Source organism: Papio anubis, chromosome 6 (genome assembly GCF_008728515.1).
Source record: "Papio anubis isolate 15944 chromosome 6, Panubis1.0, whole genome shotgun sequence".
NCBI classification, from domain to species: domain Eukaryota; kingdom Metazoa; phylum Chordata; class Mammalia; order Primates; family Cercopithecidae; genus Papio; species Papio anubis.
In genome coordinates this window covers 34,927,260-35,211,554 of record NC_044981.1, presented here as the reverse complement: position 1 = coordinate 35,211,554, position 284,295 = coordinate 34,927,260, and the positions used below count along the sequence as shown (strand labels likewise).

Below are 284,295 nucleotides of genomic sequence, written 5' to 3'. Positions count from 1 at the left end.
GTTCCCTTTCCCTCAGTGGCCCCAGTGACCCAGCTTGCCACACCATCGCACTGGGGGCCAAGCTGCATCATAAAGGAAAAAAATTTTTTTTTCTGACCAGAGCAAAATACATGTGATAAAACATAGACATCAGCCACTCTGCTTAGCACCCAGTATCATACTGGCAAGGTTTATATTTGCCTTCAGATGGGCCCCATCATCTTTAATCCAGTCTCTGACTAGGGGTTTCAACACGTGGTCTCTGGGCAAGCTAGTTGCCCTGAGTAATAGAAAAGATAAAAAAAGGGAAAGGAAAGAGAGATCCGAGAGGAAGCTTACCTGTGATCCCCAGGTGCTGTGAGAGATCGATGGACACAAGTGGGTCCTGCAGGTACCTTGCATGTTCACTCAGTGCTCCTGGCGGTCGCTAGAAGCTCCACTTTGGATCTCACTCCTGACACCATCTGATAAAAGAAAAACTTCGGCCAAATTAAGTTTAAAGGAGTTTAATTGAGCAATGAATGATTCGCAAATCGGGCAACTCCCAGAATCACAGCAGACTCACAGAGACACCACGAGTGACTTGTGATCAGAATAAATTTACAGACAAAAAGATAAAGTAAGGTACAGCAATCGAAAGTGAGGTACAGAAACAGCGAGATTGGTTAAAGCTCAGTGTTTGCCTTATTTGAACACAGTTTGAACATTCAGCAGTCTATGAGTTGTTGAAGTATGGCCGCTGGGATTGGCCAACATTCAGCTATTGTTACAGGTATATACTATTAAGTTAGGTTTTCAAATTTGTCTGACTATAAAGCTAGGTTACAGTTCATCCACAAGGACTCAAATATAGAAGGACAGAGCCCTTCTCAGGCCATATTTAGTTTTCTTTAACAGTGTGACAGACTGTACTAAGCACTTTCAATTCATGGAGCCACTTCATCAACTCTATGGCATAAATAGCCCCATAACATCCTCATACAAACAAAACTGAAGTTTATGGAGAGGTTAACTCGCTCAAGATTTTACAGATAAGGAGTGGAAGGATCAGCATTTGAACCTAGACTCCTTATTCTGCCCTGTGTGTAGCGCCAAAGCTCTTAACTGCTTTCTACAAGAAATCTGCAAACAAAATACTACTGGGTTCAGACTAATGCTATAGCTACAGAGGTAGTGTGACAGTGATGTAAATGTATGAAACCAATGAAACAGAATAGAGAGACCAAAACCAGAAAACACGTACATGGACACTTGATTTATGACAAAGAGGTGAAACAGAGGAGTGAGGAAAGGATAATGCTTTCAATCAATGGTGATGGGTCAATTGTATATCCATATAGAAAAAAATGAAACTTGGCTCCTACCTCATACCATACACCAGAATAAGTTCTAGATGCATTGCAGATCTATATGATAAAAACAAGGCCAGGCACTGTGGCTCATGCCTGTAATCCCAGCACTTTGGGAGGCCGAGACGGGCAGATCACGAGGTCAGGAGATCGAGACCATCCTGGCTAACACAGTGAAACCCCATCTCTACTAAATATATAAAAATTAGCCAGTCGCAGTGGCGGGCGCCTGTAGTCGCAGCTACATGGGAGGCTGAGGCAGGAGAATGGCTTGAACCTGGGAGGCGGAACTTGCAGTGAGTGGAGATCGCGCCACTGCACTCCAGCCTGGGGGACAGAGTGAGACTCCATCTCAAAACAAAACAAAACGGAATTATAAAGCTATAATATTGAGATGTGCAATAATGTCTGTCCAACACTGAGATGTTCTGCAAGAGAGAAAATGCATATGTTGGACTACATTAAAATTAGAAACTTTCCAGTGTTATATTCTGTCCAGGATATATAAGGAACTTTACAAATAAGAAAACATAGCCAAATAGAAAAATAGGTAGAAGATTTGAACACAAAAAGATATCACAAAGAGGATATCTAAATGGCACACATATGGAAAAATAATTCAACTTCATTAGTCATTAGTTGTTAGTGAAATTACTACTGAGATATTGTTGTAGAGGCTTCAGGATTCCTTAAACGAAAAAGACTGGCAATACTAAGAGTTGGCTCAGAAGCAGAGCAACAGCAATTCTCACAGGCTGCTGGTGCATACATAAATTGCTACAGCCACTGGCCGGGCGTGGTGGCTCATGCCTGTAATCCCAGCACTTTGGGAGGCCGAGGTGGGCAGATCACAAGGTCAAGAGATCGAGACCATGCTGGCCAACATGGTGAAACCTGTCTCTAGTAAAAATACAAAAGTTAGCTGGATGTGGTGGCGTGTGCCTATAGTCCCAGCTACTTGGGAGGCTGAGGCAGGAGAATCGCTTGAACCCAGGAGGTGGAGGTTGCAGTGAGCCGAGATCGTGCCACTGCACTCCAGCCTGGCGACAGAGTGAGACTGTGTCTAAAAAAAAAAAAAAAATTGCTACAGTCACTTTGGAACAGTCTAGTGTTAACTACTAAATTATACACGTTACCTATGACCCAGCAATTCTGCTTCTAGGTATATACTCCCAAAAATTCATGCACAAGTGCACTAAGATACATACACAAATATCCATCACAGCACCATTATACATTGTGGTACGTTTGTACAACGGAATACTACACAGCAAGGAAAAATGAAAAATGGCCACTACATACAACATGAATACATCTCACAAACATATTGCTAAGGAAAGGAAGCCAGGCACAAAAAAATACGTACTTTATAACTCCATTTATATAAAATTCAAAAACAGGGAAAACCAATCTATGATATTAGAAGGCAGAAAGTGGTTTACCCTTTGGGAGGAAGGAATGGGTAATGATTGGTAGGGGGGCTTCTGAGGAATTGGAGACGTTTTATTTCATGATTTGATTTGACCCCTCATGGCTTCTGGCTAACTCCAATTTATTTTCTGGATCTCAACCCAGGCTATCACTCCAGGGGAAATTTTTGACTGTCCAAACCTACTCTGGAGTAACCAGAGCTCAGGGAAAACTGTGTGTTTCTTTTTCTTTTCTTTTCTTTTTTTTTTTTGAGACGGAGTTTCACTCTTGTTGTCCAGGGTGGAATGCAATGGCAAAATCTCTGCTCACTGCAGCCTCCTCCTCCCGTGTTCAAGTGATTCTCCTGCCTCAGCCTCCCAAGTAGCAGGGATTACAGGCATGCACCACCATGCCCAGCTTATTTTGTATTTTCAGTAGAGACAGGGTTTCACCATGTTGGTCAGGGTGGTCTTGAACTCCTGACCTCAGATGATCTGCCCGCCTCGGCCTCCCAAAGTGCCGGATTACAGGTGTGAGCCACTGCACCCAACTTACTGTGTGCTTCTTATTACAGTCCTCATTCCACGCTCCTTTAGCTACGTATTTATTTGCCTATCTCTCCTAGAATGTGAGTTTCTTTAGGGCAGGGCACTGTGTGTGTGAGACTCATCTCTGTCTCCTCAGTGCCAAGTGACTGGTAGGAGCTGCAGTAAAAGATTTAGGAAGAAAGTGATCATGATCTTGGGGGTGGCTTTTCAATATTCAGACATTGGAGCCTGGGAATGGCACACGCCTCCCAGGATATACAGTAAGGAACTACATAAAGTCCAGAGAAGGGCAACTCAAATTAACAACAGACTAAACAGACCAAGGATTAAGACTTTTTCATCCAGCTCAAGGGCCACAAGGTGGGCATGAACTTCAGATTGCAGGAGGTGTAAAAATTATACTTTAGCATTTATCAGTTTAAAATGTATCCGTTCATTATTCATTCAACAAAAGCTGAGCACCCTGTGCTCAGTACTGTGCAAGAAGAGCACAAAGATGAAGGATGCCCAGCTCCTCTCTCAAGGAACTGTCTAGTTTATCTTTACAACCTTGTACATCCTTATTCCTTGTTGACAATTAGGGACACTACAGTTGAACTGTCGTTAAGAGCACAAGTGCACCAGCTGTAGTACTTTAAGCAAGTTATTTAATCTGTAAGGCTCAGCTTCCTCAAAGTAAAATGGGAATAGTAATATCTACCTTGTGGGGTTTTGAAGATTAAGCGTGAAAATACGCAATAAAATGCTTAGCTTGATGCCTGGCACATAGTAAACATTCAACCATCATTATTAAGTGGTGTGCAAAGCATTTACAGCATAAGTTTAGTTACTCTATTTCATTCTTGTCTTCCCTCCAAACATTATAGCTCCTCTAATTTGCTTCTCTTCCTCGGGCCCTGCGCAAACCCTCCTAACAACTTTCAGGTACCATCTATCCCAACCAATGATGTTAAGCCTTGTTCTTGCTCTGATCCCTTTGTCCTGCTTTCTCCTGTGTCTTCCTTTCTTTATCTCCCATTTTCTTCCTGCCCCTTCCCTCTCTCTTCTCCTCAGACTCCTTGTCTTTGGATTCTGCAGGCTCAGATTTGCTTTATGCCTATGTAAAAACAAGTATTTAACTGCCGAGTCTGTTTTCAGATCTGAAAAATGGGAATAATACTATCTACTTACAGAATTGTTTTGTGGAGTAGATGAGATAAGAAAGTGCAAGCACTGTGTACATCGTACAGCGCCTTACAAAAATTCTTTACTGGCATCTCTAAACTATTCCCTTTCATTCTCTGCCTCCCCTTCCCGTCCCTGCCCAATTGTGAGACTAAGAAATTCTTCGAATTTAATGTTAGGACATAACTCCAACCAGAGCCTAGCTTTTTTGGTTGTTCCCGCCTTCCATGCCTAAACGAACCAATCAGATCGCCCAGAGTGGCGCCACTTGGAGACCACCGCGAATGAAGTTTGCATTTTTCTCTGTTCTCGCGCCCAGCTTCTTCTCGCCTCCCACCTCAGCTTCCCGGCATTGGAAGAAGGGACCGTCCTCTTCCTCGTCCTGGCCACCCAAATCCTGGTATCGAAAGGGTTGAACGGCGGGGACCGGAAGTGTGCAGCAGCGGCGGGTCCCCAGCTAATCGACGCCGGAAGTAGCCATTGCTAGAGAAGCATTCCGCCGCCGGCTTCGCTATGGCGGCAATTCCCCCAGATTCCTGGCAGCCACCCAACGTTTACTTGGAGACCAGGTGAGGGGGTTCGGGCCTCTGGGGCTGGCAGAGGAGACACGGAGCCCGGGCCTCACCACGGGTCTCCGTTCCTGGCGCGTTCCTCCGGGAGCCCGGCCTCCACGTGGAGGGGCGTGGAGCAGCGGCCGAGACGGCCCCCAGAGGGTTGAGAGGGGACCGCCATCACCGGCGTCCAAGCTCCGCGCGGTCTTCTGCTGAGGTCTCAGCAACAGCTGCCTGATTGTCCTCCTTCCTCCAGTCCACTCATTCATTCATTCATTCGTTCATTCATTCATTCATTCATTCAACAAGCGTGTAATGAGTCCGCAAGCCAGGCACATAGGATATGAATTCTGAGGAGATAGCGGTAGATAAAAAACACACAGCCCTGCCTTTAGGAGCTTACGGTATAATGAAAGAGACAGGCCGGGCGCGGTGGCTCAAGCCTGTAATCCCAGCACTTTGGGAGGCCGAGACGGGCGGATCACGAGGTCAGGAGATCGAGACCGTCCTGGCTAACACGGCGAAACCCCGTCTCTACTAAAAAATACAAAAAAAACTAGCCGGGCGAGGTGGCGGGCGCCTGTAGTCCCAGCTACTCGGGAGGCTGAGGCAGGAGAATGGCGTAAACCCGGGAGGCGGAGCTTGCAGTGAGCTGAGATCCGGCCACTGCACTCTAGCCTGGGCGACAGAGCGAGACTCCGTCTCCAAAAAAAAAGAAAGAGACAGACATGTAAACATTACGTGATAAGTAGTACAGTTGTAGAAACAAATTCCAATAAAATACAGGAAGAAGCACATTTTCCCCACTATCAAAGAGTGATGTGGTAACCAGCCTGCTAGCGCCATGCCCCGCTGTATGTCATCTCATTTAGTTTAATCTTAGCAACCCAAATCATGAAGGTATTATTTAACTTTCTCCCTTTCAATATTAGCAGGAGGAAACGCCAGAATTTACAGATTAAAGCCTTGACCAAAGCCACACAGCTAGTAACTGGAAGAACCTCGTTTGGAGCCTGGTGTGCCCGTCTCACCTTGCAAGTTCTTTAGCTCTATTCATTTCATTGCCTCTTTGGAAAAAGCTCAAAGTGATCTTTACAAAATAGGACAAGGAAGGGATCCTGCTCAAAAACCTTTAATAATGTCTTGCTGCTATAACAGTATAAAGTAAAAACGTATTAATCCTGGCATTCAAGGTGATTTTTTTCATCTGGCCCTTGTCTACCTGCCATGCCCCCTTCAGCGGCCAGAGACCAGCTAAGGTCCTCTGCCTTTCTGTTCTTGCCCATTGCTGCTTTCAGCCAAAGCAGAGTTCTGTCAGTCCTCTCTATATTTGCTCATGCTGTTCATGCTCCCTGGCCATCTTCCCCACCTTCTTATATGGTAAAATTCTACATCTTCAGGCTCCAACCTGTAGTTTCTGAATTCTCCTGTTGGTATTTTTTAAAGTTGCAAAATAAATTGTTAAATCCAAGCAATGTGGACATACAGAGTAAGAAGTGAAAGCCACCTCCTTCCTGAAAACACTATCAACGGTTTGTTGGATAATTGTCCAGACCTTTTTCTATGTACACATAAACCTCTCTTTTATGCTTTTTTTAACATAAAAAAATGGGATCATATGATCATACTCTATGTATGTCTTTTCTGTAACTTGGTTTTCTTTCACTCAGTAATTCAGCTAGCTGCCCATAGGATGGATAGTTGATATTTTAGGTATTTCCTATTTCAAGGACATTTAAGTTGCTTCCTTTTTTTTTTTTTTTTTTTTTTTTTGCTTTTACAAATACTTTTATGTATATTCCTTTTTTTTTTTTTTTTTTTTTTTTTGGCTATGACAAATACTGAGATGAACATCCTTGCACATATTGTATCCTTAGGCAGTTTTGTATATTTTCCTAGAGAATACTTGGAAGTTGAAATTGTTGAGGTATGCACATTTCAGAATTGTATATGTACTTCCTGATTGTCTTTCCAAATGGCTACTTCCTGTATGTTGAAAATATCCACCAGAATGTAAGCTTCATGAGGGAAACAGTGCCTAAAATAGTGCCACGCACAGAGTAACTGTTAGTCTGTGTTGAATGGGAGCAGTGTGAAAGATGAATTGCAGGCAGGAAGGCTGTTAGCTATTTTCTAGCACATTCCTCATATACTAATAGAGTGTTTACACTGTGCAAGTCACCGGGCATTCAGACTATACAGAGATACAGAGTTGACTCAATTCTCACCTCTGGCCTGGTGCCGTAACTCACATCTGTAATCCAGCACTTTGGGAGGCCAAGGCAGGTAGATTGCTTGAGCCCAGGAGTTCAAGACAAGCCCGGGCAACATGGCAAAACCCCATCTCTACAAAAAAATACAAAAAATTAGCTGAGCTTGGTGATGCGTGCCTGTAGTCCCAGCTACTCAGGAGGCTGAGGTGAGGGGATCACTTGAGCCCGGGAGGCAGAGGTTGCGATTAGCTGAGATTGTGCCACTGCACTGTAACCTGGGTGACAGAGGAGACCCTTTCTCAAAAAAAAAAAAAATTGTCACATCCTTGGAGCTTAAAGTCTAGGTATGTGTTGGAGTGTAGAGGGGAAGGCACCTGTCCTTTCTCTTGCCTCTTCCTCATCTTTTAGTAGTACTGGGGAGGAAAAAGCACTCATCCTATTGGGAGGTGCAAAGATTCAAAGTTATCAGGTTTTGCCTTTGTTATACTCTCTCCCAAACAAACACAAACTATACCTTTTATTAAAATTTTTTGAATAGGTAATATACTTACTTGGATCAAAAATACAAAAGTTTTTAAAAGGTATTCATTAAACATCTTCCTATTTTCCATCTACCCAGTCCCTACCCCCACCCAGAAACTTCTAAATAAATATGAACTCCTGATATTTTAATGTCTCTTTTTAAAAAAAATTAAAAATTAAGTGTAATAATTTTTTTCCTAATTTAGGGGTTGGTTATATGGTTTCAGATAATCAGATATATATATAGAGAGAGAGTATTAGAATTTTGAGTTCTCCATGCTTGTAATTTTGCTGAAAAGAAGTACCCAGAACACCTGCATGTTTTACTCAAAAAAGATAATTGGTGTTTATATTACTTGCATTGTGGTATTTTCCTTTGCTGAGCATGAAATCCAGTGGTTATCACAATTTCATGACTTACAAGCTTGAAAAGCAAGAGTCCTGGAGCAGTCCCGTAATATTCCTGTCTGCCCTGACCTTGTTCGTTACTAGAGATGTTGTCCTCTCCCTCTGCAGCATGGGAATCATTGTGCTGGAGCTGTACTGGAAGCATGCTCCAAAGACCTGTAAGAACTTTGCTGAGTTGGCTCGTCGAGGTTACTACAATGGCACAAAATTCCACAGAATTATCAAAGACTTCATGATCCAAGGAGGTGACCCAACAGGGACAGGTACAGTTAAGCCAACATTAGTTTATGTTTTCTTTTTTTTTTTTTTCCTTTTTGTCTTTTTTTTCTAAAGCCAACATTAGTTTCTGAAGTCTCATAAATAGGCGATAAGGCAGCCAGAGCTCTCTTTTCCACTGACTAAGGTCTGTGTTGGTTGATTCTGGTGACAACTCCTTCCTTCATCAAACACACATGTGTGGAATTGACCAGAAACCAACCTTTATTGCTAGGCTTGGTAGAGATTTTCGTAACTTACATGTACTGCTTACTAAGAACAAATAATATTTGTCTGAATTATAGTGATGCAAGTAGTCTGATCAATAAAAAGAAAAGACTTTATAATATTTTGAGAATAATAAAATCCTGGGTTCTTTTATCAATTCATTCATTTAACAAATGAGTGTCTGTTTTGTGTCAGATACTTTTTTAAGCTCTAGGGAGATACCTATAAAGAAAGACAGAATTCTTGCTCTCTATAAAGCAGGAAAAGGGTGTGGGGATGGAATTTTAGTAGAAAAGTCAAGGAACTCCTCTCTGACATTATTGGAGAAGAGATCTGAAAGAAGTAAGAAAGTGAACCTTGTAACTCAGGGGAAAACATTTTGGATGGAGGGAAGAGGAAACACAGAGGCCCTGAGGCAGGAACCTGTGCTGGAAATCATAAGGTATGATACCTTACAGGGCATGGTAGAGACTGGGTTTTACTCTGAGTAAGATGTGAGCCTTTGGAGAGTTTTGAGCAAAGGAATGCTGTGATCTGATCTATGCTTTAAAAGGATCACTCTAGGCTGGGCACAGTGACTCACGCCTGTAATCCCAGCTCTTTGGGAGCCCGAGGCGGTTGCATCATTTGAGGTCAGGAGTTCAAGACCAGCCTGACCAACATGGTGAAATGCTGTGTTTACTAAAACACAAAAATTAGCCAGGCAGGGTGGTGGGCACCTGTAATCTCAGCTACTCGGGAGGCTGAGGCAGGAGAATTGCTTGAACCCAGGAGATGGAGGTTGCAGTGAGCAAAGATCGTACCACTGCAGTCCAGCCTGGGTGACAGATCAAGACTCCCTCTCAAATAAATAAATAAATAAATAAATAAATAAATAAATAAAAGGATCACTCTAGCTGCTGTTTAGAGAATAGATGTAGGGGCAAGATGTGACCACTATGTAAATAGTTGTACTGTATTGTTTGGGGAGTAATGACAAGAAAAATAGTTCTATACATGTTCAGTACAGATGCTTGATATTTTCAGTCGTGGTTAGTTGAATCCATGAATGTAGAATCCACATGTAGGGAGGGCCAACTATGCTCGTGAGTAAGTAGTTGGATAGGAATATGGGGTTCAGGGTATGGAGGTATTAATTTGGGAGTTACTGGCATTTAGATGGGGTTTATTAGTGAACTGGTGGAACACTTACTCATTTCAAGGGCCCTTGCTTCTCAGTCTGCTTTTTCTCTGCTAATATCTGCTCGTTTGCCTTTAAACAAGTTTGGTTTTCTCTGTGGCAGAGTCTTTTCTCAGTCTTGTTCTTTTTTGTCATTCTCAATTGTCTCATGATTTATCTAAACTATGGCCAGAAGCATTCAGGTGTTTTTTTGTTTTTTGTTTTAATGTATATGGATGCATTTCAAAATACAGAATATATAAGAAAGCAGAGAAAAGGGGAAAAATCATTCATAAGCATAGCTCCTAAAGATTTCTAACCATCATTAACTAATCCCTCAATATCCCACCTTTCAGAAAGGAACAGTGTTAACTTTTGGTGCCCATCATTCTAGACGTGTTTCTTTTCAGATGTCTAGTTTAAAGGATAACAAGATAAATGGAAATAGTTTCAAAAAATAGGATATATTATATATGCTATTGTTTTTAAAGCAGAACATACTACATTTAATTTCATATATAGAGAACAGAATATTTGACTTCCTACAGTGAAAGATAAGGCAATTAGTACTTAAATTTCTACCCATTCTTATCTTTCCCCGACCTTAATTTTTGTTGTTAGTCTTATTATTATCTGTTCTGCACTCATCATTCCTTCAGCTACAGTGTGGGTCCTACGTTTCAGTGTATTTCATGTTCACAACTTACTTCGCTTTCACCTTCACAAGTGCTGGAGGGCAGGATTTCTTGTCTGGTGGTTTTTTGTGTTTTGTTTCAGAATGCTCAAGGATCACAATTGTCCAGTGGTTTTTTATTATTAGAGCTGGAATGTGTTGTATTTTTAAGCTCATTTATGTTTGAGAATTTCTGCCTGTTACCTTTATACTTGAAAAGAGATAGCATGCTGTCATGCTCAGCCCCCTCACTGTGCCGCCTTGGGACTTCACAGAGTCCCCACCAGCAAGAAGGTTCTCACCACATGTGGCCCCCTTGACCTTGGACTTCTCAGCCTCCACAACTGTAAGAGATAAATTCCTTTTTTAAAATAAATTTTTTAGGCCAGGTGTGGTGGCTGACACCTGTAATCCCAGCACTTTGGAGGCTGAGGTGGGAGGATCACTTGAGTTCAGGAGTTCAAGACCAGCCTGGGCAACATAGTGAGACCCCATCTCTACAAAAAACAAAAAATTAGCCGGGCATGGTGGCATATGCCTGTAATCCTAGCTACTTGGAAGACTGAGGTGGGAGGATCACTTGAACCTGGGAGATTGAGATTGCAGTGAGCCATGATTGTGCCCACTGCACTCCAGCCTGAGTGACAAAGTGAGACCCTATCTCTAAATACATAAATTAATTAAAATAAAAGTGTTTAAAAGGAAGAAAAAAAGACCATAACTGGGTATACTGAGATCTTTTTAGACATTTCTGATCAATTGCCTTCTGGTTTGGTTTTTTATTGTTGTTTGTTTTTGTTGTTGTTTGGTTTTTTTGGAGACAGGGTTTTGCTCTGTCACCCAGGCCCGGGCTCGAGTACAGTGGTACAATCATGGCTCACATCTCCATCCCCTGGGATCAAGCATTTCTCCCACATCAGCCTCCCAGGTAGCTAGGACTATAGGCATTCACCACCATGCCTTGCTAATTTTTAAATTTTTTATAGAGTTGAGGTCTCACTGTGTTGCTGAGGCTGGTCTCAAACTCCTGGGCCTAAGTGTCCCTCCTGCTTCGGCCACCCAAAGTGTTGGGATTATAGGCATGAGCCATCATGCCTGACTGCCTTCTGGTTTTCGAATATGGTTTTGGAGAATACTGAGGCCAGATTTACTCCTTCCTTCAAATCAGGGATAATTTTTTGATTTCTATTTCTGAATATTTTCTCTGTTATACTTACTGGATTTTCTATTTCAGGAAATTAGTTATTTGTTTCATCACCTTTGCCTTCCATATTTATCACATTTCTTTTGATTGTGTGATAGGATTTTTTTTTTCTTTTTTCCCTGTATTCACTAAAATAATTTCAGACCTTTACTCTATGCCTTACTCAATTTTCAGTCATGTCTATTTTGTTCTTTACTGCTCTAGTTTATCTACTAGCTCATTACGGGTGCCATTTGGATCTAAATTTGTTTCCTTCGCTCTGCAATCTTTTCATCTTATTCTGTGGTTATTATCTTGTCTTTGAGCTTTTTTATATTAGATTTTTACTTCTCTTGAATCATCCATAGCTTGAGATAGCCATGGAGAAGCCACTTTCTCCCAGGCTGAGTTCCTGGGTTTTCTTTTCCTTCCTCCCCTCCTTCTTTCTGTCCTTCTGTTGGTTGTGGTATGTTTGCCTAGTTTCCATGCCATTTGTTTTCATCTTATCCATGCTTGATGTCAGCACCTACATTATCCCCACCTTTTACTTGCTCAGATACAGTGTAAGTGGAGTCTCCTTGTCATTCTCCCCACTTACGTGGAACTGGTTGTCTTCCCTACTTCAAATGTTAGGTTGCTTTCTCTCTATTCTATTCTACCCTGAAGAGGTGCAGGAGAGAACTCATGCTGAGTGAGCCCCTTGTGGGAGGGCTAGCCTCTGTTCTGTCTTCCCAGACTCCATTAAAGTCTTGTCCCAGAGCCCCCTCCACCAGCCAGTGGTGTCCCTCTGTCACCACTCCAGGATCTGGGTAGTCCTCAAGGATGGCCCAGCACCCTGGAAGGTGGCCTGCCCTGCTTGCCTGCCCTGCCACTCCCGAGCATCTGTGATATGCATGGGCTTCTGCCCTCAAGGGCTTTCCTTAACTTTTTCAGAGCTGCTCACCCACTCCCCTGTTGGCTTCTCACAATTGGAGGGTATTTATGAGAATCTCAGCGTGACATTTCTTTCCTGGTTACTAGTTTCAGGGAATACAGGTGGAAGAATTTTCTATTTTTTCCTCTTGGCTGACTCTTTTTACAATTTTAGCATGTTTGTTTCCCTTATTTGGTTGATGCTGGTGAACTTTTGGCTTTTTAATTTTTAATTTTTGTGTCTTCACTCTATTGGGTGTTGGGAGCATGTGGTAAACGTGCCTGATAGCAATAACTGAAGCATACCCTTAGAATGACCCTGTATGGCAGACGCATCTGAATGTGTGTTCTGAGCTAGGGAATCCAGGAGCAGCCAACCTGGGGGTTCCTTCCTTGTCTATAAAGGGACATCTGAGCCCCTGGCTCATCCTTTGAAACATGGGCCGCACACAGGTTGAGGCCCCGAGTTTTGGGTTGAGTGAAGTTTGCCAGGTAGAGATTGTTAGGGAGAAGGTGCTAAGTGGAAATGCTATGTAAACTGCATGCTTTTTGCAAGCCATTGTGGTTCTCCCGTCCAGCCTGCCACCACTGGACTCTCTCCCCTGTATGTAAGTCCCCAATAAAACCCCATGTCTCATTTGCTGGCATTAGGTCTCTTCGGCCTATTAAACCTGGTGCCATCCCCATTGGAGTCGATAGGGGTTCGGCACAACAGGGAGGCAGAGTCTAGTCCTGCTTCATTCTACTTCCTTTGTCTGAAAGGGTTCCATCGATATGTCGATGTACTTCTTTCCTGTCTTCTTCCTCTCTCCCCGTCATGTTGTTATGAAATAAATTTTAATTCTTAATACCAGTGAACCAAGAGTCCATGATTAGGTACAAGTATTGGAAGTGACTCAGGTGTGAGTTGCTCATGCCAGAGCTTTTCTGTATTTCTGTAGTTGGTTCATGATCCTTCATAATGTCACATTTCCATGGTGTAATTTTAATGAAATTGAATCACTCAAAAGATCTTCAAATAACTGCACCCAGCCTCAAGTATAATGAATGATTGAGCAGCCCACTGGGAAGTCTGTGGTGGAAGGCAAACAGGAGTTAGGCTCTCCTGGGTCACTAGTTCATATTTTCTAGCTGATTAGGTGACGCGTTTTTTGCTAAACATCTCAGATGGGCAGCAAATGACATCCTGGGCTCTTCAGCAAGTTGATGTACCACTTCCATTCCTCAGTCTGACTACTGTGGAACCGTTCTTTCCACATGCTTTCTTGTAATACATCTTTGCCAGATGCTTTGTCAGTTCAAATACGCTTTGACTTCCTGCTTCATTTCATTTTAAACCATTTTTCTACCTTCAACTTTCCCATATTATAATAACTATAGAGGCTCTTTCCTCAGCCCTCTGAGTGTCTTTTATCTGTTTCTACTAACCTTTCTCTCCTCTCTGTAAGACATAACATCCTGGCAAGCTCTTCCTTTAGCTCTTCCTGCTCTGCACTTGGCCTCACAGTGCTCACCAGCTGCTGTGATTGCTGTGATTAATTATATGCTGATTATCCTGTGCGTCACTCTCACTTTGATTTCATCTCTCCTCTTAGTAGCCCCAGGAACACCTGAAATTTAACGTGTTGAACAGCAAGCTCTGTTAATTTTATTCATTTGATGAGTATTTGCCAAGAGTCTGCTGGGTATCCTGTGCTATTCTAAGGCCTATGAGAGGCACTTAAGCATTAAAAGCCAAGGCATTTTCTTTTTCCTTACAGTTCCCTGCCCTGCCAGGAAACAAACTATTCATTATAAGAAACAACTAGAATGGGGTAATATAAATATGCAAATGTATGATAGTATGATGTGGATTATGTGTATAATATAGGTTGGAGTAATTCATCATAAGGGGAAGAGTACAATGGAGTGAGATTAGGATGGGAAGGAGGCATATGCGAGATGGGTCTTGGGAAGTAGAGGGAAGGGCATTTTGGATTTAGGAAGAAGAGTGGGTACAGGGCAGGAGTGACAGAGGCAGGGGCAGGGAGGGAGCCCGCCACCCCAGGTGTCACATCTTCCACTCCAGACTGGCTCTTGTGACATCACCCAGCCACCTCTCCACACCTAGAACAAATGCATCAAATGTGATTCTAAGGCCCCTACCAAATTTATAGATCTCCGACTGCCTGTTTAGGGGACAGTAAAGAGCAGTTAGGGGGCCAGTTAATGGAGACTCCTAGACAGAAGAGCTCAGATTTGATTGAGCATGACTCAGGGACCATTTGGGACTCTTGCGCCCAGCTGGGATAAGACATATCTGAGGAAATTTCGTCCAGCAGTGGACTATGGCAAGACAGTGTGGTGCAGGGTGGAGAGCAGGACTGTGGAGCTTGGGCTTGCCTTGTGCTTCACATGAACACTTACTAAATGTAGAGGAGTTGCGTTACCCTGCTGAGCCAGCTCACCTGTCTGGAGTGTGGTTACACGCACCTCCTAGGCTGGCTGTGAGTAGTAAATGAGCTGATGTTGGTACAGTGGTTAGCATGGGCTTGACACAAAGTGGGAGCTCCAACGAATGTGACTTTTATTTATTTTGATTGTTAATTCATTTAGCAAATACCTATTAGACTCCTTCTGTAGGCCAGGCACTCTTCTAAAAGCTGGGGATATAACAGTGAATAAGAAAGCCTTTGCGGAACTCTCATTCTGGTGAGAGACGGAGAATGAAAAAGTACATAATGAACCGTCAGGGATGGCAGATAATATGGAAAAAAGAAGGTACTGCTGGGATGGAACAGGATTTCTCAACCTAGGCACTATTGACATTTAGAGCTGGAAGATTCTTTGTTGGAGGGGGTGCAGTCCTGCACATTGAAGGATGGTTAGCTTCACGCTGGCTTCTACCTACTCGATACTGATTGAACCACTCAGTGTGACAACCAAAATTGTCTCCAGACATTGCCCACTGTCGCCAGGGGTCAAAATCACTACCCGTTGAGAACGACTAGGCTAGAGGGTGAGGGAGGGGCTGGTTTGGTGAGTGTGGTTAGGGAAACCTCTCTGACAAATAGAGAGCATTTGAACATAGTTGTGAATGAAATGAAGTGGTGATCCATGAGACTGTCCAGGCCAAGGGCGCTCCAAGAGAACAGCAGCCAGAGGCCTTAGACCAGAGTGTGCCTGGCAGGAAACGGCACAGGGGCCAGTGTAGCTGGAACACCTGAGAGAGTGGCGGGAGAGAGCTCAGAGAGTAGCAGAGTGCCCGACTGTGGGGGGTCTTGTAAGCTGTGGTGAGGATTGTGGATTTTGTTCTAAGAGTGATGCAGTGTTGATGGAGGGTTTCAAGCAGGGGAGTGCTGCGATTAGGCTTGTTTGAAAAGGATCCCTCTGGCTACCTTGTGAAGAATAGAGGGAGGCAAGGCTGGAAGCAAGGAGACCAGTGGGAAGATTTTATTCCTATTCAAGCTGGAGATGGTTGTCATTTGAACTAGGGTGATAGCAGCTGTGTTAGTTCTGGTCCTCTGGGAAGCAGACACCAAGATAGAAGTTTATTGGGCTAACACCTGTGAAAGATAAAGGGGCGGGGAGCCAGGGTTGGAAGGCAAGGGCTTCACACAGCAGCGCAGGCCTGAGTAACACCTGTGAAAGCAGAGGGGCGCAGGAGGAGCAGCTGCCAGTGAGCAGTGAGGAATACCAGGAGAATGTGGAGCCGTGGAAGCCAAGGGAAGGCAGCAGCTCAAACAGAAGGGTGACATCGAGTGTGGATCAAGTAAAGTGAGCGCTGAGGATTGACGACTGGGTATAGCCACGTGGAGGTCACTGGCGACCTTGACAAGAGCAGTTTCAGTGGAGCAGTGAGGGGCAAAAGTCTGAATGGAGCATGTTCCAGCGAGAATGGGGAGAAGTGGAGACAGTGGGTGTTGACAGCTTTTTCAAAGAGTTTTTCTGTGAAGGGATGTAGAGAAATAGGATACTTGGAAATAGAGTTTTGTTTTTTAAAATAGGAAATATCAATAACATGTTTAAATGCTGACAGGAATGATCCATTAGAAAGAGAAAAATTGGTCTACTAGAGGGGGAGGTTGTAGTTGCTGAGTTCTTTAAAGGTGAGCAGGATTGGGTACGTGGTGGTGGGATAGTCATGGACAGTTTATTCACACAGTGTTTTAGGGAAGGGAGGTGGGTAGAGGTGTAGGAAGGGAAGAGGCTTTGGTGGTGAGAGCACGTGAAAGTTCTCTTGTGAAAATTCCTTCTTCTCTGGCCGGGCGCGGTGGCTCAAGCCTGTAATCCCAGCACTTTGGGAGGCCGAGATGGGCGGATCACGAGGTCAGGAGATCGAGACCATCCTGGCTAACCCCGTGAAACCCCGTCTCTACTAAAAAATACAAAAAACTAGCCGGGCGAGGTGGCGGGCGCCTGCAGTCCCAGCTACTCGGGAGGCTGAGGCAGGAGAATGGCGTAAACCCGGGAGGCGGAGCTTGCAGTGAGCTGAGATCCGGCCACTGCAGTCCAGCCTGGGCGACAGAGCGAGACTCTGTCTCAAAAAAAAAAAAAAAAAAAGAAAATTCCTTCTTCTCAGTGAAATAAGAAGTAAGGTTCTCCTCAGAGTGAGAAGCAGCAAGGGAGTGGTGGAGATTGGAGAACAGAGGAACTGAATAAACGCAGGCAAGCTGGCTCCTGAGGTGGCAGTTTGAATCATGACCAGCAGCTGCTTCTCAGGGACCATGCTCGGGTTACCTCAGTTAAAGGGGCTCTTCATCACTGACACTACTGTGTGTTTGCCTCATGTTATACATTCGATGGCTTCCATATGCTGTCTCATTTACTTCTCATAACAAACCTGTGAGATGTAAGTGTTACTGCTACTCCCATTTTGCAGACGGGGGAACTGAGGCTTGGAGAAAAGTGTCTTGGTTAAGGTTAAACAGTAATTGCTGGAGGTAGAACTGGAATCCAGATCTCTCTGACCCCAAAGGCAAGTGAGAAAGAGAGAAGACCGCATCTTTAGAACCACAAAGCCCCTTGGAGGACTGGGGCATTGTTCCCGTCTGGTATATTAACAAAGTGATTGTGTCAAGTAGCAGTGCTTTTGGCTACAACTAACAGAAAACCTAATCCCATGGGCTGTTTTTTCTTACACAACAGAACATCTGGAAGTGAGCAGTTACTGTCATCTCTTCACCTGCCCAGAAGAGTTGTCAGGGATCTGGGCTTGCCGTATCTTTCCACTTCATTCGTAATGTGTTGGCCTTTGGTCTTGAACTTGTTAGTCTTTTTTTTTTTTTTTTGAGACGGAGTCTCGCTCTGTTGCCCAGGCTAGAGTGCAGTGGCCGGATCTCAGCTCACTGCAAGCTCCACTTCCCGGGTTCACGCCATTCTCCTGCCTCAGCCTCCCGAGTAGCTGGGACTACAGGCGCCCGCCACCACGCCCGGCTCATTTTTTGTGTTTTTAGTAGAGACGGGGTTTCACCGTGTTAGCCAGGATGGTCTCGATCTCCTGACCTCGTGATCCGCCCATCTTGGCCTCCCAAAGTGCTGGGATTACAGGCTTGAGCCACCGCGCCCGGCCGAACTTGTTAGTCTTATGGTTGCAAGATGACTGCTGCTGTTCTGGCGTCACCCTACTTTCAAAGAAGGAAGATGGGGAAAGAGCTGTAGATGAAAGACAAAAGAGTATGTTTGTCTGTTTTTATCTGGAAAGCTGTAGCTTTCTCAGAAGCTTGACTCAGCGACTTCTGTTTATATCAGTAAGTCTGAACTGGGTCATCTGGCCACGCCTGTCTGCAAAATGGACTTGTCAGCACCTGCCTTTTTTTCTCTGAGGTTGAGGCAGGCTGTGGAGGAGGAGGTTGGGGGTGCTCAGGAGACTGCTGACGGACAGTGTCTGTTAGAGGCTCTCTTGCCAGAAGAGAGGCTTTGATTGGTCAGTTACCCTCTGGTGTCAAGTGCCCCACTAGATCTCCTTATAGGCCACTGCCCATCTGTGGGACTGGATATTAGTCTATTATCCCATCAACTGTGGCGTGGGAGAGGCAGGGACAAGTAGCACCAAGGATGGTCATCTTGGTGTAAGACACTGCATCATGTCGCATGCCTTAGACATCATTTTGACAGGTTTCCACAGTGACTAAGAGGAGGAGGAAGGGACATCACAGGAGTCATGGGGACAAGAAAAGGGTTTTTTTGCATTTTGTTTTTAAGAAACAACACAGGCCGGGCACAGTGGCTCACGCCTGTAATTCCAGCACTTTGGGAGGCCGAGGCTGGCGGATCACCTGAGGTCAGGAGTTTGAGACCAGCCTGACCTCAACATGGTGAAACCCCATCTCTCCTAAAAATACAAAATTAGCCAGGCATGGTGGCGAGTGCCTGTAATACCAGCTACTCGGGAGGCCGAGGCAGGAGAATCATTTGAACCCGGGAGGCAGAGGTTGTGGTGAGCCAAGATGGCGCCATTGGACTCCAGCCTGGGCCACAAGAGCAAAACTCTGTCTAAAAAAAAAAAAAAAAAAAGGAAAAGGAAAAAAAAACACACACACAGATCATAAAGAAGTTAAGGAATTTTAACTGCAAAGGTTCTGTGCACTGGAAGGTCCCATTAAAAGAATGAAAAAAGTTAACTGGGAGAAGGTATTTGCAAAACATTCACTGACAGAGGATTACTGTCCATAATATACAATTGAGCCTTGACCAACATGGGTTTGAGCCATGGGGGTCCATACAGGTTTCGCAGGGCCCGCAGCGGGACTTGAGCATGCAGGGATTTTGGTGTCACAGGGATCCTGGAACCAATGCCCTGAGTATACCAAGGGATGACTGTATGTATCAATTCCAAAATGTCATACCACTGAGTGGCCGTTCACAGAGGGGACAAGCTAAGTAAGCCAGTGAACATGAAATTATGCCAAACTTCAGAGAAATGCAGCTTAAAACACCACAAGAGGTCTCACACTTCTCAGACTGACAGAACGACCTAGAGCAGTAAGAGTGAGAGTGCTGCGGGGAGGGGTGCACATTGGTTCATCCTTTTCAATAAGGCATTTAGAAAAATCTAGCAATGATGAAATACTCAAACTATGACCCTATGTATCCCCTATGAGGTATTGGCCCCCGAGAGCTCTTGCACTTGTGTTTCAGAGACAGTATAAGACTAGTTTTTATAGCATGGTCGATAATAGCCAAAACATTGGAAAGATCCTCGATATTAACACCAGAAAAGATAAGACAGAGCATTATGGTCATGCAGTGAGGTGGACACTACAGAGACCCGCCTGGAACAAAGTACGTGAGTCTCTCAAACAGTGGTGAGCAAAAAGCTAATTGCAGAAGAATATATAAAGTGTAATACCACTTACGTAAACTTAAAAACATGCAAAACAGCAATACTTTTTTTTTTTTTTAGGGATACATATATGTGTAGTAAAGAAGAAAATGCATGGAAATGCCAAATTCTTGTCAGACTAGTGGTTACCTGAGAGGAAAATGTGATTCTTTGAATCAGCTGTTAGCTCTTAGGAAAATGAGTGCTGGGGAGGGCTGCAGTGGGGTGTGTGCATGGAGTCTTAGCTGGATTTGCAATACTTTATTTCTTGGGGGCAGAGGTGGTCATAGATGTTGGTCATATTATTCTTTGTTTGCGTATCTGAAATAAATACATTGAATAAATGATCCCAAGAGAGGACAGAGGTCAGAAGTGGAAAAAAATCTCTTTTTTTTTGGAGACAGACGGGAGTGCAATGGCGCAATCACAGCTCACTGTAGCGTCAACCTCCTGGGCTTGAGTGATCCTCCTACCTCAGTCTCCTGAGTAGCTATAGCTGGGACTACAGGCACGCACCACCATGCCTGGCTAATTTTTGTAGAGACGGGTTTCACCATGTTTTCTAGGCTGGTCTCAACTCCTGGGCTCAAGAGATCCGCCCCCTTCAGCCTCCCAAAGTGTTGGGATTACAGGTGTGAGCCACTTGCACCTGGCCAGAAAAGAATCTTGAACGTTCTTTTCTAACCTGTAATCAAAGGTTAGAAAACAGGTCTTGGCCAGGCGCGGTGGCTCACGCCTATAATCTCAGTACTTTGAGAGGCCAAGGCTGGCAGATCACAAGGTCAAGAGATTGAAACCATCCTGGCCAACATGGTGAAACCCCGTCTCTACTAAAAATACAAAAATTAACTGGGTGTGGTGGTGGACGCCTGTAGTCCCAGCTACTCAGGAGGCTGAGGCAGGATAATCGTTTGAACCCGGGAGGCAGAAGTTGCAGTGAGCCGAGATCACACTACTGCACTCCAGCCTGGTGACAGAGTGAGATTCCGTCTCAAAAACACACACACACAAAATAGAAAACAGGTCTGTGCCTATCTTCATTGTGTCTGTGCTAGACCAGGCACAGAACCTGCAAAGCTTCCAAATTGTTGACTTTCTAACTGATAACTGACATCTGCGTAGCATGCTCTGCACTGGAGAGCTCTTTAATCATTCTCTGTACCTCTGCCACCTCTCACCTATTCCACGTGCCCAGAGGAACGTTTGAATTGGAATGATTTGTCTTTCTGACATTTTGCTGCAAACCCTACTGAATTGAATTGGGTTATGAAAAGATAACGTATTATGAGTAAGATATTATGAAAACTCTGCCTATTGAGTAAAGGGGGTCTCCATGTTCTTTCCTCCTGTCTCCTCTGATTCCCACTTCATCTGTGACTTTTTTTTTTTTTTTTTTTTTTGAGACAGAGTCTCACTCTGTCGCCCAGGCTGGAGTGCAGTGGTGCAATCTCGGCTCAGTGCAACCTCCACCTCCTGGGTTCAAGTGATTCTCCTGCCTCAGCCTCCCAAGTAGCTGGGATTACAGGCACGTGCCACCACGCCTGGCTGATTTTTGTATTTTTAGTAGAGACGGGGTTTCACCATGTTGGTCAGGCTGGTCTCAAACTCCTGACCTCATGATCCACCTGTCTCGGCCTCCCAAAGTGCTGGAATTACAGGTGTGAGCCACCACGCCCAGCCCATCTGTGACTCTTGACCGACCTATTCCTTAATGTACTTGTTTGTGGTGATGTTTATGTGATGGTTTTCCATTCCTAGAGGGCAGAGCCCTGGGGGTTTTGTTCTGGCAGCCCTCAGGTTGCAGGGATCACACTTTGAAGGCTCAGGCCACAGATCGACAGTGTACTACTGAACTGAATCCTTAACTTGCTCACTCAAGTCCTGCACGCAGAGCCTGGCCTGTGTGACGTCTGGCCCCACACCCTCTCCCTCTCTCTAGTCTCTGGTAACCCCAGCCAGGAACCTTGACCCTAGTGGTTGCCAAAGGACCAAGCAAAGGGGAGGATCAAGTCAGAGGGAATGTATTGGTTATATAATCGCTGTTTGGAAGTATACTGACAGGTTGGAATTTTTGGAATGAGTTTTACACAGTTTAGTATGGTTCAGTATTTTTCCAGAAGCATAGGTAGCCTGGGCCAAGTGGGAGGTTTCCCCTAGTCTGTTAGGATTCACCCCCATTCTTGTTTGCATGAGAACATCATTTTCTTCCGGAAAGGAAACGGGGGCTGTGACAGGCTCCCTGTGGTGAAGCCGACTAAAAGGTAAAGCAAAAGATTTTTACCATGGAAACACCTTAGCCATGCCCAGGGGCCTTGGGGGTGGACTTGGTGCTACTTTTATAGCAGGCAGTAGAGGAAGTGAGCTGCCAGCACTGGGCTGTGGGGCAAGCAGAGTACCCGTTGATCAATCCAGTGTTTACTTTGTTCTAGGCTGTTTTGTCATGACCGTTCAACTTGGAGAAACCGATGTAGTTCAGTAAGGCATATGATTGACTACATAATTGATTAGTATTCGTTAAGAAAGTTACCTCCTGTTATGACATGTTTTCCTGTGAGGAAACCATGTTTAACTTACATCCTTTTTTTTTTTTTTTTTTTTTTGAGACAGTCTTGTTCTGTCGCCCAGGCTGGAGTGTGATGGTGTGATCTCGGCTCACTGCAACCTCCACCTACTGGGTTCAAGCAGTTCTCCTGCCTCAGCCTCCCAAGTAGCTGGGACAACAGGTGTGTGCCACCTTGCCTGGCTAATTTTTTTTTGTATTTTTAGTAGAGATGGGGTTTCACTACGTTGGCCAGGCTGGTCTGGAACTTCTGATCTCGTGATCCGCCTGCCTCGGCCTCCCAAAGTGTTGGGATTACAGGCGTGAGCCACCGTGCCTGGCCTAACTTACATCCTTTTGCTCTTAGAACAAAACCTGCCTGAGCTTGGGGTATCTAGTCCAGCACCCTGCTCTTGTGGACATAATATAAATAACATTTGGTGATGATGCTGCTAGCAAATAATTCCCAATCCCATGTTTCTTCATTTTCTCTGTATTCATTTATTTAGAGTCAAGGTTTTGCCTCTTGCCTAGACTGGAGTACAGTGACGTGATCATAGCTCACTTTAACCTCAAACTCCTGGGCTCAAAGCAATCCTCCTGCTTCATCCTCCCAAGGAGCTAGGTAGGCATGTGCCACCCACCACATCTGGCTGAATTTTAAAATTTTTTTGTCAGTCAGGTGCAGTGGTTCATGCCTATAATCCCAGCACATGGGAAGCTGAGGAAGGAGGATTGCTTGATGCCAGGAGTTTGAGACCAGCCTGGGCAACATAGTGAGACCCCATCTCTTAAAAAAAAAAATTTGTGGAGTCAGTGTCTCGCTCTGTTGCCCAGCTCAAACTCCTGGCCTCAAGCAGTCCTCCCACCTCGGCCTCCCAAAGTGCTGAGATTTTAGATGTGAGCCACCACACCTGGCCCTGTTTTCTCTTTATGATGTACTGCCTCACCTCTCGGTGACTCTGCCTACTGTAATGTCCCTTTCTGCCATGTTGCCACTTACCACTGTCCCTATTTCTCCTTCAGCTGGATAGCTTTAACTTAAATGAATTTTATTTTCCATCATCTAGGTTAAGGGCGGCAAATAGGTTTCAACTCTTGGGCTATTACTGATTAATTAATAATGGCTGCCTGAGTTCTGGGTTGGTAACATTCAGAGGCAAATCTATCTGAGCAGGGAAGAATACTGATTGATTAGCAATGTCTGTGATGGGCACAGGGTTGGAACTTGGGGCATTCATGTCTAAAATACTCATAAAAATGTTAAAAATCAAGAAACCTCTTAACACATCAGATTATGAATGGTGGTTATCTCTAGATGGTTAGGTTACAGGGGATTTTAGTGTTCTTTTGATAATGTTCTATGTTTTCTACCTTTTTGATAGTGAACATGTATTATTTTAATGTGCAGGAAAAAACAGCATTATTTTGAAAAGGAAAGTCTTACCGGAATGAAACCAATGATTTGAATATGCTATTTGTGCTAGATTCTGTAGTTGCAATATGCCTAGCAGTGGGGTAGGTGTCACTGCCTTTTCCTTTCCTCCACTCTGAGAAGTCCTTTGACCCTGGGCCATCATTCTTGCTGTAAGATAGAATGTGTGACTGGCTGATTCATGTATCATCTTCTAATCGGGCAGGTCGAGGTGGTGCATCTATCTATGGCAAACAGTTTGAAGATGAACTTCATCCTGACTTGAAATTCACGGGTAAGTGTATAATTTGGCTGGACTGGTTAGGAACGGGGATTTTAAAAGCTCACTCTTTTGGCCATGATTCAAGGTGAATGCCTGACACCGTGGCATGGTGCCAGATAACTGCCCAGTCATGGCGCCATGAAGTGCCCTGGTGGATTAGAGAAAGCGGCGCCTCTCACAAAGTTCTGAGCAATTCTGAGTGCTGGTCAGGGTGTTCTAGACTCTAACTATTTGTTAAAGGTCATAGGATATCAAAAGTGTCCTCAAAGAAACAGGAAACCTTGCTGGGTTTTTGAGGGCAGTCAGGAACATGGTCCACAGTTAGTGAGGAGCATCAGGGGTCAAGGCTGGGGAACAGGTGAGGACAAGGAAGATGAAGTCGTCAGAGTAATGTAGTGATGGCCTTTGTACAGGGCAGAAAGCCTGCCCTGAGTGGTTGTCCGGGTCTGGACAGAGGCCAGAACAAAGTCCTGGCTTCTTTTTCATCCCTAGGCGGGCAGCAGCTCTGCACTGGACCTGTGGGGTTATTTATACTCTTTCCTTTCTTCCCTTTTCCCACCAGGGGCTGGAATTCTCGCAATGGCCAATGCGGGGCCAGACACCAATGGCAGCCAGTTCTTTGTGACCCTCGCCCCCACCCAGTGGCTCGACGGCAAACACACCATTTTTGGCCGAGTGTGCCAGGGCATAGGAATGGTGAATCGCGTGGGAATGGTAGAAACAAACTCCCAGGACCGCCCTGTGGATGATGTGAAGATCATTAAGGCATACCCTTCTGGGTAGACTTGCTACCCTCTTGAGCAGCTCTTCTGAGATGGCCCCAGTGGACCAGCTTCCAGATGACATAGAATGACATGTAATGCTAAATTTCATTTTGGCTTTGCAAATCATGAAGCTTAGGAGGCCTGAGGTCTTGGGAGAATTAGAGATGGAAGTACATTTTAATAGGATGCTTCTTTTCTCTTCCCCCAGTGCCTAGGTTGCCAGAGCATTTGCACAAATGCCCCTGTTTATCGATAGGTGACTACTTACTACACGTGACTCGTAATGCTGCGTCTTGTGCATGTCTGCTCTGATATACTTCGAACAATGTAGCAGACACTGTCTTTTCTCAGTGGTTTTGCCTAACCAAACTTCTTCCTAAGGAGATTTGTATTCTGGCCTACACTGCAGTCCTTGATTGTTGACAGTCACAGAATTCCAAGCCAAGTAGTGTCTATCAGCCCTTTTAACTCTGTGCACACCCTATTTACCCTATTTCAGTCTTACATTTGTTCTTCTAGGGAATGTATGCATCTCTATATATATTTTCCCTCTCAAAACCAGAACATCAACACTGCTGTTTCTGACACTTCAGACATCCCACGCAAAGCCACATTGAATTTTTGCCAAATGAAAAATGCATCCAACAATCAAGTTTCTAAGAAGGTGTCAAGTGGGGAATAATAATGTATAATAATCGAGAAATTAATTTACTAAAAGGAAGCAGAAACATTGACCATCTTTTTCCCAGAGAAGAGGAGAAATCTGTAGTGAGCAAAGGACAGACTTTGAATCCTCCTTAAGAAGTAGTCCTCTCGGAAAGGAGAAGTGCCACTCAAGTTCTTTTAACCCAAGACTTTAGAGAAATTAGTCCGAGATTTTTATATGTTCAGTTGTTTATGTACAAAAATAACTTTCTGGATTTTGTGGGGAGGAGTAGGAGAGGAAGGAAGTTAATACCTATGTAATACATAGAAACTTCCAAAATAAAATGCCATTGATGGTTGAAATTGCTGCTGTGGTCTGATTCTAAATATTGTATGAGGTTCCAATAGTCATTTTAATCCCAGTCATTTTAAGTAGTATTGCAGAGATCGTATGTTCAAGATTTCACATCATTTTAGGCTTGTGGATCTCCAGTAGACTTAAGAGCAACTGAAACTTAGAAAGGGCAGAACCAGAGAAAGAAGTTAAGTGACAGAAATTGACATTTCTGAATAAGGGGTGTATTAGTCCGTTTTCACATTGCTATAAAGACACTACCTGAGAATGGGTCATTTATAAATGAGAGGTTTAATTGACTCACAGTGCCACATGGCTAGGGGGACCTCAGGAAACTTACAATAATGGTGGAAGGCAAAGGAGAAGCAAGCACCTTCTTTGCAAGGTGGCAGGAGAGAGAGTGAGCACAGGGGAAACCACCATATTTAAACCATCAGATCTCGTGAGATCTCCCTCACTATTATGAGAACAGCATGCAGGGGGAAAATGCCCCATGATCCAGTCACCTCCCACCAGATCCCTCCCTCAACACAGAGGATTACAATTCGAGATGAGATTTGGGTGGCGATACAGAGCCAAACCATGTCGGGGGGATTGCCTGTAAGTGAACCAGGTGGATGTGCTAAGAGACCTGCACCATCCCTGGAATTTGCAGAGGGCCCACCTGTACATTGTTGTGGGACCAAGGGCAGTATGTGTTGTGGTGTTTGCTTCCTTAAGCTGGTAGCTCCTTGAAGAGGGGATTATAACTTTAATGTTTCTTACTACTCTATCAATTTTGGAAATGGTGATTTACTTTCTGGAATGGCCAAACAAGGTTCTGTTCCCCAAGCCTTCCCTACCTTCAACCTCTTTCTCTGCCTTTCTCTTTTCTCTCAGTAGCAAAAAAGCAAAACCCAACAACAAACTATATAATGACTTTGTAACTTCCCAGAGATGATTTTTGTATGCAAAGTAATGTTCTACACTCTGGAAAAAATAGAAATATATTTCTTTCAGCCTGAACTGGGTGGACATAATTGGATCTGCCTCTGAGAGCAAGGAATAGCACCTGTTCACTAACCTCCCAGATTCGTAATCCTGAAAATCTCCACTTTCATCCAGGGCACAGGGGTGGTGGAAACATACCATGGCTACTCTGAAGCAAAGAAGGTTCTGCATGCTTTGGGAGGAGAGCCACACGGGCACAGTTCCTTGTTTTTGGAAAGGGACACCAAATACATGTCAAGGCAGTCATGTGGGCCTGTGCCAGTTTTCATAGAGGATATGACCTCAAAGAGTGAAGCTTGAATTGCTTCACAATTTGTGGTTCTGCCAATTAGCCAGAGTTGTAGAAGTTCCTGTTTCCTTATAAGGGAAGCTTGTCTAAAAGGAATCCTGCTTAATTCTTTGGTCATATGAGTGTTTACATCCTGTCAGGATTAGGACCATTGGGACAGGTCTCATAAAAGTGGGGTGTACTAGGGATAGCTCATTTTTGTTATATCTCGTCAGAGTGAGGATGGCTTATCAGGAGAAAGCAAGGATAAGTTTAAAACTTGGATAGAGATTATCGAAGATAGGTATGGAGGACCACCGAGGGCTCATCAAGGCACAGGAGAGATACAGCTCCCTGCTGCTTCTCATGTGGGAAGAGAGATTCTAGACATTTGGAGAAGGCGTAAAGTTGGAAGTAGATAAACCAGTGGAAAAGGCTTTCAAACAGGTGCCCCTGGGATGATGGATAAGAGAAGCTTGGCACTCAGACCATAAAGAATGTGGTCCAAGGGCCCTAGCCCAGGGCTTCTCACACTTGACTACATGCAGGAATCACTGAGGGAGTCTGTTAGGAAGCAGCTTCTGACTCAGCACTCTGAGCCAGAGTCTGCAGTTCTCACCAGCTCCCAGGAGATGGTGACTGCCGGTCCAGACAACACCCTTTGAGTAGTGAGGTCCTAGAGGTCACATTTGTCCAACATGAAACTGGGGAGGGGGATTTTCCTAAGAGCAAGGGCAGTCAGGACCGTGAGCCAATCTTCTGCCTCTTGGAGCAGAGCTCTCCACCTCATCCTGGTGATCTTGGAAGAGTGAAGAGGTTCAAGGCACAGGATGAGCTTCAACAGCTGCTGACTTTCGCTACTAGGATTGAGCTTTATGAAAGTGTTCTGGGCCGGGCGCGGTGGCTCAAGCCTGTAATCCCAGCACTTTGGGAGGCCGAGATGGGCGGATCACGAGGTCAGGAGATCGAGACCATCCTGGCTAACACAGTGAAACCTCGTCTCTACTAAAAATACAAAAACTTAGCCGGGCGAGGTCGCAGGCGCCTGTAGTCCCAGCTACTCGGGAGGCTGAGGCAGGAGAATGGCGTGAACCTGGGAGGCGGAGCTTGCAGTGAGCTGAGATCCGGCCACTGCACTCCAGCCTGGGTGACAGAGCGAGACTCCGTCTCAAAAAAAAAAAAAAAAAAAAAAGTGTTCTGTTCCCACGACAGTACAACATGGACTTCAGACCCTGGTATGTGGCACTGAGATACCCTGTGCTGACACCAGGGTGGGTAAGATTGTGTGGTCAGTAGACATCACAGAAAATGCAGGGAAAAGATCATCAACAATGATGACATTGAGGGAAAGAGCTCTGGAACTTGACTGTCGGGGTTCAGATCCCAGCTCCACCACTTACCAGCAGCATGAACTTAAGTTTCTTAATTTCTCTGTATTTTAGTTTCTTCCACTATAAAATGAGAATAATGGGCCAAACCTCAAGGGCTATTGTGAAGATTAAATGAGCTAGAACAGGTATTTAGAACAGGAACTGGCATTTAGAAAACACCCCCAAAATGCTGGTTGTTATTACCAGTGGCCCTTGAAGCCACCACACACCTCTCCTGCCTCTTCATCTCGACATGTCCACAGCCTGACCTGTCTCAGCCTCTCACCTCACAGTCTCTCCCTCCCACTGGGCTAACCTCTGAGAACAAGGACCCTGTCTTACTCCCATCTGTGAGTCTTCCCAACACCTTGTGTAGTGCTTTGAGGTTATTGCTGAATGCATCAAATAAAATGTTCTCCATTAGAAAAAGATTGAGATCCTCTTATAGAAATCACTGTACCCCAACTCTCCAAACCCAGGCTTCAGCTGGTATGGCAGCCAAGCCTTTCCACTGAGCTCTCTGGAAGTCCTCAGCCTGATGTATTCTTGGATTGTGTCTCCAGAATATGTCAAAATAGCATTCCCCACACAAACACGATTGCTACCCCCAGATCCTCGAGCCAGTCAGAGCCGTCACTGGGGCCCCTTTTGGCACCACATTCTTGCAACATGTGGAGGAGGGAACATTGAAAAGCACGGTAAAGCGGTGGAGTTTACTGCCTACAAAGAAGCACTTTGTGGTCTCAGAGTCCTGTCACCTAAAGAGTGAGCTACTACTTTTTAGGTAAATGCCAAGATAGGGGAATCTTCCAGCAACACTCTTACAGATGAGAGAGAAGCAAAGTGGGAAGAAAACATGTTAGGGTCTTACCCTAAGGTTGGCTTGGCGTGATTTGGGAATTGGGTTCCCGATTGTCCTTCCAAACGGATAACTCAAGATACTTAATTGCATCTGAAACCACAACCTTGCCAGTTGTGGGCAAGGTTTATGGACCGAGGGCTGTGAGGCCTTTTTGTGACCTTGGATGAATCACTTTACCTCTGGAACTTGGAGTGCTCATTCATTAAGGGAAGATTTGAACTAGCCCCCAGTTTGGGAATCTAGGTCATTCTGAGAAGATTCCTCCAGCTGCCAAGTTTCCATTTAGCATGCTATTTTGGAAATTTGCCACTAGAGGCCACTGTGAATATAGTTTAGCCTTGCAGCTTTTTCTAAAGGCAGAAGCCTGCGGAAGCCTTTCGTGAGTTACTAAGACATGCCTGCTATTTCTTGGTTGTGGAAAGCCAGCAACTGATCAGATTGTGAGAGGGTAGAGTTGAGATGTCCGCCTGGCACAGAATGAGCCTGTAAACGTGCTCCGTTGGCACAGGCCGGCCAACCTTCTTTATTGTCTACGGGACTGGATGGAGGAGCCCTCTGTGCATGGAAAGGTTGGCTGAGTCCTGTGACTGGGTGCTGGTTCTGTAGCGTACCTTCTAAAGGGCTAGTTCCCTCTTGGCTGCTTAATATTCTGCTTTACAGTTGAATTCATTCAGTCAACAAGTAATTTTGGAGCTCCTCTTGTACATCCACCACCAGTAAATATTTTCATAGAATCAGAGAAAGTCAACGAAAAGGAACCTTAGAGGAAAGCAAAATGTTATTGTCCCTTCTGTGTTTCATGGTCTGTGGATGCTCCTTGTACGTATTTTTCTCTCAGTCCCCCAAACCAGCCTCCCGAAGTTGATATCATTATGCCCAATTCCTGGATGAGCAAACTGAAGACCAAAGGCAAGTAGCACAAAGCCTTGTCCAGACTGAATGGATGGAATAAAGGGCCAGACCTTGCAAGGCTAATAAAAGGCAGGGTTGGGGCTTGAATATGGGGAATTGGGATCCCAAGTTCTGCTCTTTTCCTATGATCTCCACCTTTGACATACAGAGGAGGAAGATGAGGTGCAGGAAAAGAATAATTTGGTGGCAGGACAGAGGTTAAAACCTGAATCTCCTGCCTTACAGGCTGGGGGTGTTCAACTGACTTCTCCATCCTAGAGTGTCCCCAGTCCAAGCTGGCTGGCTGGCCCTAGCCTTAGCTGTCTCCACGCTCCTTCCAAGCAGAGCCTGAACCAGGCCTGTGGAGACGCAGCAGGAGGGAGGGCACACAAATGACCCTCATCAGGATGTTTATTGGACCATAACTGTATTATCCTCACCACTCAGCTAATCTCATAGAAATCACTTTCCTCTCCATGAGGATCTGGCCACAACTCCATTAAGAGCTGCTGCCCTGCATACCTGTGAGGAAGCTCTTGTACAGCAGAAATAGTGGAGAGGAGGGAGAAGTCATATTTCTACTTCCTCATTACACTGACGGGAGCAAGTGGCAATTTCACATACACTGTATAAGAAAGGCCCTCAAAGGAAAGGGAGTTCGAAGTTCATGATTTTGGGGGCAACATTCGGCTCTGAAGGAAATGTTTCCTTTGTGCTTCTCTTTTTTTTTTTTTTTAAGACAGAGTCTCGCTCTGTCGCCCAGGCTGGAGTGCAGTGGCACGATCTTGGCTCACTGCCAGCTCTGTCTCCCGGGTTCACACCATTCTCCTGCCTTAGCCTCCCAAGTAGCTGGGACTACAGGCGCCCACCACCATGCCCGGCTAATTTTTTGTATTTTTAGTAGAGAAGGGGTTTCACCGTGTTAGCCAGGATGGTCTTGATCTCCTGACCTCGTGATCCGCCCGCCTTGGCCTCCCAAAGTGCTGGGATTACAGGCATGAGCCACCGCGCCCGGCCTGTGCTTCCCTTTTTGAAAGCATTTGTGTTGCTGTTTAAGATCAAATAAGAGAAGGGAAGGAATTTGTGTTTGAGGAACTCACGATATAATAACTCATGTTATTCCATTGATCCTCTCTGAAGAGCTGTGGACCCGGCATCACAATGCCCCTCTCATAGATGAGTACATCTCATAGATGAAGGCACTGCCTTAGTTGGCTGGGCCTTGGCAGGGCTGAGCTAGGAGTCTATTCTCTCCCTCTATTGCACTCTCACTTCACACAGGGATGGCTTCCCTACCATTCTTTTTCCCCTTCTCACTCCAGCTGAAAAAATATGGAAACTAGTTTTCAAGCCAGGACTAGTCACTGTCTGACTTTGGTAACTTCCTTTCCCAAGCCTTAATTTTTCCATCTGTAGAATGAGAGGCCCAGACTCTCATTCTAACTGCATCTAGTTTAAACCTCTATGATTTTATAATGGTATTTTTCTCCCAGAGAGCTCCCAGCACATCCTCATCTAATTGGAATCTTATGCCAACTCTGGAAGGAATGGTAGTATGGTTATATTGTTAACCCCATTTTTAAGCTGGAGGAAGAGACCAGAGAACCCGACACTCTGTTGCGAACTCCCCCCTGGCCCCCGCCTCAGCAGGCCCGTTATCTCCGAGGAGCTGTCAGCAGCAGCTCCCGAGCCTGACACCTGAGCCTCACCCAGGCTCCTGACAGAATTATCAGAGAACTGGGGAACAAATACTTCCCGTCATCGGGGCAACGGTTCTTAGCCAGAGGTGGAGGAAGCAAGATGTGAAGTGTGTCTGATGAGTTCCTCTCCCAGTGTAGGGTCAGAGCTAATAAAACCCAAGGAAATCTCGGCGGACTGCTGGAGATGCGAGCAGGCGAGCGCTGGGGGCAGGGCCACCGGGACTTAAGCTTCCACACAAAGCCAGGCTTGTGGCATTTTGTGCACGTTTCAGTTACCTTCGGCAGCCAGGCAGGAAAATACAAGCAGCTTGGCATGAAAATGAATTTAGAGCTTAAAAGAAAAAAAGCGTTTCACCCTCAGTGGCTTCTCAGGCTGCCTGGGACAGGTACAGCCAGGGGAGGCAGTTCCCAAGGAGCAATGGTGACAAAGAATCTAAGGGCTGGAGTGAAATGTCAGTTCCCTTCCCCTCCCACACACATGGCCTGAGGGAGGGAGGAGTGGAGTCCTGCAGCTTGAGCCGAAGACCCTCACAGGCTGGAGCAGGAGAGAAAATCAGCTGCTCCGTCTCCGCCCTTGATGCCAATAGGGAAAGCATCAAGTGTTGGGAGGCTGAGACTTCAGGGTGGGACCTAGTTTGCTTTTAAGCATCCGAAGAAATGTGAGGACTCATTTTCCATTTCCCAAGATGCTCAAACAAGAGGAAATGAGTTTACATTGAATGGAGAGAGAGAGTTCAGGAGGCCTAAGAGTAGACTGGCTGGCTGTGGGGGTAATGTACTTAAATGAAATTAAACCCAGCACAAAGAAAGAGAAGGAGGCTGAGGCTGAGGCTGGGAAAGGCCAGGCTGTGGAGTACAAGGGTTAGAAGGCCCAGTCCCTGCCTTCAGGGCACATCCCCTGCCAAGGGAGAAAGGGGGAACAGGTCCACCAAAGTGAAGAGTTTGGGTGTTCAGTGGAAAAAGAAACTTGGTTAGACTGGGAGAATCCAGGCTAGCTTCTTGGAAGAGATGGTACTTGAAACATGGGTAGGATTTGGGCCGGGCAGAGAGGAAATGGCAGGAAGAAAGGCCCAGGGGCAACCATATGGGACTGGTTCTTGTTGGATATACCTGGTAGTGAGGGTGGGGCAATGAAAGGTCACTTTGGTCTTCCTTGTGCCAAATGGCACAGATGGCACATCCCTGCTTATCAATCAACAGAAAGTCAAGGCAACCCATCCCCCTTTGAAGGAGCTGAGGTGAAGGAAGAAAGGATCCAGGAGACCAATTCCAATCAGGGTGTCTATGAGCTCTTGGCTCTAATTGCTGCTTTTAACCAAACAAACAACGTTGGTTGAATTTCTTTCCTTCTCTAGACCTCAGTTCCCAGATCTGTAAAATCTAGGCGAGTTGGATTATCTTTAAAGTCCTTTGCAGGACTGAGGCCTCTAATCCCATGACTGACAATATTAAGCTAAACATTGGGTTAAATGTGTATGAGGTTGGGGGTGGAGGAGGTTACAGACTGGGATGTCTACACTTGGACATAGTGAAGAGTGGAAGGGTCACGGCCTGGGCACAGATATTGTGGCGCTGGGCTAGGCACTGCAGATGTGTGAGGGGCTCAGATCTGGGCCTGGGCCATGGCAGAGGCTGAGGCTTCTAGACAGGCCCCTGAGCCAGGCCGGGGAGCAGAGGCACTGCCCTAAGGAGCAAAGACAGCAGCTTTGGACACACATCGTTCTAGGTTTGCACCCTGTCTCTGCCGCTGACCTGTGTGAGCTTGGGCAAATTAAATTACTGAACTACTTTGGGCCTTAGTGTCCTTATCTGAAAAGATGAAGCAAGTAATGCCTATTATTCTCCTACAGATTACCTAGAACATAAACTCAAAATTCACGCTGTAACCCCACTGGACCGAGCTTCTGAGGAGACTGTGTCTCCCTCATCTTTCTCTCCCTCATGGTGAACTATGCACAGCACATGGTACAGAGGAGCACAGTTTTGTTAAGTGGGACAATGAGCTTATTGTGAGGATTAAATATGTGATGGAGGCCAGGCGCAGTGACTCACACCTGTAATCCCAGTACTTTGGGAGGCCGAGATAGGAGGATTGCTTGAGGCCAGGAGTTTAAGACCAACCTGGGCAACACAGTGAGATCTTGTCTTTAAAACATTAAATTTAATTTAAAAAATAAGGTTGGGTGCGGTGGCTCATGCCTGTAATCCCAGCACTTTGGGAGGCCAATGTGGGTGGATCATGAGGTCAGGAGATCGAGACCAGCCTGGCTAACATGGTGAAACCACTTCTCTACTAAAAATACAAAAAATTAGCCGGGCGTGGTGGCGGGCACCTGTAGTCCCAGCTACCCGGGAGGCTGAGGCAAGAGAATTGCTTAAACCTGGGAGGCGTAGGTTGCAGTGAGCCGAGATCATGCCACTGCATTCTAGCCTGGGCGACAGAGCAAGACTCCATCTCAATAAATAAATAAATTTTTAAAATAAAAAATAAATGTGTGATGGATGTTAAATTCTTACATGCTTATTGCATGGTGGGTCCTTAGTAAACACATAAGAATCCCTTCCCTTCTCTGTGGTGTTGGTCACAATGTGATAGTTGTTAAACAACAAGTAAACAGCTGAATTCATGACAGATGCTGAATAAATGCTTGGGGGTGGGGAGATAGAGAAGATGTGTGTGGTGGGGGAGATTCAGGCCCTGTCTGAGACTGACACATGGTCACCAGGGGTCCTCATGAAGGAGTCACTGTTTTGAAAGCCAACAGTGGACTTAGATATAGTCACCTCACAAACTGGGCACCTACCATGTGTCAGGCCCTGCCCTAGGAGCTTGGGATGCAACAGTGAACAAGACAAAGTCCTTGCCTGCAGAAAGCTTCTATCCTAGTGGGGGAAACAGACAAGGATCATGCTATGAAAAAAAATTAAAGGTGTTTAAGGGAAATGAGAGCAACATGGTACTATGTTGGGTAGTGTGGCCAGGAAAGCCTCTTCAAGGAGAGGGCATTGAGGCAGAGACCTGAGGGGCCTGAGCGACCCAGAGGAGAGTGGTCTGGGCTGAGGGAGTAGCAAATAGAAAGGCCCTGAGGCAGGTGCCTGCAGGGCCAGTGAGGGGCCAGTGTGGCTGGAATGGAGTCAGTGTCAGGGAGAAAGCGGAGATGAAGTCAGGTCACGAGCAGAGCCCAAAGTCCAGCAAGTCCTTTTTCCGCAGAATGAGATGGGAGCCAGGGGAGGGTCTTAAGCAGAGGAGCGACATGACCTGACTTTGGTTCTAAGTGGATACCCTGGTTGCTGTGAAGGTTCTGGTTTCTAGATTGTAAGCACAGGGGCCTCCCTCACTTGGAAAAGCAGGAGTGGCTGGAAGGAAGAGGAGGCTAAGAGAAGTGAGCAGGGAGCTGGTGCCCACCAGGTTGCAGACAGATGCCAGGGCCAGGCAGGGTGGAGGGGTGGATCCTGGGGGCAGAAAGGGCTACTGGGCTGGCAGCAGGAGGGCCATGGGGCTTCTTGCCCAGATAGAACATGGACTGAGCTAGCTGACACTGTGACACAGGGAGAGGCGGAAGGGAGGGGCTGCATGGGCTCTTTTTGGGATGGTGGGTCATTAAGCAGGGAGGCTGCCACCCTTCCAGCAGGAATGAGGGACTGGAGACATGGAGAGCCCCTTGGCTGGCCTCTTGCCACACCTTCGGAGACAGGTCCTCATTGCTCTTCAGAACCTGGCCTCGCTGTTATTCATGGAGTTTCTTATCAAGGGAAGAGTCGGATGACCTTGAGTCCATCACTCATCCTCTTTAAGCTTTTCAGTGAAAGAAGGAGTTTAACCTGGATGGTCTCCAACCAAGTCCCTTCTAGGATTTCTATTGATGGGTGGAATCAGACACTGCATCTCCCCTGCCTCTCTAGTGCGATGACGGTTTCAGTTCCCGCCATGCCCTGTCTTTCCTTCTCTCCCTGGGGCTACCATGAATAGTGGTGCAGGGTGTTTAGTGCACAAGGGCACCCAGCCAAGGGCGTGAGTGAAGGCTCAATCCAGCCCACATTCTGCCCAGCAAACCGTGTGCCCTGCCTGACTCAACGTTGCATTTACCCAAAGTAAAGAATGCCTTTTTCTAGTTTGTTCTAGGTGCAGCTGGGCAGCCCCACTTTCCTGTCCCCTGCACAACCCCGCTTCTGCTCTTCTGTGCCCTTTTCTCCCACCATCCTCAGCCTCAAACGGGGGAGAGGAGGGCAGCATTTATAAGTAGTGCTTTGGGAGGGGTGAGGGACAGCAGCTGTCTCTTCTGTGAGGAGCTCTGCCCCCTAAGCCCGGTGGTGCTTTTCCTCTCCTTATCAATGCTGTGAGTTGCCTCTCAAAATTGCTCTGCCGTCATTAACACCGTGGATTAGGTCAGATGAGAGCATGTTTGCAGTCTTGGATGGCAAAGGCAAAACGCTGATGCTGATTATTCCAGATCTTCTGGGCATGGCCCATTCCGTGCTTGACGTTCTTAATCAGAGGGACGAGCGGTAGTTACGTGGCGGGTGGGCCAGGGCCATGGTTGTTTCTAATCTGGCTGCCGGGCGCAGACGGCACGTCTGCAGCACCTGCCAGCCCACGCACTGGCCTGCCTGGACATCACAAGTGACCAGGGTTACTCGGCACTATCGCATCTCTCAAAGAAGAAACAGCTCCTCCAATGGCAACATCTGTGGAGCTGCTTTTGAACCATCAGCAATTCATTTGAGCAAGAGCTGGGAGCATTTCTCCCCTGGGCCTGATCCATAAGTTTTTTTCTTTTTCTTTTTTTTTTCTTTTAAGGCAGAGTTTCGCTTTGTCGCCCAGGCTAGAGTGCACTGGCGTGATCTCAGGTCACTGCAACCTCCACTTCCCAGGTTCAAGCAATTCTCCTGCCTCAGCCTCCTAAGTAGCTGGGATTACAGGCATGCGCCACCACGCCAGGCTAATTTTTTTGTATTTTTAGTAGAGAGAGGGTTTTGCCATATTGGCCAGGCTGGTCTCAAACTCCTGACCTCAGGTGATCCATCTGCCTCAGCCTCCCAAAGTGCTGGGATTACAGACGTGAGCCTCTGTGCCCAGCTCCTGATCAGTAAGTTTTATGTTCTGGTTGGCCACACAGCAGCAGGGTGTCTTTCAGACCGCCCCTCCTCCAGTGTCCCCTTCTGAAAAGGCTCTGTGCCCAGCGGAGGTTGTGGCCTTGCGTCACGGCCCCTCACCTCCTAGCCTCATATTCTACCTCCACCAACCCTGACCCTGTGCTTCAGCCACACTCCAGCCCCCAATCACAGATCTCTGGCCCTTCCTCATGCTGGTCCCCTGCCAGGAATGCCTGCACAGCCTTGTCCTCCAGGCAGAAGTTCATCATCTGTAGCAGCCGCTGCCTTGCCAGTGCCCACCGCAGCCCCTAACTTTTCCCACTGCAGTGTGCTCCAGTCCCACGCCAGACTGCATTTCTTTGCCTGAGGCTTTCTCTGGCTTCTGGAACCTGCATTGCCCCTCTGTGCTGGTTAGGCCAGAAGTGCCAGGAAATTAATATCCTCCAGAAGCAGCCCTCAGCCACTGAGCCAATGACTGGCAGAAGTTGATATAAACATATCCCAGCTTCCTCACCCCTCTGCAGCCTAAGTTTGAAGTGTGTTCTACAGTCTCCCAGAGTTCTGCAGCAGGACTATACTCTAGTTGCCTAGAGCGATGACTGGCTTGATAAAGCACCTTTTATTGTCTACCTTCCCTTCCCCGTCTCACTTCTGCCCTCATGAATGGATTAATGCCCTTATTAAAGGCATTATCCCTGAGCTAGGCCCTTTTTTGCCATTCTGCCTTCCACCGTGTGAGGAAGTGTTTGCCCCTCTGGAGGACACAGCAACAAGGACCATCTTGGAAGCAGAGACCTGGCCCTCACCAGACGCCATACCTGCCGGCACCTTGATCTTAAACTTCTCAGCCTCCAGAAGTGTGAGAAATACATTTCTATTATTATATAAATAATATTTATGATTATAAAGTATTTTGTTACAGCAGCAGGAACAGACCAAGACACCTCCCAAATGTACTACTCACATACAAATCTTTGTCTCAGGGTCTGCTTCTAGGGGAAACAAACTTCTAAGACATCATCTCAATGTCCATCTCAGTATCACTTCCTTTTTGCAGTTTCCCCTGACCCTGACCCTCCCATCTTCCCATTCCTGGGGCAGAACCATTGGTCACTCTTCTCTGTTCCCAGAGCACATATTTTTTTTTTTTTTTGAGACGGAGTCTCGCTCTGTCGCCTAGACTGGAGTGCAGTGATGCAATCTAGACTCACTGCAACCTCTGCCTCCCAGGTTCAAGCAATTCCCCTGCCTCAGCCTCCCAAGTAGCTGGGATTACAGGCGCCTGCCACATACCCGGCTAATTTTTTTGTATTTTTGGTAGAGACGGGGTTTCACCATGTTGGCCAGGCTGGTCTCAAACTCCTCACCTCGAGTGATCCATTCACCTCAGCCTCCCAAAGTACTGGGATTACAGGCGTGAGCCACTGTGCTGGGCCTCCCAGAGCCCTTTCTACCTACCTCAACAGCATTCCTCATGCTGCATTGCAGTTTCTCCCTCTTCATGTCCTGGGGCCCCCAGTAGCCTGGGAACTCTTTGGGGATAGATACTGTGTCCTTTTTGCCTTTTTATTCTCTGAGCCTAGGACTGCACCTAGCATACAGCATGTGTCATATACCTACATATTTTTCTTTCTTTCTTTTTTCTTTTTTTTTTTTTGGCCAAATAGCCACCAGTGAAAGTGCAATGACTTAAAGGGAATGGAGTGACACAGACAAGTGTCTACATTTTTCTAGAAAGAGACCCTGGGGCTGCTACTCCAAATGCTGTCACTTTGCAAGGTTACTGGGTAGAACTTCCATCTTACTACTCACTTGCTCAACAACCTGCAATGGCTCCCTGTTGTTGCCTTTCCCAACAAGGCCTCATTTCATGGATGACTTTCCATTGTCTGGCCCTATCCTAAGAGAGAGTGAAACCTCTTGCTCAGAGTCAGGCTTTGGTCTCAACTACCTTGTTTCACATTCTCACTATGCCAATCCCCAGCTGGGTGATGATGAGTAAGTTACTTAGCCTCTCTGGGCACTGGCTTCCTTACTTATTAAATGTAGACAATATTAGGTTGGTGCAAGTAACTGCAGCTTTTCCCATTAAAAGTAGTAATATCTCACTTATAAAATTATTTTGAGAATTTAAAATCATGCGCGGTCCCTGTGAATATGCTATAAACCACTGATTTATACAGTTTAAAATGGTAATTTTATGGTATGTGACTAATATCTCAAAAAAAAATTAAGCATGGTGTCTGGCCCAGATCTTTGAAAATTAAACGATGCTAATTATTGTTATGAACAAGGTTTCCCAAAGGCCCTATCACTGGGCCAGGCACACAGCAGATGCTCAGTAAATACTCCTGGAATGAATGGAGAACATATTCCACAAGTATGCTTTGATCATTGTTTATGCCAGGTATGTGGGGGATGGGGAACATAGAGATTCCGAGTTCAGTTTTGCATCCTCAGGAAGGGAAGACAGAATTATTATCCGTGGAGTGGGGCCTCCTGACCCAGCCGTGCCAGGCTGTCAGAGGAATTACAGCCTCTGCCCCTTGCTGCCTGTTCCAGGAGGCAGAACCCAGTCCAGCTGATTCTGAGCCATGGGTAAATTGTCCTAGGCAGAGGAATGTGTTCTTGTATTTATCTTTGACTGACAGTATATGATGTTCTGGGAATTGAGTTCAAACAGAATCCGGAGGAGCCCCTTATAGTCCCGCTGCCACAGACAAGGCCCAGAGGGCGCAGCTCTGCCCAGCCCAGCACCAGGTTTTTGGCCTCCGCGCCAGCCCGAGGCACATCGGCTTCGATGTGCCAGGCGGTGGGTGAGGAAGTGGACGCTCCAGCTCTGCAAAGCTTAAGCTGAGGCTGAGGATGGGCTAGAGTCAAGTCTAGGTGTGCAGCCTTACTCAGGGAGACGCCTCTGCGCTGCAACCTCAGGCCCGGGAGGGCAAGGCTGGGCTAGGTAGGGGGATCGCGAGGGGCTTGGCTGGGAAGAGGACTGCAGGAGAGGTGTCCCAACTCTCCCCTCGCTCCCCAAGCACACAGCACGCGCCTACTCGGTGCTGGTTGCATAGAAGCCCAGGGAGCTCGGGCCGATCTCCCAGTCTGGTTGCCACCAGACTGGGTGGCAGGAGCTTCTAGACCTGGAGGCTGGCTCAGTCGTGTGGTCACGACGGGCGGGGGAGTGGAAGGGCGCTGGCGCGTGGTTTCGGCAGCCGACTTGGCGAGGCCGCGGCTGGCGGGAACCACGGATGGGGGAGGCGCCCATGCACCGACCCCACCTGGGCCACTGGGAAACCGAGGTAGTCCCTCCTGGCACCGGGGTCGCCCCCACACACCTCCCCAGAAGGAGATGTAGGGTCTGTTTCTGGACTGAGACCTGCCCCCGAGTAGGGCGCACACTTAACAGAGACCCTCCTCCCCAAGCCCCTGGGAAGGGATCTTTTTTTGCACACCTCCCTCCCACTTATGCCCCCTCTCCGCCTTGCATAGACCTTTCTCAAAAAAAAGAGACCTCTCCCTCCCCCAGGATGGAGTCCCCTGATGGGAGATAGGGGTGGTGAGTGGGGGCGGGAGCACACGAAGGCGCGCGCGACCAGGACCACTTCTTGCTGTCACCACGTCCCCAGCATCTGGACCGCGTCCCCCGGCCCGCCACGCGCGCACACACACACACACACACACACACACGCACACACACACGCTCACACTCACCCTGCGCGCAGACCCCGCCCGCGGCCCCGCCCCGGCCCCTGCGGGCGCCCCCTCTGGCGCTCCCGGGTGGCGGGAGGCTGCGGCTTCGGGCAGATTTGATTTTCCCGCAGCCCGGGCGCCCAGGAGCCGAAGCCCGAGCCGAGGAGGTGGCGCTCGCAGCCGCGTCCCAGCCCCGTCGCCGCCGGCGCCGAGACCCAGGGAGAGGCGGCGCAGCCCGGGCGCCCCGGGCTCCGCGCTGCCGGCGCCCCGCCACCCCCGCTGCCAGCGCCCCATCCGGCGCCTCCCGCCCCTGACGCCCCTCTCCCTGTCTCCTGCATCCCCTCTACCGCTGCCCACAGACGCGCGTCCCTCTCCTGGTGCCCCTCTCCACGACTCCGCGCGTCCCTCCCGGTGCCCTGTCCCCGCGCCCCTCTGCCCGCGCCCCTCTCCGCCTTCCCCGCTGTGGCCCCGCTCCCTGGGCTCCTTGCCCTTCCCCGCTGGGCACCTAGCCTTCTCGCAGCGTCACCCGAGCCCCCACCTCGATCCGCGGCCCCCGCTCCCTCCGCCCTCTTCCCTCTCTCACTTCCCACGCCCCCTCTTCGCGCTCCTCTCTCCTCCCCTTGCCGCCCAGCTCTGGCTCTGGAGTTGGGGGAGAGCCCAGGGCTCCAGTCGCTCCGGAGGAGGCGTGAATCGCGCAGGGATTGACTAATTTGGGGTGGGGGGTGCGGTGGGCGATGGAGCAGCCTGAGGACATGGCGTCGCTGAGCGAGTTCGACTCCTTGGCGGGCAGCATCCCGGCCACCAAGGTGGAGATCACCGTGTCCTGCAGGTGAGCCTCCCGCTGGCCGGGTCCCCTTGCCCCCGGCTCTGGTCGCAGAGCCCCGAGGCCCCTGCCGCTTCGATCCTAAACCTCCGCGCGCCCCCTTGCCAGAGTGTCCTGGTCTCCAGGACTGCCCCCCTGCCGATCTGCCAAGAGCCCCTGTCCAGCTGCGGGTGGCGACCGCAGAATAGGAAGCCAGGCTGGGGTCATATCCCAGAAAGTTTGCGCTCCAGGCTGTTGCTTCGAGGAGCTATCAAGATACAGGAACAGGGGGTCCAGGCACCCAAGTGGGGAGAGGCAGTTGGTAAAAGGCTGTACTATGGTCTCTGCTCAGGCTATCTCTGATCACCTCATCCTCAAATCACGAAGTGAGTGATATGCTCTCATCCCTCCCAGGCTTCTCCAGCCTCTCCCTTCTATGCCCTTCTCTCTTCTCTCTTTGCCCCTTTGCCCCAGCATCCCGATCTCCCCTCACCACTCTCCCCCACCCCACTGTCCTAGACTCTAGGATTTTAAAGCCTTCCTTCATCTCCCTCAACAATGAAATTGACTCCTGGAAAAAGATCAGATTGACTCGTTCATACTGAGGTGTGGATACATGATAACAACTTAAAGTGGCACCATTAAAAAAATAACTTGGGTCAAAAATGTTAAGCCAAAGGAATAGAACACTGATTGTGAAATTGTAGAGTCCAACAGAGGAGGAGGGGGAATATTTTTGTGGGCTACCACGCCCAAATCCTCACTCATGTCACACAGGGTTTGGGGGTAACTTCTTTGTCTAAGAACTGGGTCTGCCCCAGGTTCTCCTAGCTCGGGGGAAGGCTGCCCCAGGCAGTAAGAGGGTATGGGTGGCAAAGGGGGATTTTTCCCTAGTTCAGTCTCTCTGTGGTTGGCCTAGGATCATGTGCTACAACGCAAGCATCACCCACTTTGAGTTTCCCCCACAGATGCCATGCCCCCTGCCCCAAATAACTGGCAGCCTTTCTGGAGCCCTGGCTGTGCCCTTGTTCCAAATCACCCATCTCATCCTCTTCCAGACTGCTCCCTGGTCAGACCCTTCATGAGAGGTAACCTTGTTGCCCCCAAGCCTGTATTACAAAGTTGTGGCATTGATGAGGTGTAGGTAGAGCCAGAGAGGCTGGGCAGGGGCATGAAAGAGGGAAGGACTCAGGGTGACTTTCTCTTGAAGACTTGGAGGTAAGTGAGAGTGAAGGCTGATCTGGTTGAACGTAGCTGCCCTCCTAAGCCAGGCCCTCTGGGGGCTCCTGTAATAGCTCCCAGGTCCCATACACCATGCCCTCAGGATCATCTCCCAACGCCATTTGCATCTTGTCATTACTCTGCTGGGTGATTCCTGATGGCCCATTAGCTCCAGTCTCACCTCCTCAGCCGTCAAAAGCAGCACGGCCTCCCCTCCCTTATCCTGCATGCACACCCCTGCGCCTGGGGCTCCCTCCCAGCCTTCAATCATGCCTGTCCTCTTCAGTTGTCTTGGGATCCTTCCCACCTCCAAGCCTCTGAACAGCCCATTCCCCATCCAGATTTCACTCTTCCTTTATCTCTGCAAGTTCATGACCCCCTTCCCCCGAAAAGCCTGGCCTCATGCTCCCCACTTCCAGGCATCCTCTCAACCATGAGGCACACAGCTCAAATCACTGTCTTCTGGGTCCCCTGGGCCCTAGGTACTCAGCCTGGGCCACAGGGTCACTCACATACTGAGGATGAAACCTCTTGAGACATCTCAGGTGTGCAGACGTCATCCCTCCCCTCTCAAAGCAACTGTGTAAGCATTTGAGGGCAGGGATTCCTACCCTGAGACAGACCCATGCACCCTCTACTCCAGTGGAGAGGAAAGGAGATGGAGGGCAGATATTGTGGCTTTGGAGTCAGACACCTTGAAACAGAATCTCTGCTTCACCACTTGGGGCAAACTTTAAGCCTCAGTTTCCCCCACTTGTCAGGTACAAACAATAAGCAGCATGTACTCATGGAGAAGCCTTGTTCACCAAGGTAGCTTGTGTGTTTAGAGCAGTGCCTGGCACTGTGCCAAATACTATTGGAGGAATTAACTTGCAGGAGTGGAGGAGCATGAAGCACCTAGCAAGCTACTTTGCACTTGCTGGGCACACAGTAGGTGCTCAATAAGTAGCTACAATGATCACCAGAAGGCGGTAGCACCTGGCCCCTCCTGTCTGCTTTCTGAAAGTAAAGATGTCCAAAGGACTCAAACCTCTTGCATAAGAGGCCTTCCCGGGGGATGTGGTTCTGGGGCTGACCCTGGGTCAGTTCCCTTTCGAGGGACATGATCCATGAGCTGAGGAAGACCCTGACCTGGGCCCTACTCATGTTCTCCAGAAAACCAGAGGTGGGGGGAAGTGGGTTTTGGTGGGGAGGGATGAGGAGGGAACAGTCACTTAGAACAGAGGGGAGGTGAGAAAACAGTCTGGGTGGCCTTGAAATTGTAGATGCATCTCTTTGCCTCAGCCTGGCCCAACTATTCAGGTTCCAGAACAGAGAGAGAGGAGGAGGAGAAAAGGAGGAGGAGAGGAGCACAGGGAGGAGGAAGAGATGCAGAGAGTGGCTTTCTCCAGCATATTCTTCACTCCACGGTCACCAGTTAAAGAGTCAAGTACCTCCCCCCTGCACCCTGTGGTCAGTGCTGTCGGGGCCCCAGGAGAGGCTGCTCTGGGATGCTCTGCCTTGAGCATCTAAGTGACACCTGCTGGTGGGCACAGAACAGTAGGGCAGGCAGAGGGGCTGGCAGGGTGAGAACTCCAGAGGGTTTCAGGATAGGCAGCTGGGGTAGAGGGGCCAATGTTTCAGGGAAGATTATGAGTTCCCACCTCTGGCTCCCAGGAACACTTGTTTCCACTTGCCTTCCTCCTCATGAAGGGGCCTACCATTTCCTGCAGCCCCAGGAGCCTTCTGCTCTGTGCCTAGGGGAGGATCTGGCACCTGCTGTGCCCATCCTAGGGCTCAGCTAGCTAAGCAAAGCTGCCTGGCACAGGGGCACATCTGAGTCAGAGCACAGGGCCACCATGGGGCCAAGTCTCCACTGAAGGCAAATGACACTGTGGGATGGACAGTTTCAGGCCCCTGATTCAGGTAGAGTATACGATACTCCCAAACAATTATTTTTACTGACTATAGTAAACTCAGGCCCCAAGATTAGAAAGCCTTTGGTTATTTGGCACAATGGTTATGAATGTGAGCCCTGGAATCTGTCTCCTTGGTTTCAAATCCCAGCTGTCTTCCTATGACCTTGGGTAAGCTACTTAAGCTGTCTATGCCTCAGTTTCCTCATCTGTAAAGGAAGCATAATGATCCTTATCAGTTATGAGGCTTAAATGAATTAATCCATGAATAGCGATTGATGTTGTTGCTTATTTGACACCTGGAAGTTAATAAAAATTTGCCTCTATAGCTGGCTCCCAGGGTCTCTGTGTGTCCTGGAAATCTGATCAATCTAGAGATTTTTTTTTTTTTTTTTTGAGATGGAGTTTTTGTTCTGTTGCCCAGGCTGGAGTGCTAGAGCGCAAAGGCGCGATCTCAGCTCACTGCAACCTTGCCTTCTGGGTTCAAGCGATTCTCCTACCTCAGTCTCCTGAGTAACTGGAATTACAGGTGCCTGCCTCTACACAGGGCTAACTTTTGTATTTTTAGTAGAGACAAGGTTTCACCACATTGGCCAGGCTGGTCTCGAACTCTTGACCTCAGGTTATCCACTCACCTCAGCCTCCCAAAGTGCTAGGATTACAGGCGTGAGCCACTGTGTCCTGCCAATTTAGAGATTCTTAAGGGTTGTTTTGGGAGTGAGTAGGGCAGATGGTTTGTGGAACTAGAGACCAGTAGACATTGTAAAAAATGTGACTTTAAAGACCCTCCTCCCTTGAGCCAAGAGCTCTTCCTTCCTCTGATGGCCTGTTCTAGACCCTTCCTGACTGTGCAAGCCATCCTGCAGTGTCAATCAAAACTTACCTGTCCGACGTTCCATTATCCAAAGGCCCCACTATTTTTCAGGTCTCCATGCAGGAATCTGGCCCAGCATGTTGGTTAGAAAGAATGATTTGCATTTTTTACATAACAAGAAACCTTTGCACTTGCGCAGGGTCCTGCTGGAGAAGCGATGCACAGTTCCACATCGTGGGTTCCCAAGACCCAGGGAAGATGGGGCGGGGCAAGCTGGAAGCAGCCGATTGCTTAGCCCTGCTGGCTGCCCTCTCCCCACCAGCTGGTATGGGGCTGGTGGGCAGCTGTTGTTCTGCCCCAGAGATATTGTTTTCTGCTCTCTGTTCGGGTTGGCGTTTTGCTGCCCTGGAGCCCGAGAGGCAGCCCGGCTCAGGAGCTGTGCCCTGGGCCTCTCAGGAGGGGTGTGAATAGCTCTGAGCGCTTTCTTCTGACAGGCAGGGAGAGGGTGGTTTGGGGGAGGGAGGAGCCTGGGGGAGTGCGGCAGCTGTCAAAGCCAGTGCTAGGAAAAGAAGTCCACTTAGCCACTGAATACACCAAGGTACTCAGGTCAGTGGAGCTAGGGGAATAATAACAGCGGCATTTGCTGAGTGCCTACTGCATGCTAGGCACTTTACATTGTATTAGGCTGAACCGTATGCAATTTCTACACTCAACTTTCTAATTTTATTTTATTTTATTTATTTATTTATTTTTTTGAGATGGAGTCTTGTTCTGTCACCCAGAGTACAGTGTCTGTCAGCTAGAGTACAGTGGCCCAATCTCTGCTCACTGCAACCTCTGCCTACCGGGTTCAAGCGATTCTCCTGCCTCAGCCTCTTGAGTAGCTAGGATTATAGGCATGCACCATCATGCCCAGCTGATTTTTATATTTTTACTGGAGACAGGGTTTCACCACTTTGGTCAGGTTGGTCTCAAACTTCTGACCTCAGGTAATCCGCCTGCCTTGGCCTTCCAAAGTGCTGGGATTACAGGCAGCCACCACACCCAGTCCATCTGCTTTTAACCTATTCAAATAAATAACACCACTTGTTTTTCTTTTTTTTTTTTTTTTCCTTCCTTCTTCTTTTTTTTTTTTTGAGATAGTGTCTCTGTGGCCCAAGCTGGAATGCAGTGGTAGTGGTAGAGTCATAGCTCAATGCAGTCTCCAACTCCTGGGCTCAAGCGATCCTCCTGCCTTAGCCTCCTGAGTTGCCAGGACTATAGGCACACACACCACCACACGTAGCTAATTTTTAATTTAAAAATTTATTTTTATTTTTAAATTGTTTTGTAGATGTGAGGTCATACTCAATTGCCCAGGCTGATTGGCTGATCTCAAACTCCTGATCTGAAGCAGTCCTCCAGCCTGTGCCTCTCAAGTGCTGGGATTAGGTGTGAGCCACTGCACCTGGCCTCACATAATACTTTTACATAATTCAAACTAAGATTATTATATTAGTTCTCAATTGCTACGTGACAAATTACCACAAACCTAGTGGCTTCGATCTACAGCCATTTCTCATTTCCTAGTTTCTGTAGGTCAGAAGTCCAGGCATGACATAAAGTGGCTTTTCTGCTCAGGGTCTCACTAGGCTGGAATCAAGGCATTGGCAGGGCTGTGGTCTTATCCAAGGCTCTGAGTCCTCTTCCAAGCTCACTAGTGGGTGTCAGAATTCAATTTCTTTATGACGGAGTCTCATTCTGTCGCCTGTGGGGCTGGAGTGCAGTGGCCGGATCTCAGCTCACTGCAAGCCCGCCTCCCCGGGTTTACGCCTATTCTCGCCTCCCGAGTAGCTGGGACTACAGGCACCCCACCTTGCCTGGCTAGTTTTTGTAGCTTTTTAGTAGAGACGGGTTTCACCGCGGTTAGCCAGGATGGTCTCGATCCTGACCTCGCGGATCCCACTCGCCCTGCCTCCCAGTGCTGGGATTACAGGCTTGAGCCACCGCTACCGCCCAGAATCTACCCCTTGCAGAGATTAAAGTTCTGTTTTCTTTCTGGTTATTGGACCAGAGTGACTCTCGGCTCCTAGAGGCTGGCCCCAGGCCCTTGCCACATGGCCCCCTCACAGTATGGCAGCTCACTTCTTCAAGGCCAGCAGGAGAATCTCTCCCTAAACTGCTATGACAGAGTCTTATGTAAAGTAACTGTAATCACAAGAGTGAATATCTAATCACCTTTGTTATACAGCATAACCCAATCACCTGAGTGACTAACCTATCATACCCCCAGGTCCCACCCACTCTCAAGGAGAGGAGATTATACAGACATGTGTGCCAGGAGACTGGAATCTTGGAGGCCATCTTATATTTCTGCCAATCACAATTGCTATGTCTTTTAAACTAGGATAGATAGATAGTAGTATTTTCTCTTTTTGTTGATTAGGAATTTGAGGCTCAGAGAGGTTAAGAGACCTGCCCAAGGTTACACAGTGAGTACATTTTGGAGAGAGGGATCCAAATCCTATTCTCTCAGACTTCAAGGCCTTGAGGGCTTCTTGAGATTGGAGGTTGGGTTCTCCAGGAGGATGGTGGTGGAGGCCTGAGTACCAACTGTGGTAGGTGTGACCAAAAGGTAGGCACTCTCTCCCCGGGGATGGGAGAGGCTTCCTTGCTAACAGATGCCTCTGGTTCTGAGCAGCAAACCAGAGAGAGTCACAGGATGGAAGTCAGCCTTCAATGCCATCCAGACCACACTGTAGTAGCTTACCATCCCTCCTCTCCCAGCTCACAGTTCACCCTGTTCAGACTCAAGGCGATCACTGGAGATATTCTACCCTTGGGAAGAAAGGGTAGGGAGGAGGCTGGGGAATTAGGCTGGAAAGCTCTGGGGCAAAGAGGAGTCAGGCTTGGGTAGGAATGATTCAGATGTAGGTAACAGAAAATCTGACTAATGGTGGCTTAAACCTGAAAGGCATTTATTTTTCTCAGATCACAGTGAGTCTGGAGGTAGGTTATATCAGGGCTACTTTGTCAGCTCACTTTATCATCAAGGACCCTGTTGTCTTTCTGTTTTGCTATCATCTTAGCAGTAGGCCTCATTGTTACAAAATGGCTGCATCTGCTTCAGGCATCACAACTGCATCCAAAGACAGGAAGCTAGGCACGAGGCCAGAGTCCTTGCTCTGAAAAGTTCTTTTTACGGGGAAAGTGCAATCCTTTCCAAAATCTCTCAGTAAACTTTCCTTTCTATTTCAGAGGCCAAAGCTGGGTCTCATGTGCACTCCTAGACTAGGGACAGGGGCCATCTTCCTGGATTTCAGGGAGTCGCCATCGGATCTAAACAATGTGGATTCTGTCAGCAGGAAGAGAGTGGGCAATGTTTGCTGGATGGGCAACCATGGCATCTATGGGGCCATTTGGAAAGCAAGGAGGCTTTCCAAGAGCCTAGAATTTGCATCTCTGAGGCCTGCTCCTCAGGGTTTCCTATAGTCAGTGGACGGTGGACAGTATTAGGTGACTGACTCTCCAAGCACCGCTTGGCTGGACCCATGACTGCCTCTCTTTCTGCCAGTTTGCCAGCCAAGAATAAAAAGGCTTAGTGTGATTTCAAAACATTGCAAGGTTCCCTAAGGAAGAGAGAGGCAGGCATGGAAGCGCATTGCTAGGCAGAAGACTACTGAGGCCTCCAAGTGACAGATGATACTGATGGTGGCATGGGGAGGAGTGAACAGATTTGGGGTATATTTTGAAGTAGAAATATTTAAGACTTGATGATGGGACAGGAGGGGGAATAAGGGAAAGAGAGGAATTGAGTGTGTTTCCTACGTTTCTGTTTGAAGCTGTTGACTTTACAGCAACTCCACAGGCAGGTATGTGACCCCATGCCCAGATGAGGAAACTGAGATGAAGTAGTTTGTCAGGGCCACATGTGGCCATGTGGGGACTCCAGTTCAGATGCATCTGAGGCCAGAGCTCCTGCTCCCTTCCCTTGGCCATGTAGTGTGAGAGGGACAATTATTACAATAATTAATAACAATAAAAAAGCAAATTGCCCCAGGAAGGAGAGCTCTTTAAGCCATGTGAAAATTGCTTTTTAGACCTTGGTGAGGTTGCTTGGCAGGGAAACAGAGCACGCGGGTGAGAACGGGATCTGAAAGGGGAGATGGGTAAATGCCAGGGGCTACGTGCCAAGGCCTCTCTCCTCCCAGCTCCCGCCCTGCTTTCCTCGGATTACTTCTGCCTTTTAGGTCTGGGAGCCGGGCGGGAGGAGATGGGAAACCCTCCAATTCTCCTCCTCAGTCATTTGTTTGGGAGCAGCTCTGAGAGGCTGAGGATGGGAAGCAGGACAGTGAGGATAAGAGGGAGCATTGCTGGCCCAGATGGTGCTTTGGGAGACCTTGGCTTTGGTAGTGCAAGCACTCCCCAGGGCACCTTTAAATGAGCTTGAGTTTCAGAGTTCAGAGTTCAAATTTCTGCATGCCTTTTGACAAGCCGGTGACACCAGGCACATCACTCAGCCTCAGTGGCCTTGCCTATAGAATGGGAGCAAAGTCTACTTTCTGGCATTGATATGGAATGTAAATAGAATGTCACAGGCTAGGTACATAACAAAGGAATTGGCACAGATTATATACCTGATGGGTGTCATCTGTCTCCCACCCCATTTGCCAGATGTTTATGGTGAATTGCTCTATCCAGAAATGGGGTGATGCTGGTCAGTACCTCAGGGGCCTCTGTGGGACTATCAGGATTCCTGTTTTTGTTGTTGTTGTTGTTGTTTTGTTTTTTTGTTTTCGCAATTCCTACACTCAACTTTCTCAACTTTTTTTTTTTTTTTTTTTGAGACGGAGCCTCACTCTGTCGTCCAGGCTGGAATGCAGTGGTGTGGTCTCGGCTCACTACCACCTCTGCTTCCCGGGTTCAAGTGATTCTCCTGCCTCAGCCTCCCAAATAGCTGGGACTACAGGTGTCCACCACCATGCCTGGCTAATTTTTGTATTTTTAGGAGAGACTGGGTTTCACCATATTGGTCAGGCTGGTCTCGAACTCCTGACCTCAGGTGATCCACCTGCCTTGTCCTCCCAAAGTGCTGGGATTACAAGTGTGAGCCACCGTGCCCAGCCTTCTGTTTCTTTTATTTATGTATTTATTTATTTTTGAGACAGGGTCTCGCTCTGTCACCCAGGCTGGAGTGCAGCGGTGTGATCACGGCTCACTGCAGCCTCGACCTCCTGGGCTCAAGAGATCCTCCCACCCCAGCCTCTTGAGTAGCTGGGACTACAGATGCACACCACCACACCCAGCTAATTTTGTTTATTTTTTGTAGAGACAGGGTCTCCCCTATATTGCCCACGCTGGTCTCAAACTCCTGGCCTCAAGTGATCCTCCTGCCTCAGCCTCCCAAAGTGTTGGGATTACAGGTGTGAGCCACCAGGCCCAGCCAGGATTCCTGTTTCTACCTGACCTTGGCTCTCCTGTCCCCACTCTCTCCTCAAGGAAGGCTGTACAACCAGTGAGCAGTGGTGGGCAAGGGTAGTAGGGCTTGGGTCCTGCTAAAGCCAGGCTTTAGGGAGCAGAGAGGGGAGAATGTGGAGCATTCTTAGGTGCCATCTTCATTCTCCACAGGCCTTTATTGAGCACTTATTGTACGCCAGGCACTGCATTGCAACTTACTATGTGAGTTTAATCTCAGAAAACCTGGGAGGGTGGGACTGTTATTACCCCTTCTTTACACATGGGAATACTGATGCGCAGAGAAGCTAAGTGACATGCCAGAGGCCATACAGCAAGTAAGGGACAGAGTTGCGTGTTGGATCCAGAGAGGAAGCTTGAAGTCTATGCTCTCAATGCCCCCACTTTTCACCCAGGGTTGGAGGGATGCTTAGGGTGAGTTGTTGGGAGGAAGATAAACCATCTTTTCTTGACCTTTTTAGACTCATGAATGTCTTTGGGTATCTAATGAAAGCTCTCCATATGTATGGTATCCATACATGCCAATATGCCATACTTTGCTTACTGGGGACCCATGATCTCCATTAGGGGTCTTGCTGCAGGAAAATGTTTCTGTCTATGCTGCAGCCAAAGCCTTTGCTCAGTGCATTGATGCAGCACTAATGGGCTTTGTTCAGAGACAACCAGGGATGGTCAGTTCACCCAGCATCTCAGCTCAAGAGCACACATGTCTCCTCTCTGGCTGAGGAGTCCCTGAGGCAGAGGCTATGTCTCCCGGTCAGACTGGGCTCCCTGAGGGCAGGGTTGTGTCTCCCTCTCAGACGGGTACACCCCAGCCTCTACTCATACCTTTTTTTTTTTGGTTTGTTGTTGTTTTAGAGATGAGATCTCACTGTGTTGCCCAAGCTAGTCTCGAACTCCTGAGCTCAAGTGATCCTCCCTCCTTGGCCTCCCGAGTAGCTAAGACTATATGTGCCCAGCTTCTTTCTTAAGCCCCCCCAGATGGGAGGTGTTACCCTGTGGCCCCTCTTTTAGCACCTGCCAGGGGCTCTCATTTTGCCCTTCCAGTGCTTTCTGTCCTTGCTGGGGCCTTGGAGACTTCTGACCTCACAGTCCAGTGAATGACCGTTTTCTCACTGCCAGTGAATTGGAAATGGTTCCTCAAGGGTAAGCGGGGAGGAGAGGGGCTCTTGGCTCTGCTTCCTCGGCCTTGATTTAAGGGACAAAAGAAGCCAGGCTCCAGGCTGCTGTGCAGACAGCGGAAGGGTTGTATGCTCTTAAAAAAAAAAATACGTTTTTCCTGTTAAAAAAAATTTCTCTTTGTGCTCTCCAAAGACAGAAAGTGGAGAAAAAGTACTTGTGGTCTGTTCTTGTCTGTGCCCTGGTGTCTCGGGCCCTTCCTTAGGGCGGAAGACCCGGTTTCCTCCCCCAGGCTTTTGGCTGTGTGCCTGTGGGCAAGTGACTCGCTGCCCCTGGGCCTGGAAGTCCTCAGTGGATCAGGGTGAGGATCAGTGGGGGAAGGTGCTTTACCTCGAAGGGCCTTCGCTGCACATGTGTGTGGTGTTGTCTGTGACTTTGCAGCGGGGGAAACTGAGGCCCTAAGAGATGGTGTCTCAACATGTGGTATTTGGATGGCTGCCATCAGAGACATAATAGTGGGATATCTGGGGGGCACTTGTGTAAACATAGCTTCTGGAGCCCTGCTTCAGACCTACACAGCCAGACTCTGGGAACAGAGCCAAAGAACTGCCATTTTATACCCGAGGGCAGGGGTGAGCCCCAGAAGTGTGAGGCCCATTGTTCATGGGGAGAAGCCACCTGTCCAAAGCCAAGATAGGAGGTTTGGCAGGCCCTGAGGCTTCTGTCTGGACAGGCAGTTAGGGAGAGGGATGGATGGAGGCACGTGTGGACGAGGTGTGGGATTAGAGAGAGTGTAGGGTGCAGGGACCTAGGTGAGAGGCAGAAGGCCCTCGAGGCTGAGAGTGGGGAATGGAAGGGAGGCTGAAGAGGGGCTGAGTTGGGGAAGGCACTCAGAAGGGAGCCCTGGAAGTGTGTTGAGGCGGGCTTCTTCCTTGGACCTGCGAGGGTGGAGGTTGCTTGTGCTGTGCTTGTTACCAAGTGTGCCTGAGCATCCACTGGGAGAGTGACGGCTCCGCTCAGCACTGGGCCGAGGACGGCTGACCTCTCTGACAAGGCTGATGAGGCCCCAGATGCTCCACATATCGAATCTCCACAGCAGCCCTGAACTATTTTTACTTCCCCCACCCTGCTTTACAGATAGGGAAACTGAGGCACAAGGTGAGCAAACCCAGCTTGTCTAACTGCAGAGCCCATGCACTTAACTACTACATGCCACCGCTGAGAGGAAGTGCAAGGGGCTGTCCCTGAGCTTGACCGTGCGCCACCCAGGTCGGGAGACAGAGGCTTCACTCACCCATCTGGCCATTCTTTTTGGTCGTCCTTCATCCATCCAGCTTGCCAGGCCACTACTCTGACTCAGGTGCTAGGCTGGCCTGTGGTAGGGTGGAGAACCCTGCCGTGGGAGGCATGCACAGCCTGTGTGAGAGACAGATACACCCATGATTTTGCAACCGAGCGTGTACAGAGTATGTAATGGGGTCCCACAAGTCACAGGGCTGCACACTACAGTCCAGAGAGCGCTCAGGGGAGAGAGAGGAAGTAGCTGTCCATCAGTGTCCAGGAAAGGCAAAACTGAGGAAGGATAGGAATAGTCTGGAAGGATGACAAGAATAATTTCAGGAGAGTGGAGGAAACAGGGTTTGCTTTATCCTTGGGTGCTGGTTGCCAGGGTGACTCACGTCACAGGACTCAGTGAGGGTCTTGAGGTCACCGGGCAAGGAGCCAGGTGGTTAGACTGTTTCTTAGTCTAGCTGTGTGCCTCTAGCCCACCTGGGAAGTGGGCAGGACCAGGAAAAGCCCCATCTACTTGTCTGATAAGACCTCCCCCTCCCACCCCCCATAACATACACACGCTCACGCACACACACATGCGTGCACGCACACACACACGCACGCACACACACACGCGCATACACACACACACGTACACACACACACAAACACACACGTATCTAGGCTGACGTCCAGGGTCTCACTCTCTCCCTAGCCTGGATACGACCAGACCCGAGTTCTAGAGCCACACTTGGAGGAGACCCAGACCTTGGAGGAGTCAAGTGTTGCCCCTCGGAGTCTCACAGTCCTGATTTGTAAAGGAGTTGGGAAAGGTGACCTCTGAGGTCCTCTCCAGCTTGAACATTCGAGGATTTTATGTCATTGCTGAATTTCATTATAGAATTCAAAGATAAACCTAAAGCGCTTGCTTTAGTAGAGAAGTCCCCCTCCTCCTTATCACTTTCAGCTCCTCACTGTGCCTCAGGTTCCACTACTGCAGAGTCATCTTTGGTCTCAAGGCATTTGTCCTTTGTTTAAATCAGGATAGACACCCCTATCCCCAAATTTAGCACACTTCAGGATGAGAATGTAGGCCCAGGGATGTCAGCCCGCCTCGGTGTGAATGATTGTATGTAGAAGTGGTGTCTTCAGAGAGACTGTGGTGACTTCGGAGAGACTGTAGAGTAGAGCTGTCTCCAGGGTGAGTGAAGTAGCAGCCCCTGCTGCCTACTTCTCAGAGCTGCCTTGTGTGTCGTTCATCTGATGCTGTCTGTGGAGGGCTGGGAGGTTTATCAGATGGTTTCCAGAGTGACAGCTGACTGGGAGCAGGTCTGGTCTGGTGGAGGGGCTGGTTGGGGCCAGGAGAGAGGTGGTTGCCTGTGGGGTCAGGGAGGCCTAGCTGGGGGCGGCTGCCTTGGGGGAGTGGCCCCTGGATGTAGAGACTGGAGTCGGGGAGGGGTGAGAGTTCTCCAGGGACTGGTTTCCTGAAGCTGTTTGGGAATTCCTCTCTTGGGGGCATCTGTGGGAATCTGCTCAGGGGCTGGAGCTGGGGGGATTCATGAATGCGATCTGGGGCTTCCCCAGGCACCAGAGGATGCCATGTGTAGGCCTCAGGTTACTGCTGCGTCTGTCTGTCTGTTGGTTGATCTTTGGTTCCCACCTTAGGGTGCGGGGCATGAGTGGTAGGGTTGATTACGGGGTCAAGTTGCCCAACAGACTGTCACTGCTGAGGGCTTTGGTGACAGTGACTCAGGGTAAGGCCTCCTTCTAGACCTTTCTGTCTCTACCACTGCTTGCCGTGGGCCATGGCTGCCCTTTGCCTCTCCCTGGTCTTTCGTGTCCCCATCATGGAGGAGAAAGAGGAACAGATCCTCCTCAGGGCCTCATCTAGCTCTGACATTTGTTTGTTTTGTTTTGTTGTTGTTGCTGCTGCTGCTGCTGTTTTGAGAAAGGCTGGAGTGCAGTGGTGTGGTCTCAGCTCACTGCAACCTCCATCTCCCCGGTTCAGGTAATCCTCCTGCCTCAGGCTCCTGAGTAGCTGGGATTACAGGTGCATACCACCATGCCGGGCTAATTTTGTATTTTTAGTAGAGATGGGTTTCATCATGTTGGCCAGGCTGGTCTCGAACTCCTAACCTCAAGTGATCCACCTGCCTCAGCCTCCCAAAGTGCTGGGATTACAGGCGTGAGCCACCGTGCCCGGCCTAGCTCTGATATTTGAAGTTGGTTTTCACGAAGCAACACAGACCAGTGTTGACTGTTTCTTTTCTCTGGAAAAGCAGTTCAAGTGGCAGAGGCACCTGTGAGGGGTTTGGGAGTGGAGAAGGAAGGTGACAAGATCCCTTGGGACCTCTGGAAGGGAGGCAGGACAAGGCTGACATGGTTGGGAAAAGAACCAAGACTTGAGGGCAGTGTTGGCAGGAGCGGCCACACAGGCAGGAAGGGCTTGCCTGGCAGCTCACCAGGGGAGCAGGGAAGGGGAGACCTGGTCAGCATGGGACACATTCATGGGTAGGTCTCCTGGCAGCCCCTGGGGCTCAGTCCTTCTGGGACTTCAGAGAGACTGTAGGGCAGAGCTGTCTCCGGGGTGAGTGAAGAAGCTGAGCAGTTCGTCCTCTAGCACCTTCCTGTTGGTTGAGTGCTGCCCTTTGGGAGCATAAACTTTCCAGCTCTTTCGGACAGCCTGCCCGAGAAAGCCCTCAGGAGAGAAATAGACACAAGAGGAAACCATGGGTGTGTACAGGAACTGTGAGGGCTGAGGGGATCCAGGCAGGGCATCAACAGCCTTCAAGACTGATACTACCGTCTTGTTGTACTGATGAGGAAACAGGCTGAGAGAGGTTGAATGACTTCCCGGCCAGAGACTGCGTTTCCACTGGGATGTGTTGCTTCCTGACAGCAACAGGTCACTGTGAAACGAGGGATACCAGATGTGCAGGATATAGGTGCTTCCCCTCCACTTCCACATCTTTAAGATGGGACAACGCCTGCCCAGGACCAACCTTGAAGGGCAGCATGAGAATCGGGGAGCTCATGTTTGTAAAACAGCGCACTGCCTGACCCGTCACTGGGGCTCAGTAAGTGGGAGCCTTTATTGCATGGAGGCAGGACAATGGGAGCTTAGCACCTGTTGAAAGACAGTTCTGTCCCCAAATGTTGTGTCCATCATCTTGCTGCTGTGCCGTCCAGTCTGATTATCAGGGCCATATATTAGCCTTAGCCCTGGTCTTGACCACAGAAGGACGTTATCCAAATGAGTCTCCTTCCCCTGGGAGGTGTAATTCATTAATCCATCAGCACAGATGAGACCATCGAATAAACTGGCTGTAAGTAGAGCCTTAAGAAAATGGGAGACTAGATGGATATGTTCTGATTGCTTTATTTTATTTTTTTGAGAAGCAGAGAAGTAATTAAAGGAGAGCTTCCAGAAAGGGCTAAGACATTGGGCAGTTTGGGAAATCGCCCGATGGTGAGGGGCTGTGTGACACAGGGCACCAGGGCCAGGGCACCTACCTGGAGTGCTTGTGGTGATGATGGAGGTGGGAGGTAGGGAGCTCTGCACACCTTAGGCAGGTGGGCTGAGGAACCTCCAGGGCCTGCCCAGTGCCTGGCTTTTAATGAAGTCTAATAAACGATTGTGGAACTCTTTTGCTTGAGGCAGGCCAGAGGCAGCCTCCAGGGCTCAGTAACAGCCTGAATCCCCTGAGGTCGCCTCCTCTCAGCTGGCCGTGCTAACCCCTCCTCTCTCCTTCTCTTTCAGGAACCTCTTGGACAAAGACATGTTTTCCAAGTCCGACCCACGTAAGTCCTGCTCTGACAGTAAGAACGGTAACAATAATAGTGACAACGCTATGACTAATTACAGTGGCAATGCTTGAGCCTTTACTGAGTGCTAACCATGTGCCAGGCGCCGTTCAAAGTGTGTCAAGCCTGTTTAATGTTTCGCCCATAGTGTCTGAGAAAGATTACTGCGGAGATTTGACCATTCCCAGCCCACACGCTTGTGAAGCCTCAACACAACAGAGCAGGCTGGGAGGAGCTGGAGGTCTGGGGCCACAGGGTCCCAGAGAAACCAGTATGCCTAAGAGCTCCAATTGGCTGGCAGGTGATCTGGTGGGATGAGCACTGACTTTGGAGTTTCCAGGTTCAAGCCTTGAGCAGTGCCACCCAAGTGTGTGACCTGGATGGGTCTTTGGCCACCTCTGAGCCTCAGTTTTCCCGTCTGTAAAGTGGGACTGATGAAAATCAGAGGCCTCATGAAACTGCCCTGGGCTGTAAAGGAGCAATGCGGGTTTCTGATGCTCTCCCCCACCACACCTCTGCCTGTCCTCCATCATGCCCACCTGTCTACCTGCCTCACACTTCAGACCCTTGCTGTGGCCTAGAAGCTTAGGAGGAGGCCCTGAGCCTCCTCCTAAAGGTTGCCCCTTCCAGGCCCACCTAGTCTCCCTTCTCCAATGCAACCCCTCTGAATTGGTGTATCTAGAACCCTGTCCAGGCTTGGGGGGCCAGATTCCTAGACTCACTCACCAAGATCTCAGCCACCCCAAGAGACACCCTCTACCCCTACCCAGATCCAACAGTGCTACCCAGGCTGGGTCTGCTGAGGCGCCTGCCCATCTAGGATCCTTTTCATCTTGGCCTGAGGTATTAATCCTTCCTTCCTCTTGGCCTGAGGTATTAATCCATTGTTTCTCCTCTCCCTACAGTGTGCGTCATGTATACCCAAGGGATGGAGAACAAGCAGTGGCGGGAGGTAGGTGCAGTCCCTTCCCACACCAGAAACACCAGCTTGTTCCTGTCTGTCTGCCTGTCTGACTCTAATTCGGGAGCAATTTCCCTGACGTGTTTCTAACTGCAGCATCTAAGCCCTGCTGAAGGCTAGCAAGGTATGCAAACCACGGAGTCCCATCCCTGTTGTTGCATGAAGAGACTGAAGATGGAGGGGATGGTTCCTGCCCTCAGGAAGCCCCAGTCTGAGGGGAGACATAGCCATGTCCTCAGGGAGTCCCAGTCTCAGGGAAACGCAGAAGGAGTCCGTGCCCATTAAGACCTTGTCTGCTGGCTGGAGGCATGAGTGCAGCTTCTAGCACCAGGCCTCATCCACAGCAACCTTCCTTCCCACGGTTTCTGACTACAGTGAGCGTGGCTTCGGTGAGGTGACTTCCCTGCTCAGAAAACTTTGACTCCCTTCTGCATTGAATCAAGTCCCAGCTCCAAACCCCACCCTGGCTTCCAAAACCCACCCTGGCTTCCAAAACCCACCCCAACCCAGGACAACGCCCTTTTCCAGCCTCATCTCATTTCCAATCCCTTCCCCACCCCCACTCCATGTGCCTTTTGTCCCTTGTAACAGGGAGTAGGGGGAGAGGGCTGACTTAAAGGGCCCACTCCCAAGAATGGCAGGGACATTTGTGAGGTGAATGGGGTCTCCTAGATACCCTCACTCTATTCCCCACCCCGAGGCCAGAGGAATCCTATTAAAACCCAGGTCAAATTCTGTCTCTTTTCTGCTCAGAGCCTTCCTGTGGCTCCCATCACGCAAAACCACCGTGCCTTCATGGCCCTCAGTCCCCACACGTTGTGACTTCCTTTCCCTGCCGACCTAATCTCCTGACGCTGAGCCCCTCCCCACTCCACTCCAGTCACACGGCCCCTCCCGCCTCAGGGCCTTTTCACCTGCTCTTCCTTTTTCCTGGAGTGCTCTTTTCCCGCATGGCTTAGTGGCCCTTCCATGCTTCCCTAAGGTTTTAACTCAGATGTCACCCTGTGGAGGCCTCCTCTGGCCACCCTGTCTGACGTTCCAACCTTCCAACACTTCTTATTCCTCTTCACTGGTTTTTATTTGAGACAGGGTCTTCCTCTGTCGCCTAGGCTGGAGTGCAGTGGTGTGATCATGACTCACTGCAGCTTCAAACTCCTGGGCTCAAACGATCCTCCGGCCTCAGCTTCGGGTATTTAGGACTGCAGGCACATGCCACCATACCTGGCTAATTAAAAAAAAAATTTTTTTTTAATTTGTAGATAGGAGGTCTCAGCATGTGTCCAGGCTGGTCTGGAACTCCTGGACTCAAGCAATCCTCCTGCCTTTGCCTCCCAAACTGCTGGGATTACAGACATATGCCACCCTGCCAGGCTACTTATTTATCTTGTTTGTCATGTTGTCATGTGTCAGCTCCCCGAGGGCAGAGATTTTCATCTGCTTTATTCACTACTACATTCGGAGCACCTAGAACAGTCCAGCACACAGTAGGTGCTTAATACATGGTTGTTTAAAAAATGAATGGATTAGGAATTAGCCAGGCGTGGTGGCGCGTGCCTGTAGTCTCAGCTATTTGGGAAGCTGAGGCAGGAGAATTGCTTGAACCCAGGAGGCGGAGGTTGCAGTGAGCCGAGATCGAACCACTGCACTCCAGCCTGGGCGACAGAGTGAGACTCCATCTCAAAAAAAAAAAAAAAAAAAAAAAAAGAATGGATTAGGAAAGGGAGCTGGGCCTACAGAGGCTGACAAGGCCATGGTGGCTGTTGCCACATTGCTACCTCTGCCTCCTCCCTCCCTCACGGAGTTCTCGCGGGAGAATGTTTTCAGGTGAAAAGAGGAAACAGAGGAAGGGGAACTGGGTGAGGATGCGGGGTCATGGGAGCCTCTAGCTCCTGTTTGAACAACAAAACCTCCCTCCTTTCTCTTGGAGAAGAGGATCTGGCTGAGCAAGGACAAGGTTGAAGTCCAGGAGGTGAGGGGCCGAGGGAGGAATGTTGTTTTCTTCCACGGTGGGAGGTGGGGTGCGCTTGCTGGGCGGCAGAGCTGAAGCCGGCTTGCAGGGGCCTTCATGGCTGCCTGAGCTGGCTGGAGATTGCACTTGCTCCAGGTGATCAGAAGAGGCACCAGAATGGGGGGAAGAGGTGATTTACCCAAAGGTGTGGCCCTATTGGCCTTGGCAGCCCCACCCCATGCCCATCTCCACTGACTCCTGGGAGGGAGGCTGGTGGGCTCCTGATAGAGACTCTGCCTGGGGTCTCCACTAAGAGATGGGTAGGAGGCAGCTGTGAAGAACAGAAGGATGCAGGCTTGTCCCCAGGGTCCAAGGAAAGGGGAAGGGAGGGGGACAGTGCACAAAATGACCGATGCCGAGAGCCTGAGGGTGAGGAGGCCTTCCCAGACTTAATAAAGGCTTAATAAAGTCTTAAATCAAGTCTGAGTGACACTTCAGTAACCCAGGCTTTGTTAATGAATTTCCCTTCTTCGTTGGTGGACTGGCCGGAACTGTCTCCCTCTGCCCCCGGTCCCCAGACTTGGTGGGACCAAGAGGCTGAAAGGGGTGATTTTATTCATGAAACATGTGGGAAGTTCATCTGTAAAACAAATAAAAAAAAGAAAGAAAGAAAACATGTGGGGGCAGGGCTCAGTGGCTCACACCTGTAATCCTAGCACTGTGGGAGGCAGAGGTGGGCGGATCACTTGAGGTCAGGAATTCAGGACCAGCCTGGACAACATGGAGAAAGCCCATCTCTATTAAAAATATAAAAATTAGCTGGGTGTGGCCCATGCCTGTAGTTCCAGCTACTTGGGAGGCTGAGGCAGGAGAATTGCTTGAACCCGGGAGGTGGAGGTTGCAGTGAGCTGAGATCGCGCCACTGCACTCCAGCCTGGGCGACAGAGCAAGATTCTTCTCAAAGCAAAAACATTGCCATTGCACCTGTAATCCCAGCTACTCGGGAGACTGAGACACGAGAATCGCTTGAACCCGAGAGGCAGAGGTTGCAGTGAGACAAGATCGCGCCACTGCACTCCAGCCTGGGTGACAGAGCGAGATCCTGTCTCAGAAAAAACAAAAACAAAAAAATGTGGGAAATATTTCCACAGGGGCTGGGCTAAAGTTTACTCTTCCACCCTGTCCAAGAGTCTATGCCAATTAAAGCATAAACCAGATTGCTAGGGAAACATTTAGCCTGCTTAAGTGAACTACTTACTTTTGAGGCCTTTTGGCTGCGCTTCATAGAAACGAGGAATGTGTTAATGTCTTCATGATTCTTGAAGGAAAGTCTGGAAGGGCTCTTCAGAAGGGCACTCTTTGGCGAGCCATTAATTACATTCTGTAATTGAGAGTTGTCTCCATTTGGTTGAGGGTTTCTAATTATCCAAGTCACATCTTGTTACTACACCCACCGCAGGGTGTAGTAGAGGCAAGACCGGTGGCCTTGGTGTGGAATACACCTGTGCTTGCTCCTGACTCCAGCCCTTTCTGGAGGTGGGACCTAGAGCAAGTTACTTAACCTCTCTGCACCTCAGTTTCCACATCTGGCATCAGAGGGTAACTCCTACCTTATAGGCCTATAGTGAGGGTGAAACGAGATGACGGAAGTAAAGTGCCTTGGTGCATGGTCAGTGCTTAGTAAATATTCATTATACAGCATCATCCAAAGTGTTTGGGGCCTTGCTAGTTGCTCTTCCCATCTCAGTTAATATTTGCAACAGAAAGCATTTATGAAGTGCCAGGCAATATACCAGGGGCTGGGGAAGATAGGGAGATGGGTCAAAAGAACAGAGCATCACCAAATGTGTGAATTGGAACTAGATATGCAGCCTGGAAGGGGAGACACATGTGGATGAACAATCCTAATAGGAAACGATGAGAAGGGAAGTATGGATGGAAGAAAATGGGAATTCAGGGAGGGAAAGTCGCAGCCGGAAGGCCACGTTCAACTAAGGCATTTTGACAGGTCATTTGGATTTTTTTTGATGGAATTTGAGCCGAAACACAAGCCATTTGCCTGGGGTGCATGATGTGGAGCAGAGGAGGTATGGGTTGGAAGGAACTTTCAAGATCATCTGGCTCAACCTCCTCATTCTACAGATGGGGCAGGACTGGCCTCAGTCTGCGGAGAAGCTGAGTTGAGCGGGGTTTCAGGTTTCAGTGATGTGCGAAAACCCAGGGGCCCAGTAGCATCCTGCACTGTTGAGGGATGTAATAAAGGGGTGGATAGGGTTCAAGGAAATTAATGAAAGATGGTGAGTCTCAAGGGTAGCAATAGGAGGGAGCCATTACTACTCCAGGCCTGGGGAGGAAGGGGAATCCTGGTTTCTGGAACCCCAAGGGACTTCCAAACAGGACCAGGAGCCCCAGTGGAGGGACGTAGTCAACTCAGGCAACCTCATTCTCTTCCTGCCCTCCTATCTCCTGCTGGTGCCTCCCATTGGTGGAACCTCACTAGGAGACCTAGGGCCAACAGATCACTGGGGCAGTCTACTTGGGTCAGCCTTCCTGGGCACAGAGCAGTGTGGGGAAAGGCTGGGAGTGGAACCAGAGGGGACAACGGAGGCCGTCCAGCACAGACAGAGGAGCATGGCTGGTGTTCAGGATATGAGGCTTGCAAGATAGAGAAAGAGTCAATACAGGGAGTTCATGGATGTCAGGCTGAGGACAGCTGGAGTTGTAGAGTGAGAATATCAGAACAGAAGGGTCTGTAAAAATCAAGGAGGCTGACCTCATTTATGAGAGGTGAGCAGGACCCATGCCCAGACTCCAGGAGTGAAGATGGCAGAGCTCAGCCACATGGGCCACCCCTAGGGCACATGCTGTTTCACACAGCTTTATTTATTTATTTATTTTTGAGTGAAGTTTCATTCCTTTTGCCCAGGCTGGAGTGCAATAGCATGATCTCGGCTCACTGCAACCTCTGCCTCCCAGGTTCAAATGATTCTCCTGCCTCAGTCTCCTGGGTAGCTGGGATTACAGCTGTGCACCACCATGCTCAGCTAATTTTGTATTTTTAGTAGAGACAGGGTTTCACCATATTGGCTGGGCTGGTCTTGAAATACTGACCTCAGATGATCCATCCACCTCAGCCTCCCAAAGTGCTGGGATTACAGGTGTAAGCCACCACACCCGGCCTTCACACAGCTTTTTGTGGAGAAAGGAAGATGCATTTAAACATACTGGGGAGAGCCTAGCCAACATGGCAAAACCCCATCCCTACTGAAAATATAAAAATTAGACAGGCATGGTGACGCACACTTGTGGTCCCAGCTACTTGGGAGGCTGAGTCAGGAGAATCGCTTGAACCCAGGAGACAGAGGTTGCAGTAATCCTAGATTGCACCGCTGCTCTCCAGCCTGGGCAACAGAACGCGACCCTGTCTTGAAAGCAAACAAACATACTGGGGATGGCAGAGGGGCTGTAATTCCTTGCTTGATTCTCTGTGCGACCCACAGAGGAAAGTATCAGAAATGGAGAATGAAAGAAAAGTCCAGATTGTCTCTATGGAGCTGCCCCTGGATGGAAGACTGCCCTTGCAAATAAACAGGAACCATTCCCGCCACTCCTCCATCTAGTTCATTGCCCTTCAGGAACAAATCACCTCTCTGTTACCAGAATCTTGGCCGAGATATAATAATCCTGTGATCGGGGGTGGGGGGAGTCAAGTGCAGGCACAGCACTTTCTCTGTAGCGGGGTTTGCATGAGGCTGCAGATAAGCCAGTCCCGGGAGGGATGAAATCTGCTCTCGTGGCCCCTGGCTGCTGGCTTTCAGCTGGTTTTAACCATTTGGGTCATTTTTATGCCTTTTGAGAAAGCTCCATCCTCCCAGCACCTAAATATGTCACCACATTTCATGAAAATTGACTCAAGATGTAATTTTAGCCTAGAAAATCAAGCACTGTTTGCATCGAGGCGGGCCAGGGCCTGCTGCATGTCCTGGGGAAGGTGGGATGGCCAGGTGGGAAGAGTCCCAGAAATGCTGTCACTGGGAAGAGGGACATGAGAGGGAACCCCTCTAGGCTCCCCTTTTGAAAAGTGGGTATGGAGATCCCTACCCTTCCCTCACCAGGCCACTGTCTTGGCTGAGAGCCTGTTGGAAAAAGAAATGGGAGTCACAGAATCTTAGGGTGTCCGGCAGATCGCCCCATACCACTGCAGTCATGTGGCCCCAGCCACCACACCCACATGAACCTGCCAAAGCGCTCAGTCTCTTTTTTGAGCAAAATTATCCTGTTTAACTTTTCACCAGCAGCTGAGATTGATGGTTCATCTCTAAATATTCTGAACCATCTTCCTCGGGGCAACTTGACGTGTGTCTTCGAGCATGTGTTGGGCACCGTCTCAGTATGTTCAGGCTGCTCTAACAAAAATACCATAAACTGGGTAGCTTATGACCAACAGAAATTTATTTGCACAGTTCTGGAGGCCAGGAAGTCCAACATCAAGGCACCAGCAAATTCAATGTCTGGTGAGGGCCGATTCCATCTTGCTGTGTCCTCACATGGTGGGAGGGATGAACACACTCTAATCCCATTCATGAGGGCTCTGCCCTCCTGACCTAATCACCTCCCCAAAGCCTCACCTCTGAATACCATCACAATGAGGTAAGAATTTCGACATGAATTTCGGAGGGACGCAAACATTCAGACTACAGCAGGCACCTACTATGTGCCGGGGGATGAATGCTGGGGGTGCAACGGGGTACCAGACATTGCCTACAACCAGAGGAGCTCACTTTCAACCCAGGGAGATGATACCAACAACAGTAGTGATAATGGCAAACATACGACAGTAATGTGCCAGACACTGTTCTGTTCTTTTTGAGATGGTGTCTTGCGATGTCGCCCAGGCTGGAGTACAATGGCACAATCACTGCGCACTGCAACCTCCACCTCCCGGGTTCAAGCAATTCTCCTGCCTCAGCCTCCTGAGTAGCTGGGATTACAGGCGTGCGCCACCATGCCCGACTAATTTTGTATTTTTAGTAGAGATAGGGTTGGTTTCAGGCTGGTCTTGAACTCCTGACCTCCAGTGATCCACCTGCCTCGGCCTCCCAAAGTGTTGGGATTGCAGGCATGAGCCACCATGCCCGACCATAGACACTGTTCTAAGTACTTTACCTGCATTAACTCAATGAATCTTCACAACAATCCTATGAAAGAGGTATTATTATTGCCCCATTTGACAGAGGAGGAAACTGAGGCTTTTTATATCACTGTTTCCTGTCCCTTTACCAACCTGAGCACTCCTCCTGGACAGCATGTGTCCCCGCCATCCCCTTCTGCAGCCCAGAGCATCATGGGCTGGCTCCCTCCACACAGGGGCTCGCCCTAGATCCTCACTGTCCTCCCCGCTGGCCTCTGCATGTTATGTGTCTGCTTCTGAGGATTGCACATCTAGCGACACTATCTGGTATCCCGCTGATCTTTTGGCAGGTGTTTTTGACTTAATTCCTATTGAGTTTGGGGACTTCTGTGTCTTTCTCCATGAGTTGCTGTCCAAATAGCATTGCCAAGTTCCCTACCTCGGACTTGGCAATGAGTTTTTGAACCTAAATCTGTGATTTCACATTTATTGCCATCATGTGTCATTTGTTGGATTCAGTCCGTTGTTACAGTTTATGGAGACCAAGTTGAATTACGATTGTGCATTCAGCATCTTGGTCATGCCTCTTGGTCCTGGGTCAGCTGTAGTCCTCACCCACACAGATGACAAGGAATTGAATGGGATGGAGTGCTGGGTTCCTCCACTAGAGACCTTTTCCCAGATTGACCTCAGTTTTTTAATTGACCTTTGGGGTAGGTCGTTCAGTTACCTATGTGCTGTATTTTCCCATTTGGTCCCTAAAGACATCATGAATAACAGTCAAATGCATTTGTCAGATGAGGCCTGAACTTGATGTCCAAAACCCTGGGTTTTCATACCAGCTCTGACATTTACTAACTGTGTGACCTAGGTGAGTTATTTATCTTCTCAAGTCTCAGCTTACTAATCTATAAAATGAGGCTGAGAGACCTTCGTGGGTAGACTAAGGTAATGCTTGTGAAAATGCCTGGAAATATTAACTGCAATCTACCGTTGACCTGGGCTCTCCATCACAGTGGGAAAGGCCACCCTTGGAGGTCCTGTGAACTAAGCCAACCCTGGTGGCACTGGAGCTGCGGCCTGAGTGGTGCCATGCATCATTCTGAGGGGCAGGGTGCTCTAGGTGGAGGGAACAGCGAGTGCAAAGGCCCTGAGGCGGGAGCAAGCTTACAGCATTTCAAGGACAAAAACAAGGCTGGTGTAGTTTGAGTGGTATGAACAACGAAGACAGTGGGCAATACAGTCACAGAGGTCATCAGTTTCAGATCCTGTAGAGGCCATAGAAAGAGTTCCAATACTGATCTAAGTGTGATGCTAAGCTATTTGAAGGTTTTATTTTGTTTTGTTTGAGATGGAGTCTTGCTCTGTTGCCCAGGCTGGAGGGCAGTGGCTCGATCTCAGCTCACTGAAACCTCTTCCTCCCGGGTTCAAGAGATTCTCTTGCCTCAGCCTCCCAAGTAGCTGGGACTATAGGCATGCGCCACCATGCCCGGCTAATTTTTGTATTTTTAGTAGAGGCGGAGTTTTACCATGTTGGGCAGGCTGGTCTTAAACTCCTGACCTCAGGTGATCCTCCCACCTCAGTATCCCAAAGTGCTGGGATTACAGGTGTGAGCCACCACACCTGGCCTATTTAAGGGTTTTAAGCAGGGGAGTGATGCAGCCTGGTTTATGGTTCAGAAAGACAGCCCTGGCCACTGTGTGCAGAGTGGACTGCAGGGGAAAGGGCAGAAGCAGGAAGATAATTTGCAGTCTTGTGGAGGTTTTGGAATAAGACTGTGGTGGGCAAGCACACTGGGGATCCAGTTTGTTCAATGCCAAGAGTTTAAATCTGAAATGAAATAGCCCTCTGCCTGCCAGGCCTTGAGCCCAATTTAGGCTCCCTGTTGACCTGGCCTTGGTCATTCCACATAGACCATAATCTAAAGATATAAAGGAATGAGTGGACCATCAGCATTGCTAAGGCACAAAGCGGAAGGCAGGCCTCTCAAAGAGGTGGACTCCAAGGCAAGCTTGGGGTTGTCTTTCTGGACTCTCCGCTTTTTGCAGAGAAGTCTGCCTCTGCAAAGAGAGGTCCCTCCTGAGCCTTAGGTCACTTGGAAAGCCTTTAGTGGCCTTTGCTTTTGTCATGCAGCTGAATTTTCAGGGCTCTGACTCCCTGTGATCGGGGTTAGGCAGTCCAGGACCAAAGCTTTACTTTAGGGACTAGATGGGTCTATGGGCACCAACTCACAGTCTTAGGGTTAGGGCTTTAAAACCTGCTTTGGCACAGTGAGGTGCTGTCTGGGATGTCCCTTCGAATCCTGACTTTGCCAGTTTCTCCTTAACCTCTCTCTGAGCCTTGATTTTTTTCATCAGTAAAATGGGATCCCAATGCCTGCTTAGTGGACTGTGGTAGGGACCACATGGCAGAATCACTTAGCAGTGCCTGCCTGTGCTCAGGACTTGTAAACATTCTTATTATTATTATACAGTACCATCAGGCAAGCTGTAAAGAGGCTGTATCCCCTTTCCTGCCCCTCCTTAAATAGGAGGGTGACTGACATGCCTTCTACCCTGTACAGTCTCCACATCAGCAGCACCCCATTGTCTCCCTTGGCCCTCACCACACCCAGATGAGGAAGCAGAGCTCAGAGGGATCCTGGCTTCGCCCAGCAACTCAGCTAGAAAGTGGCAGAGCTGGGATGTGAATGTGGTTTTCCAAGTCGGGGTCCCTGGTTTTCTCCTCTGCCCAGGCCACTGACTTTCAAAGTGGGCTTCTCTTGTTTGTTTGTTTGTTTGTTTTTGAGACGGAGTCTCACTCTGTCACCCAGGCTGGAGTGCAGTGACACAATCTCGGCTCACTGCAACCTCCACCTCCTGGGTCCAAGCAATTCTCCTGCCTCAGCCTCCCGAGTCGCTGGGATTACAGGCACACACCGCTACCCCTCGGCTAATTTTTGTATTTTTAGTAGCGACGGAGTTTCACCATGTTGGCCAGGCTGGTCTCGAACTCCTGAGCTCAGGAGATCCACCTGCCTTGGCCTCCCAAAGTGCTGGGATTACAGGCATGAGCCACTGCACCTAGCCCAAAGTGTGCTTTTCTATCCCCAGGATTTGAGGGTGGCAGCTCCAGGACCAACTGTGAATGTGTGTGTAGCTCCTGCCTCCCTTTCCTCCTTCAAGCAGAGGTGTTCATTATTTCTGGGTAATACATTAGACATGAGCCTGAGATTTCATTTGAAGAAAGGAGTTGGCTTTTCTAGTAAACCCTGAGTTCTAGGCCAGGTCCCCTGGTGGCTGATAGATCTATTTGCTTTTCAGTGTTAGTGTCCAGGTGCACTTTAGAGTTGTGGCTGAGCTGTTGAAAGTGTGCACTCCAAAGTCAAGTTTAAAAATGGGCCTGCCACCTGCCCAGCTGGGGGATCTCGGCTGGCGCTTAGGCTCACAAGCCTGCTGTGAGGAGTAAATAAGCTAATTCGTGTAAAGTGCCTGGCCTGCAGAAAAAGCTCAATAATGGCTCTTCTTATAAGAAGCCCTAAGTGAGAAACCAGTGCTTTATCTGGAGGAAGGAACCATTGACAGTATCATTTCAGACATCGTGATGCCATTGGGCAGGAGCTATCAATGTTTTGGGGTGAGCTGGGGGACAAGTCCCAGGACCCCCTCGATGATGCTTGGCTTCCTTTAGGGTGGGGACTGCTCAGGCCTTCCACCCTCTACAGTCAGACCCGGGGCTGGAAGGCTGGGGGTGGGGACAGGGCGGTGGAGAGTGTTTTGTCGGTAGCTTGGCAGCCAGGCTCATTGGTAAAGGGTCATTCCCCCAGGAGCTGGGGTGATTGAACAGATTATCTGAAACAATGGCTAATTAGGAACTAAGCTTCTTGGCAGGAAGTCTTTCATTCTAAGCTTGGTAAAGTTTCACACCCTACCCTGGTCGCTGGGCAAGATACCGAGATATGGAGGCTTCTCTGTCCAGGCCTGAGAACAGGGAGGCCTTTAGAGCCTGGGCTCCCCTAACTCAGGGCCCCTGTCTCCACCTCTGCTCTGCCTTACCTGGAAGCCATAACAAAACAGGCAGCCATTTGGGAGGTCACCGGGCCAAATAAACAAAAGGTGCCAAGGTCATGGCTCACTCCCTGTGATTTTAGGCAAGCCCCATCTCTCTCTGGACCTGGTTTTCCTCACTGCAACAAGGAGGGGTGGCCACGGAATTCTGGACTCCTTCAGTGACAGAACCAGAGAGAACCTTCCAGACCCAAGATGGTGGCCTGCCTGGCATGGCCAGATCCTCTGTGCTCCTCCAAATCCCCAGGCCCTCCTTTCCTGTCCCCAGATCTCAAGCCACTCTTCCCAGCCCCTGGGCTCCCCCACCTGGCTCCTGTTCCCAGGGCCAGCCTTGGAAAGCACATTCCCTTTTTCCGTTTCTATTTGAGTCAGGTAGCTTTCTGGCCTCTATTTTAATCCTGGTGAACATGATTCATGAGGGGCCAGGGCTGGGCTCTGCAGCCAGGCTTTTAGAATCCCCAATTAAGGAGCCATCAATAATATATGAAAAGATCACAGGGAGTTACAGCTGGGGAAAGGTGAGAAGCTTGTGAGGTAGAGAGCAGTCTGTCAGCTCCAGCCTCCTATCCCACTGGCACAGCCCCTGGGGGCTTTGCAGCTGGGGGATGGCTCCGAAGCTCCACCCAGTTGTAATTTGTAAAAAGGCAAGAGCTGCCTAAATCCAGGCCCGTGAAGATTGTTCAGGCTTGCAGTGAGCCACCCATGCATGCCTGAGGTAGGGGCTGTGGTGAGCACGAGGGATGCTCTGCCTTTCTCACTCCTGCGAGTCCTGGCCCTTCCTCACCCACCATGGGTTGCCTCTGGGAGGGCTTCTCTGGCCTCCAAGAGCTCTGTTCCTTCATCGGTAAAGTGTGGATGATAATAATTTCATCTCCACGGGGTCATTGGAGGGGTTAAATGAGATCGTGGATGTGTGGAAGTGTTTTGAAGCTGAGAAGTCAGGATACCAAGCGGAAGGAGGAGGAGGAGGAGCGGGAGGAAGAAAGAAACCTGAGCAGGAGTGTCCACAGACTTCTGGGTGAACCAGGGCTCCACTCAGCGCTGGGAGCCCCACCAGCTGGATTACTGTCAGCATCCGTTTTCTAATGAGCTGTGTGACCTGGTCAGAACAGCCCCCCTCCCACCTTCTCTGCCTTTGTTTTCTTATGTGTTCATTGAGAGGATTTGGTTCCTTCCAGCTCTAAAATCAGGTCCTAGGTCAATTTGGGGTTTTTTTTGGTTGTTGTTTTGGTTGTTTTTTTATTGTTGTTCTTTGTTTGTTTGTTTGTTTGTTTTTGAGACAGGGTCTTGCTCTGTCGCCCAGGCTGGAGTGCAGTGGCATGATCACGGCTTACTGCAGCCTCAGTCTCCTGGGCTCAATTGACCCTTCTGCCTCAGCCTCCCAAGTAGCTGGGACTACAGACGTGTGCTTCCATGCCTGGCTAATTTTCTTATTTTTTGTAGTGATGGGGTCTCACTATGTTGCCCAGGTTGGTCTCGAACTCCTAGGTTCAAGCGATCCTCCTGCCTCCCAAAGTGCTGGCCCAACTTGTTAATATTTTAAAAAGGAAATCGCAGAAGAGTCGAGGACTATCTCTCTCCTCTCTCTCTCTCAATCTCTCTCTCTCTCTCTCCTATTCCCTCCCCTCTCTCTCTCCTGTCTCTCTGTGTGTGGGGGCTGCAGGGAAAGGGATAGAGGTTGGGCAGGGTATTAGGTCAGGGACACTCACATTATCACCTGATCTGTGGGTCCACCCAGACCCACGGGAAGTGTTAACAAGGGAGCTGGCACAGTAATCCCAGAAGTTCAGAGACTGCGCTAGGGAGTAGAGAAACTATAGGGATAAAAATTGTCAGACCTAGTCCCAGCCTCCATTCACAGCATAAGCCTCTTACAGGTTAGTTAGCACCCAGGCTTGCATGGCGATGGGAGAAGGCAGTGCTGCTCTCTGAGAGGGAGGTAGAGGGCCTGCCTGGTGGGGTTTGTGGTCCTCGAGGGAAGCAGCCCCTCCCAGAACCATGGAGCTGAGGCTGGGCAGGAGTGGGAAGAAATACCCCAACCTCTGTCTCTTCCCGTCTCCCATCTGCCAGTGCCTCCCACTGGCCAAACCCCACTGGAAGCCACAGGGTGAGGAAACAATAGTGATCCTGTTCAAAGGGAAGCAATCTCCTGTAGGATGAAGATTGGAGCTGGGGTGGGCAGCAGGAGACTCTCCAGCCTCCAAATCAGCCCAGGCCCGACTGCCAGCCCCAAGAGCTCCCTGCGGGCTAGGCGCCTATGTCTCGACAGAGGCTGGCCCCTCCTGGCCCCATAGTTGGAGGTGGGGCAGGAAGACCTTGCTTGCCCAACCTGGGTTCTCAACCTCAGCCCTGCTCTGGGCTTCCCTCTGAGGGCAGTCTGGTGACACAGCTGCCTACCTGCTCCATACATCCCAGCTCTCCTGTGTGGCAGAGTCCCAGGGAGTCACCTAATTTAGTCTCCAAATAAGTTTCAAGTCTGCCCCCACTTTGAGGGTCTCGCTGGAACTGATGGTATGTAATTAATGCTGCTTCATTGATATTCATGGAGCTTAGTCATAGAGGTTTTAGGAGCATCTTTTGGGGCATGTCAGCTTTTTCCACTGAGTTTTGTTGCCAGGGAGAGAGCCTTTCAGAAGGCAAACTCCCTCATTTCCAGGCTTCCTTCTCATTTGTACTTTTTCTTTCCTTCTGCCCAGTAAGAGGCCATCCGAGCCCCGGGAGTCAGGGAGGTCCCCTGTCACGTCCCCTGTCACTCAACCTCCTGCCTAGTTTTCATCCCTCAACCTCCCCAGTGCACACTTGCCCGCCTTCCCTAACAATTCTCTAGGGCTCTCTGCATCACATCCTGCATGCAGATCTCTGGGTATCCTTCAGCCTTTTTCATCAGAATTCCTGTGCTTACCAGTGTTTGGTGGTCTGTGAGCAAAGTGAGGATCCCTCACTCCCAGTATCCTCAGAGCCCAAAGTGTGGACAGAGGGCTCAGAAAGGCTTGGAAGCATGGACAGGCACGCCCAGGGAGCTGGCAGAATGAACAGGGCTGGCTGCGCTCCGTATTACAGGTGGTGAGGGGTTAACCCACCTGCTCCTTCCCTAAGCAGGATTTGCTGTACAGCAGTTAGATTGCGTGCCGTCCTGTGGTTCCCAATGCTCGGGTGCTAATATCTCATCTCTCCAAGTCCCTTCTGGCTTGAAAACTCTATAAGTCTATGTAGAATGAAATACAGCCGCCAAATTGATTTTTTTTTCAATGTCTCTTCAGTTGTGTTTCTGCCATCATTAATGGGGTGTACATTGGGCCTGACGGGACGTGGTAGCTTCTTAGATTTTAAAATCCAAGTTTTAGCATTTTTTTCCCCTTTGTTATTCATCCAAGTAATGAAGGCTATAAAACATCTCCAGTAAGTCCCCAGATTGTGGATTTGGCAGTTGTTTGTGATCTGCATGTCTTAACTACCTCTGAGGCTTAGTAATCTTTCACTGTCCAGCCTAGCTCGTGTGCCCCTTTCCTGCCCTAGGAGATATTGGGAGTGGGCTTGCAGTGTCCTGTTTCCGGGAGAACTCCATTTTCTTCTTAGGCAGAATCAATCTCTAGGGTATTCCCCTCTATTGAAGCTGCAAGTGCCATTTTAAAAGCAGCCTTGTCATCTTCCTTAATGGGTGTTTTCCTTGGAGCCTATGCTGGGGGTGGGGCGGGGTGGGGAGGGAAACTGCGTAAAGGGTGCCTGCTCCTTCTGGGCTGGGGCTTATCTAAAATCCTGCTAGAGGGATGCTTTGAGGTTGTTGAAGGAGGAGGGCAAGTGTACTGAGAGGAAGGAAGGAAGTCCCTTCCTTAAAGGAGGATTTTCTCAAACCTGGGTGTTTACCTGGAATATTTTGCAGGAAAGCCATTAAGAGACATGTTCCTTTTGTCTGAAGGCAGGAGGTATTCATCAAGAAGAAGAGCAGGAGAGGAGAATGCAGGAACTCTTTTGGAACGGGGTTATGCATTGTAAGATTGTTACTGAATTTAGGGGGTGGGAAAGGAACCCAGTCTTATTCAATCTGATGTCCTCTCCATTGCTTGACACACACTAGGACTGTGATAAATGCTTGTGAAGTAAACCTCATCTTTATTTGATTTTCATAATGCTTGATGACTCCTCACAGTTAGATGCAGTAGAAATATAATGGGCTTTGGAGTTAGATATACCCAAGTTTAGGTCCCAGCTCTGCCTTGCTGTGTGATCTTGGGCAAGTTACTTAACCTCTCTGATTTTTAGTTTCCTCGTGTGTAAAATACCTCACAAGATTTTTGTGAGAATTGAATGAGATAACTTAATGATCCACTTAACCTGGTGAGCATTTAGTAGGGGCTCAGTAAATGTTAGTTTCCTTCCCTCCTCCTGCTATATTCTCATTTGTTAGTGATTCTCAACTCCATCTGCACATTATGATCAGATGGATCACATTATGATCCCTTTTTTAAAGGAAACTTTAAAAAAGCAGTTGTTCAGGCCCCACCCACTGAGATTTGGATTTAATTGATCTGTGGTGGGGCTTGAGCATGGGTATTTTTAAAAAGCACCTGTTAAAGCATATATTTTTTAAAAAGGTAAAATCATGACTACCATACAAGTATAAAATTAGCATGACAAATATTTATTATCAAAGCTTGTTAATTAATAAGGAAACCAGTAAGATGTTGCAACCAGTTCAAATAATTCAAGCAACACACACATATAGATGATCAGGAATGCTGAAATGAATTTACACATAGATGCAAAATTGGTCAATATCCATATGGCACAAAATGTTTAAAACCGCTCCTCGTGCATTGTATGTATTCAATAAACAGCAGCTGTTATGATCTTAACTTGCGACTGTGTATTAAATGCTGTTAGGTCCTGGGCTGCAAAGATGAGGAGAACTTGGATTCTCCTGCTGCTTGAGAAGCTCACAACCTAGAGGGGTAGAAAGAGACTCAGTAGATCATTATCAGGCCGCGCAGTAAGTGCAGCCTTAGAGATGCAGGAGGACAATGGGCGCACACAGGAGGGGTGGGGAGTTGGAGAACAGGATGGCCAGGGAGCTAAGGCTCCAAGCATTAGGAATTGGCACATGTGGGGTCCCTTAGGAGGCTGCCATGGTGGTCACGGTGACAAGGTGAGAAAGTGATGAGGCCGGACCAAGGCCACAGCAGAGGAAGAGATTTAGCAGATGAGATTGATTGGAACATGAGACTGACTCGCCAAGGGAGTGAGGGACAACAAGATGCCAAATCTAGTGCTCCATGTTACCTGGAGTGGGAGCTTCCCTCTCCAGTGAGATGGAGTCTTTCTCTGTCACCCAGGCTGGAGTGCAGTGGTGTCATCTCAGCTCACTGCAACCTCCACCTTACACTGGGTTTAAGTGATTCCCCTGCCTCAGCCTCCCAAATATCTGGGACTATAGGTGTGTGCCATCACGCCCGGCTCATTTTTGTGTGTGTGTTTTTTTAGTAGAGATGGAGTTTCACCATGTTGGCCAGGGTGGTCTCAAACTCCTGACCTCAAGTGATCCGCCTGCCTCGGCCTCCCAAAGTGCTGGGATTACAGGTGTTAGCCACCATGCCTAGCTCCTTTGGAAGTTTCTAACTTAATTCAGGGTAGAAGGGACACTCAGGGTAAGCCCCAGGTAACCCAGGGCCTCATCTACCACATGTGTGAGGGACCCATGTGCTGGTGTTTTCCTGGACTGCAGAGCCCCATCAAGGAAGACTGACACTCTGACACTCAGGATTATTAAAAAGAATTAACAGCCCATTTAAAATATTTTGCTTTGCACCTGCCTGTCTTACTGCTTTGAGACTCTGGTAAATATTGTAACGAACAGCACCCCTGCCTTCATGTAGCATACAATGTGGTGGGTTTTTCGTTCATTTGCTTTTGTTTTGAGAGACAGGGTCTCTCTCTATTGCCCATGCTGGAGTGCAGTGCTGTGATCGTAGCTCACTGCACCCTCCTGGGCTCAACCATCCCCTCACCTTAGCCTCCTGAGTAGCTGGGACCCCAAGTGCATGCTACTATGCCTAGCTAATGTTTTTCGTTTTTTAATTGTGGGAAATAAAAGCACATAGCATAAAATTTTCCATCATAACCTTTTTTTTTTTTTTCTTTTTTTGAGATGGAGTCTCGCTCTGTTGCCAGGCTGGAGTGCAGTGGCATGATCTCGGCTCACTGCAACCTCCACCTCCTGGGTTCAAGCAATTCTCCTGCTTCAGCCTCCCAAGCAGCTGGGTCTACAGGCGTGCGCCAACACACCCAGCTAGTTTTTGTATTTTTAGTAGAGACGGGGTTACACCATGTTGGCCAGGATGGTCTTGATCTCTTGACCTCGTGATCCGCCCGCCTCAGCCTCCCCAAATGCTGGGATTATAGGCGTGAGCCACCGGGCCCAGCCACATCATAACCATTTTTAAGTGTACAGTTCAGTAGAGTTACAAATGTATTTGCATTGTTGTGAAACAGGTCTCCAGAACATTTTCATCTTGCAAAACTGAAACCCTTAACCCATTAAACAACTCCCCCTATACCCCTCCACCATGCCCCTGGTCACTGCCATTCTATTTTCTGTGTCAATGAATTTGGCCACTTTAGATACCTCCTGTAAGTGGACACATACATTATTTGTCCTACTGTGACTGGCTTATTTCACTAGCACAGTCTCCTCAAGGTGCACCATATTGTAGCACATGACAGGATTTCCTTCCTTTTTTAAGGCTGAATGATAGTCTATTGTAAATGCAGTGGTTTTGAACTTCACCTCTTAGCCCCTCACCCCTTTTTTGAAACAAAAATTTTGCTCAAAATGTCTACTGTATTGAGCAGATACAAAAGAGAGCTGCTTTGATGGGATGGTTGGTCTGGACTCGTGCCCACTCTGCCCTCCTCTATGGCCTACGGAGCCTGCAGGAGACTTGGATCCCAGTGGACCACCACCTAGCCTAGTAGTGGTTCTCAAAGTGGAGTCCCCAGACCCACAGTACCAGCATCACCTGAGGACTTCTAAAATGCAGATTCCCAGGCTCCACTCTAGACCTACTGAGTCAGAGCCTCTGGAGTGAGGCCCTCCACAATCTGTATTTTACCAAGTTCTCTAGGTGATTCTGATGCCCAAAGATGGAGAGTGACTTGGCCTAAAGTCATTTGCGAAACTGATTGGGATTCAATTATTGACTGCCTATTATGTACAAAATTCTAGAATATCAGCTGCAAGGGCAACCAAGACAATTCAGTCTCTGAATTAGTTAGCTATTGCTGAGTAATAAATCACCTCAGAATTTAGTGGTTTAAACAGCAGGCAGGAATCTGAGTGCAGCTTTGATGGGTCCTCTGGCTCAGGGTCTCTCACAAGGTCACAGTGAAGGTGTTGGCCGAGGCCTCAATCATCTCAAGGTTCAAGTGGGCAAGATTTGCTTGCAAGCTCACCCAGTGGTTGTGGGCAGGATTTCAATTCTTATGGATGGGCAGATTGACAGCCGCTCTTCCTCACTGGTGTTAGCCTGGGGCCTCCTCCTTTCCTTGCCGCCCTCTTCATAAGGCAGCTCACAACATGGCAGCTGGTTTTATTAAGTGGCAAGCAAGACAGAGCAAGAGAGGGTGCCCAGACGGAAGTCATAGTTGTTTGTAACAGAACCTTGGAGGTGACGTTCTATGACTTGTGTGATACTCTGTTCAGTACAAGTGTGTCACTAGGCCCAGCTCACATTCGAGAGGAGGTGATTATGCAAGAGCATGAATACCAAAAGGGCGGGATCTTTTAGGAGGTGGTCTCCTACGGTCCCTGCCTCTGCCCTTGTGTTTGCAACTGGGGAATCAAATAAGTACACACCTAATTGTGGAATCAATTCTCAGAATGGTGGTCATGGAGTGGAGTGGGCACAAGTTCGAGGAGGCTCAGAGAAATAAAATTCTCTGGTTGGAGGAATCAGGAAGGCTTCCTGGAGGAGCTGGTATTTACATCAGGCCTTGAGGGAATGAGGATATGCCACTGGCAGAGACGGGGAGGCCAGGTGAAGGGAAGGGCCTGCTCAGGTATTAAGACCATCAGCTTGCATGGAGATGGGGAGAAGCCATGTGGGTTGGAGCCATACTGTACATGGCTTCCACTGTCAGATGCAAGAACTCATGCTTTGATTGGGAGGGGATGGATGTCAGGAGCCTGGAGAGACAGGGCTTTCATAACTGCCAGAACCAGGACTAAGGGGCTCTGAGCCCAGTACTCTCCCCGGCCCTACCAGCCCGGCCCTGAGGTTTACCCTCCAACTTCTCTTGCAGTTCGGGCGCACTGAAGTCATTGACAACACGCTCAATCCCGACTTCGTGCGCAAGTTCATTGTGGATTACTTTTTCGAGGAGAAGCAGAACCTCCGTTTTGATTTGTAAGTGGAAGATGGTGCTGAAGATGCAGCCAGGTGGGGAGGAAGATTGCTGGGAGGTAGGACCACAGGCCTGTGGTTGGGGGAGGGTGGGAGGAGCTGAGATATTAGCGGGAGCCCAGGTTGGCCTGGGATAGAAGTGGCAATTAGCTGAAGTCTGCCTGTACCCTTACCAGGAGAGACAAATTTAACAGTTTGTCTCAGTTAAGTTGGGGATGGCATCAGGCAAGCTTCTTTGTGCCGGGGAATGTCCGCTGAGGAAAGATCCTGAAGGCAATTCTTGACTGTGCCTCTGGGAGCCCTTTTCTCCCCTAGTAACCAGGAGGGAGCCACTGGCTGCTTCCTCTGTCTAAGCGTGTTCTGGGAGAGGGTCCCTGCAGCCTCCCCTCCCGCAGAGGTGGCCTGGCTGGTGGGGCTCAGGCATCCAGCAGCCACTGGAAGATGACAGTGCCTTTCTCCTGACATTAAAGATCACGGTGGGATTTCAGGCTTGGTAAACAGGCCGGGGAGTTTGTGATGTTGTTTTTATGGGGTATGGGATGCTTTGAAAAGTCTTTGCCCCACAGAAGAGTGGTCAGAGTGGGAAAGAAGGGGGTTTGGGACCTTAGGGAGCAAAGGAAAGAATGCAGTGGAAGGAAATAACTTTGGAGGGAATGATGGGAGGTATTGAGGCTGAGGAGAGTCAACACAGCCCATTGTAGAGAAGTCACCTGGTGACATTTTGGAGAGGGCTGATAAGAGAGTGACCATCCCTCAGCAGGAGTCATCTGGGCCTGGCATGGCTGTTTGGCCACAGAGATGCCAGTGGGTGGGTGGGAGATGCTGGGGGAAGGTGGCAGGTGAGGCTCCAGGTGAGCAGACCCCAGGTGAGGGGAGGAGGCCAGCTGCAGCATCACGCTGCCTGTAGACGGCTGAGGTGAAGGTGTTAATGCCTCCCTCCTTCTTGAGTGACCAGGCCTGTGGGCAAGCTGGGCAGGCCTGGGTGGGGTGAAGCCATAAGGGAAGGTCAGAAGCAAGGTATTAGCACCACGGGCAGCCAAGGCTTGGCTGTGAAGATCAAAGATGGGAAACTCTGTGAGTGAGGGGAGCGAAAGGTAAGGTGGCTCAGCCACCTGTGAACCAGCCGGGCCGACAGAGCTCATTTAATTTTTTCCATTTTTAATGAGGTGTAACATACACATAGTGAAGTGCGTAAATCTTAGCGCCTACTCCACAATGCATTTTTACATCCATTTCCACCCCTCTGACCATCACCCAACTCAAGGACAGAACATGTCCAGCACCCAGAAGGCTTCCTTTCATGCCTTCCAACAATTACTCCTGGAAATATTCACTGTGTTGGGACCTGTTTTTGGGGGACAGGGGCCCTGACTCAACTTGAGAACCCAGGCAGGATTGGGCAGAACATCCGCAGCTGCCTTCATCATTTCTCTGTGTTCCCTGCAGATACGACGTTGACTCTAAGAGTCCCGATTTATCCAAACACGTGAGTTCTGCCAGTGACTGCTCGGCAATTCCACAGTTTCTGAAATGCCATCCTTCGGGTGGGCCCAGGGCTTTGCTGGGATGGAATGTGTGTCTGAGGCTGCGCCCTGTCATTTGAGGGCTCTCACGCTTCCAGGAATTGTGCGATGGGGGAGGTGGGATAGCTGTGAGCAGAGTGGGTGACACTGGTCTCTTCTGTTCCCTGGACATGCAGGATTTCCTGGGCCAGGCCTTCTGCACCCTTGGAGAGATTGTGGGGTCCCCTGGGAGCCGCCTGGAGAAGCCCCTCACGTGAGTGTCTGGGTTGCTTTGCCGGTGGTGGGCCAACTTCTTGCCCATTCAGCTGGGAGCTGGCTCAGGGCGGGGGCAAAGCAGTCAGCTGGCTATGACTGGCATCTGCAGGTTGTTAGGAATAAAGAGACCCCATGCATCACTGCTCTCACGGGGCTTCTAATCCAGGTATTTCAGGGGAACCCAGGCTGGGTTATTAGAGCCCCATCTCCCGGGAAGGCTCAGGAGGGAATAGAGTAGACACCATATAATCTATTCCCACCCTGACCCCTATCATAGTGTGGAAGAAGAAACTGAAGCCCAGACAGGGGAAGTGACTTGCCCAAGGACACACAGCTAGAAAGAGGAAGAGCTGGGATTTGAACCCAGGGCTCTACACACATAGCATATTCCTAAGATTGTTCACAGCTTGTAGGCCAGAGCTGGCTACAGTGAGGCCCCTCCCATCCCATCCTGTCCCTGACAGTCCCTGAACTTAATTTGCTTTTAGGGAAAAGCTGTTGCTCTGAAGCAGGCTGTGGGATGAGGAATCCCAAGGCTTCTCATAGTGCAGCCTGAGGATGTCTTCAGGGGCAGCCAGGGCTGGCCAGGTGGTAAGGGTGACCTCTCTTGTCCCTATTTCTCAGGAAGTCCCAGGGGCAGGGCCTGTGCCTGTATAAACAATTCTTACCTTTCCCCACACTGGGGAACACTGGTCACCATTTTTTGGTGTCCACGTTTCTCTGGACGGCCACCCTCACACTTTGCATTTAAATAAACTAATTTAACTGGATCCCGAGCTTTTTGAATATTTTAGGTTGACACTCATGGGCAGGGCCCAGGAAAGAGAGGGCAGACTGGGACAGGCATCCAGGCCACAGGGCAAAGAGCCCAGGAAAGGGAGATCATTAGCCCCCGCTTGCTTCTGCCAAGTTCCCACTGGACGCTGTCCCCTCACCATGATCAATCATTGCAGTGTGAACTGGGCACGGTGGCTCACACCTGTAATCCCAGGGCTTTGGGAGGCCAAGGCAGGTGGATAGCCTGAGCTTAGGAGTTTGAGACCAGCCTGGCCAACATGATGCAAATCTGTCTCTACTAAAAATACAAAAAAATTAGCTGGGCGTGGTGGTGCACACCTGTAGTCCCAGCTACTCGGGAGGCTGAGGCATGAGAATCTCTTGAAGCCAGGAGGTTGCAGTGAGCCGAGATTGTACTACTCTACTCCAGCCTGAGCAACAGAGCAAGACTCTGTCTCAAAATAATAATAATAATAACTGCAGTGTGTGTGTGTGTGTGTGGTCTCTCTTCCAGATCCTTGCCTGGGACCCCCAGTAACTCATGGTCCCAGGGCTCCTGGAAATGTTTCCTTGGCTCCCAAAAGGTCTCATCTCTGGGTTCCTAGAAAACAATCAAAACAGTTTTTTATTGAGAACAGGGGGAAAACCCCTGTTTTGGGGGCCTCTGTAGCTTATAGAATTTGAGGGCCTCTTGAAAAAAAGGATACAAAATTCACATTCATATTTGGTAGGCCCCTCCCTCTTAGGACATATTTCTAACAGGTTTTATTCATGATTTTATATTCTTTCTCTAGGGACATCTGCCCCTGTGCCCACTTCAGTGTTAACCATGCGCTAAGTGTAGCACACCCATTAGCATCTGCTCTTTCCAGCAGCACCCCCACCCATGGCTTTACCTGGGTTGCCAGGTTGGAGATGCCCTACTAGGGAGGGTGTCTGTGCTTCCCAACTCCCAGCTGCCTGGGTCCAAAACCACTACTCATTTGGGTCTGTTTCCTGCCTGCTGTCACCTGGTCCACCGTTGGTGACAGGAACTCTTTCTGGGGGTGGGGGAGTATTGAGGGAGACTTCCTATGGAGATGGCTTTTGAAACTGAGCCTTAAAGGACACGCAAGATCTAAAATATAGAGGTTGGCCGGGCGCAGTAGCTCACGCTTGTAATCCCAGCACTGTGGGAGGCTGAGGGGGGTGCAGATCACCTGAGGTTGGGAGTTCGAGACCAGGCTGACCAACATGGAGAAACCTCATCTCTATTAAAATATACAAAAATTAGCCCGGTGTGGTGGCACGTGCCTGTAGTCCCAGCTACTAGGGAGGCTGAGGCAGGAGAATCACTTGAACCCAGGAGGCGGAGGTTGCAGTGAGCTGAGATCATACCACTGCACTCTAGCCTGGGTGACAAAACGAGACTCCCTCTCAAAAATAAAATAAGATAAAATAAGATAAGATAAGATACGATACGATACGATAAGATAAAATAAAATAAAATAAAATAAAATAAAATACAGAGGTTGATGGCAATGTTGGAGGAGGAGGTGGACCTTTTACCTCATCAAAGATTTTATGTGTCTTAGTTTAGTTGTCTTCCTGACTAAACCCTGTGAAAATCTCCTGTTTACTGGACATATATTTTAGGCCAGGCATGAGGGTCAGTATTTTGCTTGTGAAATCTGTGTTAGTTCACTGGGGCCGTTGTGGCAAATGCCACAAACTGAGTGGCTTAAAAAACGAAAATGAATTTTCTCACAATTCTGGAGGCTAGACATCAGAGATTAAGATGTCAACAGAGTTCATTTCTTGTGAGGATGGCTGTCTTCCTTCTCATCTCTGTGTCTTCACGTTGTCATCTCTCTGTGCACCTCTGTGTCCTAGTCACCTCTTCTTATGAGGACACCAGCCATTGGATTAGGACCCACTGCCATGATCTCATTTTACCTTAATTACCTCCTTAAAGACCCTATCTCCAGGCTGGGCACGATGGTTCATGCCTGTAATCCCAGCACTTTGGGAGGCCAAGGTGGGCGGACCACCTGAGGTCAAGAGTTCAAGACCAGCCTGGCCAACATGGTGAAACCCTGTCTCTACTAAAAATACAAAAATTAGCCGCTTGTGGTGGTGCGTGCCCGTGGTCCCAGCTACCCAGGAGGCTGAGGCAGGAGAATCACTTGAACCCTGTAGGTGGAGGTTGCAGTGAGCCAAGATCGTGCCACTGCACTCCAGCCCAGGTGACAGAGCGATACTCTGTTTCAAATAAAACATAAAAAAATAAAAATAAAAATAAAGACTCTATCTCCAAATATAGTCCCATTCTGAGGTCCTGGAGATTAAGATCTTAATACATGAATTTTGGGGGATACAGTTCAGCCCATGTCATGATCTCATGTGATTCTTCCAGCAGTCTCCCCATCTCGCAGTCTGGATGCGGAGGCTGGAAAGGGAGAACAGGGGTTCCCAAACTGCAGCAGGCACCAGTGTCACCACAGATTGCTGGGTTCCACCCCGCAGAGTTCCTGATCCCGTGGGTATGGGCTGGGCCTGGGAATTTACTTTCCTATTAATAACATTCCCAGGACACGCTGGTGCTGCTGGTCTGGGCATCCCACCTTGAGAACCACTGAGGGAATTTGCCCAGAAGAAGGGCTCTGCTTGCTCTGGCCTGTGACTTTGATCCTGTTTTAATGACTTCCGGAGCAGCCGCTTGTCTCCAAGCATCTGGATGCCAAGTGTGCTGGCCTGTCTGGATGGGGGTACTCAGCTCATGGCATGCTCTCTCTTCCCCTCTCTCCACAGGATAGGTGCATTCAGCCTGAATTCCAGGACGGGCAAACCCATGCCAGCCGTGTCCAACGGGTAGGTCACCAGACATCTCTGGCCCTGGAGTCCTTAGACATTCAACCAGCTCTGCAAAGGGGGCCTCAGAGTCTGGGCCTCGTCCCTGCTCCCATCCCTGTGAATCTGGCCCTGATCCAGGGGACAGAGAGTCCTAGGTTCCTCCTTAGGCACCCAGGCTCTTTGGGCCCTGAACAGAAGCCCCGACTTGGCAGCAAGCCCCCTCCCCCATCCAAACTAGAGCTTGGGCATCTCAAGCCCCGGTGGCTCCTGGGACTTCAGGGAGAGGGTGGGGCTTACAGGTGAGGGATGTTGTCTAGGAATAGCGGGGCTGGGCACTCTCTGTTCCGTTCCTCTCTCCCTGGCCTGGTTTCTCTCGGCCCCCAATCCCCACCCTTCTCTCCCCCTCTTTCCTCCCCTCTCTTTATCCTTTCCCCTCTGTTCCCCTTCCTTGTTTTGGCTGCTGGATGTCCGCCTCCTCCTCACCACAGAGTAGATCCAGCTGAATCCCCACTTTTCACATTTGCTCGTTTGCTAGCCAGCTGCGGTGGGCCAGCCTCACTCCACCACCCTGACCATCTGGTTTCGGCTGGCCTCATGCAAATGTGGCCAACGCAGAGCCTCCCCCTCCTTCCCTCCCCTTCTTTCCCGGTTGGGGAGTTCCCACCCTGGCTTCTTTCTCACGCCCACTCGCCCACTGGGGCTGGGGGTGGGGGAGTGCAGGGCAGGGAACCTCTGCCTGCAGGGGCCTCTGCAGAAGGGCATTTTATTGGGGTAAGCAGAGCTCCCCTGGCCTTCCCTGAGAGCTCTCAGGAATTGAGGTTGCAGCAGCTGGATATGCCACTGGGCCAGCTGCAGGTGGGGAGGGGGCCTCCAGGGGGCCGGGGATGCTCACCGCCCAGGGAGAGCGTGAATGCTAATTCACCGGCAGAGTAGAGAAGCAGCCACTGGGGAGGCAGCGGGAGGCAGACAGAGATACAGAGGCAGGGAGGGAGAGAGAGAAAGGAAGGCCAAGAAGGTGGGAGCAGGTTGGGGCTGGAGAGGAGGGAAAGAAGGATCGGAAATAGAAGAAGGACTCAGAGGCAAAGAGAGGAACAGATGGAGAAACATGGGGCGGAGGAGGCTGGCGTGGAGGATTCTATCTCCCTGGGCAAACAAATCATGTCTTTACTACCATGAAGGACTGGACCAGGGGGTGGGGAAGGGCTTTGAGGCACTCAGCTCAGCTGCTCAAGTCTAGAGGGACAAGCTGGCAGGCACTGTCCCCTGTCCGTGGCAGGGGATGCCCCAGATGTGGCCCCTGCTCTGCTCACCTGATTTGGAGAGATCTGGGCTGTCCTGTCAGCGCCCCAGGGCCGGCTTCCCTTCCTCCCCTGCCTCCTCTGTTTGAGAGCCTCTCCCTCCAAGAGCTGGTGCTGGGAAGAGCTCCATCAGTGGTTCTCAAAGTGTGTTCCACAGACAGCATGCTGGTGGCCCTGTGGCTGGCCTGAGGTGTAAGGCTGGATTTTACCGGCATTGCACAATTGTGAAGCAAAGGGTGCGGGGAGGGGGATGCTGCTCACTGCGGACCTTCTCTGTGCCAGGCACTGTGTGGGTATATACAGTCACATTCATTATATAGGGGAGAAAACTGAGGCTCAGAGAGGTACAGGAATGAGCCCAAAGTCACAGAGCTGCTGGACAACCCGACATTTTCCTCTCCCTCCCAGTGGCTCCTCCCCCACCTCTGGCTTAGTCCCAAACATCGGAGTGGGCTGGGCTGGTGCCCAAAGCCCATCTAACCAGGGGAAGAGGTGGTTCAGGTCCCCTGGGTGGAGCCCCAGCTGAAGAACTGCCCTCCTGGAGGGATGTGCTGGGGTGGACCGACTTCATGGACCTTGACCTGGTTGCCCATTTCACTGGGGAGCTGTACAGTCGGCTGGGATCTCTCACTCCCAGGGAGACCCCAGCCAAGGCACTCAAGGGGACGTAGCCATGGGAAAGAGCCTGGGCAAGCTACCAGCGAGGGTCCACCAGCCCTCCTGCCTTCCTGCCTCCCACGACACATCAGAGTGGCTCAGAGCTGGATTGTCCTGGGACTCTGGGGGTCAGCTGGGTGTGAGGTGGGGTGGCTAGCCCATGAGGTCTTTTGCCCACAGAAGTGGTCTTTGGATGGAAAGTTTGAGAACCACTGGTCTGGAAGCCTCCGGGTGAGTCTGGATGCTTTTCCAATTCTAGGACTTTCACTGCAGGCACTACCCTTCCTGGTGGGCTCTCGGGGAGCAGGGGGTGGGGCAGCTCCAGGCTTGGGGACCCGGCCCCAGGAAGCAGTGCACTAGGCCACACTGCCACAAGGATTTCAGGAGACTCTGTCTTCTCAGGGGCTTTGGGGCAGATCTGCTGGATGGTAGCGGGAGGGGGAGGCTGGGCAGGGATTGATTGAGGGAGTATCAGGTTTATGGCTCTGTCTTTGTCTGGCTTTCCATTCTTTCATCTTCTCCTCTCCCAGTGGTGTCCCAGGAAAGAAATGTGGCACCATCATCCTGTCCGCTGAGGAGCTCAGCAACTGTAGGGTGAGTGGCAGAGGATTCCAGCACAGGACGTGGTTGGGGTGGGTGGTGACGGAGTGCAGGTTGGCCTCCCTGAGCCCCTGGAGGGAACCAAGGGTAGACAGGGCTCCTGATGCTGACCTGGCTGTCATAGAATTCTGCAACATCGGAGCTAGTGGGTGTTTTCCCTTTTTATAGCTGAGCAGACTGAGGCCCAGAGAGGAGAAGGAACTCACCCACAGTCAGCAGCAGAGCCCAGCTGAGCTCCGTCCCCTGGCTCCCATGCCAGGGCTCCCTCTCCTCCCCATCACGGCCGCCACTCACGTGTCCTTGAGCCGAGACTGCCTTGGCACCAACACTGTGACAGCAAAGACCTTTTCAGTCTTGAAGGAAGCCTCGGTGCTTGACATTTAGCTGTCATTTTTCACTTTCATCTCTGGAGTAGGGTGACACCCTGCATGGGGCGGATGGAGAGTGTCTGTGCGCGTGCATATGTTGGGAAGAAGTCTGCAGTACCAGGCAGCCCTTGGTCTTGCTTTTTCTGTAGGACTGTTGGGGATCAGGAGATGGGGACAGCTGAGCACACCAAGAAGGGGCTCAGGGGACCTCATGATTAATAATAATGATAAAGTATCATAATGGTGATGGTCAGTATTTGTCAGGTAATAGCACTTTACATAAGTTATCACTGCTCTTGACAATCATGCTAAGAAGTAGGTACTAAAATGTTACTCCCATTCTATGGATGGAGAAATTGAGGCTCAGAGAGGCAAAGTCACCTGTTCAAGGAAGACAAGCAGCAGAGCCACGATTCTAGTCCAGGTCAGCTTGATTCTAAGATCTGGGCTCAGCCCCGAAACTATCGCTATCTTAGGTTACTAAGAGTGGCTATAAAAGTGGGAAAGTGGTGGAACTTGGAGAGAAGAGGAGGAGGCTGGGACAGACGCAGGGAGGGGCAGGGTGCAAGCGTAAACAAAGCCTGGGCTACCCTGGGAACACAGCTTCCCACGGGGCTGGGAGGGATGACCAGGAGAAACAAGATTTTCCTACCTTCCTGGGAGGTCAGTGCTACGGATCAGCTGTCGATCAATATTTACCCTACTAGAAATTTAAACAGAATTTTTAAAAATGTATGTATTAATTCCTTTAGAAATAACAATAGTTGAACCCATTATGGGTCAACATAAATAACATATATTTTGAGGCCGGGCGCAGTGGCTCACGAGATTGCAATCTCAGCTCACTGCAGCCTCTGCACTCCAGCCTGGGTGACAGAGCGAGACTCCGTCTCAAAAAATAAATAAATAAAATAACATATTTTGAAAAACAACAATAACTTACAATAATCATTTAATGAGAAGAGTGGCCGTGTTTTACATTTTTGCAAATCTCCTTAATGTCTGACTTAATGGAAGACATCCAGATTCTCATGGCTGCTTCTGTAGTCAATCTATTGTGATATCCCTGTCGAATAACCTCTGGAAAACTCTTCATCGAAATTATTACGAAAATAGTGTTGACCCCACAGATCCCCCGGGGTTCCTGGTCCATACTTTGAGAGCTGCTGGTATAGAGATATAACAGTGTTAGAGAACATGAATTGAGTCATTATTTTGGGCCATACACTGTGCTAAGTGGTTTACATGTATTGACTTATCTAATGTATTATAATACATAATGTAGTATGTAGTATGATGTGTTATAATATCTGATGAATTACGGTCCTCATTAATTTTCCTCACTTTTATAGATAAGGAAACCGAAGCACAGAGAGGTTAAGTGACCTGTCCAGGGTCACACAGCCACTGAGTAGAAGAGATTTGAAACTTGGCAGTTTGCTTGTAGAGCCAAGGTCTTTAACCACTGGGCTGTGGTGTTACAAACTCTGTTTCCAAGGACTTCCAGTGGAAGAATAAGACACGTGAACACAGAATCGATAGTACAGGGCAGTATAGAGATGACCAAAGAAATTCATATGCAACTGCTCACCCTGGTTGCTCTGCTTGTCTGTTTATCTCAGTGGATCTGAAGGCACTTGGCAGCGGGAATGAACCCTACCCAATGTGTACACCCAGGGCAGGACTCGGGGTGCAGTAGGCGTTCCTGAGGACCCATCACGAATATGTGGCTGAATGCTTAGAAAGCACAGACCTTGTGTTCAGCACCAGGTCATGGACAAAACACACATGTCCACTGAGGATCTGGATGCCACTGGAGTTCAGACAAGGGAGAGAATTCAGTTGCCCTGTGGAAGAGAGCTGTTGCAGCTCCCAGAGCCTCCGTTCTCCACCTGCAGCTTGGCGCTGATAGGGTTAAAGGAGTTCATGAATGTGAGTGTGTCTAACAGATGCCTAGGAAAGGGTGCCTCCAAATTCCTTGAACCTAAATTCAGTGTTTCCCCAAGCTTCTAGCCCAGCTGGTGACTTTCTTACTAGTTTGTAACCAAATAAAGTCACACACATGAAAGCGCTTTGGAAATTCTAACGCTCTAGACAATGCTGGTGGCCGTTACTGGTCTAGCATTCCAGGGGTTGGTAAGCAGTCTTAGGTTTAATACTTATCAGGTATTAAATCCTCCCTCTTCCTCCTTCTTCCCCAGTCCTCCCTACTCCTTCACCCGGGGATGGCAGCTGTTTTCTTGATTTTAGCTCTTCCAGCACAAGGGGTCTATGTCAGAGGCAGGGAGTGCCCTCCCTTCCTCCTGAGATTGTCAGCTCCTTTTCTTCTGGGGCATCTTTAGCTGAGTTCTGTCTCTCCCTAGAATCCTTGCAAGGAAAAGAGACTAATTCCCAGCATCTGGCTGAATTAAAATAATTACATCTGAACAGCTTTGCTTCGTCTTTCCAGCTCAGCATTCAGTGGGAGGATCAAAGGAAGAGGGTGGGGTCTGAGAGATGATTTTTCACCAGAGCAGGGCTTCCTGCTCAAATGAATACATTTTGCCGAAGTAGACAAACCCTCTCTTCATCCATGGGGACGGCGTGGGCGGGTGGCAACCAGCAAAGGATGACAGTGGACTCCAGCGTGTCACCAGCATAGTTTGACGGGTTACAGAAAAGCCTTGTTCATCTGGAATTTAAATGCCAAAGAAGTTCCCACAATCAGAATTTGATCCAAATACTATCGAATGGTACTTGATGTTGACAGTGATGAGGCCGGTCTCCCGAAGGGCCTTCTGAATCACCCAAGGTTCAGTTCTGCTCAGCAGTAAAGCGCTTGTTACTGCCTGTAATACTGGCCAACATTTGTTTACCGAGACTCTCTTATTTAGTCTTATTTGATTCTGACCGCAGGGCTGGGGGGCTGGGTAGGTGTGAGTGGCCCTGTTTTATGGATACAGAGAAGTTAGCGGCCTGCCTAAGATTGCTGGGATTCTAGCTCAGACCTTGACTCCTAATCCTCAGTCTTTCCCTCACCCTGGGAGCCTCGAGCCCTCATGGTACAGGGAACAGTCACCGACCTTCTGTTCCTTGTGGGGCTATTGCCCTCAACAGGCAGGCTGGCTTTGAGCAGTGGAGGCTGGAGTTCACGCCTATAATCCCAGCACTTTGAGAGGCCGAGCAAGGCAGGAGAACAGCTTGAGCTCAAGAGTTCGAGACCAGCCTGGACATCGTAGTGAGAACCCCCTGACCATCTCTACAAAAATTTTTTTTTTAATTAGCAGGGCATGGTGGTTCATGCCTGTGGTCCCAGCTACTCAGGAGGCTGGGGCAGGAGGGTCACTTGAGCTTGGGAGGTCACAGCTGCAGTGAACCATGATTGCACCAGTGCACTGAAGCCTGGGGAACAGAGTGAGACCCTGTCAAAAAAAAAAAAAAAAAAAAATAGGGATTGTTGTCAATACAGAGGGTTGGATAGCTCTTTGCCCTTCACTTCCCAGCCCCTTGGTTCGCCCTAGAGACCTGTCAGCCACCCAGACCTGCTTGCTCTGGAGTCAGGATAGTATGTCCATACCACCTCCTAGTCAGGTCCCTCCACCCGACTGGCCGTCCCAGCCAGGATGGTGGTGGTGGTCATGGAGGAGGCAGTGATGGAGTGTGCCTCACCTCTCTCGAGCAAAGGGAGTTAGAACTTCACACCATAATTGCCCCTGGAGGCCTCGCCACCCCTTAGGTGTCACCAGCGTGCTCATGTATTCTTTCATTTCAGTTCAGGAAATATGCTTTGACTGAGTCCCTGCTCTCCCAGAATTTTTAGTTTAGTGTGAGAGATGGAAATGCCAACCAGCAATCACATTAGAGCAGTGGTCCTTAGCCCTGTCAGATCCAGTGCCTCTTCTTACAACAACTATTTGATCACACTCTTGACTATCCTGAAGGAAAATGTGTAGATACAATGTAATATGTCAATATATAGAGACAGGTGGGAGAATGAGCCCTTCCAGTTACCTGGGGAAGATTGGTCCAGGCAGACAGAACAGCCTGTGCAAAGGCCCTGGGGCAGGAGTGATGGATGATGAGTCAGAAAGATGAGACTGTAGGTGTTGATGGTGGGAGTCGGGGCCAGATTGTGTGGGACCTCAGAGCTGGGGAACTTAGCAGCCTGGATCCCAACACAATCAAAACTTTCACTGTTCCAAAAACAAGCTTCAGGGAGAGGCCAGTTTCTCTACCTGAGAGATGAGGGAAGAGGGAAGAGTCATGGAGAAAGAGAGATGAGAAGGAAAAGTCAAGTTAAGTGGGGGAGGTGGTGAAGGTTCTTCGAGACTCAGAAGTATGCAGGTTGATACATAGGAGAGACGTGTGTTGTGGCTGGGACTGATATGAGCATCCTGTGTAACCAGCATTCAAACATCACCCTTCTTAAGGTTAGTTTGAAATTTTTTGGTCTCAGAAATAATTTATCTGGCCTTAAAAACCAAAGCAAAACAAAAACATTTTTCCTGATGCTAAAAAAAAATAACATGTTCATTATGGACAAGTTGGAAAATACAGAAAAATGTAAGTAGCATGGAAAAATCACTCAGAGATAATCACTGTTGACGTTTTGATGTGCTTCCTCCAAGGCTTTCTTTGAGTGTCCACGTACATAATTTTTCTTATAATTGATGTAATATAGTGTCTAGTTTTATAGCCTGCCTTTTCCTATATCATTATACATTTTTAGAAAACATGTAGTTAATAGCTACATGTTATTTCTCTATTGTATGGATGGGCTATAATTTATCAAAGCTGTTCTTTTTAGGAAACAATATAAACAATACTGTAGTGAACATCCTCATATCCAAATCATCCTGTTTTTCTTTTGAGCTTCAGTTGACGGATTTTGGTTAGTATCCCAGAAACACAGGCTCAATGGGTGGGAGGGAAAACGGTCAATCTGGGGTTTTCAGCCTCTGAATGACCAAATCAACAGATGCACAACTGATTGGATTGTTTGGGAAGTCCGTCATTAATAAACAAAGAAAAGCCAGCTTGGCCTCAACATGGTTATTACAGTCGATGCATAAAGACAGGCCCAGCCTCTCAGACCAGCTTCTGTGCCCACCATCTGTGTATGAATAACCTCCAGCCTGTGGGGTGTTCGCTGACGTCCCAGGTTTCCTGCTTCTGCCGTCCTATCCCATGAGCCCAGCTCCAACCTCTTCTTCCTAGAGGGTCCTACTCACAGAATCACCCCCAGCTCCTGGTATGTTTCCTCCTGCTGGAGTGCTGAATTTCAGAGTTGTGACTAATGATTCCTTTTCTTTTTCATTGATGTCTTATTTTTTTTCTGACTAAAAAAGATAATATGTTAATTCTAGGAGATTTGGAAAATCCAGCACATTTTAAGGAGAAGACAATAAATGTACTGTGGCCCCAACCATCTATCTAAAAGCGCTTTTTAATTTTTTTTTTTTTTGAGATGGAGCCTTGCTCTGTCACCCAGGCTGGAGTGCAGTGGCACGGTCTCGGCTCACCACAACCTCCACCTCCTGTGTTAAAGCAGTTCTCCTGCCTCAGCCTCCCGAGTATCTGGGATTATAGGCGTACATCACCACACCTGGCTAATTTTTGTATTTTTAGTAGAGACGAGGTTTCACCATGTTGGCCCAGGCTGGTTTTGAACTCCTGGCCTCAAGTGATCCGCCCTCCTCAGCCTCCCAAAGTGCTGGGATTACAGGCGTGAGCCACAGCGCCCGGCCTAAATTTTTTAAATTGTTATTTTTTTAGAGATGGAGGTCTCACTATGTTGCCCAGGCTGGTCTCAAACTCCTGGCCTCAAGTCATACTACCGTCTCAGCCTTCTGAGTAGCTCGGATTCCAGGTATGAGCCACTGTTCCTGGCTTTAAAGGTGCTGCTTAGGGCATGTAAGTTGTAGGGCACGGTGATTAAGAACTTGGGCTTTGGATCCAGACCAAAAGCCACTGCTTACTCCCTGTGTGACCCTGGCCTTTTCTGTGCCTCTGCTTCACTTATAAAATGTCTTCATTTAAAATTTTGATATAGCTTTTGCATTGATTTTGATTTTTTAAATGTCACATTAAAAAATTTTTTTTGATGACTGAGATTTTGGGCCCCCTTTAAATTTGACACTCACCTCATACTTGTTCTGAATCTGGAAGCTGCCAGTGAGACCCAACAGCCTTCTTCTGTTCTCCTCCTGCTGGGGGTTGCTGCCCTGTCTCCAGCCTTCAGCTCACCTGCTAACTCCCCCCTCCCCCCTGGCCTGACCTCTAACCTTCATAGCCCTCTTCAGGGCAGGGAGGGCTAAGGTGCCAGAGCAGGCCAGGCCACCCTGGAGAGCAAGGCTGTTTGCTGTCATCTCCCCAGCAGCCCCATTAACATGCGGAGAGATGCAAATGGAGGCAATCCTGATGTTTTCGAAGAACTTAATATGTTTTTTAAAAAGATAGGGTGAAAGACAGAAATTGCAGGAAATTATATATTGCAGGAGCTGCTTTATCTTCTCTGTGATTGATTCCAGTGATGCTTCTGGTGGGAATGGAGTTTCTTTTTTTCTTTTTCTTTCTTTTTTTCCCCTCTCTCTCTCTCTCTCTTTGTTTTTGAGATGGAGTCGCCCAGGCTGGAGTGCAGTGGCCTGATCATGGCTCACTGCAGCCTCCACCTCTCGGGCTCAATCCTTCCACCTCAGCCTCCTGAGTAGCTGGGACTACAGGCGCACACCACCACACCTGGCTATTTTTATGTATTTTTAGTAGAGATGGGGTTTCACCATGTTGTCCGGGCTGGTCTCGAAATCCTGGGCTCAGGCGATCCTCCCACCTCGGCCTCCCAAAGTGCTGAGAGTACAGTTGTGCGCCATCATGCCTGGCCAAGGGGATGGCATTCCATGAGATCAGAGAGCATGGCTCTCAGGCTGAGGCTGTCAAACAGCTGAACCTCTGACCCTCAGCCAGAATTTGCTGCTCTGTTATCCTGCTGGTCCTGTCCATCTTATTGCCACTTTCTCCAGCCTCTTCTTGGGTTCACACCTATGTCAAGGGGTTGAACTATTCACAAGCTCCCACTTGTTTCTGTGACTGTTGACGAAAGGCAGACAGACCTTCCAAAGCGCAGCCCCCAGGCGGTTAGTTACCTACTCTTTGTCTCAAGGACTTCCCTGTGGCATGGGTACCCATGAGGGAGGAAGTTTGCCTTCGTTTCAGTCTAGAAATTTCTCCGAAGGTCTGTTTTATCCCCCACGGATTCTACAATGGTGCAACAACACAGATGATCACAGTGGGCTTCTGGCAAATGTTCCCGAGCCTAGATTGTGTTAGGGAGGGCAGATAAGGCTAAGGAACAAAATCAGCCGCCAACCCCCAGCAATGCCTCACTTATCTGCCACCAGGGTTAGGGGGAGAAAGTGTGGCACACTGGCCAATATTTCCAGTTAGCTGAGTTTCAGAGCCAGTCTTTTTTTTTTTTTTTTTAACTAGTTTGCACAGAGGCCTTTCTAAAATGGATTTCACACTTCTCTGACTTCTCAAACTGAGATTAGAACGTAATTAAACTTATCTTGATGATTTGAGGTCATCATTTGGAATCTCAGTTATTAATCTTTGGAGCCAGACTGTCTTGTTCTCATCTCAGCGCCTCTTACTAGCTGTGTGCCTTCAAGCGAGGGTGTTAACCTCTCTGTGCTTTGGTTTCCTCATCTTTAAAATGGGAATAATAGCCAGGTGCGGTGGCTCCTGTCTGTAATTCCAGCACTTTGGGAGGCTGAAGTGGGCAGATCGCTTGACCTCAGGAGTTCAAGACCAGCCTGGGCAACATAACAAGACCCTGTCTCTGCAAAAAAATTTAAAAATCTAGCTGGGCATGGGGCATGGTGGCACACATCTGTGGTCCCAGCTTCTCAGGAGGCTAAGGCAGGGGGATCGCTTGAGCCCAGGAGGTTGAGGCTGTGGTGAGCAGAGATCACACCACTGCACTCCAGCCTGGGTGACGGAGAGAGAGAGACCCTGTCTGAAAAACAAAAAAGGAATAATAACAGTGCCTCCCTCATAGGGTTGTTGAAAGGATTCAGTGAATTAATACATATAACATTATATCTACCTACTATAGCACGTACTAGGTAGAACCAATTTTTTTTTTTTTTTTTACTTTTATTGCAAGTTCAGGGGTATATGTACAGGTTTGTTATGTAGGCTAACTTGTGTTATGGGGGTTTGTTGTGCAGATTATTCCATCACCCAGGTATTAAGCCTAGTACCCATTAGTTATTTTTCCTGATCCTCTCCTTCCTCCCACCCTCCACCATCCGATGGGCCCCAGTGTGTGTTGCTCCCCTCTGTGTGTCTTTGTGGTGTAGACTCATGTGATATTGCCATTTTCATAGGCAAACAACAGCTGATTATTGGCAGTTTCACACGGTTCACCCCAGTATGAGGTGGCACTCTGCAAGTGTTACCTCCTGCTCTGTGTGAGGCACTGTGGACCAGGATGTGACACAGGCCATCTCTTTTCGCCTTCTCCACAGGCTTACAAGGGGGCGCTATTCTTAGATGGCAGAGCTAGGATTCCAACCAGGTGGCCGTTGGCTCGTTTGTGCTGTTTTGTGTGTGTGTGTGTGTGTGTGTGTTTATTTTATTATTTGAGACAGTCTCCCTCTTGTTGCCCAGGCTGGAGTGTAGTCGCGCGATCTCGGCTCACTGCAACCTCCACCTCCCAGGTTCTAGCGATTCCCCTGCCTCAGCCTCCCGAGTAGCTGGGACTACAGGCATGAGCCACCATGCCTGGCTAATTTTTGTATTTTTAGTAGAGACAGGGTTTTGCCACATTGGCCAGGCTGGTCTCAAACTCCTGAGCTCAAGTGATCCCTCCGCCTCGGCCTCCCAAAGTGCTGGGATTACAGGCATGAGCCACCGCGCCCCCCGCCCTTTGTGCTGTTTTTGGCCATCGGGTGCTAGGCTAAGACAGCAGCCCTCCCAATGGAGCACTGAATGTCCCTGGAACTTACGGCCTGTCAAGTTCTTTTATTCTTTTCTAATATTTCTCCCCCATTCGTGATCTCACAGGGACTAAGGGGTTCCTAGGAAGCAAAACTAAGTGCTGTTGCCTCTGGGTTTTGTGGCCTCTGTTTTGGTTGTTCCAAGTGTATGCATTTTATAGTCAGCCAGTGCAGGCTGAACAGGTCCTGGGTGGTTTGCCTGTGTTTATTCAGGTAAGATTGTCACTCAGGCGACCTCCAGATTCGTGCGAGGTCACAAACCCTGGCCGGGGCTGGGAAGGCTGGGGGGGGATCCTGGCTTTCCTCACTGTCCCCTGAGTGTCAGTGCTCCCCACAAGAGATGGCTATTTCAATGTTCCCCATGTGGCATCAGCTGCTCAGCTTAAAAGGATCGTGGTGGTCATCCCATTCCACACTCCACAGACGAAGAGACTGAGGCTCCGAGAGCTCGGGTGACCTGCTCAAGGCTATGCAGAGCCAGGACTGGAGCTCTGAGCTCTGAGTTCCTTGCTGGGGCCATCGCCGCTGCTCTCCTGGGCAGAATCTGGGCCTCTTGGTGCTTTTCTGATGCCACTGCGGGTCACCTCTGTGGGAAGGAGACAGGGCCAACTTCACAGGCGCGTGGCCTGTGTAGTCACACGGGGACCTGTGCTTGGTTTCACGCTTTGCTGTCACTATCTTGAATCTCCTGATTGTTTTTGGAGGGCCCCTCATTTTCCCTTTGCACCAGGCCCCCCAATTTATATAGCCAGCGAGTGGCCATCAAGTCCTGGGCCACGTTCCTTTCCCAGGCCATGGATGGGCCTCTCTAGGGGGGCATTTAAAGTGCTCCTTCCATCCAGCATGGGACGGGATTCGAATTTTCTCCTGAGGAGGGTGTGCCTGCCCTGCTGCCGCTTTAGAGGCCTAGAGATTTTTCTGGAGGGATAAGAGTGAAAACTCTGAAATCTGACCGTCTGAGTCACGCACTCTAGGACTTTGGGTATATGATTTAACCTCTAAAAACCTCAGTTTCTTCAGCTGTAAAATAGGGAAACAAGAGTGATTTTGTATGGTTGTATAAAGTACGAAGGCTTAACACAGGTCCTAGCATCTAGTTAAGTGCTCAGTAAGGCAGCTGTTCTTTTATTCCAGGCCTGAGGTCCTAGATTTCTCTGGAGGCTCAGGGATTCTTGGAGCTTCTAGGGCCTTGGAAGCCCCCAATCCAGCTTCCTTCTCCCCGTCTGGTGGGCGATGATGAGAGGCATAATACAAGCCATCATTACCTGGGCATCTCCTTGGGCAGGTCATTCTGTCTCCAGCACCACCCGTCCTTACAGCCTCTTCCCCATCCCAGGGTAACGGGCATGCAGCCCCTCCCTGCCCACACAAGTCCAGAGTCTGAAGAAATCAGCGGATTCTAAAGAAAGCAGAGAAGTGGTGGAATGTAATTTGTTCTCTCTCAGCGGGGCAGAGTGGCATACTGGAAGAGGCATGACTTTGAAATTAGTTTATTTATGTGTAAATTTTCTGCTTTACCAGTTACCAGCTGGTGATCTCGGGCAAGTCACCTAACTTCTCCAACCTCCAACTTCCTCATTTGTGAAAAGTAACAAAGGATTATTTTGAGGACTAAATATGATAAGGGGTATAAAGTGCTGAGCTCAGTGACTGTCCTACACAGACGGCATCTAATAAATGTTGAATGAGTGAGTGAGTGAATGAATGAAGGGAGGCTGTGTTTGTTGTCATCAGATGTCCCCGAGGGAAGGCATGTGAGGTGTTGGAGGTGGGAGTGGGGCAGGGACAGAGGCCACACACACTGTGACTGGGTGGGGGAACAGGTGTTCAAATAATAATAGCTCACACGCACACAGCGCTGTACTCCTATGAACTCATTTTATCCTCATGAGTCTATGAGAAAGGCACTGCCATTACCCCCATTTTACAGATAGGGAAACTGAGCACAGAGAGGGTGAATAACTTGCCTTAAGTCATGCAGCTAAGGAGGGATGGGACTGGGACTGAAGCAGGCAGCCTGGCTCCAGCAGCCATATTCCTAACCACCGTAGCCACCGCTCAGTCTTATCACTGAGAACTTTGACCTCATGGGAGCTACGTCTTCTTCTCTGCCACTGTTTTGGTCCTCACTGGGCTATTGGTCAGCCTTCTCAAGACGCTCCCCCTCATTAAGAGGAAGGGGGATGTGTGAGGGAACAGAGTGACCCCAAGAGCAGGGCAAGTCCTGGCATCTGGACACCAGAGCCCTGAGCTTAGCCGGTTCGAAGCCGATTTGTCAGGATGCAGAGTTTTCAAATTGCAGAGGCCACATGGGAGGGGTGAAGGGGACGACGGGGACATCTCTTCCCAATGCCCCATTGGCCCCAGCAAGCTGAGGGGCTGAGGGGTCCAGAGATCCGCACCAGAGCCCGGACACCTTCTGTGCGTGTTGGGTCAGCTGGGGCAGGGGACAGGGCTGGGGACTCAGCCGGTGGGCTCTGCTTGGTGAACTTGGGGAAGCCCCTCCCTGCTCTGAGCCTTTGGCTTCTTAGCTGTGAAACGGGGCCACAGACCCCACTGTATCTACCTGAGAGCACTGGGTGAGCCTCCTATGAGCTGGTGGGTGTGAAAGTGATGCTGAAACTCGAACTTCCTCCAGGAACCACATATGGGTGTGAGGCGGTGAGGCAATGTGGCCAGAGAGAGGGCTTTGGGGCTTGCAGATCAAGCTCAGACTGGCCTTGGGTTTGCTCTGTCACCTTTCCAAGCCACTCGGTGAAAGTGTCATGAAACCATGTGTGTTCACATCTATCAAGGGGTTGCCACGTGCCTCACTCTGCCAAGTACGTCACACCCTTGATCTCATTTAGTCCTCATGACAACCCCGCAAGATGTGTGCTATCATCAGCCCCATGTTTCAGAGGGGAAACTGAGGCTCCAAGAGGTCACCTACCTTGCCCTAGTTCACACAGAGAACGTGGCAGAGCTAGGATTCAAACTGAGGCAGCTGTGGACTCCACATGCTTCCCCACCCAAGTGATCTGCTAGGCCTGCTGGGGAGCTGTCTGAGGATGGAATAAGGGCCTTAGTCAGTGCATTCCAACCAGGGCTGGTGCCTGGACTCCTCGTGCTTGCCAGGGTCCGGGAGCTGTGCTTCCACCTTCTCCTGCCTCACACCCTGTTCTCCCTCCCTCCCACCAGGATGTCGCCACCATGCAGTTCTGTGCCAACAAGCTGGACAAGAAAGATTTCTTTGGGAAATCTGACCCCTTCTTGGTATTCTACAGAAGCAATGAGGATGGAACGTGAGTTTTCTGGTGGCACTTGTGCACTGTGCCTTCTTGTCCCTTCTGGAGTCAAGGATGGACGGGTGGCGGTGACTTACCGGGCAGGGTGGCTTGGGCTCATCTCCTGCTCTAGAGAGGGCAAGGGCTCCAGGTGGAAGTCCAGGACCCCAGGGTAGTGCCCTGGGCACCTAGGTGTGGTCAGTGGGAGGTCGGGGCAGCCTCTAAGCTGGCGGTGCCATTCTGTAGGTATCAGCGTAGTACTGAGTGGTGGGGGCTAGGTATTTGGAGGGTGGGGGGACTAGGCAAAAACAGGGCTAAGGCAGGAATAGGGGGCCAGTCCCTCATGGGAAACCTCTGATAGCTCCTTCATTCTACACAAATCAGCTCCTATCTCCAAGCCCAGCCCCCTGTCCCCACAGCCCTCTGAGCAGCCCCCAGCCTGGCCCCCCACTACTGCCCACACAACAGGGCCAGTCTGGACCCTTTCCCCTGCCTGGCCCCACACAGGCTTCATTTGAAACTCCAGACTTTGAAGCCCCTGTTTCCTCCTCTCTTCTCCCTAATCTAGAAGCCACCCACAATAAGATGGAAGCGTACACAACATGTTGGCAAATGTAGGTCAGCAATATATGCCGGGAGACAGATTCTGGGTGGAAGGTCTGGGGACCTAGGTCCTCCCCAGCAGCCTGTTGTGTGACCCTAGGCAAGTGAAGACCCCTCTCTGGGCCTGTTTTCTCATCCAGTTGGATTACGTGGTCGCCACGGTCTCTTTAAGCACCACAATTCTGGCAGGCTGTGGCCACTTACAGGCTGGATTCTGCAGAATGAGGAAGCGATGGGGCCAGGCAGGTTAATTAGAGAAGCGCTGCTGGAGAAGGGAAACTTGGAAGCGGGTTTTGAAGGAGAGGAAGAAAATGGGTCCCCGCCTTGGGGGTGGGGGGAGCAGGGAAGAATAAAGGGCTAGAGAAGGGAGAAACGTTTGGGCAAAGCAAGTGTGCCCGGAGGGCAGAAAGACCTTCCCCCCAATTCCCCTTGAAATTGTGTGTGTGTGTGTGTGTGTGTGTGTGTGTGGTGGGGGGGCAGGGGAGTGGCGAGGAGGAGGTGTGTTTCAGTTCAAGGGAAAACTGATTTAAAAATCAGTTTTCCTGAACGTACAAAACAAGGGAAATTAGGTATGATCATTTGCATGACAAAAGGATTCTTTGTCTCACCAAAGGACTCCCAGAAGGATTTCTTTAAATAATTCTGTTGACTTTGACTTGACTTGATTGGGGGAGGAAAAGGCCTGCATATTGTTCTGGGCATCCACACAGGTCCCCTCCAGAGAGGCAGAGCCAGGGTCAAGCTGGGCTTGTCTGGCTGAGGCCGGCTGGGAGGAGGAGAGGGATTTGGGAGCAGGAGAGGGGTGCACTGCAAGGGGTGTTTGGGAAAGATTGCTCTAGCAGAGTGATGTGTAGGATGGGTGGGGAGGGTGCGGGGAAAGGGAGAGCCTTGTGACTGACACGGTGAACAGGTGGGAGGTGCTACCAGCTCCCACCCTGGATCTGTGCCGTGGAAATGCAGGGGAAGGAAGTGGGGAGGGGAGGAAGGGGGCAAAAGGACAATGAGGGGACCTCAGTCGGCCGGACTTGGATGGGGACCGAAGTCAGAGCTCTCTCCCTGGCAGTGGAGCCAAGGGAACCCAGAGTGCTTGCAGAGCAGCCGGGGAGCTGGTGGATCAGACCGGGGAGGTCGTGGGAGTTTATTTGGGGCAAGTTTCATTCCAAGTGTGAACTGGAGCATTCCGGGGGCAAGGAGACACTGATCCCTCACGGGGATCCCGTGGGGCACTGAAGAAACTGATCCGGAGGCCCGCCTAGAGGTGGGCCAGTATCCGGCCCCTGTGAAGAGGCAATGGCTGCGCTGGTGAGAACAGAGTGGTCACTGAGGGTCTGCGGGGAGAAGACTGGAAGGCCTGTAGAGACACCCCCAGTTAGGAAGAAGGTCAGTGAGGGAGCCAGGAGAGGGAAGTGTCACACTAGCCACAGGAGGAGGGAGAAGGCAAGGGGGCACCTGCTGTGCCCCTGGAGCTGCACTTAGAACACCTGGTCAAGTTTGGCTCTCAAGTGAGAGGAGGGAAAGGGAGAAGTCAGTGGTTCCAGAGGTGGGAGGCTCCAGAGGGCCCACAGGGCTCTGTGTGATGGTCGGGGGGTAGTATTTGGAGCCCAGCAGGGCTTCTGCACAGTATCATCCTCTCTCCCTCCAGGACCACCCATTCCCTACTCCTTGTTGTCCCTCCAGCTCTCCTCCCCCCACTGCCCCAGGCTCCTCTTCCTGCCTCACCTGCCTGCCCCAGCCCTGGGCAGCTGTGGCCCCTCCTGCTCCCACCTCCATTCCCATCCTCGCCACCAGCTCTAGGGTGTGTGGGGAGGTCTCCCACATGCATCTCCACACTCCAGTGGGTGGGCGAGAAGGAGCAGAGAAGAGAAATGCTAAGCCATGGTGACAGAATGACATTTTGACTTGAAAATTGCCAGAGAAGAAATGACACCGGCTGTGTGGGTATGGGCGGAGCCCAGGCACTTATTCAGCTGACCTTTCCAACCAGGGATGTAGCTGGGGCTGGTGGTGGGAGATCTCAGAGAGACGCCCCTGCCCCTGGCTCAGCCCTGGCAGTGGCTGCCCATCCATGTGGCAGGGCTGGCTTCCAGGATGGGGCCAGCCAAGCGTGGCGTGGGGCGTGGGCAGGGACACCAGATTAGGGCCCATCTGGGGTAAGTCAATTCTGTACTTTTAGTTTGCAAAGCGGGTTCATGGATTCAGACGGGAAAAGCAGAAAGGGTCTTAGAGCTCATCTAAGTCAGGGGCTTTAATTTCACTGGACTGACATACCAGTGAAAGCTATGGAAACTCGCCCCCAGAAATGCACTGATTCATTTGTAAAGAATTATTGAATACCTACGAAGTGCCAGGCACTGTTCTAGGCACTAGGGATGTGCCAGTGATCAAAAAAGACAAAAATCCTTGCTCTTATGGAGCTTACATTTTAGTGACGGATCATGAGCAGAATAAATAAGGAAAAAATAGACTATATCAAAATGTCAAATGGTGACAAATGAAATAGAAAAAAAAAAAGTCTGGGAGGAGTCTAGGGGATGTGACAGGCAGGAGACCAGGCAGCTGTCAATTTTAGATATGGTAGTCAGGGAAGGTTTCGTGGAGATGGTGTTTGAAGGTAGTGAGGAGTGAGTCATAAAGATGGAAATGGGGAAGAGAATATTCCAGGCCAGGGGAGCAGCAGGCACAAACAACCCATACACCTAATTTCTCCCAGTGTTTCCGGGATTCACAGACCCCTAAAATTCATCTGCTCATCCTTCTGTGGATTGCAGATGGAGAATCTTTGATAGAAGGTAACTGCCTGGATTTACAGGTGAGGAGCTGGAGGCCCAGAGAAGGGAGAGCTTGCTCAAGGTCACACAGTGAGGTGGCCCCAGAGTAGGGGCTAGAACCCAGGGCTCCTGACACCCTGGGATTTGTCCCCACCTCCAGGTCCTTACCTGGTACAGGAACCCTTTCTGCAGCATCAGCAGCAGATGGCCAACTAGTATCAGCTTGGCTGCTGTTGGTGACGGGCAGCTTTTGAAGCCATCATTTCCATCGTTTGGGAACCAGAGATGTGAACCAGTTGACTGCTCTGTTGACCTGCATTCACCTCCCTTGGTTTGGGCCTGACAGCCTTCCCTCTCTTCTTCCTCACCAGGTTCACCATTTGCCACAAAACGGAGGTCATGAAGAACACCCTAAATCCAGTCTGGCAAACTTTCTCCATTCCCGTGAGAGCCCTCTGCAACGGCGACTATGATCGGTGAGATGAGAAAATGTCCCTGCTTTTTCCCTTCTGCTCTGGGCCCGCCCCAAGCACAAGTGAGGGAGGCCGCGTTCGTATCAACATGGTCAGTCCCGTCAGCAGGAACCAGGCCTTCTGGAGCTGTGCAGTGGGGGATGCCCTGCACAGGCTGGGGCTTGGTGAGCCTCTCCACTCTTCCCCTGCTGCACCCGGCAATGTCTGCCTCTTCACAGCCTCACAGATCCTCCTCTCCCCACCCGCCCCACCTCTTTCCCCTCTGTCTGGCATCCCCACTGGTGGGAAACTCCCAAGGCTAGGGGGATGGGAAGTGCCAATGATTCCAGGGAAACCCAGATGGGTGCCCCGGGTGCCCAGGCCTGGAGCTCAGCAGCTTGTCTTTTCATTGTTCCCAGTGGAGGAGCAGATGGCAGCAGGGAAGCAGGGTGTTGATGCAGGCAGAGGCAGCTGGTCCCAACTCCTGGCCAACAGACTGGGGAGTCAAGATCCCAGGGATACATCCTGCCAGCCTAATTGCCGTAAACAAACAGGGTAGGGGTGGAATGCAAAGAGCTCCTGGGATTTCTTTCTGCTTTTCGGACAGGGTCTCGCTCAGTCACCCAGGCTGCAGTGCAGTGGCAGTGGCGCCATCACAGCGCACTGCAGCCTGGACCTCCCAGGCTCAAGCGATCCTCTCATCTCCGCCTCCTGAATATAGTTGGGACTACAGGCACCTACCACCAAGCCCAGCAATTTTTTTTTCCAGTACAGACTAGTTTCACCATGTTGTCCAAGCTGATCTCAAACTCCTGAGCTCAAGCAGTGCACCCGCCTCTGCCTCCCAAAGTGCTGGGATTACAGGTGTGAGCCACCATGCCTGGCAGATTTTTTTTGTTTTTTAATTGAGATGGGATCTCACTCTTTCACCCAGGCTGGAGTGCAGTGGCACAATTTCAGCTCACTGCAGCCTCCGCCTCCCGGGCTTAAGCAATCCTCCCGCCTCAGTCTCCCGAGTAGCTGGTACCACAACCATGCACCACCACGCCCAGCTAATTTTTTGTGTTTTTGGTGGAGATGGAGTTTCGCCATGTTGCCCAGGCTAGATTTTTTGTTTTAACATATGCCTACTCTTATTACATGTTGGCTATCATCTTCATCACCATTTAAGCGTAGATTGTGGAGTGTGGATACCATATACCTGGTTGCTAATCCTGACTCTGTGACCAAAAAGCGCCGTCAACTTGGGCAATGCTTGACCTGTCTGAGCCTGAGCTTCCTTATCTGTAAAATGGGTATTTAAATGTCTGTCTACTATACAGGACTGCATTGACGCTCACACGACACAACCTACACAACGAGGCTCTGGTGTGCCTAAAACACCAAATTTAGCGTCTCATCCACAGATGTTTAGGGAACCCCTGTCATGTACCAGGCACTGTGCTAGATGCTGGGAAATCAGCAGGGAACAAATGTGCAGTCTCCACCCTTCACCCAACCTCGTGGAGTTTACATGCCAGTAGGGGAGGCAGACGTTAATCCAATAATCACATAAGGAAACATGTAATTATACGTTGTAGCAAGTGCCTGGAGACAGTGGGGCCACCCAAAATGGGAGCTGTGAGACTGTGTTGGTTTCTGTTGAGTCACGAGAACCCATGCCCGTCTCCTGGTGATTGCCGCAGCTCAGGTGGGTGAGCTGGTAGGGGGCTCAAGGGCAGGGCTCTCTGGACAGCCAAGAAAGCTGGGCCTCTTCAGGTCACTCCGACAGGAACACTAGGGTGTCGAAACAGACACCTCAGGTCAGGTGTGGTGGCTCACACCTGTAATCCCAACACTCTGGGAGGCTGAGATGGGCTTGAATCCAGGAGTTCAAGACAAGCCTGGGTAACATAGCAAGACACCCATCTCTACAAAAAAAAATTTTTTTAATTTAAAACTAAATTTTAAAAAATTAAAACATTACAAAAAATTATCTGGGCGTCGTGGCGCACATCTGTGGACCCAGCTACTCAGGTGGCTGAGGTGAAAGGATCATTTGAGCCCAGGAGTTCAAGGCTGCAGTGAGCTATGATTGCACCACCACGCTCCAGCCTGATGTCTCCAGAAAAAAAAGAAAGAAAGAAAGAAAACCTTAAAAACAAAAAAAGAGAACAAACAAGCAAACAAAAACACAGGTACCTGGGGGCAGCTGGGAGCCTGACAAGGCGTGTTAAGGGGATGATGGGCAGATGAATGGCCTCTAGGCACCCCTGTTTCCCTCTGAAGAAACCCCTAGGCTGCCAGTTTGAGACATGAGCTTGCTCTTTTCCCTGCCTCTTGGCTGGGACAGAAATGCCACAATCTGTTCCACAGGTGGTCATTGAGTGCCTCCTGTGTCCCAGCGTGGCGCCTCTAGCTGTGCGGCATTTAAGCGAACGGAGTCGCATTCCCATCTTTAAGGAGCCTGTGGTCTGACCACAGGGAGCACAGATGTGCACATGTATTTTAGACAGATAAATAAGTGCACAAAATAAGACTGGGAACAAAGACTGTCTTAGCGCTGCAGTCAAACAAGCCTCTGTTACACGTCTAGCTGGCTCCTGGGGCTTCTAGAGTGGGTGAGGGGATGGGAGGACAGGCTGGTTGGAGCAGTGAGTTCTAAAGAAGGCCCAGGAAAGGCTGGAAAGTCAGGGGAGGGGGATCCTGGGGACAGGGGCATGGGAATAAAGGGAGATGGAAACAAAGTGAGAGGAAATTCAAGGTAGGGGGATGGGAGAGTGGGCCAGTTAAAGTCTCACAGGGCAGAAGGAATTGGGGATCCCTGGCACAACTGCCCTGAGGTTGCTGGGGGCCCAACTGACCCCCCACAACCCTGTATCTCTAGGGAGGAGCTCCCAGGGTTGCAGAAGCCAGCTTTGTCAGGGACAGTGAAGGGGGCAGCACGGCTCAGAGGCCTGGCTTCACCACTGGGCCATTGGAGGAGGTGGGTATTTATTTGGTGGGAGGGGCAGGCTCCCACCTCCCGCTCTGAGTCAGAACCTAGCCCCACCTCCCTGCAGGATGGCTCTCCCCCATGTCCAGAAATAGATCTGCCATGACGTGACAGACAGTAGTGTTAATCAAGGAGGCCAGGCATGTCACTCTGGCTCTGAGAGCGATCAGGCCTGTCCCCCCACACCCCAGCCCTAGTGTAACCCTGTAACCCATGCACCCAACAGCCACTCAGGAGGTGCCAGCATCGGAAGGCCCTCCAGGGTGGGCAGGGGAGGGCCCTGTGCAGGAAAATGAGGCCACCGTCCCCTCCTTCCAAGGCACCTCTGGGAGCCTCACAGAACCATAGTTGATTTAACCCAACAACCATGTCTTCCAAGCCAGTCAGGCCCCAGGCACTGTGTTGGGTGCTGTGGGGGCCTATTGAGCTATTGGACCCAAGCCTCGCTCTTAGGTTGCTCCCAGGCCAGTGGGGAGACAGACAGATCATAATAATAGCGAAGACTCCTATAGCACTTAACCATGGGCCAGGCCCTGCTCTAAGTGCTATGTATAGGAACTAATTTAATCCTCCCAACAATTAGCTCGTTGGAAAGAGGTGCTGGTGCTATCCACATTTTACAGGTAAGGAGACAGACAGGCCCTGAGAGATTAAGTAATTTACCCAGTGTCTTGCTGCCAGATGATGGTAGAACCAGGATTTGGACCCCGGCAGGCTGGCTCTAGGTTCTGTGTTGTTAATCCCTATTCTCTGTTGCCAAATAGCCAAGACAGAGCTGTGACCAGGGTACATCTGGGGGAGGCTTACTAATGAGCACCTTGCTCAGGGGTTAGGGGCAGTCCTGCTTTCTGATTAGAGGTAGGGAAGCTGCTTGGATTGGTTTTAGTCCTGAAAGCATTAACGTCCTTCTGGCTTTAATACCAAATAATTCAGAGGGGAGAGGAGAGGGGAACAGCAACAAGAAAGAAGAAGACCCAAAAGGCCTTGATACCTGCCTGGGTAAGGGAGTGAAAGAGGGGAAGGGATAATGGTTCAGCGTTCGAGGGCAGGAAAAGGCGGCACCACCAACAGAAATGGGCAGTGTGATCGGGAGCCAGATTCTCACACACACAGATTTGTATTATGCAGTTCTTTTCACAGCCTATCTGCAACCCATTTTTAAAAAAATTATCAGTCATAAGTTATAAAGATTATGTTTGTTGTTTGAACACAAGCTGCTGCTGTTGAGAGGTTGGGGAAAGAGAGGTAAACATGGTTTCAGCCACATTGAGAGGAGGCAGCTGTGGACCAGGCACAGCTAAAGCAGGAGGGGACAACAGTCTGGGGGTTCCCAGGAGGGGGGTGGCCAGAGATCTGGTGCCCTGGGAGACACGGGGGGGGGGGGGGGTACCAGAGGCCAGGAGCAAGAAAGAAGAGGAGATGGTCAGAGGGATAGCAGGAAACTAAGAGGAGGGCGGCACGGTCAGGGAGCATCCCTTCCTATTGTGAGAAGAGGTACAGGAGGATGAGAACCGGGCCTGATGAGAAAGGTCAGTGTTCTTGGAACGATGGGTGTAGAAGCCAGGTAATATGATTACAGTTACTGAGGACTTAGGACATGGACCAAGTTGTATTCTAATTGGTTTAAATGCATTATCTTATTTTGCTAATTTAAATTTTACAATAACCCTAGGAGCCACGTACTAGTGCTGTGCCCATTTTACAAGGGAAATAGAGGAGAAGATATTATATAACTTGCCAGAGTAAGGAGAAGCTGCATTTCCCTCCTGTTGATATTGCCTCTGGCCTGGCCCCCTGGCCTGGAGTCTCCCTGCCTTTGCCATGTGTCCAGTCCACAAAAGGCCAAACCTGAGTGACCCAGCTGAGCAGAGCTGAAGTCACAGGAAGTGGCATCAGGGTCAGAGACAATCCAGCCTTCCAGTGGGGTAAAGTGGGGTGATGACAAAAAGCACTTCCCCTGCCTTCCTGGAATTTGCCCTACTCTCTTAATCGTTCTGTGACTTGAGGATTTGTCCCTGTGAAACCACAGTTGTCTGGGTCAGGCTGCTCACACCTTGATGCTGAATGAGTAGATTTTAAAAGGGTGTTAAGTGTGTGGAGTCCTCACCCGGAGAGAAGAAAGGAGTCACCACAGCTTCGCACTTCTGCCTGGCACCCTTGATGTATGACTTGCTTCTCTTTTGCATCCGGCCACAGATGAGCTTCCAGGAGGGCCAGGCACCCTATCAGGCACCTCCACTGATGGCCTCGATGAAGGGTGTCTTATCATTCTCGGTTTTCACATGCAGAAGCTGAGGCTCAGACGGGAGGCACAGTCACGGCAGCACTGCCCAGTGTTGCACGGTGCAAGCTGGGGGCCGAGATTGTTGCCAGTCTCACTGCCTGCCCCAGGCGAGGCCCTGATGCTCCTCTTCCTGAAGAGTTGAGTGTTAGACTGACTCAGGTCCATTTAAGGCAAAACCCCTCAGGGCCTGTCAGCTCTTGGGACTTGTAAGCCTGCAGGGAAACCTTCCCCCTGCCAGGCAGAGGCTCATTAGGAGGCAGACCTTACCGCTCGGCTGGGAGGGAATTAGAGAGAGAGCTGGTTGGTGTGCAGTGGGGGGCAGCCTGGCGTTTTGGCTGGTGTCTCTCATCCCTGCTGACTTGACCAGGCTCACACATATCTGGCTCTGTCATTGCGGCCGTAGGTGTCCAGAGGCCCAGGTCACTGACTCCTGGCATCACCACTGACCAGCTGTGTGACTCAGGGAAAGCCACATACTCTTGGCCTCCTTTTGTGATTTTGTAGAATGAAGGTATTATTACCTTCACAGCCCATTTCATAAAGTTGTTAGGAGCTCTCAGTCAACCAACAAATATGTATACAGCACCTGATATAGGCTAGGCACGGTTCTAGAAGCTGAAGATACAGCAGTAAACAAACAAACAAAAATCCCTGGTCTCATGGAGCTGATATTTTCAAGAAGCATAGGAATTGTTTGGGAGACAGGAGCTTGGATAAAGGGATGGAGTGTTGTAGACAGGAACGGAGCAACTTTATGTGTCCAGTGCTGACTGTATGTGGAGATACTTCACTTGCACAGCAGCTCCAAAGTGGGTGTGACTTTTCTCGATTTGGAAAGGAGGGGAGTGTCTGAGGGTTAAGCCAGTGGCTCAGGGCAATAGACCTAGTACTTGGAAGAGCTGGGACTGCCAGCCAGGGCTGCTCACCCCGGAGCCGAAGGTCTTTTCTGCCCACCTTGCCACCTCCTAGGTTAGGCCTCAGTTCTAAGCCTTTTTATGCCAGATAAGGTGTTCATTGGGTGATCTGCAGAAGCTCATTTCATTTTCCCACACCCAACAAGCCTGTTATTTTGGGTGCTGGCCCCAGAAGTCACGGTCAGCCAGACTGCAGCTTTTGTTGGCCCTGTGCTAAGGGTTTGGGAGCCAAGTCCAGCAGGTGACAAGTAGCATCTGCAATGACTTCAGGCAGCCCAGCCAGGGTGGACGGCCACAGAACTGTGAATATGGCTGGGCACGCTGGTTCACGCCTGTAATCCCAGCATTTTGGGAGGCCAAGGTGGGCAGATCACTTGAGGTCAGGAGTTTGAGACCAACCTGGCCACCATGGTGAAACCCCATCTCTACTAAAAATATACAAATTAGCTGGATGTGATGGCATGTGCCTGTAATCCCAGCTACCCAGGAGGCTGAGGCAGGAGAATTGCTTGAACCCAGGAGGCAGAGGTTGCAGTGAGCTGAGATTGTACCACTGCACCCCAGCTTGGGTGACTGAGTGAGACTCTGTCTCAAAAAAAAAAAAAAAAAACAAAAAACTGTGAATAGAGTAGTGAAAGCCTTATTTGCCTTCTCCCCATGGCCTTCCCCTGTCTCTGGGCACTATTTCTCTCACCTCCTTCTCTCCCAAGGCTGGAGTTGCAGCCTTTGAGCTAATCTGACCTCTAGGCTGCAGCCATCCCTGGAGCCTTAATGGAGGCCAGGCCGAGTTTGCACAGGAATCTCACACTCAGTGCTCTCAACCTGGGTTGCAAGTTCAAATCCCCTGGGGAACTTTTAACAATTCCCATGCCCAGGTTGTACTCCAGACCAATTGATCTCTCAGGTAAGACATTGGTGTCAGTATTTCTAAAGCTGACACCAATGTGTCATCTTGGGGGATTTCAGTGTGGAATCTTGGGGGGATTCCAAAGTGCAACCAAGTTTGAAAACCAGTGCAGTCTTCTAGAGAAGGTCAGTGGCTCTGGCTGCAGGCTAGAATCCATCACAGAACTTTTCAAAACTACCCGGGCCTGAGTCCCATCCACACCAATTAAATCAGGCCATCTGGCCTGGGATTAAAAGTTTCCCCAGTGATTTTGTGGATATCCAGGACTGTCACCACGACTGGGGTCCTCCTCCAGCCTCTGAGCATGTGGCCATCACCCATCTAGTCACCTGATGTTGGTGGTCAGAGGAGAGCTATTCTTTGCTGGGGTCTCTGAAGGTCCCCTGCAGAGCTTAGCAGGCTGGGGAAGGACTGGGAGGCCACTAGGCAGGGGTAGAGAGATTTCAGCCTTGTGGGGCCATGACCGAAGTCCTGGACTGGGAGTCAAGGACTTGCTCTTCTTCTGGCTCAGACCCTCAGCTGGGTGACTCTGGGCAAGTCACTGGAGGCTCTTAGGGCTCAATTTTCCCATCTGCCAGTGGGGTGGAGGCCATCACTCCAGAACACATACAGCACAGTCACTAGGGAAGCCTTGCAAGCGGATTCCTGAGTCTTGCCCAGAGCTGGGCCTGGGAGTCTGTGTCTGAAAAGCTGCCACTGATTTGGCCAGGCAGTCAGGCTTGAATCAAGAGTTGCAAAGCCCAAGTACCTGGGCTCAAGTGTCCCCTGATTTAAGTAAATTTCATATGTAAGACTATCAGAGGCCAGGCACCGTGGCTCATGCCTGTAATCCCAGTAGTTTGGGAGGCCAAGATGGTTGGATCCCTTAAGGTCAGGAGTTTGAGACCAGTGTGGCCAACATGGTGAAACCCCGTCTCTACTAAAGATACAAAAAATTAGCTGGGCATGGTGGCACATGCCTGTAATCCTAGCTATTCGGGAGGCTGAGGCAGGAGAATCACTTGAATCCGGGAGGTGGAGGTTGCAATGAGCTGAGATTGCGCCACTGCACTCCAGCCTGGGCAACAGAGCATGACTCCATCTCAAAAAACAGAAACAAACCAAACCAAAAATCCTATCAGAGAGCAGCCAAATGATGAAGTGGAGGGAAGGCGGCGTTTTTGTAGAGGCCCTCCCATGCGCAGGCAGGCTTTACTGCTTGTTCTTGAGCTGTTCTGCAAGGCCCTTATTACTTCTCCTTTCAATGGTGGTTTATGGCTCAAAGAGGTTAAGTGACATTTCAGGTTCCATAGTGAGGGGCCCAGGTCCAAGCCTAGGGCTGTCGTGGTCTTTCCACTCTTTCCAGCTCATCAGCCCACCTTCAGGGGCTTAGGTGATTTTTTTCCCTTTCCACAATAATTCATCTCAAAGAGACATGGTTTTTTGTTTTTCACAAGAATTTAAAGGATTCCTTTAAATGGTGGGCTTCTAGGCCTGCCCCATTGTACAGGAGTCCAGTGCACAACCTATTGGGCATTCCTTGGTTCAGAACAGTTTCTGCCCTGCTGCGGTGGATCTGTCCCCTACCCCCAGGCCTGAGGAGGCTCATCTGAAAGGAGACAGCGCCTCCTCCTGGGGGGGCCCCAGAAGCCCAAGGCTGACTCCTGGCAGGCCCGAGCAGATGGGCGAGATGATGGGATGTTAACAGAGACAGGCCCAGGGAGCTGCCTCTGTGCACCCCACTAAAAACTGGAGGCTGAAGACCCCAGCTCCCCAGGCCCTTCCCACCTCCCCAAACCTGACCGTGCTGTGGGACCCTTGCAGCTCCCCTGTCCCTGGGCATCCCTGGAGGACCGAGCAGCTGGCGCCAAGGGTTAACTGCAACCCTCCACCTCCCTCCTCCCAGCTCTGGTCCGCTAGCCTGTTGCCATGGGAACGTGGCTAAAAATAAAATGGGCTCTCAAAGCCCATCCGCATGCATAGGAGTCAAAACAAACTAATTAAAGCAGCCAGGCTAAAATATGAAGATAATTACACCCTCACTCAGGAGCCAGTCGTGGGGATGGAAAAGCTCAGCGGGCCATCCCCGAGCCAGGGCCCTGGGCTCCTCCCTGATGTGCAGGGCTGGCTCCCACACCCAAAGCCCTCAGATCGTTAACAAGCAGTCTTGTCCCCCTCCCCTCTACCCTGCCGGAGCCTGAGATCCGGGGAGCACCACACTCCCACTCTCCCGGCTCCTCCACCCCTGGTGAATCCACAGTGCGGCTCCATGCTGGGCTTAGGCCCCTTCTGCAGTGGCCAGGAAGAAGGTGGGGTGAACTGAAGTCTGCAACTGTTTTTCCCACATCCTCCTTGAAATTCTGGGTGGTCCCCACGCAGCCCTGGCTGCCCTGTTCCTAAGGCCTTTCCTAAAAGACCTCAAGGAGATCCTTGCCTCTCAGGCCGCTGCCTCCCCACCCAGGGCCCTGGGGCCTAGAGGGAGTCCTGGCCTCCCCATCTGGTCTGGGAACATGAAGAGGGCCCCATCCTCAGCCACGTGGGTGTGGGGTTGGGCCCATCCCAGCAAAGGCCTTTGTTTTGCAGGACCATCAAGGTGGAGGTATACGACTGGGATCGGGACGGCAGGTAAGCAGGCAGGAGGGCGAGAAGGTGGTTGGGGATGGGGACAGCCACTGGGGAGGGGTTTGGGCGCTGCCCTCCCATGGGGAGCTGTGACCAGGCTCCCACCCGCAGCGGCTCTGGGGGTGAGGGAGCCTGGGTTTGTGTGTGTGAGGAGTCCTCTGCCACAGTAGCTCCTCCCCCTCCAGCTCCACGGAGGCACCAAAGGACCTCTGTCCTGCAGGATATGGTGTGAAGGGCATAAGAGGCCTCCTTTTCCCCAAATAGCTGCCCAGGAGCCTCCCAGTACCCGCAATCTCCCCACCCATGGCAGCATTTAGGGCTTTCTGAAGAGTGCATGTTCTAGGGCACTAGTGAGCCTCGAGCATTCATGGACACATTTTCTGTGTGAGGCCTTGGGCTAAGCATTGTGGGGCGACCGAGACACAGAGGAGCCCAGTCCTCCGAGACCCCCCCCCCAACCTGGCAGGGAGGCCAATTGTACCCATACAGCCCTCAGCTCATCAGAGGAGCTGTTTGCAGAGAGCCAGGACTGAGGGAATGGGCTGTGGGAAGAGTGAGCTAGGAGGCGTGAGTGGACTCATGGGCCGTGAGACAGTGCCTGCGTAGGGCTGTGCCTGGCTGCTGGGAGGGTGCTCCCCACTCGGGGTCATTGGGAGGCCAGTACTGCTGGGAATCCATAGAGGAGGACAAGAGCAGACTTCTGGAAGTTTCAGTCCAGAAGCCTCCCTCGCTTCTACTTGTCGGTTGAGCCAAATCCAAATATGTCACCCTGACTTTTGTGACATTTCCATTCTGTGGCACTGCCAAGGAGTGACTTAGGAGGACTTCAAGGTCCCCCCAGTGTCCTCTGCTACCTCCCAAGTCTGTGATATGGACGGGGGTTTGTCTCATCTTATGTAAAGTGCTATGCAAATACAGCTCCAGGTGAGACCCAAGCCCCCTTCCAAGGAACTCGCCTTTCCCTGAGGCCAGCCATCCTACAAGAAACTCCAGAGCCGCTATGGCCTCCGCTCCTTGCCTCTCAGCTACCTCACAGTCAGCTTCTTGTTTCCACCTGCAATTTGCCTGGTCTTACCCTGGCGTTCCCATACTTCTTTGCCTGGAATAGTCTCCTCTTCTGTGGCAGTTGGGGCCAGCCACTAGATGCCACTGGGTCCCACCATGAAGTTGCTCATAGTCAGAATGCTGAGAGCTGTAAATATGTAGACACAATACAGTGTAGGCTCATGGGGGAGGGCGGGGCCCCAGAGACACGTCTTGGGCATCAGTCTCCGGCTGGATGCCTGAGGCCAGCACGTTGACCACGGCCCTCTGGCAGTGACCGGGAAAGCTAAAGGAGCCAACCCTGGGGTCAGTGGGAGTTCTGTCGTGTACAAGTCTTGGCCGTGCTTGATGTAAGCACTCCAGAGGTGTGGGCACTGCAGAAAACACTTCTAGACACCCAGCTGGACATCGCTCTATTGTGTTTTAAAAATAATCTTATTAGAGAAGGGTTTAATGAACACCTTTAAGCCCATCACCTGAATTTAACATTTGTTCAATTTTATTGTATTTGCTTCATCTATGTTTTGCTAATGTAGCTTAAATTATAGACATCATGGCATTTTACCTTTAAATACTTCATTGAAAATGTCTAAAAAATAAGGGCATTTTCCCACTTACAAATGCCATTATCATACTTGACACATTGAACAATATTCTTTCTTTTCTGAGATGGAGTCTCGCTCCATCTGTTGCCCAGGTTGGAGTGCAGTGGCACGATCTCAGCTCACAGCAACCTCCACCTACTGGGTTCAAGCGATTCTCCTGCCTCAGCCTCCGGAGTAGCTGGGATTATAGGTGTCCGCCACCACGCCCAGCTAATTTTTGTATTTTTAGTAGAGATGGGGGTTTCACCTTATTGGCCAGGCTGGTCTCAAACTCCCGACCTCAGGTGATCTGCCTGCCTTGGCCTTCCAAAGTGCTGGGATTATAGGTGTGAGCCACCGCGCCCAGCCACAATATTCTTAAATACCATTCACTATTCACTTCATATTCAAATTTCCCCAATTGTCCCCCAAATACCCTTGGTCAAACAAGGATCCAAGTAGAAGTGGGTGCCGTTCTTCCAGGGCCCTGTTCTTTGCTGGGTGACAATTAGGTTTCTTCCTCTGTGGGCAACACTGGACTCTCTTTCCATGGACCCAGCCTGTCTGCTGGCATGTGCCCCTGGAGTGGAGTCTCAGGTAGAATTGGGAGCCAGAGAAATATGGATGTGTGCAAGGCTGGGGCTGGGCAGAGGCAGAGCCCAGCCTGGCCTTGGTCTCAGCAGCCATCTTCCCTTGCAGCCATGACTTCATTGGGGAGTTCACCACCAGTTACCGGGAGCTGGCCCGTGGGCAGAGCCAATTCAACATCTATGAGGTGAGGTGGGCACCCGAAATCTGGGGTTTGCACTGCTAAGTGGCCCAGTCACTGAGGACTATAGTGAGCCATGCACTGGGCTGGGGGCTTTGTGCTTCCCTGAGAGATAGGCGTTATTGTCCCATTCTACCGTTCAGGAGACCAAGTCTTGGAGAAGTGTGAGAACTTGCCCAAAGTTCCACCGTTCAGTAAGTGACAAAATCAAGACACAAACAACCCAGACTTGGTTGGTTTCCAAATCACTGAGTTATAGTGCCCCCATAAAGAGCGCTTCCTACAAGCGAGAGAGATAGGAGCACGGGGGACCAGTGTACGAAGGTTCTGGGCTTGAGACCTGAGGTCCTGAGTTCAAGGTGGCCTTGTGCTTTCAATCAGAACAGTTTCAGGGCCTGCTGAGTATCTTACCCGTTTCAGTATGAAAGCTTCAAGAGAATGAGGTCAAGATATCTTCTTTGTTCTAGCCCCAGAGCTGGAGAGCCTCGGACAAGGCAGCTGATCTCTCTGGAGGTGTAACAGTAGCATTTGCCCCCAAGGGACAATATCTGCGTGTGTGTGTGCATGCGTGTGTGTGTGCGTGCGCGCGTGTGTGTTGTGTTCTCCCTCTTTTTTTTTTTTTTTTTTTTTTGAGACAGGGTCTCACTCTGTTGCCCTGGCTTACTGCAGCCCCAATCTCCCAGGCTCAAGCGATCCTCCCACCTCAGCCTCCCGAGTAGCTGGGACCACAAGCATGCACCACCACGCCCGACTAATTTTTTAAATTTCTTGTAGAGACAGGATCTCACTATGTTGCCCAGGCTGGTCTTGAGCTCCTGGGCTCAAGTGATCTTCCTGCCTTGGCCTCCCAAGGTGCTGGGATTACAGGCCTGAGCCACCGCGTTCCACCGTGTGCTCTCCCTCTTGCAATTCCATCCCCACCTTGCAAATCTAGCTCAGGTCCTGCTCTTCTGAGAGGTCTTCCCAGCCACTCTTGTCCCCGTGCTTTTTTTCTTGTCTGAGCTTCCACAGACGTCATGGTTCATGCCAAAACCACTTAATGGCAGATACTTATAACCCAAATAACTGCTTGGATTCATATCCTGACTCTTACCACTTACTAGCTATGTGACCTTGGCTAAGTCCCTGAACCACTCTGTGCCATGCAAACTGAGAATTAAACAAGTTAATGGAACAATGCCTGACGCAGAGGTCAGCACTGTCTTCTGTCATCATCTGCTGAGCACTGTGTTCCCAGAGACTCACATTTTACAACTATCCTACCATCCTGGCACTGTCCTCACGCTAGCAGCCACTCAGCCAGCGAAGTTGAAGAGCTGGCCTTGAGTTCTATCACTGAATCCAAATCCCATGCTACCCCCACTCCTTTGCCCTGTATGTCGGTTCTGAGTGGGCAGGTCTTGTGTTCCAAGTAGACTTTCCAAGGGCTGGTGAGGTGACAGACCTTTCTGTTGCCTCCCCTCACTGGCCAGGGCACTGCCGGGCACACGGTAGGTGCCCGTTATACATTCACATGCTGAAGGAGATTGAACATGGCTATTGTAAAGATGGAGTGTGGATGAATTTCTTTGAAAGGGCTCTAATACTGTACATTGCTTTGTTTTCTGCATCTGCAAAGAGAGAAGCTGTCTTTGTCCCTGCTCTCCCGCCCCACCCCAGGCAAAGAGAAGCAGACGCCACCGTTCTCTGGCCTCCTTTGAGGAGATTTTAGGGAGGTGAAGGGAAGGGGTCAGATCTCTCGGAGCTTGGCTGGTAAAGGTGCTTGACAGGCGCGGAAGGAGCCGTTTCTCTCAGGCCAAGAGCAGAAAGCATTCGATTAACTTGTTTTCTCAGTTGTTGATCCCTGCTTCTTTGTAATTAACAAGAGAACGTACCACAGTGGGAGGCGGAAGCACTGTCTTCACACTTTGCAAGGCCATCAGCTGAAAAAGGAGCTCAGCTCTGGCAGTCCCGCAGGGAGGCGGGTTTGGGGCAGGAAGGCCTTGCTAGAATCAGAACTGCCTGAAGAGGGAAGAGGCTTCAGCCAATAAAGACCCATGCCTCGGGCCCTGGCATTGCCCTGATGTCAGGCTCCTATGTCCAGCTGTCTGCTGGCCCCTCCTGGGGCTCAGCCTTCCAAAACTGAATGCATTGGCTAAACCTCCCACAGCACTCCCCTCCTCCTGGCCAGCCAGCTTCATCTCAAATATTCCCATCATGGGGGCTCAGGGCACCTGGGGAGTCATACTTAACATCCCCATCCCTCACTCCATATCTAGTCCACCACCAAACACTGCCCTTCTACCACCCATGTTTTCTGACATGGTTCCCTTCATCTCAGGCCACCACCACCAACCTCATCATCTCCCCCGTGTGGGGCTTTGCCACAGCCTTCTCACAACCTGCTTTCTTCCTTCTGTCCTCTACACGGTAACCAGAGTACTCCACCAAAATAGTGATCTGACCACATCGCTCCCCTGCTTAAAACCTGTCTAGGGCATTCCACCCACCACCTTAGCCTGGTTCACACACGGGAGGTGGGAGGAGATACTGAAAGATGCTTCCACCCCAGCTGAGATCCACTGACCTACAAGGTGAAGTCCAAGCTCCTTCATTCAGGATGCCGTTTCCCCAGCCAGCCACCCGCAATCTGTGAATGCATGCTTTTTGTTTTGTTTTGTTTTGTTTTGTTTTGTTTTGTTTTGTTTTGTTTGAGACGGAGTCTCACTCTCACTGAGGCTGGAGTGCAGTGGCACAATCTCGGCTTACTGCAACCTCTGCCTCCGCCTTCAGGCTCTAGCTATCCTCCCACCTCAGTCTCCCAAGTAGCTGGGACCACAGGCACACACCACCACCCTGGCGATTTTGTGTGTGTGTGTGTGTATTTTTGGTAGAGACTGCTTTTTGCCATGTTACCCAGGCTGGCCTCTAACTCCTGAGCTCAGGTGATCCACCTGCCTTGGCCTCGCAAAGTGCTGGGATTTCAGGTGTGAGCCACCACGCCTGGCTGTGCATGTAAATAGAAACACACATCGCATGCCTTTGGAGGGCCCTAGGAGTGGCCCCTGCCCCTTCCCTCTGCCCATTTCCACAATCAGCCCCGTCCTGCCATTTGAGGCTCTCTGAACCGCCGTACTGTCTCAGTCTACAGGGCTTGATTCGCACGGGTGCCTCCACCTCCTGTCTTCTCCTGGGTAGGAGCTGTTGGTCCACGGAGCCTCCCTGTGGGTGTTCCTCCTCCAGGAAGTTGTGTCCACCTGCACACCTGCTGCACCCCAGAGCCTGGAGTGGACACTTGTCCGTGCTCCTGGGGTCCCCTCTGGCTATTTTCTGTTTGTGACACTACCCACTCCCTCAAAGACCATGAAGTCCTCAGGGTGAGGGTTGTGTTGCACTCGCTGCTGCTCTCCTGGCCCCTAGGAACCCCTCAGTGCCCACCACCCCACCCCACCTAAGGTGCATAGGAGGGAGGATTCCAGACCTGATTCAGACCCGGCCTGACCACCAAGAAGAGAGAAAAGAGGCGACCTAGTGGAAGGGCGGCTCCTGGGCTGGCCCCTAGGTGGCGCTGGCCCCCCTGCATGGGATTCACCATGGTGGGACTGGAGAGGCTGAGGCTGGGGGCATGAAACTTCAGGGTAAACAGGGATCTGAGAACAGAGCATTGCTTTAACATTAAAGCAGTTATACTAGAGAGTGGAAATGTGGAATACAGGCTAATTTAAAGATAACATAGAAAGCTTAGAAGAAATGTGCTTGTGGCCAAATCTTTGGTTACTCTCAGAACGCCAGGTTCGTTCTCCCCAGCTAGGAGGGCTATGTTGGAGCAAAAGTTTGAAATGCTCTCCATTCCGATAGTTCAACACCCTCAAGGGAGAGATCGGGAAACTGAGGCACAGTGCAGCACTGGGGCTGCCATTTTGCCCTCATCTTAACAGCTTGCCTACTTAAGCTGTTTTCCCATGAATGTGTCTGTGAGCACCTCACCACCCGGGTAGCCCCATGGAGGGGGCGTCCTCCAGTGCTAAAGAGGGTGCTCTGGTCTTCTCTCCCGGGCTCTCCCACCATCTCGCCCAGGCTCTCAGTTTCTACCTGCACAGCTTGCCTGCCCTCCCACGTGAACTTCCCACCTGTGCCCCAAATTCAGCTGCTTCCATGTCTACCTGGTCACCCCAACCCCTCCCTCTCTTGAACCTCTATAGCCACCCTCAGGGCCCAAGAGGCGTGGTCACTTCTTGACGATGCTGTTCCTACCATAGCTCATCACCTGTCCCAATACCCCCAAGTCCTCATTACCTCTTGTAGGGACTAGTGGTGGCAGTAATAGTAGTAGTAGTAATTTTAAAAAATAGCAACTGAGACTGAGTGCAGTGGCTCACACCTGTAATCCCAGCACTCTGGGAGGCTGAGGCAGGAGGATTGCTTGAGCCCAAGAGTTTGAGACCAGCCTGGGTTACATAGTGAGATCTTATCTCTACAAAAAAAAAAAAATGGCCAGGCATGGTGTCATGTGCCTATGGTCCCAGCTACCTGGGAGGATTGCTTGAGCCCAGGAGGTCGAGGCTGCAGTGAGCTATGATCCCACCACTGCACTCCAGCCTGGGCCATAGAGCAAGACCCTGTCTACGAAAAAAGCAACAGACACTTATAGATAATACTTACTACATTCCAAACTCTGTTCTAGGCACTTTGCTTGCAATGGCCCACTTAATCTTCATACCTTTCCAGGAGGCAGGCACTTCTTATTCCCATTTTACAGATGAGGAGACTGAGGCACATTGAGGTTAAGTAACCTGCCTACGGTCACACAGCTATTATTAGGTGGCAGAACCAGGCAAATATTTCCTGGATGTGCTTCCTCCTCCCCTCACACTCACCTCCACCAGGCCCCAGTGTCCTAGAGCCTGCTCTGATTTTGTCTTCTACCAGCTTGGAGGTCATCAGAGTTCCCTGCAATGCCCTTCAGACATTTTTCACTGGGCATTCTAGGCTCTCCTCCAACCAGCCCAACTTACTCTTCCACCCTGTGGTTCTGCCATCAAACTGGGCCTGGGTTCTATGCATTTCTCCCACAGAACCTCCTCTGACATCCATCTCTCCATGCCCAGAGCCTTCCTGTCCCTCTAAGTCTGCCTTCAAGACTGCCTGCTCCAGGGAGCCTTTGCTGACACTCCCACCTAGAGTGCTCTTTCCTTCCTCCAACTCCCCTGACACTTCTGTGATCCCCCTTTTTCCGTGGCCCTTGTCACTTTTTGCCCTGAGGATATATCTTCTCTCTCCAACAGAGGTGGTGATTCCAAGGGAGAAGAAACATGTTTTCACCCATCCCATAAATATATGTCAAAGAGATCTGTTTGTATCTGTTATCAAGGTGGCACCAATGTATGCATCACTGGCCTGGGGGCAGGAAACCTGGTTTCTAATCCTGTCACTACCCAGATGGCTGTGTGACCTTAGGCAAATCACTTGGTGTCTCTGAGCTTTAGTTTCCTTCTTTCTGGAAGTAGATAGCGATACTCACCCAGACAGAAGAGACCATGGCAAAGATCAGCTGACGACCTCTGTGGCAACAAAGACAGGGAAAGGGGAAATGAGTTCATCAGAAACCAACAGGCAGCACAGGAGGTGTGAAAATTGCCTGGATTTGTTTGATGGGACATTAGGGAAAAGTTGTGCCTTAGACTTCCTTTATTAAAAACAAAACAAAGAAAAACTGGTGAGGGTCAAATGAGAATACAAATACAGTAAGTGCGGAAGTCTGGCGGGGGTCCGCAGGGCTGGGTGGCTCTCGTCACTGAGCCCAGTCTTGGCTTTGGCACCACTGGGATTCGGGGCTGCATCATTCCGTGCCATGGGAGGCTGTCTTGTATACTGTAGGATGTTTACCAGCATCCCTGGCCTCTACTCAGTCCCTCAGTCGTGAAAACCAAAACTGTCTCCAGAGGTTACCAAATGTTCCTGGGGGTACAATCACCCCCGCTTGAGACCAGTGAGTTAGCCACCAACAAGCCTTCTCTGAGTACCTACTCTGAGCCTAGCCCCACGGTTTGTCTGACACAGGTCTGCTTTGGAAGTTAAAGCTTACACTCAAAGAATAGCTAAAGAGGTTCCTGCTGCCAAGTAAGAGGGATGGTGATGGAGAGGGGAGCCTCAGAGGCCCTGGGCAGCCCTTGGGCTGGGTCCCAAAGGAGAAACAGGGGAGATTGGAATTGGCTGAGAGAGGAAGGGGGTGCATTTTGGGTGAGGGGAGCAGCCTCAACCAACACAAGGGACAGGTATGGACAGGGCTGCTTTGCAACACCAAGACTTCTTTGGCTGTACTGAGCGGAGGGTGTGTTCCAGGGAGCAGTTGGAGAGAAGGTTAAATAAATATTCCTGGTTGATCGTGGGACCCTGGGTCTGATCGGAGAGCCCAGTTGTGTAATCTAGACTCAATACCAGTCTCCCACAAAACCTCCTTAAACCCTACTCCCCTGGCCCCCGTGGTCTTCACACCCCACACTCTAATGGGGCTGGGCTTGGACCACACCCAGGGGTGGGTGGAAGCCCTCAAGACCCACTCTGACTGCCTGGAAGCACGCCTTACCTGGTAACTGGTTTTTCCTGCAGGTGGTAAACCCGAAAAAGAAAATGAAGAAAAAGAAATACGTGAATTCTGGCACAGTGAGTAGCCACACCCCTCTCTGCAGCCAGGTGTAGACATTCTGAGCCCCAAGCTAGGTCTGGTATCAGGGAGGCCCGTGCGTCTGTGTGTGTGCACGGGCGGAGTGTGGGAATCAGACGTGGAAGAGAGATGGGGTGGGGAGGGGTGGGGAGGGGTGGGGAGGGGTGGGGAGGGGTGGGGCAGATGGAGCAACAGCCGGGGGAGGGAGTTGACTTGCAGACCACACAACAGGCGCTGGCCGCATCTACCATGAGGAATCGCAGACACCCACGGGACTTCCTGCAGGAAGGAAGAGGAAGAGAAGTCGTATTTATTGGGCCCCTACCTTGGGAAATTCCCCATGCCGGTGCTTTTCACAGGTTGTTGCCCTGAGAGGCAGATATTATCATCCCCTAGTCATGAAAGAGGAAACCAAGGCTGCAAGCAGGAAAGTGACTCAGCCAAGGTCACACAGCTAGAAAGTGGTAGAGATGGGAGTCAACATGACATCTCACTCCAGAGCTGGCAGCTGCTACGGGCGCTGCCCCTGCTTAACCGTGACCTTCCTGGGATGACACGCTGGCCTAGTGGCTTCTTGGGGTCTTCAGGACATTCATATGTTTATTCAACAAATATTTACTGAGTGCTACTGTGTGCCAGGCACTGTTCTAGGCACGTCGGATATAGCTGGAAACAAGACAGACCCAAATCCCTGGTGCTTATATTCTAGTGGGGGGAGACAGAGAACAAACACACACACACACACGCCTGTGTGTGTCAGTTGATCATGAGTGCTATGGAAAAAGTATAAAGGGTAAAGGGACAGGCAATGGAGGAAGTATTGAGGATACCGGGAAAAGGGAATTCCAGCATTCCTGCTATAGAGAACAGCACGTGCAAAGGCCCTGAAGTGGAGCTCACAGTGCATTTCTAGAACAAGCCACTGTCTCTGCTGTGCAAACACACCCAAGTTCATCCTCTCTGTGTTCCTTCCTCACTCTAGAGGCCCATGGCTAGTGCAGCCAAGCCTGGGCATTTGAGTCAGGCAGACTGTATCTCCAGACCTAGAAGAGGTCTTCGGGAGCTCTGGGGTTCCTCTGAGGAACCTCATTTTCTCCGTCTGTAAAGTGGGACTAATAAATTATCCCCACCTTGCCACTGCACAGGGCAGCTGTGACAGACACATGGGAGATGCAGGCTTGTGAACTGTAAAATTACTCTGCTCATTCGAAGGGGACTGAACACCATTTCTTTGGTTGTAACTGCTTCACAGACTGGGGCTTGGAATCATATTTCCTTTGTCCCAGGCTGCAGTGTTTCTTAGTGGGGATGCTGTCAGCGTTGAGGAAGAGAAATTCTTCATCTCACAGGATGTTTAGCACCCCTGGCCGCTGCCCAGTAGAGTCCTAGTCATTATGAGAACCCCTAAAACTCTCCCACAGCTTCCCAAATTCCCCTAGGAAAGACAGCACCCCCAGCATTCCCCAGCTGGGAATAAAAAGGTTCAAAAACCACTGATCTCATCCAGCCTTCTTTCTTTAGAGATGAAGAAACTGTGGCCTGGAGAGGACATGTGATTTGTCCCAGGTCACACAGTGAGTTGGAGACAGAGCGGGTCCTTGTCTCTTGACTAGGCCCAGGTCTCTTGACTTTCCTTTACTCCAGCATTTCCCTATCTTCACCAGGAAAAATCACCCAGGATGCAGAAAGCTTGTTGAAATACAGACACCCAGGCCAGTTCCCTGGGATTCCACTTTAGGAGGCCCAGGAATCTGTGTTTAGTGGGCCTTTCATCCCTTACTTACGGTGCACAGAATCCCCTGGGGATCTTGTGAAAATGCCAAGAATCTGCATTTCTGCCTTTCTACCTGGCATCGAGGTGATGCTGATGCTGCTGGTTTAGGGACGCTACACTTTGAGGAGGGGAAAGTCTGCTTTCACCCTGAGAGCACCTGGGTGAACCTGCATGGTTAGGGCTGTTAGGGCATTGCTTCATCCTGAGGGTTGGAATAGGGAGTGGTCATTCCATGCAGATTAGACTTACGTGAAGAGCTAAAAATAAAAAGATCTCTGAAACGTTCATGCAGCTCCAGAAACTCTGCTATAATGGATCTGGGCTGCAGGATGATCTAAGAGCTCCCCAGGGCATCTCATGGTCATCAGTCAGGGTTGAAGCCACTGCCATGGTCCACTCCTAGTGAGTCTGAGCTACCACACTTGGAAGGAGGCCTGCGGTTCATCCAGGTGCCTAACACCTTAACCGCAGTAGGTGGGGGTCTTACTGCCAAGTAAGGGTGGTGCTCTCACCTGGCCCTCCCAGTGAGCCTGTAAAAACGGCTGAATCTTCATGAATAGGGGGCTCTCAAACTACCAGATAGGAGTTCGTTCTCTTACATAGGTGAAACATCCTCTGCCCTAATCTTGCCTCATTTAATTGGGCTAGGATGCCAGGCTTTCATTTGTCTCCTTGATTCTAAATTGTTATGACACTGAGCTCCCAGGTAGCTGCCTGTCTTGGCAAAGCCAAAGCTAACTTTGCCAGGGCATAGGTTAAAAGGCCTCTGCTTGGGGGAGGGGGCCTGGGGTGGTCAGTTACCTCTGGGGAAAGGATGGGCTGCTTATGAGGGAGGGTCTTGGGTCTCAGAGGGATGAGATGGGACCAGTAAGATTTAAGATAAGCACAATCCAAAGAGGCACATTTCAGGACTAATAGCTCTAGGCACATGGAAGCCTGAAGCTGGTCAGCACTGGCAGTTTGTTAGGCCTATGTCAGGAGGGCCCCCTTGTCCTCCACACCCCACCCCAGGCCCCTGGGGCTGGAGAGCCAGTGCCCACTTAGAGGAAACTAACGCCCTTGGCTTGGACTCCAGCTCCACTGACACAGATGGGACCCTTCTGTCCAGGTCAAGAGTGCAGGCTCTGAAGTCAGACACACCCTGGTTTCAGATCTCCTTTCTGCCCTGGCAGTGTCCTTGGGCACATTGCGTCACCTCTTTGAGTTTCAGTTTCCTTGGCTATAAAGTGGGGATAATAATAGTACTTCATGGGGTGGTGTGGGCAGTGCATGCAATCATGCATGCAAAACTGGCACATGCCGAGTGTTTTGTCAATGTCAGCTCTCGAATCGTAACCCATCTCCCCTGACCCCAGGCTCCCTACTGACTAAGCTCCCTTTTGTTTTCAAGGTCACCCTGCTTTCTTTTGCTGTGGAGTCAGAGTGCACCTTCCTTGACTACATCAAAGGAGGGTGAGAAGAGATACAGCCAATTTCATGGGCCTTGGGGAGAGGGAAAGGGCCCCACACACCGACAGGACCAGCTCTGGCCCCACCCTGGCCTCTTCAAAGCCCTGGTTGAAGGCTGCAGTGCTGGGCTCTGAGCAAACCCTGGTGTCTGGGCTGAGACAACTCACCCAGAGCCCTGCACATGCCCAGATCCCGAGCAGCTTGGAGGGAACTCCTGAGCCAAGGAGGCTGGCCTGGGTCATGTCAAGTCTCCATGCAGAGACCGGACCTGGAGCTGGTAGGGACTCTGTGACAGAGAGCCAAGGACTTGGGGAGGTAGAAAGAACCCTGCAATAGGAGTCAGGAGGCCCAGGCTCTAGAACCCTCTTTGTCATTAATTTGCGGGGTTCCTTTGGGCGAGTCATTTTTCCTCTCTGGGTATCAGTTTCCTCCTCTGTACACAAAGAGAACGGAGTAGGTAAGTGTTAAGGTTCCTTCCAGCTCTGAGCTTCTGACACCTCTGATCTGTCTGGTTGGGGAAGGGACCATGATTGACCTGCTCACTGTTATCAGGGCCCTGTAAGGGCAGTAGGATTGGGGATAAGCCAGGGTTGGTCCTGGGGACAGCGGGTGGTCAAACACGAGTTTAAGGAGCAGAAAGAACCACCAGGGACAGTGTCTAGGCCCAGACAGATGGGGGAGCCAGGAGGCTCCAGCCAGCAGCTCATGGAAAGAGCCTGGCTCTAAGGATAGAGCCTACCCAGCGTGCTCCCTGCCAGGACAGGTGCCAGGTCAGGGCGTGGGCAGCCAAGAGCCCACAGGTGAGTGACTGCACCTGTCTGGAAAGGAGACAGGCAGAAGCAGCTGCCAAAGGCTCATCCCAGCCAAGCGGGCCCTTGGCTGCCTGGTTCTCCAGGGCAGAGAAGTCAGGTCCTGGGAAGCCACACTCACTTTCCCATGACACCACTCCCTGCTGCCTTGAGCTTGTAGTCTCTGCAAGCTCTCCTCCTACCCACTGAGCACACACCCTGCCTCCAGTCACTCAGGGGCTCCTCTGCTCTTACCTGCCCCTCCTCTGGGCTGACTCCAGACCCTGCCTTTGTACTCTTCCCCCATCAAAATTGCTTCCCTCTCAATCCCATAAGCAGCCACCCCTTACAGTCCATAGCACCTGGCAAGTCTCAAACACCCCTCATCCTGTTTATTTTTATTTATGTTTATTTTATTTTATTTTATTTTGAGACAGAGTCTTGCTCTGTCACCCAGACTGGAGTGCAGTGGCACAATCTCGGCTCACTGCAACCTCTGCCTTCCGGGTTCAAGAGATTCTCCTGCCTCAGCCTCCCAAGTAGAGTAACTGGGGCTGCTATAGGCATGCACCACCACCCCCGGCTAATTTTTGTATTTTTAGTAGAGATGGGCTTTCACCATGTTGGTCAGGCTGGTCTCGAACTCCTGACCTCAGGTGATCCACCTGGCTTGGCCTCCCAAAGTGCTGGGAGTACAGGCGTGAGCCCATCCTGTTTATTTTTCTCATTTGCATAGTACCCCCAACTTACAGAACACAGTGGGCAGGATCAGGACAGTTATCCCCATTTTACAGAGCTTGCCTGAAGCCACACGCCTAGATGGTGGCAGGGTTCCTTCTCTCATAACATGCTGCCTTTCATTCTATAGTAATGACTCAGTCTTGGCTGCCTGACTCGCAGTTAGCAGGTGGGGTGGGATGAAGATGGAGGCTGATGAGTTAAAGGGCTGGATGCTGTGAGGTTTCATGGAAAAGGAGCCCTCAGAGGCTGAGCTAAGCTGGTGCCACCCATACTGGGCAGATTGTAGCCCCAGAGCCAGCCCTCTCTTTAAACTCTCTGGAAAACCTGAGTGAGGGAGCTGGCTGCAGGGACTGAGAGCCTGGCATGCATGCCTGGGCAGGAAGCTGATGTCTAGGGATCCTCTCCTCCCTGGCCTCCCTCACCTGCCACCTGGACCCAGGAGGAAGGGTATGGGTACCCTGGCCTCACCGTCAGAGGAGGAGCTGGTTGCTCAGCAGCCTGTGTTCTACTCTTAGGCAGGAGAGACTAGGCTGCTGCGAGTAATTTTCCCACAAGAGTATCTGCTTTCCAATTGCTTCCTTTCCCGAGGCTTTTCAGAACCCAGAGCAGGGGAGGACTAGTTAGAGTAAGGCCTGCCTTTCCCCTCACCCTGTATTTGGAAGAGCCAGTCCAACAGTGTCCTTCCAGTATAGTCCCACAGCCCAGAATCATCCTCCCAAGAGTGGCCCTGGGAGCAGGACTTTGACCCTCCAAATGTCTCCCTACCTCTAACAAAGGCATGTGTTCTATATTCCACACTGAAAGGTGACAACGAACAGCAGATGAGTATGGTAGGTCAACTGCTGTAACACATAATTCCCTAATCTTAAGCCTTCATACAAATAAAGGTCTGTTTTTCATCTGTGGGATGGCAGGGTTGGGTGGGGAGATGATCCACGCAGTCATTCAGGAACCCAGGTTCTTGCTAGCTTGTGGCTCCTTCTCTCCTACTGCCTGGAATCCTCTGGATGCTCTGCCCTCAGCCAGCAGAAGAGGGTAAAGAGGGTGGAGATGACTGTCTGTGGCCAGCAGACCCTGGCTTGGGTCTCCTGCTAACCATGTCCTTGACATTTCCCTGGGGGTAAGGGTTCCATGAGCAGCAGCTCAGCTGTGATCAGGTGGTTTCTGATAGGGACCTTCTGCTGACAGAGCTGTGGTTTCTGATAGGCACCTTCTGCTAAATGCAAGTGAGGTGAGGCCTACCTGATCTTACATCATCCATGGTCTCAACAGAATTACTAGAACGGAGTTTCCCCCAATGTGATCCCAGCCTCTTGTCCTCGTAATCCCTGGATGAAGGCAGTGGACGTTTGTTCAAGAGGCAGATTCTGGGCGCCACTCCAGACCAACTCAGTTGGCATTTCTGGGGTGGAGCCCTGGAATCTTCTTAAGCAAGCATCCCTGGTGATTCTATGCTCACTGCCATGTGAGAACCATAAGACTAGACTTTATCAGGGACTTGTGTTTGTCAGCTTTGTTCTGTTTGGACCCGGCACAGAACCTGGAATGGCCAAGCCCTCAGAAAGTCTCAACCCTGAATCTGAATCCTCAAAACCTAACTTTTTATTATAGAAAATGTCAAACACATGCAAATGTGGAGAAAAGGTATAATCAACCCCAAGTAACCTTCACCCAGTTTCAGCCATTACCACATCATAGCCAGTCTTGTTTTGTGCACTCTCCCCTTCATTCAGTTATTTATTATTCTTTTTTATTGTAGTGGGGTTTTTTTTTTTTTTTTTTTTTTTTTTTGAGGTCTCACTATGTTGCTCAGGCTGGCCTTGAACTCCTAGTCTCAATTGATCCTCCCATCTCAGCCTCCTAATATACAATTTGAAGGTAAATCCCAGCCATCATATTTTATCCCCAAATGCTTTAGGATGTCTCTCTAAAACATAAGGACTCTCTCTTTATAAAACATAACCACACCTAAAAAATTGACAATTCCTTAATACTAAATATCTAGTGAGTGTTTATATTTCCCCAATTATCTTATAGTTTTAAAATTGGCTTGTTTGAGTCAGAAATCCAGGCAAGAGCCATAGGCTGTGATTGGTAGGTTGATCTCTTAATTGTCTTTTCATCTATTAATTCCCCCCAAGCACCTGAATGGCTTGCTAACACAGATTCCTGTACCCCACCAAGGGAATCTAATATTCAGCCAGATGTGGTGGCTCACATCTGTAATCCCAGCACTTTGGGAGGCTGAGGCAGGAGGATTGCTTTTGCCCAGGAGTTCAAGACCAGGCTGGCCAATATAATGAGACCCATGTCTACAAAAAGAAAAAAAAAAGTTAGCCAGGTGTGGCGGTGTGTGCCTGTGGTCCCAGCTACTCAGGAGGCCGAGGTGGGAAAACTGCTTGAGTCCAGGAGGTTGAGGCTGAAGTGAGCTGTGATCACGCCACTGCGTTTCAGCCTGGGTGACAGAGCAAGACCTCTTTTCAAAAAAAAAGATTCAGGAGAGCTACATGGAGTCTGAGAGGCCCAGCATATTCCCAGGAGATGGTGCTGCTGCTGACTCTGGTAGTGCTTCTACAGAGTTTCCCAAAGACTGGATTTTGCTGGCTGCATCTTCTGTGGTGTCATTTAATGTGTTCCTCTGTCCCCTGTATTTCCTGTAACTGACTAGACAGCTCTGGAGCCTCAATCAGAATCAGGTTCAATTTTTTGGTAAGACAACTTCATGGGTGGTATTCTATACTTTCTCTAGGAGATGCATAATGTCTATTTGAATCTCTTTTTTGTCAAATGAGTTTTTGTCCCAAATCTCACTCCAAATTTGAGCCAGCAATCCAATGAGACTCAACCTCACCCAGCCTGCTCAGGTGGGCCCAGGGGGCAGGGTTTGTGGAGGAAGTAAGTGATCATAGCCACATGCCCACACAGAACACAATCATCTTCAAAGAGCTTTCCTGCTGCCTAACTCTTCTGATGCTCATTAACCCTTTTAGGGGAGCATAGCTGGCATTACTATCTCAGCACTCCAGAACTAGAAAGAGATGAGTGACTTCACCAAGGCCACATACCTGGCAAGCAGCAGAGCCAGGGTGGTAGCCAGTGTCTAGCACTGTCCCCTCTCCTACAGCCCTGCCTCCCTCCAGGTGACTCCCCTGCTGTTCTCCCTCTTCTAGGACCCAGATCAACTTCACTGTGGCCATTGATTTCACTGCCTCCAATGGTGAGTTGGGGGATGGGCAGAAGAGCAGGGTGGGAGGAGAGAACTTTTAAGGGCTGTGGTGTCTGGCCCTGGATGGGACCATGATCCTCATACTCTCTGGCCTCTTCCTCACCAAAGAGGAGGTACCTAGGTCTGGAGGACCAAAGATACAACCAAGATGGCAGAGGTATCCCCAGGTTGGACCACTGACATAAATCTGGGCTCTGAACCACAGCCTTGTCCTTGAGGAACACCCAGTCTCCCTGGAGGAATGGGGTTGTGTGTACTCTGGGCCTATGGAGAGCCCTGGAGATGTTTTACCCCGGGATCAAATCTCAGCTCCTCTGTGCAGTCCAACCCACAGGCTGGAGTGGAGAACCACAGCCAAGACTGAGCTCTGTGATGTTCAGGGAGGCAGGATCCAGCCCAGGGACCCCGGTCTTTACCTGGCTGGGGCTGCCCTGGCTTCTTTCCCTCCTCCCAATTTCTCCAGTGTCAGCCTGTGGCTGGGTCACTAGGAGCAATCACAGTGCCAAACTTCACATGATTAGAAACATCACAACCTTCCTTGGGCTCTAGACTCTATTAGGGGTGCTCAGTGCTCATTTTTGCGCCAATCAAAAATGCCCAGGTCCTGCCCTTAACAGGTGTCAGGAGCCCCTCTTATAGCTGTAGGTCCTAGCATCATAGAGCACTGGGCAATCAGAGCCGGGAGGGGCCTTAGTAATAATAACACTGAGGATCATTATCATAATATTGATAGCACCTGTTTAATACTCACATCAATCCTATGAAGTAGGAACTATTATTGCTGTGATTTTACAGGTGAAGAGACTAAGGCTAAGGTTAAGGAACTTACCCAGGATCACATAGCTAGTAGGAGGTAGATAGGATTGGTATCTTGGCAATCTGTGCTGTACTCCCTCTCATCAATGAACAAATAAGTTAAATATAGACTATATTAGTAGTGAAGAGGGCTCTGGGGGGGGGGAAATCAAGCCAGGAAGAAGGATAGGAAGGATTGGGGGAGGCTGTAATTTTTAATAGGCTGCTTGGAAAAGATCACACTGAGGAGGTGACACTTGAGCAGAGACCTGAAGAGGCCAAGGAGCAGGCCATGTGGACATCTGGGGAAAAGTGTCCCAGGTAGAGGGAACAGCCATTGCCAAGGTCCTGAGGTGGGAATGGCGAGGGGCTGGTGAGGCTGGGACTGGTGAGTGACAGGGAGGAGGGTAGGAGATGACCTGGAGGCCAACTCATGTGTGCCTTGCGGGTTCTCGTGAGGACTTTGGGTTTCATTTTGCGGGAGGTGGAAGCGTTGAGCGTTTTGGGCAGAGGAGAGGCATGATCTCTCTGAGGCGGATAGGCTCAGTCACTGCCGTGCTGGGTATGGGCTGGAGGCACAAGGGCAGAAGGAAGCGGGGAGATCAGTTAGGAAACTGCTGCATCCTATAAGCAAGAGGATGGTGGTATGGGGAGGAGGAGAGAATGAGGAGGGATTCCGGATCTGTTTTGCTGAAGGATTTAATATAGGATATGAGAGAAAGAGAGGAGTCAAGGATTAATAAAAGTTAGGGGTGCCCTTGGACACCCCCTTCTTCATTCTGAACCCAGGGTGACTTGGTGGGTCCAGATGGTCAAAGATTCCCATGTCCTGTATTGCAGGGAACCCCTCACAGTCCACATCCCTGCACTACATGAGTCCCTACCAGCTGAACGCCTACGCGCTGGCCCTGACCGCCGTCGGAGAGATCATCCAGCACTACGACAGCGACAAGATGTTCCCTGCCCTGGGCTTCGGGGCCAAGCTGCCCCCCGATGGCAGGGTGTCCCATGAGTTCCCGCTGGTAGGAGGTCCCGCTGGTGGGAGAGAGGACTGACCAGGCTGGGGGTGTGGTGACAAGCTGGGGGTGGGGGGACATTTCCCTTCCTCTGAGCCCAGGGACTTAAGGCTTAGCCTCAGTGGGGGTAGACTGCCTGCTGTGTGTAGGGGGCTCCAGAAACCCACCCCCTTCCCTGATCACAGATGCTGCCCCTCCACATCTGAAGTGCCTGCCCACAGCTGGCTCTGGCCTCCTTGTTCCTGACGAGACGCAGGTGGAGGTGGAGGCAAGCTGTGGCTGACCCATCCCTCAGGGCCCCAGCAAAGCGGACAAGGTGGTGTGGGTTGGGTATCCCTGAGTCAGTGCTGAGATGGGATGAGGTGGATCCCTGGGGTGATGTGGAGCGTGGCATCATCTGGGCGGCCTGGGCCCTGTGGAGATGACTGCACAGGCCACCCCTTTCCCTGGCTCCCATGAGCTGGGGACACTCAGGCACAGCAGACGTCCCTCCCATGCCTGAGGGTGCAGGGTGCTGTGCTGGGCCCAGTATGCATGTGGACAGATCAGCCACAGCTCCTTCCTGAGTTGCTCAGACCCACTTGGGCAGAGTGGGTTTACCCAAGGTTCCCTGAGGGAGGCAGCCAGGGATCTTGGGGCGTCTCTGAACAGGTACAGGGAGCTGGGTAAGGAGCAGGTTTGGACCCAGCTCACCTGAAGCACGTGCTGCTTCAAGATGGGCCCTGGTAGCTCCCTCCCCTGCCCCGCCACCCCACACCAGAGAAGAGCTGGGGGATCCCAGGCCTGCTGACCTCCCCACCTGGCTCTGTTCCCACACATTGCGCACTCCCGTCCGTCCTTCCTGGGCTCAGCCTCCCCGCCTTCTGTCCCCTAGAATGGCAACCAGGAGAATCCCTCGTGCTGCGGCATCGACGGCATCCTGGAGGCCTACCACCGCAGCCTGCGCACGGTGCAGCTGTACGGCCCCACCAACTTCGCCCCCGTGGTCACCCATGTGGCCAGGTGAGTGCCACTGCCACCGCCTCCAGGCACTCACAAGGCCTCCGTTTCCATACTGGCTGCCTCTGGGTGGTGGGAGGGGGTGTCTCTTCCCACACACTTGCCTTTCAGGGAGCCCTGACCCTGAAGAGATTCCCCCAAGAGCTGTCACCCTCCAAAGTGTTCAGGGTCCTTGTTTAGCGGGGAACATGCCCAGAGGCCCGGCAGACAGACCTTAGTCCCTGCCTGCCGCACCCAGGAATGCAGCGGCTGTGCAGGACGGCTCCCAGTACTCGGTGCTGCTCATCATCACAGACGGGGTCATCTCGGACATGGCGCAGACCAAGGAGGCCATTGTCAATGTAAGCAAGGAGTGTGCAGTGGGGAGGCGGTTTGAGGGGTGTCTTCCTCCCCCTTAGGGGAACCCTGGGAGTATGCCTACCTCCTTGACTTTAGGGAAATGTTTGGAGGTGACTTGGGCGGGGCTTCTCCTTTCCCTCCCTCACTGGGCCCCACTGCCCTTGTCCGCCTCCTGGCCTCTGGCTGCAGAGTCCGGTGCTGGATAGTGGATTCTGGGGAGTGGAAGGGGTGCCCAGATCATGAGAGATCTGGCTGCTGAGCACTGTTCCCACCTCTTAATCACAGTGGGTTGTCTACTCCCTCCAGACCCCGATGGCTCCCTCATTAACCCATCTCTAGGACTGCTTCCCCCTTCCCCAGGCCGACCTGGCCAGGTCAAGGGAGTGGGAGGGGAGGCTCAGAGTTGGGGAAGCCCAGGAACATGGCTCTCTGAGCCGTGGTCTCCCTGTAAGAAGGGATAGGGGTGACTCACCAAAGCAGACCTATGATCCATTCCCCCCACCACCCTCCCTCTCTCCTCCGGGCCACAGCCTGGTTTCCCTTGCTTTTTATCTGAGTGCCCTCCCTCTCCGTACCCCCATCCCCCCTTTTCTGTGTTCCTCTGTCTCTACATGTTCACTCTCCCTTTTCTTTTCTGCCCACCCTTTCCTGTCCCTGCCCCTGATTTCTCCTTCCTTTTAACGGGGTCCCAAATGGGTCCAACCTTCCCCTGCCCCCCATGCTGTCTCCCAGGCTGCCAAGCTCCCCATGTCCATCATTATCGTCGGCGTGGGCCAGGCAGAGTTCGACGGTGAGTCCAGCTGCTGCCCTCCCCTCCTTTCCTTCCCTAGCCACGTACCCCTGCCCCCACCCCAGTTGTTTCCCCAGAGGCTGCGGGCCCTTGGGAATGATCCCTCCTGAAAGAGTAAGAGCTCCCGCCTGGGCGTGTGTGTCTGGGTGAGTGTGCAGGGTGTGGGGTGCGTTTGTTTGCGCAGGGAGGGGTGTGTCAGATCTGGGTGCGCACCCACACCCACATCCCAAGGCTGTGGGGAGGAGGCCCCAAGTCACTTCTTTCTCCCCCAGCCCTGGGAGTCTGGGGAGTGTGGGGAGCCAAAGCACTGGGCTCAAAGTCAGAGGCTCACCTGATCGGTGAAACTGGCCCCGGCCTCAGTTTCCTCGTCTCTAACATGGGGCATGGGCCAATGGTCTCAGCCCCAGATTGGCCCGGGATGGAAGGACAAGTCCACTCTCCTGCCAGGCCCAGGGGTCCACCATTAATCTCACCCCCCCATGACACTGCTCCCCTCACAGCCATGGTGGAGCTGGATGGTGACGACGTGCGGATCTCCTCCCGGGGGAAGCTGGCTGAACGCGACATTGTCCAGGTGAAGCCCAGACTTTGCCTGCCCCACGGGAAATTCAAGAGTCCCTCTAGCCAGGCTGAGCTCACAGCCCCTTTGGGGGCTTCCCTGGGGAAGGGCCTGGGAGGGAGGCACCGAGAGCCCTAAAGTGCCCCAGTCGTCATGGAAGGGAGTAGGAGTCACTCCTCAGCCATGCTGTGCTCTGGGCTGGGCCCCTCTCTGTCACGCCTGGGACACACTCCTAACATTGTGGGTGCCCAGCCAGAGGCCAGAACCCTCTGCCAGCCCTTCCTCAGCCCCCAGGCCTCTGTGGTCAGCCTCGTTCTGTTTTTTTCTGCCCCTTGAAGGCCGAGGCAGTGTCTTTAGCGTTGCTACAGCCTTCTCCAAGAATGGGCATTGCTTGGTTAACTGAATCAATGTAAGCATCTCCATGAAGGATGCAAATATAATGAGCAGAAAGATCTTTGTCCTCAGGGAATTTCCGCGCAGTCACGCGGAAGAATGCACCCTCCGCAAGCACTTCCCCCACTCATCCCCTGCAGAGGAGGCCCTAGTGCTCAGGAGATGCAGAAGACAAAACTGACATCCTCCATAACCCCTTGTCTTAAAAATTGAGGCCCAGTATCCCAGGGGTGGAGACCAAACACAGGGGGCTAGAAACCAGAGCAAGGACAACCTGGGAGGCGGGACCAGCCCATGCCAAGGCCTGGAGGCAGGAGTGAACCGAGGAGGCGCTCAGGATGGAGGGCACCCTCTGGGAAGAAGCCTGGCATTAGGCATTGGCCAGGTTAGCCCCAGAGAGAAAAGGAATGAAGAGAGGCCAGAGAGAGAGAGGGCTCTGCTGGACAGGTCGGGGGAGACCCAGGAGGGCACATGCCCCAGAAGTCAGGGATTCAGTTGGTATTTTGGAAGCACCTACTGAGTGCTGTGCTTAGTGCTGAGGTGGAGAATCTTGTTCCATGGTGTGTCCTGGTGTGGACTAGGGCTCAGTATTTGTCAAGTGAATGAAAGAATAGTGACTATGACTGTAGTTACTTACTGCCCAAACCCAGGGAGTTGGGGGATACAGTCCCTCAGGTCATTCACAAAGATGGGGGGATTGAGTCAAGTGAGCAGAGGCTGGGATTGGGGTGGGGATACAACCCCAGGCCTGGAGATTTTGGGGACCAGGGTCCCACAGGAGGCACTGCCTGACCCTGCCCTCCCATTTGCCAGTTTGTACCCTTCCGGGACTACGTGGACCGCACAGGCAACCACGTGCTGAGCATGGCCCGCCTGGCCCGAGACGTGCTGGCAGAGATCCCTGACCAACTGGTGTCCTACATGAAGGCACAGGGCATTCGCCCACGTCCCCCACCCGCAGCACCAACCCACTCGCCCTCGCAGTCCCCAGCCCGCACGCCCCCTGCGTCCCCCTTGCACACACACATCTGAACCTGGTCTCAGCAGGCAGGTGGCTGGGGCCTGGGAGAGGCCAGGTGAACAGGAGGCCGGGGCCCCAGACTCCCCGAAGTTGGCCTGCCCGGCCTTTGGGACATCTGTGTGCCTGGGAGGCTGCCAAGGGGTGGGACTTCTGAAGACCCCCTCCTCAATTTCTTGGCCTCACTTATTGCCCAGACCCAGGGAGTTAGGGGCGCACAGGTGACAGCGGGGTACACAGGGACCTAGCCCTTCTCTTCTTCACCAGTACCTGGCTCTAGCCCAGTCAGGAAGGTGTAAACAATAGGGGTGATTGGGGGTCCCTGTCGCCCACCCCCGGCAATCCTATTTGCTTCCCTGTCACCCTGAAGCCTGGGGTTGGCCTCTTCCAGACCCCCATCTCCGTCCCATCCACCCATGGTGTCTACTATCACTGACCCCCGCCCTGTGGTCTATCCTGTGCCCAATTTCCAGTGAACCCCATGAAGCTGATGGGTTTGCAGGAAGGCCTGAACATGTGCCCCCTCCCAGGGACACTGGATGCATTGGGAGCCCCGGGGACCCACGGGGTGCTGTAATCATGGACCGTCAGCCATGTGATGGGCCTGAAGTGGAGGCTGCTCAGCACAGAGCCCTTTCTGGTGCCTCTTGAGCTCAGTACGATGCAAGTTCTAGACACACAGCCTGTGGAGGCCTCTCCCTGGTGTGGGCCCACAGGCACTTCCACGGTTGACTCCTGGCTTCAGGAATCCCCTCCTCCCTCCAGAGGCTTCCCAGGGCCCTCGGTGCCCATGCCTCTGCCCACCTGGAGGCCTGAGTAAGGAGTGGCTCAGCCCCATGCTCCCACACTGCCCCTGCTCTTTGCTCTGTATCCCATGAGGCTAGGAGACAGGAGCCCTGGGTTTGAGCCCTGCCTCCCCCAACTGCCTAATGTGGGAACCCAAGCAAGAACCTTCTACCTTTTGGGCCTCAATTTCCATGTCTGTATGACAAGAGGGTTGACCAGATGGCCCCAGGTTTTCCTTTAGATCTGACATCCTGAGGGTCATTCATCCCATGCCCAGCTCCCCCACATCCTACTCCTAACTGATGTGACCCTACCCGAGGTCGCCTTGGCTTTTGTGTCACCCTGTTCCATCCCATCACCCCAAATACACCCTAGTCCTTCAGCCTTGGGCTCTGGCATCTGAGCCTGAGCGCTGCCCCTGCTGTGGGAAAGGTAGGGAAGAAGGGGATCTCCCTCCTGGGCCCACCCAGCCGCCTTTGCCCACTCGGGGAGCAGGTCATGCATGCCAGTCCCTGTTGCCGCATGGAGCTCCTCAGCCCACTGACCTCTCCATGCCTGGTGCGGGCCAGGCCCCCGTCTTCTGCCTGCCTCTGCTTCCCTGTCATGCATGGTGGTGGTGTTTCTACGGTGTCTGGTTCTGTGCCCGTCTCTGAGACAGTCTCTGTGTGGAATTTGCCTTAAACTGAAGTAAATTTGGTTCTTTTAGTAAAGCATGATGTTTTTCTTTCTTCTCTGAAAAATAGCACTGACGTTGCTGTTTGACAGGGTCCACGTTCTCCTCTGTGGCTTCCTTCAATTGTTTGGTTCAGTAGGATTTACAAGCAAAGGCCACGTGCCACGCTCTGTGCTAGGCATGGAGGATGCAGCCATGAACAAAGCACAGGCCCTGTCCCCGCACAGAGCTTACAACACACACACAGATAGTATGGGAGAGACACAGCAAACACATCAATAAATAGGCTAGTAACATCATTTCAGGTGGTGGCAAGAGTTCTAAAGACACATGAGGGAGGAGGGTGATGTGTTCCATGAGGTGGTTGGAGAGGGCCTCTCAGAGGAGGTCATGGTTGAGGTGAACCCCCAGGAAGTGAGACAGGGAGTCACGCTGATATCTGGGGGAAAGGGGCTCTAAGTAGAGGGACCAGCAGGTACAAAGGCCCTGTGGTAGGAGCATCCTTGGTGCGTTTACAGGAGAGCGGGGCAGGTGTGGCTGGAGCTGAGTGCAGGAAGGGAAAGTGCTAGAGATGGGGTTGCAGAGGTGAAGAAGCCAGAATGCGTGGGCCGTGTAGGCCATGATGAGGCCTTTGGCATTTACTGAGTGAAACGGGAAGCCATTGAGGAGGTGAGAGAAGTGAGTAACATCATCAGAATTTCCTCTAAAATAAATGGATTGCTTTATTGCATTTGATCACTCATTCACTCATCTCTCAACAAGTATTTACCAAACATGAGTGCCAGGCCTCACTCAGGCATTGGAGACCATGCTGGAGATGCACACACAGAATTGCACCCTCAAGGGTGGCCCTGCTCTCGGGCAGTGAGAGAGGAAATCCTACAACCATGGTGTACTGACACCAAGCCATCAGGGGCTGGGTAATCTGTGGGCACCAGAGTCACTGTGCCATGAGGAGTCTGGCGTCCCCTGTGCAGTGGGGTCGTCACCCCCACCCCCACCCTTGCAGGGTCATCGCGTGGCCAGAGTGACGAGTACATAAGGTTGCACATGACGTACGTGACATGCACCCAGGACCGACTGCATTTTAGGTGCCCAAGAAACACTGTTTTCCTCTTGTTCCTCTTCACATGTAAATCCCTGTGGCCATGAGGGACCAGGGATCATAGCAAAAGGGGATTTCTCCCTTCTCTGGGCAAGTCTGTTCCCAGATTAGCCCTCCAGGCAGCCATTCCCACCCTGAACATCACAAGAAATTTGGAACTAATTGTACCAAAGTTTGGGACTTGTTTACTTCTTATGATTTTATAGTAAATGGGTGCTGATTCACGGTTGTCCCTATAATTAACATGCCCCTGTGACTTACATTCTGATACGCTTTGAGTGGGAACAGGGTGGGGTCACAGCTTGGAAGGAGGGAAGTTCCCATAACCAGCAGCTCATGTCACCTCACCACAGGGGCCATGGGAAAGTGTCAGGAGAGGGTGCTTGCCTGGCAGAGGGACTGAGGCGCAGAGCCACTGCTGGGGGCGGGACGGGACGCCAAGAGCATCTTTGCTGTGCCCGACACCGTAGCATCTGGTGGATTCTTTCCCAAGGTGTGGTCCACAGAACACTGGCTCCCTGGTGTGGAGCTTGGGAACCTGCCTGCTGTGCTTCCCTCTCAAGAGTTTCAGTGGCCTTTTGGGTATTCAAGGCTCTGTTAAGTCCTACAGCAAAGGGACCAGTTTGCTCTGGTTCAACCCAACGTTTCTCAAGCTTTGTATCACAGAGTCTGTGTGTGTGTGTGTGTGTGTGTGTGTGTTTCGCTGGTAACACCGTCACTAAGCAGAACATGCTGTCTTGGGAATTTCAGTAGAGACAATCTCCCGGGTTTCCAGGCCAACACAGAAGACTGAGGCCTGCCCTGAGCAGCCCAGAGGGAGGGCACCGAGGGTGGGAAAGATGGGGACCTCAAATTGGGCTCTGGAGAGAAGAAAAGGGCCCTGAAAGGGATCCCTGTCCCAGGTGCTTCAGGAAGAGAAGCCACAGGGAAGAAAGGAGGGCTTCAGACATTCACAGTCCCAGACTCATGGCTGCATGGTTGACTGGATTTTTGTCCCGCTATTGGACTGAGGGGTGTGTGGAACAGAGCTGGAGGGGTGGGCAGAGAGAGGAAAGGCTGTCCCGCCTCTGAGCTCACCGCCCAGGCTGTGGCTGGTCCTCTGCTCCCCCTACTTAATCTCCTGGCCTTCAGGATTAAGGACCGTAGGCTATTACCCCCCAGATCATTCTCCACCCACTTCTCTGCCTTTGGAAGCCCCTCTGCCTTCCTCTTGTCCACTCACCTCAAATGCCCCTGAATTAATACAAATAAAATAGTAATAGTAGCAATGACCAGCACACATATGCACTTACTAAGCATCTTTCTAAGCACTTTACATGTGTTTAAATTCATCTTCATAACAACCCTGTGAAGAAGGTATGTACTATCGTCATCCCATTTTCCAGATGAGAACACTGAGACACAGAGGCTCAGGATCACACAAGTAGAGAGCAGTGGAGCCTACAGGTATCTGAGCCTGAAGGTGGAGTGGGAGGATCCACCTGGTTACCTAGAGATGTGAGCTCTCACTGAGCCATTTAGTTGCCTTGTGACCTTGGTTGGGCCCTCTGCCCGCTGGGTCTCAGTCTCTCCACTGGTAAAATAGAGGGGGTGGGCTGTCAGGTCCCTAAGGGTCTTCCCATCTCCCTTGAGTCTCAGACCATCCATCAGCCTATACTCTTAGACCCCTGCCAGGCCCCACAGGCCTCCTGGGGCCCTGTCATGGCCAGGCTGGACAGTCACCATCACTGTGGCTGCCACTCCCACATCTCTGGGATGCCTGGCCATCATCGGCCTGCAGAAGAGGTCCCTGAGTCCTGCCCGGAAGGGGCGGGAGAGGTAGAAGCAGAAGATAGGGCTGCAGCACACTTGGAGTAGGCCAGGAAGGTGCAGAGGCTGGAGGCCACAAAAGCAGCCGGTGTGGCAGGCAGGTGGCCCATAGCTGTGTTCTCTTGATGCTCCTGGATGCTCTCTCCCATGGGACCTCGGGGCTGTGTCCGTAGGAGCCAGCCCACGTGGCTGAAAGAGCAGCCCAGCCCCAGCATGCATGGCAGGAAGGCCAGGGCTCCCAGCAGGCTGAAGTAGTAGCAGGAGGTCCCAGCAGGGTTCAGGAGCAAGAGGCAGGCCTGGGTCTCGGGAGCCCCCACTGTCTCCTCCTCCACTGCCACCCTCTGGAACAGCCAGTCGGGCAGGGATGCAGTAAGGCCCAGGGCCCACATGGCCCCACACAGCAGCAAGCAGCTGCCCCAGCCAGCTGGGAAGTCCAGGTCAGGCAGGGCCACAGCCACGTGGTGCAGGAGAGCCGTGGCCACCACGCTATAGAAGGTGCAGAACATGGTGGCTAATGGTGCAGATGGCAAGGCCCAGCCACCAGTCGTGCTGCAGGAAGCTCAGCAGCAGCACAGGCACCACGCAGGCCACGAAGAGCAGGTGAGATAGCGTGATGTTCATCATGAGGTTTCGGGTCAGGGCGTGGAGCGGGTGGGGGGCGCCCGGGTCCCGGCCCACCACCAGCAGCATGAGCCCATTAGCCTACAGCCCCACCAGCAGGACAAGGCCACAGACCCCGGCAAAGATGAGTCGGAGCAGTCACTCAGGTGTGGCCGTGAGCTGCGTGTCGAACGTGGCATTGGGCTCCATTCTCCTGTTTCAGACACACAAGGACAAAGTAGAAACCAGTCAGCCCCAGAGGCCGCCTTCCCCGTTCCTGCTGAGCCTCCTTTTCTCACAGACCCCTACATGTAGTGGGCCCAGATACATGCCTGTCCTTGGCACACATTGGCCCCTGCAGACCTCATGACAACCCCATGGGATGGACTCCATCAGTGCCCTGGATTCAAATCCTGCCTCTGCTACTTGCTAGCTCCAGTACCCTGGGAGTTATTTATTTATTTATTTAGAAACAGAGTCTCACTCTATCACCCAGGCTGGAGCGAGATCTTGACTCACTGCAAACTCCACCTTCTGGGTTCCAGTGATTCTCATGCCTCAGCCTCCTAAAGTGCTGGGATTACAGGCCTAAGCCTCTCCCCCTGGCCCCTGGGAGAGTTACTTAATGTTTATCTACCTCAGTTTCCTCAGCTGTAAGAAAGCAAGGAAATAAAAGAAATAAAACAGATGTCGATAGTAACTGTCATAAGTGATAAAACTAGGATAATTTTCATTTTCTTCTTTAAAATTTACTTCTAAAATTTCTGCAAGGAGTACACATTGCTTTCATAATCTGATAAATACATATGTGCATACATACATACACACACGTACCTATTTTTTGACAAAACTCTGCCCTGTGAAACAAGCAGGTTTAATCTGAGGTTCAAATGGGAAAGTGGGTCTGAAAGGGCTTTGAGAAGGTGTGAAGCCCCTCCCAGTGGTTCCCAAGCATCTCTGCACATTGGGACCACCTGGGGAATTTCACAAATACAGAAACCTGGGTCCCACCCCCAGAGACATGACATAGTTGGTCTGGGCTTTGGCATTTTTGAAAGACCCCAAATAATTCGAAGGGCAGACCAGCTTGGGAATCACTGCCCTCTAGGTTATGCTGTGCAGGCCCCTCGCAGGATGGGGGAGTCTGCGCCCAGCGGTCAGACCTTTCTCCTCACCCACACTGTGTCCCACATGTCAAGGGCAGGGGGAGCCCCCGACTGGGAGGACTCTGGCTAGAAGATGGAGTGTAGACATACTAGAGTCAGCCCAGTGGCTGACGTCACCACTGGCCGCCCTGCAGGCCAGGGCCCAGGAGCTTTAGCTGGAGAGAGGCTTGCCTGCTAACTCAGTACATATTTCCTGAGCATTTGCTCTGGACCAGGTTCCGGGAATCCAGCAGCAAACAAGACACAGCAGAGGAGTCCTCATTGGAGTTGCCCTCCCCTTTTCTCCCACACTGGGGTGGGGACTGGAGATACCCTTCTCCTGCAGGCTCAAAGCCAGGTTTGAAGGAGTCTCTGAGTCCCTCCTGCAGAGCCCTAGCCTGGGGCACTTAGCTTGGTCTCTGGGGCCCCAGGGCAGCAATGTGCCTGAGGGCAGCTGAGGAGAGACTGGAGAGGGGGCCTCTGTGAATTCTGATGTCGACCACCCTCCCAGGTCCCACCGGCTCCCGGGACTGCAGGAGGAGGGGAAATGAAGGACCTGTCCTGGATGAAGGCTGTCCTCCAGCCACTTTCCTGGCATTTGTCACTGCCTTTTTGTCACTTTTTCCTGGTCCACACCCACCAATGACACGGACTATTACTGGAGAGGAATTGGCAGGGAGCAATACGAGGCTTCAGGACCTGGCCCCTGCTTCCCGGAAGGCTCCGCATTTTCCTGTAAGCAGTTGCATAACTTCAGGGCTAAGTCTGTGGGTACCGGCGTTTGGGTTTAACACCGTTTCCAGCACTTACTTGCTACGTGACTATGGAGAAGTTACTCAGCCTCCCTATGCAGTACTCTCCTCTTCTGTAAGATTGGGGAACACGCCTGATGGTATGAGGGCTAAATGAAGTAACAAGAGCTAAGTGCTCAGAACAGTGCCTGGCATGTGGTAGGCACTGGGTAAAGGAGGGGTGTCATTCTGCCCCTGCTCCCCCTCAGTTCCAAAAAGCCCTCTTCTCTTAGAGCTCCTGCCCAGCCTTCCTTCTCTCCCCCTGCCCTCCCTTCTCACTCAGCAGCCTGAGTCCCATCAGCCCAGTCCCACCCTCCTTTTCTTAATCAGACTCTGGCTAAGCCTAAGCCAGAGCCCCCTTGGCTGACATGCCCCAAGAGCTCACCACTTGCCTGGAAGTTCACTCTGAAGTCTACCTCAAGTTTCTCCTGCTGCTGTCGTTGCCTGCTGTATGCTACTCTGAGGTTTCTGGGTCCTGTTCTCTGGCTTGTGAGCCCTTTGACAGTAGGAAAGGCTGGCGGTCCTTGCACAGTTGTGCCCTGCCCAGCAGGTGGATCCAGCCCAAGAAAGCCAAAACAGGGTTCTGGGCAGTGTGGAGTTTCTCCCAGAACTCCACCTCCTGGGAATCTGAGTTGCTTGAGGCCAGAGCAGAGCTGAGATGAAACGGGGAGGCCTGGGGGCCACTCCTGTACCAGGCCCCCAAACGACAGGAGCTATGTCTGCTCTACTGCCTCTCCCAGGAATCACACCCTGCCTATCTGCCTCATTAACTCCCTGGCCCACAGGACAGAGATGTTGGTGCCTGCCAGGTCCCTGGGCCCCAGAGAAAGAGCCATTAGCAACTACAGGACCTGTCTCCCGTCCTCACCCAGGGCCAGCATCACTCACTCCAGCCCACACCCCTCTCTCTCTCTCTGAGCACACCACAGTCTAGAAACTGTTCAGTTCAGGGGCAGGCTTGTGGGCTGTGGGAGGGGACCTGAGATGGGAGAAGACATTGGGGTAAAAAAGGATCAGTGAAGCGCCCAGTAAAAGAATCAGCTAGAGGGCCGGGCGCGGTGGCTCACGCCTGTAATCCCAGCACTTTGGGAGGCTGAGGTGTGCAGATCATGAGGTCAGGAGATCGAGACCATCCTGGCCAACATGGTGAAACCCTGTCTCTACTAAAAACACAAAAAATAAAAAAAAAAAAAACACAAAAAATTAGCCGGGCGTGGTGGCGGGCGCCTGTAGTCCCAGCTACTCGGGAGGCTGAGGCAGGAGAAGGGCGTGAACCCAGGAGGCAGAGGTTGCAGTGAGCCAAGATTGCACCACTGCACTCCAGCCTGGCGACAGTGTGAGACTCCATCTCAAAAACAAAAAAAAAAAAAAGAAAAAAAGAATCAGCTGGACCATGGGAATCGTCCACATGGAGTCTGGAGGTTGAATGGGGTCCGTTAAGGGAATCTAATCCAACTTTGGTGGATTCAGATGCTGGGATCTTCTCTACCTCACCTTTTGCCAAGTATTACCTGGCTTCTGCTTGTGTGCCTCTAGTGATGGAAGGCTCACTGCTGCTGAGACGTTCCTTTCAGAACTGAGAAGAGGGGTTGGGGCCAGGGTCTAAGACTGTGTGATTCAACAGGCCTCTGTTGCTCCCTCTTTCTCCTTCATTCTCTCTCTAACTCTGTTCCTTGAACTGTCTTTGCTTGTCCCTCTATGGGGTTTCCATTGATTCAGCCAGGAAATTCCCCAGTACCTGAAGGATTACAAAATACCAAACTCAGGCTGGGGGCGGTGGCTCACGCCTGTCATCCCAGCACATTGGGAGGATCACTTGAGCCCAGGAGTTTGAGACCAGCCTAAGCAACATAGCAAGACCTTGTCTTTGCAAATAACTAAAAAATTAGCAAGGTGTGGTGGCACGTGCCTGTGGTCCCAGCTACTTGGGAGGCTGAGGTAGGGGAATCGCTTGAGCCCAGACAGTTGAGGCTGCAGAGGGTGGCGATCATGCCAATGCACTCCAGCCTGGGGAACAGAGAGAGACCCTGTCTCAAAAAACAATCAAACAAACTCAGTGCCTGGCACATGTTGTCTATTCAATTTGTGATGATGGTAAGATGTGACAGACACACAAACACAGACCATGGCAGTCTCTCTAAGACTCTAAAGCAAGCTCTCCGAGGGCACCAGAAACCCCAGCCCTGGCCGATAAGGTGCAGCCGCCATTCAGGAGGTGAATTTTATGGAATTCCGGAAACTTCTGCAAAAGCTCCAAAGAAGAGTGTGTGAATGATTCTGAGTCTAGGCTCCCCAGCTGTCTGGACCCCCAGCCACACCCTAGCTGCCCTTCAAATACATCCAGAGACTGACAACTCAGGCCGAAGCCCTGTGCTTGGGGACACCGTGGCACTGGAGCAGGGGATGGGACCCTCGAATGTGACCCCTGTGAGGTGTGTTTCGTATCATGCGGAAAGGGAGTGAGGTCGGGGCTCTGCAAGACAGGAGGGCATCAGGGCGTATCAGAGGCCTTCGGATCATCACTCTTCCCAGGAACCGAAGAAAGCCCATGCTTGCAAATAGAAATAGCGAGGGAGACCAGGCCAACAGCGCCCTGCCAGGCAGAGCACAGAGGGACCGCTCTAACACTGAGCGGTGATTACGAGGTTACACCAATTAGGAGCCAGCAGCACCCAAGGGAGCTCCTTGGAAAGTTTCTCTCCTCCTCATCTCTTTTTTTCTGATTATGTAATGAATATCGTTATTGTTGAAAATCTGAAAATACAAATATGTGTAAAATCGAAAGTAACACCCCCCCACACACACATTCTCGCTATAATTTTATCACCCACAGATGTGTGGCCAATATTTTGGTGTATTTTCCTTAAGTTGTTTTTCCAGACTTTTTCTTTCTTTGGAGAGTTTTGCCATACTCCTGCCCCCCAAGTCTTGTTCACTCAACAAAGCCCTCCTTTGGAGTTTGAAAGGCAGAGGTGATGCAGCCCTGCTTTGGGATCCGAGTCCCTGATTTGAGAAGGGTTTTCCTGAACCTCCAAGCTGGTCCTCTGTTTCGTTGCTGTCCAGGAACGAAGAACAGGAGCTGAGGGACAGGAAACCATGCGGGTGTCCATCCTACCCGGGACAGGACAAGTGGTCAGGAGCAACAACCGAATTTCTTGGGCTGCTTCTTGGGGGTCACCTCCACCAGCGAGCCCTTCAGGCCTTCTTCTTGCATCCTGAGTGACCTATGTGACAATGCTGAGCATCAGTCCTCTCTCTCACCTCCTAGGGGAAGCATGGATGGGCCCATGGGTGCAGCTGGGGGCTGGGAGGCTGCACCCGCAACCCCCACACCAGCTCTGCCTCTGCCCTGCATTCCACATGAGACCAGAAGAATTGAGCCCCTGAGACTTTGACCTTCTCTTTCTGGCCTACTATGTGCCAGGCACTGTGCAGGACTCTGACTACGACAGAGAAACCACTATTCCCTCCCTTGAGTAGTGAGAGAGACAGACAGGAAAAGGGGTGACTGCAGCCCAGGAATGATGGGGAGGCACACAGGGACTTCACACCAGGTCCTGGAGGGATCTGGGGAGGAAGGAGATAGTGACTGAACTGAAAACTGAGCCATGGACAAGGTTTGCCAGCAGAAAGGATGGGGGAGGTGCATCCCAGGCAGAGGGCTATGGCTCAGTGCCAAGAGAGAGCTTGGTAGCTGGGGAAGCAAAAGAAGTCCCTCCCTTTCTTCATGATGTATTTACTGCGTGCCAGACGGTGCCCATCTGATCTAGCTCCCCTCATCTCTCACTCATTGTATTCGTTTTTGGAGCACCTGGGTCCCAGGCATGGGGAGAGGGACTGAACAGAACAGACATGGCCCTGCCTTCCTGGACAACAAGAAAACAGATAAATGCATATACCATTAATATGTGTCGTGTCAAGAAGGGCCATGAAGGACACAAACAGGGGCTGGGATCCAAAACAGTGGTGAGAGGTGGGTGATCAGGGAGGGAGTCTCTGAGTGGCTGGAACTTAGTGAGTGTGTGTGTGTGAGTGTGAGTGTATGTGTGAGAGAATGTGAGTCTGTGGGGGTGTGAGTGAATGTGTGTGTGTGTGTGCAGGGGTACGGGAGATGGCACTGGAGATGCTGCAGGCCATTGCAAAGCATTTGAATTTTATTTTAAATCCATGGAAGCTACTAGAAGTTTGGGAGCAGAAGAAAGACACTCCTTTTCTCAGCCCTCTTTGCAAGTGAAAAAACTGAGGCTCGGAGAGCCTAAGTGCCGGTGGGGAGTGATTCAGCGAAAGGGAATGGCAGAGCTGGAGTCAGGAGACTCAGTGCAGGGCTCTCTCTCCCCCGCTCAGACTGGTGAGCCAAGGTCTTTAACTAGGTGCTTCTCTGACCCATTTCCTCAGAATGGGCCTTTCAGTCCCACCTGGGAGTCAAGAGTGGGGCTGGAGCTGTCCCAGAGGATTCGGTGGGGCGGTGGGGGGTGGGGGTGGGGTGGGGCGGGGTTGGGGTGGGGTGGGGTGGGTGGGGCGGGGGGGGTGGGCAGCACTACCTGGGCCAGGTTTACCACAGGCTCCAGGCCAGACTCCAAGGCGGCACTGCACTCCCCAAAAGAGACCCCCAGTTCCTGCAGGCTAGACAGGGAGGGGCATGTGTGCCTTGGGAGAGACAACTGCAAGGCCAGGCTGTACCCCACCGCTAAAGTCCTGGCCATCAGAGTCCCAAGGCATCTCTAAGCCGACCTCAGTGGCGAGCAAGACAGCCCCGTCTCGGCGTGGGCCACCATCCCTGGCTGAAGCCCTTTGCCCACTGTCCCTTCACCCCGGCTGGCCAAGGTGTCAAAGAATGCACTGAAACGACACTTCACAGCTTTCGGAGTAGCGTGGGAAGCCTGCATCCCAACTTGGAGAAAGGTCTCTGGAGACATTTTATAAATGTTAGGTTTTTTTTTTTTTGAGACAGAGTCTCGCTCAGTCGCCTAGGCTGGAGTGCAGTGGCGCGATCTCGGCTCACTGCAAGCTCCGCCTCCCAAGTAGCTGGGACTCCGCTTCAAGCCATTCTCTTGCCTCAGCCTCCCAAGTAGCTGGGACTACAGGCGCCTGCTGCCACGCCCGGCTAAGTTTTTGTATTTTTTTGTTTTTAGTAGAGACGGGGTTTCACCGTGTTAGCCAGGATGGTCTCGATCTCCTGACCTCGTGATCCACCCGCCTCAGCCTCCCAAAGTGCTGGGATTACAGGCATGAGCCACCACGCCCGGCCAGTTATGTTTTTTAATTTCAAAAATATTTCATTGGGAGAATATTGGAAGATACAGTATAAGGAAGTACACGCTCAATATCTAAACCACTGCTGTTAGCGTTTGGGAAGATATTGCCATTCTGTTTTATATAACCCTTTTATGGGGCGGGGGCTAAATGTCCTGTACAGTTAGGTTAAACCAGATGAAATTGCTATTTTTGGCATGCCCCAGTCAAATATCAGCAATTTCATATGTTTCAACCTAACCTATATCTAGATTTGTAGCTGCTTATATGATTTTCTATTATATTGTAAACATTTCCCCCACACCCTTAAATATTTTTCCAAGACGGGATTCTTAATGGCAAATACCTCTCGTATGAACATCCACAATTTAACCACCAATTGCTGCCAAATGTTTGTTCTTATAAATAATATTTGAAAGCCCTCATATAAACATGTGCGATTGTACGTTATACATGGGTATCCATTAGGTGTTCCTTTAGGGATTATTACTTCCGAGTCTTCCCTTAGGATAAATTGCTAGAGGATAAATTACTATGTCAAAGGGTTGAGTTACTACTTTTAAGAAAAAGGCCGAGCACAGTGGCTCACGCCTGTAATCCCAGCACTTTGGGAGGCTGAGGCAGGCAGATCACCTGAGGTCAGGAGTTCCAGATCAGCCTGGCCAACATGGCGAAACCCCGTCTCTACTAAATATACAAAAATTAGCTGGGTCTGGGGGCGCGCGTCTGTAGTCCCAGCTACTAAGGAGGCTGAGGTGGGAGAATCGCTTGAACCCTGCAGTCGGAAGTTGCAGTGAGCCGAGATCATGCCACTGCACTCCAACCTGGGCGACAGAGCAAGATTCCAGCTCAAAAAAAAAAAAAAAAAGAAAAAAGAAAGAAAAAGAAAAAGAAAAAACTTCCTTTCAGGCAGGAGCCACAATGATGACCTCATGACTTATGGGAAGTGGGAAGAGAAACAGGAAGAAAATGCGGTGTGAAAACGCCAAGAGGGGTTGCGTGAGAGGTGGGGCGAGGAGTGATTTTCCCCTCTATTTTTATTCTCTCCAGATTTTCTGGAATGTGGTTAAATGCTATTCATGAATAAATAGTATTCACTGTCTGGCAGTGGAGCTTTTGATGTAATCATCCCAAGGGAGAATTTGAGTCTTAAAATAGGAGAACTTAGAAGGCAGCACGTTAATTAGAGACCAGAGATAAAATTAAAATTTGATTGGGAATTTTAAGCAAAGCTTTTAAAACCTTTTTACTCTGAAGCTATTTCTTATGTAGGTGGGGACATGGTGTGGGAATGTGCTAATTCAACAATGAGGTTCAGTATCACCCTCGCCACTCTAGCCTCGGGTTTGGGCTTAAAACGCATCTCCAGAGGCCGGGGCTGTGTGGGAGGCAGAGGCGGCCAGGCTGTTCGCTCTGAGCAGGGCTTTGGTTGGGGCAGGGGCAGGAATGGGCCATGGGTTCTTCTCGGCTGCCCAGGTCAAGTGACGCCTATCCACTACCCGCCAGGGAGGCATCTGCCCGGTCCACACACAGAGACGGGCTGATGCCCAAGTGCTTACCCGGGCCAGTTGCTGTCCAGCTTCTGTGGACACTTGCCGTTCTTCCTCACAGTCCATCTTGTTTCCCAGGAGAAGGATGACCACCCCATCCGACCCTGCGTCCTGCACACAGAACATGTTCTCTCAGCCACAACCACTGTGTGCCAGGCCCCTGGCACATTTGCCCTCCTAGAAGCTGAAGTGTGTCCCCCATGTTCCCACTCTCAGGCCACATCCACTCCATATCCTTCTCACCTGGACCCTTTCCCCCATCCTTCCTTTCTGCTGATAAACATCTCACCTATTTTCCAAGGCCAACCTTAAGAACACCTCCCCCAGGAAGCCTTCCTGGATTGTTCCTGCCCATGCCCTCTCTTCCTGCCTGTGTTGAACAGTCCAGCACTTGATTATACATTTTCCCAATTGTTTCATGAATAATAATAATACTAGTTTCTGATTAATGAGTGATTGTTATACACCAGGTGCTATGCTGAAATCAATTATATCAGTTAATCCTCACAGCTCCCCTATGAAAGAAGTCAGGAAATTGAAGTTCAGAGAGCTCAATTCACTTGTCCAAAGTCACAGAGTTGGGGTGGGTGGGATTCAAATCTAGGTCCTGTCAGACCCCAGCGCTCAGCTCCCCTCTTCACACATTACCTTATCCTGCTTCTTTTGCTAAACTAGAAACTTCCAGAGAGAAGACAACATGGCTAACTTCACACCCCTCTGCTGTGCTAGTACACACTGCAGAATTTCAGTATATATGCTTTGAGGAAGTATGCAGGGGAAAAACTAGAGATGTGTGAACAGAGGAATTATCACGTGGCATGGCACTAGAACTACATTAGCCTCAAGTGTAAGAAGAAGACATTATAAACAGAGCTGCCATATGTAGGAAGAGAATGTTCACAGGATAAAGGAAGTAGTTTTGTTTAAAGGCTATACTATGTGGTTGTCGTTTCTCTGTACTACTGCATTCCCAGCTCATCCAACCACATGCCCTCAGTGGGTGGTGTCACCCATATGTCTGTCATGTCGTTTGTAATCCTAGGAGAAAAGAGGGAGTGGCAGGATATAAGGTCCCTCTTGACTGGAGGGACTGGGGCCAACCCCAGCAGCCATCTGCTCACCTGGAGACAGTCTAGCCAGTAGCGCACGTGGCCAAAGCTCTCCTGGGAGGTGATGTCGTACATGAGCACTACCCCATCAGCCTTGCGGAGCAGCTGCCGCGTCATGCTGTGGTACCTGCCCAGAGAGTCTGCATGAGGCCACACCAGGCATCCCGACCCCAGGTCCTGGCCTCTGCAAAGTGGGAGAAGTAACCTATCCTACTTCTAATTGCTTCCCACAGAGCACGTCTGTATGCTTTCCTTCGTACGGTGTAGTTCTTGTTGACGAGGTAACAGTTCTCATGGCCCAAATTTCAAAAGGTCCCAAGGAGAACTCAGTGAAAAGTCTCCTTCCTTCTGCCCCATCCTGGAGCCACCTAGTCCCCCTCCCCAGAGGCAACCAGGGTTATCAGTTTCTTAAATATTTTTCCAGAGGTATTTTATGTATATACATATATATACACACACATATATACACCCGTACACATCTTTCCGCCTCTATTTTATACAAATACAGTGTAAAACATTCATCATACTCATTAATATTCAGTGTTCTGCATTTTGGTTTTTTCCAGTTAACAGGATGTCTTGGAGAAATTTCCCTATGTGGCTGGGTGCAGTGGCTCACGCCTGTAATCCCAGCACTTTGGGAGGCTGAGGCAGGAGGATCATTTGCGGTCAGAAGTTCCAGATTGGCCTGGCCAACATGGTGAAACCCCGTGTCTACTAAAAATACAAAAATTAGCTGGATGTGGTGGCATGTGCCTGTAGCCCCAGCTCCTCAGGAGGCTGAGGCACAAGAATCACTTAAGCCCTGGAGGCGGAGGTTGCAGTGAGCTGAGATCACGCCACCACACTCAAGCTTGGGCGACAGAGTAAGACTGTGTCTCAAAAAAAAAAAAAAAAAAAAAAAAAAATCCCTATTAGTACATAAAGACAGTCCTCAGTCTTTGTGTGGCTTTACAGTGTTATATTGGGTGGACTGACCCTACTTTATCTAACTGGTCCCCTATTGATGGACATTTAGGTTGTTTCCTATTTTAATAACACAAGTGATAATACTACAAATGGTCCTGGTTCCTTTGTTATTATAGTCATATATGAGTCTGTCTATAGAATAAATTTCTAGATGTGGAACTGCAGAATCAAATAAGATATGCCTTTTAAGTTTTGATTACTGCCTGGTGCAGTAGCTCATGCCTGGAATCCCAGCACTGCGGGAAGCTGAAGCAGGCAGATCACAAGGTCAGAAGTCCGAGACCAGTCTGGCCAATATGATGAAACCCCATCTCTACTAAAAACACAAAAATTAGCCAGATGTGGTAGCAGGCACCTGTAGTCCCAGCTACTCGGGAGGCTGAAAACAGGAGAATCGCTTGAACCCAGGAGGTGGAGGTTGTGGTGAGCCCAGATCGCGCCTCTGCACTCCAGCCTGAGCAATAGAGCGAGACTCCATCTCAAAAAGAAAAGAAAAAAAAGTTTTGATCACTTCTGCCTAGGTTGAAAGTAGAAGACCAGCATTTTCAGAAGGACAGGTGATTGACTGGCTGTCCACTAATGACCATGTTGGGACAGCCCTAATATGTGCCCTGCCAGGCTGAGGGACCTCTGACTCTGCTGCCCTCTCTCCCCTGCCTTGGGCTTGACTCATCTCTCCTTCCCTGACCTCCTGAATCCTCGGGGGGCAGTTGCCTCCCGCCCATGTTATTGGGGCTGCTGTGTGTCCCTCTGCACCCCTACACTCAGCCTAGTTCCTGACACCACTGATAACACATTGCCTGTTACCTCTCTTGGCCAGCCGTGTCCCAGAGCTGCAGCACAAAGCACTTGTTGTCCACCAGCAAGGTTTTGACCCGAAAATCTACTCCTAGGACACATAAAGAGGGGTGAAGCCTACTAAGTTACCATCCAGGACTCCTAGCCAAGGCCTACCCCAGTATACACCTGTTCCCTGTACCAGCTGCAGTGCGATAGAGCCCTTGGCTGCTGGGCTTCCCTTCCGCTCTGCATTCCATCCGTCCTCGAGACCCACTTTCTCCAGGAAGCCTTCCCAGACCTCCCTGCCATACTGGCAGTTTGTGCCAACCCAAGGCACCTTGTCTACGATGTTTATTCCTTAGGTCACCCAGAATACAAGTTTCATTATTTTATTTTTACACTACTCCTTTTTCCATTCCCTAATTATCGCATGCACCTTCCCCTCTCAACCAGACAGCAGGGGAGACAAGCAGCCCAGAGGGGCATAAGGAATGCTGGCTTCAGGCCACTGTTACACTGGTTACAGGACCTCAGGCAAGTCATTTCACTTCTGTGAGCCTCTCTTTCCTTGTCTGCAAAGTGGCAAATTAGAAAGACCTACACTGCAGAGTGGTTGGAGGATTAAAATGCTGTTTTAATCAGCCGGGTGTGGTGGCGCACGCCTGTAATCCCAGCTACTCGGGAGGCTGAGGCAGGAGAATCACTTGAACCCGAGAGGCGGAGGTTACAGGGAGCCGAGATCCCGCCACTGCTCTCCAGCCTGGGCAACAAGAGTGAAACTCCGTCTCAAAAAAATAAATAAATAAATAAATAAGGCCGGGCGCGGTGGCTCACGCCTGTAATCCCAGCACTTTGGGAGGCCAAGGCGGGCAGATCACGAGGTAAGGAGACCGAGACCATCCTGGCTAACACAGTGAAACCCCGTCTCTACTAAAAATACAAAAAATTAGCCGGGCATGGTGGTGGGTGCCTGTAGTCCCAGCTACTCCGGAGGGCGAGGCAGGAGAATGGCAGGAACCCGGGGGGCACAGCTTACAGTGAGCAGAGATCACACCACTGCACTCCAACCTGGGCGACAGAGCGCCTCAAAAAAAAAAAAAAATGCTGTTTTAAGTGAGCAGACCCAGAAAAGAGGATAAAACTTCTGGTGTGGAGGCAGGGCTTTTAAGATAGGTGGCCTTAACTTTGGGGGCCCAGCTAGGGCAAGAAACTTAACCAGGTCTTCAATTCTCTGCTTTCCTCATCTGTAAAATGGGGATAGATATGGAAAATGTACATTCAAATATAACTCCGTTGGCTGTAATTCTCTATCTGGTCCTGTCCTCAAATGCAGGCAGGGTAGAGTTCTTATGTTGTGAGGTAGCGGGGTGGGGCAAGAACGGAGGGAAGGTGATGCCAGGTAGGGAAATAATTGACCAATGAAGGCAGATCATTTCCTGTGGTATTTAAACCGGAATAGACGATAGCCACCAGGGGGCAGCAAACCGTAGCTGGGATTGGGACAGATCTGGACCAAGTACTTGGATCTCGGGTACACCCAGTGCATGCCGGCTTGCCTGGTTGGTTGGTTGGTTGGTTGGTTGGTTGGTTGGTTGGTTGGTTAGTTCACAATTATGCAGCTTGTGTTTTTCTTGATTGAATTTTGTGGGAACTTCTCACCACATAATAAAGGAGGAGGCTCCATTCTAAGGAAGGCTGTTGTAAGGAATAAGACATGTATGGAAGATGCCTAGTGCATGGGAGGTGGTCAGTAAATGGTAGCTTAGGTGACTAATAATGGTAGCCTTGGCCGGGCACGGTGGCTCATGCCTGTAATCCCAGCACTTTGGGAGGCTGAGGCGGGTGGATCACCTGAGGTCACCAGCCTGGCCAACATGGTGAACTTCATCTCTACTAAAAGTACAAAAATAAGCCAGGTGAAGTGGCACACACCTGTAGTCTCAGCTACTTGGGAGGCTGAGGCAGGAGAATCACTTGAACCCAGGAAGCAGAGGTTGCAGTGAGCAGAAATTGTGCCACTGCACTTGAGCCTGGGTGACAGGGCGAGACTCTATCTCAATAAATAAATAAAATAATGGTAGCGTTGTAGATCCTGTGACCCCACTCAACATCAGGCCAGCCTGCTATAGGTTTCCTCTTCCTGAGGGAATTGCATTTTTAACTGGCTCCCAGGTGAGGCTTCTTGGGCAAGAAAAGTTTGAGAACCTGCCCCAGGCCTCTCTTGTGGGGAGCTGTCATTTACCGACTGGTCTGGCACTGATCCTCAGTCGGCATGTGCCCTGGTCTAATGCAAAGACAGGCATGGCATGACGTCTTTGTCCCTAGGTGGGTCTCCCCTCCATTCCCTCGGGTTTGCTTTTCTGTAGCTCTGTATGGGGTTCAGTGGCCGCATATGCTGATACTTTTAGGGAGGGAAGGTTCTCTGCTTTCAGCCATTTCTTGCAGGAGCCACTGAGTTAGACATGATCAAATATTTACTTATAATAATCATAACAATCATAATAACTAATACTTACGGAGTACTCGCTACATGTCAGTTATTATTCTAAGATCTTGACATATCAACTCAACTAATCCTCAACCGCTCTAGGAAGGCAGCACTACTGTTGTCCGATTATGCAGATGAGGATTTGGGGGTTCGAAAGGGTTAAATCATTTGTCCAAATTCAGACCCCAATAAGTGGCAGGTCTAAAATTTGAATTCAGGCACCTGGGTTCCTAATTTACCACACTCTACCAACACATTCTGTGTAAAATATCCAGCTTGCCCAAGGTGACTTCCTGCCAGACCATCGCCGCCCAGCCTGGAGCTAGTCATGAGCAAATCCAACCAGCACAGACCCTGCTCTGGCCTGCTCACGGGCCACATGAGTGGAAACTTGCTTGTTTTCACCATCAACTCTCGCAGGCACCTAAATTGCAGGGTGCATTGTTGATGTGGCACATTATAAGCTAATCAGATCAATGCAGAAAAAGCAAATTACCTGTAATTAGAGACGATTAGTGAAATAGTAAGGTTATGCCCATATAAAACAATGTCTAATGCAGGGCCCGTGGCCAGGGCAGAACCTGCAGCTTCCTCAGGGATGGCTTGGTCTGGGCCTGCTGCCACTCGTTGGCCCTGGCCCCTGCATCTCCCCTCCTCCACGCCGCCCTCCTCGGTGCCCTTACCCACGGTAGCTGTCAAGCCGGTGGCGAAGGAATTCTGGTGCAGCAGGTGCAGGAAGGATGTTTTGCCCACGTTGGAGTCTCCCAGGAAGATGACATGGAAGAGGTAATCAGGGTTGGCCTGGGGTTCCCCTGCAGCCATGGGGTCTCCCGGGGATGGGGTCAGCCCAGCCTCCCTGGAGTCCGTTCCTGGTTCGTCAAGCCTGCTCTCTGCCCTTGGTTCCCCGGAGTGACGGGGGCCTTGTTCTTCCGCGTGAGCAGTCATGAGGGATGGCCTGGGTTGGGCTTCCTGCTCAACCATGGTGGGAGGGGTTCGCGTGGGTTCCTTGGGTCCTGCTCCAGCCCCAGGCTGAGCCCCTCCGGGAGGAGAGCCCCTTGGAGGTGCCGGTTTTCCAGGAGCGGGGGCTTCTGCTTCCACCTGAGCCTGTGGTGTGGCAGATGGGAGAGAAGCAAGCAGAGAATCTTGCTGGGGGAGTTGCGAATGCGCAGTTTCCAGGCCGTGAGCCTCAACTGACTGCTCTGAACTGAGGTCCTGTTCACCTCGGCCCTCTTGTTTTCCTTCCTCAGACCTGGGTTCCTCTTCTAGCCCCTGGTGGGGGAGGGCAGGCAGCTCATCCAGCCTAAGGACCCGGCCATGAGCTTCTCTTAGCCCCTCAGGAAGGCCCTCCTGCACCACTGGGCCTGCGTGGCCCTGCTCCAACCTCTCTGTGGGCAGCGGACCCACAAACTCCAGGCCCTGGAAGGGCTCAGTTGGCCCCAGGGTGAGGGCTCTGGCCCTCTGGGCCCCCGGTCTTGGCTCAGAGCCAGTGGCATGCAGGTTCTGCTGGAGGGTATCTCTCTGCCTGGGCGGCTTGGCTGGGCCCACTCCTGTGAAGGCAGTTGTGGGCGAGGGTCCGGGCTGGGTTTCCGGCTCAGTCATGGTGGGAGGGGTTTGTGTGGGTCCTGCTCCAGCCCCAGGCTGAGCCCCCCTGGGAGGAGCCCAAGACCCAGGGTCCTTGTCATCTGGGTCTGAGGCCTGGATCTGTTTGCTGGACCCAGCTGGGGCCTGGGGAGGGGGAGGGGGCCCATCCTCCAAAGGAATGAGCACTTTGAATGCAGGTGCCACCAGGCTTCCTGAGAGACCCCAGAGGAGGCGGCCCTCGGGGGTGGACCCCGGCTCCTGGTTGGGGTCCAGGTTGTGCGGTTCCACAGGCTGCTCTGCACTAATGTCCTGCTCATCTGGGTCCACCCCTTTACTGTCCTTGGCGCCGAAAGGCACCCCAGGGGGGGTCCTTGGAGCCCCATCTGGATCTGAAGATGGCTCCTGACCAAATAGTAAAGCCTGTGGCTCCGAGATGGAGATCTGCCTGACCACACGGGGTGTCTGGGGGCCTGAGGCGGCTCTTGGGGTCGGGGGCGGGCTCCAGCAGAGCTGCAGGGCTCCGTGCGGAGGGCTGCCAAAGTTGCTCAGGAGCTGGTCCCAGTCATCATTGTCCCCAAATAGCCCAGGCAGGGGGGCCTCCTCAGGGGAGACAGCCCGAGGGTCTGGGGTCTTCTCACCCACTCCAGGAACACTGGAAAGGAAGCAGGGAAGCAAAGATCAGGGGAGGGGCAGGTAGGTGGTGTCACCCCCATCCTACCTGCAGCCTTCACCATCCCTTGCTCTCCCCATGGCCAGGCCTCCTCCCAGTCCTTGCTCAGGCAATCCTTCTCACCTGGTGCGTGCTCCCCACTCCTCCTCCTCATCCAATCTCGTCCATCCTCAAGACCCACATGAAGCCTCACCTCCTCCAGGAAGCCTTCCTTGATCATTCTGGCCCATCCCACTCCTCTGAGCTATAACAAGTAGAGTGAGTGCCTGCTAGGGATCTTGCACTGCACTAAGCCTTTGTATGTGTGTGTGTGTGTGTGTGTGTGTGTGTGTGTGTGTGTGTGTGTACATGTACACCCACACACGTGCATGTTTTAATTCTAGCCATGTGGTCTTGGGCACAGGTGTTTCCCTTTTTTGTGCCCCAGTTTCCTCATCTCAGAAATGGGCGTGATAGTTCCAGCTTGGCAGAGGGTGGGGTTTAAGGAAGGAAGCTGTGTGTGCACTGTGTGCTAGCTAGATTCTTAGAGAACTCAGAGTTCCCCACTGGTTCCAGGAGGCCCCTAGAGTCCACCCCAGTCCAGGGATAGCAGCCACTTGCCTCAGTTTCTCCTCCACCTGCCAGGACACCCGGCCCCTGGCGGCGTCCAGGCGCCCCCTGGTCACCTGCAGCTGCCCCTGCACCTCCTCCAGCCGCCCGGCCAGGTCACGCTTGGCCTCCCGCAGCTGCTGGTTCTCTGAGGCAGCCTCCTGATGTGTGCTCCTGAGGTGGGAGAGCTGGGCCTCCAGCTGCAGGGTGGAGGGTGAGGCAGAGAGAAGCCCAGATGCCCTCCAGGGCAGCAAAAAGCCTGCCAAGGCCATTGTGAGACACAGACTCCCACCCCCTGTCCAGGCTCCCGGAGACCCAGCTTAAATCAGAGTAAGAATGGGCGGTTATCCCTCCTTGGCCTAACTAGCTCCATTAGCTCCTGTCCAGGAGGGGCATTGGAAATCCTGAGGCAGAGAGGGCAGGGAGACTGTGTGAGGAACAAAAACCAGCAGTGCCACAAAGGCCCCACACCTAAACCAGATCCCACCCTCCTCTACTCAGAGCCCTGCAATGGCTGCTGGCCCCTGAGACCATCTGGTCTACAGGGGGCTCCTGATCCAACAGCAAATCACATGACCGAGAGAGGGAACGCTGCCTGGCCAGGTGTAGGGAAAGGCAAGCCCTTGCAATGGCCTCCGGGACCCTGAAGAGTCTCCCTGCAGCCTCCTCACCTCCCCTCATGACCCTCATCTCCTTTCCTATGACTGTTCCCTCTCAGTCTGCTCCAGTCCACAGCTCTGCTTACTGTTCCGTGAACTTCCACAGCGCATGCCCGCTCAGGGCCTTCGCACCTGCTGTTCCCTCTGCCTGGATGCCCTTCCCCAGCATATCACACTTCTTCAGGTCTTCGCTCCAATGTCATCATCTCAGCCAGGCCTTCCTTGACTCCCTTCTCAACTTACTTGACTACGATTCCAACTCTTCTATCCCCCTTTCCTGTTTTACTTTATTCTCCTTAGCACTGATCACCATCTCCTATGTTATGTATGTCACCTGTCTCCCTGACTAGATGGTAACTCTGTGGGCAGAGGTTTGTGTCTGTCATGATCCTCAGAACCTGGAACAGTGTCTGGCACATAGTTGGTGCTGGATAAGTGGTTGTGGGGTGAAGGAATGAATGGTTGGAGGGGAGAGGCTTCACCTTCACAGGGGACAGGACAAAACGGCCCCAGGTGTAAAGCCCTATCTCTTCTCTTGGCAGGAGGGGTCTGCCTCAATTTCCAAGGAGCAGCTGCAGAGGCACCTGGGAAATCAACTTGGTAACAGGGCCAGCCCAGGCTTGGTGAGGAAGGCTCTGGGAATCTTGTCCCAGGCTGAAGGGATGCTTGTTGTCCTGGTTACAGCAGAGGACAATTTTACCAAGGTCAGAGGTCCCCAAGTTGAGGAAGGAAGAGACAGTGGGGCAGGGTCTCAGACCCGAACAGTCAACCACAGTGCCACCCGTAAGTGACTACAGGCTATAAGACCTGCAGTGTCAGGGCAGCAGGTAACCTGACCCTAAGCAGGAAGCTAGGTCAGTTTCAGAGATGGAACAAGTGATGCATAAACTACTATGTACCAGGCACTGTCTTAGGCCCTCCCATGTAGTACCTCTAATCATCACAGTACCTACTAAGGCAGGAGCTCTGATTTCCATGTCTCTGATAGGAAACTGAGGCTCATAGATATTAAAAACCTGTTCGAAAGTGGGTTTCTGGGAAACCCTGTCACTCACCTCCCTCTGGCCCTCAGCTAGTCGCTGCACCTCGCGCTCCTTGGCTTCTAGGACGTCCTGCATCTGGGAGGTGAGGGCCAGGCCCCGAGAGTCGCTCTGTGGAGTAGGTAGATTCAGCCCTCACCCTGCAGCCTCTTAAGAGCCAGCCGGGCAGGCCAGCCCTTCTCACACTCCACCTCCACCACCTGGGGTGCCTGGGCCAGGATGTCCCAGCAGGGAGGGTTCTCAGGACAACTGCCCCAGTTCCAGCCTAGATTGTGGCAACAAGGAGACTTGGCAGAGATGGGAAGGGGGCCCAGGTTCGACATTCCCCACCCCATCTCTCTGGGGAACACAAGCTGCTCAGGCCAGGGAGAGGATTTACTCCAGCAGCCTCCTGCACCCCACCCTGGTCAGTCACTGGCCCCACTCCTCAGCCAGCAGAGGTGTCCCGGGCAGTGGGAAGGAGGCAGGCTGCCAGCAGGAGCCCACCTCGGCCTGCAGCTGCTGCTTCTCCTGGCGGATCTGCTGCTCCATCTCCTCATAGAGCTGCTGGACCTTGCGGTGGTGGTCAGAGTCACACCTGGGAGGAGCAGGAGTTGGGGCCAGGCAGCCCATTAGCGCCTCTGGGCGCCTGCTGCTGGCAGGGGCAGTCTGGGCTTGGGTTTGGAATCCATCCTATTGCTTTCCTCACTCTGCCAGCAGTCACTGACCTCTGTCACTCTGAGAACAGCCATCCCAATAACAACCCACTGACCCATACGACTTTGACATTGGTCCTGCGGATCCTACCATGCCGACCCTTGTAACCATCACCAGTTCCCCTGGCCAGGGTCTCATTGTCCTCATCACCCCATCACTCAGTCCCACCTCCCTCTTTCACCATCCTCCTGCCCCTATAACCCAACTCCAGGGTCACCACATGCATTGCAATCTACGGGAGCAGGCCCCCTGGAGTTGGGCGTCACAGCGGGTCCTGTACCAAGACACACCCTGCCATTCCCACTCCTGCCATTACCAACTCTGTCCTCCCCGCCAGGTCCCCTGAGCCACCTCTTCCTCCAGCGCAGCTCTGCCCTATCCAGCTCACAGGCCCGGCTGTAGAAGGAGCTGGGGAAATTCAGATTCCACTGGAATGTGAAGAGCACCTACTTCAAGTCAGACACCCGGCCGGGCCCCCCACTCACTTCTTCAGGGTCAGCTCCAAGGCCTCCTTGTCTGCCTGGGCCTCCTGCAGGCGGCTGGTCATCTTGGCCAGAAAGCCTGCCAGGTTGCCTGCCAGCTGGGGCTCCTCCTGCCGCAGCTGCCCCCACAGCTGCCAGATTTCTGTCTGCCTGGGGAGGGGAGGACAGCCAGAGATGGGAGGGTCAGACACGAGGTGGGATGGAGAAGCAAGGGGGGCCCCACTCCTCAGTTTTCACGACAGTGCTCCAAGAGACTTTGGCACCTGGGCCAAATCTATTGACACCCTACAAGATGCAACTCAAATGCCACCTCCTCCAGGAACCGTTCCCAGGTGTGCCCTCTCCCTTCCTGAACCCCTGCCACACTTTGTCTCTCTATGATTCTGTAATAGTGGGATGGGAGGATTTGGGATACTGATGGCCCAGGGCTTCCATCTGCCGTCTCTCTTCTCTCACTCTGAGGCTGTGTGACCTTCAGCAAGTCCCAAGCCCTCTCTGGGCTCATTTGTAAAATGGGGTGGGGGCTGATACCTGCCAAGCAAGGTCATTGAGGAATGAGAGACGCCTGATGAAAGCACCAGCTCAGGGCCTGCTACACGGTTGGCACCCGATACAGGCTGCTTTCACATGGATTTAATTAAGTCGTGAGGACAGATGCCAGAGGGCTGAGCCTAGGCCAAGCTGCCAAGTGAATAAAAGGCTGCCCTGCCAGTCTACACCCTAAGTCCCACCCTGCCTGCCTCACAGCACCTGGCCCCACCCTCCCGGAGCCAAGCGTGAGGAATCCTGTCCTCACAGAACCCCACGGGTGCGGTGAGCAAACCTGGGCCAGTGCGTGAGGGTGATTCCCCCACTGGTTCTAACAGACCCTGGGAGTCTTAGAGAGGGATGTTTGCAGGCAGGGCTCCCTTTCTTTCTCTCTCTCTCTTTTTTCTTTTTCTTTTTCTTTTTTTTTTTTTTTTTTTTTTTGAGACAGAGTCTCGCTCTGTCGCCCAGGCTGGAGTGCAGTGGCACGATCTCAGCTCACTGCAACCTCTGCATCCCAGGTTCAAGCGATTCTCCTGCTGCGATTCTTCTGCCTCAGCCTCCCGAGTAGCTGGGATTACAGGCATGTGCCACCATGCCCGGCTAATTTTTGTATTTTTAGTAGAGACGGGGTTTCATCATGTTGGCCAGGCTGGTTGGAACTCCTGACCTCAGGTGATTCACCCGCCTCGGCCTCCCAAAGTGCCGGGATTACAGGCATGAGCCAGGCCAGGGCTCCCCTTCTCTAAGCAAAGGCAACTCCCTATACCCAGAGCCTCAGAAGGATGGGAGGAAATGCATTTCTGTCTCCAAACCTGTTCAACCCGGGGCACAAAATGCCTGAAATCACCCCCAACTCCAGGAATCCTCACTGAGTTAAGAAAGGCACCCGCAGGGATTCCCATGGTTTTAAGAATTCAAGGGCCCTTGGGAAGCTGAGCCCACTTGTTAGTCCTCCTGAAGAGTGACCCTACAGGGCAGGATAGGGCAGGGAGGTGCGGGGGTGGGAATGATTCCCCATAAGCAGGCATCCTCTGCATGTGGTTTTAACCCCACCACAGCTTTTAGGCTCATTCTGCAGCCCAGGAAACAGAGGTCAGAAGCGAAGCCATCCCTGTGGTCACACAGCTAGCCAATGGCCAAGCCGGGATTTGCACCTGGCTCTACCTGGCACCTGCCCCCTTGACGCTGTGTCCAGCGGAGCCCCTGCTGTCAATGGCTGGCAGAGCCTCTCCCTGTGCACATGCTGCCCTGGCCTTACTTGGGAAGTAAGTGTCCAGTCCCCAGCTGCTCTATGAAGGCAAGGAACGCCTCCTTCTCCTCAGCATCGGCCTCCTCCAGAGCCGGGAAACTGGTGGTAGCAGACACCCGCTTAGAGGGCAGTGGCTTCCTTCTGCGGAGCCTGTGGGAGCTCTGGCTGGAGCCAAAGATGTTTTCTGTGGACAGAGACGGACAGAGGGGAGCACAGTGGTATTGGGCCCAGGTGCCTGGCCTCCCACCCAGCCCTGCTCCAGCCCTCAGGGAAGGAATTCTACCTGTGCCAGTCACATTTATACAGGGCTACATTCATGTATTTCTCATATCAACCTTAGGAGTCTACTTAAGGTAGTCATTTTACAGATGAGCGTCTGAGGCCCAGAGACACCAAAAGACTTGCTGGAAATCACACCGCACCTCCAAGGCAGTGAACAAACCCTTCATGCACTCAATCAAGGGATGTGTATTGAGCATCTACGTGACAAAATTAACCAAAATCCCTAACGTGGAGCTGACATTCTAGTGCAGGTTGAAAAGAATATATATATATATATATATATATATATTTTTTTTTTTTTTTTTTAAGCCAACTTGCTAAGTGAGCCAAAGGAATATAGGAATATGCAGGGTAATTTCCACTGAGAGACTGGGAGGATCGACTTAGATGAGGTGGCTAGCAGTGGCCTAAGGAGGTGACACTGGAACTGAGATGTGAATCCCAAGAAGGAGCAAATCCTGTGGACTCCAAGAAGCGTGTGCCTGGCAAAGAGAACAGCACTGCAGGTGCCCTGAGGCAGGACCGGGCTAGCAAGATGGACGGGGTGAATGGCACTGAGTGAGCCAGCGAGGTTGGCAGCGTCTGGAGGGTGCAGGCCCTGCAGGCCCCAGGAAGGGGCTTCCAGTTTGTCCCACAGGCACTGGGAAGTTCCTGGCATGGCAGGCATGGTTTGATTCGCGAATGAAGACGGCCCCAAGGCTGTGTGGACAACAAGCTCCCTTTGTGCTGCACTCCCACCGGCAATTCCCCTTGCCCAGCCCTTGAGTTCTCCTCCCAACTCTCAGCTTCTCCATTGCCAGAACTGGAGGAACCTTCTGCTGGAGTGGGCCCACGCGTAAATGCAAATTCCTGGCCTCCTTCTCTGCTGGTCTCCAGGCTTTTGGAGACTCAGCTGACCTGAGAACTCTGGGTGGCTTTGTGGACACTGAAGGCTGATCTGTGTCTTGCAGGGGCTCTGTGAAGGCACCACACCTTTCATTGCCTGGGCCGGAAGGTCTTCCCACGGAGAGGATTAGCGGGAGGATTGTGCCCTGCTGGTCCTGGGCTCCCTAAGTCTTGTCAGCCCTTCTAGAGAGGCAGGTGCTGGGGCGGCCCTGCCCAGCGGGGGCTCAGCACCTGGAAAGCCCCCACCCCTAAATATCACCCTCTGCTGCTCCCTGGCCCATGGAATTCCCCTAACCAAAGCCACAATGTTACTCTCCTCAGGCGGAAACAAATCTGTGGTGTCAAGACCTCTGGCTCAGGAGAGGCCTTTTACTGAGGAGAAGACATGGGATGAGCAAGCCCAGAGGCCTCCTTGGAGGCGGGGGGGTGGGGGGGTGGAATGCATGGGGGAGGGCCTCGGACCACTCTGGCAGCCAGGGATGTGGGGTGAAAGTCCCCGGGAAAAGGGCTGCCTTTCTAACGACCCAGTCTAGCCCCATGCAGGGCACACTGCACGGGACACCTGGGTGCCCAGAGGCCCTCCAAGGACAGACATACTGAGTCCAGAGCTGAATTCTTCAAGTGACAGATGTCCCTTCCGCTCCACGTCCACCCAGTCGAAGATCATCTCTGACTCCTCCTTGCTGCCCAGGAAGCTGAACTTGGCCACCTGGAAGGAATGGGCAAGGTGGGCAGGTGTTCCCACCTGGGAAGATTCTCACCCTCCAAAACGGAGAGATGTTTGTCTTCAGCCACCCCTACCTCACCTCGCCTTCATGTCAGAGTCCCCCCAGTAACCTGACCCAGGGCCTAAGCTTGACGTTCCCAACCCCACCCAAGGCAGCCCTCCCAGCAGGGCCATGAACTGGCTCCAGCCCTTTTCACTCTCTCCATCCAAAATCAAAATGTACCTGTCCTAAGTCCCATGTCTTTAGAAACTTGATAAAGGACAGCAGCCAGCCCTCCCCCAGAATGTCGTGATCAGTGTCCAAAAATTATCTGAGGCCGGGCATGGTGGCTCATGCCTGTAATCCCAATAGTTTGGGAGGCCGAGGTGGGCGGATCACCTGAGGCCAGGAGTTCAAGAGCAGCCTGGACAACATAGTGAAAATCCGTCTCTACTAAAAATACAAAAATTAGCCGGGCATGGTGGCAGGTGGCTATGTTCCCAGTTACTTGGGAGACTGAGGCAGGAGAATCACTTGAACCCAGGAGGCAGAAGTTGCAGTGAGCCAAGATGGTGCCTTTGCACTCCAGCTTGGGTGACAAGAGTGAAACTCCGTTTCAAAAAAAAAAAAGTCAATGAGTTACATAAAATCTTCTATAAGAGTTCAGTTTATATATCACGGCCTACAGGTCATGATTTTACCTTTTTGAAAATTATAACAAGTTTTGGACTGAGGTCTATGGAGACGGCCCAGTGGGCTCATCTGGCAGAACCCAGTAGCCTGCATGGCTGCACAAGCGCATGTCATGGGCTCTTTTAGCCTACGCGCTTTGGCTCTCAGAGGGAATCCCAAGCATAATAGAACTTGGAGTTTGCTGATTTTCTGTTTCTCTAGTTACTTTGTTTTCCTTTTTGTAAATTTCGTGTTTTTATCTGGGGCTGCACATGAATGATAAGTTATTCCCCATTGGTGGCAGCAGTGATGGTCTGGTCTAAACCAGCGATGGTCTTTATGTTCTATTTGGTGATCTCTGGGGGATGCATCATGGAGACCTAACGCCTGTTGGTTGAAAAATAACGGAAAAACTGGTTTGCTAATCGTTTTGTTGTTGTTGTTGTTTGTTTTTCTATTTGTGATCTCAAATTAGTGAAGAATTCCAGGCTGGGCACAGTGGTTCATGCTTGTAATCCCAGCACTTTGGGAGGCCGAGGCGGGCAGATCACTTGAGGTCAGGAGCTGGAGACCAGCCCGGCCAACATGGTGAAACCCCGTCTCTACTAAAAATACAAAAATTAGCCAGGCGTGGGCGCCTGTAATCCCAGCTACTCGGGAGACTGAAGCAGGGGAATCACTTGAACCTGGGAGAAGGAGGTTGCAGTGAGCCAAGATTGCACCACTGCACTCTAGCCTGGGTGACAGAATGAGACTATATCTCAAAGAAAAATAATTTCGTATCCACTGGGAAGGAGAACAGCTGTTTGAGATCTGAGTTGGTGAGGTTTCATGTTGCTGTTCACTTTTTTTTTTTTTTTTTTTGAGACGGAGTCTCACTGTCATCCAGGCTGAAATGCAGTGGCGCAGTCTTGGCTCACTGCAACCTCCACCTCCCGAGTTCAACCTATTCTCCTGCCTCAGCCTCTTGAGTAGCTGGGACTACAGGTGCCTGCCACCACGCCCGGCTAATTTTTTGTATGTTTAGTAGAGACAGGATTTCACCATGTTGGCCAAGCTGGTCTCAAACTCCAGACCTCAGGTGACCCACTCGCCTCAGCCTCCCAAACTGCTGGGATTACGGGCGTGAGCCACCATGACCAGCCTGCTATATTTACTTTTGATCTGTGGCTGGAACTGTAGAAATGAAGCAAGATACTCTCTGTGAGTCTGTATATCTATACATCTGCAATAGAAAGGCCTTTAACTCTTTTTTATTTTATTTATTTATTTTTTGAGTCTCACTCAGGCTGGAATGCAGTGGCACAATCTCAGCTCACCGCAACCTCCACCTCCTGGGTTCAAGCGATTCTCCTGCCTCAGCCTCTCAAGTAACTGGGATTACAGGCACGTACCACCACACCCGAAAGGTCTTTAACTCTTGTTGTCAGCGTGAAATACTCTTGTACATCTGGAGGGTATTAATAACTTAGTGTACTATGTCTCTTAAAGGAGTTCTGTGTTGATTAGTTTATAGAGACAAATAAGTGATTACATAAATCTAATGCTCCTAAAAATAACAGAAAATAACTGAAATTTGAATGCTTTAAATGTGTTAGACTTAAAACAATTCTTCTTAGAAATCGCTAGCTCAGAAAATTTTTCAGGAGCCAGGTCCATATAATTAACATGATTCTTTGAACAAATTATATTGGTTTAATAATTGTTTTGACAAAACACATATAATAGCTATCTGTCTTTTCTGTGCTTTATGTTAAGTATAATACAAGTATACATTCTGTTTTTCATAAGTCTGTATTTATTTTCTGTGAAGAAACTAGTTAATCTACATTTCCTATACTTCTCATTTCGACTTTCAGATCAAACAAGTCAACTTTATCTTATGTTTAAGAGTATAAACATGTAAATTTGTGCCCCACTAAATTGATTAATTATTCTAACAAATAAATTTTGTATCAACAGTAATTATATATTTTAGTGTGTCACCTTAACCACAGTTTCCAAGATTCTTACATAACTTTAGAATTTTGAATTAATATTGAAGTACATTAATTAATAAATAATTTTTGACTATCTGGATAATTTCTAAAACAAATTTAATACTGAAACATTGGTTGCTAATCATAATTTTAAGTTGATTTTTTTTACTTCTTATTTTCACATGCTAGAAAGTAGCTATATCTTTGGGTAATGTTAACAAATGAATTCATTATTTTCTACTTTAAAAAGTTGTGCAGGCGGCCGGGCGCGGTGGCTCAAGCCTGTAATCCCAGCACTTTGGGAGGCCGAGACGGGCGGATCACGAGGTCAGGAGATCGAGACCATCCTGGCTAACACGGTGAAACCCCGTCTCTACTAAAAAATACAAAAAACTAGCCGGGCAAAGTGGCGGTTGCCTGTAGTCCCAGCTACTCGGGAGGCTGAGGCAGGAGAATCACTTGATCTCAGGAGGCGGAGGTTACAGTGAGCCAAGATCACGCCACTGCACTCCAGCCTGGGCGAGAGAGGGAGACTCCATCTAAAAAAAAAAAAAAAAAAAAAAAAAAAAAATGTTGTGCAAAAGAAAGTGGTGGAGACTCAGATATTTGTATGCCCATATTCATAGCAGTATTATTCACAATCGCCAAAAGAATCCACCCAGGTGTTCACTGACAGATAAGAGGATAGACAAAAATGACATATATGTACAACGGAATATTATTTGGTCTTTAAAAAGAAGAACATTTGGACACATGCTATGATACAGATAAACCTTGAGGGCATTCTGCTAAGTGAAATACAACAGTCACTAAAAGACAAATACTGTATGATTACATTTCTATAAGGTACCTAGAGTAATCAAAGTTATAGAGACAGAAAGTAGAATAGGGATAGCCAGGGGTTGGAGAGAGGGAAGTATGGGAGTTAACTATTCAATGGGTGCAGAATTTCAGCTTGGCAAGATAAAAGAAGCATTGGAGATGACTGGGGAAATGGTGGTACAACATCGTGAATGTACTTAATGCCACTGAATAGTACATTTTAAAATAGTTAAAATGATAAATTTTCTGTTACATATATTTGACCACTTTCTTTTTAAGTTGTGTTAGGGATACTCAAGGCTGTAGAAAGTTGGCTTATGTGTATTTGTGAGCTTTGCTTGTCTGCTAAAATTCTTGTATAAGACAGTTCTCAATTATTTATCCTTAGTTCTTCCTATGAAGGAGGTTAATTACACTAGTTAAAAGTGCAATTAATACAGGCTGGGCATGGTGGCTTACACCTGTAATCCCAGCAGTTTGGGAGGCCTAGGCAGGTGGATCACTTGAGGTCAGGAGTTCAAGACCAGCTTGACCAACATGGTGAAACCCTGTCTCTACTAAAAATAGAAAAAATCTTCCTGGCATGGTGGCGGGCATCTGTAATTCCAGCTAACTGGGTCGCTGAGGCATGAGAATAGCTTGAACCCAGAAGGCAGAGGTTGCAGTGAGCTGAGATTGTGCCACTGCACTACAGCCTGGACAACAGAGCAAGACCCTGTCTCAAAACAACGGCAACAACAACAACAACAAAAGTTCAATTAACTACAGATGCTTGAGGCTTTGCTAGGAGCAATAGCGACAGAGAAACAAAACTTTGTCTGCAAGGAAAATGGGATGCATTGTTGTGTGAAAGTGTCTGGTTATTCTAGAACATGAAAAAGGATAAAAAGGCAAAACTTGAATAGATATAGAATGTTGTAGAAAGTTTGCTGAAAGAAAATTTTATTTGCCTTGATTTATAATGCCTGAGTCTGAAAATAAACTATGAAATGTATTAACATTTTGCCAAATTTGGCCCAGTTTTGATGGGCTTAAAAATTGATAATAAATAGGCTTGGCACAGTGGCTTACGCCTGTAATCCCAGCATTTTGGGAGGCCGAGGCGGGTCGATCACATGAGGTTAGGAGTTCAAGACCAGCCTGACCAACATAATGAAACCCATCTCTACTAAAAATAAAAATAAAAAAATAGCCGGACATGGTGGCAGGCGCCTGTAATCCCAGCTACTCAGGAGGCTGAGGCAGGGGAATCGTTTGAACCCAGGAGGCAGAGGTTGCAGTGAGCCAAGATCACACCATTGCACTCTAGCCTGGGCAACAAGAGTGAAACTGTCTCAAAAAATAAAAATAAAAATAAGTAAATACATAAAAATAAGTAAAAATAAATAAATAATAAATAAAAACTCATGAAAATTTTACAGCCACATGTTCTATTAATGCATAACTAGAATTTGGCTTTATCTCTACTAAAATAATAAATTGGTCTTAGAGCTCTTAGCAAGGGTTAAAAAAGAGGCTACTGTTTAGCTTCTTTGTAAGCCTCCCAGATAACAGAGATTCCCTATCTCACCAGAATCATTTCCTCTGCTTTGTTTTGACTTTACTATGTCTTAAATTTTTTTTTAAAAAAGCAAAGGTATCTCCCTTATAAAAAAGCTATCTACTCTTGCAATCATATTACCTTCTTCCATATTTATTTCAAAATCTTTTATTTTATTATTACTTTGATTAAATAGATAACAAAGTAATATTTCTTGGTCTCCCATGACCTCTTAATCTAGTGCCCAAATCTTCTCTAACGGCTCTTTTGATTTTGCCTTCCCAAGATTAGAGTCTAAATTTAGAAAAAAAACAATAAAAATTTGAAGATATCTTTCTCTATATTTTTTAAATACTTCAACACTATTACAAGAACATCATGGGACGAACAATCAAATCAGAAGAGATGTTCAGGCTTTTCTAGGCTAAGTTTTCATGGGCAAAGTGCTATTAATATCAATATTTCAGAAATTGCATGCTTTATGGGAAGGTCCTGGAGATTTCTCAATGATTTTGCTATTTATAATATGTTCTTTTTTTTTCTTTCTTGAGACAGGGTCTCACTCTGCCGCCCAGGCTAGAGTGCAGTGGTGTGATCATGGCTCACTGCAACCTTGACCTCCCAGGCTCAAGCAGTCCTCCCACCTTAACCTCCCAAGTAGCTGGGACTACAGGTGCACACCACCACACCTGGCTAATTTTTAAGAACTTTTTATAGGATGGAATCTCGCCATATTGTCTAGGCTGGTCTTGAACTTCTGGGCTCAAGTGATCTTCCTGCCTCAGCCTCCCAAAGTCCTGGGATTACAAGCAGTATGTTTTTATCGTCAGGGGAAACACTGATCAAACCATTATGAAATAGTTGTGCATTGTACCCCAGGAGAGAATTTCACTCTCCTCCATTCTGATACTATTAGGTAGTGTAATAAATAACCACAGCCTTTCAGTCTCGTTACTGGACACATTTCTCCTTTCCAATGCCTGCCTGAAGTCTCTGTTATAAGCTGCAGGCCACAGATTGCATCTTCAACAAAGAAAAACAAACTCAAAGTCTAGAGAAAAAGGACTGTACCAGGTTCTATGAACTATTTATGCTTCACTTGGTGTAGGCTTCCAAGCTGACAATGGATGACCTTCTGACTGAGCGAGTAGACTGAGAATTCCTACAACTGAGTCCAAAAGCAGACAGCTTACCCAAGATCCAGCAGAACAATAATTAATTACATGGCATTGATTGAACAGCTGAAGGAAATCTGGTTACGGCTCTTTGTGGCAATATAGTTGATATTATTTTTTTATTGTTCTACTTTAATAGATCTGTGAGGAAGTTCTTTCCTGGTCTTGAGCTGTCTCTAACCCTCAGTTTAGTAGATTATACTTTTTTTTTTTTTTTTTGAGACAGAGCCTCACTCTGTTACCCAGGCTGGAGTGCAGTGGCATCATCTCGGCTCACTGCAACATCCACCTCCCAGGTTGAAGCGATTCTTCTGCCTCAGCCTCCCAAGTAGCTAGGATTACAGACACATGCCACCATGTCTGACTGATTTTTGTATTTTTAGTAGAGACGGAGTTTCACCATGTTGGCCAGGCTAGTCAGGAACTCCTAATCTCAGGTGATCTGCCCGTCTCTGCCTCACAAAGTGCTGAGATTACAGGCGTGAGCCACGAAGCCCTGCCAGATTATACTTTTGTAAACTGAAATTCAACGTTTCAAGTGGTATCTGAATCTCATTGATCCCCTCATGATTCAGAAACCAATACTTTTAAGCCTGGGCAACATGGAGCAACCCGCAACCCTGCCTCTATAAAAAATACAAAACATCAGCTGGGCATGGTGGCACATGTCTGTAGTCCCAGCTACTCAAGAGGCTGAGGCGAGAGGATCCCTTGAACCTAGGAGGCGGAGGTTGCAATGAGCCAAGATCGCACCGTTGCACTCCAGCCTAGGTGAGAGAGCAAGACCCTGTCTCAAAAAAAAAAAAATTTACTTTTACAGACTCTCCTTACTTTCCATGGCAATATAATTATTTGCACGGGTTCAACAGAATCTGTCCTCCTTTTTTTTTTATCAAGATATAATTGGATAAATCAATTGTGTAATCAAGGCCCTACCTGGAGTGTGTTTTATGGGATGTCGTCATTTAATCAGGTGTGACAAGCCTACTATGAGGAATGCCCATGGAGTCAATCCCTACAAAACCCTACCAGGAAGCTGGCCTGGAACCCCATGGATTGCTTCCTGGCAGAAGAGGGACCTTAGAAAAATCAGGGACCTCAAGAAGGGAGGAAGTCATTTAAATTTACAGGTGATGCAAGTGACATCTGGTGAAGAGAGTATCTTGAGCTTGCTTTTCTAGCCTTAGGATAGAAGTTGGGTGACCAACTCATCCTAGTTTTCCCAGGACTTTCCAATTTTAGCACTCAAAGTCCCATATCCCAAGTACCCCATTAGTCCTTGGAAAACTGGAACAGTTTGTCACTCAACTTCTATCCTAAGGCTACAGTTTGGGCAACATAGCAAGACCTCATCTCTACAAAATTTTAAGAATCGGCCAGGCATAGTGGCATGTGCCTTTAGTCCTAGCTACTTGGGAGCCTGAGGCGAGAGGATCTCTTCAGCCCAGGAGCTTGAGGCTGCAGTGAGCTGTGACTGTACCACTGCACTCCATTCTGGGTAACAGAGTGAGATCCTATCCCTTAAAAAAAAAAAAAAAAAAAAAAAAAAAACCTAAGATTATGTATGAAAGCTTCTAAACAGAAGCTAAAATGTCTCAATACTGTCTCTATTTGTAGGGCAAATTCAAAGAGATTCATGTTTAATTATATCCTTGTTGCTCCTATGGAAATAAGCCAATGTAATGACAGCAGCCTTTTATACATCAAGAAAATTTTGGAGATTATCTATGATCACAGAAAAATTATCTGGCCGGGCGCAGTTGCTCATGCCTGTAATCCCAGCACTTTGGGAGGCCAAGGCAGGTGGATCACCTGAAGTCAGGAGTTCGAGACCAGCCTGGCCAACATGGTGAAACCCTGTCTCTACTAAAAATAAAAAAATTAGCCAGACGTGCAGGTAATCCCAGCTACACGGGAGGCTGAAGCAGGGGAATCGCTTGAACCTGGGAGGCAGAGGTTGCAGTGAGCTGAGATCATGCCTCTGAGATCCAGCTGAGAAGAAGGAAGGAAGGAAGGGAGGAAGGAAGGAAGGGAGGGAGGGAGGGGGAGGGGGAAGGGAGAGAGGGAAGGAGGAAATCTGAAACTTGGATATGAGGCAAAAAGAATGCTGGCACAACCCATTGTTTACCTTTCATGAAAAGTCCCAAACTTACTGAAGTTACTAGTAGAACAGATAGCCTGAAAGATTTATGGCCTGTTAGACATTAGCCATTTTAAGAATTTAACTCAGTAATTTCATCCTAATACTTTTCTGTCAAATTGCTGGCTTCTCAAATGCTCTTTGAACCAGTCATAACATCTTACTGGTTCTCCCATTCTTTTTCTTTTTTTTTTTTAGAGATGGAGTCTCGCTCTGTCACCCAGGCTGGAGTGTAGTGGCATGATCTTGGCTCACTGCAACATCTGCTTCCTCGGGCTCAAGCAGTTCTCATGCTTCAGCCTCCCAAGTAGCTGGGATTACAGGCACCCACCACCACGCTCGGCTAATTTTTGTATTTTTAGTAGAGACGGGGTTTCACCATGTTGGCCAGGCTGGTCTCGAACACCTGACCTCAAGTGATTTGCCCACCTCAGCCTCCTAAAGTGCCAGGATTACAAGCGTGAACCACAACACCTGGCCACCCTAAGACTCTTTATGGGGACACACAACTGTGGCTGATCTTATGTTTCATTGACGTTTACAGTCGTTGACATGGTTTGATTTCCAGGGCTCCGACTGCTTCCCAAAATAAATGTCCTTGCTCAATGAGCTGAAAATTATAACATTTGCAAATTACTTATTTGGCTTAAAGTCCTTTTACTGGTTAAAAGACAAATGTTTCTGGAAAAGGGCAACACATAAAACCTTACCAGTCATTTTCACATTAGTATAAACACATCCCTAGCGTTTTCTGAGAACTCTAAATGAGAGAAAGGGGCAGGGGTAGGCAAGCCTTGCCTTCCTGTGATGGGGAAGTGGGGGTGTCAGGAGCTGCGGAAAGGGGATTCAGAGTTCAAATGGGGGCCTTGGGCTCACCGCCAGGTCCTCGCGGGTGACAAAGCCCCTCTCCTTGGCACCGCAGTCCTGGAAGAAGGCCTGTAGTTCTGCCGCTGCCTGAGAGGACCAAGACTCTGGCTCTGGGGCCACCTCAGCATCTTCACCATCAGCCGGCTCTCTTGTCTGCCGCCGCCGGCTGGAGCCCAGCTTCCGGACTTTTCGAGATGTTCTCTGTCCTGTCTCCATGGTTCGTTGGCCCTGGGGACAGAGGAGTGAGAGGCACTGGGCTGCTGGACAGTCACACCCTCTCATGGCTCAAAACCTTCCCCTGGCTCCCATCACCTCTGGAAGAAAATCCACTGTGGCTGCCAAAGCCCGGCCTGATGGTGCCCCGCCGGGTCCTCTGACCTTGTCGCCCAGCCGCCTCATGGCCTCTCATCCATTCTGCTCAACGCCTTTGCCCTTTCTAAGTTTCTGCCTGGAATGCCCTTCTCCAGGCTATCCCCCTGCCCTCATCTCTTCAGGCTACTACTCAACTATCGAAGTCTTCTCTGACCATTAGAGAATTTATCCTCTTCACCCCATGCAGAATCTCTCCCATGTTTTGACCTGGAGGGTGGTTACGCAGGGTTTTCCAGGATCTAGCTGTCTGAAGGCCATAAGCAGCTTCCTGAGCCATCTCTCTGGTGACTCTTCTCACTCATTGACTCATCCCAGCTGCATCAGGGATCCTTGCACTGACGCCTCCTCCCTCTCTCAGCCTCACCTCTCCTCCAGCCTTTTTTCTCCAGCACCATGTCTCTAGTCCTTCAACACATGCAGCATGGAATCAGTAGCGCCCCATGCGGCTCTTAGGGCCCCACATGATGTGGCCTCAGCTTCATCCACCCCACCCCTGTGCCCTTGGGGTCCATGGCAACACTATTGAACCACTCATGGCTCCTGGAATCCCTGATTCCCTCCCACCCTGCTCCCTTTGCCCCAAACTCCACAACTCTCTCACTCCCTTACATAGTTAACAACTTTTGCTTCCTCACTTTACAGGCTGCCTCCTCCAAGAAGCCTTCCCTGCAGTCACCCCGCATTCAAGCTGGGCTCAGTGCCCCCTTGTCTGCGACCCTGCTGTGGTTTGAATGTGTTCCCCAAAGCTCATGTGTCGGAAACCTGATCCCCAATGAGGCAGTGTTGGGCGGTGGGGCCTGGTGGGAATTGTTTGGGTCATGGGGGCACCATCCTCATGAATGGATGAATGCCATTATTGCAAAAGTGAGTTCCTTATAAAAGGATGGACTCAGACCCTCGTGCTCTCTGTCGTCCTTCTGCCTTCCACCATGGGAAGACACCACAAGAAGGCCCACGCCAGATTCTGCCTCCTCAGTCTTGAACTTTCTAGCCTCCAGAACGATGAGGAAATACATTTCTGTTCTATGTAAATTTCCCATTCTATGGTATCCGCTATAGCAGTACAAAACAGACCAAGGCAGGCCCCATGCTGCCCCGGCTGTGGATAACACTGTTTATCTCGGTCCATACTGCTCCCCGCCCCTTAGCACATGTTAGGTGCTCAAGTAAGGGGCGTCAAATTCATCATTCATTCACCAGTCACTGAATGTCTTAGTTCAGTCAGTCAATTGATAAGGATTTGGATGGTTGGGGATTCATCCAGGTGAGACCTCTGGGATAAGGAAAAGAGAGTCTGTGGTCTGGAAGGGATAAAGTCTGAGCCTGCCTTGGGGGAACAAGTCTGGGGCCCATAAAGCTATGGGATGAGAAGGACTTGATGTCCAGACAGGGCAGCTTCCTGCAGGTGGTGGGACTTGTGCAGGTTCTACAGGAGGCATGTAGGATATGGAAGCAGTAAACAGTGTGTGTGAAGGAATCGAGGCAGAAGAGCAAGGCTCATGCCCAGGAGATGGAGGAGACATCTCCCCTGGGCGTTCTCTGTCGACGCTGAAGGCCACAGACAGGCTGGGTGGAGTGGTGCGAGGGCTCTGCTTTAGGCATCATGGGCTCATTCCAGGGGGTCATTTCACAGCCTCCCCTTGGGCAAGCTTCCCACGGGGAGCTGCACCAGCTGCACAGAACTTGGATGAAGCAATTTCTTATCCTGAGGAAGCCCCAAACTTCAAACAGAAGTACATTCTCTCTCTCTCTCTCTCTCTCTTTCTCTGCCCTCAAAGTCTGTTTCAGAAGCAGTTTTGTTTTTTTTTTTTTGAGACGGAGTCTCGCTCTGTCGCCCAGGCTGGAGGGCAGTGACACGATCTCAGCTCACTGCAAGCTCCACCTCCTGGGTTCACGCCATTCTCCTGCCTCAGCCTCCCAAGTAGCTGGGACTACAGGCGCCCACCACCACGCCCGGCTAACTTTTTGTATTTTTGGTAGAGACGGGGTTTCACCGTGTTAGCCAGGATGGTCTCGATCTCCTGACCTCGTGATCCGCCTGTCTTAGGCGTGAGCCACCGCTCCCGGCCATCAGATGCCGTTTTAAGATCATAAATGTAAAACCACAGTGGTGTGCTGGGGCTTGTGAGGGCCGACTGTGCACACCTCTTCCTATCTCGGCAGCTTGGAATCAGCCACTGTGGGAGTACTGGTACCATGGGAATCAGCAAATGCTATGAATCAGGTCTCCTGCCCCCACCAAAGAACAGTAACCAGCACACCTCTCCTGAAGACTTCATCTGCCCCAACCCTTCCCACCCTCTGTCATGCACATAAGCAACAACCATTTACCGAGCGCCAACTGAATGCCAGTACAGTGCTCAGCAGGCCCGCCACAATCCATATGTTTCCTTTAAGCAAATTAAGAAAAGATATTTCCTGCTGGCAGACACAGCCCAGTGCCAGGGCTCATGGTTTGACAAGTGGAATGTGGACTGGATTCCAGTCCCCATGCACCTCCTTGGCTGGGCATCCTTGTGCAGGACACCCCTGCACACCCCAGCAGAGTCCCTGGCCCTCCAGGTAGAGGTGTGACTAACTCCTGGTCTCCCCCGGGGGACCTCACAGCCTCATGCAGGAGACACAAACATAATTACAGTGTAGCACAGAAGGAGCAGCACACCTGTGTGTCAGGTGCTGGGAGAGCACTGAAAAAGGAGCAACTCACTGATCAGGGTGTCAGAGAGGGCTTCCTGGGGGAGGTGACATAGCTTAGCAGTGAGCTCCAGGGCAGGAGAGATTATACTTAACCCTGATGCCCTCATATATGCCCAGCCTTGCTTAGGATATGTACTGGGCTCTCAACCCACTTCCTCTGCTGACTCACTGTCCCCAGAATGTGGAATGTTCTAACAGACAACTGAATAGAATCAGAAAATATCAGGGTCAGACACAGTGGCTCACACCTGTAATCCTAACACTTTGGGAGGCCAAGGCGGGTGGATCACTTGAAGCCAGGAGTTTGAGACCAGCCTGGGCAACATGGTGAAACTCCATCTCTACCAAAACCAGAAAATTAGCCGGGCATGGTGGCGTGCACTTCAAGTCGTAGCTATTAGGGAGGTTGAGGAGGGAGAATCCCTTGAGCCCAAGAGGCAGAGGTTGCAGTGAGCCAAGATTACACCGCTGCACTCTAGCCTAGGCAACAGAGCGAGACACTGTCTCAAAAAAAAAAAAAAAAAAAAAAAAAGTCTTTCTACTAAAAAACATGGAGGCTAAAAAGCCAAGAATGAGGAGTAAGATTCTAGGTGTTAGAATAGGGAAGTCCCTATGCTAATCTAACTGGCCTTCACCCGGTATCTCTCACCCCTAATTCACCCCATGTTGCCCCATGGAAATAATGACCACATAGACACCCCTCCTTGGGTCTAGAGGCCTTCCACACCTAGAGAGGCCTTCCACACCTAGAAAGTCACCATCTATCTCCATTCCCCATCCCCCTAAGAGGGGAGCCCCTTCCTTCCATGGGCCGATGACCCTTCTTCAGTAGCTAATAGGGTTTGGCCTAGCAGTTCCAGCCTTGTAGGTTACACTCAAAGACAGACTCCCTGTAGAATAGAAGGAGATTAAGAAACAAAACAACAACAAAATAAGCTGGGCGTGGTGGCCTGTAATCTCAGTACTTTGGGAGGCTGAGGCAAGAGGATCACTTGAGCCCAGGAGTTCAAGACCAGCTTGGGCAACATAGCGAGGCCCTGTCTCTACAAAATAAAATAAAACTAGCTGGGCTTGGTGGTGTGTCTGCAGTCCTAGCTACTTGGGAGGCTGAGATGGGAGGATCACTTGAACCCAGGAGGTCAAAGCTACAGTGAGCTATGATTCACCGCTGCACTCCAGCTGGGGTGACAGAGTGAGATTCTGTCTCAAAAAAATAAAAAAGGAAAAATAAAAGAAAGAGTCACTGAGCCTCAGTACTAGAAGAGGGTCAGTCCCACTCTCTTGACCTGGAGTTGCAGAAAAGGAGGCTCATGAGAGAAAGTGACTTCCAGTCCCATTGCTGTGAAGTCAGACAGGCCTCTGCTTCTCCCAGCTCTGCTGCCCATGGGCTGTGCAACCTTAGGGAAGTCAATCAGCGTCTCTGTGCCTGAGCTTCCTCACTGGAAACTTAAGACTAATAGCTCTCACACAGGGTTGCTATGAGGGTTAGGCAAGATAATTAAAGTTGAAACATCAGTTCCCATTTCCCAGGATGGCCCACCTCCCTTTCCAGATTCACTTTCTCTTAGCACTTGTCACCTTCCCAGAATAGAGAGCCTTTTGCTCATTTTTGTTGTAAATTTTCCTTCTCCTGATGCTGATACAGAGGCCTCACCTGAGTAGGGAGTCGACCATTCTGTTCACTGCTCTATCCCAAGAGCCTAGAACAGCGCTTGGCACACAGTTGGTACTCTGTAAATATTTGCTGAATATATGATCCACATGAAGCACGTTCCAAAGAGTGTGCTTGGCATCCGTGACTACCGGGTAAAGGTAGCAATGACAACAGTGGTGATGACATTGATAAAGTTGAATTCTATTTGAGGCACATAAAAGCCAGGTTCCATGCAGATACAATTGATCCCATTTGACAAATGAGGAAACTGAGGGAGGTTCCAAGAGGCAGAGTGACCTGCCCAAGCCGTGATGTCAGTGGTAGAACTACACCGGATTCTGTTTTCTGGTTGGTCATGAGATGGACTTCCCCAAGGCTACATCCTGGAGAGGTGGCTCTTCCCTAGGCAGAAGGCCCCTCTGGGGATGACAAACGCCCAGTGGAGTAGCCCTGAGCGGGACAAGGGCTTTGGAGCAGGGTGGGCGTTGACAGGCTTGGCTCCTGTGGTGACGCCCAGTGTCTCGTGTACTTCCGGTGATGGAGATAACACGGCCAAGGGAGCAAGATGAGATTCCCTGTGCAGAAGCCTCCGGAAGCAAAGTCCACTGTGATATGAGTGTCACATCACAGCCTACTGAGCTCCCACAAGTGTAGGAAGTAGGAATCCTGGAAGAAATTCCCTGCAGCCACATCCTAGGACATGTGGTGTTCTTGACATTCCTTTCTGGGAGTTCCTAGCCCAGCTGCACCTCCACAGCCCATTTCCAGAAGTCCACTGGCATTATATAAGGAAATAGCACCTTCCAGATACCTCGCCTGCCCCACCCCAGCATCTGCCCTCTCTGCCAGTCAATCCTTCTCTCCAGGAGGGGCACTCAGCCACCTGCTCCTTGCCTGTCAGGTGGTCTGGGGCAGGAAGGCAGCAGATGCCCTCCAGCCATCACCACCTCAAAATCAGTCACTTGTCACCATCAGGTGGGATGGTGTGCTCACCTTCATATTCAGATCCCTGACAGCACCCCACGGCCTGACAGCATACCCTAAAAACAGCCTGTGTCCCTTTTAGGCCAGGCCTAGTCCCTCAGAGACAGTAAGGACATCCTTCAGTCAATCCACAAAAGTACACATGCAAACGTGCACGCACACACACCCTCCTCGGCCATCACCCTCACCCTCCACTCCCTCACCGTCAGCCTCTCGGTCAGACACAGCACCCCTCATGGCCATTCCATCATTCCATTCTGCATGTGCAAGTGCCGTCGCCCAGCACACATCCCTCCGAGTCAGCCAGCAGGGCCACCCTGCCAGCGCCCTTCTCCTCCACCACTTTCCCCTTAGTGCATCCTCATGCCTCACATCGTTAAGAGTGGGGGACCCCTTCATGGCTAGGACACACATACAGCCCCTCAGCATGATCACCTCTCCCCACATCCCTCACCTAAGAAATCGCATAAAGCTTGAAGCCAAACATGAGAGCAAATGAATCCCACTCCCAAGCATCCAGGGGAATCCACTCCCACTGTGGTGTTCTGTGAGGCAGCAGGCACCACAGGCTGCCTACCAGGAAGTGGAAGCCAGAGAAGAAGGGTGGGGTGGGGCAGTGGCAGATTACAACCTGGCATGGGCCCTGCCTGGGGCCTCCAGGTGTCCATCACTGTCTCACCAAAGAGTGCTTAGAACTGGGCCTGCTGTGCACTCGGCTGGCTTCAATAGCTATAAATAATAGCCATACTCGCTAAACCCCAATTGCCCAAGTCGGTGGGCCTGAGAGACCACCTAGTGTCTTGTTCCAGTCTACTTATCCTCACTTCTCCTCTCCTAATAGAGAAACTGAGGCTCTGAGAAACCAGGTGCTTGCCGCAGCTTGCACAGCCATTTACGGGTGGTGATGCACCCCAGCTTCCTGCCCAAGTGCCTTCCCATCCCCTCCCTTAGACCACGCAGAGAGCTCCAAATGCAGGGGAAAAGAGGGCTCTGCCCCTTGCACCCTTGACATAGAAGCTAAACAGGGACCCCAGCTCCCTCCCCCATCCTCATCCTTCCAAAGAAAAAGAAGCATTGCAACCTTGGGATGGCTCCTACCTCTCAAAGGCTCCCAGTGGAACACGCAGCCCTGGGCTCTGGGACCTGGTGGTGGGGTGACTGCTGCCCTACAGAGCCCACGAGCTCTAGAACTGTTAACAGTCTTGTCTTGCTTAATCGCCCTTTCCGTTCCCCAGCGAGCCAATCTCTGTGCTCATCTACAGGACTTCCTGTGGAAGCGACCACTGGCAGCCCTTTCACAATTTTGCCTGGCACCCCCAGGCATCCCTGCCCTGATTGGTGTCTTGAAGTGGAGAATGCTGGAGCTAGCAGGGAGGCCTTCCTAAACAGAGGCTCCAAAGAGTGAGATGGACTGCTCAAGATCACCTAGCCCTTAGTGGCACAGCCAGGACTGGGCCTGAGTCTCTGGTTGCCAAGGCAATGCCTTATCCCAGACAGCAGCAGGTTGATGAGCCCAGCCGTGGCTGAAGCTAAGTATATCAGATGCCCCAGGAGAACTGCCCACCCTGCCTCACTTCAGGCCCTCATTCTCAGACAGTGTCTTTGAGCCTCAGGGGAGGCTTTATATCTAAATCACCTTTTAGGGAACAATCTAATCTGATACCAAAATACATTGTAGAGCTACAGCCATCAGAACGGTGTGGAATTGGAGCATGACTATAGATGGATGAATCAGTGGAACAGAATAATGAATAGACAGAAATAGACTCGAATATCTGTGGGAATTTAGTGTATCATAAAGGCATCATTTCAAATCATTGGAGAAGAGATAGTTTATTCAATAAACTGTGTTGGGAGAATGGGCTAGGTATCTGCAAAAAACAAAGTTAGAGCTCTAACTCTAAAAGCATTCCAGATGGATAAAAGCATAAGCATTTTAAAAATCAAAATCACACAATTATATGTTGTTTGGGATTTACTTCAAAAGAGTGGGGAGAATAGGTAGGACATAGATTAAACAAGACTGGCTCTGGCCCTGTTCTGATCCCTGCTGGAATTGATGAGGGTACCGCGGGCTCATTATGTTCTTCTACTTTTCTGTATGTTTGAACAAATGCCATAAGAAATCATGGCATAGTTCATTTGCCATGGTTGCAGAAGAAGGAGGGAAAGAAGGGTGGGAAGGAAGGAAGGAAGGAAGGAAGGAAGGAAGGAAGGAAGGAAGGAAGGAAGGGAGGGAGGGAGGGAGGGAGGGAGGGAGGGAGGAAAAAAGAAAGAGAGAGAGAAAGAAAAAAGAAAGAAAGAAAGAAAGAAGAAGAAAGAAAGAAAGAAAGAAAGAAAGAAAGAAAGAAAGAAAAGAAAGAAAGAAAGGAAGAAAGAAAGAGAGAGAGAAAGAAAGAAAGCAAAGAAAGAAAGAAAGAAAGCAAAGAAAGAAAGAAAGAAAGAAAGATCTGTCATGGGATAGCCTAGGTGTGGTGGCTCATGCCTGTAATCCTAGCACTTTGAGAGGCTGAGGCAGGAGGATCGCCTGAGCCCAGGAATTCAAGACCAGTCTGGACAACATGGTGAGACTCTGTCTCTATTAAAAAAAAAAGAAGAAGGAGGAGAAGAGGAGAAGGAGGAGGAGGAGGAGGAAGAAGAAGAAGAGAAAGAAGAAAAAAAAGGGAAGAAAGAGATCATGGGATAATTTTTAAATAATCTTCAATTAGGCAAGGCCCTTCCAGATATATCACAAAGCATTAGAAGCCACAAAAGAAAATATTGAGTCATTCAACCATACGGAAACTTTTAAAAAATAAATAAAACTGAATGGCAATAAAAGGTCACCATTGACAAGTCAAGTCAAAAGGCAAATAAACTGTGAAAAAATACTCACATATCATAGAAAATAAGTTAATTTCCTCCCTCGGTAAAGATCTCCTACAGATCAATGAAAGACCCATAATGCATTAGAGAAACTGGCACCATATATGAATAAATAATTCATGGAAAAACAAATATCAATGGATTTAAACATATGAAAAATGTTTATAAAAATAATACATTGAGATATCAATGTAGTTTTATTCAGCTATTCAATTAGTAAGACCAAAAAAGTGATATACTATATCACAAAGGATGTAGGAAACACATTCACACAATATTGGCAGGAATATAAACTGGTACACCTTTTATGAAAAGAAATGTATAATATCTGTCAACATTTAAAATGCAAAAATCTTTCTACCCAGCAATTTCACTTTCAGTCATTGGTTCCACAGATGATATACAATATGACAGTATGGATGGATATTCATTACAGCATTGTCTGTAGTAGCAAAGGATTGGAAATGATCTAAATTTCCATCAGTAGGGAGCTGGTTAAATGAGCTCTGATACATCCGAACACTGGCATACTCTGCACCCGTGAAGAAAATGAGAAAGATCCAGGTGAACGGATATGGAATGGCCTTCAAGATATTGTGTCATATGAAAAAAGTAAGGGGCAGAACAGTGAGGATAGTGTGCTTTTTATGAAGAAAAAAGTGTATGTGTGTGTATGAAATATATGCGATAAGGGCCGTGATATAGTTAGGTTTTATGTCCTCACCCAAATCTCATCTCGAATTATATTCCCTATGTGTCAAAGGAGGGAAGTGTTTGGATTATGGGGGCAGTTTCCCCCATGCTGTTCTTGTAACAGTGAGTGAATTCTCACGAGATCTGATGGTTTTACAAATGGCAGTTTTTCCTGCGCTTGTATAATTTCTTCCCCTGCTGCCATGTGAAGAAGGTCCTTGCTTCCCCTTCACCTTCCACCGTGATTGTAAGTCTCCCGAGGCCTCCCCAGCCATGTGGAACTGTGAGTTCATTAAACCTCTTTCCTTTGTAAATTACCCAGTTTCCGGTATTTCTTTATAGCAGTGTGAAAATGGACTAATACAGGCCAGGTGAGGTGGCTCACACCTGTAATCCCAGCACTTTCGGAGGCTGAGGCAGGCAGATTGCTTGAGCCCAGGAGTTAAAGACCAGCCTGGGCAACAAGGTGAAACTTTGTCTCTATAAAAAAATAAACAAAATTAGCCAGGCATGGTGGCGCATGGCCGTAGTACCAGCTACTCAGGAAGCCAAGGTGGGAGGATCGCCTGAGCGCTGGAGGTCCAGGCTGCACTGAGCTCTGATTGCACCACTGCACTCCAGCCTGGGTGGCAGAGTGAGGTCCTGTCTCAAAAAAAGAAAAATAATAGATAAGCACACACATTCATATGTTTGTAAATGCATAGAATATTTCTGACAGGATATACAAGAAACTAGTCAGAGTTGGGCTAGATAGAAGTGTTGGGATGGAGGAGGGGGGCAGATTTATGTTTCACTCTTTACTTTTAATGTATTTTATGTTTTTACTATCTGTGTACATTACCTATTCAAAAAGAAACTTAAAAATAGTGTGTACATATAGAAAGAGAGACTGATGAAGGAAACATGGTAAAATGTTAACATTTAGGAACAATGGTAAAGGGTATATGGGGATTATTTTATTATATTTGCAACTTTTCTGGATGTATAAGATTATTTCAAAACAAAAAGTTTTTAAAATTAACAAATTTAATTTATAAAAAAATGAATATTATCACAACCAACTATCTGAGGACATTGATACTCAGAGAGTTTCTGAGGCTTTATTGAACTAAATAAGCACTCATTTATTTTTTATTATTATTATTTTTGAGACACGGTCTCACTCTGTTGCTTAGGCTAGAGTGCAATGGCACAGTCACAGCTCACTGCAGCCTCCTGGGCTCAAGTGATCCTTACACCTCAGCCTCCCAAGTACCTGGGATTATAAACATGCACCACCACACCCAGCTAATTATTGTATTTTTAGTAGAGATAGGGGTTTCACCATGTCGTCCAGGCTGGTCTGGAATTCCTGGACTCGAGTGATCCACCCGCCTCGGCCTCCCAAAGTACTGGGATTACAGGCACAAGCTACCGCACCTGGCTTATTTATTCAACAAATGTTTATTAAGCACTTCTAGGTGCTGGACACTGTGCTACGAAATACAAAATGTAGAAAGTGTAGAATAAGAAAATGTAGAAAACATGAAAATGTAGAAAACTGTAGGGAAAACAAGCCATATGTAATATAATGCCAAACAGTGGTAATTGTTTTGAGGAAAAGCAAAGCAGACAAGGGCTAGAATGGTGGTGGGAGGTGTATTTTAGATGAGGTGCTCGGGGGAGGCCTGAGGAGGTGATGCTGGAAAGAACAAGTGAGAAACAAGATCTGGAAGAAGAGGGCAGAGGGGCCGCGAGGCAGGAGCAGGCTTTGTGTGCAAGAGAAACAGTGAGGAGAGCCCCGTGGAGGGAGCACGCGGGGGAGGGAAGTGCGGGCGGGCGGCGGCGATGGAGAGAGAGGTAACAGGCAGGACCCGTAGACCATATGGGCCCATTTGGAGGGCGACACGAACCGACTTAGGTTTGAAAGGGATCCCCTCCCCGCCCCCCGCTGCTTTCATTCTGGAGAAGAGACTGTACTAGGCAAAAGCAGCAGCAGGGAGACCCGTGAGGAGTTAACACAATCCAGACAAGAGACAGTTGCTTGGCCACGGAGGGCAGGGGTGGAGGTCATGATGAAAGGTGGCTGGACTCGGGATATGTACTGAAAATAGGACCAATAGGGCTTGCTGCTGTATTTGGGCAAATGCAACAAATCCAGGACCTTCATTCCAGCAAAGGACTCTCTCCACTCCTATAAAAACAGAGTGAGGTTGGATTTTTAAGACCCAGCCCTCAGGATCTCAAGGCATCCTCAGTTTATTTGTCCCCCAACCCTCACGGGCCCTGCTCCCCACCATGGAAATAAAAGGGACATGGAGAAGGCAAGAGTGGTCACACCCTCTCGGATGCAGCCAGAGTGCCAAGGAGTCCTGCAGGTGGTGAGAACTCAGCTTGGCCTTGTCCTCGGCACCAGCACCAGGGAAAAAACCTGCCAGGACATACCAAGTGCTAGGAAAAAAATTAGATCCAGGCACGTTTGGAAACGATGTCGCTAACTGAAAAATACAATGTTACTGAACTGAAAAACACTGTGCTCAGAACTAGGTTTTGCAAAAATAGAATCAATGGACAAGGATCAAGAGCAGTGAAACTGTTTTACAATTAGGAAAGTTTTCACGCTCACTAATTTTTAATTCCTTACAAGTGCTTGAAGACTCTTCACAGCTTGTTAAATCCTGAAGCAAGATATTCTCCATTCTAGGGCCCTGCAGTGAGAGCTGAGGTGCAAGCTAGGACCTGAGCCTCCCTGCCTCCAGCTACTGGCTCCAAAATAGCTCAAGAAGCTTAGGCAGGTGGGCAGTCCCACAGAAAACCAGGGTCAGGGAGCTTGCTTCAAAGCTGCATTTGGGTAGCGCTTTACGTAAGATTGAGAAAACCTAAATTACATCAAAGACTGAGGAGGTGCACAGAAACAGATAGGTCCCTGCAAGCCTCCTCTTAGAACTGTCACAGCGGCAATGACCCTGGGCGAGGCACTTCCCCTTTCTGGTGTATTGAGCAGGCAGTGTGATCTGGAGTCATCAGCATGGACATTCTGGCCCCTCACCACTTCCTAGGGCCACGAGCTTTGGTAGATATGGATCTGTGTTCACCTAAAGCTTTGGTAGATAATTCCTGGCAGGCTAATGATTTCCCACCTCAAATGTCTTCATCCCTCTGGTTTTCTTCAGCATTACAGGAATTTGTTCCACCCCGTGAGGAGCAATCTGGACTAGGCCCTGAAGGCAGCCCTATCAGTGATGGACAGTGTCCACAGATACGTAGCCTAGGTAGCCAGATAAGTACTCCAGAGAGAAAATTGTAGAGTATGTTCCACACGGTTTCCTCGAGGCTCCCTAGCAGGTTTAAGCCCCAGTTGCACACAGTGGAACTTGTTCACTGACACCTTTATTGACCTTCTCCTTTCTTACATTCTCTACTTTCCTGCTGTGCCTCCAGGGACTACGTCCCAGGTAATCCACCTGCACACAAGTCCTTGTCTCAAGTTGTTTGGGGAGTGGGGATGGTGGGGGTGACTAAGACAGTTTCCAGAAATGGCAGAAGCAGGATGGGCTTCTGAAAACAGAAGTCACCAGTGAAGTGACAACGTGGATCCAAATGCTGGTGGTGAGTAAGGTGGTGATAACCCTTGGCAGACTACAGCATCACAATGTCCACAATGTGTGTAGTGGGTTGGGAAGAGGCACAGGTAAAATTTCAGGAGCAACATTGACTTATGCCATAAGTCTAACACTTGAAAGATACAGGGCAATAGTAATGATAAGGATTGTGGGGTTGGTTGGCTTTTGTTATTTGCCCTAGAAGCCTTGAAGAAAGACAACTCAGGGTATGTTGTGAAGACAGGAGAACTCCATAACAGCATTCTAAATGACCCTTATCTCTCATAGCCCAAGAGTAGGCTGTGCTGAAAATCAGGCCCAGGATCTGATTGTAAAAGGGGTGAAGTTTCAAGAGAGACTAAAAGCACAGCCTCAGCAGACCTACTACCCCAGGGTCAGAATTCTGATAGGGAAAGAATGGGGCACTAGGACTTGAATGGAGATATTTGGATAGATGCACTTGAGAAGCTTGTACCCTCAGCTTCCTTGAGCCTTCTAGGCCTGTAGAAGGACCCCTTCCTTTACTAGAGAACAATCTCCCATAACCTAAAGACCACGCTAAGGACTCACCTGAGGTGGATGTCTCACAAGGTGATGCTTATCTTCCTCAAGATCCTTCCCTCCTGCCTTCACTGCCTCTAGACCAGAATCAAAAAACATTTTCTTAAAGGGCAAGAGAGTAAATATTTTAGATTTGCAGGCCATGTGGTCTGTGTTGCAGCTATTCGATTCTACTTTTGCTCTTAAAACGACAGTGCAAAAACAACCATGGACAATAGGTAAACAAATAGGTGTGTGTGCATTCCAATAAAACTTTATATACAAAAACAGGCAGCTGGTGCATGAACTATGGTTTGCCTACCCCTATTCTAGACCAGAAATTAGGGTCAGGTCTTACCATTGCCCAAGCAGGAAAGTATATAGTCCCCATTGCTGGAGGAAATAGCTTATTCACAATAAAAACTACAGGTCTGGTTGATATATATTAGTAGGAACAGGAAAACACATATAGGAGGAGATCTTGAGGATGTGGGACTGGGGCCGGGGGGAGCTGAGGAATACAAAGCTAGATAAACAGGGTTTTATGGAGTGACCCTTCTTTTGACTCGGAATTTAACATCCTGGCGAGACCTCTGGAGCTGGCCTTAACATGCTACTGAATTGATCCTTAAGGTTTAGACACAATGATAGCTGACAGTCAGGGAGGTAGCAATGCTGAAACAGCCGTGGAAGAGTACTAATGAGGGATTAGAAGGCTCAGAGAGGAGGGCCCAAAAGGCCTTCCTTTTGCAAAGCAATAAAGAAGTTCCTAGTGAAAGGAGCTCAGTGCTGGTTGTCCTCCATAGCCCAGGTTCACGGAGGAGATACTCCCACGGAATGCCATGGCCACTGTCAATGGAGACATTAAGGTTCTGGAAGAGCAGAGACCACATAGGGCCACTTAATCATCAGAGGCAAGGTGGACACAATTACAATGACAGGCAGCAAGGCCTGAATGGTGACCAGGGTTCCTTGATCTGCAGGGCTCTGCAGCAGTGGAGTCCCTAGGGCAAGAGAGCTGAGCATTTAATGAGAGTCTTGCCTGACTTAACCACAAAAATCAAGGGTGAGTGATCAGAGGCTGATGTCACCTGCCGAGATAGAAAACTGCAATATCTTACCTAGTTTCCAGCATTGAGCCAGTTCTGACCCAGGACACACTGATGGAAGAGAAAGATCCATAATGCCACTATAAATATATAAAATAAATGTTTCCTTGATTCTTCCCGAAAGTGCCCTCTGGCTATTTACCAGAATAGCTGTACAGTGTGGAACAGGGAATAACCAGATCATTTGAGGTCTGTTAGATAAAAGGTCTGAGCTTTCATTGCTTCCAGGTGATCCAAAATGCCATTGTAGCCTCCTTTTAGAGAGGGGGGCCATAGAAGGCCAGATGATAAATAGAGTTCTAGCCAAGCTCATCTCCCAGTGAGTCGGTGGACCTACTCTATGGTTATTTCCTAGCCCTTGAGTGCAAATTGGGATGCATAACTTCACAGATGGCAGAACTCTCACATTCTGCCACATTCTCACATTCTCTGTCATCTGTGGAATAAGAGCCATTATGGAAAGAAAGACTTAGTAGAAGTCTCTAAAATTATCCCGCTGGTCAAGGTCGTAAATCAGAAGTAATAGCATATCCCAGGTGGGTAGAAATTAGTGATACCCTCAGAGACTTAAAGGATACTGAGGTGGTCCCTATATTATCTCCATTGGTTCCACCCCATACTGCCCCTGTAAAATCCAACTGAAGCATGGTGATTGGTGATTATCCACGTGGCAGCTAATCACAGCCATGATCAGATACAGTATCCTTACTATAATGGTCTACACAGCCTCTGATGGTAAGACGCCAATACTACGACAAGTGTGTTCTTTTCTTTTTTTTTTTTTTTTTTTTTTTTTTGAGGCAGTCTGGCTGTGTCACCCAGGCTGGAGTGCAGTGGCGCGATCTGCGGCTCTCACTGCAAGCCTCCGCCTCCAGGTTCAGGCCATTCTCCTGCCTCAGTACTCCGAGTAGCTGGGACTACAGGCCCGCCACCAGCCCGGCTAGTTTTTGTATTTTAGTAGAGGCGGGGTTTCACCATGTAGCCAGGATGGTCGCCGATCTCTGACCCTCGTGATCCAGCCCGCCTGCGGCCTCCCCAAAGTGCTGGAAGCGGTACAGCGCCCGGCCGACAAGTGTGTTCTTTTCAATCCATGCCAGGAAAGGGGATCAAAAGGGGTTCACATCCACTTTCCCTACAACAATTTAGAGATCTATCAAATTTGTAAAGTTTTAAGTGGTCAAATAAACTGGGGCATTGCTGGGTCATTCCCTCTGTGGTAAAGGACAACTTAGTGTATCTTGCACTTCTTACCACTTTGTTTCTTTTTTGTTGTTGTTGTTATACTTTAAGTTCTAGGGTACATGTGCACAACGTGCAGGTTTGACACATAGGTATACATGTGCCATGTCGGTTTGCTGCATCCATCAACTCGTCATTTACATCAGGTATTTCTCCTAATGCTATCCCTCCCCCAGCCCCTCACCCCCTTACCACTTTTTAATTTGGATTTCAGAGGCAGTGTACTAAAGACCACTCCAGCCCATTTATTGGATGATCTGGTAAGCTGCCATGTTTAAGCGGTGGCCGGAGCGAAAGAGGGTTCTGGAACAGGTGCAGGCTATGGGACAAGCACTTGGGTCACACGCCCCAGCGTATGCCCTGGTCCTGGACTTTTATCTGTGGAGAAGCAGACAGTGTGAAGTCCCTGGAAGTCCCCTCGGGCGGGGAGAGTCTCGTTTCAGAACTCTATGATTCTAGCAGAAAGCTCTGCCCTGTGCAGCAAAGAATTATTCCACATTTGAAAAGTAGTTCTGGGCCAAATTGCAGTATTGCGAGCAAATAAATGATTATTGTTTTAAGCCACTCAGTCTTGGGGTGGTTAATTATTAATAGATAACCAGAAGATGCATGTAACAGTACCTTGTTCTTTCGAATGTTGGACAACTTTCCACTATATAAATATACCACAATTTGCATATCTATTCTGTTATAGATATTTCAGTTATTTCTAGCTTGGGTCTGTTAAGAATAATGCTGCTGGAAACATTCTTTTTGTTTTTTCTTTTTTTTTCCTTTTTGAGAGGGACAGACAAGGTCTCACTCTGTTGCCTAGGCTGGAGTGCTGTGCTGCAGTCAGGGCTCACCGCAGCCTTGACTTCCCAAGCTCCTCAAGTGATCCTCCCACCTCAGCCTCCCAAGTAGCTGGGACTACAGGCACCCTCCGCCACGCCTGGCTAATTTTTTTTTTTTTTTTGTAGAGATAGAGTCTCACTATGTTGCCCAAACTGGTCTCAAACTCCTGGGCTCAAGTCCTCCTCATGCCTCAGCCTCCCAAAGTGCTGGGATTGTAGGTGTGAGTCACTGTGTAGAACATTCTTACGTGTCTTTCAGTGGAAATATGAACTCATTTCTCTCGAGAACAGATCTAGGAATAGAATTACTGGGTCATGAGGTAGCCATGAAGGTAGGCATCTTTAGAAGATATTGTCAAACAGTTTGTATTTATTTATTTATTTATTTGAGATGAATCTCACTCTGTCACCCTGGAAGAGGCTGGAGTACAGTGGTGTGATCTCAGCTGACTGCAACTTCTGCCTCCTGGGTTCAAGCGATCCTCCCACCTCAGCCTCCCAAGTAGCTGGGATTACAAGCGTGCACCACCATGCCCAGCTAATTTTTGTATTTTTAGTAGAGACAGGGATTTCACCATGTTGGCCAGGCTGGTCCCAAACTCTTGACCTCAAGTGATCTGCCTGCCTCAGCCTCCCAAAGTGCTGGGATTATAGGTGTGAGCCACTGCACCTGGCCCAAACAGTTTTTTAAATAAGAGCTCCAATTGCTCTACAACCTTGTCAACACTTGGCATTGTCAGTCTTTTTAATTTTAGTCATTCTGGTAAGTATATGGTGGTATCTTATTGTGGTATCTTAATTTGCATTTATCTGATGAGTAATGATGTTAAGCTGTAATATATTCTTTACAAAAAGATTACACAACAAACCAAAATGTTGACAGTGGTGATCTTTGCAGAGGTGTGACAGTAGTTTTTGTTTTGTTGTTGTTTGTTTTCTGCAGCATAGTCTTTCTGTTTGCTAAGTTTTCTGCATTCTCTAAATTTAAATGCTTAATTTTTAAAATTATTTTTTAAATTATGAAACCCTTCCCAAAAGCCCATTTATTTATTCTTATAATAAGGTATAATGACCACAATAGTAATAGTACAAGTAAAGTCACTAAGAATCATTTATTGAGCACCTGCTGTATATTCAGCACTGTGGGGAGCTGTGAAAGACACAGAACAGTACAGGGTGTGGTCCCTGCCCTCGAGAGGTTTACAGTCTAGGTGGAGAGACAGGGGAACCAGGACACATGGGGAATTGAGAGAAAACAGTCCAGGCCAGTATGTTACAGGAGCTGGAAGGTGTTTGGCGTCAGACCCCAACACCCCAAGTGCACTAAGCACTTCAGTGCCTCCAGGGACTCAACGTTAGTGCCAGGAAAGACAACCACTCCCAGCCCCATAGGAGCCCACGTGACATGCCCTGTCTACAGCCTCTACTGCCACCATCTTAAAATGTCTGACTCCTTGTTCAGCTGCTAATCAAAGTGCAATGAACTGGGGAGGGATGGGGTGGATGAGGAAGGTCGCTGGACAATTTGAGGGGCCAGTGTCTCCCTCCTAGAACGATCTACTCCCATGGGGTGTATGATGGCATACACCCCTAACACAGAGATAACCCCACTCAAGGGGGCCTGTGCCACCACACAGGACCCTCATCCCAGAGCTAAAAGAGGAGGGGGAGTCGCTGCTTGAGCTGCCTGAGGTAGAACTAGGGCGCCCTTCTTGTGTGTCCCTTCCCCTTCCAGTCCATTGAGCTGGGGATGGGGGTGGGACGGGCACTTCAGAACCACCTGGAGCTGAGAGGGTACTGGAGGAAAAGGACAAGAGGGAGGGAGAGCAGCAGAGGGGAACTGCAGAGTCCAGCTGGAGAAGAAGGGTAGCTGGGGCTCCTCAAAAGTTACAGGGGGAGCCAAAGAGGGAAAAGGTCCAACACTGAGACGGGCTCCCAAGTGCAGGTCAGAGGGGCCATGAAGGCAGGCGAGGTGGTCTGCTCCAGGACCCCACCTTCCCCTTGCCTTCAAAAGACAGAGGGGGGTATCAAGAGCCAGGAGGGTACCAAGTCCCCAGCTCAGCCCTAGGCTGTGCTCACTTGAGGGTCACCCTGCCCAACCTTAGAGGAGGTGAGGGGACTCCAAAGTTTTTGATGATGCCCCCACTCAGTGAGGCCCCTTCAAAGTGCCATCTGTTTACTTCTCAAATTAAAAAGAATTCAGTTCTGAGTGTCCAGGAAAGGGGGTGAATTTCATAACCCCCTGTGACAACGAGGGGAGGGAGCCACACCCCTCCAGAGGGTACCACCCAGCGGACGAGTGGGGAGGAGGAAGTAGCTGGCATGAAGCCGGCCCACCCGACCTCCAGGAGAGAGGAAATGGAGAACATGGGATGAGGAGGCTTTAAATAGTATTTCATAAAATAAAAATGCCCAGCACTCTTAGGAACCTCTCATTCAACTGCTTAGTTTTTGTTTAAATAATTCTAAGGCCAGAGGCTGGGGGGCAGGGGGCAGCCAGGGTATGTACATGAGGAGGTGTTTAAATTAAAACACAAATAATAATTAAGACACACAAACTTAAAGACTAAGGCAGAAGATGTAGAGAGGGCCTTTGAGGTCCTCGCGCTTCCAGGACTGCAGGCCTCCTGTGGGCTGATTAGGGCTTCCTCTTGGAGAAGATCAGCCGGCGTTTGGAGTGGTAGAAATCTGAGGAGAGAGAGTAGAAGTCAGCCAGGCCAAGAGGAAGAGGACGCGGCAGAGCTGCCCACCCAAGGCAGACAGCAGGAGGCCAGGACACCCTTCCCTGCGGCCGACAGGGCTGACTGCTGAGGATAGCAAGAACTCGGGGAACGCTCACTCTGTCTCTTAAGGGGTATTTACGGAGTGTCCCACCATGCTTCACGGATGTGATTTTGTCAGTCACCACACCTGCACCCATGGGTCTGCTCTAAGCCAAGCTGCCCAGTAGAGGAGCCACTACTAGCTCTGTGTGCTTGTTTAAACAGACTAAAATCAAATCAAATGAACAATTCAGTTCCTCAGTCACATGAGCTGTGTGTCAAATGCACAACAGCCGTATGTGGCTCGTGGCCCCTGCACCGGACGGACACTCCCATCCCTGCAGAGTTCTACTGGACAGTGGTGATCTAGGGATTCTGTTACGAAATCCATGAAAGTGTTCAGCACAATGCCGGGCCCATAGAAACGTTAGTAGTTGTTATTATAATCAGTCCTGACCCAACTGCAAATTCCCTTTGAGACCTTAGACAAATCACTCTACCTCTCTGAGCCTGGTTTTCCTGCCCTAAAAGGATGGCAAGGGGCCGGGCATGGTGGCTCATGCCTGTAATCACAACACTTTGGGAGGCTGAGGCAGGAGGATTGCTTGGGCTCAGGAGTTCAAGACCAGCCCAGGCAACATGGTGAGACCTTGTCTCTACCCCAACTCAAAAAATTAGTGTTGTGCATAGTGGTGTGCATTAGCGGGCATAGTGGTGTGCGCCTGTAGTCCCAGCTTCCCAGCTACCCAGGAGGCTGAGGCAGGAAGATCGCTTGAGCCCAGGAGTTTGAAGTTGCAGTAAGCCATGATCACAACACTGCACTCCAGTCTGGCCAACAGAGTTAAGACACCTGTCTCAAAAAGAACGGCGGGGAGGGTGACAAGAATGTCTTATGGTATAACATTGCTACAAGGACTAAATAAATCTACCTTAGAAGCTTGGCAAAGGGCCTGGCATAATGAACATTCCCAATAAATGTTAGCTAGTTGGTCTTTGCTGCCTACTTGCTGTGTGACCTCAGGGAGGTTGCTTCCCCTCTCTGGGCCTGTTTCCTTCTACCTAAGGAGCACTCTGGACTAGGACCAGACAGGTCAGCCCTTGGACCATGGATTCTGAGAATCCTGGTCCCTTACAACGTCCTTCCCTGCACATGTCCTCACCTGTCATGCTGGTCTGCCGCCGTTTTCGACCCTGAGAGTCTCCAGGTCCACCTGGGGACTCTTCAGGCTGCTCCCCTGAGCGAGGCACAAGGGTACAAGATAGCGACAGGTCCACATGGTCTTCCTCTGCTGTGCCCTGCAGCAGAGCAGGCGAGGTGCCAGGCCGCCTGCCTCCTCCCAACTCATCGCGACCCCGCCGGGGCCCTGTGGGAAGGTAGAGCTTGGGCAGGCCAAGGCCCCGCACACGCTCCCAGGCGAAGTCACCCTCCAGTGGTGTCTCGGTGACAAAGTCGAAGTTCCATCGCTCACGGGCCTCCTGGATACAGCCCGCCATTAGCGCATCACAGTCGCGGCTCAGCTGCTCGCTGTCCACTGGGCCGAAGAGGCGGCGGCAGGCCTTGCTGCCGCATGGGTTCGGACGGACACTGCCAGCCTGTTCTGACATGGCGCCTGCAGCAGAGACACAAGGAAGGCCCTGGTCACCGTGGAGACTGGACACTATGTTACCTGGCCGGGCTTTGCTGTGTCACCTCAGGTGACGTCTTCCTACCAGAAGGTCTCTCTCGCTCCTTCCAGCTGGTCTTCCTGCATCCTTCCCACAGGAGGCCTGACCCCCACCAGCAGAGCGCAGCCAGCCTGGCACCCCAAGGTCACTGGCAGAGCAGGCAACTGAAGCGCAAGCTAATGTCAACAAAGGCAAATTTACTGCAAGAGCAAGGACCAGGGTCCTGTTTGCCACCAGGTATTTTCAGCTAAAATCAATTTGTTTCCCCCCCAGAGGTGTCCCTCATGGGTGTGAATGCCCCTCAAATACATGTGAATTGCCAGAGTCCAGCAGTTTCCTAATCCTAGCCGTGGCCAGGCGGTCAATTCTCAGAAGAAGAAACAGTCGGACAGTTCCTCCAGCCTCCTGAATCCCCCTACCCAGATCCCCAAGTAGGGTAACCCTGCTCGACCAAGTAAAATTACCCTGGACTTTGGGGCAAAAAACACCCGGGTTGTGGTCCTAGCTCTGCCAGTTACTACGTAAGCTTTAAAAAACCACTTAATATCTCTAGGTCTCAGTTTCCTCACCCTTAAATGGGCCACGTGCAAGTTTAAAGAGCATGGCTACGGGCACATACTCAAGCAATTGATCAGGAAGTCCATGCGCAAGGCAGACAGAACAGAGCTGAGTGAAAGGCTGTGTCTTGGTGGTTAAGCAGGAGAGCTCTGGACTCAGATCATCTGGGTTGGAGTCCAGGTTTTACTAGGTGACCGTGGGCAAGCAACTTAACTTGTCTGAGCTCTATTTTCCTTGTCTATAAAATGGGGATATTACTGTCTCAGAGGATAGACATGAGAATTAACTGAGTTAATGTAGGTAACGTGCCAGCAGCACTTCGTATACAGAAGTGCATGGAAAACAGAAGTATGATTATTCCTCTCTGCCTTCAGTTTTATTGAGCCTCCTCCCTATCACTTCCCCCTGCCAACTACCTCCTTCAGACAGCAGCTGACAGGTGCTATAGGCTGAGGGCCTTTCCCAAGGATGTCGTCAGGCGGGTGGCCTAGGGGTAAGGAGGGGCCGGGCGGGGCAGCGCAAGGGATGATTTCTCCCAGGCTGAGCCACATCCTGCCAGGCACATCAGGTGATCTGAAGTCTAGACACCTGGCAGCCTCTGCCCCGTGTTGCCTGTGTCCAAGGAACCCGTTTTGCAGGCAAAGAAAATTAAAGGTGGCTGGTCTACCTGGCTCCTCTCCTCCCACTTCAGGAGAGGGAAAACGGAGGGTGAGTTTGCCCATGAGGGAGCCCTGGCACCTACCTGCCTGCTCTGGCTTGACTCCAGGGCTGAGTGACTGCACGACCTTGGCAGCAACTGGGTTTTCCTAGGGACAAGTCCCAACTTGCAGGCTCTTGGGGGGGGGGAAAGCTCTGCTGAGTCCTCCTGAGGCAGGAAGCCCGGGACACATGCCACATCTGCTCCACCCCACCTCACCCCACTGCTTGTGATCAGTGCAGCCCACAGTTTCACGTCCCAGCTGGTTGGAAGAGGAGGCTCTTGGTAACTTCACACCAAGTTTAAACAGCAGGAGATGGAAGAGATATGAGACTTGCCCCTAAGTCATACAGCTAAAAAGGCCAAAGGCCACTGTCCTATAAAGGGGTCACCCAGTACAGTGGACAGAGCCCTCAAATAACCTCTGTCCACCCTCCGCTAGGCATGAGTTGGGATTTATTTATATATTTTTATGTTTGGGGGCTGTTCTAAGCAGTTTAAAAATATCAGTCCTCCTAAAAAGTGGATATCTATTAGCTCCCTTTATACAGAAGAGGCAACCAAGTCTCAGAGAAGTTAAGTGACTTGCCCAACATCACACAGTTCACAAGTGGCACAGCCAGGATCTGAACCCAGGCCTGTTTGCCCTGAGTCCTGTGCTCTAGTGTTGAACCCCACTCCCTCTCTAATTTTGAGGTTTCTTAACCAGAGAGGCCCATCAGAATCACTTGGGGAGGCCAGGGGCAGTGGCTCATGCCTGTAATCCTAACACTCTGGGAGGCACAGATGGGAGAATCATTTGAGCCCAAGGGTCCAAGATTAGCCTGGGCAACACAGTGAGACCCTGTCTCTACTAAAAATAAAAGTAAATAAAAATTAGCTCGGTGGCTGGGTGCAGTGGCTCACATCTGTAATCCCAGCACTCTAGGAGGCCAAGGCGAGCAGATCATCTGAGGTCAGGGGTTCAAGACCAGCCTTGCCAAGATGGCAAAACCCCATCTCTACTAAAATTACAAAAATTAGCCAGGCGTGGTGGTGCACACTTGTAGCCCCAGCTACTTGGGAGGCTGAGGCAGGAGAATTGCTTGAACCCAGCAGGTGGAGGTTGCAGTGAGCTAAGATCATGCCACTATACTCCAGCCTGGGCAAAAGAGTGAGACTCCGTCTCAAAAAAAAAAAAAAAAAAATGCTGGGCATGGAGGGTCACACCTGTGGTCCCAGTTACTTGGGAGGATGAAACAGGAGGACTGCTTGAGTCCAGGATGGTGCCATTGCACTCCAGCCTGGGTGACAGAGTGAGACTCTGTAAAAAAGAAAGAAAGAGAGAAAGAGAGAAAGAGAGAAAGAGAGAAAGAAAGAAAGAAAGAAAGAAAGAAAGAAAGAAAGAAAGAAAGAAAGAAAGAAAGAAAGAAAGAGAAAAGAAAGAAAAGAAAGAAGCACCTAGGGAGCTTTTTCAAAATATAGATTTTGAAAAATCCCTGCCTCTTGAGACCAACTTAATCCAAATTGAAGTTTCAAGCAAGTGTTTGGCACCGTTCCTCAGATGGGCACTCTTGGGGTGCCAGCCAAAGGGGGACACACTGGTGTGTTTGAAATGGACATTCTTGGTCTCAATACATCATAGGCACAAGGAGGAGGAGCCCGCCTAGGGCTTCATCAAGGAGCTGGATATTCCCTGGCTCCCGGGAGCTCAAGACAGGACTAGGATCTAGGCAGGTACCCTCTCCTCTTCTGCCACCCATCCTTCTCTTATGGCTCTTATAGGCCTCTTCTCCCCCATCAAAATCTGCTCTCATGCTCATTGTCATAATAACTTTCAGCCCAAAGAAAACAGAAACGTAAACCCGTGTTTTACAAACAACTGAAAATAGCCTCCTTTATTGGCTTTGCTGCCTTAGACTTCAGCCATATTTTAATTTCCAGTAAGAGCTCAGTAAATACTGTTGAATCTAAGGAGTGCTCCTATGAAGGGGTGGTAATGGCATAGGGGTTATTCTCGGAGTAGCCGCGGCGGTTCGCGCCGGCCAGCCCCACTCCGCGGGAAAGCCGGTGTGCTACTGCCGCCAGGGCCGGGAGGGGGCGCCGGCCTCCAGGAAATCACGCGCGGGGTGGGAGGTGCGTGGGCAGAGCCTCGGACTGCGGGAGGGAGTAGTGATGAGTCAGTTTCCTGCAAGGCGCTGCTCGCCCGCCAAAACTCTGCTTCCACTCCGGCTGCGCGTCACCCTGGGGTGGGGAGGGGGAGCATGGGAGGGGACAGCGGGGGGGCGCCGCGAACACGTCACGCTGAGCCGGCCAGGCTTCCGAAACTCCCGCCGCTGTTGGGAAACCGCGCGCTCTTGTGCCGTCTCTGACACACACACACACACGCACGCGCGCGCGCACACACACACACACACACACACGCGCGCCGGGAGCCGGCCCCTCCACCTTATCTCCACGCCCAAAGCATGGGATGAGTCAGATCCCTGGAAAATAAAAATAGACGGGAGCAACGAAAACAAAACCGCTCGCAAGTCCTCCCAGAAACGCGACGTGGAGGGAGGGAAGGAGAGGGGAAGCTGCCTGGGCGCCCCAAGTTCCAAACCCAGCTCCAAGATGCTTTTCCGCACGAAGAGGGCGCAAGTGTCCCCCAGGGGTTCTGGACGGAGAGGATGCGCTGTGATCCGCGCCAAGCGGCGGCGCCCCAGGGGGCGACTCGCCCCCCTGCTCCGCTCAGCCCTGTCGCTTTCCGAGAGGGAATCTGGGCTAGGTCGGGGCGCCACCGAGGCAGCTGATGGAGGCCCTGAGCAGCGTCGTGCCCCCCAGAATCCCCACCCCGCAAAGACCTGACCCCTTACCACCTCCCACCCAGGCGTGGGCTCTGCTCTCGCCCCGGAGTCCAGCGCCCCGACCCGAGGGCAGGCTGGGCCGTGATTCTCCCGGTCGCGGTGGGAAAGAGTTAGAGCAGACCCTTGCCCTTCCCCGACTGACAGGCTGGTTGGAGCCCACCCAGCGCAGAGTCGTGACTCCCCGACCCCTAGCGAAGCGGGGACCCGACGCGGTGTCCTGGACCTCCGGTGCCCTGCTTCCCTGGGAACAAGCTGTTCCAGCCAAATAGGTCACTGTGCCGATGGGAGGACGGAGACCGCGGCGGGGCAGGGGAGAGGGCTTCGGGAGTCCCACTGTACCCCTTCCCGGGCGGGGTTCTGACCTCATACAGTCCGTTCCCTGGGGTCTCCTTGTCACAATGAGTCACCTCCTCGCTTGTCCTTAGGGGACGTGTCCTGGCACACTCCCAAGGGCCGGGAAACAGCCCGCGCTGACCTCAGTGCCCAGCCAGGTGGTGGACACAGTGGCGTAGAGGACCTGAACCTGGGACCTGGGCCAGGGCGGCGCCAGTTGGATCCGAGAGCCGCCTAGGACCGATCCTAGACGAATTTACTCCACTCCGCTTTCCTCGCCCCTCCTGGGCCCCTCCAGGGACACGGACTTCATCCCCAGGCCGCGAGCAAACTGCGCCTGGGGCCCGCAGCCAACCGCAGCCAAAGGCGAGCTCTCAGAGCAGTCCGGTCCACGCCCTCCCTCGCCCCAGCTGGGTTTCCAGGGGCGGGGAGCGTGACCGGGGATCCCTGTACTGGTAATCCCGCTCTCTGCCCGGGGTCTCCGGCACATCCCGACCCCCGTCACCCGCGCACTTACAGATACCGTGTGCGCAAGCCGAGCGCGCACCGATCCACGCCCGTCATTCACCTGCCACAGAAACACCTGTGAACGCAGCGCACACCCGCGAACACGCATCCTCGTGGACACGCACGGACACACGCGGGCACGCTCGGCTCGGCTCTGGGCCGCCGGCCCGGGGTCCCCTGTTGTCTGCCGCCGCTCTCTCACCTCCTCTGAGTGCCTCGGTGCCTCGGCGAATCCGCGCCCAGCTCTGGCCCCACAAGGAACTGACTTCGGCAGCTGCTCACACCTCAGCTGGCGCAGCTCAGCGCGGCCCTGATATACTACCGCCCCGCCCGGGCCCGCCTCAAGGAGGCGGGACCCGCGCTCGGCCCACCGCGCCGCCCGGGACCGCCCTCCCCGGGGCCCAGGCTCCTGGCTGCCCAGCGCCGAGCCAGCTGAGCCTGGCCGAGTTCCAGCAGGCCAGCCGGTCCGGAACCTCGCGTGCTTCAGGAGGGCACTTCCCTCCTCCCCCAGTCCCTCGCCTGCGTTGGTGCGCTGGACATATTTCCCCACGAAGTGAGCCACAAATCTGGCGTTTTTTACTTGGAGAATGAGTTGGCACTCCCCAGGAGGACACAGCACTGTTAGAATGAGCCCTCTTTCTGGCCCACCGTTGACCCATTCTGGAGGTCGGGGAGTCCGACCTGGCAGGCAAGGATTTACCCAATGCAGCTGAAAAGATCAGGAGGATGACATTAATAAATAAAAATTCATAAATAATAAAAACGATGCACCTCTCTGCAATTTCCAGAAAAGTTCTATAATATCACCTCTATTCCCACTGATCCCTCACTAGGTCACCTCTCCCAGAAGCATCTGGAGCACCTAGACACCCCAACAAAGCATCTTGAGGCCGGAATGCTTTTCCTGTCCCGTTTATTTCACAGATGAGGAAATTGAGGTCCACTGAACTTAAGTATACAAAGTTGTTGATTGTCACATGCTTCCAGGAAGGAGGGAATTGGAGACACTACCAGAAAAGGGCAACCTGATCTCCAGGGAAACCGAAGAATTGGACATTGAACCAATCTCTGTACACCCTACACTCACCTCAACAGACGAAACCCCTGTGGTTGCAGCAGCTTTGTTGGCCAGGAAGGGGAGGATTTGACCAGTGAGTTGTCTGTCTCCTGAATACTCCCCACATGGCCCCTGTACGCTTCTGGGGAAACTGGGGCTCAGAGAAGTCTAGTGACCTAACTCAGATCATGCAGCAAAGAAATGACTATAGTTGGAACACAGGCCTTTTGCCTCCTGCCCAGGACTCTCTGCTTGTCATCCTTTATTTCTGTGGCTCCAGAATGACAAAAATGCCAAATAACCCTCATTTGCAGATGGTTTATGGAGATGACATAAATAAAGGACAACTCTGGAAGTGTCTACTGGTGCTTCTGACAGACACAGAGATGAATGACAAGTCTATCTGCTCCCATCTACCGCACACCCCTGCCCTCCCTTGGACTTCACCTTTGCCTCCTTTCTGAGCCTGGAACATTTGCAGTTTTGCTTTTAAAAAATTGCAGAGGGTGGATTGTTCATCTGAACAGAAATCCCACTAAAAACAGAACCCAGGCTTGGAGCAGCTACAATTACTTACATCTCAGGCTGCTCAGAGTCTGGAAATCTCTGCCCAGACATGCCCAGTCTTCTTCCTTTAATGCAGCTGACCTCAGGGAGGACAGGCTTCTTTCTCCTCTGCTGTGGGAATGGGAGCCCGTAGGGGTGGGAGGACACAGCAGCAGACCCCCTCGGCCTGCCTGGTCCTAGAGTCAGGCCAGGATTGTGGCTAAACCCCAGAAAAGCCACAGCACGGCCTCAGGACCCCACTCTAAGCCCCACTGCTGTCTGCACCTTCCCTCCTATACATCCAAACCATCCAAAGGGTGGGTTGTCAAATGTCCAGCAGAGGATAGGCATCTCCTCCCATTGCCTTGAAGCCCCTCTGCTTTCAGGCATTTCAAATAGACTAGACATTGTCTGTTTACTTTGGGGGAAAAAATTTTTTTTAATAAAGGCTTATAATGAATTATTTACAGTTTTGTGGTACTGAGCTTCACAATGAAATAATTCTTTTTGTTGTTGTTTTTGGGAAATAATTTTTTTTTAATAATTTCTAGCTCACCACCACCACCACATTCAATATTTCTTAAGTACCTACTAAGTGTCTAGTACTATTCAGTGCTTTAAAAAAAAAGTTTGCAACCATGCACTTGAATGTGTACACAGACACACTCTAAGGGAGGACCTCTGCCCTGAGGAAGGCAAGGGAGCAGGTTGTTAGAAGTCACACACAAAATCTGACTCCCAGCACACATTCACACAAGCACACATGCACCAGATCCCAGCCCTGTCCCAAGGATCTGCCGGCAGATCACATACCCTATTGAGAGTAACAGGCCAAGGTCTACCTGGGGTCTCTAGAGGTCTCCTGTCTCCTACCATCCCCTTCCTCACCTGAAAACAGGCAGTCCAAGGACAAAATAGCCACCAGCCTCTTCTATGCCAGAGCTCAACATGTTGGGACATGTTCCTGATGGTCAGAAAGCCAATCAGAGCCACAGCCTGCTGCCCAAGCATGTTCCCAGGAAGCCGGCAGCATAGGGATGGAGGGAGGCTCAGCATGGGGGACAAGAGCACCCAGACCAGCCCCCTCCCCAGACTGCGGTGGAGCAGCGTGGGGTAGGGGAATGGTGAAAGGTGGAAAGCCCAAACCTGAAGAAGGAGGATGTGAGGAAGGCTCAGTGGTGGCTGCAGGAGCTGCCTAGGAAGGGAGAGGAAGTGCTGGGAACAATGTCACCATTTCTCAGAAAGAGACTGGGGAGTCCCAAATAGGGGCAGTCAGCTTTCAGAGGAATTCACCTCCACACAGGCTCCCAAGAAGTGAGACCCCAGAGAAGAGGCGGAACAAAGATAGAACATTATTGAGCAGAAGCGGCCTTGGCTTTTTGTTTTCATTTTAGTTTTCTGTTTTGTTTTGTTTTTTGAGACCAAGTCAGCAGTGGTGCAATCTCAGCTCATTGCAGTCTCTGCCTCCCAGGTTCAAGCAATTCTTCTGCCTCAGCCTCCCAAGTAGCTGGGATTACAGGCATGCGCCACCGTGCCCAGCTAATGCTTGTATTTTTTTTTTTTTTTTTTTTGCACAAAATGTTGGATTTGTTGTTTCTGACAAGTGCGTAGTAATTTTCAGTTTGCTCATGTTCCTAGCATCACAAATCTGAAGTACAATTTTGCTTCTCAATTAAAAACATACTGGCTGGGCAGGAGTCTGTAGTCCCAGCTATGCAGGAGGCTGAGAGGGGAGAATCACTTGAACCTAGGAGGCAGAGGTTTCAGTGAGCCGAGATGGCGCCACTGCACTCCAGCCTGGGCGACAGAGCGAGACTCCATCTCAAAAAAACAAAAAAACAAAAAAACACATAAATCTTTGTGTAAAATGAAAAAAAAAATCAAGGCATAAAAATTTCATTGTGTTCTACATTTTTAAATACCATCCTTTGTCTCCTTTAAAAGATTTTCATCCATTCATTCAAAAACCTTTTAAGTTCAACTGTCCAGTTTAAGACAGAGTGAAGACATTTTTGAGTATCTGAACTAAGCATTGTCTTGACTGAAACTAAGTAAGAACTCTATGAGAGTTCTGTGGGCCTCCCGGTCATGCCTTTCCATAGATAGGGAACCTCATCTTTGTTGGTCATCATGCCTGCTGTGTCTAAATGTGCCCACTTAGGATGAGTCACGAATTCTTTCAGGAATGCCGCAGCTGTACATGCCCCCGCAGATCTATATTTTCCAATGTTGTTAACATCCGCCAGCTGGCAATCTACAATCTGTCTTGTATAATGTTTGAAGAGAGGCATCCTCCAGATGCAGTCCCCTGTTTCAATGCTGGCCTCAAAGAGCTTGTTCCAGAGCCAGGATAAATTGGTAAAGACCCCAGTGGCACCTGACCCCAAAGCTACACCTTAATGTTAAGGTGGTGGCATTAAGGATGATCTTCGGGTTAAACATGTGCACGTAACAGAGCGCATCAGCCAGTATGAGCCTCTCCTCGGCATCAGTGTTATCAACCTGGATAGTCTTCCCGTTTCTGGCTCTAACAACATCCCCCAGCTTGTTGACCTTGCTGCTAGGCATATTTTCACAAAGAGGGGCCAGACCTGTAATATTAATGGGCAAATTGAGCTTTGCAGCAGACACGATGCCTGAGCATATAGTTGCAGCTCCTCCCATGTCAGCCCTCATGAGGTCCATATTTGCAGAAGCCTTGATGAAGATACCACCACTGTCAAAGGTAATTCCTTTCCCAACAAACACCAGGGGTGGTTCGTTTGCATTGGGGCTGCCTTTGTAGTGAATTTCCAAGAAGACTGGGGGCTCGTCAGATCCTTTGGCCACACTGAGGAATGGTCCCATTGCCTGTTCCTCAATCCAAGACCTGCATCTGATATGAACCTCAGTTTTACTATTAGCACTTTTGAGATTCTTCTCAATAATTTCAGCAAATCTGGTTGGCATCATCTCATTGGCTTGTGTCTCCATCAAGTGGCGTGCCAAGTTCTGCCCACAAGCAAACAGGACTCCTTTCTGCCTCCTGAGCCCCACTTCCATAGAGCTTCGCCGACATGGCCATCTTCTTCTTTTGCTTTAGGTCATCGTATTCATAGAGACCAAGCACCGCTCCCTCCTCAGCAGCCTGAGTGTCTCCACAGGGATCCACCTCCACGGAAGAGAGCTCCAGGTCTTGAATCTGCCTGCATCCCGCTGCAAGAGCAGCTCTGATGTTTTCTTTGCCTTTACGCCAGTTTCCCTGTTTGTCGATTCTGGCTGCCTTTATGCTGAGGCCAACTAGCACCACGCTGGGGAAGTCCTGATGCAGACCATAAAAGGTTCAAGTCTTGCCTGCCTTCAGAGGTGGTCCAGATATGTTCAAAGTTCCTCTCAGCTTTCCAGCTATCAATTTATCAAAATTCTCTCCTGCACTTGTGAACGTTGGCACACCGTCTTCTTTTTCTTGGGAATAGATTCCTAAAACAAGGCCCTTCGTCATGTCTGCGGCGGAGAGACCCCAGCTCCCGAAACATCTCACGGCCAGACGTCGGATGACGACTCACCCCGCCTAATGTTTGTATTTTAGTAGAGACAGGATTTCACCATGTTGGCCAGGCTGGTCTCCAACTCCTGACCTCAGGTGATTCACCTGCCTCTGCCTCCCAAAGTGCTCCAAAGTGCTGAGATTACAGGCGTGAGCCACCACGCCTGGTTTTTTTTTTTTTTTTTTTTTTTTTTAGAAGAATAACTTTGAGAACTAACACCCTGACCTGCTGGGAGCTTTACCCAGTCAACATAAGGATCAGGACTGAGCATACATTAAGGCAGGGAAATTTGTGACAGAATTTGTGCAACACAAACACTTCCAGATTCCCAAGCCTACTACTGCCTAAGCCTGAAATTTCACCATTAGAAATTCATTTCTTTAGGTTGGTCTGAGTGCAGTGGTGTTTACAACTAATTGATCACAACCAGTTACAGGTTTATTTGCTCCTTCTCCACTCCCACTGCTTTATTTGACTAGCCTGAAAAAAAATTGAAAATAAAAATAAATAGGCCTGGCCAGGCATGGTGGCTCATGCCTGTAATCCCAGCACTTGAGAGGCCAAGGCAGGTGGATCACCTGAGTTCAGGACTTTGAGACCAGCCTGGCCAACATGGTGAAACCCGTCTCTACTAAAAACTACAAAAAATTAGCCAGGCATAGTGGCAGGCACCTGTAATCCCAGCTACTTGGGAGACTAAGGCAGGAGAATTGCTTGAACCTGGGAGGCGGAGGTTGCAGTGAGCCAAGATTGCGCCATTGCACTCCAGCCTGGGTGACAGAGCGAAACTCCATCTCAAAAATAAATAAATAAATAAATAAATAGGCCTGGCATGGTGGCTCACACCTGTAATTCCAGCACGTTGGGAGGCTGAGGCAGGCAGATAATTTGAGGTCAGGAGTTCGAGACCAGCTTGACCAACATGATGAAACATGATGAAACCCCCGTCTCTGCTAAAAATTCAAAAATTAGCCAAGTATGGTGGTACATGCCTATAATCTCAGCTACTTGGGAGGCTGAGGCAGGAGAATCGCTTGAACTCGGGAGGCGGAGGTTGCAGTGAGCCGAGATTGTGCCATTGCACTCCAGCCTGGGCAACAAGAGCAAAACACTGTCTCAAAAAAATAAATAAATAAAAGAAAAGAAAAGACGTGTATTCTTACTGTGAGGCTCTGTTCCTCATTAAATGTGATCTTAAAAGCAAAGTGCTTAGCCTGGCACATAGAAATCACTCCATGAATATTAGTTATAATGATAATTGCTGTGCAAACATCCCCAGGAAAGGCATCCCTTGGAATTTAGTAATTATCTGTATTTTAGTGGATATCTTAGGTAGGTTTCCCAGAAAACACATAAGAGTTTTGCTTGAAGGAAGTTTATTGGGGAGTGCATTCACAATCAACACTTGTCTGGATATAAAAGAAACAGAATTGGGCAGAGAGAAGAACTGGGGTCTGCTGGAGGCTGGAGGCCCGGAGAGGCCTTGGCTGATCCCACCAGGACTCCTGAAGCTGGGATGGTCTTGCAGAGTTCGCTGAGTTGAAGCATGAGAGCTAGATCCTTACACCATGGGTTTCCAAACAGTCATCTGGATGTGGATGTGGCTGCCCCTGCAGAAGGGAAGTGCATGACCTCAGGCAAGAGAGCTTCCTCCTCTAAGGCCAGGGAAGGACTTGGCTGTAAGCATCAGCAGCCAACACTCATGGCAGCCACTGTGGAGGACAAGTGCCTGTCTCTTGCAGAAGGTTCTGGGTGGTGCAGTGCAGAGGGAGTAAGTTGATCAGATCATTTAGGGACTAGAAGGCAGTGAGGAAATGCTGTGAACACAGGCCACCTGAGGGGTGAAGGCCTCTTTGTGCCTTTGCACAAATCTTCCTCTCTGAGTGTCCCTGACCAACTTGCCCCATCTCCACTGCATTCTCCACCTTTTGAATTCCTATTGATTCTTCATGACCCAACACATGTGACTTGGGGTGAGGCCTTCTCCAGGCTCCCTCTAATTCCCAGAGCTCCCACTGAGCAAGACTCTCCACTCTGCTTTGCCCACCTGCTTGGTTTATGTGTCTACTGAATCCTCTCAGCTGGGCACCTGGAGGGGCTGAGCCCATATTTTATTCATCTTTGTACCTTGGAGAGGTCTACCAGCTTCAACTGGGAACTCAGTGAATGTTTATTGAAGGGTCATTTTTGGCCTGTACTCTGAGGTTAGGCTTCAGTGCTGCTGCTTCCGAACCCTGTCTTTTATTTATTCATTTGTCTATTCATTCATTCATTTGTTTTAACAAATAATTAACACTCACTGCTCAAACCAAAAACTAGAATATTACAAATCACTGACACTTTCTTGTGTGTTCCACCCCTACCCCAAAGTGAGCACTACCTTGCATTTTATCTACAACTTTCTTTTGTTTTAAATAGTTCTATCACATGTGGCCAAGACAGTAATGCTCAGCCATTTTTCCAGATGTTCTCCAACATTTCCCAGCCCCACTTACAGTGTAGATGGGGTCATGTGACTGGTCCTAGCTGATGAAATGTGAACATAAGTGACATTTGTCTTTTTAGAGCTAAGGCCAGGTGAAATTCTCAAGCCTTTCTGTCCTTCACAGTTGTGGCAAAAGTGAGGTCTCGTGTCTCAGATGGTGCAATGGTGCCACTACAACATGGTGGAGCCTCCATCAGCCTGGATCCCTGAGTGAATGTGTGGAGCAGAGTGCCCCAGCAACTTCTATGGGATATGTATATAAGAAAAAAGTAACCATTTGTGTGTGAAGTCACTGAAATGTAGAGGTTATTTGATACTGAAACATAACCTAACCTAATATTTATGCATATGGTTGTGGATGGTTGTGGTTTGTGGAAGTCAGTGTCACCCAGTGAGGTATACCTCTGGGTATTCACACTCTTTTGTAGTTGCCTCCCCTTGAACATTTCTGGCTTGTGACTCTTTTAGCCAATAGAATGGGACAGAAGTAACCCTGTGCCCATTCCAGACGTAAGTCTTAAGAAGGTATAATAATTTCTGTTGCTTTTGGATTCTTAGGGACCTTAACCCACCATGTAAGAAGTTCGATTACTCTGAGACCATCATGCTGTGAGAAGTCTTGTGGAGAGGTCACATGCAGCATAACCAAGGCCCACTAGCTAAGAGTTCCAGCAGATCTCCGAGCAAACAGTCATCATCAACTTGCCAGCCATAAGAGGACCATCTTGAGAGTCGACCCCCAGCTCCAGTTGAACCTCCACAGGTGGAGCCAAACCCCTGACTGAATTATATAATGTGAGCAAACAAATGATCGTGGTTGTCACTGTGTTTTAACATGATTTGTTAGGCAGCAATATATAATTTAAACATGGTTCAATCATTTTCCGATTTTTATTTTTATTTACCTATTTGTTTTGAGACAGGGCCTCACTTTGCCGCCCAGGCTGGAGTACAGTGGTGTGATCATGGCTCACTGCAGCCTTAATCTCTCAGCCTCAAGCAATCCTTGCACTTCAGCCTCCCAAGTAGCTAGAACCACAGGTACACACCATGGTGCCTGGCTAATTTTTTTTTTCAATAGAGATGGTGTCTCCCCATGTTACCCAGGCTGGTCTCAAACTCCTGGGCTCAAACTTCAGCCTCAGCCTCCCAAAGTCTTGGGATTACAGGCATGAGCCACAATGCCCGACCCATTTTCAGTTTTTTAAATATCCAATGATTCGTTCTCCTATCAATGGGCATTTGGGTTATCGCCAGTTTTTGTTATTATACATAGGGCTACTATAAGTATTTTTATTCATGTCTCTAGGGCACATATGTAAGAGTTTCTGGATATACACCTAGGAGTCGAATTGCCCCATAATCACTCTGTCAGAAGAAGCATGATTGAAGAAGTAGCCACACCAGGTATCTGGGCCTCACTGTCTATCTGTGCCTTTTAGGATTATTGGAACAAGTCTAAAACCCTGAACACATTGGGGATTATCATTGCTTGCATTTTTGTGTAGAACAAAAAGTAATTCAAAGAAATGAAGCCCTAATGGAGGAATTTCAACGATTGTGACACCTGAGAATAGACATTTGGCAGCAAAGGGAGCTGCTCACAGATTCTGAATTCAGTCCTTTGAGCTGCCTTCAAAGCTCCCAAGACACCCCCTCCAGGCCCCTTAGCACACAACGGCCTTCTGGATGATCCCAAAATAATAGGAACTGTGCACTTTGATTTTTTTTCTTCTCTAACATATTTTTTAAGCCCCTCCCAAGAAAAAGCCTCAGCATAGGCTGAGGGGCTTGGGTTCGGGGCCTCTGATTGCACAGTAGTGTGGAATCTCAGTGATGTCAGGTTTCAGATCCATTCTCTCACTCCTCACCATCCATACACTCCTCCCTCCCCCATCCAGGACAGGTGTATTAGACTCTTATACAGACAGAGAAATGGAGCCCCTAGGAAGTGCTGGCTTCGGCTGAGGGGACACAGACCAGGGTCAGGGCAGATCCAGGGCTCTGGCTGTGGCCCCACCCTTCTGCTCCCCATCCCATCAGCTGCTTGTCCTTGCCTCTGCTTCCCTAGAGTGGCTCTAAGTGTCATCTGTAATCGTAATGCCACTGGGGCCACTGTGGAATGTGACAGCTGCAACCCCCACGCCCCAAATGCTAGTGGTCACACTGGAGCCAAGCTCAGAGCCAGGGAGGAGGTATTATTCCCTCTTCCCTATCCTCAGTGGTTTCTAACAACCCTGTACCTGCTGGGAGGAATCATTGCTGATGTCTTCTCCAACGTCCATCCTAGCAGCTTAGGATTGGACTTATGAAGAAAAGTCAGGGTGTGTGATAGAATGACATTAGCTCCTGTAATAAACAAACTCTCACATTTCAGTGACAAGCCAATACAAGTTTATTTCTCACTCACATATGAATCCAATAGAGGTATTCAGGTGGGCAGGTGGCTGCCCTCCGTGTGGTGATTCAGGCTCTTAGGTTCTTTCCACCATGTGGCTCCACCATTCCCTGGGGACTCGTGATCTCTGATTCCAGCTGCAGGTAGGGGAAAGTGCCAGAGAAGCCATGTGCATTTCTTCACACCAGGCTCAGAAGGGACTGGCATCATCTCCCACCTACGTTCCATTGGTGAGAACTTGGATGCACCCCGGATGCACCGGATGCACAGGTCAATGTAGTCCCCAGAGGTCCGCACAGATTTGTGAGGACCACTAGCCATCTCCATCACAGCTGGGAGCACGGCAGACGGGACTCCTTCCTCTCCCCTGTCTGCCGGTAAGAGGGTCTTTTCCTGCTGAGTCTCTGGACGCGGCCACAAGAATAAGAAGAATGCCACCTGGGCAGAACATGAACTTGGACCTCAATATCTTCATGTCTAAAATGGGTGCTTTCATAGCTATAATCTTACCATTCCCCAGAGAGACTGAGAAAAATGAGGTAGGCATGATCCTCTTCAGTTCACAAAGGAGGAAACCAGGCCACAAAGAGACAGTGAGACTAAAGTTACACAGCAGGACCCATTTCCTCCTTCTGGTACGCAGCTTTTCCTTTTTCTTTCTAAACTAGTCAACATCAAAGTCTGAGAAGTCATTGGACTTAAATGCAAGAAAATCCCTTAGTCAGCAAATCCACCTGAAAATCCCCTGAAGGCCTGGGAGAAGGATTATTAAGAAGAAAAGTTCTTTTACTGCCAGAAATGCAGGTACATAGACCCTGACAGTTTCTTTTCTTTTTCTTTCTTTCTTTTTTTTCTCTTTTGAGACGAAGTCTTGCTCTGTTGCCCAGGCTGGAGTGCAGTGGTGTAATCTCAGCTCACTATTACCTCCGCCTCCTGGGATCAAGCGATTCTCCTGCCTCAGCCTTCCCAGCAGCTGGGACTATAGGCACGTGCCACCATGCCCAGCTAATTTTTGCATTTTTAGTAGAGACAGGGTTTCACCATATTGGCCAGGCTGGTCTCGAACTCCTGACCTCGTGATCCACCCACCTCAGCCTTCCAAAGTGCTAGGATTACAGGTGTGAGCCACCGCGCCTGGCCTGACAGTTTCTTAATGGGGTGTGTGGGACTCCGGGGGGGTGGGGGCTTGCTGCAGTGAGACTTCAGGGCAAGCCCAATTCTCCTTTCTCCCTTTTGAATATGCCTGAAATCACCCCCATTGGACCTTCCTCCCTCTAGCTCAGTGATTCTCAACATAGGGGTGGGAGAACCCCTTGTGCCAAATGCTCAGGTCCTGTATACATATAGATTCTCTCTGCAAGAAGACACAAGAGGGGCCGCATACTGCATCACTCCTGTAATCCCAGCACTTTGAGAGGCCAAGGCAAGTGGATCACTTGAGCCCAAGAGTTAGAGACCAGCCTGGGCAACATGATGAAGACCCGTCTCTACAAAAAAATGCACAAATTAGCCAGGGGTGGTGGTACATGCCTATGGTCCCAGCTACTGGGGAGGCTGAGGTAGGAGCTCAGGAGGTCGATACTGTGGTGAGCCAAGATTGTACCACTGCACTCCAGTCTGGGCAGCAGAGTGAGACCCTGTCTCAAAAAAAAAAAAAAAGAAGAGAGAGAGAGGGACAAGAAACGGTGGCAATGGCTGCCTCTGGAGAGAGGAGCAGGTCCACTGTGTTACCCCCTCCAGGGCACCATTAGGAAGTCTGGGTGGACAGCACTCCCTGGGGTTGTGCTGTGCACAGCCTATCTATCTTGGGGTGTAAAGTAGGCTTATTCCTCTTAATATATATTTTAAAATTGTTAATAACATCGTAGATAATAATTAACACAATTAAAATATATATTCCACGTGCCAGCCCTATCTGAACCCACTGAATTAAAATTGGATGAGGGACTGCCGGCTGCACAAGTGTACAGATATTTTGAAAAAATCTCCCCAGGTGATTGAAAGCTCCCCACCCTCCATCCTCAAGGCTTGGGAAACCTGATTTAGTCTCTCCTTGCACAGACCCCTCTATCTCACTTCTAGAAGTCTCAGTGGACCCTTTCACCCCTGGGAGAGTGAGTGAACTAGGAATAGATTCTGCCACTGAGCAGGGAGGAGGGAAGGAAGGAAGGAGTCAGGGTTTGGGGTGGAAAGGCTCAGGGCTGAGTGAGCAGGAGGCCAGTTTTGCCTCCTGGGGAGTCGGGGCCTCCCACTTCCCTGCAGCCCTGAAACGCCCTCCCCACACCCGTGCATCGCCTCGAATCAGCAACTCTGGCCGGCAGATCTCCCGCTGGCCTTGCCCGGGCTTGCCTTTTGTTGCATTATTGCATCATCGTGCGGCCTTGCCGGGTGCCAGAAGAGTGAACCACCCACTCAACGCTGGAAGAAAACAGCTAATTATATCACCAAGAGACCCAGGGCATATGGTCACTCTCAGCTGGCCCAGCCTGTTTCTACTTGCTTTTCACGATTGTTCTGAATTTTTCAAAATAACAATAACTACCAACCAGGAAAAAAAAAAATCACCCCTGACTGTGGAGCGTGCTGCTGAAGTAAGAGCTTTAGTCTACCTGCTACTCTAGGAGAGACCTACACAGCCCTCTGAGCTCAGAAAACCAAAAGCCAGACTCCCAGACTAGGGTTCAGTAGACAAGCGGCTCTGAGAACAGGATACATTGGAATCAGCAGAATCCGAAAGACAAGCATTGCTTTGACAGCATCACAGTAATTTATTTTTCCAAAAACTTTACAATTCTATTTGCAGTTTAGTCAAAAGTGCAGAGCGTTTTGTTTGCCCATAGTTTCCTGTATTTATTTTTTGAGTAGATAATACATTCCATGGTCCACAGTCAAAAGATGCAAAAGGCTATTCAGTGAAAACTCTCCCTCCTACCCCTACCCTCCAGCTACCCGTTTTCTTCCCAGAGACTGTGGCTGCTGGCTTGTGTCCCCTTCCCAGAGATAGTCTAAGAACATCCAGGTCCTTCAGCTAAAACCCTTGGGCACAGATGGGTTGCAGAATCTAGAACTTTTCCCATTTTAGACAGGTAATAAAGTGCATACAGCCTGTATTCCACAACACCAGCAGGCTCCGCCTAGGGAGACCAGTCATCCCAGTTTGCCCCAGACTGTTGCAGTTCCACGTCCAGGGAACCCCTTCAGTCCTAGGCAAACCAAGGCAGTAGGTCCCATTAGGTGTGGGCTGTAATGTGTTCATACTAACAGGGATCATTAAAAACTGCAAATGGCTTCACATTCTTTTAGCTCTGGTTTTGCTACCAGATAAATTTGCCACAAACCAAAGAAAAAAAGTTTTGGTTTCCAGAGTCTTTTGGATTTGGGAATTGTGGATGAGGGACTGGGGAACTATAGGCAATATACATATATTTTTAATCTGCTTGAATGGAAACACAGTGTTGGGCACATAGTTTTTTCACTCAATTTATCTTAGTGGCTTTCCACATCAGTACATAGAAATCCTGCCCTTTCCTTTTTGTTGCTGCGTTGGACTTCATCACATGGGTGAACATTTAGGATGTCTCCAGTTTTTTGTTGTTACAAACACATATAGTTTTACATGCTGCTAACAACATGGGCAGAGGAGGAACGGGATCTTTTTTTTTTTTTTTGGAGACGGGAGTCTCACTCTGTCACTCAGGTTGGAGTGTAGTGGCACAATCTTGGCTCGCTGCAGCCACCGCCTCATGGGTTCAAGTGATTCTCCTGCCTCAGCCTCCTGCATAGCTGGGATTACAAGTGTCCGCCACCACACCGAGCTAAAGTTTTCGTATTTTTAGTAGAAACGGAGTTTCACCATGTTGGACAGGCTGGTCTCGAACTCCTAACCTCAGGTGATCCACCAGCCTCAGTCTCCCAAAGTGCTGGGATTACAAGCGTGAGCCACCGCGCCTAGGCAGGGATCTTCATTCCTAATGCTTGTTTATGACTGAAAGTTTAAGTGCAAGCTTGCTCAGAAGTTGGAGGGCAGAAACAAGACCTACTGAGGTCTCCCAGACCAGTTGCCCCGCCCATGCACCTACATCACAGTCACTCCCATTCAGAACGATTTTTCCAAACAAGAAGACAACTTACATTCAGACCTACTGTATTAGTCAGGGTTCTCCAGAGAAACAGAACCAATACAAGAATATATTCAGATAGATATAGACATAGATAGATAGATAGATAGATAGATAGATAGATAGATAGATAATGTTCCTCAATTTTATGATAAAGTAAAAAATTCATAAGCCAAACCATCATAAGTCAGAGACTATCCATCTATATATAGGCTCACATGGGCAAAAATACCACCCAGGGAGGGTCTCTGGTTGACCAGGTCCAGTTAATGAAAGGGGCTAGATTTCAGCTGATGGGGCTGTGGAAATATGAATTGGGAGCCCTCTTCCTAAAACCAAGAGAAGATTCATCCATGTGTGGTGGGGCTGAAGTTTATGCAATGATAGAGGCCTTCTTCACGAAAAAGAAGGCAATTATACTGGGCGCCTCCATCCAAATGAGAGTCCTAGAAGCTTCGTTTCATCAGTTTCACCATTAACCCACCTCTGCGTGTGGCTGAATAAAGATCAGGGAAGTAGCGGTCTCTGAGGGGCGTGGGTAACACCTGGGGGGCCACAGTTCTAAAACTTGAAGGACCAGAATAGCCCGGGCTGAAGGAGGACAGAGGAGAGGCAAGAGAGAGAGAATGGGGCCATCCTGCAGTGCCCACCACAACCATCTATGCATCCTGTACCCCAGGCTGGCACTACACAGGGTACTGTGCGATTCCTCACCCTCATTCTCTGCCTCCACCAAAAGTAACAGGCTGGGCGTGGTGGCTCACGCCTGTAATCCCAGCACTTTGGGAGGCCGAGGCGGGCGGATCACTTGAGGTCAGGAGTCCAAGAACCAGCCTGGCCAACAAGGCGAAATCCTGTCTCTACGAAAAATACAAAAACTAGCTGGGTGTAGTGGTGGGCGTCTGCAATCCCAGCTACTTGGGAGGCTGAGACAGGACAATCGCTTGGACCCAGGAGGCAGAGGTTGCAGTGTGCTGGGATCGTGCCACTACACTCCAGTCTTGGCGACAGAGCAAGACTCTGTATCCAAAATAAATAAATAAATAAATAAATAAAGAGTAATAATAAAAATTAAAGTAGTTCACACTTACTGAGGACTGGTTCTAAGTACTTCATCCATAGTTACTTGGTTAATTTTCACCATTACGCATTTCGGGAATGAGGCACCATTACTTTTATCCCCATTTTACAGATTAGGAAACTGAGATAGAGATAGAGATGAAACCACTTCCCAAACCAGACAGAAACAGAACAAGGATTTGAACCCAGACAGGCTGGCTCCAGAGGCAAAGCTCTTAACCACTAACGACAATAACCACTGACACTCAGGTTGTGATTATCCTGTATCAGTTGTTCTTCTGAGTGTTCACATGTATCAGCTCAACTAATTGTTACAGGTACTGTTATTATCTCCATTTTACGGATGAGGCAACTAAGACACAGAAAGGTCAAGCCATTTGCCCAGGTCACACAGGTGCAGAAAAAGGATTTGAAACCAGGCAGTGTAGTTCCAGAGTCCATGTCCTTCTGCACTGAACTGTACCTCTGTGCCATGTCTAGAGCTAAGAGCAACAACGACTATGGCTTCCAGCCTCCACATCACATGTGGTGTCATCACTGGAGAATTTAATAAGCACTCAATAAATAATCAATGAATCTTCCTCTGAAACAACCCTTTTCATGATATTAAAAAAAAATCATATTCCAAGTTCATTGAAGAACATCTGAAGACTATAGAAAGGCTCCAAGAAGAAATGCAAGTCACCCTTGATACAGCAGGGATAAGCACCACTAATGTTTTGATGTCTTTCCAGCTATTGTTACAAAATAGGGATCTTATTCTATGTTCTGTTTTTTATTCACTTATCAACAGATCACAAACATTTTCCCATGCCATTACATTTTTTTCCCTCAACTTCCACAGAGGAGTGCTCTGTGATTGCCTATGAACCCGAACACCCCCCACAAATAGCCCCCTCCTCAGGTACAGACTCACACTCCCCAAAATATGCCCATCCTATACACTGAGACCTTTTTTACTTCCTGTCATCTCTGGAAAGCTCGTGTAATCCCTCTACCCTCCTTCTTAGAGTCAAGGTCTCCTCCACTTCTGCCAAGGACATGTCCCATCCTTCCCAGCACCCTCTACCTCTTCTATCATGTTTCCCCCTCCCTAAGTCACTGACCCTTCTCACACCCTCCACCCGGGATCAGAACTATTCTATCCTGTGCCCCATTCCCACAGGTCTTGCTAGAGACAATCTAATTCTGTCAGCAAGCTGGCATTAGGCAATGTCTGTTGCAATGCACAGAGTGACAGGCAAGACAATGCCAGTGAAGGTGCTGGAGGCTGCAGCGTGGGAGTCCTTCCCAGGGACACAGGTGCATTTTGAACATGGGTCTTTGAGGTACAAAGCCTTAACCTAAAAGGGGACTCTCCTGGTATCATTTCAGGCTACCAGGCAGGGCCTGCAAGTGCTATTTTGGTGCAGGGAGCTCTTTTGATGTACCTTCAACCCCAACAGGGAGGCGGAGGCCTAATCCACCCCTAGGGTGGGGCAGCCTTGGCGCCTTGCCCTATTAGGAGGGAATGAAAGGCTTTTGAAGGTTGTAGCTCAGAACGGGTGGCTTCTTGATTCCAACCACGGTGTCTCAGCCAGGATGGGAAATAAAGCAGGGTGTGCAGACAGCTGACAAGAGAGGAGGAGTCTGGGTCGGGGAAGCAGGGGGATAGGACTCCTCCCAGACCTGATCTGTCTGACCTGGACTTCTCTGGCATCGCTGCCATAACAGCACCTATGCTCATATGTTTTTGTAAGGATCAGATGAGGTAAGTACAGTAAAAGTGCTTTGCCAAGGGTAAAACCCCAAAGTCAGGTGTGGTTAGGCCTCTCTGCTTCTTTCCTTTTTTTGGAAGGTGTTGACAGCTCCTCATTGTTCTTAAGGCGTTTCCTCCCTGAAACACATTTCACCCTCTAGACAGGAGGTGGGGGACTTGGTACTCAGGGAGGCACACCTGGGTTCCCTTAGCTCCAGGCCACTGCAGCTCCCATCTCTATTCCCTCACAGCAGCTCAGGTTTTGTGTTTTTTGAGACAGAGTCCTGTTCTGTGGCACAGGCTGTAGTGCAGTGGCGCGATCTCAGCTCACTGCAACCTCCCCCTCCCATGTTCAAGCAATTCTCCTGCCTCAGCCTCCCAAGTAGCTGGGATTCCAGGCGTGCACCACCATGCCCAGCTGACTTTTTGTATTTTGGTAGAGATGGGGTTTTACTATGTTGGCCAGGCTGGTCTCAAACTCCTGACCTCAGGTGATTCACCCGCCTCAGCCTCCCAAAGTGCTGGGATTACAGGTGTGAGCCCTGCACCTGGCAGCAGCTCAGGTTTTATAACTGGTGTTTACTGGGGTCCCAGGCATAATTCATCCAAACAATGTATAGGGTGACTAACTGTTCGGGATTGCACAGAATTGAGGGGCTTCCAAGGGCACAGGACTTTCAGTGCTAAAACCGTGCCAGTGCTGGGCACACAGGGATGGCTGGTCATTCTAGGTGTAGGTAGGGAGGTGTAGGTCAGATGTGGGTGTGATTTTGTTTGGCGTGGTACATATAAGTAGTGTGTGCTGAGGTGTGGTTACACGTGTGATTATTTATGTTTGGCATAGAGGGTTTAGTGTGGATCTGGTGGCACATTTGGATTTGTGTGTTGGATTTACTTTGCTATGTATGTGTCCATGTTGTTTGTAAGATGCATGCATATGTTAGGGCTTGTATATATGGTGTGTTGGATTTGGTGTACGTGGGTAACCTTCATACGCATGCCATCTGTGTGCGATGAACGTGTTTTTTCAGCAGTGGTGTAAATGTATGTTTTGTATTTGGTATAGTGTGGAATGTACGTGTCATTCGTGTGAGGACGGAATAATACCCGTGGTGTATATGTGTCTGGTGTGAAACTCAGTATGTAGGTGCTAGTGACTCGTGTAGTCTCTTGCCTAAATGCAGGTGTTTGTAGTGTGTGCATATATAAGCACTAATGTGTGTATTGTGTATGCTGTGTTTGGTATGTCAAGGGACATATTCGTGTCACTGGTGAGCAGAGTTGAGTGTTGTGTATGTATTGTGAGTTGTGTTTGGTGCGGAGGCTGAGATGTGTGTGTCATCTGCATGCAGATGCGTTTGTGCGGCCAGCAAGATATCGGGTGTGCAGTGGTGCGTGGCCTTTTTTGGGCTCAGAGAGACGTGTGTCATTTGCGTATTGTGTGTGGAGGTGAGTGCTAGTGTATCTGTGCCGGGCGTGGGGTGTCCGAGTCTGCACGCTACGCACATCTGTGGGTTGCAGCGAAGCGCTGAGGGCGGAGGCGCAGCGGGGGCCCAGACAGTGTGACCTCAGGCGGTGTGACCTGGCGGGAGTCCAGTGCCGGAGCTACCGCGCCGCGGGAGGCGGGGCATTCTGGGAAGCGGCCACGCCCACCGCGGGGGGAGGCGGAGGGCCCGGGGACCCCGCCGTGGCGACGCTGTAGTCGCTGCTTGCCTCCTGAGCTCCGGCAGCTGTTTACCTCTTACTACTTAACAGTGACTCCTAACCAACCAGGGAACTATTGGGAATAAAAATGAAGACATGAGGCCGGACGCGGAGGCTCACGCCTGTTATCCCAGGACTTTAGGAGGCCGAGGCGGGTAAATCACGAGGTCAGGAGTTCGAGACCAGCCTGGCCAACATGGAGAACCCTTGTCTCTACTAAAAATACAAAAAAGTAGCCGGGTGTATTGGCAGCCGTCTGTAATCCCAGCTACTCGGGAGGCTGAGGCAGAAAAATCGCTTGAACCTGGGAGGCAGAGGTTGCAGTGAGCTGAGACCATGCCATTGCCCCAGCCTGGGCAACAAGAATGAAACTCAGTCTCAAAAAAAAAAAAAAAAAAAAAAAAAAAAAGATTGTGGCTCCTGTCGTCCGTGTGTTTCCTTGTTTCATCCTCCCAACCGCCTAGATGGGAGTCGTTATCCCCCTCTCCCCGCACCGCTGAGTTCCCTGGGGGTCCTGGAGGTGAGGGAGACTGCCCCACCCAGATCTCAAATGCCCCGCTGGTTGCCAGCGAATTGACAGGAGAAAAACACCGCGGGGAAACTGAACTCCCTGGATAGCGGGACCCTGAGGGTCCCGGCAAAACCGGTCAGGTGCTCGCCAAAATCTTTCCCCAGACACCTTTCTGAATTTCTCCCCAAGGCTGGAAGAATGAGGGTGTTAGGTAAGCTTGTATGGTATAATATGATGCTTCCAAGAGGGTATATAGTTGAGTTAGGACAGTAAAGTTGTGAATTATCCAAAATTAATACTTTTTTGGATTGAGGGATTAACATCGCTTTAAAAACTCGAAATGCTCATACTTCAGATTTGCTTCTGGTAGGATCTACCTCCTCCTCCACCTCCACCTTCTTCCTTCCATCCTTCCTCCTCCTGACATATTTTCATGTGTATTTGATCTATTAGGTTGAATCATATGAAATTGCCCTTGATGTAGATCAAAACTGATCAAATACTTGAAATTTCGTATGTCCAACCTAATACATATGGAAAGCTCTTTTTAGATACACTAGCACTCACCTCCACATGCATCACACAAATGACACTCATCTCTCCATGCCCAGCAAAGCGCACACAGCACTACACACCCCATCACATCTTGCTGGCCGCACACGGAGCATGCATAAAGCACAGCACAAATGCATCTGCATGCAAATGAAACATGCAGGAGAATTGTTTGTGTCTGATGAGAGTTGCTAAAGTCCTGAGCATCACACTGATTGGAGCAGTTTGCACTTACTCACGGCTGGAGAGGTGGCATGTGGTGTGCTGGAGCCTGCTGGTACTGGCTCACCAGGCAATTGTTAAATATTTGGGAACTTTGCCCAGCCAGTTGGTAAACCACTGGTAGCTCGACATTGTCCATGAGGGAGAATTTACAGCATGGAAACTTGGCCTTCCCTCCCCAACCTCCTGGGAGCTGGTTTACCAACACACTACTGGTTGTTTGGCTCATATGAGGCCACATTAAGTCTCAATGAAATCAGTTTCCTCAGAACCATATAAATCCCCAAATACAAATTGAGAGTTGTGGGAAGAGTGGAAGGGATGCTGGGGAGGTGTCTTAATCGATTCAGGCTGCTGTAACAAAGTACCATAGATTGAGTGACTTATAAGCAACAGAAACGTATTTCTCGTAGTTCTGGGGACTGCAAGTCCAAGATGGGGGTGCCAGAGTGGTTGGGTTCTGGCGAGGGCCCTCTTCTGGGTTGTGATCTTGTTATGTCCTTATATGAAAGAAAGAGAGAGTCAAAGAGTTCCCTGGGATCCTTTTTATAATGGCATTAATCCCATTCATGAGAGCTCCTTCCTCGTGACTTTATTACCTCCCAAAGGCCCAACTTCCCCACCTCCTTATACTATCACATTAGGGGTTAGGATTTCAACATATGAGTGTTTGGGAGGACACAAATATTCAACCCGTTATAGGAGGGAACCCACAAGTTCAGTGGTTGTAGGAGAAAACATTGGAAATTTGGGAATGAACCATGTCAGTTCATAACTGTAGCACTTTGGATAATATTTATTAAACATATGCCAGGCACTATTTGAAGCACTTTACATATGTTAATTCATTTGATCACCACAATAACCTTATGAGGTGGATATCATTAATATCCCCATTTTACAAATGGAGAAACTGAGGCTCGGGTAACTTGGCCAATGTTATAGGGCTAGTAAGTAGTAGGGCTTGGCTTTGACCCCAAGCTGTGTAACTCCAGGGTGCATGCTCTTGACTGCTGTGCTATGCTGCCTGTATTCTATCTTTTAGGTTAGGTTGCAGAAGCAATCCCAAACTCTGTGTCCTAAAATAATAAAGGTTTGTCCTTGTTCATATTACATGTTAGCTGTCTGTTAGCTGTGGTTCTGCTTGACCTGTCTTGTTCTGAGACCCAGGCTGAAGGAACAGCCCCTGTCGTGGTATTTCCCCAGAGAAAAGACCAATTCCAGGGCTGGGTGCAGCGGCTCACGCCTGTAATCCCAGCACTTTGCGAGGCTGAGGTGTGCAGATCATGAGGTCAGGAGATTGAGACCATCCTGGCCAACATGGTGAAACCCTGTCTCTACTAAAAATACAAAAAATTAGCCAGGCGTGGTGGCGGGCACCTGTAGTCCCAGCTACTCGGGAGGCTGAGGCAGGAGAATGGCATGAACCCAGGAGGCGGAGGTTGCAGTGAGCTGAGATTGCGCCACTGCACTCCAGCCTGGGCCACAGAGCGAGACTCCATCTCAAAAAAGAAAGAAAGAAAGAAAGAAAGAAAAGACCAATTCCAGTAGCATGTGATGAATCTGAAGAGTCAAGTAATGTATGGCATACAGTATTTTTTTTTTTTAATCACATTCCATTGTTCAAAGCACCACATCACATGGCTGAGCTTGACTCAGTGGGGGCTGAGGAATAGATTCCTCCTCCTCCCAGGCGCTGCAAGTCACATGGCAACCTGTTTGGTAGTGAATAATTGGGAACTGTTTCAGGATAGGCTCCCCAGAAGTGGACCCTGAGTTAAGGACTGTGAACAAGTGATTTATTAAGGAAGTGTTCCTAGGAGAATCCATAAAAGGAGTTTGGAGAGCAGGACAGAGGAGAAGACAAAGCCAAGAAAGGCTATAATTTCAGGCAAAGTCCTGGGCTCAGCCTGCCTGGAGTTTAAATTACACCTCAGAGTTTATCTCAAGGCAAGGAAGCTGGGCTTTCATGTTTCCACAGCTGTCAAATTGGTTAAGTACTTAAGATGGGCTAAGTACTGCTCCAAGGGGACATAAGCAACTAGTTTCTGAACCTGGGTGAAGCAGTTCCAGCAGCCCTGGAGGAATCCTCCAAAAAGAGTCACAGGTGCATGGCTCTTAGAAACAAAATCACACAGAAACTGGGAGAGAGAATGGAACCTGAGAGATCTGAGAAGATCTGGGCAGAGCACCAATAATGCCTCTTTTTATACTGTCTTATTTTAGCATTAAAGGTAAGACATTATTTCTCCCATAGTTAATGGCATGTCTTTGATGCTAGGCAGAGGGGCCAGGGTGCACTCCCATTGGAACAGGAGGCAACAAAGAGTCATTACAAGTTTTTCAGTAACCCAGTATTGTAATACTGGGCAGATGTGTCTAACACAAATCTTTCCAAAGTGAAGAAAGACGCAAGCCCTACTCCTGTGCAATTCTGGCAGTAACCACCTGGAGTTAATGCAGACTCCACTGGTTAAGCGCACAGTCCCCAATAAGACTGCTCTACAAAGATGCCAGCTGCAAGATCAGGCATCCTCAGGCCAATCACACTTCTCATGAACTGGCTACCAATTCAGGGATTCCCACGACCCTCTCAGCTTCCATAATTTGCTGAGATAATTCACAGAATTCACAAAAGTGCTATATTTACAATTGCAGTTTTATTATAAGAATACAAATCAGGGTCAGCTAAATGAAGAGAAACATAGGGTGAGGTCTGGGAGCATCCCAAACACGGAGCTTCCATGCCCTCTCCCTGTAAAATCAAGACATGTTGCTTTTCTTTCTCTCTCTCTCTCCTTTTTTTCTGTTGTTGTTGTTGTTGTGAGACAGTCTCACTCTGTCGCTCAGGCTAGAGTACAGTGTCACAATCTTGGCTCACTGCAACCTCCGCCTCCTGGGTTCAAGCAATTCTCCTGCCTCAGCCTGCTGAGCAGTCGGGACTACAGGTTTGCGACACTACGCCTGGTTAATTTTTGTATTTTTTTAGTAGAGACAGGGTTCACCATCTTGGCCAGGCTGGTCTCAAACTCCTGACCTCAGGTGATCTGCCCGCCTCGGCCTCCCAAAGTGCTGGGATTCCAGGCGTGAGCCACTGCACCCAGCCAACATGTTGCTTTTCTAGCACATTGATGTGTTCACCAACCAGGAGATTCACCTGAGCTTTGGGTGTCCAGGGTTTTGAGGTTTCATTACATATGCATAATTGATTAAATCATTAGTCATGAAATTGAACTCAATCTCCTTTCCCTGAAGGAGGTTGGGCTGATATCACATGGCTCAAATCTCCAACCCTGTAATCACACAGTTGGTCATTCTGGTGTGACCAGCCCTTACCAGCCCTTACCCTGAGTCATCTCATTAGCATAAATCCAGCTGTGGTCTGAGGGCACCACCATTATTAGCCAAGACATTTCTATTTCTTCAGAAATTCCAAGGGTTTAGAAGCTCCTTCCCAGGAAATACTGGACACATTCTTTATTATAGAACATGTATCATCAGAATGAAGAATCATATTGAGCCCTGAGCAGAATCATTTTTCTAATTCCACAGGTAGATACACATACACGAGCAAATAAGGTACACCAAAGACAAAAAGAAAAATCTTACATGCCTCTGGGGAAATAAGATGATAACCTACAAAGGAACTCAAATAGTGTAACAACAGACTTATCCTCGATATCAGTAGAGGCTGGAAGATGATGGAATGATATCTTTTTTTATTTTTGAGACAGAGTCTTGCTCTGTCACCCAGGCTGGAGTGCAGTGTGTGATCTCAGCTCACTGCAACCTCCACCTCCTGGGTTCCAGTGATTCTCCTGCCTTAGCCTCCGAGTAGCTGTTATTACAGATGTGTGCTACCATGCCCAACTAATTTTGTATTTTTAGTAGAGATTAAAATTTTAGTTTCACCATGTTGGTCAGGCTGGTCTCGAACTCCTGACCTCAGGTGACCTGCCTGCCTTGGACTCCCAAAGTGCTGGGATTTCAGGTGTGAGCCACCAAGCCTGGCCTGGAATTATGTCTTAAAAAGGTCTATAGGCCGGGCACGGTGGCTCACGCCTGTAATCCCAGCACTTTGGGAGGCCGAAGCAGGCGGATCATGAGGTCAGGAGATCGAGACCATCCTGGCTAACACAGGGAAACCCCATCTCTACTAAAAATACAAAAAATTTGCCGAGCATGGTGGTGGGTGCCTGTAGTCCCAGGTACTTGGGAGGCTGAGGCAGGAGAATGACATGAACCCGGGAGGCGGAGCTTGCAGTGAGCCAAGATCGCACCACTGCACTCCAGCCTGGGCAACAGAGCGAGACTCCGTCTCAAAAAAAAAAAAAGAAAGGTCTACAAAGTAGGTTGCTCTTTCTCACTGGAAGGTAAAACATAAAATAATTATTGGATATTGTAGTAATGTTTATCTATCATTATAAGGGAAAATTAATCTCATGTCATTGAAGTCATCCATTTAAAACCCAAAACATTATTTTAATAATTTCTGATGTAAATCATTCCAAAATATATCACCCCGTGTTTACCTTCCTAACAGAGGGCTCAGGTTCAACATTCTATGCTGTTGAATAGTGAGAGTTTCAGGCGTTACTGAGGTCTGCTAGGCAGCTTGCACCTGCACTGAGTGTGTCACACATCCTTTTTAGAGTTCTGTCTCCTCTCTGCACTTTATCAGCCTCTTAATCTGCTGCGACATTTCATATGCAGTTGTCTGCATGTGGGCCAGGGGCTTTCTCCACGCTCTCCATCCTCCTAACATCTGTAGCTCATTAGCTATATGTGGCAGATTATATTTTCCAAAAACAAGCACTGCAATATCTCCCATCCAACATGCAATGTAATGTTAACACTCCACCCATTATTTATGCTCTCTCCTCTTAAGTCGGGTGTCTTCCAAGGCTAGGTCATAAACGGTGATATGGTTTCCACCCAGTCCTCTAGGAATGCTTGTTCTTGGAACCCAATTACCATGCCACAAGGAAGGGGAGAAACCACATGGAGAGACCATGTGTAGGTGTCTGGCGGACAGCCCCAGCCAGGGCCCCTTTCAGCCAGCACTAATCCTCAAATGGGAGCAAGTGAGTGAGTGATTGAGGCTTCCATGATTCCACCCTAGCCTTTGAATTTCCCTGCTGATGCCAAGTGGTAGAAACAAGCTCTCTGTACCAAGCCTTGCCCCAAGTATTTATGAGCAAAAGAAGTGATGGTTGTTATCTGAGCCTCCAAGTTTGGGGTGGTATCATTCACGACAATAGATAACTATATGACACCACTTTTTACTGTGCTTAAAAGCTGCTCCAGGGTCGGGAGTGGTGGCTTACGCCTGTAATCCCAGCACTTTGGGAGGCCGAAGTGGGAGGATCACTTGAGGTCAGGAGTTTGAGACCAGCCTGGCCAACATAGTGAAACCCCATCTCTACTAAACATACAAAAAATTAGCCGGGCGTGGTGGCAGGCACCTGTAGTCCCAGCCACTTTGAAGGCTAAGGCAGGATAATTGCTTGAACCTGGGAGGCGGAGGTTGCAGTGAGCCGAGATCACGCCACTGCACTCCAGCCTGGGCGACACTCTGTCTCAAAAAAAAAAAGCTGCTCCATGTGACGTGTTGGTTTGGTTGGAGTCCTTTGGGAACCCTTAACCCAGAGGTTCCTTTGTCAATTGTAAAGAAGTTCAAGCCTTGTAAATTATTTCAAGTTTCCTCCTACTCTAGACGAAGCCTCTTCGGTTTCAAGGAAAAAAAGAAAGAAGAAAAGGAAAAAAAAAAAATTAGCCTGCTTTGGTGGTGCATCCCTGTAATCCCAGTTACTTGGGAGACTGAGGCAGGAGAATCACTGGGACCCAGGAGGTAGAGATTGCAGTAGCTGAGATCATGCCACTGCACTCCAGCCTAGGTGACAGAGCGAGACTCCATCTCAAAAAATAAAAAAAGGAAAAAAAAGAAACCCATCCATTATCTCAGGAAAAGGGGGTTTTAGGCTTTATGGAAGGATTCAGAGGGGCTTACGGAAATCGAAGAACAGCAACTTCTGCACAGCATGGCCTCATGGCAATTGTTGTGTATGTATATACACACACACTATACACACACACATATATGTATATATGCATACACACACATGCACATATATACACACACATATATACAAGTATTTATAACTTTTCTGTTACCCTCTGCACATATACTCTATTCTTTTCTCATTTCATAGGCATAGGCTTGGTTTTCTAATTCATCAATTCACTGGTTCATTAGGCCCTTTTCCACTTTCTAGTTCCCTATGTACATCACAGCCTATGATACAGGTGCCACTACTGATCAGTGCCCAGTTCCAAAATTCCCAAAAAGATGTCTAATTAACACAGCTCCTCTTTGCTAAGCAAGGTCCCATAAAGCACAAGTAGCTGGACTCATTACACCTCAACTGACCTTGGTCAGGTGTCCATCACAGAGCCATCAGCTGGGGCCCTGGAGGGCCTGTTTGGAAGCGAGAAGTCCCCTAGAAGGGATTTGGGTGGGACATGCAGTGATTGACATTTTCAGGACACCTCCCCATTAAGGTTGTTTACTCCTCCATACCAGAAAATGAAAGCTGAGATGGGCACAAGTGTGACCTCCAGATAACAGCAGGACATAATCACGAACTGCCAACCCAGGGAAGGATCTGGAGCAAGGGTGGATGAAGGGGAACCATGTCTGGCAGCAGATGTTGGGACCAGTAGGTAAGGAAATGAGCCTAAAGGCAAAAAGTCCCCCAAGCAACCCCTGCAGTTGATTTAGAGAGAACGTTACTAAGACTCGCAGATAACCTTTCACTCTTTAAGGCTTCATGATGTCCTAGATACAGAATCGCTGGAGTCCAACAGGCTCTGAACTCAAGTACCAGGTCACCTCATTTAAAAACTGTAAGACCTGAGGCAAAGCTATATGAGCCTTGATTTCTTCATCTGTAAAATGAAGATAATAGTACCGACCGACCGGGTGTGGTGGCTCACGCCTGTAATCCCAGCACTTAGAAAGACCGAGCAGAGTGGATCATCTGAGGTCAGGAGTTCGAGACCAGCCTGACCAACATGGTGAAACCCCGTCTCTAAAAATACAAAAATTAGCCAGGTGTGGTGGTGGGCACCTATAGTTCCAGCTACTTGGGAGGCTGAGGCAGGAGAATTGCTTGAACCCGGGAGGTGGAGGTTGCAGTGAGTTGAGATTATGCCACTGCACTTTAGCCTGAGTGACAGAGTGAAACTTTGTCTCAAAAAAATAAAAAAATAAAAAGTACCAACCTTGCAGGGCAAGGGTGAGAATTAAATGCAGTAACTCTGTCCAAAGGTTTAACACAGGCTCAAGTTTATCACAGCTACTCACTAAACATTTGTGAACTCCCTTTCTTCTTCTACTGGGGAGTCAGAGTTCCCCCTTTCAGGTTGTGAAATGGGATGGGACAAAGATCCCAGAAGTCTTTTGACTGGAGGTCAAAATTTCAATTTTCAATTCCTAAAAATCTTCAGGGGCTGGGCACAGTGGCTCATGCCTGTAATCCCAGCACTTTGGGAGGCCAAGGCAGGTGGATCACTTGAGGTCTGCCATTCGATGCCAGCCTAGCCAACATGGCAAAACCCCATCTCTACTAAAAAGACAAAAATTATCTGGGTGTGGTGGCGGGCACCTGTAATCCAGCTACTTGGGAGGCTGAGGAATGAGAATCGCTTGAACGCGGGAAACAGATGTTGCAAGGAGCCGAGATGACTCTACTGCACTCCAGCCTGGGTGAGACAGCGAGACTCTGTGAAAAAAAAAAAAAAATCTGCAAAACAAAGAATTAGATTATAAAGAGTTTACAGAGTCATAACCAAGAAATGTGCACGTTAGAAATCAAGGCGTAGAGTTTATGGTGCAATGACATTGAAGCAATGCCCTGGATGGGCCCCACTCGTCTTAAGAACTCAGTGAAATTGTGAAACCTGTGGGGCAGACCTCAGTCCCCTGAAGACCTCCACATTCCTCAGGGAGTTCAGCGGCTCAGAAGAGTGGCAATTCCTAAATGTCCAGGATGGTACATCAAATGCCAGAATGGAGTCACCAAGGCTGAAGGGAGGAGCACTAGATCAGGAGTCCAGGCCTGGGTTCCATTTCCAGCCTTGCTGCTGACTAGCTGTGTGTCCCTGGGCAAGTCATTTTCCTACTGGGTACAAGCCTGTATCTCCACAGCTATAAAATATGAAAGCTGGGCCAGATGATTTCCAAGAGGCCTCAAACTCAAGTAGGTAAGGGAATCTTAGTGATTCTAAGATCCTACGAACTCCAGACCTCAAGTGATCTGCCCACCTCAGCCTCCCAAAGTGCTAGGATTACAGGCATGAGCTACCGTGCCCGGCCCCTGCAGATTTGTAGGAATTGAAAATTAAAGGCTAACGTCGGGCATAGTCTCACACCTGCAATCCCAGTACTTTGGGAGGCTGAGGCGGGAGGATCAAGTAGGATCAAGTAGGTAAGGGGATCTCAGAAAACTTTTAGAGTTACACAGATTCAGCTCAAATCCTGGCTTTTCCCGGAAGGACAGTGATCCCAGGCAAGTTGTTTAACCTCTACATGCTTCACACTTTCCTTATCTGTAAACTGGGGGTAATAGCAGGGTAAAGTTGTAGGGATTAAAGGAGAGAATCCATGAGTGCATGTAACACAATACTTTGCACATAGTAAGTTCTCAATGAATATTAGATATTATTGTTAGTGAAGGGATATTTTGAAATACCTTTTTGAAAGCATATCTCCTTTAGTCACCTTGGCCTCCGGGGTTCCCCAGCCCAAAATCAACAGGTTCCCTGCGTTAAAAGAGGAACAGATACCAGTTTGAAAGACAAAGTCATGGCTTTCCCTCAACTAGCAAGTTTCCTTTATCTGGCAGCGGGGTGGGGTGGGAGCTCTTTGTAAACAATAATCTTGAAAGCCAGGCTTTGAGGCAAAGGGAATTGTCTTACAGTGTTTGAAGTTCCTGTTCCCTTAACAAGTCAGCCTGAAGGATTTAGCCACTGAGGTTACTGAAAGCCTTGCTAGAGAGAACTCAGTATCTGGCACGGAGCGTGTGTCTCTAACTTTCTGGGAGAGAACTAAAAAACATGGATTCCTGGGTCTCTCCTCAAATCTACTTAATCAGACTCTCTGGGGGAGGCACAGAGAATGAATGTTTTATTTTATGTTTTGTTTTGTTTTGTTCCGAGACAGAGTCTCGCTCTGTCTCTCGGCTCCCTGCAACCTACATCTCCCGGGTTCAAGTGATTCTCCTGCCTCAGCCTCCTGAGTAGCTAGCTGGGGCTACAGGCACGTGCTACCATGCCCTGCTAATTTTTTTGTATTTTTAGTCGAGACGGTTTCACCATGTTGGTCAGGCTGATCTTGAATTCCTGACCTCAAATGATCAGCCCACCTCGGCCTCCCAAAATGCTGGGATTACAGGCATGAGCCACTGCGCCCATCTGGGAATGAATATTTTAAACCAGTGCCCCAGTTGCTGCTTCTGGTCAGAGAAGCCTAGGAAGAGACAAAGTGTCTTAGGCAGAGACAAAGGGTCTGCTCCTCAGGTCCCGGTGCATTGTAGGGGGAGAAGGGAAAAAGGCAGGGAAGCGGTAGGTTCCATGTGTGACCGCTCTCCAAAGTGGCATGGGGACAAGGGGGTAGGGAAGGGAGAAATGTCCCTATTCATGTGGCGACTCAGTGTTTACCCGTTAGATACACTTCAAATGGGAGTAGATCAAGGCACCTACTTGGCAAGTTGTCCCCTTCCCTTCCCAGCTCCAACACCCAGAAGTGCGGCTCGTGGGAGAGATCGAATCAGTAACAGGAAGAGAGAATATCTTCTTTGTGCATCTGAGCGTCCTGTGGGTAAATTGCTCTTGTTATGTCACTTCATCATCATAAAAATGTTGCATCATCATTGTCACCAAAAAGTCTTCACCCAAGAGTGCCTCCAGCCCTGGGGTCACTCAGGAGCTAAGCCAGGTGTGTGCCCCTTTTGGTTCAGGAAGCTGCCCCTTTGCCCTCAGGCAGGAACCAGGAAGCACGGTCTTCCAGTCTGGCTGGGAAACAGTGTGGGCGCAGGAAGCTGGGGATGAAATCTCTCCCAAGGGATCACACAGCCACCAAATTAAAGGGTGAGCCCACGCAGATGGAAGTTGAAATTCCCAGGTCAGTGTGCCTCCCCGGCCTCGTCACTCCGGGTTTCCCCTCTGGCCACACTTCTCCTGGGCTGAGCCTGCACAGTGCCTGTCTCTGGAGCTCTGCACACTTTCAGGGTGGGATTGCCTTTTGCTTTGTTTTTCTAGTCATTTCTTTCTCTGCCCTAAAACAGAGGAAGAACTCTGAAATTCTGGACACTTATTCTTTTGATTATTAATTGTGGAAATAATAATCATAATAAACTCAGATTTGAGCCATCTTTTATACTTTTTTTCAGTTTTTAAAAACTGTGGCAAAAGACACATGACACAAGATTTACCATTTTAACATTTAAAGTGTGCAGTTCATACAAAGAAAACAAGCAAAAAGAAAAAAGTATACAATCCAGTGACATTTAGTATATTCACAGTGTCTTGCAATCATCACCACTGTCTAGTTTCTGAATATTTTCATCACCTCAAAAGGAAATCCTGTACCCATTAAGCAGTCACTCTCCATTCCTTCCCCTACCCAGCCCCTGGCAACCACAAATCTGCTTTCTGCCTCTACGGATTTGTCTATTCTGAATATTTCATATAAATGGAATCATACATATGTGGTCTTTTGTGTCCGGCTTCTTTCTCTTAGTGTGACGTTTTCAAGGTCCATCCATGTTGTAGCATATATCAGGACAGCATTCCTTTTTATGACTTTTTATAATATTCTGTTGTATGGATATACCACATTTTACTTATCTATTCATCATTTGACATTCTTTACACTTTTTTTTTTTTTTTTTTTTGAGGCAGAGTTTTGCTCTTACTGCCCAGTCTGGAGTGCAGTGTCATGATCTCGGCTCACTGCAATCTCTGCCTCGCGGGTTCAAGCAATTCTCCTGCCTCAATCTCCCAAGTAGCTGGGACTACAGGCACCCACGACCACACCCAGCTAATTTTTGTATTTTTGGTGGAGCCGGGGTTTCACCATGTTGGCCAGTATGGTCTTGAACTCCTGACCTCAGGTGATCCGCCTGCCTCGGCCCCTTTACACTTTTAAAGTGCTTCATGGCCGGGTGTGGTAGCTCATGCCTGTAATCCTAGCACTTTGGGAGGCCAAGGCAGGTGCATTACTTGAGGTCAGGAGTTCGATGCCAGCCTGGCCAATATGGTGAAACCTGCCTCTACTAAAAATACAAAGAAAAAACTTAGTCAGGTGTGGTGGTGAATGCCTATAATCCCAGCTACTCGGGGGGCTGAGGCAGAAGAGTTGCTTGAACCCAGGAGGCAGAGGTCACAGTGAGCTGATATCACACCACTGCACTCCAGTCTGGGCAACAGGAGACTCTGTCTCAAAAAAAAAAAAAAAAAAAAAAAAAAAAAAAAACAGTGCTTCTATGTACACTGCATCACCTGATTGTCACAGACACTCTGTGAGGTGGAAAGAACAGATATGATTCATTATTATTATGATTCTCTGCATTTTACAGATTGAGGAGACTGAGACTCACAAGGTGAAATGATTTTTCGAACATCTCACAGTTGGTTAATGGCAGATTCAGAACCAGAATCCAAGTCTCTTGAGTTTGGATGACCAAAACCGTTGGGCAGTTTGCTTTGTAATCATTAGTGGGGTTTTTCCACCAAGAAGATTCTGGGTGGACATGTGCTCACAATGGCAAGGCAGGTGAGGACCAATGAGGCTTTGACCCCTGGACAGGCCTAATTTTGTCCATTGGTAAAGCTGGCCACTTCCCACAGGGCTTGGTCTTGCAGCCTCTGCTCAGACCTTGAGGATGCCCCTTGCCCTAGGATGCCATAGAAGGCTGGCGCTCAGGTTGGGCAGGAACTGGGTCTTCCTATCTTTGTACTCCCCCGGCAGCAAGCCGGGCAACCGGGGCTCCATGAAGTGTTTGCTAAGACATTTTAAGGGTTTAAGGGTGTTCTGATATTTTGCTTTCTTTCCCCAGCAACATGTTACTGGTAGCAATTTCCTATCACCCAAGTAACTCCTGAGCCTCTTTACTTGGAGTGAATAACAAGCAATTAGGAGCTCTAACTCTTTAACACAAATCAGCAGGACTTGGGGGAGTGGAATCCCGCTCTGCAACAGTGAGGGTTTTGTTCCTGCTAAAATAACAACAAAACCACATAATGAAAAGTTTGGAAAACTGAACAAAGCAACAAAAATAACCATAATCTTACTACCCTAACACAACTGTTATTTTCAAGAATTCCCTTTACTAATTCCCTCCTTTTCTTTCTCCCTCTCTTCCTTTTTCCCTTTCTTCAGTCCTTCTGTCCGTCCGTGATGAAAGTAGCACAAGATCACTGCAATATTCTTAAAATCACCTATTATCTGATACCCAGAGTCAATCACTGGGAACATCTTGCACATTTCCTTCCATTCTTTTCCAATACCTTGTTTAATAATTGAGATAATGCAGGCCGGGCAAGGTGGCTCACGCCTGTAATTCCAGCATTTTGGGAGGCCGAGGTGGGTGGATCACGAGATCAGGAGTTCGAGACCAGCCTGGACAGCATGGTGAAACCTCATCTCTACTAAAAATATAAAAAATTAGCTGGGCATGGTGGCTTGTGTCTGTAATCCCAGTTACTGGGGAGGCTGAGGCAGGAGAATTGCTGGAACCTGGGAGGCAGAGGTTTTAGTGAGCCAAGATCACACCACTGCACTCCAGCCTGGGCAACAGAGTGAGACTCCATCTCAAAAAATAATAATAATAGGCCGGGGCGGTGGCTCACGCCTGTATTCCCAGCACTTTGGGAGGCTAAGGCGGGCGGATTACGAGGTCAGGAGATCGAGACCATCCTGGCGAACACGGTGAAACTCCGTCTCTACTAAAAAAATACAAAAAACTAGCCGAGCGTGGTGGCGGGCGCCTGTAGTCCCAGCTACATGGGAATCCCAGCTGAGGCAGGAGAATGATGTGAACCCGGGAGGCGGAGCTTGCAGTGAGCAGAGATTGCACCACTGCACTCCAGCCTGGGCGACAGAGCGAGACTCTGTCTCAAAAAAAATAATAAAAATAAAATAATAATAATAATAATGAAGATTATGCAGAATGGACAATTCTTTTAGTATTTCCTATGTCACTAATTTTTTTCTAATAATGAGAACAACATATGTATATTATTGAATTTATGGAAAAAATTACAAGAAAGAAAGAAAAATTCCCTAGAATGTTTCTTCTACAGACAGAAATTTTAACATGCATTTATTATATATGGTTGTAATCCTACTGAATATATAGTACATCATTTTTTAATCCATTTCCAACTTATAAGCATTTTTCCATATTGCCTCAGAGTCTTTATAATTTTTTTATTTGTAATAGATAACACATTTACATGATACAATATTCAAAAGATTCAAATGCGATTCAGAGGAAAGATTTCTTTTCACCCCATTCTCCCACTAGCCCATTTTTCATCCCTAAAGTGCCCACTGTTACCTGTTTCTTCTATGTCCTCCATGAAAGATCCTTCTTCCTTCTATGCTTTACCTAAACAAATGCAGGTGTATTTAAGTGTATTCCTTCCTCATCTCCCCCACTCCTTTTTTTTTTTTTTTTTTTTTTTTTTGCGACAGAGTCTCGCTCTGTCATCCAGGTTGGAGTGCAGTGGCGTGATCTCGGCTCACTGCAACCTCTGCCTCCCAAGTTCAAGCGATTCTCTTGCCTCAGCCTCCCGAGTAGCTGGGACTACAGGTGCACGCCACCATGCCTGGCTAATTTTTGTATTTTTAGTAGAGACGGGGTTTCACCATGCTGGCCAGGCTGGTCTCAAAATCCTAACCCGTGATCCGCCCGCCTCGGCCTCCCAAAGTGCTGGGATTGCAGGTGTGAGCCAGCACACCCAGCCCATCTCCCCATTTTTTACACAAAGAATAATGAGTTATATACACTGTCCTCATCTTTTCCTTTTTAAAATTAGTTTGAGCTGGGGTCTCACTATGTTGCCCAGGATAGTTTCAAACTCCCGGGCTCAAGCAATCTTCCCACCTCAGCCTTCCAGGTAGCTGGGACTACAGGTGAAGGCCATTGTGCCTGGCTTTACCTTCCTTTTAAACTCTTAAACTCAAAAGTATATCTTGAATGTCTTCCTATTTACATTCAAGACAGCTTTCTTATTTTTTTTAAATAGTATTGGGATCTGTTCTATATAGATAGGTGTACCATGATTTATTAAAGTAGACCCCATAGATGAACATTTAAGGTACTTCCAATTTTTTTTTTTTAAGAAACAGAGTCTCACTCTGTCACCCAGGCTCAAGTACAATGGCACGATCATCACTCACTGCAGCCTCCAACTCCTGGGTTCAAACAATCCTGTCACCTCAGCCTCCTGAGTAGCTAGGACTACAGGTGTTTTTTATAACTACAGGTGTTTTTATAACCCAATTTTTAAATTTTTTTTGTGGAGACAGGGTTTATGTTGCTCAGGCTACATTATTTCCAATCTGATGCAAACAATACTACAGTGACTGCCATGGCATGTTTATCATTTCACATGTTTGAGCATCCATCTGTCAAATAAATAAAATAAAAGTGGAACTGCTGAGTCAGAAAGTGCGTGCATTTGTAATTTTGATAGACATGGCCAAATCGTCTTCTGTCGGATGGCAGCACGTATTCTTTAACCCGGCATCTAGCCTTAAGTACTCTCTCCATCTTTTGTTTTCCATAAATAACAAAGTTAGGACTTAGCTTCAGGCATAAACCACCTCCTCTGTTTGTCCACTCAAATGTAATCTGCAATATGTCAAAGGCCTCTTAGGTGACAGACACTTGCTGGGTGCTGAGAAACAAAGATGCACAAGACATAGGTGCTGTCCTTGGAAGTGAGTCTGGAAGCTGGGGGAAGGAAAGGTGAGAAGGAAGGGATGTGCAAGAAGAGTTCCTACTACTGTCCATCAGGACCTAAACACGCGCGGAGGAATGGACCTCCTTCTCCCATCACCCAGCAGAGCAGGGCATGGATCAGGTGCCCAGTACACACCGAAGGGGTGAAAGGTTAAATCACTGAATGTCTGGTGTGGAGGAAACAGGGAAAGGCAGCAGATTGGAGCATCCACTGAGAGTCTCGCTCTGTCGTCCAGGCTGGAGTGCAGTGACGCAATCACAGCTCACTGCAGCCCTGACCTCCTGGGCTCAAGCAATCCTCCCATCTCAGCTTCCTCAGTAGCTGGGACTACAGGCACATACCACCATGCCCAGCTAATTTTTGTATTTTTTGTAGAGATGGGATCTCATCATGTTGGCCAGGTTGATCTCAAACTCCTGGGCTCAAGTGATCCTCCAAACACGGCCTCGCACAGTGTTGGGATTACAGGTGTGAGCGACTTTTCTTGAGGATGAATTTCATCATATGAAATTCTGAGTCAGAGGAGCTAAATGTCTGCTGGCTTCCTGACTCACGAAGGTCAGTTTGAGACCAGGCGCGGTGGCTCATGCCTGTAATTCCAACTCTTTAGGAGGCCAAGGTAGGCGAATTAGGATTTCAGGACCAGCAACGTGGTGAAACCCTGTCTCTACAAAATACAAAAATTAGCTGGGCATGATGGCTGGTGCCTGTAATCCCAGCTAGTCGGGAGACTGAGGCAAGAGAATTGCTTGAACCCAGAAGGCAGAGGTTGCAGTAAGCCAAGATCACGCCATTGCACTCCAGCCTGGACGACAGAGAGAGACTCCATCTCAAAAAAAAATAAAAATTAATTAATTAAAAATCAGTTTGATTGGTGAGGAGGTGTGAAGGTCAGGAATGATCTGGAGGCAGATCTGAGTGAGTGGAGTTTGGGAGGTCCTCTGATTAACCCTGGACAATGGGCATCTCCACTAAATAAGCCAGAGGACCTCTGAGTTGAGACAGAGGTGAAGAAGGGAGGATACTAGTGCGAGCTGCCCAAGAGAAGTTCCCCATTTCCCCACTCTGGGGTGGAATGCAGCTGCTGTGTGGGAAACAACCATTCTCCCTGCCCGCTGCAAACTAGGGCACACCCTTTGCAGTCCAGAGTCCGCACCCTCCTGGTGTGAGCTATGGAAAGGGTGCCCATCCCCTGCCCTACCAACCAGATTCCAAGTCTCGGAAATTGATCTGACAGTTTGGAAACTCCAGCTGCATCCCCAGGAATGCAGGTACCCATTTCTTTATTTGGGGAAGGAAACCAGCATAGTTTCAGCTCCTCTGGTTCATGTCCTAGAATTTTAGATAGAATGGTAAAATATATAATGCTTACCAAAAAAAAATCAAAAACCAATCAAATCCACCCCTGTTTTACAGATAAGGAAACTCAGTCCCAGAGAGGTGAAGTGGGCTGCCTGAGGTCACACAGAGGGTAAGAGGCCGAGCAAGATCTGGAAACAGGGCTCCTGGCTCTGTACCCAGTGCTCTCTGCTCTGAATGAGGGGGTTGGGGTGGGGATGGTGATCTAGATGTGGCTATGGGAAGCCAAAGAGAAGAGAACTGTGCCAGAGCTGGAGGCAGGTTCAGAGCTGGCATCGTGGGTGGGAGTCATCTACCTACACCTGTCCCAGTTTCTGGATTGTAAATCCTTCAGGAATTCCTGATATTCCACTTATGTCCAAGTTCCCTGCTTGGAAGCAGGTTTGTCAGCGTGGGTTTCAGAGTGTTGTCAGCCCTGAGAAGGGAGGCATGGTGTGGGGAAAAGCAGCCTGCTGTGGGCTGGGGTTGCTGGGCAACCAAGCCCAAGGATCACCTTGAGGGAGAGCTGTCCCAGCTCTGTGCTCCCCATGGGCCCAGGGTGGCTTCTAGTAGTGACTCAGGGCTCATGGTCAGTGTTCCTGGGAACAGAGTAGGAAGGGGTGGCAGCCAGCCCAGATCTCCTGTTCCCTGGACAGAGGCTGGTGGACATCTCCTCCTGGTCTCTTAGGACGTTGACTCCCCTTTGGAAGCTGCTTTGAAAGTTTTCCAGAACTTGATTTTACCTGCATTAAATCCTTAGGAGAGTCTCACCTTGGAATTGAGCTTTTGAAATACTTTTCTGGGTACTCTTGAGCCCCTGGCCTAGCCCCAGCCAGGGATTCCAAGGGGTGAGGGACATGTGTCTTCCTTTCTCCTGAGGTGGAAGAACAAGAAAACAACTTCCCTCCTACAGCAGACAGACGTGCATGAAATGGTGAAATAACAAACCACCTCTGACATCAGCAAGGGCCTTCAGGTACTTCAGCTCCTGGTAATCCTCACAGCACCCCTACGATAGATTTTTTAAATCCCTTCTACAGGTAGGGACATTGAGGCACAGAGAAGTCATGTCACTTGCCCCAGGACACAAAGAGGAAAGAACCCAAGGACAGGGCTCCATAGCTCTTTGCCTGGACAGAGTGACTTAGATCCATTTCAAGTCGTTGTCCTGGAGGCCCAGCCCTCACTCCCATAGACTCCAAGCCTCCCCAAGAGCTGACTAGCTTTATTTTCAAATTTTATTTTATTTTATTTTTTGAGACGGGATCTCGCTCTGTCACCAGGCTGGAGTGCAGTGGCACAATTTCTTGCAGCTCACCGCAACCTCTGACTCCCTAGTTCAAGCGATTTTCCTGCCTCAGCCTCCCGAGTAGCTGGGATTACAGGCATGCACCACCACGCCCAGCTAATTTTTGTATTTTTAGTAGAGACGGGGTTTCACCATGTTGGCCAGGATGGTCTCGATCTCCTGACCTGGTGATCCACCTGCCTCGGCCTCCCAAAGTGCTGGGATTACAGGTGTGAGCCACCGCACCCAGCCCTGACTGGCTTTTTAACCACAAACTCACTCTAAAGGAAACTGGAAAACACTGGTAGGTCAGTGTTTTCAAAATCTGGGGGCTGAAACTCACAGTAAGAAATGCATTTAGGCCAGGTGCAGTGGCTCTCCCCTGTAATCCCAGCACTTTGGGAGGCTGAGGCAGGAAGATCACCAGAGCCCAGGAGTTCAAGACCAGCTTGGGCAACATAGCGAGACCCTGTCTCTATTTTTTTTTTAAAGAAATGTATTTAACACCACAATGCAGTAACCAGACACACAAACATGATCATAGCTCTTACGATAATTTGTAATTATTCTGTTTATTTATAAATATGTAAAATCAAACAAAGTTGCATGAAGTAACACTTTTACTGCCCGTGAAACACCCTGGCATTTTCTATTATCTGCTGTTCTGTCTCATTATTTCTAAAAAGTACTCAAGTGGCTCCCTAAATTATTTCCATGATTTGAATTTTGAAAAGCACCCTGGTAGATAGGAGTTTGGGTCCCCCCGCCCGACCCTTGTCAGCAGGAGGGCAAAGCTGGCAGTGAGGACAAAGGTCTGATTCTGTGTACTTAGTGCCTGGCATTGAACTGCACCCTGTGGGGACACAGGAAAAATACTCCTTCCTGGATGTCGCCCTCAAGTCATTTACAAGCAAATGAAAAAAGGCCACACATAAAACAAAGCCAAAGCAAGTTAAAGGCAGAAAGAATAGGTGCCTCTGAAGGACTGTATTATTTTGCCAGGACTGTCATTGCAAAATACCACAGGCTGGGTGGTTTCAACAATAGAAATGTATTTTCTAACAGTTCTGGAATCTGGGTGTCTAAGATCGAGGTGCCAGCAGGGTTGGTTTCTCCTGAGGCTTCTGTCCCTGCTTGCAGACGGCTGTCCTCCTACTCCTCACAGTCATCCCTCTGTGCACGTGCACCCCTGGGGTCTCCTTGCATGTCCACACTTCCTTTTCTTAGAAGGACACCAGCCATATTGGATTAGGACCCACCCTGACGGCCTCATTTTACTTAATTGCCTCTTTAAAGGCACTATCTCCAAATAGTCACATTCAAAGGTAGTGGGAATTAAGACTTCAACATATGAATTTGGGGGACACAGTTTAGTGTCCTACTATGTGTGCAGCACATTAGCTCATGTGTTTTCACCCTAACCTGGGTGCTGCAGGCCTTATTCCTACTTTTTTGGAGTTTTTTTTTGAGACAGAGTTTCGCTCTGTTGCCCAGGCTGGAGTGCAATGGTGTGGTCTCGGCTCACTGCGACATCTGCCTCCCAGGTTCAAGCAATTCTCCTACCTCAGCCTCCCAAGTAGCTGGGATTACAGGCGCCCACCACCACACCCGGCTAATTTTTGTATTTTTAGTAGAGACAGGTTTTCACCATGTTCGCCAGGCTGGTCTTGAACTCCTGACCTCAGGCGGTCCGCCTGCCTTGGCCTCTCAAAGTGCTGGGAGTACTAGTGTGAGCCGCTACACCCAGCCTTATTCCTATTTTAAAGATGAAGAGTCTAAGATAACGGTTTTGGAAAATAAAGAAAAAAAAAAGGCCAGGCACAGTGGGTCACGCCTGTAATTCCAGCACTTTGGGAGGCCAAGGCGGGTGGATCACCAGGTCAAGAGATCGAGACCATCCTGGCCAACATGGTGAAACCCCGTTTCTACTAAAAATACAAAAATTTGCTGGGTGTGGTGGCAGGCACCTGTAGTTCCACCTGTTCGGGAGGCTGAGGCAGGAGAATCGCTTGAGCCCAGGAGGCAAAGGTTGCAGTGAGCCGAGATCGAGCCACTGTACTCCAGCCTGGCGACAGAGTGAGATTCCGGAAAAAAAAAAAAGAGAGAGAGAGAGAAAGAAAAGAAAGAAAGAGAGAGAGAAAGAAAGAGAGAGAGAAAGAAAGAGAGAGAGAGAGAAAGAGAGAGAGAGAGAAAGAAAAGAAAGAAAGAAGAAAGAAAGAAGGAAGGAAGGAAGGAAGGAAGGAAGGAAGGAAGGAGAGAGAGAGAGAAAGAGAGAGAGAGAGAGAGGCTGGGCACGGTGGCTCACGCCTGTAATTCCACACTTTGGGAGGCTGACTTGGGCGGATCACCTGAGACCAGGAGTTCGAGACCAGCCTGGCCAACATGGTGAAACCCTCTCTGTCCTAAAAATACAAAAAAAAAAAAAAAAAAGTTGGGTGTGGTGGTGCATGCCTGTAGTCCCAGCTACTCGGGAGGCTGAGGCACAAGAATCACTTGAACCAGGGAGGCGGAGGTTGCGGTGAGCTGAGATCGCACCACTCCACTCCAGCCTAGGCAACAAGAGCAAAACTCTGTCTCAAATAAAAAAAGAAAAAAAAAAAATGAGGAGGGCCGGGGCCAGTGATTCACACCTATAATCCTAGCATTTTGGGAGGCCAAGGCGGGTGGATTATCTGAGGTCAGGAGTTCGAGACCAGCCTGATCTAAAAATACAAAAATTAGGCATGGTGGTGCATGCCTGTAGTCCCTACTCCTTGGGAGGCTGAGGCAGGAGAATTGCTGGGACCTGGGAGGCGGAGGTTGCAGTGAGTCAAGAGTATGCCACTGTACTGCAGCCTGGGTGACAGAGCGAAACTCTGTCTCAAAAAAAAAAAAAAAAAAAAAAAAATTAGGCTGGTGTTGGGATCAGCTGGTAATGGCCAGTGGTCTCCCAGCTGAGGAGGAATGTCGCAGCATTTGGGTTCACACTTTGCCCCTCACATGTCGCCTTGCTGTGGTTGAAGCAGGTGGGCTAAGTTTTAAAAGGCCATCCTATACTTACCTGGCAGGGGAGATACTATGATCACGAAAGTGGTTTTCCCAGGGCGAGGCTTATCCATCACACCCTGGATGTGCTGACCCCTGTGATTTCCCCAAATGAAAAAAAATTCAAAGAAAGTAAAAGGCCATCCTGCTATGCAGACAGGAGATGGATGAAGCTGGAGGAGTGGCAGGAGGAAGTGCCTAGGCCAGGCCTCATAGCTTTGTCCAGATGGAAGGAAGAGGAGAGCTTTCCAGGCTGGGACAGTGGGAGCTGAAAGGGCCCACTGAGAACTCCTCCCATGTCATTGGGGTGCCTGGCCAGGGGACTGAGGCCTGGAGAGGAGGAAGTGATGCAGTGCTCGCATGTTTATCTCATGTGAAGGCTTGTCTTCTCACTCTTCTCAAGGCCAGGCAGTGCCATTCATTCCTCTGTGTTCCCCATCCGGCCTAGCGTGCCGTTCAGAATGAAGATCTCTGGGTATCCGTAGAACCCTCTAGACACGAGACCGTGGGAGGAAGTGGGGCAGTGGGTCTCAGTCTTATGCCCCTGACCTTTAAAGGTGTATAAGGTGTGTACCTGAGGAATAAACAAGCAATTGCTAGTTACAAACACCCCTAGTGCATGAGGGCACGGTATATTTTTCCCGCTGTTTTTAACTTTCCACGAGAGACACCCTTCCGCCAGTATGGAGTCAGCATCAGAGGGTCCTTTCTGTCTTCCGGCTCGTCTTCTTTTCTTCCCTGCATCCACTGGAATTCGCCAGGTCCTCCCATGTTTCTTTGAGTGAGGTTTTTGCTAGACAAACCCATCTTTCTTTGACTAAAATCAGTCACCTCTCATGCTGCCTACTATTTCACCAAAAGACCCGCTCAGTGGTGTGCTGGTAAGTGTTGCACATCCAGCTCTCCAGAGGAAAAAAGGCATATCCATTACCCCAAAAGAATCAATAATAGTAAAGTGCAGCAAAGTAACTAGGAAGTGCTGTGCTGTGAGTATATGTTACCTTTGTTTTGAACATAATTTATTTAATTCTGAGTTTATAGCATGCATTCTCAACAGGGGCAAAAACTGATTCTTGGTAGGGAAACAAAACAAAAAATCTTGCTGGGTGCAGTGGCTCACACTTGTAATCCCAACACTTTGGGAGTCTGAGGAGAGCAAATCGTTGGAGTCCAGGAGTTTGAGAACAGCCTGGGCAACATAATGAAACCCTGCCTCTACCAAACAAATACAAAAATCAGCCAGGTATGGTGGTACATGCCTTAGTCTCAGCTACTCTGGAGGTTGAGGTGGGAGGGTCACCTGAACCTGGGAGGTGGAGGTTGCAGTGAGCCGTGATCGCACCACTGCACTCCAGCCTGGGCAACAGAATGAGAAAAAAAAAAAAAAAAAAAAAAAAAAAAAGGCAAAAAACTTAATCCTTTTATGTATAAAGCACAGATATATATCCAGTACTTCAGCAGATATGTAGTATCTGTGATATTAAATGTTTATGAGAGAGTGATGGTAGGAGATTGGAGGAGAAAAAATGTCTTGAAAGTCTTCTCAGGAGGCAATGATGAACAAAAGGTTGAGAAACACTGTTCATATAATTTAATTTAATTTTAATGATGGCTGTGTTTAACAACCAGCTCACTAAATTCCTGAATATTTAACCATCTGCTCTTGCAAGCCTATGTGAGCTGGCTCCAACACACTCCCAGACCTGCCCACTTGGGGTGAAAGATGCCCCCAGCCCCCTGCCACCCAAGCAGTACATCTCTTCCACCAGAAGAGATGGCGGTGAGTGGTGCTGCTGGGGCTCCAAACAAATCAGTGGGGGTCACCTCCCCTGTCAGGCGCTGAGTCCCTGCCTGAGCCCCTGGCCCCTGGGTCACGTCATCCCGCCCCTCAGCGGTTCTCCTCTCTAATAGCCCCAGGACCTAATCAGCATGGCAGATGGGTGGTGGCATCCTGCAGGCCCCCCAACCCAACAGGGCACAACAGGGATTTGTGCACACGCCCTCACCCTTGCCCTGGAAAGGAGGCTCAGGGAATCCAAATCATCTTTGTTCGGAGCCTCTGGTCGGGTGGTTCTGCTGAAAGGCCTACCTCAGGCATGGGGGTCAGGCAGGGAGGGGCTCACTTCCCATTGGGAATCAGAGGGGCCCATTCAGCGATGTGCCTCCTAATCAGATGCTCCCAGGGAGAGTAATGAGGATGACACAGTCCTCAATGCTTGATTAGATTGAGCCCATGGAAACTTGAATAGCTATGGGGCACCCTTTCAGGGCTAGCTGGAGTGGGGGAGGGGGCTTGGGGACAGGCCAGGCATGCAGATCCCAACAGACACAAGCATGGGGCCCCCAGTTGGGCCTTCAGCTGCTGCCTGGAGGGAGGGGGCCCGATGGGGGAGGGGAAGCTGTTCTTCCTGGAGCATTGACAGTGGTTGCTCTAATTGCTTTGGGGGAATCGGTCCAGAGTCAACCAAAGGCACTTTGTTTTCTGTAAACAGGGCGGAGAGGAGGCACAGGGAACCAATGGAGAGGTGGTTCCCTTTCTTCCTTCTGCTCTCTGCCTCTCCCCTCTTTGAACCAGTAGGAGTCTAGGATCTTGTCCACTGATCCCAAAGGCTCTCTGGATCCCACACAAAGACACGGTGTGACTCCTCAGAACCTCATTCTCCAAAGGCCTAGTGGCCTCCTGAAAGGGTCAGGCTGAGAAGCTGCCCCAAACAGCGATGTTCCTCTCCAGCCTTGTCCTTGGCCTGCGTTCATCATTGCCCTCCCATGCAGTCAAGGAGTGGGAGTTAATTCGTGTGCCTTCCGTACTGCAAGTATCCTAGTCAAAGCCCTCATGGTGGGGTGGGGTGACTATTCGAGCCCCCGCTCCCTTGAGGCTTCATTTATATGGTGCACTCAGTTACTCTCCAAAGACTCACTGGGAACTCCCCACTTTCTATCCCAAAGGACTGCCTCTATTGTCCCCGGAGCAGCTTCCAGCTTTGGGGCTTTTTCAGGCCTCCCTTGAGAGTCCCCTGAGCCCGGCCTGTTCCTTGGAGCTGTGGGAGGCTGGGATCCAACTAGAAGGCGATGGCTGGCCTCCAGCGTGATGCAGGAAGGGCTGGCTACAGGGCTCCAAACTGGAGTGGTGGGAGTCTTGACAGTTGCGCTGCATGCCAGGGAGGGCTGGCCGGAGTTCAGGAGCAGGACTAGCAGTCCTGACACTCACCATGACCCCAACCCTCATCCCAGGGCCTTTGCACATGCTGTGCCCTCTGACCAGACCTCTTTTCCTTCTTCTCTCCATTGAATTAACTCCCACTCATCTTTTTGTCCCAGTGCAATTATTACTTCCTCCAGGAAGCAAGTTCTCTCATTTCTATGTTTACAACAAACCCCCATGATTACAATTTTCATAGCAAGAACCTGGTGGCATCCTGCAGGCCCCCCAACCCAACAGGGCACAACAGGGATTTGTGCACACACCCTCACCCTTGCCCTGGAAAGGAGGCTCAGGGAATCCAAAATCATCTTTGTTGAACCTCTGGTGGGTGGTTCTGCTGAAAGGCCTACCTCAGGCATGGGGGTCAGGCAGGGAGGGGCTCACATCCCATTGGGAATCAGAGGGGCCCATTCAGCGATGTTCCTCCTAATCAGATTTGAAACTGGTTGGAGCTTGCTTTTTTTGGATATGAAAATTTGAATAATATCTGTGTCTCCACTAGAAGCTTCCTGAGAGCAGGTAGAATGTCTGCTTTTGTTTACCATCACACCCCAGTCTAAAGACTTATTGAATGAAACTGGGCACGGTGGCTCATGCCTATTGTCCCAGACCTGCCTACTTGGGGTGAAAGATGCCCCCAGCCCGCCGCCACCCAAGGCCGAGGCGGGCGGACCACCTGAGGCCAGGAGTTTGAGACCAACCTGGCCAACATAGCGAAACCCTGTGTCTACTGAAAATTTAAAAATTAGCCAGGCGTGGGGGTGCGTGCCTGTAATCCCAGCTACTAGGGAGGCTGAGGCAAGAGAATCGATTGAACCTGGGAGGTGGAGTTGCAGTGAGCCATGATGATCACAGCACTGCACTCCAGCCTGGGCAACAGAGACTCCGTCTCAAAAAAAATAAAAAAGACTTGTTGAATGAACGCATGAAATGAGCTACCACTTCTGTGAGGCCCTCCCATCCATCCCAGTGGCATTCTCCACCCCGTGCTGTGGTCAGCTGTGTACAGTTCTGCCTTTCCAGGTCTTGAGGCAATGAGGGGGCTTAGTGAGAATGTAGGTCGTGGAGCCACTCTGCCTGGGTTCATATTCGGGCTCTGCCCATTACTAGCTAAAGAATAACCTTGGGCAAGCTGCTAAACGTCTCTGTGCCTCGGCCTCCCCATCTGTAAAATAAGGGTAATAGTCAGTGTATTCATGCATATGACATGCTTACAGCAGGGTGGGGCACTACGTTTTCCAATGAATGTGGATGCTGTTACCATATCTATAGCTGAGCCACCCAGACCCCAGGGCGGGTGCAGCCTAATAGCTGCTCCGTAAAGCACATTATTGATTGAACCAGCAAAGTTTGGGGTAGGTCCTGGAAAAAAAAAGAATACTGAGAGGGGAGTGTGAGCCTGCAGGTGAAAAGGGGTAGACCCTAAGGGCAGGGAGGAATGAGACAGCTGGAAACCCAGCTGTCCCCCGACATGCCCCCACCCTAGAAACGTTTTTTCCATCTGACAGCAGCAATTCACTCAAGGAGCAGCAGTTGATTGCGGTTTGTGTTTTTTCCAATACTCACAGAACCAGCCTCATGGTTTCCCCTCAGAGACACCAGCACCACCAGCAGGCAACCCATCCCCAAAGGTCTGAGTTTCAGCACTATGGGTACTCCTGCAAGCTTCTAAGTTTTAACAATTCTCACTGTTTCCCTTTGTTCCTCCAGCCCTAGGGAAGCCCTGGCTGCTTCCTGCGGCTGTGACTTCCATAATGCTTCAGCGTTCTCTTTTTGCCTTTTCAGTTCTTCAGTACCTAATGAACAATTCTGCACATTCGATTCTCGCTGTTAAAATAACTGGTGTGGGCCGGGGCGCAGTGGCTTACGCCTATAATCCCAGCACTTTGGGAGGCCAAGGCAGGTGGATCCCTTAAGCCCAGGAGTTTGAGACCAGCGTGGGCAACATGGTGAAACCCAGTCTCTACAAAAAATACAAAAATTAGCCTCATACGGTGCCCGGCATGTAATCATGTTCACAGGCCACTTGGGAGGCTGAGGTGGGAGAATGGCTTGAGCTGAGGAAGCTGAGGCTACAGTGAGCCCAGATCGTGCCACTGCACTCCAGCCTGGGCAACAGAGCAAGATCTTGTCTCAAAAACAAGCAAACAAACAAAACACTGGTGTGGTTTCTGTCTCCTGACTGGACCCTGACTAATAGACTCACTGAATCCTCAAACTCAAGGCTCAGAGTGTTATACCAGAAGCAGGAGCCAGGCCCCCTCTACCTCTGACTTGCCTCATGGCTAAGAGAAACAGTGGTTTCAGCCCTTTTTTCAGGAATCCTGTGGACTAGAAATGGATGTGCTGCTCACGGGGATATCTAATCAGCTCTGGAAAAACTGGGCCAACAGTTAAACCACACAAACAAAAGAGCCACAGCTCCACACAGAACTGTCTGCTGGGCAAATGCCAAAACAAACGGCCATGGTCTCTGGGCCTCATCAGGGCTGCAGGCTTCCTGGGCCCTCACGGAGGCCTCTCAAGAAGTAGGGGCTAAGGCCGAGTGCAGTGGCTCATGCCTGTAATCCTATCACTTTGGAAGGCTGAAGCGGGAGGATACTTGAGCCCAGGAGTTCAAGACCAAACTGGGAAACAAAGCAAGATTCCCCATGTCTACAAAATTAAAAAAATAGCCAGGCGTAGTGGCTTGTTCCTTTAGTCCCAGCTACTCAGGAGGCTGAGACAGGAGGATCACTTGAGCCCCAGGAGGTCGAAGCTGTAGTGAGCCATGATCACAACACTGCACTCCAGCCTGGGAAACAGGGCAAGACTCCGTCTCAAAAAAAAAAAATAATAATAATAATAATGAAGAAGAAGGGCCTCAAAGTCTCTCCTTTCTGGACTCCAAGTCTTCTTTCATTCCCACCAGGACTGAGGAACAGCCAAATGAATCAGGCTGCCCTGTTCTGCTCCTCTAGAACATTCTGGCCAAACAGGGAGCCTTCAGTGGTTATTGTCCTCAGTGCATGTCAATGGAGTGACGTGCTCATTACATTCATCTGGGAAGCTGCTAATCTCATCCTGGACAGCACTAGTCATTATGTCACTAAAGTTCCCCAGGTAATTCTACTGTGTAGTCAAGATTGAAATTTGGCTGGGCGCGGTGGCTCACGCCTGTAATCCCAGCACTTTGGGAGGCCAAGGCGGGTGGATCACCTGAGGTCAGATGTTCGAGATCACCCTGGCCAACATGGTGAAACCCTGTCTCTACTAAATATACAAAAATTAGTTGGGCGTGATGGTGGTCGCCTGTAATCCCAGCTACTTGGGAGGCTGAGGCAGGAGAATCACTTGAACCCAGGAGGCAGAGGTTGCAGTAAGCTGAGATTGCGCCACTGCACTCCAGCCTGGTGACAGAACGAGACTCCATCTCAAAAAAAAAAAAAAAAAAAATCCACCAATTAAAGAATGTATTTTGATGGCAATTCTCAAATTTCAGAGTGCATCAGAATCAGCTAGAGGGCATATTAAACCAGGGGCTGTAGAGCCTCGCCCCAAGTTTCTTAGCAGGTCTAGGGTGGGGTCTGAGAATGTGCATTTCTCCAAAGTTCTCAGCTGATGTTCCCGGTCTGGGGGACTGTACTTTGAGATTGCCTGGGTATGGAGTCCAACAGCCCAGGTTCAAATCCCAGCTCTGTCAGATGCAGTTGACTCTCCACCCGAGAGGGTTTTGGGAGGACTGAAGGGCATAACTTGGTTAAAGAGCCTCATACGGTGCCCGGCATGTAATCACGTTCAGGGAATGTGTGTTCACCATGATATGGTTATTAGTAGGAGAGGCTGCAGAATTCTTGAGCTATAGCATGTGACTTTGAACTATCGTTTTAATCAGAGCCTCAGCTTCCTTATCTGTAAAATGTGGTAATAATATCCTGTGGCTCAGCCCTCCTACAGGCTGTGAAAGGATCAAAGCCGTTCCCAGATGTGTAAGTGTTTGGAAAGCTGGAAAGCCCAGTGAGGGGGTCTGATAAGACGGGGTAAGGTGGGAACGCCCCGTCCTGCAGCCATCGTGTAGGGTTCTCTGCTCTCTAGGGACACTGAAGTAGCAGTTGCACATGCTTGTGAAGCAGGTTCCGATGCCCCTCTCCAGCTGCTCATACGCCTTCCCTGCCACCCCTAGCATTTGGAATGCCAACTTGACATGCCTGGAATGCGGGAGTGGCAGGTTGGCTCTTCAGACATCTAAGGGGAAGAGATGGGGGCGTTGTCACACTCCCAGCTCACTCCCTATCCCAGCAGTATTTCTGCCAGGAAAGGGAATGTGCTGGAAGGGACCGAAGCTGTTCCAGCGAAGATTCCCTCCGCAGGCCCGCACCACACAGTTCCCATCCCCGTGCCCTTCCTCCTCGACCCTTCACCTCCCTTTCCATCTGCCCACCCATGCCCCTCTGTCCACCTGGCTCCAGGGAGGGGAGATGGGCAGAAGCTGCACCCCCAGCCAAGCCAGGAGGGCAGCGAGGAGACAACCGTTCTCAGGTCAGGAGCTCATCCACTTGGTTTCACAGCCTTTCAGTTCAACTTGCAGACAGATATTGCACGTCTGCTAGTATACAGCTAGTTAATATTAATGCTCTGTATTTTCTAAAATATGTATTCCAGAGGAATGTCCTCACAGGGCCTGAGTTGGAAAGAGCTGAGAGCCCTTGGCTGTAAGGACATGAGAAGTGAGGGGCCCCCACACTGCCAGTGGGGACAGGGAAACAAGTGGGTTTGACTTAATTCAGGGGCAGTTTGGCAGAACAGGTCAAAAGTCTAGAAATGTACTTGCTATGACCCAGGGATCCAGGTCTAGGTATCTGCTCTAAGGAGATATCACAAAATGATCAGCCTGCTGGGCAAGGTGGCCCATGCCTGTAATCCCAACACTTTGGGAGGCTGAGGCAGGCAGATCACCTGAGTTTAGGAGTTCGAGACCAGCCTGGCCAACATGGTGAAACCCAGTCTCTACTAAAACTTTAAAAATTAGCCGGGTGTGGTGGCTACTTGGGAGGCTGAGGCACGAGAATCACTTGAACCTGGAAGGCGGAGGTTGCAGTGAGCTGAGATGGTGCCACTGCACTCCAGCCTGGGCAACAGAGTGAGAGTGAGACCCTCCCTCCAAAAACAAACATACGAACAACCGAACAACCAAAATGATCAGCCTGGTTTGAATCTTGGCTCTAGTGATGGGTGACTTTTTAGCTTCATCCCTAAAATGGGACTTCATGGCATTCCACCACACAGGTTTGAGGAAAAACGGAGACAATGCCTGCCTGTGAGGCACCTGGGACACAGTAAGTGCTCAATAATATAAGCATCTTGGTTTGGGATCCTCCGGAGGCCAACCCCAAGGCAAGGATTTTGGAGGTAAGCCCAGGAAGCACAAGTGGTAATGTGGGGAATTAAGACCAGGACGAAAGGAAGTCCAGTTTCACCATGTTGGCCAAGCTGGTCTCGAACTCCAGACCTCGTGATCCACCTGCCTCAGCCTTCCAAAGTGCTGGGATTACAGGCATGAGCCACTGCGTTTGACCTTGTTTTGTTTTTTGAGATAAGGTCTTGCTCTGTTGCCCAGGCTGGAGTGCTGTGGTGGAATCACCACTCACTGGAGCCTTGACCTCGTGGGCTCAAGAATTCCTCCCACCTCTGTCTCCAGAATAGCTGGGATTACAAGTGCATGTCGCCACGCCTTAGCTAATTTTTTTTGTTTTTACTTTTTGTAGAGATGGAGTGTCGCTTTGTTGCCCAGACTAGTCTCAAACTCCTGGGCTCAAGCGATTCCTTCTCCTTGACCTCCCAAAATGCCAGGATTACAGGTGTGAGCGAGCTACCATGCCCCGGCATAAGTCCTAGCTTTGTCTGCCTCCAGAATTATTTTATGTGAAACAAAAATCAAACTTTCTCTGGTTTAAGCGACTGACTTGCCTTTTCGGTTACATGTGGCTGAATTTAATCTTTATCTGATGCTGGAGACCAGTGGCTGTCTCACCAGGAAGTTGTCCAAGGGACCCACCCACCTTGGAGACCCAGTGTCATGGTCAGGTGCTATGATGCCCAATATCACACCAAGGAGATGATCTCACCAAGAGACGCTACTCCCTCTTGGAGCCTTATTATGCAGTGAAAAAAAGGCTTCCCAGGCAGGGATTTATCCTTTTGGCCCAAATTCCCAGGTGTCTGTTACCTCCTCACTGTCCTCTAGCTGCTCAGAGCTCTGTGGCACCTCCCCAAGCAAGTACTCCACACGCCCCCAACCCTTCCCACACTCTCCCTCGAAACGTAGCTGTTCCCTCTGCCCTTCTATTTGATCTCTGCTTGTAGGCAACAGCTAGCACATCTGACATGTGAATTGGAGTTACTGGGTTAATGTGTCATTCTCCCAAGTAATAGATGTGCATTTTTGACAGGGCCCTTCTGGAAACAAGGCCTTATGCCCAGAGCTGAATGACGTAAAAATCCCCAGAAAAACAAGAGGCCGCCCTGGTGCTGGTCTCACTTCCTCTGTTCCACTCCTGTTTCCTCCTTTTTTTTTTTTTTTTTTTTTTTTTTTGAGACAGAGTCTTGCTCTGTCACCTAGGCTGGAATGCAGTGGCATGACCTTGGCTCACTGTAACCTTCATCTCCCGGGTTCAAGTGATTCTCCTGTCTCAGCCTCCCGAGCAGCTGGGATTACAGGCATGCACCACCACACCCGGCTAATTTTGTTTTTTTGTTTGTTTGCATGTGTTTTTTGTTGTTGTTTTGTTTTGTTTTTTGAGATGAAGTCTCACTCTGTTGCCCAAGCTGGAGTGCAGTGGCACAATCTTGGCTCACTGCAGCCTCCACCTCCCAGGTTCAAGTGATTCTCCTGCCTCAGCCTCCCAAGTAGCCGGGATTACAGGCATGTGCCACCATGTCCAGATAATTTTGTTGTGGTGGTGGTGGTGGTGGTTGTTTTCCTTTTTGAGACAAAATCTCACTCCGTTGCCCAAGCTGGAATGCAGTGGTACCATCTCAGCTCTCTGCAACCTCCACCTTCTGGATTCAAGCGATTCTCCTGTCTCAGCCTCCCGAGTAGCTGAGACTACAGGCACGTGCCACCATGCCCGGCTAATTTTTGCATTTTTAGTAGAGACAGGGTTTCACAATGTTGGCCAGGCTGGTCTTGAACTCCTGACCTCGTGATCCGCCCACCTTGGCCTCCCAAAGTATTGGGATTACAGGTGTGAGCCACTGTGTCTGGCCTAATTTTGTATTTTTAGTGGAGACGGGGTTTCTCCATGTTGGTCAGGCTGGTCTCAAACTCCTGACCTCAGGTGATCCGCCCGCCTCGGCCTCCCAAAGTGCTGAGATTACAGGCGCGAGCCGCTGCACCCAGCCCCGTTTCCTCCTGTATCCTGTCCTCTCCCTTGGCACAGCTGGCCTTGGCCACAGCTCCTAACTCAGCAAATGCCAGGTCCCCACCCTCCTCCACCATTCTGCCTGAGCTCCCGTACTGAAAGCGAAAGGAGGAGTTGGAACAGAAAGAAAAAAATAATAAAACCACTGAAAGAGAAGAAACAGCTGGCAGAATATTGGAAAGATTCCCAGGCGGGAATTCCCAGCCCTCAAGGCCTATGCCAGCCAGGCTGAGGAAGTTCTTAAAGAACAATCTTGAAATCAGCTCTTGACGTCGTTCCCAGCTCATGGGAGCACCTAACCCCTTGTCCCTGCCCTGGCCCGGAGGGAGGTATGTTCCTGAAGTTGGAGTTGAGTTTTGAGGGACAGAGCAGAGCTAGGGTGGGAGGGAGAGGGGAGGGCGGGGGGACTCCAGGGAAGAATGGACCCTGGTGGGTAGGGTCACCAGGTGCCTGAGGGTCCAGGCCCTTCTGGGCTTCCGGGCAGTGCACAGTGAAAAGGAGTTTGGCAAAGCCATGTGCCCAATGGTACGTGTGAAGGTGTGGGGAGGGGCACTCTAAGAGGCTGAACTGACAGCAGCCAAAAATAAAGTTGGCTGCTCTTGCCTAAGGCACAGTGAGATCCTATATCCATTCAGGAAACACGGAGGAAAACTGGAAGAGGCTGGAACAGGGGTCGGGCTTGTGCTTGTGGGAGTCTGGATCAGGTGTGGCAGTGATGGGCAGACAGGGAGACAAGAGCAGTGGTGTCACCTGCGTGAAAGTGTGGCTCTGGCCATGCAAGGGGTCTGCAGACTGGCCACCAAGGGGCTGGTGTCCGGATTTCTCAAAAAGAAATGTGGGCCAGGCACAGTGGCTCATGCCCGTAATCCCAGCACCCTCAGAAACCAAAGCAGGCAGATCACTTGAGGTCAGGAGTTCAAGGCCAGCCTGGCCAACATGATGAAACCCTCTCTCTACCAAAAATACAAAATTAGCCAGGTGTGGTGGCACACCTGTAATCCCAGCTACTCGGGAGGCTGAGGCAGGAGAATCACTTGAATCCAGGAGGCGGAGCTTGCAGTGAGCCGAGATCGCGCCACTGCACTCCAGCCTGGGTGACAGAGCAAGACTCCATCTCAAAGAAAAAAGAAATGTGAAAGGCCCAGCCATGCACAGAAGGGAAGAGGGGATGGGGATGGGTTAGAGTGGGGAATGGGAGTGCGTGTATGACTCACCTAAACACCAAGTTTGGGGATCAGCTGAGAGAATCCGGAGAGAAGGCCTGAGGCTGGACATTATGCAAAGAATCATCACATCATCTGGCCAAGCCTGGGAGCCCCAGAAAGGCCCTCTCTCTCTTCATGAATTTCAGTGAATAAAAATAAAAACATAATCCACGGTGAACTGGTAATCAGTCCACTTTGACCAGGGAGGGAATGATTTCTGCCAAGTTCACTAATTCCTGTTAAGATATGGCCTGAGAAATGTTCCAAGCCCTATACTGATTCTTCTCTGTCTTCACTCTTTTTCTGCTCCCGAACGAGGGCCCATATCCCTCCAGCTACCTGTCCTCCCATCAACTCCACACATTTCCAGATTAATCTTCCAAAACCACCAGCTCCCCACTCCCCCTGCCCAGCGTTCACCACTCTCCAGACCTGCCCTTATTTCCTGGCCAACTGGACTTTTGGCCACTTTCTTATTGAGGGTCGTGGAGTAGGGGAGCATTATGGTCACCACATGGGCTCTGGGTTTGAATTCTGCCTCCACCATTCAATGCCTTTACTTCCTCATCCGTGAAATGGGAATAATAATGCCACTACTTCATGTGGGTGCTTTGAGGATTAAATAAATAAATATATACTTAAAATAGTGCCTGACATGTTTTGAGCTCCCAATAATTGTTCTTTTTTTTTTTTTTTTTTTTTTTGAGACGGAGTCTCGCTCTGTCTCCCAGGCTGGAGTGCAGTGGCCGGATCTCAGCTCACTGCAAGCTCCGCCTCCCGGGTTCCCGCCATTCTCTGGCCTCAGCCTCCCGAGTAGCTGGGACTACAGGCGCTGCCACCTCGCCCGGCTAGTTTTTTGTATTTCTTAATAGAGACGGGGTTTCACCGTGTTAGCCAGGATGGTCTTGATCTCCTGACCTCGTGATCCACCCGTCTCGGCCTCCCAAAGTGCTGGGATTACAGGCTTGAGCCACCGCGCCCGGCCTAATTGTTCATTTTTATTGTTTATATTGTCGTTAGTCACTAAAACGTCCATAGAGGATGGATTTTGCTTTGTATACCAAACCTATCTTGGTGACTAGAACAATGTTGAGCATGTAGCAGAGGCTCAATTAATAGTGTTGATTTTTTCTATTCTGTGAACTCTGTTCCAGCCAAACTCTTTCCCATGACATACCTTGTACATTGCCACCTCTCTGCTTTGCTCATGCCGCCCCCACCTCTTAAAGGGCCCTTGTCCCATCTCACATAACTCCTACCAGCTCCAGCGGCCCCTCCCCTCAGAAGCCCTCCCTGGGCTCAGAACCTGCACAAAACAAATGTTCAGTGGTCTGTGGCTAAGGGTTTTTTTTTATGCTTTGGCTCCAAAACAGAGTTTCCTCTCTTCCTGGCACTTAGTGCTCACCACCTCCAGGGATGGCCGCTAAGAAGTGGAGCACACTAGCTACTATATATACGTCCTTTATCTTGTGGCTATGACATTCAGAAAGGGCTTCCCAGGTGAAGCCATCTGAATTACTAGACATAACCAGACATGTGGTCTCCAAGCCACATTTTCTGGGCTTCCTAATTGGTGAGTTGAGAGACACGACATCTGTTTGCCCAAGAAATCTGAGCCAGGCAGTTCCACATCAACAGGCTGCTTTCCACCCTGGACGGCACAACAGCTGCCTAAAACTTAGCTGTTTACACACTAAAAAAAGAAATTCCATGGAGACCAGTTGACTCAAGCCAGCTCCCAGTGTGAGGCAGAGAGGGATTTCAAAGCAATCCCCAATGACACCAAAAGCTCCCCACCCAGTTCTCCATAAAAAAGAAAAAAGAAAACAAGAGCGAAATTAGAGCCAAGAACGAAGACTGCCTGGAGGATGAGGTGTTGGAAGCTGGAGTTTGATTGGGAATCAGCCTGACAGTTCCCTCCAGGCAGGCTTGTCCACTGCCATCCCTGCCCCCACCCCAGGGATGGGACTCTCACCACTTCTTGAGAAAGCCCATTTTGCCATTGGGAAGGTCCTCTCTGGAAGGCTGGGAGTGCAGAGGACAGGAGACTGACCTTGCTGAGTGGAAGCCATGGGCCAGGCTCTCCCCAGGCCTCATTGCCTAGAATGTCTTCTCCACATTCACCAGACGAGTACCACTCACACTCTAGACCTTCTTCTAAGTGCATCATGTACATAGCTCTTTTCATCCTCACACACTGCCGGGAAGGTAAGCTTGGTTACTTCTGCCATTTTACAGGTGGGGAAACTGAGGCTGAGAGGTTAGCTTCTGCCGGCACCACTTGGAACTGGTTGGTATGGTTGGAAGCCAGTACCGCCGGGTCCAGGGTCTGGGGCTAAGTGGAATTCAGTGTGGGCCTTTCCTTTCCCATCAGAGCCCCTCAAGTGTCAGACCCTCTGCCCCCCCTCGCAATACCTCCGCCTTGCCTCATGCCTCCCAGGCGCTATCTCTGTGAACTTTGAGCTCTGCCCCTATTGCCCCAGAAGGGCTCGCTGATGAGGAGGAAATTGCCCAGGTTTATAGTTTCCTCCCAGCCTCTCTGGCGACACCTGAGCCTGCTGCTTCTCCCCTTCCGCCTCCCCTCACAGTCATACACACAGCCACTCATGCGTACTCACATCACACCACACTCCAACCAGCACTCCCCACGCTGCCAGTCACACATAATTACACACATACAATCACATATGTTCCCATATAGACACATTTGCACTCCTACCTTCACACATGCACACATGCGTGCACACACGGTCACTTATTTCTGTGTTAGAGATTGGGTGAGGACATTCAATGGGTGAGGACCAACAGGTGTGAAGATTGCTTTCTAGAAAATGACGCCTGTCTCTGCTGTTCTTCCCAATCCAATGGAGCTACTAGGCTTTTCCCTCATTTCATGTTTAATAAACAAGCCACTCTTGCAGGACGATGGTTGGTTCCCTCATCAACCACCACACACTCCCCACCCCACCCTGCTTCCTGCCCCTGCCAGCAAACCTGACGGGTCCAAGGCCTGGAATTGAGAACCTGTTTTCTACCCCATCCTGCCCCCTTGTGACGGGAGCCCAGAACTGCGGGCTCTGTGCCCAGAGGTTAACCGCATTTCTCAGGAAGGTTCCAGTAGCCAGGCGGGTTGTTAGGAGAGGTTTGTATCCAACTCCTCTCCTCCTGCAGAGGGGCAAACTAACTAAATGAAGATCCTCTCTTCCTTCACCCTGATCCTCAGGGCCACCAGAAGAGCTGACTGCTGTTTCACAGGCACACTCCACTGGCACGGGAGACGGGTAGGCGCGCCAACTGGACCAGCGTATGGCAGAACCCTTATGATGATCAAGCCTACAGTCATCATACAATCATAGGATTGTTGCCCTATATCCATATTTTCTTGACATCCTAATAGTGCATTTGGCTAAACCTTGGTGAACTAGGCGTGACAGCAGGTGACTGTGCAACCTCTGACACTGACCACCCAGGCCTTTCTCTTCACTCCTTCCCTAAGGCCTTGGAGGCTCTGCCTGTGGCCTTTGGTCTGCTGTTTGAGCTCACAGAACTGGGTGTGGTTGACCCTCCCTTTGTCTTCACCCCCTCCACACACACACAGGGACGCTCTTGCAGACTCCTGGTTTGATGAGGCAGCCCAGGATGTGTCCCCACTTTTCCTCTTTGAGCCCAGGGCCAGTGTATTTCAGGCCGAGTGATTTCATCCAGGGTCTTGTTTCCATTCCATTTTATTTTTAGTCCTCAGGTGCAATGGGATGAGTCCCTCCTATTCCCCAGGTGATGGCTGGCTGTCATCATTGGTCCTGGCTAGTCACCTCTTGCTTCATGTATTCCTCCCTCACTCCATTGTCATTTCCACGCCCCCACCCCACAGGCAGCCATTCTAGTATATCCTTTATTTGTGTGTGTTCTTGTGCAGTGCTTTGTAGGCATGGATTTTGGTATTGCAAAGTGTTGCATAGTACACATAGTATTGCATAGTGTTGCCTTATTACTATTTCTGTAACAAACTGAATGTGTTACTTTATGTTTTTGGGGACAGGGTTAACGGATAAAACATGTTGGAGTGTGGTGGCACCTTAAGAGTTTATTGAGAATATCTGCATTAATGATTATGAAAGTGACTGCACGTTTTCACTGACTCTTATTTCCTGAACATAAACTCAAGATCCTGGACCACGGACATGTGGGAATAGCAAGAGAACTAAAATTAGAGCTTGTCACATCTCCAGACTACACTTTTAGTTCTCTTGCTATTTCCACCACATCTTTCATTACTTCCTCCACTAAAGTAGTTGAACTCTCAAAGCCATCCATGTGGGCTGGAATCAACTTCTTGATGATGGATGAAGCCACTTCCTTGTGGCTGGAACCAACTTCTGTGTTTCCTAAAATGGGGATAGCAATAGCACCTACTCTCTAAAATTTTTGTGGGCCGGGTGCGGTGGCTCACGCCTGTAATCCTAACACTTTGGGAAGCCAAAGTGGGAGGACCACGAGGTCAGGAGATCGAGACCATCCTAGCTAACACAATGAAACCCCGTCTCTACTAAAAATACAAAAAATTAGCTGGGTGTGGTGGCATGTGCCTGTCGTCCCAGTTACTTGGGAGGCTGAGGCAGGAGAATCACTTGAACCTGGGAGGTGGAGGTTGCAGTGAGCCAAGATCATGCCACTGCACTCCAGCCTAGGCGATAGAGGGAAGACTCTGTCTCCAAAAAAAAAAAAAAAAAATTTATGAATATCAAATGAGTTAATACAAGTGAAGAGTGCCTGGCACTACTAGTGCTCAGTAAACATTGTTTTTGGATGCTTTTTTTTTTTTTTTTTTTTAGGCCTTTTAATAGCCCAATGAGGTAATATAATTAGTTCCATTTTACAGATGAAGAGAACAAGGTCCAGGGAACAAAGTAATTTGCCCAGGCTTGCATCATGATACTGCCAGAAGCCAAATCTAGATCTTCAGATCCCGAGACGGTCATAGGACCTCGATCCCCATGTGTTCCCTAGAGGTGTTGTTCAGAACCTTCCTGATCCCGATCTGGGTGACGAGCGGTCACCCACAGGCTGCTGGAGATGAATCCCGGCCTGGGTGGCCTTCAGTCCTCCTTGGTCCTTCTCCCGCACTGTGACCTTGACACCCACTGGCCATTTCTGAGAAAGAACCTGCCTTCTCCAGGGCTTTCGTGGGTGTCCATGTTCACCAAGCAGCCTCTCAAGTGATGTGAATCCTAGCGCCAGGCCTGTTAGTAGCACATATGCATGGTAGATACGTGCTGGAAAAGCAGGAGCCCTAGGAGCCTGCCTTGGGTTCTAGTCCTAGCCATCCATTGCCTCACCCTGGGGTCTCATTTTCTATCTCTAAGCTTCAGTTTCCACATCTGCACAATGGGGATAGGAACTTTTCTATGAGGATCAAGTAGGTTTTAGGAGAATATTCCAATCTTGATCAAATACTAACATTCGCCTGACCCCTGCAGAACAATCCCTGCTTGTTGTACAGCCTGATGCCACTTCAGATGAACCATCACCCACTGTACGCACTGAACATTTTCCTCTCCCCTCCAGGAAGATCATGCTCTGGATCTGCCCTCCTCACAACGGCCTTATTGCTCTTCTGGAGTCACCGAATCCTAAAATATCGGTGCTGGAAAAGACCTCAAGGACCATCTAGTCCCAGTGTGGCAGACTTATCTCCTTATCAAGGACCCCCGCTGCCTAAAGCAGTGGTTGAGACTCAGTCATTGCTCCCCTCACTGCAGGGTGCAGCGTGAAGAGGGGACAGATCATCCTGTGAGTTACGGGCCACCTTCAGCCCAAATACCCCCTTTCTACAGATGGGTAAACTGAGTAAATGATGATCCCAACTTCCTTCACCTGACCCTCGCTTCAGGGCTACCGGGAGATATGAACTCCATGTTGGCACAGGAGATGGGTGGGTATGCCACCTTCCCCTTGGGCAGAGCCCTATGGGGGTCACATCTCAAGTGATTACTTACAACCATCAAACAGTTAGGGTTTACTGGAGGATGTCTTTGTCTTTTTGACATTCTGTAGAATTATGCTAACAGATTTTGGGAAACAATTTGCCCACAATCTCCGTGACTTCATCCTTTGTTTTTTGTTGTTGTTTTGTTTTGTTTTTTGAGACAGGGTCTTGCTCTTTGCCCAAAATCTACGTGACTTCATCCTTTGTTTTTGTTTTTGTTTTTGAGACAGGGTCTTGCTCTTCACTCAGGTTGGAGTACAGTGGCGCCATCATAGCTCACTGCAGCCTTGACCTTCCAGGCTCAAGTGATTCATGTGCCTCAGCCTTCCAAGCAGCTGAGATTACAAGCGTGCACCACCACGCATGGTTTTTTTTCTTTTTTTCTTTTTTTTTTTTTTTTTGAGACAGAGTCTTGCTCTGTTGCCCAGGCAGGAGTGCAGTGGCGCAATCTCGGCTCACGGCAACCTCTGCCTCCCGGGTTCAAGTGATTCTTCTGCCTCAGCCTCCCAAGTACCTGGGACTACAGGTGTCCCCCAACCATGCCCAGCTAATTTTTATATTTTTAGTAGAGACGGGGTTTCACCATATTAGTCGGGCTGGTCTTGAACTCCTGACCTCGTGATCCACTGGCCTCGGCCTCCCAAAGTACTGGGATTACAGGCATGAGCCACTGCATCCGGCCATGCCTGGCTCCTTTTTGTATTTTTAGTAGAGACAGGGTTTCGCCATGTTGGCCAGGCTGATCTCAAATGTCTGGCCTCAAGTGATCTGCCTCCCTCGGCCTCCCAAAGTGCTGGGATTACAGACATGAGCCACAGCACATGGCCTTGATTTTTGTATTTTTTGTAAAAATGCAATTTTGCCATGTTGCCAGGGTGACTTCACCCATTTTCCATGCATAATTTTAACACTGGAGTGTACTTTAGCCAGTGAAATGTGCATGCTTACTTCTTTTAGGAAAAAATGGAAATATTTGCTGGGAACCCCAAGACAGTTGCCACAGGAAAGACCAGAAGAAAGCAAAAACAAAAACAGGGTAAGGAGCATCCTTTAAAGTGAGGGGAGGCCGAGCTCATGCCTATAATCCCAGCACTTTGGGGGGCCAAGGTGGGCAGATCACTTGAGGCCAGGAGTTCGAGACCAGCCTTAGCAACATAGCCAAACCCTGTATCTAATAAAAATACAAAAATTAGTTGGGCATGGTGGCACACACCCATAATCTCAGTTCATTGGGAAGCTGAGGCGGGAGAATCACTTGAACCCAGGAGGTAGAGGTTGTAGTGAGCCAAGATCACACCACTGCACTCCAGCCTGGGTGACAGAGCAAGACCTGTCTCAAAAAAAAAAAAAAAAAAAAAAGTGAAGGGAAAGCCCAGAATGATAGCACTTACATGCTGGCAAATCCACGGACGGTGCATACTCAATGTCCCTGGGGGAGCAAAACTCAGGGGCCAACACCCCTTACCTAATCAGGTGGTTTATTCACAAACTGTTCACTCCCAGGACTTCAGGATGGGGCAAGCCACAAAGCAGGATGTCTTCAGTGGCGAATGTTTAAGTACTTCAGGAGAAATACCGTATCATGGGCTTTTCAGGGACAGGTATCTGTGACCCACCCGTGTACAACGCCTCTGTAGTCCTGATATTCTGGTGCTGGGCTTGGACTCAAGCTGTGGGTTTCAATCCAGCTTAACCTTATCTGCATGACCTTGGGGAAGGCACTTCCTCTTTCTGGAATTCAGTTGTCTCGTTTGCAAAGTGGGACCATGATATCATCTCTACAACACCCTCTAAACACAAATGAGGAAACTTCCCATACCAAGCACCCAGAATAAAGAAAACAGGCTAGAAAAACCAGAAGCTATCGGGTCACTTTTTTCCTTTTTCTGCTTATATGTGCTCTCCAATTTTTCTACCATGGTCATGGGTTACCTTTGAATTATTATAAAAGTGAGTAATTAAAGGGGGTGGAGCAGAGCTGATAATGTGAAGGAAAACGCTGAGCCTGGCAACTTTCAGGGCCCTCCTCTGTGCCAGGCACAGTTGTTGATGCTTACCTATGTGACTTCATCTTTTTGTCCCAACAAGCCTGAAAGGGAGGCATATGGCTGCCACTTCCAGCTGGGAAGACTGAGGTTCTCGAAGGAGTCAAGCCCTCACTATTACGAGAGCCCAAGGTGATGGTGCTGTACCAGGAAGGGGCACACAGATGTGTGGCGGCAGCAGCAAGGTGAGCACTGCCACTCCGAGACAGCAGAGCTTCCTCTCTCTGCTGAGACACTAACTCAGAGCCTCTGAGAAAAGCCTTCCCCACTGGTGATCCGCTAGGAACCTGCTCCCAGGGAACCTGCTCTGGGTTCTTCTAAGATCAAGAAAATGTATTATTAAATAGCAGCATTGTGTCCAGTGGGAAAAGTTGCAGTGTATGAACGTACTTTTTTTTTTTTTGAGACTGAATCTCCCAGGCTCTCTCTCAGGCTGGAGTGTAGTGGTGGGATCTCGGCTCACTGCAAGCTCTGCTCCCGGGTTAATGCCATTCTCCTGCCTCAGCCTCCTGAGTAGCTGGGACTACAGGCACCCGCCACCACGCCCGGCTAGTTTTTTGTATTTTTAGTAGAGACAGGTTTTCCCCGTGTTAGCCAAGATGGTCTCGATCTCCTGACCTCGTGATCTGCCCACCTCGGCCTCCCAAAGTGCTGGAATTACAGGCGAGAGCCACCGCGCCCGGCCTGAACGTACTTTTAAAACATGTTTCTGCTGCCAGGCGCGGTGACTTACGCCTGTAATCTCAGCCCTTTGGGAGGCCAAGGTGGTGGGTGGATCACTTGAAGTCAGGAGTTTGAGACCAGTCCAGGCAACATGTCGAAACCCTGTCTCTACTAAAAATACAAAAATTGGGCATGGTGGCACATGTCTGTAGCCCCAGCTACTTGAGAAACTGAGGCAGGAGAATCACTTGAACCCAGGAGGCAGAGGTGAGCCGAGATTGCACCACTGCACTCCAGCCTGGGCAACAGAGCAAGACTCTGTCTCAAAACAAAAACAAAAACAAAAACATGTTTCTGCATAAAAGCACTGTTTGCATGTCATATTCTCCTTCTATTGAGTAGCAACACAATTCGTCCTCTAAACAAAAAATGCTAATTATACTTTGCTAAAACATATCTCCAAATATGGACTTAATAAAATTTTAATAAATGCTTTAATAAAATGCTTTTCTCAAAAAAGAAAATAAAAAGGGTCCTGCCATTTGTAAGTAGATTGCTTCTTTCAAAAGGCAAATGCCATTAAATGGCATTTTATCCTGGAGGTGTGTAGTCCACCTGTTCTGTGCCCCTGAACCACCACCTGTTGCCAATGTGTCTGCAGCCAACAGGGCTAGCCCTAGTAGCACGGTGCCCCACCCTACACCACTGCCCCACCCTGATACTAAAACTGCGGCTGATGGGGTAATGCTCTGAGCCACCCAGAGGAATGAGGCAGACAAGTTCTGCCTCAAAAAAGTCTCAAAAAAAGCCAGTGCAATTCTCAGGATCACAGGTATCTGCCTGTTGCTCAAGACTCCCAACCTGGCCACAGTGAGGGTAGTGAGTGAGAGAAGAGTGGAAAGCAGACAGCCTGTAGGGCTGGCTCGGGCACAAACCGCTGGTGAATCAGACCTGAATTGATTCCTGGAGCCAAGTACTGTTTGCCATCTGTCTGAGGCTTTATCTGCCAGGGAGATGGGCAAGTGGCCAGAGCCCTCTCAGGGTGAGGGGTTGAACAGCCAGGCTCTGGCACACTGCCATACCAGATGTCATGACTGGTCACTCAGAAAGAGCACTGGATGGGGTGGCAGGAGGCCGAGCCCCTGGAGATGGCCCCCCTACGCTCCCTGAGTCTCAGCCACCCCCTCCTCCTCCCTGGGCCTCAGGCTCTTCATCTGTAGCATGAAGGTGTGGGCAGTATAAGAACTTCTCCCACTATGGCTGCAGAGGGCTCACAGGCACTTGGTTGAGTTAAAAATATATACACATCTAACAATTTTTAAGTTTTCTGGGTTTTTTCCCCACATAAAGCCTATTCAACCAAATGCCTATAAACATGTTGGGGTGATGTTCTTCTGTTGTTTGTGCTTCTAGGTTGTTTGTGGGGTGGACTTTCCTATCCTGTCACCTCGGGGATTGCAAAATAAAGTGTTAAAAAATGTTACCATTTGTACTTCTCTGTACAACCAAAATAACAGAAGGAAATTGGATTTTTCCTGTCTTTATAAGCCAATACTATCTTATTAGAACCTATACTTTTATAGTTGTACCATTTTTAAGCTGTTTTATGTATGCTACATAAGATTTCATTCCAAAAATTTTAACTATATTTAAAGTTTGAAAATCACCATCCCTGGTTGGGCGTGGTGGCTCACGCCTGTAACCCCAACACTTTGGGAGACTGAGGTGGGCAGATCACCTGAGGTCAGGAGTTCCAGACCAGCCTGGTCAACATGGTGAAACACCATCTGTACTAAAAAAACAAAAATTGGCCGGGTGCAGTGGCTCACGCCTGTAATCCCAGCACTTTGGGAGGCCAAGGCAGGCAGATCACATGGTCAGGAGATCGAGACCATCCTGGCTAACATGGTGAAAACCCATCTGCCCATCTCTATTGAAAATACAAAAAATTAGCCGGGCGTGGTGGCGGGTGCCTGTAGTCCCAGCTACTAGGGAGGCTGAGGCAGGAGAATGGCGTGAACCCAGGAGGCGGAGCTTGTAGTGAGCTGAGACTGCACCACTGCACTACAGCCTAGGCGACAGAGCAAGACTCGGTCTCAAAAAAAAAAATTCGCCAGATGTGGTGGTGGGCACCTGTAATCCCAGTTACTCAAGAGGCTGAGGCATGAGAATTGCTTGAACCCGGGAGGCAGAGGTTGCAGTGAGCCGAGATCATGTCACTCTACTCCAGCCTGGGCAATAAAGTGAGACTCAGTCTCAAAAAAAAAAAAAAAAAAAGAAAAGAAAAAGGAAATCACCATCCCGTAGCTCTGACATTCTACTAGTCTACCTACCATTCTAAAGCTCTGAACAAATTCATAGGGCTTTACACCTGTCAACATGGAATCTTTTAGTTTCCTGCCTTTGTGTTTTTATGCACCTGGCTCTTCATATATCCAACTTCCTATCCAAATCCCATTCTTCGAGCACTTCAGTAAAACCCCTTCCTCACAAAGCACTTAACATGGGTCTTGGATCTAAGCCTTGGTTTCAAAATAGTTTGTAACAGAGCCTCCCTCAAGTGGTTAGGTTCAAGTGAGTGGGTGGTATGTAAAATGCTTAGCAAAATGCTGATACATACAGCTCAAGTATCAGTAATTATCGTTACCATTATCTTTGTTAATGTGTTATTATTGTCATGGTGGAAAAGTCAATGCAGACTCAATTCCTGAAGAGATGTGCAACCTCAGGCAAAAAGTCTGGCCCATTCTTGATGGGGTAGTACTGCCTCCTAGTGGGTGGCTGAGCATTTTTTTTTTTTTGAGACGGTCTCACTCTGTCACCCAGGCTGGAGTGCAGTGATGCAATCACAGCTCACCGCAACCTTGATTTCCCAGACTCAAGCGGTCTTCCCACATCAGCCTCCAGAGTAGCTGGGATAACAGGCACGTGCTACCACACCCGGCTGATTTTTTATTTTTAATAGAGACAAGGTCTTGCTATGTTGCCCAGACTGACTCCTGAGCTCAAGCAATCCTCCCACCTCCGCCTCTTAACGTGCTGAGATTTCAGGCATGAGCCAGTGTTCCCAGCCAATTTTTTTTTTTTTAAATGATTGTCACACTGGCCAGGAAGCTTAACTGGCTGTAGGGTGAAGAGGACAAAGATATTAAATGTCTGGCACACAAAGAATTGCCCATGCCCACAAGACTGAATCCGTTACAGGTATAAAATATAAGAAGTGCTTTAAATTTTTCAAAACCTGGCTGGGCGTGGTGGCTCACGCCTGTAATCCCAGCACTTTGGGAGGCCGAGGCAGGTGGATCACCTGAGGTCAGGAGTTCAAGACCAGCCTGGCCAACATGGTGAAACCCCGTCTCTACTAAAAATACAAAAAAATTAGCTAGGCATGGTGGCAGGTGCCTATAATCTCAGCTACTCAGGAGGCTGAGGCTAGAGAATCGCTGGATCCCAGGAGGCAGAGGTTGCAGCGAGCCAAGATCGTGCCATTGCACTCCAGCCCGGGTGATGGAGGGAGACTCCAAATTAAAAAAAAAAAAAAATCCAAAAGCTGGAGAACTTAGTGCAAGGAAACATTATGTGCACACTTCACATACAGACATACCTCAGATATACATGGGTTCAGTTCCAGACCACTTCAATAAAGCAGGTCACACAATTTGTTTCCCAGTGTATATAAAAGTTATGTTTACACTGTACCATAAGTGTGCAAAAGCATTATATATTTTAAAATGTACAGGAGCTGGGCATGGTGGCTCATGCCTGTAATCCCAGCACTTTGAGAGGCCGAAACAAGTGGATGGCTTGAGCCCAAGAGTTTAAGACCAGCCTGGGCAACATGGTAAGACCTTGTCTCTAAAAAAAATACAGGCCAGACACAGTGGCTCACGCCTGTAATCCCAACGTTTTGGGAGGCCGAGGCGGGTGGATTACCTGAAGTCAGGAGTTCAAGACCAGCCTGGCCAACATGGTGAAACCCCATTTCTACTAAAGATACAACAATTAGCAGGACATGGTGGTGGCTGCCTATAATCCCAGCTACCTGGGAGGCTGAGGCAGGAGAATCACTTGAATCCAGGAGGCAGAGGTTGCAGTGAGCCAAGATCGCACACTGCACTCCAGCCTGCGTGACAGAATGAGACTCTGTCGCAAAAAAGAAAAAAAAAAAAAGCCAGGTGCGGTGGCTCACACCTGTAATCCCAGCACTTTTGGAGGCCGACGCGGGCAGACCACAAGGTCAGGAGATCAAGACCATCCTGGTGAAACCCCATCTCTACTAAAAATACAAAAAATTAGCCGGGTGTGGCGGCGGGCGCCTGCAGTCCCAGCTACTCAGTAGGCTGAGGCAGGAGAATGGCATGAACTCGGGTGGCAGAGCGTGCAGTGAGCGGAAATCGCGCCACTGCACTCCAGCCTGGGCGATAGAGCAAGACTCCATCTCAAAAAAAAAAAAAAAAAAAATTGCTAGGCATAGTTGTGTGGGCCTGTAGTCCCAGCTATTCAGGAGGTGAGGCAGGAGGATCACTTAAGCCCAGGAATGCTTACAATCGTATAAGCCTTCAGCCAGTCATAACCTTGCTGGTGGAGGGTCTTCCCTCAGTGTTGATGGCTGCTGACCAGGATTTCGGTTGCTGAAGGCTGGGGTGGCTGTGGCAATTTCTTAAAATAAGACAATAATGAGGTTTGCCACATTAACTGACTCTTCTTTTCACGAGATGTCTCTGTAGCATCTGATACTATATGCATCTTACCCACAGTAGAACTTCTTTCAAAGTTGGAGTCAATGCTCTGAAACTCTGACATTGCTCTTTCAACTAAGTTTATGCAATATTCTAAACCTTTTGTTGTCATTTCAACAATGTGCACAGCACCTTCAGCAATAGATTCCATCTCAAGAAACCACTCTTTGCTCATCCACTGAAACAAGTCTTCATCCGTTCAAGTTTTATCAGAGATTACAGCAATTCCGTCACATCTGTAGGCTCCGTTTTTAGTTCTCTTGCTATTTTTTCCATCACATCTGTCATTACTTCCTCCACTGAAGTCTCGAACTCCTCAGTCATCCATCTGGGTTGGAATCAACTTCTTCCAAATTGCTAATGTTGATATTTTGACCACCTCCCATGAATCGCAAGTGTTGTTAATGACATGTAGAGCAGGGAATCCTTTCCAAAAGATTTTCAGTTTACTTTGCCCAGATCTATCAGAGGAATAAATATCTATAGCAGTATAGCCTTATGAAATGTGTTTCTTAATAAGATGTGAAAGCTGAAATGACTCCTTGATCCATAGGCTGCAGAGTGGATGTTGTGTTTGCAGGTATGAAACCACTAATCTCCTTGTACATCTCCAGCAGAGCTCTTGCATAACCAGGTGTATTGTCAATGAGCAGTAATACTTTGAAATAAATCTTTTTTGAGCAGGTCTCAACAGTAGGCTTAAAATATTCAGTAAACCTGGCTGGGCACAGTGGATGACACCTGTAATCCTAGCACTTTGGAAGGCTGAAGCAGGCGGATCACTTGAGGTTAGGAGTTCAAGACCAGCCTTGCCAACATGGTGAAACCTCAGCTCTACTAAAAATACAAAAAATTAGTCGGGCGTGGTGGCAAGCGCCTGTAATCCCAGCTACTTGGGAGGCTGAGGCAGGAGAATCACTTGAACCTGGGAGGCAGAGGTTGCAGTGAGCCAAGATAGCACCACTGCATTCCAGCCTGGGCGACAGAGCGAGACTCCGTCTGGGGGAAAAAAAAAAAAATCAGTAAACCATGCTATAAACAGATGGGCTGTCATCCAGGCTTCGTTCCATTTATAGGGCATAGGCAGAGTAAATTTAGCACAATTGAGGGTCTTGAGAATTTCAGGACGATAAATGAGCATTGGCTTCCACCAGCTGCATTAGTCCTCAACGAGAGTTAGCCTGGGTGGGGCGTGGAAGCTCCATGCCTGCAATTCCAGCACATTGGGAGGCCAGGGAACCCAGGAGTTCAGGAGTTTGGAGAGATGGGGTCTCACCAGGCTGGTCTCCTGGGCAACATGGTGAGACCCCATCTCTACAAAAAATTTTACAAATCAGCCGGGCATGGTGGCATGTACCTATGGTCCCAGCTACTCGGGAAGCTGAGTCAGGAGAATCGCTTGAGCCCAGGTTGAGCCGTGTTTGTGCCACTGCACTCCAGCCTGAGCCATAGAGCAAGACCCTGTCCCAAAAACAAAACAAAAACCAAGAGTTAAGACTGTCTTTTGAAGCTTTGAAACCAGGCATTGGCTTCTCCTCTCTAGCTATGAAAGTCCCAGATGGCATCTTGTTCCAATGGAAGGCTTTTTTCTACAATGATGATGTTTAGTGTAGTCACCTTCATTCGTTATCTTAGGTAGATCTTCTGGATAACTTGCAGCTTCTACATCAGCACTTGCTGCTTCACCTTGCACTTTTTTTGTTGTTGTTGGTTTGCTTTTTTTTTGAGACAGAGTCCTGCTCTGCCACCCAGACTGGAGTGCAATGGCATGATCTTGGTTCACTGTAACCTCTGCCTCCTGGGTTCAAGCAATTCTCCTGCCTTGGCCTCCCAAGTAGCTGGGATTGCAGGTGTGCACCACCACGTCCAGCTAATTTTTGTATTTTTAGTAGAGACGGCGTTTTGCCATGTTGGCCAGGCTGCTCTCAAACTCCTGACCTCAGGTGATCTACCCACCTCAGCCTTCCAAAGTGCTGGAATTACAGGCGTGAGCCACTGCGCCCAACTCACCTTGTACTTTTTTATGTTATGGAAATGGCTTCTTTCCTTAAACCTCATGAACCAACCTCTGCTAGCTCCAAAGTTTTCTTCAATAAGGCTGTTTCACTTATTCATGTATTCACTGAAGTAGCACTTTTCATTTTCTTCAAGAAATTTTCCTCTGCATTCACAACTCAGCTGGCTGTTTGGCAGAAGAGGCCTAGCTTTTGGTGTATCTAGGCTTTTGACATGCTTTCCTCACTAAGCTTACTCCTTTTCAACTTTTGATTTAGTGTGAGAGATGTGTCACTCTTCCTTTCATCTGAATACTTAAGAGGCCATTGTAGGGTTATTAATTAGCCTAATTTCAATATTGTTTCTCAGGGAATAGGGAGGCCCGTCGACAGAGTAGAGGAGTAAGGGCTGGTTGGTGAGGCAGGCAGAACACACATTTATCTTTATTATTTTATTTTTGAGGTGGAGTCTCACTCTGTCACCGAGGCTGGTGTGCAGTGGCATGATCTAAGTTCACTGCAGCCTCCGCCTCCAGGGTTCAAGCAATTCTCCTGCTTCAGCCTCCAGAGTAGTTGGGACTACAGGCACCTGCCACCACGGCCAGCTAATTTTTGTAATAACACACAAATTTATCTATTCAGTTGACCATCTTGTATTGGTGTGGTTCACAGAACCCCCCGCCACCCACAAATCACAATAGTAACATCAAAGATCACTTATCATCATAACAAGTATAGTAATAATCATGAAAAAGTTTGAGGTCAGGCATAATGGCTCACACACATAATCCCAATGGGAGGCGAGGGCAGGCAGATTGCTTGAGTCAAGAACTTGAGACCAGCATGGGCAACATGGTGAAACCCTGTCTCTAAAATAAATACGAAAAATCAGCTGGGTGTGGTGGTCTGTACCCATATCCCAGCTACTCAGGAGGCTGAGGTGGGAGGATCAATTGAACCTGGGAGGCTGAGGTTGCAGTGAGCAGAGATTGCATCACTACACTCTGGCCTGGGCAACAGGCGGAGGTTCTGTCTCAAAAAAAAAAGTCTGAAATATTCCAGGAATTAACAAAATGTGACACAGAGATACAAAGTGAGCACGTGCTGTTGGAAAAATAATGCCAAACACTTGCTTGATGCAGTGCTGCCACAAATCTTCAATTTGTGAAAAACACAATTATCTTTGAAGTGCAAAAAAAGGAATGCCTCTATTAATCCTCATTAACTCCAAGATAGGTACATCATTACACCACCCGTGTTAAAACGGGAGTTATCTGACATAACAACTCTAAGGCCCAGTTTATGTGTGAAAAATATCACACTTCCTCATTTTCTCCAGTTCAGCAGTCTGTTTGTCCTGCTATGTTATCCCCACTTCTCTGGCTTTTTTCTCCTCTTATTACAGTCAAATAACTTTTCTATCATGACTTTCTGACTCGAGTCTCCACGGTGGTTTTCTACATGTGCCTCCACTCTTTTCCCGTACACTCTTAATTTTCCCGTAGGCACATGAAAGCACAAAATGGCTTCAAGTGGGTTCAAGCATCTGACTTACATCTTTTTTTTTTTTTTTGAGATGGAGTCTCGCTCTGTCGCCCAGGCTGGAGTGCAGTGGCACAGTCTCAGCTCATTGCAACCTCCTTCCCCCTCCTGGGTTCAAGCAATTCACTTGCCTCAACCTCCTGAGTAGCTGGGATTACAGGCACCCGCCACCACGCCCGGCTAGTTTTTGTATTTTTAGTAGAGACGGGGTTTTGCCATGTTGGCCAGGCTGATCTCAAACTACTGACCTCAGATGATCCACCCGCCTTGGCCTCCCAAAGTGCTGGGATTACAGGTCTGAGCCACCATGCCCCGGCCTGACTTACATCTTCTGGCACACTCATATCTGATATTTACATACAGAACGTTTATTTTATAAACTGTTTTTTGTGTATTTTTATATTATTGTTAAGGCTTTGCATTTCTATAATCCATATAGAAAATGGATTTCACTTCAGAAGTGTCAAGGGTCATTACCAAATTTTTTTTTTTTTTTTTTACAAAAAAGGGGCCCATGTCTGATTAAGTCAAGGCCACTTTTCCTCTCTGAGCTTCTTGAGTACTGGGAGATAATTCCAATGTCACAAGGTTGATGGGAAAAAAAGCATCATTCATGTGCTTGGCATCTATTAATTCTACTTCAGTTTTCTTCCTATCTGGTTGGCTACTTTTTCTCTCCTACACCTTGCTCAGGGGATATCCCCAGTACTGGCAATATGAGTGTGTTTAACAAAGGAGCAAAGGAAAGCATTTTCTGGTGACAAGTCTCATCTGGCTGTTCGGTGACACCAAGGCACACGCCCGGGAAACTGGTAGTTTCCAGTCTGGCACCACAGCCTCTAGAGAAACAGAACTAGGCACCTTTCCCAGCAAGTTTATGGAGCAAAAACAGGGATGGGCAGGTATCAGGCAGCAGGGGCCCAGGCTGAGGGCAGAGATGTGGCTTGTTTCCTATCTAGGCATGCCTGGGGAGAATTAGGGTAAAAAGGCAAACAGCAGGTCAAGGTAGCTTATTTGGGTCAAGGTTGAAGATTGCAGCCTGAGACACACTTCCAGGTTGCCTTGGAGAATATTCCATCAAAGGACAGGCTCAAGTTTTTACAGAAAAAAGGATGAATCAGAAGACAGGTGATTACAAAAGTTGTTTGTCAGGAATGCTCATTGGTTTACAGAAATAACATTGGTTAGTGATTGGCTATCCACTGTTGAATTTTAGGACGATGGCATTTTATGGTACTTGGCGTCACAGTCTAGAATCCACATGGCAAGTGACTTCAAGAGGTAATTATTTAGCTCAAGGAGGGAGTGAAGACAGGACTGCTGTTAAATGCCTCTCTGGTCCTAATAATTTAAAAGGAATCACATTCTTCAGATTAAAGGGTGTTTTTCTTCCTTACGACAGACTGGGTCAAAGTGACCAACTGCACTTCTGTGGGATCAGAAACAGACTTTAATCTCGACTGCCCAGGCAGGATTGCAGTGGCACGATCTCAGCTCACTGCAACTTCCGCCTCCCAGGTTCAAGCAATTCTCCTGCCTCAGCCTCCCCAGTAGCTGGGACTACAGGCGTGCTCCACCACGGCCAGCTAATTTTTTTTTTTTTTTTTTAGTAGAGATGGGGTTTTGCCATGTTGGTAAGGCTGGTCTCGAACTCCTGACCTCAAATGATCCGCCTGCCTGGGCCTCCCAAAGTGCTGGGATTACGAGCATGACCACCGTGCTCCAAGTGATTCCAATGTGCAGCAACGGGGAGAGAAGACAGCATGAATACCCTGTGAAGTATATTGTTATCCCCCAACTTTTCAAACAAGGAAACTAAGGAAGTGATTTGCCCTCAGCACACAGCCAAAAAACAAAAATTTGAACTCAAGGCAGCCTCATTGGAAACACAGTTTTAAAACAGCTATTTAGCAGTTTTAACCCACACCATCTTTCCTACCTGCCTATCCCTTCAGAATCCCCTTTCTTAACATATGCCCAAACTTGTCTGTCCACAAATGTCCCTCTTGACCTTGGACCACTCGATTCAGTAGTCCCCCTTCCGCACTCTTCGAAACTGGACAGATTCAAAAGTGGTTAAGGAGGAGCAAGGTCAGTGGAAGCACACTCCCAGCAGGCAAATTAGGGTCATTTCTGCCTGCCCAGCACCCAAAGGAGCCATTCTTAAGCCATTAGCTGAGTGCTTACTGCATGCCAACACAAGCCTGCACAGAACACCTATTATTTACTGAGCGGTGTGCTATGCCCTGTGTTGACTGGTTTACTTGCATTACACTATATTCTTGATATTAACAATAGGGAATAGTTGCTTCCTATTATAACCATTTTACAGATGAGAAAAATGAAAACCCAGAGATTACACAACTGGCCCAAAGTCACAGAGCTGTAAGGAAGCAAGGATTCAAATCTGGGCTGCTGTTTCCAAGCCTCATGGCCTTAACATTACACTGCTCCCTATAACAAGCCCTGGATTTGCTGTTGAGGCACCAGAGCCCTTCTCTGCCACTGTGTCCCTGTGTGACCTTGAACAAATCCACTTTCTCATCTCTAAACACAGAATTTGCACTATCGATTCTGAAGCCCTTTCCAGTTTATCTACACCTGGTCCTGCAACCAAATTTACAGTTCCAGCTCAATTACCACTGGGCTGCAAAGTTAGACAACTTGCCAAGCCCCTCTGAACTTAAATCTCTTCCTCAATAAATGGAGTTGCTCACATCAACCTTACTACTAACACCCTTTTGAATCATTTTATTCCTGCCAACTGCTGTCATACCCAAGAGCTGGCATTGGTTCAGGTACCAGTCTTGGATGACACACAGAGTAAGTAAAAACCTTTCCTTCCATCCACTTCTGTTGAGAATTAATCAAAATTATTCGAGGAAAGGAATGGAGCTTTCTTCCAGGTCAACAGTTTGCCAGCTGCTGTAGAGAGCTTGGTTTTGTTTTTGTTTTTTGTTGTTTTTGAGACAGGGCCTCACTCTGTCACCCAGGCTGGAGTGCAGTGGCATAATCTGCGCTCACTGCAACCTGTACCTCCTGGGCTCAAAGCGATCCTCCCACCTCAGCCTCCTGAGTAGCTGGCACTACAAGCACATGCCACCATGCCCAGCTAATTTTTGTATTTTTTGTAGAGACGGGGTTTTGCCATGTTGCCCAGGTTGGTCTCCTGAGCTCAGGCAATCCACCTGCCTCAGGCTCCCAAAATGCTGGGAAGAAAAACAGCTTTAATTACCAAATAAGTGAGCACTTAAATTTGTCTACTTAACTTTGACCACTAGTTTTTCACCAACAACTCAGAAATAAGACACAACAGTCTCCTAACTTGGGCTATCATTTTGAAACAAAAGAGCTCATGAATCTCTGGGGGAAAAAAAAAAAAAGAGAGAGAGAGAGAAAAGGTTTGTATACTTTTCTCTGTAAGACTGAAAGCTAATTTAAAAGTCTTCCCTGTTTGATGTTTACCAGTTCTCATCCAAAACTCAATACTCACCAATGTGTTGTCCTAGCATGTCTAACAGTTAAAACTAGAGTGGAAACCCAGTCTACTGTAGCAACAGCAGCTAGTTACAGCTTTCAATCATGCCCACAAGATTAGTAACGTGGACAGACTGAAACAATGCCAACCGTTCCACGAGCACAGCTTCATCTTCCCTGACAACAGCAACATTGTTGTATTAAATTGTGCAGCCCTTTGGCATCCCTCAGGACAAAGTTAGGCAGGCCCGTCAATAAACGTCTTGCCAGGCACAGTGGCTCACACCTGTAATCCCAGCACTTTAGGAGGCCAAGGCGGGTGGATCATAAACTCGGGAGTTCGAGACCAGCCTGGCCAATATAGTGAAACCCCATCTCTACTAAAAATACAAAAAATTGGTCACGCGCAGTGGCTCACGCCTGTAATCCCAGCACTTTGGGAGGCTGAGGTGGGCAGATCACCTGAGGTCATCGGGAGTTCAAGACCAGCCTGACCAAGATGGAGAAACTCCATCTCTACTAAAAATACAAAATTAGCCGGGCATGGTGGTGCATGTCTGTAATCCCAGCTACTTGGGAGGCCAAGGCAGGAGAATCGCTTGAAGCTGGGAGGCGGAGGTTGCAGTAAGCCAAGATCGCGCCATTGCACTCCAGCCTGGGCAACAAGAGCAAAACTCCATCTCAAAAAAACAAAAGTTGGCCGAGTACAGTGGCTCATGCCAGTAATCCCAGTACTTTGGGAGGCTGAGGTGGGCAGATTGCGAGGTCAGGAGTTCAAGACCAGCCTGGCCAATATGGTGAAACCCCGTCTCCAATAAAAACATTAAAAAAAATTAGCCGGGCGTGGTGGCACTCGCCTGTAGTCCCAGCTACTAGGGAGGCTGAGGCAGAACTGCCTGAACCCGGGAGGCAGAGGTAGCAGTGAGCTAAGATCACACGACTTCACTCCAGCCAGGGCGACAGAGCGAGACTCCATCTCAAAACACACACGCGCGCGCACACACACACACACACACACACACACAAAGTTAGCCGGGTGCCCGTAATTCCAGCTACTCGGGAGGCTGAGGCAGGAGAATCGCTTGAACCCAGGAGGTGGAGGTTGCAGGGAGCCAAGATCCTGCCATTGCACTCCATCCAGCCTGGGGCACAAGAGTGAAACTCCGTCTCAAAAAAAAAACCGCCAGGTGCGGTGGCTCACGCCTGTAATCCCAGCATGTTGGGAGGCTGAGGTAGGCGGATCACGAGATCAAGATCATCCTGGCCAACATGGTGAAACCCCATCTCTACTTAAAAAAATACAAAAAATTAGCTGGGTGTGGTGGCACGCGCCTGTAGTCCCAGCTACTAGGGAGGCTGAGGCAGGAGAATCACTTGAACCCAGGAGATGGAGGCTGCAGTGAGCCAGGATCGCCACTACTGCACTTCAGCCTGGCAACAGAGGAAGACTCCATCGCAAAATAAAAAAAAAAGAAAGAGCCGGGCGCGGTGGCTCACGCCTGTAATCCCAGCACTTTGGGAGGCTGAGGCAGGCGGATCATGAGGTCAGGAGATCGAGACCATCCTGGCTAACATGGTGAAACCCCGTCTCTACTAAAAATACAAAAATTAGCTGGGCGTGGTGGTGCACGCCTGTAGTCCCAGCTACTTGGAGGCTGAGGCAGGAGAATGGCGTGAACCCAGGAGGTGGAGCTTGCAGTGAGCCGAGATCAGGCCACTGCACTCCAGTCCGGGGCGACAGAGCAAGACTCCATCTCAAAAAAAAAAAAAAAAAAAAGAAACGTCTTAACTGACTGCTTAAACAATTATGGTACCTGCCCATATAATAGCATATACTATAGGTCTATACACTATATATACACCTTAGATTTACATGCTTCAGATGTATAAAAAGGAAGCTGATACAATGATTAGCATTTCTATCTGTATAAATACTTGCTCATCATAAATGCGTAACTTTTAGAATACACAATTACAGATGAGTTGACATGAGAAAAATACATAAAAGTCTTAAGTTACCTTTATAAAAGACTGGAGGAGGTAATTATTTTCCAGTGTTTGTACAATTTTTTTACTACAAGCATGCTTTATAATTGAGAAGACATGCTCTAAATCCTGACAATCAACGAGTGGCAACAAAATGGCATTTTATGATTGGGATGAGAAAGTTAAAATGTAATGGAACAGAAAACAAGGGTTTTGGAGTCAAGGCTGCCTTGGGTTCTAAACACAATCATTATTTATATTTAGTAGGACACGTAAGGCATATGGAACATTTTCTGCCCTTTTAACAAATAACCTCGGGCTGGGTGCGGTGGCTCACGCCTATAATCCCAGCACCTTGGAAGGCGGGTGAATTGCTTGAGGCCAAGAGTCCAAGGACTAACCTGGCCAACATGGCAAAACCCTGTCTCTACTTAAAAATACACCAGATACCTCTCAAGTGGTTCAACAGCACATATGAAAATGGCTCTACCAAAAAAAAAAAAAAAAATCCTTTATCATCAAAAAATAAAGAAAATGGCTCTCATTTGGCAGAAATGGTGCGACATAGTTTCTTTCCTGACCACTCCAACTGTCTTCACTGAAATGTCCAGCAACCTAAAAGGCAGATACTTTTTTTTTGAGACGGAGTTGTTGCCCAGGCTGGAATGCAATGGCACGATCTCAGCTCACTGCAACCTCCGTCTCCCAGGTTCAAGCAATTCTCCTGGCTCAGCCTCCCCACGGTAGCTGAGATTACAGGCATATGCCAACACGCCTGGCTAATGTTTTTTTTTTTTTTTTTTTTAAGTAGAGATGGGGTTTCTCCATGTTGGTCAGGCTGGTCTCAAACTCCAGACCTCTGGTGATCCACCCACCTTGGCTTCCCAAAGTGCTCAGATTACAGGTGTGAGCCACAGCGCCTGGCCTAAGGCAGATACTTTCAATGATTCAGTTCTTAGCCCTCTCCTTGTCAGCGTGTTCATACTCCAACTTGCAAAGCACGTGACCTCTTCAAACCTCACTCTTTGAGGCCAATTTCACGTCAAATGGATTGCTATATATTGCCAACTGAAATCTAACCAAGACTGCCAGCTCAATAAACCTGTCCTCATTAAACTCCAAGCAGCTAGAATGAGTGAGCCAGCTATTTCATCGATGCACTCTAATACTCCCAACTTATTGGTTTTCCTGTTAGTATTAAAGCTGGACAAGTTGTCTTAAACATGCTTGTTCAAGTACATGGCTGAAGGAAAGTAAAAAACCAATCAGATTTGGACCCACTTCAAACTCATGGCTTAAATAAACCGTTTTACCTCAATCCTAGTGCAGTTTACATTCTCAATTGTTTCTGCCTCTAAACCCATATTTCAGGATTAAGGCATTTATTTCTTCCTCTTCACCTCAGATTCGTTAGTCTTTCCTTATCATTTGAATGTGAGCTCCGGAATTGGGATGGCCAGTTGCAGTGGCTCATGCCTATAATCCCAACACTTTGGGAAGCCAAGGCTGGGGGGTCCTTGAGTGTAGCCTGGGCAACAGTGAAATACCATCTCACAAAAAACTGCCTGGGGCTGGGCGCAGTGGCTCACACCTGTAATCCCAGCACTTTGAGAGGCCAAGGTGGGCAGATCATGAGGTCAAGACACCGAGACCATCCTGGCCAACATGGTAAAACCCTGTCTCTACTAAAATACAAAAAAATTAGCCGGGCATGGTGGCGTGCACCTGTAGTCCCAGCTACTCGGGAGGCTGAGGCAGGGGAATTGCTTGAACCCGGGAGGCGGAGATTACAGTAAGCCCAGATCATGTCACTGCACTGCCTGGCGGCAGAGCGAGACTCCATCTCAAAAAAAACTAGCTGGGTGTAATGGCAAGCATCTGCCACCCAACTGCTCAGGAGGCTGAGGCTGGAGGATCACTTGAGCCCAAGAGGTCAAGGTTGTAGTGAGTTATGATGGTGCCACTGCACTCCATCCAACCTGGGTGACAGAGCAAGAATGTGCTTCAAAAATACAAAAATTTAAAAACTGGGGTGAGACGAGGCATGGTGGCTCATACTTATAATCACAGTTCTTCGGGAGGCCAAGGCAGACAGATAACTTGAGGTCAGGAGTTCCAGATCAGCCTGGCCAATAGGCTGAAACACCGTTCTCTACTAAAAACACAAAACTAGCCAGGCATGGCGGCTCATACCCGTAATCCCAGCTACTCGGGAGGCTGAGGCAGGATAATCACTTGAACCTGGGAAGCAGAGGTTGCAGTGGGCTGACATCACACCACTGCACTCCAGCCTGGGTGACAGAGAGACTCCGCCTCAAAACCAACCAACCAACCAACAACAAAAAAAAAACAACTGGGGTGAAAATGAATTGCTAAAGGTCAACAGCCTAAACTTGCACTCCAGTCAAACACAAATATTATATAGATTTTTATTTCTAGATATTGAGCTGGTGTTATGATTTATCACCATATCCCATTCCTAAGTGGCTTGTGTCATGGTCTTTTGACATGTGAGGAAAATATGAAAAAGTTTAATGACAAATCAACATTCCAATTTGTATTTATAAAATACTTTCATTGAAAACATAACATAGGTGGTTTTATCTAAACTAAAAATAAATGTAACTATGAGATTCTGGTGGCAGAGAGCCAGCTGGACGAGGTGTTTAAAAGTTACCAGCTGCCTGAGCTTAAGATTTAGAATTGTTTCCCAAAGGAGTTATTCTTTCAAAAATGAAACTTCTAGGCTGGGCGCAGTGGCTTATGCCTGTAATCCCAGCACTTTGGGAGGCCGAGGCAGGCAGATCACTTGAGATCAGGAGTTCAAGACCAGCCTGGCCAACACGGTGAAACCCTGGCTCTACTAAAAATACAAAAATTAGCTGGGCGTGGTGGCACGTGCCTGTAGTCCCAGCTACTCGGGAGGCTGAGGCAGGAGAATCACTTGAACCCACAAGGCGAAGATGGCAGTGAGCCGAGATCAAGCCACTGCACTCCAGCCTGGGTAACAGATTCCACCTCAAAAAAAAAATTTAAATAAAAAATAAATTTCTATACAACTTTTTTTTTTTTAATACTTGAAGATTTCCTTCTCCAAATGACCAATATAAATTGCACATCTCCACCCCACCCCCTCCCGCCGCTGCCCTGCTCCAGGCAGCATTAGGCAACAACTTCAATAGCATTCCCCTTAGGTTGACATTTTGGGGCTTTGTGAGCAAATAAAAAAACAGTAAACAATGCTAACTTGGCCAGGGCAAGGTGACTCAGGCCTGTAATTCCAGCACTTTGGGAGGCTGAGGCAGAAGGATCCCTTGAGGAGTTCCAGACCAGCCTGGGAAACATAACCACATCTCTTAAAAAACATTTTTGTGGTGTGTGACTGTAGTCCTAGCTGCTTGGGAGACTGAGGTGGGAGGAATGCTTGAGCCCAAGAGGCCAAGGCTGCAGTAAGCCATGGCAACACTGGTCTCAAAAAACAAAACACAAACAAGAATGCTAACTTGCCCCAGATGAAATCTGAATGAGGCATATACTGAAACAAAGGTGCCCAACCACAAATTATCAAGGCTTTCAAAAGCAGACTCCAACCTATAGACTTTTCCGGAAGGTTTAATTTTGCCCTGTAAACAGTCTCCATCTCGGGACCTTCCAAATGATTAGGGAGAAGTATCAATGTTTTGATATTTCCATTTGCTCAAGACACATGTACTAACTTACAGTGAAGGCACTACATGGCCATATTCTACATCTTTTGTAGTAAAACCACCATACAATGCCTTATATCAGAAACGAGGAAGACCTAAAGATTAAAAAAGCAATGTTGGTGGAGTTCCAGTTCCATCGGCTCCCATCCGGGCCATCCTGCCGCCTTATCCGCTGCTCCTCCCCAGGATGCGGGCAGAGGGCCTTTCTCCCACTACCCCCACACCCATTTCTGAGTAGCAACAGGGGTTGGAGGCTTATTTTATGGGGTAGGGGGCCGCTGGTTGGCGAAGATTGTCAGAGGGAGAGTGAGAGGATGAAGCCAGTGCGTGGCAGAGACCTGCCAGATGTTGATGCCTAAGAACCAGATTGCCATTTATGAACTCCTTTTTAAGGAGAGAGTCATGGTGGCCGAGGATGTCCACATGCCTAAGCACCCGGAGCTGGCAGACAAGAATGTGTCCAACCTTCGTCTTCATGTCATGAAGGCCATGCAGTCTCTCAAGTCCCGAGGCTACGTGAAGTAAGTTTGCCTGGAGCCATTTCTACTGGTACCTTACCAATGAGGGTATCTCCGTGATTACCTTCATCTGCCCCCGGAGACTGTGCCTGCCACCCTATGCTGTAGCTGTCCAGACTGGCAGGTCTCGGCCTAAAGGTCTGGAGGGTGAGCGACCTGCAAAGCTCACAAGAGGGGAAAGCTGACAGAGATACCTACAGACGGAGTGCTGTGCCACCTGGTGCCAACAAGAAAGCCGAGGCTGGGGCTGGGTCAGCAACCGAATTTCAGTTTAGAGGCAGATTTGGTCATGGACCACGTGGTTGGCCACCTCAGTAAAATTGGAGAGGATTCTTTTGCATTGAATAAACTTACAGCCAAAAAAAAAAAAAAAATACACCAATGTTTCGCACATGTATTTCATGTGTTAGTTTAGGAATCATTTTTGGTACCTTCATCAAATGCATAGAAAATACGATACTAAATAAGAATCCAAATACTGTATTATGAAGTACTACAGTCCAACAAGGGGAAAGTTGCATGGACAAAACTAAGCAATTATACTAGGCTAACCAAAACAAATTTCTTTTTTTTTTTTTTTTGGAGACAGAGTTTCGCTTTCACTCAGGCTGGAGTGAAGTGGCTAGATCTCAGCTCACGGCAACCTCCAACCACCAGGAATAGCGCTTCTCCTGCCTCAACCTCCCAAGTGGCTGGGATTATAGGCGCCTGCCACTACGCCTGGCTAATTTTTGTAAGTAGAAACAGGATTTCACCACGTTGACCAGGCTGGTCTCTAACTCCTGACAAGTGATCCGCCTGCCTCAACCTCCTAGAGTATGGTGATTACAGGCATGAGCCATCGTGCCCAGTCAAAACAAATTTCAATGATCTTGGTCTCAGAACCTTAAGGGGTCTACAGCTGCATTCTCTTCAGGTACCCAATGAATCCTTAATAAAACAGGATGAAAAAAATTAGTGTGGACATATAAAATCAAATTCAACACTACTGGATTATTTAGAGAAAAATATACTTCCAACCCAGTTTTTCTTCAGTAACTTTAATTAGAAATCTTTCTCGAAAAGATGGAAAACCAGAAGGCAACAATCTGGCAATACAAAAATATACAACTATAAGAGATTACCACCAACTAGATATGACAACTAAATCTCATTCAGAACTCTGAAAAAAACATACTTGGACAATATACTAAACTAGTGGTTCTCACATCACCATGAGTATTTATCATGTAGAACTCCTCAAAATTACACAGGGTTAGGTCACCCTGAAAAACTAAGTCAATAGTTACAGCCAGGAGTCGGGCTGTAACTATTCTGAAATACCTCTTCAATCCCACAAAATTCCTAATTAAGCAGCACTGTACTAAAATCAATATAGTAATAACCTGGATTTCCCACTCACATATGGGTTTGAGTGAGAGCGACTGACTGCAGTCTAATAAGGTGGGGATGTCATGGACATTGACAGATCGCATGTTTGTAAGGATCTCTAAGACCTACTCATACGGTAGATACAGGGTACCTGTGCTTGGTCAACTACAACTTCCTTATTTTCAACTTTCTGTGAAAGACATGGAGGTCAGAAGCAACCCACAATAAACTGTGAACCAGATCAAGCTAAATATTCCTTTAAAAAAGAAAAAAAATTGAAATGTAAATCTTGTCATGCTGGGCAGACTGGCCTCAAACTCCTGGCTTCAAGAGATACTCCCACCCGCCCTAGCCTCCCAAAGTGCTAGGGATTACAAGCATGAGCCACCACGTTCAGCCAGTATCTTTGAAAACATAACCAACTATAATCCTTAATGTTTCTTTACACTGCCATCAAGTGTTAATAATAGTGATTTCTAGTGAACACCTTAATCCTTAAACCACAGGTCTGAGTTCAGTTTTGTGATTTCTTTCAGTTTTACACTCAACCCAGAATATGGACAAGACTGGTTAATGTGACCTGTTATTTTGGAAATTACAGGAACTTTAAAACTTCCAAAGAGCCACAATCTAAATGTGCAATTCAAAGCTTTAACAATGTCCATGTTCTAAAGTTTAAGTCTTGAGGTTGTGCTAGGGCTTCTAGTTAAAGTAACTGCAAACTGGGACTGTAAGTCACTTAAGTCAGGGTAACTCCCTGGTAAAGTCACTTTTATTTCAGGTTCTGTATTATTCCTCTTAGCCATATTATACCCATAACTGACTGTCCTTTTTACAGAAACCCTTCCAATTTAAGAGCCTGCATATTTTGGGCATATAGTTCCAAAAAATGCCCATGTAAGTTCTCCATTTATAAGAGCAATGTAATTGACATATTGCGTGGCTTCCATAACTTCTTAGCTATCTTGCCTTGTTCCTAACAGGAACAGTTTTTAGGCTATGTGGGAATACTGAAAGACAAAATGTCCAATGCTAGAGTTCGCAGTAAATCAACAGGCAGTCTGAAAAGTGTCTTTCTTGAACATGCTTTCACTCAGGCTGGAGTGAAGTAGCTAGATCTCAGCTCTTAAAGTTAACATGCTTAACTTCAAGGCTGAATCTTCCTGACACCAATTCTCCCCGCGAGATTTGTGTAAAAGGTGGAAATAATTTAATAATTATTTCGGCCATGTATCTTAATATATTCATATAGCTCGAACTCTTAATGCAATGACTTATCTTTCATATTTAAGACAGTCAATACAGCATAATCCAAAACTATCTTGAAAGAGCATATTTAAGGAAACTAAGCCACAAGACTGTTGCATTATGATTTAATCTAATTGCACAAAAATTTGAAATTACAACTCCTCCCATTTTCTAAGAGGAAGGTTATGCATGCCTCCATATTCAATTCTGCACTGTTACATTTGAACCATATTGTGAACTTTACATCATGATGGATCAGCTTAGAATTCCCATGCAACACCTCAAATTAAAAAATGGAAGCAATTTTTAGACCTGTGGAAAGTTTTCATGCTAAAGATAAAAATGATTGTTAATGGGCAATTTACTTTAAGTACCAGGTTGCTGCTATACTTTAAAATGTTGGTCACTAAATAACATGGACCCTGAACTGGCTTCTACTCCTTAAAAAAAAAAAAAAAAGTGTGAACTATCACTTAGGTGACATCTATATTCCCTTCACTTCAGAAGACTAATCCATAGTGCCTCTCAGCTGTGTTTCTTATAAAATAAGAATCGTGTAACCAACTGCTTCCCATGGGATAAGAACAATGGTTAACAGTGGGTTCAACTGACTATTACACCATTATGCTAATATTTTATTAATTCAAAAGCACTTTACAAGAAAATATAAGTATGGCTTCCAATAGGAATGTTATACCTGGACTTGGTACCAAGCTCACAGATTTGAGTTTGCAAGGAAAAACAGGCTTTCAAGTTAAACAATAATTTGTAACCAAAACTTTAATCCCAAGGATTCTCACAAAACATATTACAAATGACAGCATGAAAAAAAAATCTCGCACAGTAACTCAAAGTTCGGCTCTACAATGTACCCTTAAACTGGCAGGACATTTTTTGAAATCTCAAATTTGCACATAAAGAATGTCACGAACAGCCATGTATCCATATACAGCAATCAAATAAGGAACTTATGACCTAAAGCAAAGGTAAACTTTCTTGAATAACAGATTCTATACCAACTAGGCAACCTCTGCCCAGGATGAAAGTTGGATTTTTCAAAAACCTCTAATTTAATAGTTCAGCGTTTCTTTTTACCTGATGGCTTGTGTTTCACAGCAGTTTTTAAAGACTGCTTATTCAACTATAGCTGCATCCTATATCCCAGCTATGGAAAAAAAGTAAATCTTAGTTTTTTTGCCAGTTGTTTCTGTATTTAAAAAAAAAAATCAGACTTCTGCTGGGCAGGTTTAGAGGTTTATTATCAGTCTATGCATAACTAAAGTTCAAAGCAAATTCAATTTTGCTTAAGGGAACATTGTAAAGTAACAATTCTTGGTATTACATGCCTCATATGATCCATTTCAAACCATAGAGAATCACACCTTTGTGTCACTGTTTCAAGAGACAAACAGATTTTGAACAGCTAAAACATCTTAAAAATGCACCAAGCTTATGAAGTCTCAAACAAAACTTGAATTTCCTGTACATACTCCCGTCAAATGAAGTAATTTCCTGTACACCACTTCTCTTGCAAACTGTCTTCTATTTCCTTTCATTTGACCTAGATCGGCTAAAAAAACAGAAAACAAAACATTACATTTTTAACTTGGTAACACTTAGTGATGTATCAAAATAGACTTTTAAAGTAAAAAATTCATGGCTTACAAAAAAGGTCTTAGCATACTATGTATGCAAAGTCTTAAATATAAATTATCTTAAGATCTTACCTACGAGACCTAGAGAAGGATCGGGACGGCTTGTGATTTCTCTCCCGAGACAGCGATCTCTCTCTTCTCCTATCTCTAGAAAGGGACCTAAACGACAGAAAAAACATTAGGACCAATGAGGTATGGTAAAATTATACGTAAATATTCTCTTGATCTGGCATGGTGACTCATGCCAATAATTCCAATGTTTTGGGAGGCAGAGGCAGGAAGCTCACTTGAAGCCAAGAATTTGAGAACAGAGTGGACAACAAAGATCGATCCCATCTCCACAAAAAATAAATTAGCCAGGTGTGATAGTATGTGCCTGTAGTCTGAGCTACTCAGGAGGCTGAAGAGGTAGAATCACTCCAAGGACAGGAGTTAAAGGACACAGTGAGCTATAATCACACCACTGCACTCCAGCCTGGGTGACAGACCCTCTTTTTCAAAAAAACTAAATACTTTCTAAAAAGTCTTTGAAAACTCAAAGAAAAGTGACTCATCCTTACAACCTGTTCACTATTAAAGCCAAGGTTTATTCCCATTAACCAAGCCATCTGGAAAAGTTTAAGAACAGCAGAAACACCGCCATTTCTAAGAATGTAGCCAAAAAAGGTAGTCGTTTACCTGCTTCGGCTGCGAGAGAAGCTTCTCCTTCTTGGAGATCTAAAAGCAGAAACAGGAAAATTAGGCTCATCATCAATTAGTATTTATGGCGTGAGGCATTTCCCAACTTTTCAATCTCACTGTTGGGCCCAGTGAATGTGCCGAAGAACTGGCACCCATCGTCCAAAAAAAAAAAGAAAAGAAAAAAAAGGCACAGAAGGATTAAGGAACAAAAAGCTCAAGTGAAAAGCAGGTATTCCAACCATGGATTCACTTTAACAAAGAATGCTTCACAGCAGATCTGTCCAATGCAAAACTTCATGTCAAACTAACCTCACTACCCAAACACCACACCAAAATATAGTCCCACAAGTAGTTCCAAAAACAGTACCATAAACCAGTATTTGGAACCCATGCAAACCTGTAAGTCCATGACAAGACTTAGGTACCAGGTGGATAGTGTAATTTTGTGAAAACGCGGTAGGTGTAAATATTGATGCCATTAAGTGGTACATTAGAACTGCATTTGTGATCGTCACATTTAAGAGTGTGTTTAGGCTTACCAAAATTACCTTAGCTTGGCCCACACTTCAACCCCAAAATTTTAAATTTTGAAACTGTTAGTAAAACCATTTAAAGGTGATAGGATTCAACAAATTTTTGCCAGAAAAGAAAGCTAATCTGTTAGAGATATTAAAATTTTTTAGTTTGGCATCTCGCACATGCAAATAAGTTTCACTTGAAGGTCTAGTTACATTACGAGTTCCCTATCACCCTTAAAAGTTTTTCAAGCAATATATATGTACGTTACCATTCAATTATGCACAGCCAGCCTTTGATCCAGAAAAAAGAATTACTTTAAGCCGCTTACTCCTTATTTTAACCAGCAGTAAACTGTATAAGCAGGAAAAACTTACTAGTTTTGGGTTTCAACAAGCTAGAAATGGTGAGGTGAGGCTGCCGGACTGACGGCCAGGAAGAATTTGCTGAAAAGGTTTTGCCAGATGTTGCGTTGGATTTAGTTGGTTGGCGAAGGGGGTGTTGTGGATTTTTCCTGCTTTTTTGTTAGCCGAAGGCTGCTGCTGTAGTTGTTGTGAAGACATTTGGTAAATAAACAGCTGAGCTGATTGGCCAGGAATGTGTGGGCGGTCGAGGTGGCTGCTGCCGATTTGGTTAAGGTTGGAGAGAAGGCTGAGAGAAAACAGCATGCTCGGGAACCAAAGGGCGGTGCAACCTGACGACTGGCCAGCCTGGGTCATGTGAAACGACACCAGCCAAGCTGAATGGGGCGCGCTGGTCACATGACGCTGAAAGGGCTAGTTGACTGGCTAATGCAGATTCAGAGGGTGGTGAGAAGAGACATGATGGTGACTCTGTAACGGGGTTCATTTTTATTAATAGATGGACCAAAAAGCACAAAAAAAATGAAAAACAAGCCATCAGTACAACCATCTATTAGCTAACAAATACTCTTTATTATGATGGGCAACAGTGTGCTGTTGTTTTTCAAAATAGCAAAAGGGGCAAGATTTTGAACTCCTGTCTCCTAGAAGGACTCCACTCACCTGTAAGAGGCAAATTTAGTCCTATAGAAACTATTTTGGAGGTCTGAGGAGATGTGGAGTTAGCAACCAGACAATACTGCCTGGTCCAAGAATGATGCCATTTTCAATTATAAAAAAACTGAATTTTCTCCTATTTGGGATTGAAGAACAGATGACTGGGATTACGTCTTTTTTAGCCCCCTTTATTGGTCAGTGACTTAAGTTAGTTTCAGAATGATTTCTACTTTACCAGTTGTAACATTAAAACAGCTGCCTGTTTGATAAATATTACAATTGTGCTAGTAGTAGAAAACACAAATTTGTGAAGAGCTAGAGTTGAATGTAATGTTTGTCATTATGGAGCCAAGAAATGGAAAAAGGCCTAAATTGAAGTATAAGGGAAGATTTGGAAAGATGCAACTAGAAAGATGAACTAGAAGACAGATCCAAGATAGAAGTTACTGACTACCAACATGAACAGTGACCTAAAGACAAAAGCCAACACTCAGCACAACTCACATACCCCAAACTACACCCAACAAATGTTTCATAGAAACCTCCGATTCTTCCAAAGTTTAAAACCCACCAACAAACTTTTAAGAGAAATACCTGCTCCTACTAGCTACTCCAT

The 284,295-nt window shown here is 49.2% G+C and overlaps 5 protein-coding genes and 4 pseudogenes across 16 annotated transcripts in view; 4 read left to right on the top strand and 5 right to left on the bottom strand.

Annotated features, from left to right (window-relative positions):
* Nucleotides 1-4,705: 4,705 nt before the first annotated feature.
* PPIL1 (peptidylprolyl isomerase like 1) lies at nt 4,706-26,862 on the top strand. Its single transcript, XM_003897542.5, has 4 exons — nt 4,706-5,019; nt 8,253-8,407; nt 24,037-24,105; nt 24,656-26,862. The coding sequence occupies exons 1-4, from the start codon at nt 4,964-4,966 to the stop codon at nt 24,874-24,876; spliced, it is 501 nt and encodes a 166-aa protein (XP_003897591.1). The 5' UTR covers nt 4,706-4,963; the 3' UTR covers nt 24,877-26,862.
* A 13,965-nt stretch (nt 26,863-40,827) lies between these two features.
* CPNE5 (copine 5) lies at nt 40,828-136,063 on the top strand. Of its 6 annotated transcripts, none has more exons than XM_009205028.4 (22): nt 41,043-41,548; nt 57,057-57,097; nt 58,006-58,052; nt 77,483-77,586; nt 79,030-79,069; nt 79,283-79,359; nt 82,929-82,988; nt 85,106-85,156; nt 85,456-85,519; nt 98,052-98,155; nt 101,880-101,984; nt 111,602-111,643; nt 113,968-114,043; nt 120,626-120,679; nt 123,845-123,906; nt 128,603-128,649; nt 130,294-130,475; nt 131,344-131,471; nt 131,707-131,809; nt 132,540-132,597; nt 133,098-133,171; nt 134,363-136,063. In XM_009205028.4, the coding sequence occupies exons 1-22, from the start codon at nt 41,454-41,456 to the stop codon at nt 134,579-134,581; spliced, it is 1,833 nt and encodes a 610-aa protein (XP_009203292.1). In that variant the 5' UTR covers nt 41,043-41,453; the 3' UTR covers nt 134,582-136,063. The 6 variants fall into 6 exon arrangements, with proteins under 6 accessions (XP_003897574.1, XP_009203292.1, XP_009203293.1 ...); XM_009205029.4 differs by lacking the exon at nt 41,043-41,548 and adding an exon at nt 47,499-50,147; XM_003897525.4 differs by lacking the exon at nt 85,106-85,156 and having other exon boundaries at nt 40,828-41,548.
* A 2,369-nt stretch (nt 136,064-138,432) lies between these two features.
* LOC110743065 lies at nt 138,433-142,582 on the bottom strand (annotated as a pseudogene).
* Nucleotides 142,583-143,485: 903 nt separating this feature from the next.
* On the bottom strand, nt 143,486-179,234 carry RAB44 (RAB44, member RAS oncogene family). 2 transcript variants are annotated; one of them, XM_031667671.1, is made up of 14 exons: nt 178,993-179,226; nt 172,197-172,415; nt 162,883-162,994; nt 161,128-161,302; nt 159,345-159,491; nt 158,650-158,740; nt 158,179-158,274; nt 156,477-156,664; nt 154,309-155,858; nt 151,165-151,246; nt 149,401-149,515; nt 148,289-148,390; nt 146,021-146,092; nt 143,486-144,702 (listed from the first exon to the last, which is right to left on the bottom strand). In XM_031667671.1, exons 2-14 carry the CDS (start codon nt 172,401-172,403, stop codon nt 144,610-144,612), a joined length of 3,030 nt encoding a protein of 1,009 aa, XP_031523531.1. In that variant the 5' UTR covers nt 172,404-172,415; nt 178,993-179,226; the 3' UTR covers nt 143,486-144,609. The 2 variants fall into 2 exon arrangements, with proteins under 2 accessions (XP_031523531.1, XP_031523532.1); XM_031667672.1 differs by lacking the exons at nt 143,486-144,702; nt 149,401-149,515; nt 151,165-151,246 and having other exon boundaries at nt 146,053-146,092; nt 178,993-179,234.
* Nucleotides 179,235-189,841: 10,607 nt separating this feature from the next.
* Nucleotides 189,842-198,436, bottom strand: CDKN1A (cyclin dependent kinase inhibitor 1A). Of its 5 annotated transcripts, XM_003897532.4 has the most exons (4): nt 198,307-198,417; nt 194,482-194,572; nt 192,677-193,126; nt 189,842-191,442 (listed from the first exon to the last, which is right to left on the bottom strand). In XM_003897532.4, exons 3-4 carry the CDS (start codon nt 193,119-193,121, stop codon nt 191,393-191,395), a joined length of 495 nt encoding a protein of 164 aa, XP_003897581.1. In that variant the 5' UTR covers nt 193,122-193,126; nt 194,482-194,572; nt 198,307-198,417; the 3' UTR covers nt 189,842-191,392. The 5 variants fall into 5 exon arrangements, with proteins under 5 accessions (XP_003897581.1, XP_003897576.1, XP_021792877.1 ...); XM_003897527.5 differs by lacking the exon at nt 194,482-194,572 and having other exon boundaries at nt 198,307-198,436; XM_021937185.2 differs by lacking the exon at nt 194,482-194,572 and having other exon boundaries at nt 198,166-198,390.
* Nucleotides 198,437-201,634: 3,198 nt separating this feature from the next.
* Nucleotides 201,635-203,326, bottom strand: LOC103883639 (annotated as a pseudogene).
* Nucleotides 203,327-238,733: 35,407 nt separating this feature from the next.
* Nucleotides 238,734-238,866, top strand: LOC116275626 (annotated as a pseudogene).
* A 38,150-nt stretch (nt 238,867-277,016) lies between these two features.
* Nucleotides 277,017-277,563, top strand: LOC100998590 (annotated as a pseudogene).
* A 2,356-nt stretch (nt 277,564-279,919) lies between these two features.
* SRSF3 (serine and arginine rich splicing factor 3) overlaps nt 279,920-284,295 on the bottom strand; it is a 9,018-nt gene continuing 4,642 nt past the window's right edge. The window contains exons 4-6 of one of the 2 annotated variants that reach the window (XM_021937184.2): nt 282,142-282,180; nt 281,536-281,622; nt 279,920-281,378 (exon numbers count right to left, since the gene is read on the bottom strand). In XM_021937184.2, coding sequence (XP_021792876.1) covers nt 281,351-281,378; nt 281,536-281,622; nt 282,142-282,180 — 154 coding nt within the window. In that variant the 3' untranslated portion in view covers nt 279,920-281,350. The remainder of the gene's footprint in view (nt 281,379-281,535; nt 281,623-282,141; nt 282,181-284,295) is intronic. The other variant, XM_003897524.4, reaches the window with a different exon arrangement.

Bases quoted from the DNA above. Each gene is read 5' to 3' on its own strand.
- RAB44 (XM_031667671.1), bottom strand. From the start codon at position 172,403: ATGGAGACAGGACAGAGAACATCTCGAAAAGTCCGGAAGCTGGGCTCC. The intron at 161,303-162,882 runs GTATGTCTGTCC...CTCTGTCCACAG, and splicing joins AGAATTCAGCTCTGGACTCA to AAAACATCTTTGGCTCCAGC. The intron at 149,516-151,164 runs GTAACAGGCAAT...CTCTCTGGGCAG, and splicing joins GACACGGCTGGCCAAGAGAG to GTACCACAGCATGACGCGGC.
- CDKN1A (XM_003897527.5), bottom strand. From the start codon at position 193,121: ATGTCAGAACAGGCTGGCAGTGTCCGTCCGAACCCATGCGGCAGCAAG. The intron at 191,443-192,676 runs GTGAGGACATGT...CTCTCTCCTCAG, and splicing joins GCGGCAGACCAGCATGACAG to ATTTCTACCACTCCAAACGC.
- PPIL1 (XM_003897542.5), top strand. From the start codon at position 4,964: ATGGCGGCAATTCCCCCAGATTCCTGGCAGCCACCCAACGTTTACTTG. The intron at 8,408-24,036 runs GTACAGTTAAGC...CTAATCGGGCAG, and splicing joins AGGTGACCCAACAGGGACAG to GTCGAGGTGGTGCATCTATC. The intron at 24,106-24,655 runs GTAAGTGTATAA...TTTTCCCACCAG, and splicing joins TCCTGACTTGAAATTCACGG to GGGCTGGAATTCTCGCAATG.
- CPNE5 (XM_009205028.4), top strand. From the start codon at position 41,454: ATGGAGCAGCCTGAGGACATGGCGTCGCTGAGCGAGTTCGACTCCTTG. The intron at 98,156-101,879 runs GTGAGTTTTCTG...CTTCCTCACCAG, and splicing joins AGAAGCAATGAGGATGGAAC to GTTCACCATTTGCCACAAAA. The intron at 120,680-123,844 runs GTGAGTAGCCAC...TTTGTTTTCAAG, and splicing joins AATACGTGAATTCTGGCACA to GTCACCCTGCTTTCTTTTGC.